This window comes from Dicentrarchus labrax, unplaced genomic scaffold, assembly GCF_905237075.1.
Source record: "Dicentrarchus labrax unplaced genomic scaffold, dlabrax2021, whole genome shotgun sequence".
Classification (NCBI taxonomy): Eukaryota; Metazoa; Chordata; class Actinopteri; family Moronidae; genus Dicentrarchus; species Dicentrarchus labrax.
The window spans coordinates 17,548,413-17,832,119 of NW_026136711.1; the positions used below are offsets into that span (position 1 = coordinate 17,548,413).

At 39.3% G+C, this 283,707-nt stretch overlaps 22 protein-coding genes across 77 annotated transcripts in view; 10 read left to right on the plus strand and 12 right to left on the minus strand.

The window, feature by feature from the left end:
• Positions 1-410: 410 nt before the first annotated feature.
• On the minus strand, positions 411-27,919 carry gdf11 (growth differentiation factor 11). 2 transcript variants are annotated; one of them, XM_051416176.1, is made up of 4 exons: positions 27,779-27,919; positions 24,383-27,307; positions 9,481-9,854; positions 411-3,938 (listed from the first exon to the last, which is right to left on the minus strand). In XM_051416176.1, the coding sequence occupies exons 2-4, from the start codon at positions 24,795-24,797 to the stop codon at positions 3,561-3,563; spliced, it is 1,167 nt and encodes a 388-aa protein (XP_051272136.1). In that variant the 5' UTR covers positions 24,798-27,307; positions 27,779-27,919; the 3' UTR covers positions 411-3,560. The 2 variants fall into 2 exon arrangements, with proteins under 2 accessions (XP_051272136.1, XP_051272135.1); XM_051416175.1 differs by having other exon boundaries at positions 411-3,941.
• A 60-nt stretch (positions 27,920-27,979) lies between these two features.
• Positions 27,980-34,948, plus strand: si:ch1073-456m8.1 (nuclear ubiquitous casein and cyclin-dependent kinase substrate 1). Its single transcript, XM_051416185.1, has 6 exons — positions 27,980-28,198; positions 28,575-28,649; positions 30,296-30,334; positions 30,574-30,735; positions 30,890-30,973; positions 31,927-34,948. Exons 1-6 carry the CDS (start codon positions 28,106-28,108, stop codon positions 32,455-32,457), a joined length of 984 nt encoding a protein of 327 aa, XP_051272145.1. The 5' UTR covers positions 27,980-28,105; the 3' UTR covers positions 32,458-34,948.
• Positions 34,949-35,630: 682 nt separating this feature from the next.
• Positions 35,631-44,375, minus strand: avil (advillin). The gene is made up of 20 exons (XM_051416136.1): positions 44,258-44,375; positions 43,856-43,963; positions 43,532-43,606; positions 43,147-43,343; positions 42,958-43,066; positions 42,771-42,881; positions 41,638-41,843; positions 41,475-41,553; positions 41,159-41,257; positions 40,538-40,691; positions 40,314-40,414; positions 39,561-39,698; positions 39,197-39,355; positions 38,870-39,049; positions 38,009-38,166; positions 37,779-37,923; positions 37,435-37,623; positions 37,281-37,355; positions 36,677-36,787; positions 35,631-36,035 (listed from the first exon to the last, which is right to left on the minus strand). The coding sequence occupies exons 2-20, from the start codon at positions 43,913-43,915 to the stop codon at positions 35,922-35,924; spliced, it is 2,460 nt and encodes an 819-aa protein (XP_051272096.1). The 5' UTR covers positions 43,916-43,963; positions 44,258-44,375; the 3' UTR covers positions 35,631-35,921.
• A 4,495-nt stretch (positions 44,376-48,870) lies between these two features.
• On the plus strand, positions 48,871-54,412 carry olfml3b (olfactomedin-like 3b). The gene is made up of 3 exons (XM_051416174.1): positions 48,871-49,161; positions 50,234-50,519; positions 51,738-54,412. Exons 1-3 carry the CDS (start codon positions 49,063-49,065, stop codon positions 52,520-52,522), a joined length of 1,170 nt encoding a protein of 389 aa, XP_051272134.1. The 5' UTR covers positions 48,871-49,062; the 3' UTR covers positions 52,523-54,412.
• A 737-nt stretch (positions 54,413-55,149) lies between these two features.
• Positions 55,150-60,255, minus strand: cdk2 (cyclin-dependent kinase 2). Its single transcript, XM_051416192.1, has 7 exons — positions 59,783-60,255; positions 58,558-58,635; positions 58,335-58,455; positions 58,066-58,236; positions 57,649-57,750; positions 57,322-57,525; positions 55,150-56,095 (listed from the first exon to the last, which is right to left on the minus strand). Exons 1-7 carry the CDS (start codon positions 59,896-59,898, stop codon positions 55,991-55,993), a joined length of 897 nt encoding a protein of 298 aa, XP_051272152.1. The 5' UTR covers positions 59,899-60,255; the 3' UTR covers positions 55,150-55,990.
• Positions 60,256-65,627: 5,372 nt separating this feature from the next.
• On the plus strand, positions 65,628-73,196 carry pmela (premelanosome protein a). The gene is made up of 12 exons (XM_051416135.1): positions 65,628-65,789; positions 66,990-67,085; positions 67,174-67,320; positions 67,737-67,874; positions 68,624-68,785; positions 68,897-69,181; positions 69,274-70,224; positions 70,315-70,470; positions 70,580-70,682; positions 71,254-71,459; positions 71,559-71,649; positions 72,594-73,196. Exons 1-12 carry the CDS (start codon positions 65,732-65,734, stop codon positions 72,745-72,747), a joined length of 2,547 nt encoding a protein of 848 aa, XP_051272095.1. The 5' UTR covers positions 65,628-65,731; the 3' UTR covers positions 72,748-73,196.
• Positions 73,197-77,735: 4,539 nt separating this feature from the next.
• Positions 77,736-84,757, plus strand: prph (peripherin). The gene is made up of 9 exons (XM_051416157.1): positions 77,736-78,393; positions 80,087-80,147; positions 80,669-80,764; positions 81,247-81,411; positions 81,497-81,622; positions 82,392-82,612; positions 82,982-83,034; positions 83,741-83,814; positions 83,967-84,757. The coding sequence occupies exons 1-9, from the start codon at positions 77,765-77,767 to the stop codon at positions 84,045-84,047; spliced, it is 1,506 nt and encodes a 501-aa protein (XP_051272117.1). The 5' UTR covers positions 77,736-77,764; the 3' UTR covers positions 84,048-84,757.
• Positions 84,758-85,546: 789 nt separating this feature from the next.
• timeless (timeless circadian clock) lies at positions 85,547-95,696 on the plus strand. The gene is made up of 30 exons (XM_051416132.1): positions 85,547-85,688; positions 86,465-86,576; positions 86,693-86,846; positions 87,102-87,216; positions 87,400-87,462; positions 87,571-87,672; positions 87,804-87,959; positions 88,041-88,174; positions 88,511-88,598; positions 88,690-88,866; positions 89,367-89,584; positions 90,014-90,117; positions 90,258-90,427; positions 90,532-90,657; positions 90,811-90,962; positions 91,041-91,138; positions 91,226-91,343; positions 91,456-91,657; positions 91,750-91,889; positions 92,081-92,160; positions 92,286-92,409; positions 92,518-92,600; positions 92,741-92,895; positions 93,068-93,290; positions 93,465-93,533; positions 93,700-93,818; positions 93,966-94,254; positions 94,742-94,793; positions 94,907-94,977; positions 95,104-95,696. Exons 2-30 carry the CDS (start codon positions 86,495-86,497, stop codon positions 95,232-95,234), a joined length of 3,795 nt encoding a protein of 1,264 aa, XP_051272092.1. The 5' UTR covers positions 85,547-85,688; positions 86,465-86,494; the 3' UTR covers positions 95,235-95,696.
• A 3,239-nt stretch (positions 95,697-98,935) lies between these two features.
• LOC127372464 (transmembrane protein 198) lies at positions 98,936-111,816 on the plus strand. 3 transcript variants are annotated; one of them, XM_051416180.1, is made up of 5 exons: positions 98,936-99,299; positions 108,715-108,955; positions 109,209-109,784; positions 110,436-110,584; positions 110,701-111,816. In XM_051416180.1, the coding sequence occupies exons 2-5, from the start codon at positions 108,802-108,804 to the stop codon at positions 110,848-110,850; spliced, it is 1,029 nt and encodes a 342-aa protein (XP_051272140.1). In that variant the 5' UTR covers positions 98,936-99,299; positions 108,715-108,801; the 3' UTR covers positions 110,851-111,816. The 3 variants fall into 3 exon arrangements, with proteins under 3 accessions (XP_051272140.1, XP_051272141.1, XP_051272142.1); XM_051416181.1 differs by having other exon boundaries at positions 110,436-110,525; XM_051416182.1 differs by having other exon boundaries at positions 110,436-110,513.
• Positions 111,817-112,117: 301 nt separating this feature from the next.
• mmp19 (matrix metallopeptidase 19) lies at positions 112,118-116,735 on the minus strand. Its single transcript, XM_051416164.1, has 9 exons — positions 116,474-116,735; positions 116,283-116,368; positions 115,985-116,115; positions 115,198-115,410; positions 114,804-115,049; positions 113,996-114,121; positions 113,254-113,418; positions 113,035-113,162; positions 112,118-112,945 (listed from the first exon to the last, which is right to left on the minus strand). Exons 1-9 carry the CDS (start codon positions 116,567-116,569, stop codon positions 112,715-112,717), a joined length of 1,422 nt encoding a protein of 473 aa, XP_051272124.1. The 5' UTR covers positions 116,570-116,735; the 3' UTR covers positions 112,118-112,714.
• Positions 116,736-121,432: 4,697 nt separating this feature from the next.
• Positions 121,433-130,916, minus strand: suox (sulfite oxidase). Its single transcript, XM_051416151.1, has 5 exons — positions 130,770-130,916; positions 127,335-127,402; positions 126,800-126,965; positions 125,439-125,711; positions 121,433-124,362 (listed from the first exon to the last, which is right to left on the minus strand). The coding sequence occupies exons 2-5, from the start codon at positions 127,388-127,390 to the stop codon at positions 123,139-123,141; spliced, it is 1,719 nt and encodes a 572-aa protein (XP_051272111.1). The 5' UTR covers positions 127,391-127,402; positions 130,770-130,916; the 3' UTR covers positions 121,433-123,138.
• Positions 130,917-133,769: 2,853 nt separating this feature from the next.
• On the minus strand, positions 133,770-139,321 carry mcrs1 (microspherule protein 1). The gene is made up of 14 exons (XM_051416165.1): positions 139,144-139,321; positions 138,292-138,446; positions 138,001-138,139; positions 137,750-137,914; positions 137,513-137,622; positions 137,300-137,408; positions 136,924-137,062; positions 136,276-136,351; positions 136,129-136,157; positions 135,796-135,888; positions 135,598-135,680; positions 135,375-135,462; positions 134,494-134,621; positions 133,770-134,402 (listed from the first exon to the last, which is right to left on the minus strand). Exons 2-14 carry the CDS (start codon positions 138,444-138,446, stop codon positions 134,316-134,318), a joined length of 1,401 nt encoding a protein of 466 aa, XP_051272125.1. The 5' UTR covers positions 139,144-139,321; the 3' UTR covers positions 133,770-134,315.
• A 957-nt stretch (positions 139,322-140,278) lies between these two features.
• On the minus strand, positions 140,279-146,990 carry LOC127372451 (25-hydroxyvitamin D-1 alpha hydroxylase, mitochondrial). Its single transcript, XM_051416156.1, has 9 exons — positions 146,685-146,990; positions 145,668-145,858; positions 145,063-145,253; positions 143,748-143,948; positions 142,930-143,093; positions 142,670-142,836; positions 142,498-142,579; positions 142,152-142,349; positions 140,279-141,460 (listed from the first exon to the last, which is right to left on the minus strand). Exons 1-9 carry the CDS (start codon positions 146,904-146,906, stop codon positions 141,347-141,349), a joined length of 1,530 nt encoding a protein of 509 aa, XP_051272116.1. The 5' UTR covers positions 146,907-146,990; the 3' UTR covers positions 140,279-141,346.
• Positions 146,991-156,712: 9,722 nt separating this feature from the next.
• mettl1 (methyltransferase 1, tRNA methylguanosine) lies at positions 156,713-165,053 on the minus strand. The gene is made up of 6 exons (XM_051416196.1): positions 164,824-165,053; positions 164,235-164,359; positions 163,952-164,136; positions 160,908-161,021; positions 158,411-158,512; positions 156,713-157,790 (listed from the first exon to the last, which is right to left on the minus strand). The coding sequence occupies exons 1-6, from the start codon at positions 164,901-164,903 to the stop codon at positions 157,674-157,676; spliced, it is 723 nt and encodes a 240-aa protein (XP_051272156.1). The 5' UTR covers positions 164,904-165,053; the 3' UTR covers positions 156,713-157,673.
• Positions 165,054-167,027: 1,974 nt separating this feature from the next.
• LOC127372465 (E3 ubiquitin-protein ligase MARCHF9-like) lies at positions 167,028-176,221 on the minus strand. 2 transcript variants are annotated; one of them, XM_051416184.1, is made up of 5 exons: positions 175,469-176,221; positions 174,510-174,869; positions 170,521-170,676; positions 169,553-169,745; positions 167,028-168,339 (listed from the first exon to the last, which is right to left on the minus strand). In XM_051416184.1, exons 2-5 carry the CDS (start codon positions 174,852-174,854, stop codon positions 168,026-168,028), a joined length of 1,008 nt encoding a protein of 335 aa, XP_051272144.1. In that variant the 5' UTR covers positions 174,855-174,869; positions 175,469-176,221; the 3' UTR covers positions 167,028-168,025. The 2 variants fall into 2 exon arrangements, with proteins under 2 accessions (XP_051272144.1, XP_051272143.1); XM_051416183.1 differs by having other exon boundaries at positions 174,510-176,219.
• A 4,600-nt stretch (positions 176,222-180,821) lies between these two features.
• cdk4 (cyclin-dependent kinase 4) lies at positions 180,822-192,642 on the plus strand. Its single transcript, XM_051416190.1, has 8 exons — positions 180,822-181,106; positions 187,386-187,620; positions 187,710-187,845; positions 187,984-188,151; positions 188,782-188,891; positions 190,950-191,000; positions 191,099-191,234; positions 191,744-192,642. Exons 2-8 carry the CDS (start codon positions 187,403-187,405, stop codon positions 191,843-191,845), a joined length of 921 nt encoding a protein of 306 aa, XP_051272150.1. The 5' UTR covers positions 180,822-181,106; positions 187,386-187,402; the 3' UTR covers positions 191,846-192,642.
• Positions 192,643-194,815: 2,173 nt separating this feature from the next.
• On the plus strand, positions 194,816-213,168 carry LOC127372186 (arf-GAP with GTPase, ANK repeat and PH domain-containing protein 1-like). Its single transcript, XM_051415660.1, is given in 21 exon segments — positions 194,816-195,381; positions 195,935-197,189; positions 202,544-202,602; positions 202,708-202,795; positions 203,274-203,359; positions 203,458-203,599; positions 203,689-203,823; positions 203,918-204,039; positions 204,254-204,415; positions 205,085-205,168; positions 205,447-205,551; positions 205,654-205,813; positions 206,403-206,531; positions 206,625-206,762; positions 206,978-207,037; positions 207,266-207,417; positions 209,056-209,146; positions 210,193-210,415; positions 210,642-210,897; positions 210,899-210,946; positions 211,361-213,168. Coding segments are annotated over 20 exon segments (3,681 nt in total). The 5' UTR covers positions 194,816-195,381; positions 195,935-196,018; the 3' UTR covers positions 211,631-213,168.
• Positions 213,169-213,653: 485 nt separating this feature from the next.
• LOC127372187 (phosphatidylinositol 5-phosphate 4-kinase type-2 gamma-like) lies at positions 213,654-222,569 on the minus strand. Of its 2 annotated transcripts, none has more exons than XM_051415662.1 (10): positions 222,278-222,569; positions 222,043-222,140; positions 220,752-220,848; positions 220,086-220,235; positions 218,791-218,937; positions 218,332-218,370; positions 217,038-217,151; positions 216,707-216,956; positions 216,442-216,545; positions 213,654-216,317 (listed from the first exon to the last, which is right to left on the minus strand). In XM_051415662.1, exons 1-10 carry the CDS (start codon positions 222,425-222,427, stop codon positions 216,237-216,239), a joined length of 1,230 nt encoding a protein of 409 aa, XP_051271622.1. In that variant the 5' UTR covers positions 222,428-222,569; the 3' UTR covers positions 213,654-216,236. The 2 variants fall into 2 exon arrangements, with proteins under 2 accessions (XP_051271622.1, XP_051271623.1); XM_051415663.1 differs by having other exon boundaries at positions 222,274-222,362.
• A 1,624-nt stretch (positions 222,570-224,193) lies between these two features.
• On the minus strand, positions 224,194-226,563 carry LOC127372399 (insulin-like growth factor-binding protein 6). The gene is made up of 4 exons (XM_051416066.1): positions 226,035-226,563; positions 225,489-225,517; positions 225,276-225,395; positions 224,194-225,160 (listed from the first exon to the last, which is right to left on the minus strand). The coding sequence occupies exons 1-4, from the start codon at positions 226,342-226,344 to the stop codon at positions 225,056-225,058; spliced, it is 564 nt and encodes a 187-aa protein (XP_051272026.1). The 5' UTR covers positions 226,345-226,563; the 3' UTR covers positions 224,194-225,055.
• A 2,293-nt stretch (positions 226,564-228,856) lies between these two features.
• LOC127372490 (SPRY domain-containing protein 3) lies at positions 228,857-245,361 on the plus strand. Of its 2 annotated transcripts, XM_051416281.1 has the most exons (11): positions 228,857-228,961; positions 230,537-230,683; positions 230,856-230,931; positions 234,078-234,202; positions 234,996-235,128; positions 235,263-235,451; positions 239,179-239,328; positions 241,352-241,409; positions 241,983-242,102; positions 242,200-242,321; positions 242,425-245,361. In XM_051416281.1, exons 2-11 carry the CDS (start codon positions 230,556-230,558, stop codon positions 242,557-242,559), a joined length of 1,236 nt encoding a protein of 411 aa, XP_051272241.1. In that variant the 5' UTR covers positions 228,857-228,961; positions 230,537-230,555; the 3' UTR covers positions 242,560-245,361. The 2 variants fall into 2 exon arrangements, with proteins under 2 accessions (XP_051272241.1, XP_051272242.1); XM_051416282.1 differs by lacking the exons at positions 228,857-228,961; positions 230,856-230,931 and having other exon boundaries at positions 230,555-230,683.
• Positions 245,362-245,973: 612 nt separating this feature from the next.
• Positions 245,974-259,810, minus strand: LOC127372487 (LIM domain and actin-binding protein 1). The gene is made up of 10 exons (XM_051416229.1): positions 259,675-259,810; positions 256,489-256,628; positions 255,928-255,973; positions 252,204-252,647; positions 249,877-249,931; positions 249,509-249,606; positions 248,993-249,071; positions 248,795-248,826; positions 248,565-248,698; positions 245,974-248,445 (listed from the first exon to the last, which is right to left on the minus strand). The coding sequence occupies exons 2-10, from the start codon at positions 256,605-256,607 to the stop codon at positions 247,380-247,382; spliced, it is 2,073 nt and encodes a 690-aa protein (XP_051272189.1). The 5' UTR covers positions 256,608-256,628; positions 259,675-259,810; the 3' UTR covers positions 245,974-247,379.
• A 1,692-nt stretch (positions 259,811-261,502) lies between these two features.
• The window catches only part of znf740a (zinc finger protein 740a), a 23,577-nt gene continuing 1,372 nt past the window's right edge, over positions 261,503-283,707 (plus strand). Inside the window, exons 1-21 of one of the 50 annotated variants that reach the window (XM_051416233.1) lie at positions 261,503-261,610; positions 264,931-265,093; positions 265,294-265,476; positions 266,092-266,238; positions 266,965-267,082; positions 267,332-267,415; positions 269,434-269,547; positions 271,409-271,492; positions 272,022-272,105; positions 272,556-272,639; positions 273,017-273,100; positions 273,848-273,931; positions 275,811-275,894; positions 276,265-276,348; positions 276,736-276,819; positions 277,303-277,386; positions 278,229-278,312; positions 278,783-278,866; positions 280,770-280,853; positions 281,280-281,398; positions 281,538-283,707. The exon at positions 281,538-283,707 is cut by the window's right edge and continues 1,372 nt beyond it. In XM_051416233.1, coding sequence (XP_051272193.1) covers positions 265,049-265,093; positions 265,294-265,476; positions 266,092-266,238; positions 266,965-267,082; positions 267,332-267,415; positions 269,434-269,547; positions 271,409-271,492; positions 272,022-272,105; positions 272,556-272,639; positions 273,017-273,100; positions 273,848-273,931; positions 275,811-275,894; positions 276,265-276,348; positions 276,736-276,819; positions 277,303-277,386; positions 278,229-278,312; positions 278,783-278,866; positions 280,770-280,853; positions 281,280-281,398; positions 281,538-281,711 — 1,992 coding nt within the window. In that variant the 5' untranslated portion in view covers positions 261,503-261,610; positions 264,931-265,048 and the 3' untranslated portion in view covers positions 281,712-283,707. Of the gene's footprint in view, positions 261,611-261,795; positions 262,288-262,497; positions 262,648-264,930; positions 265,094-265,293; positions 265,477-266,091; positions 266,239-266,964; positions 267,083-267,331; positions 267,416-269,433; positions 269,548-271,408; positions 271,493-272,021; positions 272,106-272,555; positions 272,640-273,016; positions 273,101-273,847; positions 273,932-275,810; positions 275,895-276,264; positions 276,349-276,735; positions 276,820-277,302; positions 277,387-278,228; positions 278,313-278,782; positions 278,867-280,769; positions 280,854-281,279; positions 281,399-281,537 lie in introns of those variants that run through there. The other 49 variants (XM_051416230.1, XM_051416235.1, XM_051416234.1 and 46 more) reach the window with 49 other exon arrangements.

Below are 283,707 nucleotides of genomic sequence, written 5' to 3' on the forward strand. Positions count from 1 at the left end.
TAATTGTTTTTGCTGTTTTAAGACACCAGTAATGTGGATAGAATATAATTTACAGAAAACACAACTGCACACTTAACTGACAAAAAAAAACTAGTAATTAGTTGTGGCAGCTGTTCATGAGTTCCTATTTAGTCTGGTTCTGACTGTTTACTAAGTGGAGATTTACGCATTCATAAATTCAAATGGATTGCACCACATAAACCAGTTACCTAAATATGGCAGAAAGCTTCACAAAGCTGTGGGCAACTGTAGAAACAGGTGATACATGTCTCAGTTCATCACTACAAGCGACCACTTAACATACAAATAGTGATGTGATCCATTGTTGATTACTAACGTAAGAAGGACTTTACACACTTATAAACCGATGGATATAAACACCAGACTCAGTAAATAAACAACAAATCCCATAAGCTAAATAAATGATTTATTGTACAAAAGAAAAATGACAGTAAATAAACAACAAAAGGCAAAAATAACAATTGAACAGTTATTCATATGCACAACCATTAAACTACAAAGTTGGGGTGATTTTCTTTAAACTACACAAAGAACGGAGGAATGAAGGGGGAAAGTGAGAAAAACTTTAGAAGCGGTGAACCTGTCCAAAACATCATAAATGTCAACATTTGGGTAGGTATTTACATAGAGATTTCTTACTCTCATATATTTATATGAAAACACTCTCACACATACCAGTATACAAATACTAAAATTCAAAATGCAACTTCTCAACAAGCCATAGATGTGGGCACAGCTAATTATTTCTTTTTACCACACATTACCAGAGCCGCTACCATCAGTCACTCTGTCAATAACTCAATCTGAACCTGAGAGCAAGGGGACCCTGTGGTTTTCATCTACATTTTTTGGGGGGGTGGGGTGGGGTGGGGGATTCTTATGGGTTAAATGTTTGCACAGATTAATCGATGACAAATTAAAAAAAGCAAGGTTTTTTAGAGGGCTAAAGTGAGGTAGACAGACTTTGAAATGCATTGTAATTAATATTAATAAATAGACAATTGATCAGTTGAATTATTTCCAACCACTGCCCCTAAACCAGCTTTTTCCTCCCTTTGAAATGTTCTAGCATATTCCTGCAATCACAAAAGTTACAGCACACAACATGTCATCCTCTACTTTGGCTAACAATCCCTGGATACTCCTCCCATTCTTACATGGGTGCTTTCACTTAAAATACACACAAAGGCAAAAACATGTCTACGCAAGACAGTCGACACATTGTTTAAGTCAAAAGGACGTAGTCTCTCTAACATGGTAACAGATTAAAGTTGGTGGGCGGACCATTTCCAGTTAAAGCATTCTATGTTCATTGATCCAGACACTTATACTTATACACATGACTTATCACCCAAAGTGGGCAAGGAGGCCTTTCAGGCCGCTGGTACAGTACGTCCAGGTTCCAGATTGGATAGAAGTGTGTGAGTGTATGGACAGGCCCCCGCTTCGGACAAAAGTCAGGAAAGCGTGATGGTATCAAAAAGGAGTGATAACCTCTCTAGTTTATGGTTGATCACCAGAAGCTTGAATAGTTTTTTTTTTTTTTTTTTTAATCCTATACTGTACAAGCTCTCTTGTGCTTGGTAAAACACAAACAACACTTTACCTCCTCACGCCATGAACGTCCCATAGTGCAAAATTTATTGTTGGTAAGGTAGAGTGCCCCAAAAAAGGTTTTTGTACCCCTTTTCTTTAATATATACATATATCATTTATATATAATGTCAGAAGGCTCTTCCTTTATCCAACAGCATAGTGCTTTCGTTTACAACAAAAGGATATCTTTGCTTTGACATCCAGGAGACAAAGACAGACTTCAAGCGTACTAATCTACTCTGTGTTCAAGCACTAACAATATTTTCTCCATTATGATCACAACGGTACAGTTGAGGTGGAGGTGGATGGGGGCATTTCAAAACGCAATCAAATATGTTCTCTAAACTAAAATCAGTGGTTGAGTTACATTCTTTTGATTTTTTTTATTTTATTTGCGCGTTATGTGGTTTGTTGTCATTTATAAAAAGCTATTACGTCTGAGTACAGTACTGCAGTTAAAGGATTTTGCATTTTTATTTTTATCTTTTCTGAAACTAGTATTGAGAACAAGTGAACGAACTGGCTCTACATGAGTAATGAAGGTACTGCTCTTTCTTAATTTACGCGTACTTGTTTTTAAACACAGATGCGTGCTGGAAGTATGTGTGTAAACGTCTTGTGAAAATGCTGTAAAATCATGTTTTGTGCTATTTTCAGCTCAGTAAATCATTAAGGTTACAGGAGGGTGAACATTTGAGCATACTGACACCCTTGTGTGTTTCATTTCAGGGTATGGATTTTGCTTTCTGTTTGTTATTACATGCTCAGTCCCAGGCCTCTTCAAGTTATGAAACAGTGCATTTACGTCTCTGTTTTAAACATTTAATGCAAAAGTTGAAGGTGTTAAAGTGTATTTTCCCTTGTTGCACAGAAGAAAGGAAATCTGTCAGGTTCTTGTCATCCTGCAGGACCCTGCTCCTCCTCCTCTCCCAGGCGGTGCCGAATGACTTCAGAGTGCATCTACATTACAGTACTGTTTTAGACTTTAGTGTGCAATTGAAACCTAAATCTGTATATGTATCTACTTTTTCAGAATGGCAGAAATAGCTGTACTGGCTTTATTTATCTGCTTTGAAAGGTAGAGTTAAAATAGTATAACCTCTTCTCTCTCTTTTTTCCTTTTTTGAGTTTTACAAGACTACAAATAAAAAAAGATCAAAGTAACTGTGAAAGGTTTCGTAGATACTCGAGAATGTCACACTGGGGTGTTATACATTAATAGAGGGTATAGGTTTGGTTTTGGATCTCCTCAACACTTTACATCTCCAGAGCACATCTCTAAACATCTGTAAACAAGATTTTGGATTTATACTATAAGAGTATTTCTAACGGTAAACCCTCCTCACATTAGCATGGATTTTGTTCTTTTTGTTAAAGTGATGGATTGCAAAATAATTCTGATCATGCCCCCTTGCAAACATTTTTGTGGATCAAATCTCACCCGTAAGTAAGTGTATCTGTGAAATTAAGTATTTTCAAACTCACCTTAGGACTGAAATTGCTTTAAAAATATTGTAAATGCTTAATGTCTCCTGTCATCTCAATCCACTAACCTGGACATTTCACAAAGATGCCGTTTAAAAACAAAATCTTTAAAAACCCACAAAACTAACACATACTCTATAACATAGTTTTGTCTCATTTACCGTTTTCTGAAGCTGCTCCACATGGACAACCTCTTTAAATCATTCATAATGTACTGTATTTCCATCACTCAGTCCTTTTTTTTTGATTCATGTTTCATTTATATCTTTTTTTTCTTTACAGTTAGAATCAATTTAATTACTGGAAAAATGGAAACCCAGTGGGATGATTTTTGTGGCTGAGCAAAAGTGAAATCTGGTGCCGAGGAGTGGGTTCTGGTGCCAGGGGAGAGCTCCGTAAGGGTTTTGGGTGGTTTGATGCGATGGTGGCTGTACACAAGTGTGCGTCTCCCCTGCAGCCTAAGAGCAGCCACATCTATCCACCACCATCCCTGGGATTTTGCCGTGAATGATCTGCTGCTTGTCATTGAAGTAGAGCATGTTAATGGGGGACATCTTGGTGGGAGTACAGCAGGGCCCTGCAGAGCCTCGGGGGTTGGCGTGCTGCACTAAGTGGGTGTGCGGGTATTTCTGCATGAACATGTACTCGCACTGGCCAGAGCAATAGTTGGCTTTATAGCGTTTGGGGGCAATGATCCAGTCCCAGCCGAACGCCTCGAAATCCACAGTCAGAGGGTAGCGACAGCAGCGGGACTCGGTGGAGTGCTCGTCGCAGTCCAGGCCGAGGTTTCTCCGAGAACGTTTGGTCGTCTCGAGAACCTTCACTTCCAGGAACGGCTGCTGGAATCAGGGGGAGGAGGGGCAGGACAGAGAGAAAGAGGTGGTTATAAGAGAACAACAACATGGCTGACAAATCTGTCCAATGAAATTATAAACATCTACAGCAGTGCTTCTCAAATGGGGATTAAAAAAATATCTGTTGTGTATAATTCCTAAAATAATGATACTAGAAGTTCAATAAAAGAATGTAAATGTATTTTGATAAACCACATTATGTATTCTATATTTCTATTTTCAGTGCAATCGTTAACCGTCAACTGTCTGTAAAACCTCTGGAAAAGAGTTTGATCACTACAGATCACTGATCACTACAGTTGCCTCCCTGCCATCGAGAACGACAATGTGTGTTAAGTGTAACTTATCAAAAAGATGCAATACAGTGCAACTACAATGCTCTCTTTGTGTTACTGTTGTTTGTGTACAGATTCAACAAACGAGATACAACGTGTTAAACAGTGAGCTTTAAAGCTGCTGGTAAGCGTATTTTTGAACATAGCCAGGCTAGCTGTTTTCCTGTTTTCAGTCTTGGATGCTAATGCTAAGCTAACTGCTTCCTGGATTTAGCTATATAGGCTACTCGAGGGTTGTATTGATCTTCTGATGTAAGTCTCAGCAAGACAGCGAATATGTGTATTTCCCAAACTGCTGAACTGTTCCTTCAATTTATTACACTATAGGTCTTAGACTGTTTGATGGCATCAGTGTAATGTGTATATATCTATATATCTGTTGATCAGGACAAAGAGCTTTATTCAACTGGGGAGGATGCATATGGAATTAGTTTTTCTTACAAACTAATCCTAAAACTCATCTAATACAAACTGAACTTCTAATACATCAGTAGCTCTGTGTTAGAAATAAATACAATCAATAAATCAATTTAAAAAGTGTAGATAAAAACGGCTACAAAGTGAATAGAAAGTATCCTAATGCTGTAACTTCAGGACAGAAACTATCCAAGACAGCAAACACTACAAAAGAATAAAAAACATCACTAAATATAAATGTATGTAAATCTGAATAAATGTGATTATAGTTACTCCGTTGGTAAACATCAGCTTCAAGACATTAAAAAAGAGGCAACATGTCAGGCCATTGTGTTTATATTGTCACATTTTACTATGTCTTGTCTTATTTGGAGCCATACAACACCCAGACTGATGATGGCAGGATATTTAAGGTTTAAGACTTTGCGCTTGTTTGATCACTTATAGACACCAACTTCTATAAAAACTTTTTGAAAAGCACCATTTCTCTAAAGATTGAACTTCTTCAAGCAGCGCTACCTCTTAGTCTCACTTTTACATCTGCCAATAAAGCAAATCACACCACCTCTGCAGGAGGATATGCTAAAGATGAAAACACAGTTTTAATGTCAATGGTCAGCAAACAATATAAAAAAAACCTAAATAGCTGTAGTCAGATATGTGTGGTGAGTTTTGACCGTTCTTTCAACAGGTGTAGGAATAATTCCTGGTGAATTACACCAATAAATCAAATATAATCCAGGTACAAAATGAAGGATTTTTGCAACACTAAAACACAAACTGATGATCGACTATAAACCATTACAACAACAGCCCAATCAGCTTCTTTCACTGGAAACATTTTGACACTTGAATAGAACAGAGCCATTGATAATGATATTAGTGACACCTTTACTTTTCACATTACAACAAGTCATCATGTCTGCTGTGAAAAAGGAGAATTAAAAGTCAACTAGAGATGTTCAGAAACCTTTCTTTCCATACCTCACCAGGTCTGAAGTTTGCGTATTGGACGATACAACTGATGCAATAGAAGTGCCTTAAAAAAAATCATCACTGTTGTATGGGGGGCCTGACTCAGGTTAAACCCTAGTGACACTATATTTGGATAATCCGCCTACAGATAGTTTATTTATAAATAGAGTATTTGTAACATTTCAGCTGTTTTGCTTTGTCTGTATGTTTAACAGATTATATACATAGATGTTTTTTGTGCCTAAACCAACAACAAAACTTTTACCACAGTGAACGGCCGTTGGATCTCAACTAATAAGCACTTGTACTCTAATACTCTATAAACTACTGTGTGTAAAACAGTAGTTTCCAGTGGCAGCACAGCGCACGTGACCAGCCCTACTCGGACTCTGATTGGCTGGTTCTCGTTGCCTTTGTTGGTTTGACTTTGTTAGGTTTAGGCATGAGGAGTGAGATTGGTTAGGGTAAGAATATCAGGGTAAGACATTTCTATTGTGGGAAAAGAAATGGCAGAAATACTGGGAAGTTGCAGGGTCCTGTTTCTACGCTCATAAATACGTGATGTTGGATCGGTGCATAGACTCATATTCAGTGATAACCAATCCAGCATTTTGGGCTGTATAGGAGGTATTTCTGATACTGGTAATACACTGGTGGTTAACTGCATTCACCTGACACAAGATACATTTATTTTAGATTATATAAAAACCATTGTACTACTCCAGAGACCAGAGAAAACAACACTGTTGTCACAGTAAAAACTGAATGATTACAGTCAGAGCCATCTAGTCAGCCCCACAAGCTGAATGGTGAGATTCTGATCTGATAAGTAAATAATGACAACATATTAGACCCTTTTCACAGCAGACATTGTGGATTGTCAGAGCAGGAATATCACAGGTGTAACTGATAATATTAAGACAACTATCTTCCGTTTATGTGAGCCAGTTTCAGGGACCTGTTATTGCGCTCACTGGTTTGGCTTAATGGGATGCCTGATGGGAACTGAGCTAACGGTACTTTTCCTGTTTTATGACCAAATGTTTGCTGTGGTCTATCATGTTTCTAAAAGTGTAGTACAATCCTTAATAATACAAACTCCTCCATCTTTCTTCACTAATGTAAATACAAATACATTATGTACTGTATATATAGAGATTAGCCATTCTTATAGTAATTTATTCAAGGATTTCTATCAGTGGTAATTGTCTTATACTCGAACAGCCCGAAAGGAGCCAAAGGCACAAAGAATAAGAATTAAAACGGCTTAAAATTCAAAACCCACTCATCTGATATTTAACAAAAACATATTAATTCATTCTTCATTTTTAAAGCAGGAACACAAAGTGCCATTTGAGCACCGATTCAAAGAGCATTGATAGAAACTAGGCTTTTCTAACTTTGATGGCTGACTCTCTATGCTCGGTTTGATCCCTGACCCAGGAGGTCATCTGCAGGCTACCATAACCTTGACCTTTGGGCAAAGCAAACGGATCAAATATTTTACTCCATCATGTTTGTTTTACAAAGCCTTCCTCTCCCCACAGTGATTCCAGCTGGGCTCAAGCACAGTTTTTTGTGACGCATTCAAAAGAGGAAATAAGCTGAAAGGCCGTTGGGGTGAGACCATGTCAGCTTGGCCTTTAGGGCTTTTGTTGCAGAAAAAAAGACCCAGAGGATCAGGGAAAAGCAGAGTTTGACTCTTTCTTTGCTTGTTGTGTTTTGTTTTATTTTGGTACACTTGCCTGTGTTTTTGATCTTTTCCTTTTTTTGTTCAAGAATAATATTGCACACTGCTGTGTGCTCAGAGGGCAGCAATTTATTGGCCAAGACACCAGAGCTGACCTTTGATTTGTGTTGTGAAGATCTGACCCAAATGACCACTTGGTAAATATTTGGTGTTACTTAACTGTGATGAGTGGCCTACATAATTCAACATAGATGTTGCATGTAACGCAGTAACCAAGATTTCTATCTAGATTTATGGTTGTTAAAAGATGTTTTTTTTCTTCAACACTGAAGTTTGAACTCCTTGTCAACAAACATCATCCATTACATTAGACATAAACCCAACACATTTTAAGAATCCTATTCTCAGAGGCCCAAGACTGTCCCTTCAACTTGATACACAAATCTTTAAAGGAACGTCCAAGGTATTCAGAGGAATACCGGGTTAGGGTCCATTCACATATTGCAAAGTACGATCTTTATTATAATTATAATATTATAATATAATAATAATTTCAGTTGCACATTATTAGCATCATACATGTGATGCAGATCTTAGTTAGCAGCAGACTTGAAGATGAGGATGAGGTTAGCAGCAGAGGATGTGGTGATGACTTTGGTGAAGGCTAATCCAAACAAAGCAGCTGTGTTTTCTCTGGAATTAACTAAATATAGAGTGGCTGTTCAGTGGTTGTGCTGTGGTGATGGTGTTCAGGGTCGAAAATACATGTGATGCTTCGATACATAACTGGTTCATAAAGCTCCAATTTCATTACATTAATGCAACCCTGTCTTCTGCACAGTTTTCTTTTATTATCTTTCTTAGCTTTATCTATTCATATTTTGAAAGTACTTTATTTTTCTGTGTGATTTTTGTGTTTTTTGTATATTTGTATTTGTATATTTTATGCACCAATTGCACCAGGACACATTCCTCGTAGGTGTAAAAACGTACTTGGCAATAAACATAATTCTGATTCTGATTCTGATTTTAAGTCTAAATCCACCAATTGGTAATATGGTGAAATGCAGAATCAACCACAACTTTAAATAAAGCTCTTCCTGTGGTCCAACATGTAAACAGCCTTCAAAAGTCTCCTGCAACCATTATGACAAATGTTTGTTAAATGTCTGTGTTTGAACCTGTGACACAAGTCAGAGGGAAGCTGTTTACAGTGATTTAGGCCGTTTGTGCCTTTAAAAAAGTGTAGCTGCCAGCTGCTTTGGCTCTGGTTCAAAACATGGCTTTTGATGTATTACATGTCAATATTAATGTCAATACTCAATTCTTTAACAACTGATAAATTGTTTCAGATTAGGCAAACCATTGGTGTTTTTTCACATCATATCATAATACTTTTCTGAATGTGTTTGCCTTCTTTCTGCCTCTGGTTTCAACTCATTTTACTGCTTAAAATAAACGATCCTTTACTGTCAAATTCATTTCTGCTGTGTGCGCTGAAGTAGCACAGATTTCAGAATCAATCTGCTCATGATTACTGCGATACTTCACTTGACACGAGCAAGTCTGAAGCAAGTTTGCAAGTTGATTGTGATACTCTGGTGAAATTAACAATGGCAGCCCGGTAGGCAGAAAAACAATAATCACAAATCTGAAGCAGAGCATGGTTGGGAACTTTCCAAAATGTGCTCTGAAACAAATATAAAGCATAAAGGATGCCACACAAATATTGTAGGGCAACATCCATGTTAATAACTTACAGTACTTGAAAAGAGATCAAGTTGTATACATTGGTACAGCAGCCTGTATTGCATCCTCTCTAGATAGTGACGGCTGCTTTTCTTTTCTATTTTATGTTTTTAAGAGCTGACAGTAGTAGAGAGATGAGGAAAAGATGTGGAGAGAAAGAAAGGGAGATGACATCAATGCCACCATTCCTTTCCCCTATGATTATTTGTTCAATATTAGTTCAGGTGTCAATACAGATCCACATTTCTCTTTGAATCAAGCTTTATCCAACAGAAATATCAATTTGCATTAGCATGAATCTGAACTACAATGGTAATGATTCCTCTTCTGCCCCAGGGACAGGTCTGAGGGTCCTTACCAGCCCCTCCTCGCCAGGTCGCAGCGAGGTAACCGCCAGGTCATTGCCGCTCTCATCAAAGGCGTTGATGTCGATTCCCCAGTTGGTGTGGGGCTGTTTGAACCAGTTCTGCAACACGTGCTTAAAGTCAATACTTTGCCAGTGGCCGACCCTGGAGTTGAGCTCTATCTTCAGGGAGCGGATGCGGATGTGGCGACTGCCCTGCTCTGTGACGGGCTTCAGTCGGAGGATCTGCAGGTAGACAGTGGAGGTCTGCTGTAGCGGCCGCAGGTACACCCACAGCTGGGCCTTTAGCACCTTGGTGAACATCAGTTTGGGGCTGAACTTGAAGAAGCAGCAACTTGGCTTCCCATTCACCTGCACCAGGGGCTCCGCTGTGGAAAACAGGACATTTATATTTATATATGTGCTGTATATGCAGTATACTGTGTACATATATCATCAAGATCATCAGTTGCACTGGCCATGAATCGTAACATCTCCAGTTTGTTTATCCAATCAGGGACCCTTGCATGTCATTCCCTGTCTCTCTCTCTCACGTAATTTTCTGTCATCTTCCTACTTTCCACACACTAACTTCTCTGCATCAGAGGGGATTTTATTAGCAAAGCCCAAAACAGAGTATCTGGAACAGCAAATGCATAATCTTTCAATAATTCAATGTTTAATGCTGGGCCTGACTGTTGGATTCGAAGCTGACCTGCACAAAGAGACAGCTGCATCCACGCTCAGTCATCCACCAAAGGATGAAACTCTGACACTTTAATACACATACTGTTAATAGCTATGATCATATTCAGCCACATAACTGAAAGAGATCCTCTCTAATAGAGCCCAGCAAGGGCTTTCTAACATAAAAGAGAATTTACTCCCAAAGGGGCACAGAATCAACATCTCTCAGCAGTTTTCTGAGTAACTACCATTAGCTCGGACTGTTTGGCACAGCTTTCATAAATTCACACAGCAAATAGGGAAGTTTATTTTAGAAGTGCACACGTTTCCCTCCATAAAACTAATAACTATATTCTGCATGATGCCACAGCAGTCAAGGCAGGGTAGAGTTACTGTGTATCTGTGTTTACTTTGTGCTTTAATCCATCACCAATCATTCTGAGCAACATGGCTCACAACATAGTGATAATATAAAAGCTGCAGAGTACTTAAAGGTTCACAGGTTCTACGATCTAGAGCCAGTGTTAGGTTTGTCTGTTCTGGGCTACTGTAGAAAACATTACAACATGGTGGCCTCCATGGAAGGCGACCAACTCATATCAACCTAACGGAGAGATACTCTGGCTCAAAACGTTGTACTCACACCTAACAAGACTCAACAACTTGACATGAAAGATGTTTTTGCACACTGATCATAACACCAAAGACGCCCACAGATCTGAATTATACCGCTGGAATATGGGATACTGCTTGTTTTGTAGTTGTTTGTTCTGTGACGATTATGAATAAGGATTTCAAAATACACCTTGAGTTTGAGTCCAGAGTTCTAACCTAGAGAAGTATTTCTTTCACAACATGATATTTTAAAACAGTAGTACCCAAACTGACTCTGAGCGCTGCTTTTTCTTTTGGTTTACTGCCATTCTCTGTCTGACTGCTCATTTTAGTCACATCTGCATGAAGGCTGTCCGTTATCATATGTGCACATGGTCCTGTTGTTTGGTCCATTCAGTCAGGTTACATTTGTGATTATATCGAGGTTGGAAAAACAGATACATTTGCATATTAAAACAAGGATCAGTAATGGTGGCCAGTGGCCAGATGGTAACCTTAGATTCCCCTGGGTCAGTCATAATGAAATGGCCTACCCCGACATTACAACAAGCAAAATTAAAACATCTCAAGTTTTTTTAATGGCACACCCTTGTTGAAATTATATTTGGGGTGTGGATTAAGGGTTATGTCAAAGAACACAAGGCGTCTCCTAACATAGGCAGATTTATTCCTGTCATGATCCTTCGGCTCTGGTGTTTCTGTGATTTGCACCACATGTCAAATCTGCACATGGTTCATTTACATAGACCTCCATCTGATATAATGACATCCATCCATTGCATTCATACATTCATTTCCATGTAAAGCGTTCATTTATTAAGGGAAATTTATTCTGCATCTATCTGGCATAATAATGTGCCAACTGAGTACAATAGAATATCTAATCTGCACATTTTCTCTGAGCATATTTGACACATCACAACTCTACATTTTTAGCAAATAAACCGTCGTTTTCTGTCATTCGTCTTGCAGAGGAGTGTTGTTGTTCCTCCATTTGAAAAAAGCTGATAAAAAAAAAAAATGTATGCATCTGTCAATCATTGCTAAATCTGAGGTTGCTCAGGCAACCTGAAAATGCTTCCTGGGTCAAAAGGTTATTTGGCACCTCAGCCTAGTTAAGAAATGGGATCAGGGGTCAAAACCGTCAGCCTCCTTACATCTCAGGGGTGCTGGGGAGGGGCTGCCCTAATAGCCAGATTGAGTTTGAAGGTCAAGGTCGACCCTATGGCAATGGTAATATGTCTTTCTTCACAACACGCCTTTTTATTTCAAAAACCAGAGAATCATTTAAAATCTCAGAGACACAACAGCGCTGAATCAGCCACAGTTTGTTTTTGTTTTGATTAGGGTGGAGATTCTCCAGCCAATAGTGAATTGTTTATCAAACCTCAAATTGACCAGGAGAGAACACTGCACCAGGCTGTTTTTTGTTTTGTTTTTCTTTTACACTAAACAAGTGTTGTAATTGAATTATGGGCATGCATTGAGGGATATGAATTCACTGAGGTACAGATGGACTATCCATTAGACGAGTCCAGGGCGAAAATTGAATAAGGGCCAAGCCAGGGACAGACGTGGTCCTTCAGCCTGTATTTCCAGGGACAGTCATTAGTGAGTGTATATTATACAGTGTCTCACGCTGGACAAACAATATGTCAATGTTCCTTTTGGTGGGTTTCTGGGGTCACAGCAATTAACATTGGTGGTGTTGTGTTTGCTCATCAGCACAAAACTGGGAATGAATGATTCTGCAGTTTGCTTGGGGTTTACTTGTGATTACTACTTTTTGTTGTTTTTAATCGCTGCAGATGGGGATCGACACACAACAGCTCTTCCTTTGCAAACACTTCATTCATTCATTTCATCGCTTTTGTTGAGTTCTTGGAAACAAAACAAAAACAAATAAACAAGCCAGCAAGCACTGCGAAGCTGAAGCGGTTTCGTTTCTGGAGCAGAGGCCTTTCTTGAGAAGGTGTAATCTGAGAAGCAGAGCCTGTGCACCGTGATCCAGCTAGGACCCCGGTTATTAAACACACATGCACGACATATGAGCTACGTCATGTTAAACAATGACTGCATTGATAGGTGAAATCAATTTGTGCCTTTATAGATCCTGTAAGTGCGCAAGTAAAGAGGCAAACTGTGGAGGACAAATGCCTGCAGCTTAATTACAGCCCACATCTTGGCAGAGCTTCCACTTGTGCAAAACGAGCAAAGCTAGCTTGTAAAGATCAGAAAAATAACGGGACATTTAATCCCTCTACCTGAACTAACTTTGCTCCTGCTGCCATAACACATAGCTGTTGGAAGAGCTTACAATTTTACTGCAACTGCATGGCTGTTTTTATGGCTTAATTTCCTGAACAATTTGCTCAGTTATAGTTCAGGGTTTTAACACTCTGATTTCTATCCTGCAGTGAGGATATGGATTCTGATTTTGCATTCAGCACCACCTACTGGATTAATGGCAGCTCTCTCCTCAGCCAAACTGAAGATGAAGATAGAAACTAGTCCGTATACAGTAATAACACTTCTTATTTTACTTTAAAAAGTATAAAACCAAGTGAAACCCCAGTAAGCATGGACAGAGGCTGTGTTTTTCCAAAGGAAACAGGCTTGTTTGCTTTTCTTCCTCATGTTTCCAGCCTACTTCATTATTACAGCAGCTTATTTCCCTGTGGTATAATTGCAGCATATGCAGTGCATGAATTTTACTGCCAGCACGCAGCGGGCCTGCAGGTGAGCCTATCAAACATCTGGTGGACTCCCTGGGTACCTGTGTCCCATAGTTAGCCCAGAGTCTCCTATACGTGTATGTTAGGGGAGACATATAGAATATAAGGGTTTAGTCACCATGCCATCTGTCCATTTTAATATGACCGTAGCCTGTTTAAACATTAAATGCTTTTAATAACCAAATGCAGTAATGCTACAGGAGAATGAGCCAGTTAAACTGTTGAAAACAGATGGAGAGAGGGAGTTAAAGTGTAGTTATACAATGAATAGTTAACACGTGTTACCAGCGAGGGTGCTTAAATGTTGGCAGTATGGTACAAATGGTCGATTCTTAGTCAGTCAAATGGCTGTTTGTATATCTTTGATTTCCACAAGACATACAGAAAAAAGAATAGGCAAAGGTTTCTACTTTTTTGGTGAAGATTCTGATTTTGGTGCTGCTGCTCTTTATGCTATAGTGCAACCTCACTATTTACTGCAATTATAACCCAATGATCATAACAGGACAAAATACATACGAAAGCTTATTATGTTAGTTTAAGAATTATGAACCAAGAACTGTTCTGTATCTTTATATCAAAATGATTTAATGTTCTAAAAAGTAAATAAAATGCTAAATTTGCTTTACAGTGAATGATGTGAGATCTGAATTTAAAAACAACCTAAGTTAAAATGGTGTGGAGAGAAATGGTCACTTATTGTTAATGTCCAAATGGATAATGCATAATGGTATAAACCTAGATAGGAGTTTAATTTGCATATATATCTATATTTTCTTTTCTTAATGGGAAATGCAAATGCTATTTTGTGGTGAGTGTGTGTTTGGGAGCCTTCATGTTGAATAAATGTGACTCTAGGGTATCCCCACGCACCTCGGCATATTAATCATCGTGACACGTTCACGACCCTTCTAATAAGACAGGGGCCACAGTGCACCCCCTCAAACATCCCATCCCACCCCAGCCCCACTCCCTCTTTGTCTCTCGGTCAGTCCCGAGGGACGGTAGCGGGTGGTGGGGGAGGCCGGCTCGAGCTGGGGATGGAGGAGGAAGGGGTGGGGGGTGGGGGGTGTGAAGTTAGACCCCCTCATTTAGAAGCCCTCCCCTGGGACAACGGCAGGCACAAGACTCCTATTAGGACTGAGCACAGTAGCCCCCCAGGAGCAACAAAAGACACCTCCTAATGCTCCCTGTTCTAGCTCAGTGAACACACACACACACACACACACACACACACACACGGAAACATTCAACCACACATAAACACACGACATACACAAGCTCCAAACTGACTGTCTTCAGCAAACAGCTCATTGTTTTTAGTGCTGGGGTTATATATGTGTGTATTATAACAGGAACGTCTGCGGGACATCTCCAGCAGGACAGAGGATGAAAAGAGCGAGCGTGCAGTGAACTGCAATAAGGTGGACAGCTGGACAGCAGGAAGCATGCTGGCGTCTCACCGCTTGTGTCTGTGTGCATCCACACATGCATGACGTCAGAGGACAATGTTCTGCTCCGTTTTTCAAAAGTTAAATCCCAAACTTTTTCTTCTAATTTAAACAGATATGTAAAAAAGATTTCAGAGCTGCCTTCAGGTTTTTTAAAAAAAATTGCATTTAAAGGAAACAACATTGTAAGATGAACATTTATGAGAACAGTTTTTATATTTGAGCGCACAGCTGAACAAATACTTAGCCACAATACCGCCGTTTTAGCCACTGACAATTATGGTCCAATCCAATCCATTGTTAACTCGTTCCAATCAGAAGTTTTAATTCAGATTTTGCAATTAAAAAGCTCTGAAGTGGAATTTGTTTATATTGTGGTTACTAATACAGAATTCACGTTTCTTTAGCTTCCTTGTTAGGTTATTTACATTTATATTTTCTTCACCTTCTGGGAGTTTCAGCCACATCCCCGAAAATACATCAGGATAGTGTCAGTGTGTGTTTCAGCTGCCTCACTTTTCTTTGTATATACTCTCTAAAAAACATTGACAGGCATCATTCAGGCAGCTTAAACACAGAGCAAACTGCAATTCAGTTTCTGGAAAGCTGTTTTATTTCCTAGTCTTGGACTAATGTTAGTTTACCCTAAGTGTGTATGGCATTCAATTTGGCAGTGACCCTCATGTGAGATAATTGTTTGAGAAAGGCTGAAGCCCCAAGGCGAGGGCTGGGGATGTAACCCGGAGGTGACTGATGGAAAACGGAAGGAAGAGAATAAACAGAGGTGATTGAATAATCATACGTTTGGAATAAATAGATAATTATTTAAATAATATAAACTCAGACATGTAACAGTGATCATCTCCCCATACGTCAGTGAGTATGGTGATAATGTGCTGTAGGCTACATTATTGTGTTATTTCACTGGTTAACATGATACATCTGTTTATTAAATGTAAACAACAAAAGCACAAAACTTGCAACCATTAACAATTTGCACTCCAATGCTGATCATCAAGTCTCTGTACTGTAGAATAATGTTACCAAAGAAATCTGCAAAACTGTGCATGACAGCAATCTATGCTACGCAAGCTATGATTTTATCATCAGTTTAGGTCCTTTACAATTTATTTATGGAATATTGCTCAATGCAACAAGCATAGATAACTCAACATACAAACTCTACAGCAACATTTGTACAATTCAAAACAGCGACGAGTATGAGTTTAACATAACTACAGCAACAAATTCACTTCAGTAAGTGTCAGCTAGGATTAGGGATTTAAGGATTATTATTTAATCTGTACGACTACTGATCTTTCATGATCTGATCTTGTTTGAGCAATATGACGAAATGTTGGTTGATTTTGTTTATTGTCTTGTTTGATGGAGCAAGTTTTTTACAAACCTATCTGCCCTTCTATGAGCCTGTTCCACATTATTACATGCTACCATTGACCTACCACAACACATGCTGTATAACCACTGGCTAACACATTTTAAAGGTCCAGTGTGTAGGATTTAGTGCCATCTAACGGTGTCGTTGCAGATTGGAAGACCCTCGCTATAGCACCGTCTTCCAAACCAGGAGAGACTACAGTGAAACTACGGCCATCATGGAAGGCGACCTGCGGCATCTATAGATTCTTTCTAAGGTAACAAAGACATAATGAGTCTTCTTTTCAGGTGATTATGCAATAATGAAATGATATCAAAACACCTACATTTATCCACAGTTACTTTATAAAGAGTTATATATTTATAGTATAAAGACAGCAGAGTTTTAAAATTGTAAGCTAATTGTTAAAATAAGATATTATGAAGAAAAACAGATTAAAAACACAACATTGACACTAATGCAGATCAATGAAACCAGAACAGGGATCAGCGTCCTCATTATAGAAACTTCCAAGGTCTTAAATCCTGTCTTATCCCAGTTTAGGATGACATTTAGGATTATTGGTATTACAGAAACATGTTTTCTAACTGCATTTAGGAAAGGATCTTATCTCAATTTAGGATAGAAATGTAGCTATTACAGAACCGTCTAAACTGAAAAAAATCCTAAATTTGGAATATATTTAGATGGCATGGACCCGAAATTCAAAACAACTGCAAAAAAATGCAATGGTATCACTGGTTTACAGTTCTAGTTAGGATAACTTATGAGGTTTGACACAGGATAGGACACTGCCATGAGTTTATGAATTGCTTCTGTAATAGGATGATAGGATATTTCCTACCTTTGAAACTTAAGATAGTATTAACTTTTATTAACTCTCCATGAACCATCTGAGAACAGCTCCATGCATTTATATCACAGGACATCTGTGTTGGAAACAACAGCATTGAGCTTGATGTAACAATGCATTGAGACATTCTCTGCACCAATATCTTAATCCATATGATATGACAAAGACAGGTAGTGTCACTTGTTTTATGGTTATTATTTATTGGCTACACTGCAAATTAAATCTGCATAAGGTCCAATGTGTAACATTTATGTTATAGTAAAAAATATTCACAGGTATGAATATGGAGTATGTTTTTATTAGTGTATAATCATAATAACTATTTTGTTTTGGTTGCTGTTTTTTTTATCTCCAGGAGTCCTCTTCTACGGAGTCCGACATGTTGAAACATGTTGAACTACCAGCAGCCCAGAACAGACAAACCAAAGTCTTTTGTATTTTACACTGTAGTTTCTCCCACATCACTGGAAGGCTGAGCTATATTCAAATGGTTGTAATCTGCAAATACACCACCTTGTCATTGGTGCATTGACGAGGACATGATCCCTCACAGGATTCCCAGCCAATTGTGTTTGCTGGAATGTATGCCCAACCTTTAAAGTACCGCTACTGGGAATTGAGGAGAGAAATTTGTCCCCATGCCACCCAGGTACCTTAAGGTTGACTTGTAAGTAGCTTACTCTGTAGCCTATGCAAGTGGCCTTCGTTGTTTTGACCATTTATGCTGGTGAGCTGTTGTAACGCTCTGCAAAAGGCTAGTTGGCAGTGTAGTTACTAATCCCGTTGGAGTTACAGCTAATAAATGCTAATAAATGTCAAACAACAGTTACTTTTACTGAAATTACTGCAACACAGTATGCCGGACCTCTTGCATATATTCAATGTGAAAGTACAAATTGGCCTTTAGACTCAGCAACCAGTGAATTCAACACATCGCTGATTAGATGATACAGATGCAGCAAAACGTTGTTTATTCTCTCCTCTCCACCTATGAAACCATATTAAACATCATATGCCTCTCTGGTAGCGTGTGATAACCATTACAGGGAAGCACCACTTAATTATTATGTTTCACATATCTGGAACAAACCTTCACGATATATAAGACAATGATGTTCACCTCTAAAAGCAGGTTAAAAACAAGTCTTTTCACCATCTTAAGACCATTATCCACACTATACTTTCTTCTCTATTTGTCTATTTCAATGGTCTTTTTCTCTGTTATTTAAGTTTTCTTATGCCTTGTGTATGAACTATGCTTAATATGTTTAAATAAACCTTTCTGAACTTCTAGCCTGCTTCCTTGCAAAAGAATTCATCTCCAATAAAAGAAATTACAAACATGCATGTCACTATGGCATGCGGAGGGACTGATCTGTATTGATGTATTAATCGCACTCAACCTGAAACTCTTGTTGTTCCTTACAAGAAAACACACACACACACACACCCACACACACACACACACACACACACACACTATCCTTCACACACACAGTTTCAGCCAAGAGTTTTCTAAAGACAAAGTTAGTGTGACCAGATTGTGCTAGGAGGCATTTACTGCATATACGGTTTCTACGAGAATTTCCAAGCCACATAAAAATATCTATCGTTCCCTTTATGAGCTTCTCTTTATCTATCTGTGTTGTGCATTATATAAATCAAACTTGGCTCTCGTCCCCAAAGAAATCACTTCGACTATGCATTTTCATAACTTCCATAATGAACTTCCTGGGGTGATGGGGGTGCGGCTGGCAGAAATACAACCACAGGTGATAAATACAGTGAGGAAGCTGCTCTCCTTTGTAGCGGAAAAGAGGCTAATTAAATTTTCATGTAGATAATTGTGAGGTAATCCACTGTTAATTGTGCTTCTTTCCGACACAGCGCCTCCCTCATGGGATCCAGCATTATGCCCATGCAGCATTTCCTTTGCCTAAACGCCTCTTAGATTTAATGGACTCTTCCATAAAATGATCCTCAGCAGCTCCTCGCACACGACCACACAGAGCCTGAACGCATCCATCAACAATAATCCCCTCAATGATCTCCATTTTATCTTTTCACTCCCCTCCTCCTCCTCCTCCTCCTCCTCCTCCTCACTCATGTCCCTACACAGGGCTTAATTACTGGTGTGAAGTAATTATTTCCTTTATTAGTGAAACGTAACATCTGTTTCAGGTCTTTTTAATTGTACCTATAAAACCCTTCCATGATTTCTGTCCCTTTAGGATAGGACTGGGCTGCTTGTTGCTCCCTGCGGACCCCCCCCCCATACCCACAGCATGAGCCACGGTGCACCTAACTCAATCACACTCTTTGAAATCCTTTAAAGAAGCAACGTGGTGCTCACCACAGCTCACCACAAGCAGTGAAAGCAGAGATCGTCTTTTTCTTTTAATATGTAGATGAAAAGGAGGAGCCGTGCCTCCAAACTGACATTAACGCACCCACTCTTCCAATTCTTCAGTGTCATATTTTTGGTAAAGCATGCATTAAATTCCAAAGCAACATATTCCCAAATGCCAAGAGAAAAGACCGGCTGCAGGGACTGGTACACGGGAGCGTGGGAATAGGGGAAGGAGGGTGGAAGGAGTGAGATTCCTGAGGTCCTGGGGAAATTTTGTCCCTGTATTAATAGACTTTGGTCCCTTTGAAATTTTATTAGCCATAAAGTTGACAGTATGTTGTGCAATTTCTACAGTCCTACAGACCTTTCTTTCTTACGTTTTTACTTCTTTTTAAACAAACTGGCCATGCCCCCCGGCGTCCAAACAATTCAACACCAAAGTTTATCTTTCCCTCAACTGATGCCAGCAACTACACAGGGAGAACAGGTGTCATCGTCAAACTGAGACCTCCATGGAATAAATAAATCTATAAAAACCTCACATAGTCATCAACTTCCAGCAAACACTGGCCAGTGAGTTGAAGACAGTCCGACTTCTGCTGCTCTGTCCTTTTAGCGCTCTCCCTCTTAATTTTTATGGTTCCTGCACCTTCAGGAAATGACCCTTTTATAGGGTCAACACTATAAAAGACTTGTTTTTTTGTGGGAGTGGTTAGTGGATGAGTGTGTGTGTGAGCGTGTGTGTGTGTGTGTGGTGGGGGATAAGTGTTCAAGTTACTACCGGTTCGTCTTTGCTGCCAAAGAAAGAGACCCGATGAGGTTAATAGTCTCCTCTTCCAATATATCACATAGCTGTGAACTCTGTGACCCTTTTTGTCAATAGGAGAACTTTTCTCTGGAGTGTGTGTGTGACTGTGTGTGTGTGTGTGTGTGTGTGTGTGTGTGTGTGTGTGTGTGTGTGTGTGTGTGTGTGTGTGTGAGAGAGAGAGAGAGAGAGAGAGAGAGAGAGAGAGAGAGAGAGAATCCTTATGTGTCTACACATGTGGAAATTTGTATAGATCTGTATACATGTGTGTAGCTGTTCATTTTTATGTACTCAAAAGTTGTGTAAGCCTGTGCCTGAACTGAATGTGCCTCATCTTAACAGGATTACATAATAATACCAGTATAGCACTTCCTAATGTTAGCCTACACACAATCATGATGGACAGGACGAAAAATGGGTATAAAATGGTTTAACAAGAGTGCGATGTTTCAAGAAAAGCTGAGTGGTCATTAGAGATATTTCAAACGTGAGTTTTTCCTTGCAGATAGCCACAGATTTTCTTTGTTTTGGACAGATGACAATGTCAAATTATAAACATAGAATAAAAGTTTGGAGGGAGGGTAAGTGCTCTCTGCTGGATTCTCCGCTACTGGTCAATATCAAAATCACTCAAAATGTCAAATAAATAAGTTTATTCAAGGGCAAAGACGATCAAGAATATAATAAGCTTTTAAAACGACCTAAATCAACTTATTGTGCAACAACAGATGATATAAGCATTAGTATTCTTAGTCCACAGATGTGTCACTTCTCTTTAAAGCTTTTTTCATGACGAAAAATGTGCTCTGGCAGATTTTGTTTTTTTTTCTTAGTACTTAATATTGCTGGAGAACTCAATTCAACTTGTGTGCAGTTGTTAATCAGCATCAATACATCCATAGAGAGACAGAGAAAGAAAGGAGGAGAAGGTCAGTGATGGCAGAGGAAGGTCTGGTCTAAATGTCTTGGACAGGTGACAAATGGGAGACTAGTGGGGTCAAATCCTCACCCCACCTCAGGCAAAACAAACTGAGCTCCAAAATACACGCTTTAAACACTCATGCTCGATTACACACGCAAATCAATCAATATATAAAACAGTTCAGCTCATATGTGAATGCAAATAGATTTGTTGATAAAAATCATCGCTCATTCACGATGCTGCACTAGAAAATGACCCTGATAACCTACTCCAAACTGAGTCATTTCTTTCTGCAGGAACAGCGAGTGGAGTGGTTACCTACACAACACGCTGTATGGAGGGAGATGCTTTAGTGCCGCACTATGATATAAATAGCTGTACTTTTCCATGAAATTTCATAGTAATTAGAGACCACGAAGCATGGACCCTCTCAACCCCCACTGCGGCACCCACGTACCTTGAGTGAATACTAAGAAGCAACACTGGCACGGGTCCAGTTCAGTATGTACTGTGTGAACCCACATGGTCCATCAAAGGCAGTGTGCACGACCGTGAAAAGGGTGATTGGGTTTGAGGTGCGCAGGGAATAGTGTTTGAAGTCCTCCTTCTATCAGAGAGACAGAAAAGGCACTTTTAATCCTGTGGATCACTAAGGCGCCACAGGCAAAAGAGATGCACTCATTCTCTCAACTCTTCCATGAGTACCGGAGAAAAGAGGAGGAAGGAGAGAGGGGGCTAACGGGGAGGAAGGTGGGGGTTTGGAGGGGGTGGAGGGATGGGGTGAGGGGTGGGAGCAGATGATAAAAACTGCAGCTGACGTGAAGAGATGAGAGAGAGGAAGTGCTGTAACATGACAGATACAGCGGTAATGTCAGTCATTAGCTGCTCTGGCTGGTATGAAGCTGTTAGAAATACGCAATTAAGTCAGCGTCATGCATAATGCCTTTTTTCTGGCTTGAGAAGGTATCAGATCACTTTGCATGGTGTGTTGTGTTGTGTATATGTGTATGTGTGTGTGTGAGTGTGGCTGTGCACACGATGGGAAGCAAAGAGTCAAAAATATAGTTTGAGGATGTTGTTGATTTCCCTTGTTTCAAATTGTCTGTATTTACAGGCGGAGAGGGAAAAATGCAACATAGGACTGATCTCTGCACATCAGAGAGATAACAGCAAGCTATTATAGGGAAGCTTCATTGTCAGCATGTATCACATACATCCTATGTGTGTTTGTGAGCAAGTGATACAAATACAGGGCGATAGATCGATAGACATTGAAGACAAGGATCAGCATTAGAGCTTAAAGCACCAACATATTGATTATTAGAGGAAATGTCCTAAAAAAAGCTGCCAAATGCTTTATGATGCCTCCTTAATTCACCTGTAAGATATAAGACATCAGCTGTTCCCCTGAATCACTTACACCAGAGATATTAGAAGATATATTTGCAAGAGGAAATTAAAAAACAACAATAACAAATGGACAAATGAAGAGTGGTGGAAAAGGAGGGATAGAGATAAGAATTCAGATGATATTTGAGTCTGCAGTTATATATAAGTGAAGGTTGATTTGCTATAATCACAGAGACAGGTGGGACTGTGAGGACAGGCAAAGAAGTGTTATTACAAGATATTAAAATATACCTCAACCAGTTTATTTAAAATTATTTAAAAAAAAACAAATGATGAGAGAAAAGAAACTGAGGCTCTTTTAACATGCAAATCCCAGACACAGATATATATATATATATATATATATAGATAGATAGGTAGATAGATAGATAGATAGATAGATAGATAGATAGATAGATAGATAGATATTATAATGATTAATTAATAATGTCAGACAACACATAAGTCCAAAGTCTCCTGCACACAGGCATATCTTTGTTCACTGGTGGAGTAAAAAAAAAAAAACCCTGATTATTTGGAGTGTGTTTTATCTGCCTTGTGCAGAATATATTACGTGTGTAAATGTTGTTGAACCCCGCGATTCGCCAGGAAAAGGTCACACACTCCCCTCGACCCTAAGTGATTCTCTGTCTTTGTGTACTCGTGGTGAAAAAAAAACGAGCTGCGCCCATAAACTTCGCATTTAAAAGGCAAGTGCGGCCGAGGGGGGCCGCTGCATGAGGGGAACAATAGCAGCTTTTTGGACACACTTTTTCTCACTGCGATGAACAGCAGGGAAACCGGTAGAGCCTCCTATAAAAGACCGATAGAGCACAGCTGCCAGGGTTCAACAGTAATTTTATAAAATGTCTCCAAGGGGCCTGCCTGCGGTTTATCTGTGGATTTATGGGAAACTATAAGAGGGCGAGCAAATTGTTAGGGGGCCAATAATCAGAGGGCCTCACTACGTGATCATAACTCCAGATTTCAGGGGCCTTTATGCAAAAAAAAAAAAGGAAAAAAAGACATAAAGTGATGCGAGTGCCTACCAAATGCTGCATTATCATTAATAATGCACTTGACATTCACACGGGTCTGTCATGCGTATAGTTCTTGTCAAACACACACACACACACACACACACACACACACACACACACACACACACACACACACACACACACACACACACACACAAAATCATCAGAAAGGGGGAAAGTGTGGACATGACAGCAGGTGGACTGAGGAGTTCAGCAGCTAAACATTAGACACTGCTCCAGCAGGACTCAGCCCTCCATCATCATCATCATCATCATCATCATCATCATCATTACAATGAAAACAAAAGTTCATCAGGCCATATTGGAGTTGTCTGTCCCAGAGTGACAAGGCCCTTTATGCTGCTGATTATTGATTTATCACGTTCATGCCTAATCCCTAGCCTATTTTGACAGCCGTGGCCGACAGCTGACCAGAGACATTTGTCTAATTTTTATCAGTTCGCTTCATACACACAGAGTGGACCCACAATCTGAATCTCTCTCTCAACAAAAAAAAAAGAAAAGAAAGTAGGTTAGGTCACTGACTTGAATGAGCCTCAGCGGCTCCACTGTCCTCGCAGCAGGCCTGAATCACTTGAACCTATCTGCTCCGCAATTACGCGCATGACGCATTTGGAGACAATATTGTTGGGTTGTAAACTATTACTCACGCTCAGAGGCCATGGTGATCACGGACTCCGTTGTGGCGTGGTACTCATCCTCCTCCATAAACTCATCCTGGGACGACGCGTCTCCCTGGAAGTCGTGATGGTCCAGGAGCTGCTGGAGCGGAGGCGCCTTGGGCAGCAGCTGATTGACCACCTCCCGGCTGATGTTGGGAGCCTGCTTCAGACGCAGCTTGCTCAGGATCTGGGACTTGATGGTCTCCAGTCTCAGCACTTTGCTCTGCTCCCTCCAAACACAGGCGGAGCACTCGTGGGAACCGGCGTCCTCGTCCAGCAGGGACAGCCCGGCATCCGTGGGCGTCTCGCTGGCAGAAGGCAGCAGCAGATTGGGCTCATCGCTCCCCGACTGTCCCAGGGAGATGAGCACCATCAAGCACAGTAAGAAGTTGTACCTCGGCATGACGATACGTGGACACAAGGCAATGCAACTTTTTTTCTTTCTTTTTCTTGTCCTTTGACTCGCGTTATCCCGTTATATCCCCTCTCTTGGATGTGCGCCGCTCCTTGCCTTATCCTACAAAAGGCAGGGAATCAGTGACATGCGTCTAATCCAATACGATCACCCCGAAGTTGCCTCTTTTTTTTGCAGCAGGAGATTTTGCAATAAATACAAAAAAGAAAAAGTACGTTCCAGTGTGTCTCGGTGCGGGCTGTTTTGATTGAAAGTGAACAAATTATCTGTCTGATGAATGCATAGTCCGCTCACATGTAGTATAATGGTTGTTTTGGGGTCTTCTGTACAATTAAGTCCATGGAGGTGTGTGAACGTTCAGAAGTGTCACTGAAAAATGTGCAAGTGCGGTCAAAAAGGGGCTCTTTATATATCTCAGCTGCCCGGTGTCGTAATCCGTCTCCATTGGCTAAGATTGCAACAAAAGGCTTTTAGGTCTGTCACCAAGTCAAGAGGGACAGAGCGAAGGGAGGGTGCGCGCACTGTTATGAGAGTATAAATGTTTTTACAGTGCACAAACAATGTCTCACATTAAAGATATAGTCCAATTAGGTTATTATGATGATGACATAAACTATGGCTCGCCGCGCCTGTTGTTATAAATGGTTTATTATGGTGTAAAACTGGAAAAAAACATACAAAAAAACCTTCATGGATTCATCCCGAGTGCTCCATCATCTCCTGAAATCACACACATCTAAATATCTATGGTGCATTTTAAACAAGATACACACTAATGAGGAATGAAGACACACCAGCTGTTAGATGCAGATTATTTAGAAGTTTCTCGAGCTTGCCCGATGCAAACTGAGCCAAAGTGTCTGTGTGAACCAGTAAAGTAAAAACTGACCTTTAAATTTAAAATCATATGCTCCTAAATGCACAAATGTTGTTTTACAAAGGTTGCATCCTATGGTAATAATAAAATAATGATGTTTTATAACCTATATTGACAGATTGATTGAAGTCATGCAGTAGCAGAAGGTCTACATAATCTCTATTAATGTGTATAAAGACTTTATAATGTACATAGACCTACTTTATATTTAATTTATACTAATTAGTGTAGTTAGTAAAGCTTTATAAAACACACACATGTTCATTGTATACATTTTAAGTCTTCTGTGTGTCACATTTAATCTACACACCCACAGTATCTTTAAAAACGTCTGATCGAAATGTAGTTTACCTACAAACCATGAACAGTTACTGTATTTATAACTGTGTGATTAATAAAAGTTGTGATATTTCTGGAACAGATTTCTTCATGTACAAACAATGAGTTGGCTGCTCTCAGTGAACTCATCACTGACCCACTAGTGTCATCTGCTGGAGGAAAACACAGCTGCACAACAGATCCTGTTATTAGTTTTTATGTGTGCTGTTTCTTTTACTCCTTTTCCAGGTAAGATTGTGGCACTTAATTGTAGGACGGAGCCCTCTGGGTGTTTGTTATTAAACAACAACAATCAATTCACATTTGCAACTGCAACAACCTCTGTCCAATGCACCAAACTTAAGTATTGAAGCTCAAACTACTGATATAAATATAAATAAAAATGTACATATCACATACTAAAAATAACAATGTTGAGCACAGCAGTCATTATCATTACTGGAGGCCAGTGTAAGCAGCACCAACCACTTTAATAGTTTAATACTCTCTTGCTGAGAGTTAGGTGAGAGGATCAATACGACTTTCATGTCTGTCTGTTAAATATGGCCGGAGCCAGACAACAGTTAGCTTAGCTTAGCATAAAGACTGGAAACAGGGAGAAACGGCTAGCAGGGTTCTCTACAAAGATATCCAAAGAGTTTTAGAGGAAGATTTTGTTACTCTAAGACTGATCCAGGCTAGCTGTTTCCCTTTGTTTCCAGTCTTTATGCTAAGCTAACCAGCAGGTGGCTGTAGCTTTGTATTTAGTGAGTGGACATGAGAGTGGTCTCTGTCTTCTTATCTAACTCTTAGTAAGGAAGTGAATATGTTTATGTCCCAACATGTTGAACTCTTGCTTTATGTGACACATTGTAGCTGCAGGCAGGAAGTCCAGACACAGCTCAGAGAACTTCATGTTTTTGTGTATTATGTTTATGAATTTAGAGGAAAAAGAAAGTTACCAATTTTGTCTCAATTTGCTTTGAAGAATCAAATACTGTGCGTCTGCTGAACAGACGCAGACACTGCTTTGTTATTTACAGGTGCTCATGTGCTTACATATGAACCCTAAATCAAACTATATCAGACTGTATCATTATGATGAGTGTTGCTCTGAGCTTTTGATGCACATACTCACTGTAGATCTGTATTAAAGCCCTGATGGAAGTCTGTCTCTGTGGATGTATGCATATGGGACCAAATACTCCCCACAGTCTCGATCAATCCCTCTGATGCAGGGCTTTTATGATTATCAATAAAGTCAGATAGTGTTTCAGCAGTCTCATTGGTTCTGGGAGTGATGCTATGGAAGAAAGAGAGACATCATCATATGATTAAACTCGATTAAACTGACAGTTGTATCCACCTTGATGTTAGGGTTAGAAATAAAGAAGGATGTGCTAGAGACGATGTACATTATGGACCATTTAATATTGTGTTTAATAAAGTTCAAACTTATTTTTGTAATAAGTTGACAATTAAATTATAGTCACTTTCAAGAACAGTTGCTTAATGTATCTGTGTAAAAGTTCTAACCCTTAATAAAACAGTTAATATAAAAACATTTTGTATCTGTTTGTTCTTTATGATGAAACCCCAGTTGTCACATTGTCATATTGTCCATAAATACATCAAATAGGAAATAATTCTGCACACACACACACACACACACACACACATTTTTGAGAGATTATAATGTGATTGTATTTTGCAATGAAGTGCAGTAAATAGTTTTCTCCTGAATGTGTCCACACATTACACACATTGAGCTCACCTGAAGGTACTGCTGGTCCTGTTTCATCATGATCTGAACTACAAAACAAACACGAACTCATTTATTTATAACTCTCCACGGTTTTCAGAAGTGACCGCGAAGGGCTGATCTTTGCCTCCTCTGTGAGTGTGGGCGGAGTGAGGGAGTGAGGGCGGGCGGTGTTAAAAAGACAGTTTGGTCCCCGCGGCTTTCCGTAGATCACGGCCTGGGCGTCGGCAGTTCACAGTGAGTTTCTGCGTAGGCAACCAAACACCACTTCACCCAGGGAGCTCGGAGGTGTCTGTTACGTAAAAAAGTTAATATAAAACATTAAAAGAAGAAACTAACATGCATTCAGTCAGTGTGGACGGGTCGCCGAGGAAACGGACGTTATCTCGAGGACTGAGCGAGGACGAGTCTCTCCGCAGCATTATTAAAGAGGTGAGGAAGAAACACTGACTCCTTACTGACGGGTTAAAGCTACAGCTACAGCTAACGTCAGGGCTTTTAAAGACACTAAAATAACATAAAATGTTGGCGGTTGGGGGTGTTCAGCCATTTTGTTACCGGTTACAGATTGATCAGGAGCTGTGTGTTTCTCTGTCAGGCCCCGGAGCTTCACCTCACTTCCCCTTTTTATTTATTCTTAGCTAGCTTGTTGTGTTTGTGCTCCGACTGTGTGACGATGAGAGGCTCCACCTGATCTCTCTCTCTCTCTCTCTCTGTGTGTGTGTGTGTGTGTGTGTGTGTGTGTGTGTGTGTGTGTGTGTGTGTGTGTGTGTGTGTGTGTGTGTGTGTGTGTGTTTCTCCTTATTAGACCGAGACCTCGTCCAGGCGTCTGACACGAAGCGACAGCCGAGCAGGCACCCTGAAGAAGAGGAGTGACAGTCAGGTAGGAGCCAGGAGCCAAACATCTGGCTTAATCTCACCTGAGTGTCTCCAGATTGTTTGTCTCATGGGCCAGTATCATTGCCATGTAATGATAACACAGGAGCAGTAATACTAAAGCACTGATTTCTTCTCCTACTCCACCGCTTTTCAGAAGTAAATGTTGTACGTTTTACCCCGATAACTAACATTTAATTGGCAGCTATAGTCAGATTAGGATTGTGCATAAAGTAATAATAAGTAGGGCTGCACGATATGGTTAAAACATCATATTGTGGTTGTTATTCACAGATGTTGCGATATGGTTTGTGATTCTTACATCATACATTTATATCTTCATTGAAAACAAATATAAGAATCATGATGATGTGACTGTTTTACTGTGGTCTGTACCAAACAAACATGTTTTATTAAATCTGGAGATCAGAGCATCTCTTCAGAACTACAGTAGTTTTATAATAATACGTTAGGTTACTGTTTTGTCATAAAATGACAGTTTCTGTGATTTGCATATTGCACTTGCTCATATTTCAGTAATATTTTGATTAATTGTGCAGCTCTAATAATAGGCTTATCATGTTGTTACATAATAAACAGTGATTCCTAATCTCTATTTCTTTGTGTCTCTCCTTACCAAACAGCACTCTCTAGCTGGGGCCTTTGTTATGGTTTAGATGTTTGTTTGAATAACTGTTTGACTCTAAGGAGATCACATTATCCAATATTTCACAAAAAGCAAACATAAGAGAACTCATTAGTCATTTTAGCCCCTCAGATTTATCATCTGGTCCTTTTGGAGGGACCACTAGTCATAAAAATGTCACATATAATAATATATCAGTTATATGGGGACAAATTTGAACATTAACTTGTGTTAAAGTGAGTATTTTCAGATTGTTGTATTGATACAGCTTCCACCGCTGCACTTGAGAAACATGAACTTGAGATACAGCTGTATATCTATATTGTGTGTTTGGTGTCTTATGTCACAAAGTTTATTTACAGAAAATCCAAACTTACATTTAATCAACTTGTTGGGGAAAAAAGTGTGTTCCTGTCAGCATGTTGAATCAAAAGCTGTGTTTCTTTGAAAACATAATGCTATCTCTGTCAGGCACTAATTTCTGTTGTGTTGTGTGAATTTGACACTACAGAGGTTAAAAAGGCAACGAGTCTGATGCAAATAAATCTTCATAAGCCAGTGTTAAACTAAATCCTATGACCCATTCGTTTTCTATTATCTGATAGAATATGACCTACGAATGTCGGCTATATTGACACCGCAAATGTTTCTATCGTACTTAATCACATATTGTGTTTTGAGAGCTGTTTCGAACACGGTGCCTCTATATTACAGTATTTAGATAAGCTGAGATTTCAGTGTACAAAGTCTGAGACTCGTCAGAGTTGGTGACGCTAGAAGATTAAGAGGAAAATAAAGTAAAAACAAAGGGTCAACCAGGTGAAGTGTTGGTGCTCTTCAGACAGATTATAGGTTCTGCTGCCACAGCTAACAATCCTATCTGACCCTGTCTAAACACAATGGACTCCTTCAGTTCACTTACTAACATAATGATGTATTTATTTTGTGAACTAACTCTATGGTAATATTTAATGCTATAATTGTTAATGTTTTTTGTTTCTTTTCAGCAATCTGACCAGGACCTCTTCATGGGACTCCCAGAAATGGTGAGCTGCTGCTTCTTCTAATTATGACGCTGTTACAATGTAAAGTCTTGTTCACAGTCCTGTCACGTCTAATAGACTGCAGGGATACATATTGCTTTACATATTGAGGGGTTGTCATGCTTCCAGATGAGGCCTCCCACTGATGCCTCTGAAAGCTTGCTAAACACTTCCCACCCACTGACTGGCATGCGTTCCTCTAAAGTTGCCCACGCTGATTTGTAACTGTGTTTGTGGTGTAGCTGGAGCTGCAGGCCAGCTATGACGAGGTGGTGCAGGAGCTGCGTGGGCTGGAGGTCGAGCGAGAGGCTCTGTTGTTCCAGGTGGACGTCCTGCAGGACACGCTGGAGGGTGTAGAGGAGCTGCTGGCTGAGGCCCAGAGGGAAGCTGGACAGGCTAGTTTGGTACGTTGAGGCCACATAAATACCCCACTTCAGCCACCTATTAGACATGTTTTAGTCTTCATCATTTTAATGAGAAGTTTGTTTTTGTTCCTCGTAATAAAATATGACGCTAACAAGCTGCCGGGTCCTCTCATTAACGCTTCTGCATTTGTAGGAGCTGGAACGAGAGAGGGAGGCCAAGAAGAAACTGGAGAGCATGGTCAGCTCTCTGATGCAAGAGGTGGAGAGATTAAAAGAGGTATGTGACATTTAGAAGGAGAAAATTACACACTCTTAGAGAAGCACCAGGTTTTTGAATTAATGTGACATAAAGCCTGTGATATAACGGTTTGTCAGGAGTGTGATCACGTCTTATTGAATGTGAATAATGGAGATGGTGCGTGATTTGTTTTCCTTGATATCTAAGCTATTGTTTCTCTGCCGAGTTATTCTAATAAGTAACTATATTACTTGCTATGGCCGTACATAATGTACTGTAATGTTACACTCAGTTCCTCATGGTGTATTTTTAGTTTGTTCATTGTAAATAAGGGACATACAGTATTGAATTTGCACATAAACGAATGATATTTACTGTGAAATGAGATGTTTGATGGCGTATTCCCTGGGAAATAATGTCTAATGTTATTTTTTGAGATAAACTCAAAGCAGTTCATTCTGCATTTATAAATCTTGCATCACAGAAGTAGTATGGAGGTAAAGAAAAGCCATATGGATTTTAAATTCATAAGCACTTCAAAGCTTCAAAGTATGAAATTTAATGATTAATAAATGAATGAACGAATGATTAATAAATGAAAATGTAAAAAAAAAAGTTTAAATTTGATGGGTGAAATTCCAAAATACCAATATTCAAACTTGAACTTTTCTTGAATCAATCAATCTTTGTTCTGTCGGTTAAGTTCTATCAGTCAATGAGGGGAATTGACACATAATAAATATTGCAGTATCATAAATTGAGCGATGTTTAATGTTCAACATTAAGTATTTATTAGTGATTCAATTTCAAAATCATCTATTCAGTTGCTTATAAACAAACATTCTCATGGCTTGTTTTTGCTTCCGTATTGGTAGAGATGGCTTTACATTCACAAATCTGGCTACTTTAAACAAAATAATAACAAAATAACTAAGCAACTATAGTTTGTTTAATGTTAATTTTCTTATTGACAATTACATTTCTCTCTGCAGGAGAGGAATAACAAACCGTCCGCTCCAGCGAGCACACACGGAAGTGTGGATGAGATAACGAGACAAGAACACCAAGAATTGATGACAGCCGCACACAGAGAGGACAAAGACTTGTCGCTGTGTGAAAGCCAAGGTAGAGCGTCAGAGGAAGTGGGACAGAGTGAGGAGGCGGGGGATGAAGGAAGCATCCTGACGAAGCTGCGGAAGATGGTCAGTAAGCCCCTGATCCAACTGCCCTCTCTCGCCCTGGACAACCCCATCTCTGGAGACGGGGTCCTGCTGAGGCCTTGCGAAAACGGTGTTGAGGAGGGACGAGATCCTTCTCCAGAGAGGAACGACTCAGACAGCATAAGTGCCTACGAGGATGCGTCTGCAGATACTCCAGAGCAGGAAAGGATGTTTCCGGGTGGAGCAGATCCTTTGGAGTTGCCGCATGATTCAGAGAAAGAGAAAAGTTTGACCAACAACTGCCAGGTGACTGACGGCAAGACCCCAGACCCCAAAAACCCAGACGCTTGTGTTGTGTCTTAATTCATCTGTTTTATCTACTACTGGGAAAAATTGAATTATTGATCATTTGGCGTAATTAAGAAGCTCTTTTTATTTGCAGTTTACACACTTCTGATATTTATGTTCTTGGAAAAAAAAGGCCAACAGTAACATTCAGAGCTGTAATTAGAGCTCCAAATAGCAGCTGATTAATCAAATAGTTGATCGAAAGAAAAAAATTAATCAAAAATATATTTTTTGTGCCAAGAAGAAAATGCCAAAATAAATTCTGGTTTCAGCTTCTTAAATCTGAGGATTTGCTGCCTCTCTTCATCGAATATGATAGAAATATCCGACAAATCAGACCACTTTTGACTCTGGGAAATTGTGATTTTAGAACAAATTTAATTAAGTAAATAATCGGCAGCTTAAGTGATAATGATGGTTAGTTGCAGCCCTAATTGTAATACACTGTAGTAAGTTTCAGGTTTAAATTCACAACAAAGGAACTCAGGATCCAGTGGCTTACTAGCTCAAACTCTATTAATGACTACTTTATATTAATTGCCAATAATTTCTTTTAATGTCTTAACTTTTTTGAATACGTGGATAGACGTAAAATGCTTTTACATGCTGCTTCGACCATTTACCTCTTTGGTAATCTTTTTAAGAAAGATGGTTTGTATACTAACAGCTGCCAGGACACAAGCCAGGATTTACCTGTAGACAAAACACAGAGAGCTATTTGGGCTGTTGCTGTTTTGGCTCCAATCATTACTACATAATATAAGTCTGGAGTCTAGGCTGTCTGAAGATTTCAGACATTCAACTGCTGTTCACTACATTTAAAGATATTTAGTCTGTCTGAAGGACACTTTTGATCAGTCTTAGGAAGATAAGATAAGGAGCATTGAATCAAAAGCAGGATTTTTTTAAGTAAGGGAAAATGCCATCTATTGACTGCCTCGCTGACGTAAACATTTATTTTTTTAATCTTTCATATACAGCTCTTTATCCTGTTTTTTATTTTGACTTTAGGGAAATGAATTCAGCTGCATTTGCACTTTTAAAGCTTGTTGTATTGTGGCATAAATTTTTGTCCAATTACATTAGAAACAACATTCCCTTTATAACCAAACGTGTCGGTGAGAAACAATCAGCTGACCTGCTGCAGGCTGTGTTCTGCATGGTAATACTGTATGTTTGCACATTTGCAGTTAAACTTGCTGAAATTAGTCTCTTTGGATGTCTCTGATTGCTGTATACACTTTGTATTTAATCGCAATTTTTACTGTTTATTTTTTACAATGTTACATGTTCTTTTTTTATGCTTGAGGCAAGAATAGACCCTTTCACCTCATTTGAGATAGTTTGCATGAGCACCTAAGAAGAATGTATAATGATTTCCAAACTGAACACGACATGATGTGTGTCATTATTAGTACTTTTGCACGCAGTACTTTCACACATATATATTCAATAATCCTTTGATCGAAGTTATTTACTGCAAAAATACCGTTTTGAAGGGATTTTATATTTTAATTTTGTTTGCAAAATAATGCATCACTCTTGTCATTCACTGGTTTTTTTAAGGTGGATCTTAAGCGGAATTAACAAATAATTTCAGTTTTGAGGGAACATATCATGTGACACTAACAATGTTTAAAATGGAAATTGAAATGTTGATTTTTCTCATACAGAACACAAAAGAGGAACAATATGAACAGATTTATGGACAATTGAAAAGTAGCAATGGGTTTATGGCAGCATATTAATGTTTGTATTTACTCATTTGTCTTTTTTTTGTATTACTTCTATCACACAGGCCTATTTTAGACATAATGCTGGCACACATGCTAATACTTATTATCTTTTGTGATGGCTGCCATGAGCACAAGCAGCTCAGATAGATGCTTTTTCTTCCACAAAATGAGCCTATTAACTGCTACTGTAGTACGGTTACTGTAATGCTGTTACTGTAATGCTGTTACTGTAGTACTGTTACTGTAGTACTGTTACTGTAGTACTGTTACTGTAATGCTGTTACTGTAGTACTGTTACTGTAGTACTGTTGTCAATTCTTGAACAATTTGCAACCAGCGGTGGTCAGATATTTGTACATGAACATCAACAATCATTGGTTGTCTATGTTGTTTATTCAACAGTTTTTTTATTTTCCTGTGAGATCAGAACCTGATGGGAAATCGGTTTGTTACTCTGACTTCAAATGTTTAATCAATCGATTTAAGCTTTCTTCATTGTCACAATATCACTGGTGCTGTTCAGCCTTATTTTCATAAGTGACTTTTTGACAGTTCATCAAGTAATTAGATTTACATTTTTGTGTTTCATTTTCATACAACAATGCAAAAAATATGTTCTTACTGTAATTTGATGTGTTTAATGGGTCTAGATATTTTTGACTTGTCCTGAGCTTTGTATTAAATGTTCAGCTGTAACTGTAAATGAATTTATACTTGTAAGTGAAATTACATTCCAGACATATCAAAATAAAAGGAGTGAATAACGCTGACACTGACTGGTCATTTGTTTTGACTTACATTTGAAATATTCATGACTGCAGTAATAAAGGAATCACCCGACATTTAATACCAACTACCTGAAACAAATGCAGGGATGTGGGAGAAATTCATTAAGACTCCTCTTCGGCTTCTGTTTCAAAGATGTTAGTGAAGTAACTGGGTGAACAGTTAAGCTGACTTCTGGGTCTAGTTTAGTTTAGTTACTCTATTTATTTTGAGTTTTTCACTTAAAGGCAGAGATCTGGACAGTTATGATGCTAAAAATCAGGAGAATTTTGGTGGTCACTAAAGGGTTTGGATATGAACTTGAAATCAAATGTCACTTCCTCTCTTTTCGAGATAATTGAACAAGTTTTTCATTCTTTTGCCTAAAATATTTTGGCCTGACCTGCTATTACATTATTTGTCCAACAGATGGCAACATATGTCTTGTGATGAGTGAGCTCAGAGTTAATGAAAGTTACATCAATGTTTGTTACACTGAGTTTGAACTACATGTATTTTACCCATTTACAGCTCTGGTATTCATAAATAGTTTTTAATGTCTAATTGGTCTTTTATCATATAAGTTTGTATTCACTTTCACCAGGGATATAAATTCTTCATCATAGGATTAATCTGATGTCTCAGTGTGGAGGAGATGATGTTTTTTCACAGAAACACACACAGCAGAATGAGCGATACAGTTTATAATGTCTCAAACTGACAGTACACATAATATTACCCCAAGACCTCTTCATCAAATGGTGTCAAATATAAAGTAAATAATGAAGTATTTAAGACTTGTATTACAGGGGTTTGAAACAACAGTATGACTCACAATAAGGAGAAGACACAAACATTAGTCCTGTCTTCAATAAGGAGATTGAGCCAAAGTGGAAAGTCAGTAATTGTAGAGAGACAAAGAGAGACCTCCTGTTGTCTTTTAACAGTAAAAGTGTACAAAGTACAGAAAATATATAATCAAAACATCCTCTTTTCTTTCTTCATGCTCAGTTGTTTCCACCGCGGCAGACTAGCAAAGTCGTCTTTGGTGATTCCAAACACGTCGTTGAAGTCAGAGTCAGAGAGGTGTTTCTGATAACAAATGAGCAACAAGGCAGTATTCTTTTACTTGAGTTGGTGTTGAACACATCTGCTCTACAAGATAAACATCTTATCACTGATACTATACAGCAGCAAAGCATCATGGTTCAAACAAGGTAACTGTTAATAAATGAGTGACTCTTGAAAAATAACTGAACTTGAAGACTTGAGAGAAAAATAATGCTAAAATTTAATTTTATGGGTCCATAATTTCCCAACTACGTAATTTCATACTAATTATAGGGAAAATAGAGACAGCTGGTTGGCTAAGCATAGCTACACAGATGGCTTACAATTCAAAATATGAACATATGAAGGTTTCCAACAAAAAATATAATTAACTAATCTTTTCTTGGTTTTAAACTGAGCTTTTCTTTGAAGAAAATTCCTCCAAAAATGGAGTGCTACCAAATTCATAATTTCCACTCTGGATAATTTCATGTGGCATTTGGAGGGAACTGCTTTCTTTTACTTTTTGATTGTTACATAGTGAACGTTTAAAAGCTCCAAATAAAGCTTCACTTTGATAGAGTGTGTGCTATTTTCCACAAGTTATACAGTATATCACCTTCTGTTAGTAGAGGGCTATATTTCACTCTATAAAATAACAAAACACACACACACACACTTACTTCTTTATTTGTTGGGTCAACACCTTCAGGCAGTTCGCTGGCAAGCTTGTTGACCAAAGCGTCGGGTGGAAAACACTGAAAGATTCTCTCACTGTCGACACAGTTCGACTCCTATAAAGTCACATTAAAGTTCTGGTTAAGATTCTTCATTGATGTATTATATTTTAATCAATATATCACTTATTGTTGTGGCTTTGAATTGACTCTTAAAACACATTGTCAAGTGTTGGTAGGAGGATGGGAGATATATAAGTAGAGTACTTTATTAATGCAAGTTTTTGACTACTGTTGTCTGACTTCTTATACATATTCAATGTTTGACAACAGCAGTGGAAAGACTAACAAAGATGGTTTTGGTGAGTTTTATCCAGTTTGTGTCTGCAAGGTAAATTTAGTGTTTTTGTAAATGCAGTCTGGTGGGCTGTGGAGCTCTAGTACAGTGACTGACAGTGGCAGTAAATTACACACATATATATAATCTAATTAACTTATCAATTATCCCAAATGTAACCTGTGCATGAAGAAGAACAGTAAAATGTTGCCAACCACTGTATCAGACACAATGTCTGTTCCCCAAAAAGCTCAAAAAATGAAAATGACTTACAGTTACAGTTGGAACATTAACAGGTGACACTTCATCTCCCAACTCCTTCTTCAAGTCCTCGTAGCTCTTTCCTCCCTACAAGAAGGAAATGTTAGTCAGTGTATGTTTGTCACTCATCAATGTACACGTTGATGCTCTATTTCCAAACACTCACGCTCCATTTGGAGGGGTCCCAGGCTGTGAACCACCCAGTGAAGGTGGGCGGCTCAAATCCTTGCTTGATCATGACGATGGGGGTGTCTGGGTCTCTGGTCCCCGGGTGGGTGCGCAGGTACTCTTGGCTCGTGACCACCGCTTCTTTACGCTCTACCTCATTGGCATTTTTACCGATCCAGAGAAACAGCTGAAACCAACAATAAGAAAAAGGCTGAATGGATTTAACTCATTTATGATTTACCTAAGTAAAATGGCAGTATGAATATATATATATATATATATATATATGTATATATATATATATATATATATATACATATATTCATCACAAACACCTTGTACCTGGTCCCATGTGTCCAGCAGCATGATATCATCCTCATAGAGGTCGTCCTGTGTGAACTGAGTCACCTCGGTCACAATGAAGCAGCCCGTCTTATTTGAGCATTCAAACAGGCGTGGATGGTGATCTGAAACTGTCTGCTGTAATCTGCAGTCAACAAGTGCGTTACCCTCACTGTAACACTCACAAAGCTCATTTGTAAATATTAGCATCATATTTGTGTCATCATCACCTCTTGTCACTGGCGTAGGGAGCTTTCCCTCCAAGCAACTCCCAGAATTCAATGGGTTCCTGACCCTCTGCCACAATCTCCTCAGAGCCTCTCTGGGAGTTCTGGGCAATCACAGAGCTCACCTCCTTCGCCATGGCTCTCTCATCTCCACTCGATCCCTGGCGACAAAAAGCTGTGAGCTATGTTGTCATGGACATTACGATCTAATTTGATCAAAATAGTTTGACCCAAGAAAACTTCAACAGGGCAGATGTTTGCTGCCAGACAGGCTTGAACCAGGTCCTTCCTGTCTTGGTATAGTACACTTTATGGTCAAAAGTATGTGGACACCCAGACATTACACTCCATATACAATTGATGAACAATATATTCTCCATTCTTCTGGGAAGACTTTTCCAGTGGATTTTTGATCCTAGCAGCAGGGATTTGTTCCCATTCAGCCCCAAGAGCATCAGTGAGGTCAGGTACTGATGCTGGGCGATAAGGCCTAGCTCAATCCATCCCGAAGGTGTCTGATGGGGCTGAGGTCGGGGCTCTATATAGGTTAATTCTCAGGGTATTGTCATGTTGACACAGAAAAAGGTCTTCTCCAAACTGTTGTGTAAAGCATCATTGTACTCTGGAGCATTAAGGTTTAAATGGAACTGAGGTGCGTAGTTAAAAAAAAATGAAAACAAGAAGTGTACAAAAGTTTCTAAATACTTTTGGCCAGTATTTTTTATATGTATATATACATATACATACATATACCTTTCTGTAATTGCAGATACACAAATGTTGACATACTCAAATACATAAAATACAAAAAGTATCGTATTCTATTGTTGGTTCAGTTTCTCTATCCGATGTTAAAATCTTTACCTTTCCACACCACAGATACATTCCTGATTGGCTTCTTAGTAAAAACACATCATTGGAGTTGAGAGAGGTTGCCAGCGCTGAAACCTCGATGGCTTTTGTGTTGGATGGGTCAGAACCGTGGACCTGGAACAACCTTATCGGTGGTTCTGGATCAGAAGACCCCTTTCTAGACGTGCCCCCCTAACAGAAGAAAGAGAAAATCTTCTGTACTGTCATAAAAACTGTAAACACCTGCCAGTAGAGAATATAATCCTCTTATTGAAAAGCCTGTAGAAATAATAAAGTAAACAGAATGTTAAAGTGAAGTGATTATAAATACAGTCGTACCTCGAAGATGACCATTTTACCCTTGAAAATTGCCATAAAGTGTCTTGGTTCTTTGCCCATCGTTATTCTCACTTGAACCGGCTCACCACCGTACTTCTGATCCAAGTCCACAGCCTGAAAAGCTGAGGCTGCCAGTTCATCCTGTGTCACATGTCGCCCCTGAAATAATATGTGGTGAAGTAAATTTCATCCTATAATACAGAGATAATCAGAAAAATCCAATGCAGGGACAGTGAGGGATTGACTATTTTATAAGCAACCTTGTAATTAACTTTATGTTTCAGTGTATGATCTTATATTATTATTATTATTATTATTATTATTATTATTATGTAAGACACTGGGTGTTACGGCAAATCCTCACCTGCCATATATAGAGCAGGTAACACTTCTTGTTGTTAACCAAGTAGGTGTAGAGGATAAGGTAGCAGTCCCCTCCGTAGAAGTATCCGTACCATTCAGGGTCCACAGGGACAAGCTCCAGATTCTCAATTCTCCACACCTTGGCTCATCAAAAAGGTAACACTGAATCACAAATGGCAGAAAACTGCCGGGGCCTGAAGTGCTTATAGTTTTAAACAAACCACAGAGAGCAAAGCATCAGCACCATCTTTATTTCTTGTGTGTTTCAGAGTTACATTTAAAGTCTGTAGGTGCACTAGTGACCCCATGAGGCTATCATGCTCATCACACATTAACATGTTGGATGGATGGATGAAGAATGGAGAGCAAACTTTGCTGTTCTGTACTACTGGTAAGAAATATAAAGCAACAAGTTCATTTTCTGTATAGTGGCCATTTTATGACATCTCAGATTCAGCTTGTTGGGCACAGATTAGCATGTTAACAGGCATTTTATTACTGTTTCACATATATTGTAGCATGTTAGCATTCTAACATTAGCATGCACTCATGTCACAGTTAACATAGTAACATCATCATGCATGCTGAACATGTTAAATGTGATTATGTTATAATATCGCACACTGTGTTAGCACTGATCTCAATGTACAGCTGAAACTGACAGTATTCAGTCATCGGTTTTGGGACCTGTTAATACAGTAGATGATAGACTGATCCTCCTCAAAGTAAATTCAGATTAAATTGTCACAGATACCTCCACTTGACCTGTGCCATTGTCCACCATTCGCTCCTGTGCAGCGACCTCTGGCATCACGTGCATCAGAGAGGCATCAAATTTTTCTTGTGTGATGTGAGCTGAAGCAGGATATGATCACAAAACAAAATAATTGATTGAAAATAAACTGTTTTTAATTTAAAAAAATATTAGAAGCAATAGGTACTTTTTTAGTCACTTTGTGAATTTAGGAACACACATACCCACTTTCCCTCTTGTATGCACTTTGCCCAGACCTTGAGTCTGGTCCTTTACAGTCCAGCTCTGGAACAGCTGCTTGAAGAGAGCCGACTCTGCCCCGTCGTTCACCGTTTCCACATTTGTAGTGATTGGGTAGTTTTTAGCTTTGATGAACTCCTATAACAGCCAGTCAGAAACAACATAGGAAATACACCTAGTTGTCAGTTTATTAGGTACACCTACTGCGGTCTAATACAAACGGTCCTTACCTGTAAGGAGTAACTGAGAGTAAACGCAGCGTGCAAGAGCAAACAAACACAGGCTAAGAATACATGTGAAGGTCTGATGTAGGGTCGGGGCCGTGCCATTTTTCAGACGGCCTTTTAGTTTGAAAACAAATGCTCACTGCTCTGAAGGCTCATTGCTCTAAAAATACACACTCTTCCTGAAGTTGCACCATTACAGTTTCCCATTTTTCCTCGTCTAAGCGTTAAAAGTTTGTGTTACACACTTGGTTGGTAACAGGCTGTCGGACAGATGGCTTTCATGACCAAAAAGTCATTTTTGGAACATTTTTCCGATTATTGGGGGTTTCAGAATAACGGGCTGTGGGAACAATGGGCGGTCTCCATACAGTAACTCACCAAAGCTCTGCCCATAGCAGCCTGTTTTTCGGCTTTGTTGGCTTTCTTCCCCTTCCACACAAAGATCTTCGTCCCTCCCTGATCCAGGAAGTAGCAGTCCTAAAGAGATAATTAAATTAAATATACATGACTAAATCATTTCATACCATCTGACTATTTTATCTTCACCTCCTTGACTGGTTTGAGTCCAAAGAGCAGTCCAGTCTCAGGAGGTAAAGGCCTTTAGCGATACAGGAATAAACTCACACCAAGTTTTATAGTGGCACTGGCATTCATCTTGATGTAGCCATAATAAATAGTGTATCCACCAACTCACATCATGATTGAGGAGATCCTGAGTCAGTGGTCTGTTAGCAACTTCTGTGACCTTCATCTGACCATCTGCATCTGACACACTGAAATGAAGACACAAACAAATAAGAAGAAACCGAACAACACTTCAACTGCACATGGATTTATCCTCATCGCGGTCAGCTCACTGGTAAAGCGTGAGTTTTGACTTTTGTTCCTGGTCAGCAGTTTCATCTGGAGGTCCATTCGTCAGTTCGGAGGTCCTTTCTCCAAGAACACCATTCAGGATCTCCATGTTCTGAGGAGAATTGCTCTCTGCTTCACCCTCGATCACTCTGATCTCTGCCCGACCTCCTCTCTCTCTGTCTCGGATGTCTTTGGCCAACAACATGCCCTGAGAATCAGAGTTACAACACAGAAAAACACAAACAATTCTGAAATCTCAGGCATCAAATTAAAAAGCAGTAACAGATGTTGAATGTGAAAAAAAAGGAAATGTACTACAGAATTTAAAAGTGAGATGTGAGATTTTTACCAGGCAGGGAAATCTGACAAAAGATAGCATTAACTTGCTTTATGGGAAATGTAGGATCCAGTTTTATCTCTTAAAGGCAGCACATTTCTGGCTCTTTTAATTTGTCTCTTGCCTCCCAACTTTGTAGAAATACAACACTAAATCACTGGAGAACCAATTTAAATTATACATCTTATTATTACCTCTAAGTTGACCAACTAGTCATTTCATCTACTTTTCATCGTGGACTTCCAATGTTGCTTTGTCATTATATTGGCATTATTCTGACATGTAACTTGTAAGCTAACTATTGGCTAAATATATCTGAAGTAACTTAAATGGTTGGTAAACAAAATGATGTAAACTCCTAGAATAAGAACATTATCAGCCTAAAGGTTTTAGACCTCACCACTGTGCTGTTATATATTCTGTGTGTGGTGGGGTAATGAATCATTCAGAGCCTCCAGCCTTTTTGCAAGAAGAATAAAATGAGCTTTGACTATTTACTCCCACAAATTTCCATAAAGGTTTAATGATCATATTTGGATCTGGTGAGGGCAGGACAGAAAGCACCCAGTTACTGTTAGACTATCACGTGCATCCAGATAGAAGACTGGACTTATAAAGCAGTGTCCTTTAAATAACAGTAAGAAGGTAAAGATATTGTTATGTTATTATGGAACATTGGAAAATAAAGGTGCAAATGTATTCACTGGTAAGATGAAAAATAAGTTGATAGGAGTGGAATAATGTGAATTGTGAACCCAGCAGTACACACAAGCACCCACACAGTCACAGAAATCTTACTTTAAGCTTTTCCTGTTTGTTACTCTTGGGTCCGTTCCACTGAACAATGGTCTTGCCAATGTCCAACAAAAACACATCCCCAAGGTTGAAGCTATTCCAGCTCATCTCCACCTGAAACAAATTAAAGCATAAAGCCCTCTTTCTCTGTCCTAAACTGTTACATAACCGCTGTGAAGCAGGGGCTCACCTCCTTTGCAATCACCCTTTTCTTCCCTTTGACGTGAAGCAGCCTCTTCACATCGTACGTGTTGGTCTCAACGTGCCTCATACCTGTTGCAACTCCACCTTTCTTAAAGCTGAACAAGATCAGGAAGATGATTTGTATGGTTTACTGTGTAGAAATGATGGCCTACTGTGGGGGAACATTTTCACTCACATTATTCCGTGTTTGAAGTAGCCTCTGAAGGCATCAGACTCGTGGTTCTGGACCTCGCGGTGCTGGACCGGAGTGGCACCCAAGAACTCATCGAGCTGGATGGTGTAAACAGCGGCTGCACCCTGTTCATCCTGAGTGGACTGACAGCCGATCCAGTAGTGGATATCATAACACAGAGAGCTGCTCACCTTCTGAGTCTGGAGAAAACAGTGTGTGTGTTTGTGTGTGTGTGATGCTGTCTGATGTACTACAAGCATTTTGTTCCTGCTGCATTATGCAAAATACATTAATAAGTCTATAAATACAACAGTGGGCTTTGCTAAACAAACAAGCAGCCCTGGCATCCAAAACCACAATGATTCATTAATCATCTTCTCAGACTTACAGATAGAAGTACGTAGCAGTCACCCTCATAAAAGTTTCCATAAGATTTCTCTGGGACTTGTACCAGCTCCATTTTCTGTTGCACAGAGAGAAGGTGTCCATTTACAGTGTTATATCAACCACAAAAAGTCTGTGTCATATCTAAAACAGGTATTTCTCAATCCTGTTTATTCTTTTTTTTTACATCACCACTGCTGTTTGAGTCTTTTCCTCCTGGAGTAGCAGACTTTTGTTTCTTTCTTTTTTACCGTGAAACTTAACAGCTGATTCAGGAAAGTTTCAGTCCACATTCACTATTGCAGCAAGAACTGTAAAAACAAATTACCTCAATTCTCCAGATTATAATCCCGGGGGTGTGAGTTACTGCTCTGAATGTGTACTCCATGTTGCTCGGATGCAAAAATGACACTTTTGTTGCTTGTTTTTTCGTTTTCTGGAACAGAAAATTATTATCAAATCACTAATGCAAAACACCAACGTCATACATTTTTTGGAGCATTAAATACAATTTCCTTCTATACACACACACAGACACACACACATACACACACACACACACACACACACACACACATTGTTGACATTGCTTCAAAAAGTTTTCATCTTTAGTCTTTTTTTCTATCGATAAACTGCACAAAATAAGATTTAGCCGACTGAAATAGAAACCGCCAAGAAACAGCCAACATGATCAAATCTCAAAAGGTATTTTTTATCAAACAAAACATACCTGTTGTTCTTGATTAAAGACTTTCCTGTGTGCCTATGATCGTCCAACAGCTGATTTTTTTATTTGATAAGACGAGGCCCTCATACCTCTTCCCCTTTGTGCCCCTAGAACATTTGCCTGTGTTTGCATGTTTCAGAACTTTCACTGAGTTCTGCCCAATCACTGAGGAAGACACAAAATCCTGTAGGCAAATGTGCTGGAAAAAAAGGATTGACTCATATTCAAATGCACACAGACACACACAGCACCATCGTATACATCTTCCAGCCCACTCGGCCCTGTACCGATTCGCACCATATAAGGATATATGTACAGCTATGGGTAGATGGATAGATAGATAGATAGCTCTATAAAGTGTTAATTAGCTTTCAGAAGAATGATATATTATAACACATTAATATAATTGTTGGTCATGAAGATAATTACTTGTCTTATTAATAATAAAATATTATTAGTAGTAGTATTAGTATTAGCTATAGTAGCAAAAGTAACCAAGCTTTATTTTCAGTATTATAATATAGCTTATTATCCACCGTGCATGTTACAAATATGATAATGATGACGTAAACTTTTACACACACATACACACATACACATTACACTATGAGGTCAGGCCTAGTTGTGCGTGACGGTGGCACTGCCGGCACACAGACATGTAGGACAGAAAACAATGGTAAGAACAAAGGTATGGACCCGTCTGCTCCCTAATGTCTGCAGAGAGGTCACTTTAAGAAGTTTTTATCAACTAAATACAAACTTGCATGCATTTGTTTGAAGTGAAACTGTTGTTGGAGTTCTGTAAAGCTTTTAATGGATCCAGAGGGAGCTGTGTGAAGTCTATTAAATTGGATTGGTCACTCGAGTCAGGTTCATTTGGGGCAGAAGACTTTTGAAGACAAGTTTGAAAATAAAAGAAATCTGAGGGTGTGAAGATAGAAAGAAGTGAGATTACCAAACCTCTGTAGCCCGCTCCCCATCTCTACTTGAAGCTTTGGTGCCTTTAAATAAAGAACTAAGAAAACAATATCTCTGACTCTGCTGCACGATTTTGATCTATTCTTTAAACTATTCATCGTGAGTCGGACAACTTTATAGAAGTCCAAGACTAAATTGGCGGAAAAACACAGTCACATCAAAGACAATCTGCTGTTACTGGGTGTGGACAATACCACAAAATTTGGTTCCGATCTGATACCAAGTAAACAGGAACAGAACAGCCATGTACCACAATATAGGGAGAACCATGTGCTATGATTGATGACGTGAATGCACAGACTGAATACGTCTTCACATCTTTATTAGTTATTAAACAAACTTTAGGAATTTATTTTACTATTCTCTGTAAATTACATAATACTTACATATAATCACATGTATGTAAGAACAAAAGACAATGTTTAATAGTAAGTAACAAATGTTTGTTGTGTGAAATCTCTGAACTAACAAGAGGAGCTTTGTTAGTTGACCCGCCCTCCCCGACTTCACAGAAGTTATTTTCATACACACCACATGAACTCACACACTCGCACATACTGGTTTGTTAGAAACTAACATAATATAACCTTTCAATCATGTCATTTAATAGTCATCTTATACTGTTTTTACAAAAGTAAAGCAAAAGAACAGTCTAATTTAGTGTTTTGTCTTTTTGTCTGTATAGGCCTACTCATTTTTTAAAAAATAAAATGAAAACCAAATGAATAATAAAAAAAAAAAGATGAATATTCAAATAAACACGTCCTTATACAAACAAACCTCAACCAATGATGGCGTAATTCAGACGAAGAGAAGTCATAAACTCACCTCACACTACCATGAATTACAATGACCATATTGTAAACGATGACTAATATACTGGAGCTTTAGTCGTAGCAGGATTAAACAGCAACAGCATTACTGGTGTAATTCATATGTATGAAGATGAGATTTACAAATGAGTCATAACGCTGTACAATAGACTACTGTTGGTAGAAGGAAATGACTTGGGCCAGAAAAAGATCCTCGGATATTAAAAAGTTGTCACTAGAGCTCACTGGTAGTCAGGGCTACACTATTCTAAGTTGCTCCATACACACACACACCTCCCTGGGCTTAGTATGATCTCATGGAAATTTAACTTTTGATGTACACATAGTTCTCTAAAATTAGATAAAAATGTACATGTACATGGTTAAAACCTTAAATTCTCTGTGGTTTTTAGTTCGATCCTTTATTCTTCTGCCCATCACAGCAGGGCTTTGGTGTTTTAAACATGAACCGGCTCTACATACAGACGGATGACAAATTAAAGGAAAAACCTGAATTAATCAGTTGAGAAACATGACAAATGCAGAGGATTTCATACGAGGAGTCACTGAATGGTTCGATGAGAAAGGAAATGATGTGAATCAACTTAATGAGAGAATGGAGACTAGGAGGTTTGTGTTGGTTTTTCCTTTAAATTGTCACCCATCTATATCCGTGGCTCTGGAAGAAGCTCTTCGTAAGTCTGAGAAAATAACCCTGATGATGTCAAGATGCCACATTTGAAAAAAAAAAAAATGGCGACAAGTTTCATCTCTGGCGGACAAATGTGCATTTCTAGTGGAGAAACTGTGATGAAAAAGGTTTGGAACTGTTTCACCATGAATGCATTGTGACTTTCTTTGTGCTGGTGCCCCAACCTTTTTATTTATTATTATTATTATTATTATTATTATTATTATTTTGCTCCTGCCCCTCAGACAGCCTGATTCCCCCACTGTAAATAACTATCTTTAAAGCGGACTTTTATATTCCTTTATCTAGAGGAAGAGGTCCTAGTTTGATTGCATCAGTTATTAAACTGTGTGTATGTAGACATTCAATACAATTTTATAGTATTAGTTCATCTAGTTCAGTGTTTATACTGAAAATAATGCTGTTTTGATTTGCAAAATTGATGACCCATAATGCTCAGGGGGAATTTACATATAATCATACAAGCGAGAGCATGAATGAAAGTCAGACTGCACTTCCAGCAAACTTATATAAACACTTTATGTGTCTGCACAAATGTGTCTCTGCCGGAAATTATGTCATATAGTTGAAAACAGCCAAAAGTAACTGACTCAAAACCCTGTAGAACTCAAAGGGAGAGCAAGAGTATGCTGGGATTAACTGCAGCCTGTATTAAAGCTAACTAGAAAAACACAGTAAAACCTGTTGAAACAGAGGTGTGCAGTGATATAATTTCTGACTTTTGTAACACAAGGTGCTTTTATAATTACAAGTGAGACCACAGACAGCATTATCCCTATTTCCCATTGCCCTAGTAATTCACCAGTAGCCAGACTAACTACTGTTTTTGCTGTGCTGTAGACATAAACCCACTATTACAACTATTCCTGTGCACAGGGACAGCTGGAGACATGCTGTAACATGACCAAATACTGAATGAATGATGAATATCTAAAATAAACTTACACAAGTTTCACATATTATTTTTGATTATTAATAGATTCTTTCCAGCACTATGAGTATTCCAACACTCATTACATTTCGACATGAATGGTCACTGCTTGCTACATCAGATGGATCATTAAGGTTATTTTACGCCATGTATGTTTGTGTAACAGCATTATTGATTATTATTATTATTATCAATTATAGGAGAAGAATGAACTAATTCATCAAAAAGACTGGTTCAATAATCGGTTTAGAGGCTGTGTAGTGTTTATTATAAAAAGTGTATTGAGTGGCTAGTTGAAGATATTAAGATGCTTCACAGAACAGATTCTGAAGGTCTTTTGTGCCCACAGCTGTAAAACCTTTGAACGACACGTGAAACTTGCCTGTTTCTGAAGATGTGTTTTTGGACATAATTTATAAGGTTTCATTACATTTATTGCCTGTTGTATTGGGCCCGTTTTTAGATGTCTGACTTATGATGGCACGTTTTGCTCTTAAATGATTAAATGTATCAAATACATTGTTTTTTCATTTAATGGTCTCATGAGCAACACTAATATCCTCGTCTAATATGTGTCAGCTTGTGTGTGAGCATTACAACTGTTGCTGTGTGATGTGTGTCGTCAGATGTGACCTCTTGTGACTTGTGTCTGACTCATGGCAACCAAACTAGTTTCCCTTCCGGGGATTGATAAAGTTATCAGATCTAATAATACCAATAAACTTCTGTCATCAAAATACCCAGGGACACTTCAACACAGGGAGCTGGGAATCAAACCAGGAACTACTAGACAACCCACTCTACCACCTGAGCCACAGCCACCACGTGTCCTGTCAGATGATGCACATTAGATTAAAATAAAGATACCTGTTTGGATTCGAGCTCAGAAAGAGAAATAAATCAGTCTGTAGAGCTCATTTTGTGTTCCGCAGAACTTTTCATTATTACTCTTTTGTAGAGTTTAAAACATGGGTTTGAAGTTGGTTAAAAATCCACAGTTCACATGGTCTTCTCCTTAACACAGGAGCACAGTGCCTCACAGACTCCCACTTATATTACACTTCCTCCTACGTAACTCGTGCGCCACATTAACGTCCTGTGTTTTGAATTAAAAACGTCCGACTCCCTCAAAGCCATATGTGAACTCAAACATCAGACTACAATTTTTCAGTTTGTCAATCAGGTGAAGTAGAAATAAAAACCACTGTCTCTCTTAGAGACTGCACGCTTCCATCTACCAGATGTTTTTGGCTCCTCCCAGACAGCTTAGTAAAACATTCCAGCCCACCTCTGGGAATCTGCTGGCTCCTCCACACTCTCTCACTGAGCTCCAGTCCAAATTTTACAGGAGCTGAAAAGACCAAGCTGACACAAAATGAGAGGACTTGTTGTATTGGTTACTTTGGCCTGCTTTGCCACCGCTCAGCACCAAGCACTGATTGACTACTTGGAGCGGAGGCTGCTTGCTATTGAGGTAAGAGACACTTTACCTCCCTGTCGAGCCCTGCGCTCCAGAGTCCCTCTGAAAGGAAACTTCCAGGGACAGGGCAAAGGCAATGGAATGCAGATGTGGGCAAATCCTGAGGAAAATGCTGGAAAATACAGCTCTCTGAAATGTATAGGGATTATGGGCTTCTTGTCTGGGTAAAGAGACTGAGGTAAAAAAGGTAGTTTAAACGTTTGATTGGTCCAGATATGTATGTATGATGTCAGAATGACACAGTGTGTACAAAAACTGCAGTTTGTAATGTAGTTACATTATGAAAAAAACTAAAATTATATAAAAGTAGGTTTGTTTTAAAAGAGTTGTTGCATTAAAAGAGAAATTAATGAATGACAGTTATCATGATGATAAGGTAAATTATAATTATGATTAATTATTCAAACATATGCCATATTAAACATGTTTCAGAGCACTGTATTGCCTGTGTGGAAACTAAATTTTATAAATATATATAAAATATATAATACATTTAGGAAACAGACTGCTGTTAAATGACCAGTAATTGTTCACCATGGGGATCTTGTCATTCAGTTATTCTATTTCAATATTGTGGTTTTGTTTTGTATGAAAAGATTCAATATTAAACATGTTCTACTTTTTCAATTTAGGTCCATAGTCATTTTCTAGCAGAGACAGCAAAAACTCTCTCAAAATATTATTCATCCACATCTCCTAGTCAGACTTCACCTCCACAGCGGGGTCAGAGGTCAGGGTCTGCCAGAGTGAGCTCATGGGGTTTAGTGTTTTGCTAAGGGACATTTGAGCAGGGTGGATACTTGCCACGTGTGGGCTGAACCTGGTTGTTTGAAGGATGATTTTCCTTCTTATTATGCCCTTATGTCCCAGACTATTTCCTAAGCCTGCAAAGAACATTAAATTATGGCCTATTCAGAGGTCTTCTAGAGCTATATTTACTGTTCCTGTAAAACAAATACCCGTGTATTGCTCACATTACTGAAATACAAACAGGTAAGATGCAATCATTTCCGATTGTGTGAAAAATCTGACGTAGCTAATCTGTGTCACCTTCTTTTTAAAACAGGACCGGATCTCTCTGTGGCACGAACAGACCACCCGCTATGCCTCAGAGCTGCGGGAGCTGAAGCAACAGATGGTTTCCCAGCTGGAGAACCTGGATAAAGAGAAAGAGATACTGAGAACGAATCTGGACGGTGTGGGGACCCGAGTGGACCGGGTTGAGCGTGAGCTGGACTACTTGGAGACTCAGAACGGAGCTCAGCCGTGTGTGGACGTGGACGACAAGCTGATAGAGCAGCAGGTGACGTTGGTGCAGGAGAAACAGAAGGCCAAATATTCAAAACTATCAGGTGAGGTATAATGTGCTTAAACTGCACTGAGACAGTAAGAAGACCGGTTTATACATCACTGTATTTTCAGTCAAATTATATATATATATATATATATATATATATATATATATATATATATATCAATTAATCAATCAATCAGACTTTATTTGTGTGCTTCATACACCCTCTCTTATCCTCTCGGTTTGGCTATTTTCTTGGAATTTGTTGATAATAAGAAAATGAAATTAGTAAGAAAAACCTAAATAAATGAGTGGAGAAACATGAACACAGATGTTTCTTTATGGGAGACACAAGAGGTAAATATAGTTCAATGTGTCTAAATAATGTGAATGGTCTTCACAGTCAGGCTTTAATTTGCCACTCGTCTTTATATAACAGGAACAAATAAGACAAGCTTTTTTGTAGATCCTGGGTCTGTCAGTAAACTCTACCTAACCTTGACTTGACCTTTGAACCCCAAACTACTTGAATGACTAGTTTAATAAATCTTGGGAAATATGCTTATTTGTTTAAGAGTTAGATGATAAGATTGATACTACTCTCACATCCATCTGTTAAATATGAAGCTGGAGCTGGTTTTCTTAACTTAGCATACAACTGGAAACAGGAAACAGCTAAACTGGATCAACAATTCTTTTGTTTAATCTTTACAAAAACCCAAAATATAAAAACAACAGGTTGTGGTTTTAGGTTTTGGACTCTTTGTCCTCTTGGCTCGGCTGGTTGTTGACAATATTCGCAGCTACGACAGTAAACTAACTGTCTCCTGTCTGACAATGCACAGACCGATATAATACTGGTACTGATCCTCTTGTCAAACTGTTGGCGAGAAACCAAACAAGCATTTTTCCTAAAAGCAAATCTAGCAAGGACCAGTGTGTAGGATTTAGTGGCATATAGTGGTGAAGTTGCAGCTTAGCCTTCCAAGTGTGTAAGAGAAACTACAGTGGCCACAAAAGGTCCAATTTAGAGTCAGTGTTTGGTTTGTCCGTTCTGGGTTACTGTAGAAACATGGCGGTTCAACATGGTGGCATCATTCTAAGGTAACAAAAAAAAATCAATTCTTAATTTCCAGTGATTACACACTAAAACCTTTGAACATTATTTCTGCCAATAGATCCTCCGAAATGTTACACACTGGACCTTTAAATGATGAAATGACCTTTGAAGAGAGTGTCGCCCATCATGTAAAGTCTGTCACTCTCTCATTTTCAGACTGCAGCGACATGATCTCCAGCGTAAAAGCCATGAAGATCTTGAAGCGAGTTGGAGGGCCAAAGGGCATGTGGACCAAAGACACCAGCAGGGTCTCTGCGAAGGTCTACATATTTAACGGTACAGATGAAGACACTATCCACGAGTTTGCGACTGTGCAAGACTTCACCCGCTCTCTGGGTATGTCTTTGTCCAAGACCCTGAGGCTGCCGTCTTCCTGGAGGGGAACAGGCCATGTGGTCTACAACAATCACGCGTATTACATAAATCAGGCTGACGACATAATGGTTGTTAAATATGACATGAAGAACAGCTCTGTGACAGACAGCGCAGTGTTCCCAGTGCAGGACCACGTTCCAGTGTACGGCCTGACCCCTGAGACGCTGATGGACCTGGCTGTGGACGAGGAAGGCCTGTGGGCCATTTATGCCACACGGCAGAATGAGAGGCACATCTCTCTGGCTAAAATGGACGCCAACTCGCTGGACATCGAGCAAATGTGGGACACAAACTGTCCGAGAGAGAACGCAGAGGCGGCTTTCGTCATCTGCGGGACTCTGTATGTGGTGTACAACACCAAGCAGCCCGGTCGATCTCGTGTCCAGTGTGTGTACGATGTCAACGGTATGGTGACCAACGAAGAAGCACCACTGATTTACTTTCCAAAGCGTTACGGAGCCCACTCCAGTCTGAAGTACAACCCTCAGGAGCAGCTGCTGTACGCCTGGGATGATGGCTACCAGATCCTGTACAAGCTTGTCATGAAAAAGAAACTAGAAATTTGAGTTAATTAATGCACCTCACCATCCTCCCAATACTTCCACAAACACACCCAAACCCCCTTAAAGTACAATCACAGTGTTTTTAGTTATATTATTGCTGATCATTTTTAATGCATGCTGCAGAGGTTGGACCGAGTTATTGTTTTACAAATCATGTGAAAGTCTCAAGTCAAGACAGCCAGTCAAGTTCCAAGTCCTAAACAGGTCATAATGCGCTCTTCGCCAAACGTACAAACAAGGCAACATTAGTTCTTCATGGTTCTTTCCTACAGCTTGATTGGATGCTGTCCGTTTAGTTCAAACTAAGTGGATCCGGGAAATTTAGTGTCGACTTGCTGGAAATGAATTGTGTTACCGTTAGCTGATTCAGGACATGAATTGATTTGTGGCACACTTTTTAATCATTGGGCTTTGGGGAAGGTATTAAATATTTTAAAGTCAAAGTTTCAAGCATTTTTCCCTGTTTCATTATTGTGACTTATAACAGTTTAAGTCTAGACTAGGAAAAATACACTAAACATTGCAAACACACAACATGGCATGTAAAATAGTGATCAGTCAAGTATTGATCATTTGTAAAATGCAGTATCACTGGTACAGGCTTTAAGTCTGAATATCCAAACGCTTAAAAAGGTGCAAAAGTGCTGGACTGTAGAACTGTATCTGTATACTCTCTATGTCTCTCTCACTCTCAGATGTGACGTATTTCCAAATTGTGTTACGTGATTTCTTTATCTGAAGCACAGTTTCTTGTTGCTGCCAAACTCTTTTTTCTAATCAGACGTCGATTTACTGTACTGACCTGTGATCTCTTGTGCTGTTTGTTTAAGTTTCTAAAGATGTACCTTGTAATTTAGGGTCATGGTGGTGAATCAGCCAAGCACTTGTTTATTACAAATAGAGGACATATCATCACTTTTCATACTTTACATGTCATTTAGTTGTCTGAATACATAAATCTTGGTAGCATCCATTGAAAGCACTCATTATTTGTTGTTTAATTGTGCACACTGCCAGGAAAAGCCCTTGAGTTTGAGAAGCATTGTTTTTATAGGGAATCAAAGACAAAGGTAAGCGTATGTGTTGCATCTATAATAATTAAATCTAATTACAGGCTTTAGTGTTGCTGAACTAGTCGGTATTTAACATTTATTATGTTCAGAAGATAGAATTAAAAGTTTCATTTTGCAGCTTTGTTAATTAATCAGTCTATCTATGGTGCAGACTGATGAAAGAAACGGCCATAATCAATATATCTATGGTGTTGTCACTTATAGTGCAACCACAACAATGTTGTCACTATGGCAACCTCAGAGCCTCAATAAATATAACACGGATATTAGGGATACGTGAGTGGAAAAAGCTAGCTGGCTAGTACTGTTATATTTCTCTTTCTATGCATTATGGGTACTTTTTCCCACAAGTTGAGCACATGTGTTTTTACTAAATGAAATCACCAAATGTAACAAAGAGCACCACTATTGGAATTACGCCTCTCATATAATGCAATTGTTCATTAATTTATATCTGAATATAACATATCTATTTCTTACTGTTTGCTTCTTCGTTTTCCCACAATCATTTATTCTTATGTTTGCCTCTAATTATTGTTCCTTTTGAAAATAAACATCTGTTAACACAAGGAGTCTTTTTCTATGCACAGATACAAACATTAGAGCCATGTGTGAGATTTAAACATTTCAGACTTTGGCATGCCTCAGTGTTAACATAAAAAAAGACAAACAGCACTGCATGCCGTTACTTTTTCTCTGTGAGTCTGATTTTCTATGCAGACTTTGTGTTACTCTACATCTCTTGTTTCTTTAAGGTGAACTGTATTGACTGACATAACTTCTAAATATGGCCTGACTAATAAAAACTCATGTATTTGTATTTCATGAGTTTTTTGTGCAGCTTTCTTTCAGTTACCTGTGAAAATAGACTCATAAATCGTGGCATCCAGAGGTGAAGGAGCAGTGTGTTGAATATCTAAAAAAGGTTTGCAGAGAATGACAAATATTACACTTAAAACACTGAGTATGAAGCAGTTATTACAGACATTATAATGTTTGTTTATATGCATATGAAGCCTACTTTCCCCTTTTAAACCCTAATTTACCACATGTTCATTTTGTGTCTTGAAAACAATTAAAATATCACTTTTAGCATACTTTGCTTATATTTCCCATCATTTTAATTGTCAAGTTGTCATGTATTTCTTTGCATTATTTCACTCACGCAGGTTCAGTATTAGCCCTATTAAACTGTTACTTCATCATCACAGCCTAACAACATAAATGGCTCCTTTCAGCTTGTGGCCTTAATAGAGGAGAACATTTTAGTTGAAAAACTAACCAGTTTAACATTAGTTTATATGTGATGTGGTGCCAGCAGTAGAAATGGGCCTGTGTATTCGTCCAGCCAAAGATCGATGAAGTGTAACAATAATTTGATTTAACAATGCCAGACAGCTTTTAACTCCGGTATTTGAGTCTCACAAACTAACTGGGGCATTAATTGTTTCACTTGGCTCCAGAACTGAAGAAAACATCATTAACTATGTTGACCTTTCACATGAACCAGCTGTAGTGTGAACTTTAGACCAAAATGATCCTCATAAGAACAAACAGTAACAGTTATTTAAACAAGTTTATTTTTTTTCAAACTGTAAATAAACAATATCCATAAAAACGGTTAAGTTTGAATAAAATCTAGAGTAAGAAAGATGCAACAGCACAATTCTGTAAAATCTGAATTACAACAGGGAACATTTGTATAACTGTACAATCCCGCCAGCAAACCCCAATGACCAATTTCTGTGTTAAACAACCAAAAGGTGCCGTTTTAAAATCACTTCAAGATACTTTAGATCCAATTTATGAATTTAACTGCAAGAAAATCAGCCTCAACCAACTGTTTTACATCAGCTGACGATGTCTGCTGTGTGACGCGTAGCGAGAGCCGCCACTACGTCTTCCATTCAGCTTACAAAGCATCACATTTGTTATTTGCACTATCCCAGAAACTTATTCGATCATATTTAATTCTAACTACTTGACTATTTGAATTTGGACTTCCTAAAGCCAACTGACCGTTTACATTGGGACATTTAATGGCAGAAAACTAGAATGTGTCTATCTCAGTCGGAGGAACATCCTAATCACAAATAACATTTACATCAAAAATGGCATTTAAACATAAATATGCAAAATAATGATTTTGAAGATTACAGTTAAACATCCATAACTATTATAACATAATGGCTGAAAAAAAAAAAAAAAACTCTCAGGACATCTGCCGTCAAGAAAGCTGGTTTTAGGTATTAACAAATATTCATTAAAGGATCCAACGTATCCTGTAGTGTCCACTTTTTCTGTCCATTCCAGTCGTGGACATGAAAGCGAGGCGAGGAGGTCCTTATTGCTTAGACATTGTTGGCATTAAAATGGCCGGAAGATATTTTGGCTTGACTCAGAGTCTCAGATGAGGGATTGGCATGGTGACGTCACGGAAGAATCGATGTACAAGGGCGTTTTTGGCAGATAACCTTTTGTTTGGATCGTAATTCAGCATTTCCTGCAGTGACAGAAACAGAGAAATACAGTCAGTGTATCTAATAATGAGTCTTTCCATTTTTGATTAATGTGCTGTTTGTTTTCTTGATTAATCATTTAGTCTGTAAAACGTAACAAAATAGTGGGAAATCTTTGTTATAATTTCCACACAGCCCAAATTTAGATTAAATATAATCAGTTAATTATCGGATTTGACAAAGAAAAAGATAAAATCCTCAAATTTAAAGAATCTCCCTTTTTGCTTGAAAAATGACATCAACGATAAGATTAATTCTATGGTGGCTTATTGGTTGATCAACTAATTGCTATAGAGCTTTCATATACTTGTACGCTGTAGTGTAAAAACAATGTACTTTTCAGACTGTAACAGTACGTGTATTCAATATGGGACGTTCGGTATGCCCTGTGACCCAAACAATTACTGTCAACACACCCTATTTATGTTGAGCACTCATCGTGGAACATAAATTATAGGGCTTGAGTTTTACCCGGAAAGTGTTGGCAGCACACCAGTTGTTGTCTATCAGCTGTAGCAAGCCAGTTAGCTTTGCCGGGTTAGACGGCAGCGATTTGTTTCAAACTGTATGCAAACATTGTTCAACTGACGTCGGGTATGTCTGTGGAAACACTTTAAGCGTGTCATTTACAACGCAGGTTTCCAACTCTCTCAGAAATCATTTTCCAGGACCTTCCCGGGAGTTTTTGTCTATAATATATCGGTATAGACCTAGCATTGACTTTAACTCCAGTTTTTTCTATGATGAAGTGACTCAGGTTCATTACAACGCCATAAAGATCGGTGCAAGTCTGTTCCACTCAGCATCAGCTAGATTGACTGACAAAAGGAAAAGGGAGCTTTTAAGAAGTTTTTCCGTTCCGCTTCACATCTGGTAAACCCCCTTTGAGCTGTCAGAGTCTTACAATGGAGCTTTACTGTGTAATTATAAATTTTCCTTATTGACATTGTGTCAGTATTTCAGTACATTCACTGTTACAGTAAGAACTGAACAGAACTAATGAGCTACTGTTAAGTTCAAAAGTGTAAACAAAAATGTTCAAAACATTAATGGATCCACACCTAACTAACCACTTGTTCCTTGACAAACATATTTAACAAAGACCTTAATAATGTCTTTTGATCTTGCTGATGAACACACAAACAATCAAACATATGAGATGGGGGTAATTCATGAAAAATGAATCTAAGAATAAAATAAATATTCTCACTCCAAGCAGTTCTCTTCCATCGTCATCAAGAAGAGGCACCACTTTGGACAGATCCTGCCGGGCCCACTTGGGGAACGATGGTTTGTAGTCCGGCATTGACGTGACTCCAGGCCAGACGGTCTCATCGGGGGTGCCCAAGGTGCGGAAGATTCGGAATAACTGATCGATCTCTGAGTCGCCGGGGAATAAGGCCCTCCTGGTGATCTGTGCAACCAGTGAGACAGTGAGTTAAGTGTGCTGGTTGGACGTTATGTTGGATCCAGTGTGCATCAGGCTTCATATATTCACAGAGGAGCTTTTTGTAAGAGATGAAACTGGGTGCATTACCATTTCAGCAAAGATGCACCCCAAACTCCAGATGTCGACAGCTGTGGAGTAGTATTTACAGCCCAGGAGAATTTCTGGTGCTCTGTACCAAAGTGTTACCACCTGAAATATATCACAGACGAAAGTTTGTAATTAGCACAATTTCTTCAGAAAAAGAAAACAGAAAATGATCAACAAAAACCTCCTGAAACAACTTTAGTTTAGCGACATGCAACCCAAGAAATAAAAATGATAAGCTTGAGTAGAGGGAGATATTTCTGCCATTAGCCGATGTTGACTTTACCAGATAATTCAGGTTAGGCAGAGGAATCATGAAGGAGTGTACTCGACTGCTGGGCATGGTTATAAATATGCACTTTAAAGTATTTTCTAAAGAAACCTGTTGACATAGATCAACAAGGTGGCTGTACATGTTACCTCATGCGTATATGTGCGGACAGGCACCCCAAAAGCTCTCGCCAGGCCGAAGTCAGCGAGCTTGATCTCCCCCTGGGCGTTGATGAGGAGGTTCTGGGGCTTCAGGTCTCGATGAAGAACCCTGTGAGAGTGGCAGAAGGCCAGGCCTTGCAGCAGTTGGAAAAGATAGCTCTAAAAACAGGGGAAATACATGTATACAAAGGTAAGTCAAGTGATTTCTTGAAAAGATCAAGACACATCTTGTTTGGCAAAATGTAGTTTATGTTTACCTTAACCAGAGGCAGTGGGATACCAGCGACTGAAGACGAGTCCATGAACTTTTTAAGATCCTGATGAAGGAACTCAAAAACAAGGTAGAGCTTGTTCTCGGTGTGGATGACATCCCGCAATCTGTAAAACAATAACAGGCAGGTTGGCTTGAAAACAGACAGAAAGTAACACAAGTATGTTGTAAGCAGGATTTAGCTGAAAGTCGTAACATTAGGAACTTACTTGACAATATTTGGATGACTTAGTTCTTTGAGAAGTGAAATCTCTCGGATGGCCGTGCTTGGTACACCCTCTGTTTCCCTGTATGAAACACATGGTACATTAACTGGTTATGTTACTGAATCACAGGTTATAATAAAGATGTCATTTTACCTTTTTATTTACTTCAGCTTGGTTAATAATTTCATAACATTTACTGATTTCACTATGTTTATCTCCACAGGACAAAGCATTCACAACAAAATAACTGTGTTCACAATGAACAGATCCGTACAATTAGACATAACTTCTCTTATAGTGGCACTGCACAGTCCTATACATGTATCACTGCCTGCTAACATATCAGCCAACAAAAGATAAGCACAGAAATGCCTTGGCTTCCTGCGGTCTGACACAAAGGTCAGAAAACACTGGACAGAGTGAGTCACTGGTGCCACCTGCTGAAGCCCTGGTACTGATATCCCTTGGCACAGCATGGCAGCAAATTAACATTTTAAAAACTAACAATTCTGAATGTAGCCCTATGCAAAGTATGTAACGTATGTTTTTTTTTTGCATAATGCACGTAACAACCTAAGTTTAAATATGCATAATATAAGTAACGTTACAACCTTTTTGGCTATGGACCCCTTATAATGAAGCAATGTCTACCTGTGAGCCTTTAATACAAATTAATGCCTTAGTGCTGATATAAGTTCTGAGCAGCTGAAACAAAAAGTAAATTTATCTTTTCAAACTGTTTAACTGGACAGATTTTTTAGAGGAGAGAAAAATAATTTAAATCAGAAAATATCTCCTCAATCACCCAGTGACCCCTCTGATTTATACTGGGACCCATTGCAGGAGGTGTTACCATAGATTGTAGGCTCTTTTTTTAAAATTGTATGTAAATTTGGGGGGTTATAGGAAGTTAAATGGCTGCAGTAAAAACTGCAACTATAAAATCTGTTGTGTGCACTGGATTATAAGAGGTGTGTGTAAAAGTAGCTGCAGTTTAAAGACTGATGGTTAAGAACCACTCTCACTGTAATATTTTTACTTTCCTAAGTCAAACCCTGCAGGAGTGACTGGAGGAAGCTCTGCACATCTTCCGTTTATCTGTCACACCCTGATGGAGCCATGAGGAGGGAAACACTGATCAAATATGAAGTGAAAAGCAGCATTTAGCTGCAGCCACGTTAGCTCGGCCTCCCGTTGTACCCAGATGATAACAACAATCTTAACTTACGTCTCCAGCCTGATCTTCTTGAGAGCAACCGTCTCTCCGGTGGCTTTGTTCTTGGCTTTGTACACCACTCCATACGTCCCTTCTCCTATCTTTTCCACCTTCTGAAACGAATCCATTGGTATTTGTTTTAAGAGGAAGAGGAGAGGAGTATGTTGTGTGTTTAGCTCTTTGTGTGTGAGCTAACAACTGCTCGGCGGCTACAGACACCAACGTAAACGAGCAGCGCGAGGACCGACATATAATAATTAACGGCTCCTCGGGGCTCGTTCAGGCGGTCCGGGTTCACCGCAGCCTGAGCACAGGGGTCCGGTCGACGGTGGACTGTCTCGGGTCGGAGCCGAACAGCTACAGACTGCGGGGTCGGATCATTTGTTGCCCCTGATAATGTTAATATCCGCTGATATTAGGATTAGCGTGGCGGGCTCTCGTCTGAACCAACACAGCGGCGCTTTCCCGCGTTAGCCCCGGGAGCGTTCGTTTTTGTGTTCACTACGCGCCGACTGTTGTAGCCGGGTGGTGTTTCACAGTTTTTTTAAGTGGCTCCTCAAAAGAGTTATGATCAGGAATCGTCGCGTAGGAGACTGGTGGCGACAAGTAACTAAACTGTCTTTTTAAAAATACTGTCGGTTGAGTTTGATCAGTTGGTTTTAATGTCTGTGGGTGCAGGTGGAGAGGTGTGGTCGTGTTATGTCCGGAGGAGAAACAAACATACAACGAACAAACCCCCACAGGTCACGTGGTGAGACGTTGATGACGTTTTACGCAACCGACGGAAGCAGCAGCAAGACAAAAAGTAGTTTTGTAGTTTAAATGAGGTTAAAATACATTTTTATTTATTAAAATAAAAGAACAAGTACAACCTTTATGTATCACAGTAAACAAAAGTAGATATTGTTAAGTTCACAGAAATACAGTCACCAGTGTGTGATCAATATGAGTATCAGTAAGTATATTTATATATATTTATATTTATATTTATTTATATTTATATTTATTTATATTTATATTTATATATATATTTATATTTATATATATTTATATTTATATTTATATATATTTATATATATTTACATTTATATATATTTATATATATTTATTTACATTTATATATATATTTATATAAATAAATATAAATATATATATTTATATTTATTTATATTTATATATATTTATATTTATATTTATAAGTGCTTAAGGTATTTGTACTTTATTTGACTTTGTTCATTTTCTGCTACTTCTGCTAATTCTACATTTCAGAGGTAAATATTGCACTTTCTTTTCCACTACATTTATTTGATACATTTATTTTCTAGTTACTTTGCAGATTCAATTTATTAATGCAAAATATAATCAAGAAATACATTATTCTGTAGGCCTAGTATTATAGGTTGAAATAAAACTTTATTGATCCCAGAGGTACCATTTGCCAGCTCCATTGAAGTGGTGAAAACATTAATGCATCAATGAATATTTAATACTTAGGTTATACATATACATTAATCTGCATACTGCATGATGAGTACTTTTGGTACTTTAAGTACATTTCGATGCTAATACTTATTATCCTATCCCCTTATTGTACTTTTACTTAAGTAAAAATAAATGAATGAAGGACTTTTAACATAGTATTTATGTGGCATTTTATTTAAGATCTGAGTACTTCTTCCACCACTGTAGGTTGTTACATGTAAAAACACAAAAACAAAATGCAAGTCTTTATCTTTTTAACAGTTTCTGGATTTATAGAAAAACAAAACAACCAATAAAACACTGCTTTTCAAGTTTTAAAACACGTTATTTGCGTCATTTGGCACTTTTAAGCCTGTAAAGGTTTTTCACAATAGACCTTTAGAATACTTTAAATGAATGAGACCTTTATTGCCCTTTGGGAATTCGCTTTGCACAATGAGCATTTAAAATGTAAAAATAACATCAACACCCAAATATGACAGCATAGCAAGATATAAAAAAACATAATATAATAACATGACAGCACATAATACATAAAAACAAATATCATAAAGACATCATCATAAAAAGCACAATTTTAGGAAGTTGATAAAATATAAAATATCATATTTTAATTATGTCTGATTTATAAAGGCAGTTTTAGTTTTGTATACTTTTTGCAAGGAAATGATGTGGACTGGTTTGTTGGTAAATGTCAAATAATGTAGTAAATTGCACCATATTTCACAGTGTACTGACTGACAGATATAATATATACTGTGTGTGTGTGTGTGTGTGTGTGTGTGTGTGTGTGTGTTTACTGAACAGGACAGAGGAAAAGAGAAACACAGTTGCTCCCTCTAGTGGTAGAAAGTGTAGCTCTGCAATTCCTCAATAGAGCAAATGGTTCCCAACCTATTTCTATCACACCTCTCTGTAGAAGCTGGAATAAACCTCTCTCTAACTCTCTGTCTTTTTATTATTCCTGAATAAATCCGATTCACAGCAGACATTTTGACTTTTCATAGCAGGAAAAGCACAAGTGGAACTAACATTGATGACGTCTTTGTTCCACCAATTATTGCAACATGTTGCAGCAATTAACAAAGTTATTAGTCACACCTGGGTTTGACGAGTTAAAATGATTGCTGTGAAAAAGGTCTTTTCAACTTAAATTGCACTGAACATGTTTACCACTGATCATGCGTGCCCTCTTTGCAATGGCTTTGTGTGGCTCCCTGGGGGAATGGGCGGATTAACCAGTTACAGGATCCTGGAGCTGCTGGGCCACTAAGCCCCCCATGCAACATCCGACAAAGGCTGGGGACATTGTAGTTATATGGTATATGAGTCTAAACAAATAAACCTGCATTTCTCTCAGGACAGCAACACCTGAGCTTTTTCTACTGCGACAAGTAAAAATGTCTGCTGTGAGAAAAGTCCTGTATTAATGTGAAATATGGACCAGGACTGCTCATAAGGCTCTGGGTGTCCTCTGTTACTGCATGAAGAAACAGCTTCTGTTGGTCTGTCTGGACGTGGAAGCACTCAGTAGTACACATGAGCCCAGAGGCCACCCAGCAAATCTATGTGTGAAGTGATGTTTCTGTCCACTATAAAGAAATTATTTCTCGTTTTATGTTGTTTATTACATGTGAGTTAAAGGCATAAATATGAGTTAAAATGCTGCTATAGGTACATGCATGGTATATGTTGGTTTGTTTAGTGTCATTCACAGTTTACATAATGTGAATGCACTGAATGACTTCTATGCTTGCTGTGTTCGTGAACTGGTTTGCCTGTCTGGTCTGATCTTGTACTGGCATTTCACCGACCAGATGGCTTTATCGATCTGGCTTTTGGCCAATAATAAAACACAATACTCATTTTCTGTGAGTTAGTGTACAACTAAAAGGTTGTTAGTGTGTGTGTGTGTGACTGCAGGTGGGGGATGGGCTCTGTTTGTCTGTGTTTTATATGAGTTTTAATTGTGGCCCTGATGTTTCATTATCTGTACTTCCACAAGCTAAACATGAGAATATTTCCTGTTTTGTTAATATTATACTTTTTAACTCAAAGAAATGTTACTAGGCTATTTTATCAATTTCATTTTAGCTTGCTACTAAAAAACACTGTAATCTAATGCAGCCATTCACACACATTAAATAAATCCTGGAATAATCCTGAAAAGCAAGCATTTCCTAAAATTCCCAGATTCCCAACAACTGCTCCTGTCTAAAATCCAGCTTTCTAAATTCTATGTTAATTCCCCAAATTCCCTGAAACCCAGAAACATTGTCATTAGAATACTACACAGTGGGGGCAAAAGAAGTAAATGGTTAACTATTTGTGGTATGTTAAGTCAGGTGCTCTGTGGGAAGGATTTATTTCCTTCTGAACTCTGCTGTTAGCACATGAGAGGTCACATGTAGTGCAGCCTGAGCGGTCTCACAGCCTTGAGACAACATCACTGGAAAACCACTGTGGCAGCAGAGCTCATAGTCGTTACAGCAATAAAACAAAACCTGTTATAAACTCTTCTTTTATAACTTTATTTTGCCTTTTAAGAAGAAATACGGTATTTTTTCGACTCAATCATTCTTATAATCCACATTTTAAACATTAGGAAGTGAATTTATGGATATTAGAGTGAACTTCCTGATCAACAATGTAGCAACTTGCTTTCATATTCAGTTACTTTTAATGCTGTAAAATGTCCAAGACTTATTATTTTGTTATCTCGATATAACAAAGATCGTTTTCTGGTGATAACTAATTAATTAATAATGTGTTTGTCTTGATTTCAACCTACAAGAGCTGCCACGAACGGCTTCCGTAGCCACTGGCTGTAGCTGTAGCCTACCGGTTAGTTACACTTTACATTAGTTTGTTTACTTGACTGGAAGCCGTTCGTGGCAGCTCTTGTAGGTTGAAATCAAGACGAACAAATTATTAATTAATAAGTTATCACAAGAACATGATCTTTGTTATATCAAAATAACAAAATAATGACTTCGTTATCACGAGAAAACAAACTTTGTTATATCGAGATAACGAGATAATAAGTCGTTAACATGATATAACAGTGCATAAAAAATAATAAAAAATCTATGGCCGTTCTCGGTTTCTGTATTTTTTAATGTTTTTTTGGTTTTGTTCTTTTTATATTTTTTGTTTTCTTTCACCTTTGGTTATTTTGTGTACTCATCATTATTAATGAGGGCTACCCCTCAATGATTGAGTTAAATAAAGGTAATAATATATATATATATATATATATATATATGTAATAATATTAATATATAATATGAGAAACTGAGGGGGTTCACCTACTGTTTTTAACATTACAAATTTAAATGTTGCTTTTCTATTGTCCAGCTTTATAGATGAACATGAACCCTGGGCAATCAGAATAACATAAATTATTAATTGTAATTTATCAATGATGTCATGTTGCAGGATTTATTTATGAACAATGTGACTCAATTGTGAATGTGAATTAGATGTGACTCAAATGTACAATTCAGTAAGCAAACCAGAGTTGGGGGAATGGACATAACGCATTTATATTTTATAATGTGAGTTTTTTAATGACAGAATCAATCAGCTCCTTCCTCTAAATGCATTCCTGTCCTCATGTGAATGAAACTTAGGTTTATGAAGGAGGATATGTCTCCTAAACTAAGCACGGGTGTGTCTGCGTTGCTGCGAGCCCAGATTCTTCGAGCTGCAGCAGCCTGAGGTGGACAGCAGGATACGGGGGAATAGCTGAGGAAATAAAAGGATGCTATTGATTTGCCATCCACACACTCATCTTGTGACGCCCATGCAGTCATAGCTCTAAGGTCATACGTCAAAAGCAGGCATGACTCGAGCTTTGCTCACAGTTCTCACTGCTCTCTCTGTCCTAAAGCAGACATCGCGTACAACATTTTCATTTACACAGTACAGAAAGGCTTGATTTTCCAATAATGCACATAGACAATACTGTCCTTTCTGAGAAATATCTCATTTGTGTTCATTTGAATTATTTACGTGCACTAAATCCATGTTTTGGAAAAAAAATTCTGCATTAAATGATAATGAGCGCTTTATTAAAGGTATTAGTAGTATTAGAATCAGAAAAAGGCGATTTACACAAAGTTTACAAGTAAGAACACACAGCACACATGAAGTAAAATCATTGTTATCACACTTGAGAATATAAAGTCTAATAAATAAATACTAACAATGTTAAAACCTACAAGTAAATGCAACAGTTCCTGTAACAACAGTTAACAAAACAATACTCATATGTGTTCTTACAGTTTCAGAGGGGGTGGTGCCAGTTTGCCCAATGATGTCAGAGGTGAGAATAAACTTTATGGTAATTCAGGTCCGAGGCCCTCTTAAAGAGAGTGAGGAGACATTTCTGAAGTCTCTCTGGGAGTTGTGTTGGGGTTCAGGACTTGTAGGTGAGGATCAGGGCTCAAAGACAGGAAACACACAACCAAATACAGGATGACAACTCTAACACTGGTGCTGCTGGTACTGGCTTTTACATCTGCCACTGCGATAAGTGAGTACATCTGAAATTACAGACAAAAAGATTTAGTCAGGCATTTGTTTGTATGTTGTTTTTTTCTTTGGGGAAAATTATATGAGTGACAATGACAGGTACATTTTGTATATATATAGTTTTATTAGTAGTTATCACAGTTCTGCAATAAAAACAGTAAAACAACTATTCAACTTGTTTTAAAGACACAAACTTCAATTATTTATCTTATTTGACACAAAAGTTCAAAAGAAATAGATAAAGTAGAAATACCCTTTTGGCACAATCCTTATTACATTAAGAAAAGCAACAGTTGAGTGATAGTAGGTGTTTGAGAGATACCAGTGATTAATTTTAATTTGTATGACTAATGTAAATCAACACTTTTCTGCTTTCTCATGTCTGAATCACTGAGTTTGTTTTCTTTGTTTTGGTTACAGTTTTAATCTGTGATTTTACGCATATTTCATGCAAACACACTCCGCACTCTGTTAAAGAGATAAATGGTGGATAAGCTTTTACATGCCAATTTTGTGCTCTTACACTGTTTTTTTTACGCCAATTTGCATTCATGACAAAAGGCTCAATTATTTTCCAAGGTATGTTATAATTCAGAATATGCAAACTCTTCTTTTACTTTCATACTTGGAAATGTGAAAATAATTTGTCATGTTATTGTGAGGGAATTTATACAACAACATACATACATACTGACTGAGAGAAAATCCTGTGAGTCAGTCGTCTGGGATCCCTCATTCTTCTCACTGGGATTACTGATGTTGCTGCTCAGCTGATAGTCACATGAAAGGGATTGAGGGGGATTGCAGGTCGTGTGACTCCCACCGCCAAGAACCCCGACACTCCTCACCCCTCCTCGACACCAAATCATAAACCTGCTCTCGTTTACATAAGCTTCTCTATCGTTATGTGCAAAACTTGCTTGATTATCAGGAACAAGTTGTGCCTCTTTTAAAAAGCTTTCACAGCTTTAACTCTGCTGAAATATGAAGTTAATGGTATAAAAACCTTCAATCTGGTATTATATTTTATATATACTGACAAAGAAAACTGAAATACGTTTTTACAGCTACATTTTACACTACATTTTGCTTTTGTTGCTTCCCTGGAAATTTCTGTTGGTTGTATTGGTTGAGAATGAAACTTGAAATGAGTTGCATGATGTGGATCCTTTTCCTGAGCAGTTTCTAATATTTCTTCCAGAGCCTAGAAGTCAGTTTACACGTTATCGCTCATGGAACTCGCGGATGTATCCGGTGTGGAAAGATGGAGATTCGAGATTCAGAAACTGTTGGTCTGGTGAGGCTTATTTCTCTATTCCTAAAACCAGAAATGTTCTCTGCCAGTCAATCTGAAGATGTTAAATTGTGTGTAATCTTCTCTCCAGGTGGTGACGTAACTTTTGATCTGAAAAATGATGCGCCCACCCTGACTGGAGCAAGAGCAACCTTCTCTATTAATCTGAATTTCCCACCAAACCAGACAGTGCTCTCTGATGGGCAGGTGGTCTGGGCACAAAACTGCACCATCAATGGTAAGATACACTGAGAAGGGAAATTACTGTGCAACCTATTGTGATTTTTTAAAAATATTTTCATTGATGTTCAAAACCACAAGCAATAAACAAGGAGCTATGAACAGATAGGAGACTATTTCAATAGGAAATAACAACTTACAGACACTACCCGTCAGTTAACTTGGTAAAAATAGGATTTTCTAATTAAATAACTCATAGATTATTATGAAAAAGGAAACATGGATCTGTTAATGACCAGTTAAAACACTGACAATTTATTATAATCAATGAACCAATGTGATTTTAAAATTGTACTAGTTTTATAGTGGTAAGACAAAAGACCGTATTCTATATTTTTTTCAGAGTTACATTGTAAATAATCACATGTCTATTATTGTTATTGATCTATGATCTATGGCCGTCATCTTTTTCAGGACAACAGTATCAGGCGGGGCAGCCTGTGTATCCCGACCAGGACAATGAGCAGACCGGAGTTTTCCCTGATGGCACACCATTCACCAGGACAAGCCAGGACAAGAAACCTCACTATGTGTTTGTGTGGAAGACATGGGGTAAATATATTTAATTTTATATTAATGAGTATATTAAGAACCCTAATCTGCTCCTTAGCAGTAATTAATGTTGCAGGAGTGACACTGTGTTTCAGTTGAGGTAGTTCTTTGTCAGTACAAAAAAAACCCCACAGTTAAAGAAAACCCTCAGGGAATAGGAAAACAACACCAACTGCAGCTGTGACTACATTACATTAACATGTAAAAAGACAAAGAACAGACCATAAAGGGAACAGAGAGGAAGTTACTCCTCCAGCCAGAGAAGTTAAAATTTAACATTGGCCTCAGGCCGTATCACAAACAAATCACTTGTCTGCGATCTTCTATCTCTCATTTTATATCTGTCACAGAAAAAATTAACTAACTTTTTACATCTGAAGACACGTTAACAGAAAATACAGGTTATTTAAATTGTGAATAAACAAACCTCAAGAAAATCTTACACTTATTCTTTGAATAATTAGAATTATATGGATTAAATTAGTAGCGCTCCATAAGAAATTTTATTAGCACAATAGCCTCAGTTTAAAGGTTTTATTTTGGATTATCAAGCATACTTCTTGTGGTGAACAAGTCATGAAGAGGAACAAGAAATCTGTTCCTCAGCACAATTAAGAAAATCCACAGTTTCCTCTCATTTACTGTGAGATGAAAGTGACACCTGGAGTGTCTCCAAAATGTGTGAATTCAATTAAATTTGCTGTGATTGCCAGACCACTCTAAATAATCAGAATGTTTCTCTATTGTAGGTCGTTACTGGCAGGTGGCAGATGGTCCGTCCTCCTCCCTCTCTATCGGTACAGACAACGTCCCCCTGGGCTCATACAACATGGAGGTCGTCATCTATCACTGCCGTGGCAAAGACAAGTTCATCCCCCTCGGCTACGCCTCCACAATCTTCACCATCACAGGTGACCCATCAAACAATTTCTAACCTAACTTGTGGAAAATGACTCTTCAATATTTGTATTTCTGTAACAGCCCTCATCATAACAGCTCTCCATCTTTTTCTTCGCCATCAGACCAGGTTCCGTTCACCATATCACTCGCCCAAGTCAATGATGTAAACCAGGACGACCAGAACTTCATCCAGAACCGAGCTATTGCTTTCAGCGTCAAGCTCCACGATCCTAGCCAGTATCTCAATAGTGCCGACATCAGCTTCAGCTGGGACTTTGGTGACACCACTGGGACTCTGATCTCCAGAGACCTCACTGTCACACACACATACCTTAACGTCGGGACCTTCAAACCTCAGGTGGTCCTCATGGCAAGCATCCCCAATGGCTGCGGAAACCCCACTGCTGGTGAGATTTCAAAATGATTATTATTATTATTATTTTATCTTTTATGCATATATACTGAACTCTTGCTCAGTTGTTTTAAACTTTTCTTTCAGTTGTTCCTATTGATGCCTCTGCTGCACCAGCAGTAGTTGTGATGGCCTCCACCCCTGCAGTTGTCCCAGCAGCAGCAGCCGAGGGAGGAGATGCAATTGCTCTGGATGTTCCAGCTTCCGACGCCACACCTCTTGATGCTTCTGTGCAGCCAGCAGAAGCAGCCACAAACACAGAAGATGGAGAAGCAGCTGTTGATACAGACACAGAGGCAGTAGAGGTTGCCTCAGTAGCACCTGCAGGAGTGGATGCAGCTGTTGTCCCAGTGGAACAAGATCCCGCCAACACTGCTGCCCCGGCTGCAGAAGGAGATGTTGCTGCAGACGACACCGATGCAGCAGCAGCAGCAGCAGCAGCAGCAGCAGCAGCAGCAGGTGAGGTGGCTGTCTCTGTTGCACCTGCAGCTGAAGAACCAGCAGATGCTGATACAGCTGCTGCAGATGAAACCGCAGTGGTTATAGATGCAGCTGCAGAAAATGTGGCTGTGGTTGACGCTGCTGCCTCAGTTGCCCCTGTTGCAGAGGGAGAAGAAGCTCCAGCTGAGGTCGTCACTGTTGCTCCTGTAGCAGAAGTAGCTGCAGAGGAGGAAACTGACGTTGTGGCTGTTGATGCTGCTGCTGCTGAGGCTGCTGCTGAGGCTGCTGCTGAGGCTACTGTTGCTGCTGATGCTGTTGCTGAGGCTACTGTTGCAGCTGCTGTTGTTGATGCTGTTGCTGAGGCTGCTGCCGAGGCTACTGTTGCTGCTGATGTTGTTGCTGAGGCTACTGCTGCTGCTGCTGTTGTCGATGCTGCCGCAGAGGTTGTCCAAGTTGTAACAGAAGCCCCTGCTGATAACGTTGTAGTCCCTGCTGCTACTGAGACCACAGCTGTAGAAGAGGCGGCACCAGTTGAAGATACGGAGGCTGAAGTACAGGCAACTGAGAATGAAATTGCAGCTACTGCAGCTCCTGCAGGTTAGTATTATATATAACTAAAATAAATACACACCAAACAAAAAGATGGTCGACAAAAGTATTAAGTCAAAATGTGTCTTATTTTTCTAGAACAACCAGCCGGTGATGAAGCTGAAGTTCAAGCAGAGGTGGAAACAGACCCAGCACAAGTTCCCATCATTGTGGCTAAAAGACAAGCACCAGAGCTGACAGCTGACTGCATGGTCTACCGTTATGGCTCCCTTGCCACCTCTGTAGATGTTGTCCGTAAGTCAATATAGCTTTTGTAATTACAGATCATTTTATGCTTCAATAGAAACAGTATTATTTATTAATAGTGCTGAAATCTCTCTGTCTTCCTCTTTCAACCCTGCAGAGGGTATTGAAAGTGTAGAGATTGTACAGGTGTCCAACGTTGTAGCAATGGCAACTGAGTTGGATCAGAATGCTGTGGATGTGACCATTACCTGTCAGGGAAGGTGAGTGGTAACATTCATCAAATACACAAGCTAGTTGAAAGGTAGTACAGGTGTTGTCACTGTTGTTGTTAATTTAGCTCAGTCTAGAATCACACAACTCAAACAAATTGTCCTCATTCAAACTTTTGTAAGGTTGCACTGTAACCATCGGACAAATTAAAAAATATCAAAAAGTCAAAACTAAAACCATTGTTGATCTGTTAAAGCTTCTTCAGTATTCAACCTAGTGACACAGATAGCAGCCACTAAAAAAAGTACTGTAAACATATAAACACCAATGGCCAGTTTAATGTAAGGAACACCTGCATGGTAACAACCTCTAAAATGTCCAACTCAACACGCAGACAGAGTCAAGTTTCACTTACTGTTCAGCTTAACCTTATAAGTGTATTGATTTTGACTTGTCTGTTCTTTATAACTAATGCAACATTTAACTTCTAATTAGCATACTGTGATATGTATTTGTTATTATGTATTATGATTAGCACAAAAAACACATGAAAATAACATATCCACTTATGACTGTTCTCCTTGTAACTATGTCTTTGCATCTTTACTATCCTTCCTTCAGTCTGCCAAGTGAGGTGTGCACAGTCATTTCGGATGCGGACTGTATCACACCAATGCAAACAATCTGTAACGCTGCCACACCTTCTCCAGACTGTCAAATGATCCTTCGCCAGTTTTTCAATGACTCTGGAGTATTTTGCATCAACGTCTCCTTGACCAATGATGTCAGTCTTGCTGTGGCAAGTGCAAGAGTCAGTGTAACAGTAGGTGGGTGGAAGACAAATCAATTAATAGCCACTAAATCTTAATCTATAAAACACTTAATCTATAGACTATTCTCATTTGTATAATCTGCTTACATTTCAGCCTCAAGTGGTTCCCCAGCTGGAACTGCAGCCACAGTCCTGGGTGTTATGGTTCTCGCCTGTGTTGTCTGTTGTATTGGTTTGATGTACAGGTCAGTACCAACAATTTGAAAAATAAAATGGTGTAGTGAGTAGTAGTACAAAACCTATAAATAAAATATAAGTTGCAAACAAAAGTAGTGAAATTATGGTAAAATTGTTTATCCTGGTTTTATTGTGTAAAACATGATCCGGTCCTAAAGACCTTTTTAATACAGGATCTTTTCACTTGTCATAGGTGATAACATTAATGATTGCTCAGTTCATTTTAGATGTGTCAGAAGCCGTGTCAGTAAGCCAGCATGCACAATATCAAAACATATCTGGAAGTGATGAGCAAAACTGAATCCTCAGCAGCATATCAATTACATATACAGTATTAGTATTAGGTACAGCGATTGATCCCTGTGGAGTGCCCAAATATACAGCCTCCTGATCAGAGTCTGTACAACAGTGCTTTGAGCTAACGTCAGGATGCTAACATACTCACAATGCCAATGTTAACAAACTGATGTTTAGCAGGTAATATTTACCATGTTCGCCATCTTATTTTTTTAAATTTTTATTTTCTAATGAGTACTTAAAAAAAAAGTATAAGGTAGGATTACTTGTGCAGGTCTTTGGTCATAAACCAAGAACATGCAAATTTAAATTTTGACCTGATGATGACACTGGATGAAAAGAAATTATTAATTAATTATATGAAATAAAAAAAATAGAGGAACATGAATGTCTGTACCACATTTCACAGTAATTCATTTCACTCAAAACCTGAGCACAACCAGTCTGTTCAACAATTCATAGAAATCTTTTTTTTTTTAGATATTTCAGTCTTGCCCAAAGTGGTGGCCATCCCTAGAGCTCATCCCAGTTTTCATTCCTTGTTTACTTTTTATGATTTTGTTTCTAGTTCACATACATTTTGGCCTTTAACTTGGTAATTTTGTCATTCCTGAAGCATCCTCACCTGTCTCACCTGTTTCATGTTTCTAACCAGGCGGTTCAAGCAGTACCAGCCTCTAAGAGAAGACAGTGCTGACAGTAATGGAGGCAGTTCAGGGGTCACATCGGTGCCTTTGTTGTTGTGGAACTTGTTGAGCCGACAGTCACCAGGAGAAAGTCGTCCATTGCTTCAGGGGAGGATTGTGTGAATATCATCATCGGCATCACCATCTGCTAAAATATCGGCTTTATACACATATTACTTTAACTGTAGCAATATTGTAACTCTCAGTCAATGTATTGAACCAGAGCCATTAAGTGTACCAAGTTAAGTGAACCAGCTTGTACAACAAAATGTGTAGAAAAAAAGTGTGTAATAAAGTGAAGTGAAAGTGAAATAACAAAGGTTGACATATTTGTAGAGGAAAGTGATATTTATTTTGACCTACTACCTACTATTTTTTATTAATTGGCACTGACAGTTTATAGAAGCCATAACTTATTCTCTCATTTGTGGCCTACTTATAGTAAACCAATTGGAAAATCAATGTTAACACATTTCAGTTCAATTTCTTTACAATGTAATTAAAATCACTTACATCACAGAACATTATTGTGTTTGCTACCCTGAAATGAATAAAATGAAACTTTATCACCATCACGTTTGTAAATTATTATTATTATTATTATTGTGGCCCTTTGCTGCGTGCCATCCTCTTTCTTTCCTCCCTTTCCTGTCACTATCAATTATAGGCAATTAAACCCCCCTAAAACGGCACACTTCCTGCACAGATATAAATAGCCAGTTATTTCCCACGGGAGTTGGTGGAGACCACAACTGAGCTAAAAAGGACAGTAAATAATTGACTTATATTCTTCAGATGGCCAGAAATACAACGTTAATGTTTGTTAATGTTGCTCTCTATCTGCTGGATGCAACTGCTTTCTAACACATTTGCTATATTTATAAAGTGATGTTGTTGCGCTGCCCCTAAGTGGCCAAAAAGTCAGTTAATGCAGTTCTAAGTAAATTACACCTTAAAGATCATTACCAGTAAACACTCACCAGGGCTAAACTACTACGACTTAATGTTTTACTGTTGTGATAACTGCTTAATTATGTCCATCAAAGAATAAATAAAAGAATAAAATGGATTTTAACATATTTACATTGAGATTAGATTAGTTACTTGAGAGCGAACATTTAGACAAAACACCATCACATGACACAAAAAATTGTTGTCCTATACATAATATAAAGTAGAATGATCTAAAAACAACAAACTTCAGTAACCCAAAACTTCATAAAATACAAACAGGCATATCAGAAACATTTCACGTGGTCTCAGCAGGCATTTTAGTGGAGTAGAGACGCAGTCAGAAAGTGGTTTGGATATAGCACCGCCGCAGCTGAGTGTGCTAAAAAAATATTACCATCCTGCTCTGCTCTGTGCGCAATTAAAGTGATTTATCAAGATGTTGCGGGCTACCTCAATACATTGGGCTGACAAAGAGTGGCTGATAGTAACATGTACATCATATGACATACTGCAGTGCAGGAAAAAAGGCTGACGTCACTGCAGCAAAACCTTTAATGGAAGAAGCTATGGCCTGGCTTATACAGCGGAAACAAAGATGTGGGCTGATCAATGGAAGTAAAGGAAAACATGGTTCCTGATTACATGGTTCGCATTAATGAATCAGAGTGAAGTTGAAAGTGAAAGTTGAAGACCGTTACATTTTGTCTTAATGTCTGTTTTTACAGATTTTTTAATTTGTCTGTTGTATTGTTGTACTTGTATCTGATACCTACTCTGAACCTTTCTCAACAAGACTTTTTAGGATATTTATGCCAAATTGTATTAGTTTGGTTTCAGTATGCACTGCTCCGTAATTTCACTGTCTCCCTCTTTACTTCCATATGAATATCCTTCCGACAGACTGTAACACTGCAGTGCTCCATTACAGTAATTACCTAACACAGTCGTTAATCTTTCTTGACCGTTAACGTGTCTCTCTGTCGCATGTACCAAGTGTTGTTTGTTCACCGCAGCTCCACTGGAAGGCCGTCATTTTTCACAGATGATCTCTATCTTAGACCTGACAGCTTTCCCGGATCTTTACCAGGCCTGCAGCTTTTAATAGGTCACAACATCCTCACCACTTGTCCCAGTCAAAGTAAAGCAGCATTACTGGCTGAACTGTCACCAAGCTGCAGGAATTGGCTTCTCTTTCCCAGATAAGCAGGCTGACTTTTACAATTCTCAAGTCCTCTCTGGACAGTGGACCTGGAGATGAGTCAGCGCCGTGACACCACCCAAGCAGCCACATAGCTCTGATTAATTCGACTCTTTTTTTGCTCACCACTCCCTAGCAACTGATCTTAAAAAGGATGCAGTTTCCTTCATCCGTCCTCTGCGCTGCAGAAACCTACCACGGTCGAGGATGTAGCGATAAGTCTCACTGCAGCCCGCAATCAGCATCAGCAACATTACTCAACTCTGTAAATTAAAGCCACTCTGTGTAGAATTTAAACAATTACATATTTGGTGCATCCCCCATAGTAGTTATAGTAGTTAAACTACTAAATATTTAGAAGACAGCTGTATTCTGAATAGCTGAATTCTTGAATGAATACTTGATGAATGAATAACATTGTTATTATATATTTGCAATAATCTTCCTGTAGCCTTAGTTAACATGTGCAGATATTGTAGATGAGTGAGAATTTAAAAAAAGAAAAAGAAAAAGAGGACATTGTCACTGAAGATAATTCAGGGTGTTCTGCAGATTGATGTTCTTGTCTAGCAAAAAGGGCTTTAAATGTTGAAGGATGTGAATGACATAAAATGACAACTGTAAATGTAGTTAAGCTAATTTTTTTATGCAGCATTGCTCTGTGCTGTTCTCACTGCTCATAAGAGTAGTTATCGAAACTCCTGTTTAGATCTGAAACATGACACACATACTGTGAGTTCAATATGTGGAAATGTGAGCAGACATTCGAGCCTCATACTGTCGAACAAGCATTATTGAATTCATGGTTCCTTTGGGAATTCTCAGAGGACCAGAAGGATCAATCGCTAATGGTAACATCTGGTTGATAGTTAGTATTACTGACACAGTCCAGTTTAAAATAGTTGAACTGTGTGTTTTTTAACATGTGCGAGTGTGTGTGTGTGTGTGTGTGTGTGTGTGTGTGTGTGTGTGTGTGTGTGTGTGCGTATCTGACATACATGCTGTTAATTAAAGATTAAAAATGCAGATAATCTTTACATGATAAGAAACCTCGACACATGGGCAGATTGGAGCAGGATCGGGTGAAAGAATAGAAAGTGAGATGTGAGCTGAGCAGAGAGAGTGAGACAGAGAGTGAGACAGAGGTGGGGGGAGGGAGAGGAGAGAGTTACTGACCATAAAGCAGGTTGATTAGATTACAGAGCTAAGACTAACATGGGCCATTTATTACACAGAAAGCCAGACCTCTGCAGCAGCAGCCATGCAAAGCTACAAGGAGGAGAATCAAGTGTGTGTTTATGAATGACAGTAAAATAGATTACTATATTTTTACTAGAATCAGCTCCAGATGCTCCATTAGGAAGAGGAAACCCAAAGTTAAATTTAATCAGAAAAAGCGATGAGAACCGGTTAAATAAAGGCTGCTGATTGGTGTGTGTGTGTGTGTGTGTGTGTGTGTGTGTGTGTATGAAAGAGAAACTACATGACATAATATGTTATATTTGTTTGTGTATTATATTAAATAATAGTCAGCATAAATTGACTGGATTAAAGGTACCAGGCTTCACAGGGGACACAAAGGGAGCAAAGTGCCACACCCAGTCGCCACAGAGCATGCTCAGAATTACGTCAACTTTATATGAGATTGGTAGCCTGTCTGCAAACCTCAATTAAAATGACTATGGACACACACACGCACACACACACACACACACACACACACACACAAAGAGAGAGAGTCTGCAGAAATATTTGAAGGTGCTGCCTCACAGTATATTGCCAACATTACTGTTACACTTTTGCCCAACAGCTTAATGTCCCCCTCAGTGGTTGATGTAGTGATATAAAACTGTAGAACTTTACAGTAAATCTTCAGGCCATTGCACCTTGTTGTTTGCCAGCCTTGCAAATGGGATTTACAAATCTCTACAAAACGACAGTAACTAACACATTATTAATGTTAAACTGAAAAATTATAATTTCATTTTATAAAGTTAAAGGTGATATAAAGTGGTAAGTTTGATATTGTGAATACTGACTAGCTAATAGAGCATAATTAACAAGTGTTGACAGCTACTTAAATAGTTGCTTTTAAAGTTACAATAACCTCAGAACAACACAGCATTTTAATAACCTAGTTTGTGCTTGCTAAGTCCCTGGACCTGCTGCTACAACAGCCACTATTCTTTGACATCTATGTAACTCTGCCAAAAAGCCACTGTTCACCAGAAATACCAACAAAGTGGTTTGACAACTCTTATTCTAAATGCGATCACTGATCTAGTGCATTTCAAAAAGATGGAATAACTGCAGAGTCATGGCTCTGCCCCAGACGCCCAGAATGTCAATAAAGTATTCCATTACTGTAAAAGGAGAGAGAGACAGAGAGACAGAGAGGAGAGGGGAAGGGAGACAGATGTAGGGGAGGGAAAAAGAATCAAATCAATGTATCCATGTGATTCAATTTAGGCCACAATTTCACAGTTTCTTATTGAGAACCAGGTAACTAAAACCATTGACGCTCACATTTGATAGTAAAGTTAAGGGCATTACACTAGCAGGAGTGAAATCATATAAAGTATATTGGAATCATATGGGGAAACAATCAAAAGTGGCTGACTAAGAACCAGTGGAAAGTGTCAGCGAGGGCATGATGGTGGGCGTGAGGAGACATCTTTAGTAATCAAAGCAGTAATGTGGAAGCTGTTCTGGCCTTGTGCCAAGTGCTCTGGTTAAAAGGGTGGAACTGTCGAGACAGACAGAGAGCAAGACAGAGCACACACGCACCGGAGCGTGAAAGCAAAGAGAGAGAGAGAGGCAGGGTCTATCTCTGAAAGGTAGGGAGTGGCCAAAGCTTGTATGCTGATGAGTGATTGAGAAAGGAAGGGTTCATGTGGGTGGGGTGATGAGAAATGAGGGAGGGGGCGGCGAGAGGATGATGGGATAGCCAGCTTGTGTGCATAAAAACCCCCGGCACTCTTCAGTCTGATGTCCTGTTGCCTCACGAGCATCTCCAAGCCTCCAGCTCTCCTTCTTTCCACAGCGATAAAGAACAGAACAAGACCAACCATGAGCCACTCTTCAATGCATACCTCCACTTCCTACAGGCGCACCTTTGGAAGCCCACACCCCATCCCCATGTCCTCTTACTCCCCTGTGTCCTCCCGAATGCCTATTTCTGGAGGACGCTATATGCGTTCAGTGTCACCTATGGTTGCATCTCGCTCCACCACCTACCAACAACAGCGTTCCCGCCCCACCACCCAAACCTCTCACATCTCCTACGAGAAGGTGGACTTCGGCCAGGCTGAAGCCATCAACCAGGAGTTCCTGACCACCCGCAGTAATGAGAAGGCTGAGCTGCAGGAGCTCAACGACCGCTTTGCCAGCTTCATCGAGAAGGTACGTTACCTGGAACAGCAGAATGGTGCACTGCAGCAGGAGCTCAACCAGTTCAAGGGCCAGCAGCAGCATGGTCAGCCCAACCGCGCCACTGACATGTTCCAGGAGGAGCTGAGGGAGATGCGGCGTCAAATGGACGCCATCGGAAAGGAGAGAGACCAGTACCAACTGGAGAGGGACAACCTGGCTGAAGACCTGGGCCTGATCAAGCAGAGGTTGGTACCAACATGATGAGAAAGAAAAGTATGATGCATGAAGACAGATAGTGATAGTAGAGAGAGGGTTAGTGCATGGCTGATAATGTGAGAAGGGTGAAGGATAAAGTGAAAAGCAGTAGTAGTAAGAAGAGGACATTTTTATGATTGTCTCTTAAAAATAACAGAACCATTACAGAGGATGTGTCTATAGAGAAAGTTGCATCCTTTTCAAGCAAACTGTATTGTCCTAACACAAATCAACAGTTTCCTCTCCTCTTCATTCATTCATTGTAATATAAGTTTAGCCATGGATGTGGGCCTCTACTTACCACCAATGCCACCATCACATCATTCATTGACACTGTAATAATATAGTGTACATGGCCCACTTCAAGCACACAGAAAGTGGAGAGTCCCCGGGGTGATGGTGGTGTAGGGCGTGGCACATCAGCACACATGGACATCACAGTACGGCAACATGATTCAGGACACTACACTGCATCTTGCGCATGACACTGTTTCTATGTATGCATGTAAATGTTTATTGAATGTCTTGTGTACTGGCAGGATTCAACATAAAGGAAAAGTGACCAAAGTGAAAACAGAAGCCAAATATAAGGAAGTGTTTGGCGATGAATGCTTCCCTTAAATGATAAAAACGTATTGACTTTTAGAAACATGCACACATTGAGATGAGTGGAGAAAGGGATGGATGGAGCAGACACAGGGTGGGGCTGACTGAGGGGCAGCAAGGGGAGAGAGAGGGGAAGTGGAAGAGGAAGAGAGGCTGGATATCAGGCGTGGTGAGAATAGCGTCAGGAAAAATCAATGTGACTCAATGACTCCATTAGGTGTGTTTTTCAGTGTCCCTCTGTACTGATGGGATGGTGCCAGAGACCCCATTAGGACAAAAGGACCCCTGTAACACAACATGAATTAAAGATGAGCAGGCAGGGCCCACTATGTGATGCTTTCCCCACTAATCTACTTTATGTCCAGTCCAGGCATGACTTCTGTCTGACAGGACAGACGGAGCTGGATTCAAATTCAGACATCGACCAGTCAGCCCAACAGTAAAAGATTGTTAGCAGAGAATGACAAAACTCGTGTTTTGTACATTGTAATATAATTCATGATGACTCACCACAGTGACTCATGAATTATAACTGAGTTTGCTAAAAAATTTCATTTTCATTTCATTTTGCTCGTTTTTGCAGGAGCATTAAATTACATTTAGGCTGAAGCCAATCCACAAATGTCCCAGTTTGCTGAAAAAGTGCAGTTTTTATATAGCTGCCCTGTAAATATCACTCCCATTATCCGAACAGTTTTTGTCCCATCAGTGTGTGCTAGCCAATATTAAAATGACCAGTTAAAATCTTTAAAGAGAGGGGAAGTGTGTATACATAACCTTATTGAGTGTGTGCAGACGACCTTATTGAACTGTAGAGAAACCACATTAGTTGAAAGGAGCAGCTGCTGATCCCACTGGGTGCACTCCCAAACCCTTTTTACAGGACAGTGAATTAACAAATTGATCCAGAAAGCTTTTTGCCAGCTGATGCCCTGGTGCAACCTTAGACAGGATGGGTGTTCTTCGACAAATCCATCACATTCTTCTCTTTACCCTTTTTGTAAAAAGGAGATTCTTGGAGCCGGGAGGAAATCTGTACATTGATTGAAATATTTTGTCAAACTCTTTGTCCTCAAGGTTGGAGGAAGAAACCCAGAAGAGGGCGGATGCTGAGAATAACCTGGTTGCCTTCCGTAAGGTAAACACTGGACCATGATTAGTGTATTGATAACAGTGTCCTCAGGCTCGGATAACAGGTCAAAATGGACAGTTTTGTTCCATCTCCAACACTATAAAATAGTTTCGCACTATTAGGACAGATTTCTACAATGTCATTGATCTAGGCTAATTTAAATATTTTCCCCCCAAGGTTGCCAATTATTTATACGAGTCAAACACTTTTACTCTTTTTCTCTTCAGATTGTTTTTTATTCTAAAAATGTGACTTATAACCTGAGGTTTACCTTTTTAAGAATTTCTATTAATAAAATTGTTGTACCATATAACAACCCTAAATATTTCTATACACTAAAGAGAACTTCTAATGACAATGTATTCACATAATCTGTAACATCAGTCGTTATATAACATACTCTCAATCATTTCAGCATATTGAAATGTCTCATTGAATATCTCAGAGACACTGTAATATAATTTTAGAATGATGACGTTGACACATTGTAATTATGGCAACATAAACTGTGTTTGTATGATTTCTAGGATGTGGACGATGCCACACTGTCCCGTTTGGAGCTGGAGAGGAAGATTGAGTCTCTGATGGATGAGATTGAATTCCTTAAGAAGCTCCATGATGAAGTAAGTGAGGCTACCTCCTCTGCACTTTTCCACCGTGCTTGCATGAATGGAAATGTTCTTTCTCTCAGGAGTCACCTATCACAATGTTATATAGAGACCGATAATGGAAATAGTATTTGTGGTAAACTAGTAGATTGACTGATTGCCTGCTGTGAGATCATCCCAGTGATTAGCTGACCAATAGAGGAAGAGATGCTGCAGAGAGTAATTTTATGTGACGCACTAGTCTGCTTCAACTTATTTTATACAGCTACTTTAAATTTCAATTTTAGATCTGTAGAGCAAGCTTATCTGTGAGAACAGGGGGCAATATCTACAAGGGAAGTGAGTCTCAAGAGAGAAAAGAAAAGATTATTTGAGTGCCGTCGACACAGAAGTTGGATGAAATGCAATGTTATGTGACTGTAATGAAGTGATGGTTCGTTAATTTAATTTTTGAAAATATATACTGACCATATTTGTCCATATTCTGGTATTATCAGGAAATCCAGGAAGTACAAGTGAGTGTCCAGACCCAGCAGCTGAAGATGGAGGTGGACAGCAGCGCTAGGCCCGACCTAACTGGTGCTCTTAGGGACATCAGGGCCCAGTATGAGACCATTGCCCTAAAGAACATGCAGGAGTCTGAGGAATGGTACAAGTCCAAGGTAGGCAGACATACACAGTGAGAGTCACACATGAATGCTGCAAACACAAATTAATCATTGTGTGTTTCATCTTTTGTTCCTGCAGTTTGCTGATTTGACTGAATCTGCAAAGCGCAACACTGATTCTCTGAGGCAGGCCAAGCAGGAGGCCAATGAGTCCAGGAGGCAGATTCAGTCTCTCAACTGTGAAATTGATGCACTGAAGAACACTGTGAGGCCCAACACCACCTGTTATTTGTCTATATTAATGTATATCATTATGTCCTCTTATTGCAGTGGTCCCCAGTCTTTTTCCTTAAGGGACCCTTTTTCTATCATTGAGTAAACAAAAGACCTCCTGACAAGACATATTTTATGGATATTTCATATTATATTCAATATATATCAATGACAGTACAGAAAAACTGATAAACTTAACAATTAACCTAAATAGTGAACGCAATAACTTACGGACTTCTGTGTAAAATGAGCGATTTGGACTCATTTTGAGCAGATTAAAACCGTACATACTGTGAATAGTGTGTTCAGGTCTTCACCGTGCCCTTATCCCGTAACCTTTTTTAAAGTGTAAATCTTAAATGTTAACCTAAACTTTAAAAAAACCATAGCTGGGTAAATTCAAATTCAAATTCAAATTCAAATTTTAAAACGATGCAAAAACTGCTGAATCATAAAAGCAAACTAGAAATATTATTAAGTGGGGATATACAGCTGCTCTATAAAACAAGCCCCGTCCCCATTCAAATCGTTTTGACCATTATAATTTACTATTTTCCCACAGTATCCAAAGAAGGGGCCCCAGTGATAAGACATTACACATGTGGTGGTGATTCTTTGTTTGTTGTTGCTAAATCAGATATCACCTAGCCCTATTGATAAATAAAAAATTCCATTTAGTTTTCTTCACAGAAATGAATGAAATGCCTTGATATACGCCTTTATATATTTTCAAAATGTTCTGCGCTGCTGTGTTGTTTCAGAATGAAGCTCTGCTGAGGCAGATGCGTGAAATGGAGGACCAGTTTGGTAATGAGATTGGCAACTACCAGGATAATGTAGGCAGACTGGAGGATGAGATCCGCCACCTGAAGGACGAGATGGCTCGCCATCTTCGGGAGTACCAGGACCTCCTCAATGTTAAAATGGCTCTGGACATCGAGATTGCTACTTATCGTAAGCTGCTGGAGGGGGAGGAGAGCAGGTGAGGGAGGACATACTGTGTTTCTGGTCCAAATTTATTATGTTTTTACATGATTATTATTATAATAATAATATTACTGTAGATTTCTCTCTAAAACCCTTTCTGAATGGCGTTGATGTTGGGGTGCTCCAGATAATCCAGTTTTATGTGAATATTAACTAATAGTACATCTATTGTGGATTTTCTTGTGTTATAACTATCTTTATGGAAGTTCTAACACAAGATGTTACGGTTTTGTTTCTTCCGTCTTTAATCTAAGTCAATTATAAACATCAGGGTAATTCATTTGCAAATCTAACCTCAAGTAAAGCAATTTACTTTTCATTACAAATTTGTTTATAACACCCAAATGTTATATTCTCTGTTCAGGATTACTGTTCCCATCCTCAATCTTGGCATGAGCAATCACTTTGGTGAGCGAGGTGAGTTATAGTTCTCTTTATCCAAGATCAAATATAACATGATTAACGTCTCAGGGATCACTTTACTGTTCAGTTAAAGAGCTGTGAGGTAGGAGGAGCCACTGGTTCTGGAAACGGTTTCCCCCATTCTCTATTCTCATTTCAGTTTTTTCGTCAAGCTATGTCTTCGATATTACTTAACAGAGAAACGCGGTACTCTCCTGGATAATGTAACCATGCTGTAGGTTTATCTTATAGCCTCATTTCTCATTTTTTTACTAAGAAATCATGTTGTGTCAGTTTGGTACAGGTGATGGCTTGAAAACTTAAATTCCCATGAGCCTCAGCCGCTGTTGCTATGGAGCAGAGACCTGAGTTGTAGCAAAATCAATTAATGTTTCATCATTGCATTGGAACAAAACATGGGGACGCAGTTGCTAAATGCATCCAGAATTGACCCAGAATCCAAAAGTAAAAGGATTTAAGCTTCAAATCGTATTGCCAATTTTCTGACTGATTTTTACTTCTGGAACCAGGGATCCAATGAAACAGCTCCTCACACGTTGCTGCTCTATATCTCTACAGCTTATCACGGTCCATTAACAACTTATACAACCTTTTAAGTGAATCTTAAACTAGGAATTCCTAAAAGCAAAAGTATTTTGTGAATGAAAATGTTTCTGATTGTAAAAAAATCTCATCAGTGATTTAATCTGACTCGTCACAGAATATGAACAAACTCCAAGCAGCATGAGCAAGAAGACTGTGGTCATAAAGACCGTTGAGACTAGAGATGGAGAGGTACAGTGATTTATATAAAAAATAACATGACACAATGCAAAATAACTAACTTGGTACTATTTGAAAGTGTGCAGAAACATTAGAGTTACATACATACATACATACATACATTTATTTATGAATTTGAACAAATGTGTTTCTTTTCACATCAGGTGGTGAAGGAATCCAGGAGGGAGAAGGAGAGAGACTCAGACCGCTCTGGTATAACCGATAAGGACGACAAGGACGAGTAGATAAAACCTGATTAGAAAATGTGAAGGCCAGAGCCATGAGGGAAAAAATACATAAAGAAAAAAAACTGGAAAAAAAACAAAAACAAACTCTGATCTATATAGTCCTCATTCCCAATAGTTATGTGTTTTATTGTCTAGCAAAGGGTCTCTCAGTATAGGTGCAATGTTGAATGAATTCCCTTAGACAGTGTCACTTTGGTGCTATTTAAGCAACTCAACTTTTGCTAAACACTTGTTGTGTCATCTGTAGGGCTAAGCAAAACCACTTTATTAACATACCACTTGAGGCCTTGATTTACAGTGCAATCCCGTGAAACCCTTAGACGACCACTCGTTTGTAGCAGAATATTAAACTACAGTCTAAAATAGGCAGTTTAACTGCAGGAGTTCAGTAGTTTGTGTTGTAGATATGACTTACTAACAAAACTTCAGACACTGCCCTTTGGTCAACCTACCTTAAAACACAAACTGAGAATAAATTATCCCATTTGCATTTGTTTTAGAAGCTTTGCTATCCTCTTATTGTGCAAACCAACAAAACACCCAAGATCTGGATAATTAATAAACATGTAATGCACAGGAGATGTTGACATTGACAATATGATAGTCACCAACTGAAAAGACTTGCTGAATGTGCTTCGCAATGCTGTGTGTATCTGACACAATTGATGAATGAATATGTAAGTGCAAATAAAATTAATTGGAGCAAATCTGTGTTTTCTGTCCTCATCACTCATTATGAATCCACTACAAGAGTGTTTTTACTAATGCCACCTATTCTGTAAGCTGTGTTTAAGAGCCAGTGTCTCGCCATAACCTGCTCTTTATGTCCAAGACAATCAGAATCAGTGGCAAAATATAACATGTGCAAGGAATTCCTATAGTATTTTTTTTTTTTTTTTTTTTTTTAGTATTAGTAGTACTTATTCTGGTTTGTTTACATCACATGGTTGATTAAAAAAAACTGTGTGCTTGTTTAGAAAATGTACAGTACCTTCACATGACCTCTCTTCTGGTTGTTAGATTCCCTCAGAGTTCTTCATCAGTGTTTTAGATGTTCATGTCTGCTAGTTTCAATGAAGGAGATGGTCGGCTTCAGTATGGGGACATAACATGGATAAACTGTATTTTAATAAACCTTTATAGAAAAGTAAACACGGTACAATTAGTACACCAAAGAATGCAAATTGTTATTTTTTTTTTAATGTTAAAGTAGGAGGAGCTCTTTGTACCTTTATATTGTAGCCCTAAGTAAAACCTCGCAGGCAACACTTTCAGCTCAAACTGCACCACTAAACTCTCAACACATGGTACATCCAGACGTTAATTATCGTTAAGCTCACCCTCTTTGCCTCAGCCTGTCACTGCCGTTGTATTGCTTTTGGTTAGTTTGGCGTTTGTTATGGAGGTAAAGCCGAGAATGAGCTGCCTGAAATACACAAATCAGGGCATAGCGTCATCAGCGGTGACGACATTCCACATCCGGTTCCTGCGTTTTTTGCTCTTGGCGCGAGACTTGTCCTCCGCACAGGACAGCAGGTTGTAAAGAAACATCGTCCTACTGATGGAAAACCTCCAGACTACATTTACCACCGGTTGTTGAACACGACACCTGTAGAGTAACAGCATTTAAACCACTTGGTAAGTTAGTCCGTGTTGTTTTTCTTTATCTAAACAGTGTCTCGAGTCTTTGCGCCGTCTGGCTGCTGTCAGCTGAAGCTAACTGGCTACATAACATTAGCAATAAGTGGAGAACTACTGTGCTTTGTCGATTAACAGTTAACTAAAGGCCGTGGCTAATATAAACCCTTAAATAGTTTACATATACCTCATAATAACAAGTTCGAGTTTGATCAGGTTAATTTGACAGGTAACGTTACCTGTCAGTAGTAAGCTGAAGATAACTAGAACTCAAACTGAAGATCTTCATCAATGTGACAGATGAGCCAGGTCAACATGTAACCCATTAGCAAATATTTATTGGATTGAGCTGTTCCTGAAGAATAACTATGGAGTCCATAGTAAACAAAAAACACAAGTTTGTCAACTACAGTTTTATTTTACAGCCCCAAAGTCACAATTTACCACAGGGTAGCTTTACAATTTGTACAACAATCAACACCCTTTGTCCTTCGTCCCAGGATTCCTAGGACGAACAGATACGCAATAGATTTGGACTGTACAGAACAAACCAACAAAATCACATTGTACAATTTGTGATATATGAAGATTAGAAAATATATGTGACAAATGTGGATCCAGGAGCACAAGGAATCAACTTAAGATGTCACCAACTGAGACTTATGAGCTCCTATCCACCATGGAGACGTTACGTTTTTGAGATACTCTGTTGATCTTGATCTGTTGGTCTTTCTGTATCCGACTGTATGACTGATTAGACTAAACCTTCACTTCAGGCTGGCTGATGGTGTGTGGATTTATTCAGAATGAATTGCGAGCTTTTGGCAACGTGCACTGCTCTGGGCTATCTGGAGGGAGACACCTACCATAAGGAAGCTGATTGCTTAGGTGAGTTGTTTTTAAGTTAGTTTTAATCAAAGGGAAGGGGAATATATTAATGTAATGGATTAGGGACAGAAAATAATTTGCTCCTGTCCCCTATCTCTTCTGTGCCTGTATTGCAGAGAGTGTAAAAGACTTGATCAGGTATTTACGGCATGAAGATGACTCCCGGGACGTCCGCCAGCAGCTGGGTGCAGGCCAGATCGTACAGAATGACCTTCTACCTATTATCATACAGCATGGACAAGACAAGGCCTTATTTGATGCCTGCATCAGGTAGAAACCATAACATAAAAGTTTTCTCTTGAACTTGAAATGTATGATATGGGCAAGACAAATAATCCTTTTGTTAATGTATCATAATGAGATAAAGGGGACGGTTGAAACACCAGTTCCAATATTGTGATACATTGTTGCTATATTTGTACTACGTAACATTATTGTATTAAATTTACATTAAAAAATAGATGGCTGTCGAAGTTGCTGAATAAGAAACTGTTGCTCATATGACTCTTGTCTGTTTTTTCTCAGGCTCATGGTCAACCTTACTCAGCCTGCCATGCTTTGCTTTGGTAAAGTCCCTGATGACCCCGTGTTTAGACATCACTTTTTGCAAGTGACGTCTCATTTACAAGCCTATAAAGAGGTACTGTGCTCTCAGAAAATGTAAGATGAAAAATGGTATTGTAGTTATACTATGTAATGACATTTATAGAGTGAATATGTATGGTTTGAATAGATTCTGGCATTAATTTACCCGTAATTAATGTCTAAAAGTATTGTATTGTATAATAATTATTGCTTTTATGTCTTCTGCTATTACTTTCAGGCATTTGCCAGTGAGAAAGTGTTTGGCATTTTAAGCGAGATATTATACAACCTTCTACAACTGGTGAGTGCTAAAAAACCTCACCTGTTTCCTACCTTATATCAGTAAAAAAGGTTCTGTTTCTCCGTATGTTTCTTCCTGTCTATACCTACTCACTTTCCTCTCTTTCAGGACTGGGAGCAGAGACAGGAGGAGGATAACCTGCTGATAGAGAGGATCCTACTGCTGGTCAGGAATGTGCTTCATGTACCTGCAGATCCCTGTGAAGAGAAGGTTGGCCTGAATGAATACCAATGTGATCATATAGGAGGCAGAGCTAAATCCGTCCTATGTTGGACTTTATAAAGCTCTTTCCTTTACCCTTCATCTCACTTGTACTCTTCCCTAATCTCTATCTCCTGTAGAAAGTGGATGATGACGCCAGCATCCATGATAGGCTGCTGTGGGCCATTCACATGAGCGGCTTCGATGACCTGGTCAAGTTCCTGGCATCAGCCCAGAGTGAGCAGCAGTGGAGTATGCATGTGCTGGAAATAATCTCCCTCATGTTCAGAGACCAGGTGAGACTAAAGAACTCTTTGCAGGTGCACGTCTAGATCTCCGGCTGTTCTGTGTTTGAGATCTTTTTCTTTCCTTTACAGACGCCGGAAGCGCTGGTGAGCGCCGGTCAGGCTCGTTCGGCTGAAGAGAAGCAGAGAGACTCTCAGGAGTTGGAGGCACTGAGGCAGAAGGAGCATGCAGCGAAACGTTCTCGCACATTTCAAAGAGGAACCAGGTACCATGTAGCTGATACACAGTCACCACTTAAAAAACTGCTTCAGTAATATTAGGGTTAGGGTTATAATTTAAACCTCTAAAAGCCTACACAATTCACTGGCTGCATTTTTGCATTACATTGGAACCACAAATGTTGATTCCAGAGACAAAATGTGTTTTTATTCTTCCCATCTTTGTCATAAAACCACTGTGGTATTTATGAGAAGCATTTGTTTCAATTAGATATAAATTGAGGGAAACAAACTTCAATGGCTTATTTGAAGTACTGCAGCTTTATATAAATATATGCTCTTTTCTTTTTGTCTGTGTGTGTGCACTGATGTTTTTCTTTCAGACACTCTCGCTTTGGAGGCTCCTATGTCATTCAAGGCCTTAAGTCGATTGGGGACAAAGATGTGATTTATCACAGAAACATTCATGATGTGAGTCATTAACTCTTGCAGCTCATCTGTGATACAAAGCAGTCGTATGGTATACAAATCTTCTAAAAGTTTTTTTTCTCTTGTTTTTCAGTTCAAAAATTATACCCACGACGTAGGCAAAGCAGTGAGACGTGTTCCCAAAAAGAATCGACAGGCTCAGGAATGTAAGGACAAACGTCGTTCAGCCTTAAATGTTCGACTCTTCCTGCGAGAGTTTTGTGTGGACTTCCTGGAGAACTGCTACAATCGCCTCATGTACCTTGTCAAGGTCAGCTGCTGTGACATTAATGACTTCTTTTTTCTAGCACAGACTCACAAACCCACCTTAATAAGGACTCTGTTTGTTGAGCAGTATACAAATATAAAATAGGACGCCACCATACTATCATCAGATACTTACAGCACTGTCATTATTAAATCTGTTCATAACATATTTTATTCAGAATATGCATTAAAGAAGCCAAAGATGTAGAAAAGTAAAAAAAGTAAACTTTACAGGATGCTAGAATACTTTAATCAATATGATGTGGACCCACAGAAAGAGCAAACAAAAACATTGTGGTCCATTTGCTGTTGTGGACGAACTGAGATAGAATTCCTTTTATAAAATTACATTACATAAAATCCTTTTAAAGAGGATGTTTGGTATGTTTATGTGTAATAGGTGACTAACAAGTGAATCATTCTTTAATCACTGTGTACATTTGTTGATGATCATGTTATAAAACTAACAAAACTCTTAACAACATACTTCCTTGTCTCCTCTAGGAAAGTCTAATTCGAGAGCAAACTCAGCAACATGACGAGACGTACTACCTGTGGGCGCTCAGCTTTTTCATGGCCTTCAACCGGGGAAATGGTTTCCGTGCTGACTTAGTTTCTGAGACCATGTCCATCCGCGCTTTCCATTTTATTGAGCGCAATATCACCAACTACTATGAGATGATTCTCACTGACCGCAAAGAGGCAACGTCCTGGTCCCGCAGGTAAGCAGATCATTCTGAAGTGGGTTACTTGAAAGATTTTAAAACTGTGCGTTGGTCCCAGGCTGATTATCAGAATCAGAATCAGAAATACTTTAATAATCCGAGGGGTAAATTACTTATCTTACATATACTCCAATAATATATATTTATATTAAGATTTAAAATGTACAGTTTAAAGTCACACTTTCAAATGTGCAAAATGGCAAGTGTAAGTGACCATATGTACAGTGACCATGTGCAGTTTCTGATTGTCTGTGTTTGAGGTTAGATTACAGAGAGGGGGTGTCTGACTCTCTGAGGGAGGTGTTGTAGAGTTTGATGACCACAGGCAGGAATGATTTCCTGTGGTGCTCTGTGGTGTATCTGGGTGAGAGGAGTCTTCTGCTGAAGGTGCTCATCTGCTCTCATCATATCACTTGTTCTTTCTAGGATGCACCTGGCTCTAAAGGCGTATCAGGAACTGCTGCTAACTGTGAACGAGATGGACCGCTCACAGGATGAAAGCATCCGTCACAGTTCCAACGTTATTAAAAGTAAGACACTAACAACTCCTGTTCAGATAGTGCCTTGTCAGATATTACATTTGAATAACAGCCATTTGTCTTAAACATAAAAAAGGGTTGCATGTGATTGTAGTTCAGATTTGCCTCATCTCTTTACCTTCATCTTCTAGGTAACATATTTTACCTGATGGAATACAGGGAGATTTTCCTGACCTTGCTGAGGAAGTTTGATGAAACCAAACAGCCTCACTCCTACCTCAAAGACTTGGTGGAGTCAACTCATCTCTTCTTGCGCATGTTAGAGCGCTTCTGCAAAGGTCGCAGAAACTTGATCGTTCAGGTAAGGTCTTGTGCTGTATTTGTAGTGTGTGTAAGTTCTTGTCATGGGTACCTTTTTATTAAAATATATTGATATATTGATATCTCACTTTGCTAACTCTGCAGAAGAAGAAGGTGAAGCGGAGAAGGTCTCGAGGTGACAAAAAGCCCTCAGCTGCAGAAACTAGTCCCGAAGCGCTAGCAGAAACCTGGAAGATTGTGGAGGAAGAGCTGAAGACTGCAGGGTTTCAGGTCAGTGTGAGAATAAACCTCAAGGGGGGAGCAGAGAGCATTTATTGTTAAAGGGCAGAGTAGTAGTGCATAAGAACATTTGGCTTCGAAGAGCTTCTCTAAAGGGCAAAATTTACCAACACTGAATTCCACCTCTTTGTCTTCCGTGTGCAGCTGTCAGAATCTTTAATGGAAAGCATCGTGCCATTCGACGCCACATCTGAAACTCCACTTGAAGAGCAGCGGACTGAAGCCATGGTGCGGGTGCAGGACTCACTGCTGGCTCGACTGGGACCAGAAGCGCTGGGTCTACTGCGGGCTGCCAGGTCAGAAAGACTCAACCCCTCAGACTAATGACACATGTTGAGTTATTTAAGTATTTACCATCTTCTTGTCGTACTCAGGGAGGTGTGGCCAGAGGGGGATGTGTTTGGTTCAGCTGATGTGGAGCCTGAAGAGGAACTGGAACTCCTTAAGCAGATCCTGCATGCCACCCTGCCAAGTAAGTTTAAAAAAAAAAAAATGTATACTTGTGTTACCGTTTGCATCACAGCATCTGTGCAGCACTCAAACTTTTTTTTAATTTCAGGGTCATCTCCTTCAGAGCCTGTTGTAGAAGATGAGGATGATGCAGAGTTAGAAGAGGAAGAGTTTGAGTCTGTCCAGGTTTCTGAAAGAGAGTTCAACTTTCTAGACTTCATCAAGAAGTGAGTAAAACCGTTATTGTAACGTTCAGGACATTAACCTACCACTACTTTCCAAATGGTACTTTTGTGATATTCCTAAATGGACATGTTACCCTTCTCTCACCCTTGACAGGTTTGCCAGCCCCAATATTATGCGTCCATACCTCCTCTTATTAAGATCATACTCAAAAAACACACCTCACACAAACCACTGCATCGCTCGAATGCTGCACCGCGTGGCTGTCGACCTCAAAATGGATGCCCTGCTTTTCCAGCTGTCAGTCTTCAACCTTTTCAACAAGATCCTGAGCGACCCTGCCGCAGCTGCTTACAAGGTACAGTAAAAACAAGAGGAAAACATTCTGCTGTGATATAAGGTCAGCTGTAGATTAGATACAACAGCTTACCTTTATTTTCTCTTTTACAGGAACTGGTGACCTTTGCCAAGTATGTGCTGAACCATTTCTTTTCACTGGCAGCACAAAACGACAAGGCATATGTTGAACTGCTGTTCTGGAAAAATGTGGGGGCTGCACGTGAGATGACTGAAGGCTACAGCAAAGAAGGGTTGGTGCTCCTTTTGTTTTGTATTTCTCTAGTGTTTGTCTATCATTGTGGGTCACGTAAAGCGAAAATATGGACTTGTGTAAAATTGTACGGCATTATCATTTACAAAACATGGCATTTATATTTATTACAAAATAGCAACATTTTTGTTCTGCAATTTGAAATATTGCATCTCATCCTAAATATGTCAGAGAGGGAAAAAAACCAACATGGACTGAAGAGGAGGAAGAGGAGTTGCGCAAGCTCTATGAAGAGCATCGTCATTCTGAAGGTCTGTTTCTTTTTGTGTTTTTGTTTTGCACGTCTTTTCTCTTGGTTGTATTATAACTTACTAGATGCAGTTTCACACTATGTACTATGTAGATTCTTACATTGACTGCTGATCCCTGTGTTTAGTGCCAGATATAGTGGAGACTCTGCTGCCATTACTCAGCAACAGCAGTCGCCCTCGGCGCCAGGTGGTGATGCAGCTGGTCCACATGGGTCTGGTGGACAATGCTAAAGAGCTGAAGAAACAGAAGTATGTACTCAGGACAGAATGAGTAATGTATTCATGTGAACAGGCTCTATACATTGCACATCTTAAGAAACCTTAGTTAAAGAGTTATTTTGTTTTCTTTTACAAAAGGAAAGGTACTCAGATTGTTCTTTGGACCGAGGAGCAGGAGCAGGAGCTGGAGATGCTCTACGAGGAGTACAAAGACTCTGACGGTACCGTTGCTATCATTGTGTAGTGCATGAGAGGAAAACAAAGCTGCATTTCATTCCCTGTCCTTGTACAACAGTAGTATCAGTAACACTTCACTGTTTGTGTGGCAGCTCTCTTAAGTGATAAAACTGTATTTTCTCAGATGTGCTGGGTAACATCCTGAAGAAGGTCACAGCCAAGCGGTCCCGCGCACGTGTGGTGGACAAGCTCCTCAGTATGGGGTTGGTGTCTGAGAGACGTGAGCTTTACAAGAGAAGGAGTCGCAGTGCAAAAGGAAAGAGCGCTGGAAAAGGAATGGTAAAGTTATTTTAGAAGTACTTTCATCTTTTACAATAACAATAAGGACCACATTAAGAAAATTAAAACAATTATGCATCTAAAACAGAAATAATTATACATCGTATGCATGATAAATTATATTTCAAGAAATGGTGTTTCTACAATAAAGGTCCTTGTTTTTCTGCCACAGACTGAAGAGGAGTTCCTAGAAGGACTAACACAAGGTTACCCAGATGATTCCGTGGACCGAGATGATGAAGACGAGGGAGACGATGAGTGTGAAGAGAGCGAGGAAGAGGAAGATCAAGAACAGGAAAAATCACAAAATGGAGGAAGGAGGAGCCAAGGTCTGCACTCCCCAGTAGAGAGGAGAGCTGATGTAGGCACCATGGTGCTTAGTCTACAACAGGAAGGTGAGACACGTTCAAAGAAGTATCAAACTCGTTTTGTTAGATTAAATCAAAGAAATGAACCGCAAAAAATAAATACAGAGACACTGGTGGCCTTGTTTGAAAAAGTTTATATTTAAGACTACAAGAATGAAATATTCTTACATTATGATCTGTTTTTTTGTTTTTCTATAACAGGCCTGTCTGGACCCATGTTGTGGCTACAGAACTGTCTAAACAAAACCGCTGAGGACCGTAAAAAAGATGGTAAGATCAACTTTCAAACAAAAATGCTGTATTTAAAACATTTTATTTATGTATTTGTCTATTGGAAGTGGTTTTAGCTCTCAGCAAAGTTACAGTGTGTGTGAAAAACATATTCTGATTACCGTTGTTAGTTCTGTTAATAACATTGTTGTGGTCTATTCACCAGGTTTGTCCCAGGCTGTGCCACTTGTTCCTCTGACAGAAGAAAATGAAGATGCCATGGACAACAAGAGTTTCCGAAAGCTGCTGCGCAAACTGGGAATTAGAGGACCTGCAAATGAACAGGTATGCGTGTGTGTCTGTGTTTTTTAACATAATTTCACCTCAATACAAAATAATGATGTATTATGTTTAAATGATTGATTAAACACCTGATGGTAAATTACTCTATAGCTTTAACTTTAATTGTATCTTTCACTGTTTTGTAACCAGGAGATCTTCTGGAGGATCCCAGCAAACATCACTCCATCCCAGCTCCACAGTGCAGCTGCAGCTCTTAGTCCAAGAGAGGATGAACCTAAAGAAGACCAGGAGGAAGATGACTCCAGGGATCCAACTGGAGAATCTCAGGGGAATGAGGAGAAGGAGGAGGAGGAGGAGGAGAAGGAGAAGGAGGAGAAGGAGAAGGAGAAGGAGGTGGTCTCAGGTGAACAGAGAGTTCAGGCTCTGAGAGCTCTTCTTCTCTCACGCAAGAGGAAGCACCACACCTCAGAGCACACAGGTATGTGTGGGAGTTTCATGTTCTGTACGTTGTCTCAGATGACAGCAGTTAATTACAGTTCTGTCACGTAGGTCAGGGTTAAGTTACATGGTTCACATAAAACGTGCCTCTATAATAGCTTGTGTTGGCTAATCTAGTGTAAATGTAAAAAGTCCATGTTTGTCCTTTAGCATCCTGAGAAATGCAACAGGAATCCACTGCAATGGTGATGTTCTTACATGGAAAAGTGTAATATAATTTTGTTTGTAAATCTCAGAATGCTGGATAAACCAAGAGCAATATTAAGATTTATCTGGTATGTCGGTTTAAAAAAAGTAGTTAAAAACTACTTTTGAAGCGAGACGGGAAGCCACTGGAGGCCAGTGTGAAACTAGGTGTTAGCCTTTAAGATGCAGCATTGTACACCAGTTGGCTTAAATCTATTACTAATCAAAGATAAGGATTAAGATAACATTGTTTATAATATTGAACTTTTTGTTGTTTTTAGCTCCTGTGTCAGATGTCACTCCTACTGAGGATACAGACAGTACAATGGAGAGGTGAGGTATCACCCTGCGTTTTTTGTTAATCCGTTAAGCCAAACCACAGCTGAGAAATGTCTATTTTTAATTCTAAATACTCCTACCTCTTAATCTATTCCTGTTTACATCAGGTCCCAGGAGAAGACCTCAACTAAAAGAAGCAGAAACCGAGTGTTGGATGACGATGATGATGAGGAGAATGGTATTGTACTGTTGGAAATTAGTGTTTTAAAGTGTTTGTTTGATAAAATAACTGGGCACACAGCCAAAAAGGTTTAAACATGGCTGAACTGCAGCATTTTGGCTGAACACATTTCTGTCTTCACAGAGGACGACTCTACCACTGCAGTGGATATGGACACCAACGGTGATGCGGATTCAGACAGAGAGGATATCTCTGCTCCTGTGAAGCGCAGACGGAAGATGGTCTTAATTGATGAAGAGGATGATGAGGATTAGTGACTTTCTTTAATGGACTATAAAAGACTGCAGACAAGGGAGACATAAAATGTAGATACAGCCCTCTGGAGGTCTGCAGTCCAGAGAGCGGAAACTCTATTAACGGATATTAAAGACCAAACAACCCAAAGAAACAGGCCCTTAGACCTGCCCCTGTGGATACATAGATTATTGTTAAGCTATTTCAGTTTGTTATGTCTTTGGTAAGAAATTAAATAAATAATAGTCTTTGCATTCACATCATAGACCTACAGATATTACCGTCTGAGAAAAGTTTTGCATCACACAACTGTTTATAACGCAGTAATTTTGTTTGTATGAAACCTGTAGGTTGATCAGCTCATTGTTATGATAAAAAAAATGCATCTGTTTGTACTCTTTTGTACTTTTCAGTCATTTCCAAAGTTGTCTTCAGAGTAAAATTCACGCCTACTTGTTAATAAAAAAAAGCACTGCTGTCAAGATAGTGGCTCACTGGTGGCTTTTTTGTTTTGTCACTTTGTTGCAGTGCATCATTTTAAACACTAGAGGGCACATAAATGTTGAACTGTTATCTGTGTGAATAAGTTCAAGAATTACTTGAATATGTAGAATATTCACTCATTTGAACTGTTGAATCTATTGTATATCTCTTTTAAAAAAAATAGTATTCAATACTGTACCTCTGCAGTGAGTGAGGACAGGCCCAATGACAACAGGGACAGATGAAAATCTCAGTCTTAATTGTAAAAAAGGGACATTAATTTCTTGATTGAGCTTTCTTCAGCACAGGGACCCTGCGTATGTCTGCAGTTGCTGCCTGTAGTCATCCCTGTTTTGCAGCTGTGTTGGAGGTGGTCTCTTGTCCTTACATCTGGACCATGTTAGTAACTTCCTGTCGCAGCATCTGCTCTGCCCCCAACCCTCGGAGCCAGAAACAGACCTGACAATCCACTGATACTGCTGCGAGTTAAACATGTGAGCACAACGGTGGGTGTAGTTCATGAAGCTAAGAGGTTAAAGGTATATCACTTCCTCTGCACAGAGATGTGTCTTATATGTCTCGGTGTATCAACCGGTCTTAGACAGTGTGTATATTAAATATACGGGGATGACGCATTGTTTTGTAACCAGAACATGAAAGAAAACGCCAGGAGGCTTTGTTGCATAAATGTTAGTAACAGATGTGTTATACAGTCATTAAATCATGCAGACTTTCAGTAAATAGAATCCATGCTTGTGTTAGTGAAAATGAAGACCTGACGTTTAAATTAAAAGCTACATAAATCAGGGAACTTCAATTACTCTCACTGAAAGTATGTGTTTATGTTGTTAACCCCTGTAAAGGCTGTAGAAGGGCTGTGTAGTGATTCTCCTGCTGTAGGTCGCCTTATGCCTCAGTCTAATGCGTAGGTAAATTCTCAGGGAAATATTCTCGTCTGTTCAGTTTTGTTAGTGGGTGGAGAAAAGCTACCTGATTTGTTTGTCACCTCATTTCCCCAGAACTCGCTTGGATCTCAACTGAGCTTTATGTCGCAATAAGAGGAACCTAGTCTTTACCTTACTAATACCTGGTTTCATGTGTGTGTTGTTCATATGGGTGTACTACTCAAAGTCTTTAAGATGGTGTTTTGCCTTTGCTTTGTTGGATTCTGTGCATGTTAAATACATTAGTTGTGATTCAGACTTTTCAGATTTATATTTTCACCAGAAAGGACAAAACAGCATTTTTAAAAGAACATGAGTAAACAATAATGAGTTCAGTTCTTCACTTTGATCAACTTAGTGTATTTTATTCTCAGCGGTATAGTCAAACATTCGTCCTTTCCTAAATCCTGCATTGAAAGGTCTTACGTCGAATAATGTGCCAATAAATGACCAAGTTACTGAGATATTTAAAGGCACGTAAATGTGGAACCTTGGAGCCCTGTCGAAGTAATAATCTGTTTCAGTTTAAAGAAGTAAACAATGATACCCTGTGGGTGTAGTTGTTGAATTTATAGTGTGGTAGCCATACTGTTTGCTAAGATCGTAGTTATAAATAAGATCCTGACTCTGCCACACACACACACACACACACAACCACCTCCACCTCCTCCTCCGGCAGACCCTGTGGTGAGAATGAAGTGCTCATACAGTCCCAGCATTCAGCTGTAGCTCATTCTCTCTGCATGCACGAACACAATCCACAGGGTCCTGTGACAACAGTTGTTACCCTCTGGACACCACAAATTCCTCCTAACCCTCAATGTGTCACTGCATGAATACAGAAAGGAGAGGAGCATGAATAAGCATGAAGTATATACAACCTGTCTGTCTTCACATGTAAGTCACTGTCTTATTGGAGCTCATAAAGGGTTGGATAGGCGGTTTTTATACTTTAAATATAATTTATTTATTGTTGCTTTTTGGATCAATTATAAGCCATTAATTAGGACAATAATAATAATTAGAGGTTAATGAGTGTCATCAAGTCTACACAGTTACAAATGTAAAGCAGGTTTGTCACTTTGTAGAAGCAAACAGCAAAAGTTAGTGAGTCATGTGTAATTAAAAATTATAATAATACTGAGTTTTAATTTGCTCTGCTTGTTTTTTTTTTTTTAAAGTTATTTTTTTGGCCTTTTCATGGCTTTATTGGAGAGGACAGCTGAAGATTGACAGGAAGGGTGGGTTGAGAGAGAGGGGATGACACGCAGCAAAGGGCCGCAGGTCGGATTCAAACCCAGGCCGCTGCAGTAACTCTGTATATGGGTCGCCAGCTCCACCAACTGAGCTAACTGGGCTCCCTGCTCTGCTTGTTTTTAATGTGTGTACGCAAGAGTCCCCCGTAGCAGTATTTATGAGTGGATTACCCTGGCAAAATGAAGTAAAGTGAATTGAACCAGTTGTACATTTTACTAACGTGTTAATAAACGGATTTAGGCTTAGTGCCCCTGCAGCACAGGTCATAGGTCGTTCTGAGTGATTTCCTCCACAAACCAGAGCTAGGACAACCAATGTGCTGCTGGAGGTGGCTAAATACCAGACAGAGACAACCTGGCAACCCCAAGATGAGTTCTTACTGGTTGAAGTGCCCTGTAACGCTTTAGTGAATGAATTCATACTTATACACTAATTTCTTATAACTTTTATCGAGGAAGCCGTTTCAGAAAGTGTCTCTGTTGTTCCTAGCACTGTAGCTAATCCATCAGTTAGTCAGTTAATGTGTGATTATACGTTAGCCTGTGTGCTGTTATATGATGTTGTTGACGTTAACGTTAAGCTTTGGTGTTAATAGACTGATTTAGTGACTCCTATCGGTTCATTATGGTTTAAAAACTCAAACTAACCCAGTTAATTGAATCTGTTTATCACAGGAGTTCAGGTATAGCCAGCTAGCTCATTAAAGCAACGGCCTCATCCGTTACTGAGCCCCCACCTTCCTCCTCCTCCTCCTCCTCCTCCTCCTCCTCCCTGCCCCCGGCCAACGGCCCAACTGACGGCGGTGGATGGAGATAGAGAGAGGGGATTGCCTCGGAGAGAGAGAGAGAGAGAGAGAGAGAGAGAGAGGGAAAAAAACTTTTCCTCCTTTGTTTTTCTCCTTCAAAGTGCCATTTACTTCGGCAGAGAGAAAGGGGGGAGAGAGAGGGAGAGAGGAGGAGGAGGAGGAGAGAGGTTAAGATTTTCCAGAGAGGTGGAAGTTGGGAGTCGCGGACGGGAACGTCAACGGTTAATGTTCGTTAGAAAGTTGTGTGAGTGACCGAGGCAGCCGCGGAGAATGGAAACGAGCTAACCCTCCTCACATCTGTAGTCAGGGGGCTAGTGTGTGCTAGGGTGGGGGGGTTAGGAACAAAAACGATGCCGTTGTTGGCGGTTTAGTTCAGCCTGTGAGTTTTAAAAAAAAAAAGCCTCGGGAGAAGTTGGGAGGAAAAACCGGTTTTTAGCGTGGCAATTACTCTCCACCGCTTCTCTCTCTCTCTGTGTGTGTGTGTGTGTGTGTGTGTGTGTGAGTGTGGATGGTGGTGGAGGGTTTTTCCTGTCTGACAGGGCCGATTGTCAAGGAGAAGTTATATCGTTATATCCGCCGAACACACAGGCTCATCGGTAAGTCCTTAAAATCACTTTTACTTCAAACAGTTAAGATGTCTGACTAACACCAGCACTTTACTCTTCCTTTTTAACACCGAGGTTTGGTTTGTGTGTTATTGGAGTTCAGTTATAACTAACTCCAGGCTGTCACTGGAAACAATAGTCGCATATTTCATCACCGATGATGATTGATTATAGTTGAGCGATTCCACCTTCAGATCCTGACTGATCAGAGCCAAACTCTACAGCTGGAAATGTTTGGAATAACACGTAGCAATCCAGGCTGCTTCCAGGGCTGAACCCACCTTTTTTTTTTTTTTAAAGCATTGTACACTTGAGGCACATAATACAACTTATCCTTCAGCCTTTGAGGACAAAGACATAATGATGTAGGATAATAAAGGCTTTTATTGTTGTGCACTGAACCAGAGATTTAGACTAAAGTCCCCCCAGTACTGACTCGTAGCTCCAGGTTTAAAGTTAGTTATGAAGGACTGGTGGAAGATGGGAAGAAGCCTGCAGCGCAACTAACAAAAAAATACTGATTTGTGTAATTTGCATCTAGTTATATGTTATGTAAACTCCACAGGTTGTCTGACAAACCTTAATACTTAATACAGAACTCATGTTTCTTTATTCTCTATTACCAGCCATAGTGTTTATGGGTTAACATAACTATGGAAACATCCCTCGTCTTGGAAGGCAAACATTTCAGTCCATCTGTGGCCCACGTAGCGTGCAGAAAGCCCTGGCCCTGTGGTTCTGCTGTGTGATCCAGGGGTGGGAGTGCCTCTTGGGTTTTTTTGGGCAGTGTGATGACAACCTACAGGTCCTGTCTTTACTGGGGAGCGCAGTCTGTAGTTACACCCCCTCGGTGCAGCCCCCCCCCCCATCTACTTGACCAAGCCTGCACCAGATGGTTTTGCCCCTTTGAAACGCCAGAGAGGAAGCCCTTCCCTGCTTTGGGGAGAAAGAGGAGCAGGAGAGGAAGCACGAGGAGCAGGGGTTGATGAAAGTTACACTGCACATGTTGTCTTGCGTGGTTCCTTTTAATTAGCCAAGATGCAAGGCTCTCATTTTTGTCTTGTCTTTGTCGTTAGAATATGCTAACACCACGCGGACGTATCTTTACCAAGTACACACACAGTGAAACTAAAGTGTTGAACACTGAACTTTATTGAATGTACTGGAAGCAGCTTTAAAGAGAGCGTTGTTTAAGGAGAGTGTGCACAGAGCAGCTGACCAGCACAGCAAAGTAGAAATTCGCGTTTTATGAGGACAAGCTTTAATTTGAAGGTTGGGTAATTACTGTGTTTGGATCTCCTTTCTTCTTTAAACACAAGCAGTCTTATTTTCCCCCTTAAAAAAACAGGGCCATAGACTAAAGTTTGTTCTTTTAATTAAAGTATTGGCTGCCCAGCCATTTATATCCGCAGTTCCAAACTCATGTGAGATGTCGGCAATGGTTAACTCTGTATTTAGTAATATAAAGTAAAGACAAAATGCACAATTCTCTTATTTTAATTTACATTATAAAACAAATCTGTGTGGCTAAAGCTGTATATTAGACACGTGGGGAATTTCTAGTTTTACTTTCAGCTGCTGAAAAAAAAGAACTTCATTGCTGTCTGTGGTCACTTTTTTTTTTTTCCAAATGCAGTTTAGCCATTTATTCAGCAGTATTGTACAGTGTATATCCATGGTATTCAATAGGAACCAATGGCAACCTCATGTTTACTCAGCTTCTCCTCTGTCTTTAGTTGTTGTCACATGACGGGACATTATTTAAGCTCAAAGCCGTAGCAAATGCAGTTTTCCAGTGACACCGTTGAGTGAGGATTATTTAAGTGAGTTCATGCAGAAGTTTTCAGAATTTCTAGAAGAAGTACTTCATCAATCCCTCTGGGGGTTGGCACTCCAGCTCTGTCGGGCTGACACATGCTCAGGCCTCCTGCATAGTCCATATGTGCCGCACATGGACAAATAAGAAGAGCTGTGCAGTACAGTCTGTACTCATTGACAGTCTCATTGATGTGGTTAATCCAATAAGATGACTGCTGTGCTCTGTACCTGTGACTTTCTCCTATATTCCTATAAGATACCTTAAGGAATACTTACAGGAAGGGAGAAAAAACTCAGAGGTGAATTTAAATGTCTTTGCTGTTTTTATTGTAGAATTTAATTTACCAAACCTTGGATGTCATCAGATGCTGTTGATCCTTACGAAGCAAAAGAAGCCTAACTGTAAGAACATGGCAGAGGAGCAACCTGACTGTAGACTCAGAAAGATCTAGAGACTCTTGGGTGCAAGAAGAAAAAAAACCCATTGTCACATGGAAACCACATAAAAACTGATACCAGTCATTTCAAAACATCCATCCATAGACTACTTATAGCACTTTAAACATTGGTTATAGTTACGACATGAGAGTGGCGTTGAGTGGGCCTGGAAAATGAAGGACACACGTGATATTTTCGGCTCATGAGATCGCTGTAGGAGGTACAATTATTGTTGACTGGAATTTGACAAAATGGGTTAAATGTCGGTTGTAAATGATAGAGCTGCAGACATATATAGGCACTGCAGGGAGGTCTGAACCACTACTGTGTAGTGACTCCTCTTCTGCCAATAGCAAACCTATCTACAAATTATCACAATTCAATCAGTGGTCTATTCAATTTTACTTTGGCAGTCTGCCTAAGCAACTGTGTTTCTTGTACCCTAGTATGATAAGTTTTTATGTATGCTATAATAATATCATCACACTCTAGTTGAAGTTGAAATTTCCCCCCAGCTCGACTTCATACGGAGGACAGAACACCCCTGGAACTTGCGTTGGCGTCTTGCTCGGGGATGCTCTGCATGATGGGTGGTTGCAATTAGGTTCTTTACGCCAACCTAGTGTTCATCATCAGCATATATTATCTCATACACAGTGCCTTACTGTCATGCTCTCACCAACATATGGACATCAGACTCCACCACCCCGCCTACTAAATGCTGCTCCACCACAAACCCTAATAGAGCGTTGTGGAACTGCCCCTCCTTGCTTCTCACACTGTGCACTCCTTCCTCTGCCGCTGGATCACAATCCCAACTTACTACAGTACAGAGAGTTAACTGCATGGATTTCAGTTCTTACCATGGATTTGACCATGTTAATGACCATGTGCATTTCTGATTTACAGTATACATGCATGCACCACTGACATGTGACTCTCTTCAAAAGGCTCCTCATTATGTTTCTGATCTTTTTTCATGCCTCTCTATAAGTAGCTCTCTGCAGTCTTAAGTTGAAAGGCTTCTATTGTTTAGTCGCAAGTCAGGCTGGCATGAGTTTGAGAGATTATGAGGGAAAAAGAAGTTGGATACCACTAATAAAATATTGTGCGCATTATTGGGTCCCATGGCCAGAGGTCAAATGATTTGGCATTGAGAATTATAAACTTGATTTATTGTTTTTATTAAGACTTTATTCGGACATAGGAGACTTCAGTTGAAGTCCTAAATCTGCCAGTGAGATTATGACTGACATATTGTCACTGGAACAGCTGCCAATTGTGTCTCTATACAAAAAAAGCTATTGAGTGCAACCAAATATTGCAAAATGATGGGAATTTTTATAACTCTGGGCAGTGACCAAAATCTGGGAACTCCAACTGTGCTATGTGCAAAATGAAGTTGGTTGAGTGAATTCAATCAGCTTTGGGAGGAAAAAAGTTTAGCATAAAAATCACAATTTTGGAGACTTTGTGGTCACAAATATGTGAATTATTAAGACTGAAGTGAAACATATTTTTTATTCAGATTCTTTGGTTCAAGAAAGATCCAGTGTACATAGTGCACATTTGTTGTTATATCTTGTTGTAGAGTCACATTAAAAATCCATGTTTTGGTAAATGTCTGATTGAGATGGCTTTGGGTTGAGCCGCTGATTACTAGGAAACACCATGTGACACCCTGGGAAGGAAGCGTACAAGGAAAATACATCTCAGATCTGCACAGGGGAAAATAAGTCCTGTTGTGGCACTTTAGTGATGAAATAAGAAAACTGTTAATACAATTTTGAATGCAACGAGGATGTACTCACTGGGATACAGTCGATCAAGCCACATGCAAACACATGACATGTTCATATGAGTATTGTGCAGTTATCCCATGGGTCACATAATCAACAATGTATGCATAGCACCACAGAGCTTTTAAAATACAGTTGATATGTGTATCCCACACACTCTGGTGAGGTTTTAAAGCTAGGACTCAAGCTGAGGTACCAAATATACATTAAAATGATCAATATTTATTGCTATATTTATTCATTTGTGTCTGTTTTTAGTTTTTCAGCTATACGTAAGAGTGAGTGGCAAATGATAAATCTGGATTAAAAACTAAATGATCTGAATGGGATTTAAAGCTCTCTGCAAAATTAAAATGAGAGGAATGTGACTGGTGCCACTGGCAGGTATTGATTTGTCCATATAAAGTCTACATAAGTGTACATTTTTGCACATTCATGATCAGTGCAATATAGTTGTGTGAATATGGCCGCATGAAGCTCAGATACAGCGTATATAAATAAGAATTACCAAACATCTGAGCATTCAGTCTGGAAAAATGTGTAATCTATCACGTGGTGCTGTGTTCATTATGCAAGTTGTTAATATACTTGGTGACACAATAGCAAGTGTTATGTAGATTAGCCTGCGAGCCAGACAGATTACAATCTTGTTTATGCTAGCTAATTAGCAATCTAATCTACATCAGTTGTTAGCCAGACAGTTAATAACTAGCTAGCTAATAGCCTTTTGCATCACAGTTTACATTTTTTTTTACACACTTACAAATGGAGAGACAAAAGAACAACACTTGTTGGCCATCTCTGCAGCCCTACAGTACTTCATTATAATGTTGTTTTATCACACATCAAATTCAAAAAGTGCAGGGTCTGTGATTTGATACTGCACTTCCTCGTGTCTCCCACCCCCTGATTCTTAATTGAAATCAAGGGAATGGTGTTGTAGGGATGAAGAGATGTTTCAGTGTTGATGATCCAGCTTTTTGTTCCTGTCTCTGCTCCGTGTCACAAACACGAGGGTCAGTTCCTGCTGAAACCTGATGTTCCACTTCCTCATCTGGTCCTGAGCTTCCTGCTATGGGGGGACAGGAAGCTCAATGGTGACCCATATGATGTCTTGCTCAACATTATCCAGACTGAAAGCAGATGGTATTGGGATGATGAGCATGTTTATCCAGTGTTATGCTTAGCACAATATGGCATTCATTTTAATAACCCCCACCGTGAAAGTTAGCGTTATTCCCATGGTGCATGTTGTCTGGACTTAATCAGTCTTTCAGCGGGTTGAGGGTGTTCATCTGAAGGTGGCATGATTTATGGATGCAACTGCAGAACACCGACCCCAGTGCATCTCACATTCTTGGTAGAGTCATCCAAGTGAAGTTGTCACACAGCCAACTCATAACACTGCAGGTTTTCAGCTTCTCAGCTGGCCCTGGCCGTCAAGTCGTAGGAGCACTTGCAGAATCCTTGGCTGTGATCACACACGCCCACCCCTTAATAAAACACACCCAAATTAGCTATGTGGGGAACTTATAGTCGACCCTGCCTGTTGTACAGCAGCTGAGCACTCAAATCTGCGCTACTCTGCCCCCTGCATTGTTTGTTCAGGAGAGTCTACTCTGGTCTACTAGTCTGCTTTTTGTTTCAAGGGCAACGTAATATTCCAATAGCTCCAAGCCTCTTAAGTAAATGAATGAATCTTCTGGAGGCCATTATGTGTGCTTTTATTTAGCTTTTATTACAGTTCAAGCACAGGTAAAGGAGTTTTCAAGCCTCTAATGGTCATTGGTGGTGGAAATGAAACAGTCCACCACTCTCATCCAGACTGAAGTATCTCAACAACTGTTGGATTGATTTCCATTTGATTTTGTTCGTGAATCCTGCTGACTTTGGTCATCCTCTGACCTTTCCTCCAGCATCATCATAAGATAAGATAAGATGTACCTTTACTGACTCCACGTAGGAGCATAAGGGAATGTAGTGCAAGAGTACAGAAGCGGAAGTACAATAAGATATCACAACATAAGAACATTACAAAATATAATAGAAAATAGAAGACTATAAATGAAAAGTATATACACTAAAAGCAAGTAAAAATGGTTGACATTTTGAGTTGATAACTTTTTGGATTGCTGTGAAATTTGCTACAAATATTTATTATTTAAATTTTAATTTTTAGCTGATTTTAGCCTGCTAAGAGGCTAAACTTCGACGGCGAACCAGGTAAATATTACTTGCAAAACATTAGCATGTTAGCATTGTGAGCATGACGACGTTAGCATCTAGCCTCACAGAGCTGCTAGCGTGGCGCAGCGAGTCTTTCCTCTTGTTGACATGTATTGAATTAGTTGCCAGGTGATTTTAGCTCGTAGAAAAATTCAGCTAGGAAGCTTGGGAGATTTTGGGGGCCTCCAGAGAGCTCAGTCATTATGATAGATAGTTCTGTTTCTAGTTAGTACCCCCTCCCTCAATCACTCAACAGCCCTCTGAAAGCAAATACTTGGGATTTACCAGTTTCCTTGGTGCTCTCAGCCATCTTTATGTGGTCTCCTTTTTCGTCCGCATGGTTTCCTCTGAGTGCCACTAGAGGTCACAGCATGGGCCTCAGAGTCTTTGTTTTGCCCTATAATGGTTCTATTCTCCCACAGCAGCAAGGACTTCCAAGCCTGCTAGACATAGGACACCATTGTGACTCACAGAGGGGTAACATGAGGCAGACGCAGAGATATGGGAGTGTACATGTGCCTGCGTGTTTAGTCAATTACAGTTAAAATGGTGTTGAAATATTAAATAGTTCACACTCATAGTGCTATTGTGATTGGTAAACCCCCCAAAAAGTTGTTTTAATATGAAATGTAACATTAACCAAGTATGATATGTGGTAGAAAGGAAGACTCTAGATTTTATAATTTTCTATCAGCATTGATAATTTGTCCTAATGGTTTTTACTAAATTCAATAAGCTGACAACAAAACATTCTTTCAAAGTCCTGGACCATTAGAAGCAACAGAGGAAGTCGCCAGTGTCCAATTACAGTAATTAGGTTACTGTGTAATGTGATGTGTCAGTACTTTATCTACCCACAGAATTTAGTATAAAACTATTCAAATTTGACGTGCTGTATGCGAATTACAAGAGACATTAAATACATTTTTTGCCTTTGTTCTTTGAAAGATTAAGCTGCAGAAGAATTAGCTTAAGTGGTGTGGGTTTAGTTAATTATCTGTATAGACCCTGTAACGTTCACCGGATCTGTTGTCTCCTTCAAAAGTACTCGATGTAGTTTGTTTGAGGAATCAAAACTACGTAGCAGATGATGAACTTAGTCACTCATATTTAAGGGGCATTTAAGTTTCACATTTCATACAAGAAAAAAAGAGCACCGAGCAGGTAAATAGGGTAAAGGCTTTAGAGTGGAGTCAGTCACAACAAGCAAACAAATGACAGGAAGTTGGCTGGTGCAGGTGTCTCATAACCAAACCAACCAGGTGGCCTCATGCTGCATTCATGTCATTAAACAGATGCCAACTGGGGTCAAATACTCTGGGCCAAACCAAAGGCAGTCAACCACATTTAGTTTAATTTTTACTATATGTCAGAAACTTGGTCTACTGAAGTTTGTTGGTTCATTTTTTAACAGTTCCGCATTGTTTGTTTCATAAAAAAAAAAACTTGTCTTCTCATATGACTGAGTCAACACCAACATGCAGAGGCAGACCACAGTAACGAGACCAAAGAGCAAAACAAAAGCCCATAACAATGAGGTTCCTGCCTCTTTCAGTCCATTTTCTAATCTCTTATCCTGTTCAGGGGTCACATGGAGCTGGAGTCCTTGCTTGTCAGGCAGGGGAAGCTAGAAATTGTCTTAAGTGTCTTAACCCTGAGCCAGCCGTCATTCAAACCCCCCTTTGCTTTAAGGCGACAGAGCTAACCACTGAGCCGTCTTTCTGCCCAGACCCCTGTGTGTACTTTTAAATGATCCCACAATATCTCTCTATTTTACATAAATAGTGTACATATCTCAGTATCAGCTATTTACACATATCCTCATAAAGCAACACCAGACTGTAGTCTCCAGACATAAACTGGCCAAATACTGGATGTATTTCTCCTAAATTCTCCTAATAACAAAAAAAAAGAAAGACACATGGTAGTTGTCACTGATGGAAAGCAGAAGAGGAAGATAGGTACTGAAGAAAGGCGAGTGACTAAAGAAGAAAAGAAAACTTTCCAGCAGGCTCTCATTTTTTCCATGTAAAGTCATTCATAGGCAGGACATACAAATTACACAGCCGTGTGTCTGAGAAACAGGCGAAACGAATCAGGCCCGTTTCAGTGTTCAGAAAATAGATTTAAGTTAGGGAAAGTTCCAGGTGAAGAAGGAGAGGTGGCGGATAGACGGGGCGGAGAGAGAAAGATCTGGCAAGGAGCAAAGAATAAAAGCAGGACTGACTGTTCCTGGCTGTTTGTCTCAAGTAGAAAACGTGAGTTAGCTGTAATCGGATCTCAGTTGTGGTGAGATCATTCAAGAGGCCTGCCAGCAGCCTCAGAATGAGTAGTCCACCCATAAGTCTTTGGCCCCACTGCAGCCCTCTGTGGCTCTCTATGGGCCTGCCAGCCTAAATACCATCTATCAGTTTTCAAGAGTGGTAGTTGGTACGCGTCTCAGAAATGACAAAGTAGGTGACGGTAAATGTCCTAGACAAAATGTTTTCAAGCTTTATTTTGAATACGATTAGATCAAAAGGTATATACTTGTTTAGACTGTACTTGGTTGCTGTCCGGTGAGAACCACATATCCCCACATAACAGACACAGCCAAGTAGGTTATGAAAATAAACTTAAATAAAACCAGCTTATTTAACATGAAACCAAAGTTAGCAAATTATAAGAGAATACAGTGCTTGACTGTTTTCTCCTTTCAGTGTAAGGACAGTTAAAACTAGATTATTGTAATAGTGTTAGAAACTGATAAAGTAAAGCCATTTACTCTCCTCAGGTGACCGACCACTCGTGAGTTCATGACCCTAATGATTCAGGGGGAGCAGAGCTCAACGGGGGTCCTGGATTATAGTGAGTGAATGAGCTGCTTGTGTGAATGCCCGAAGCATGCAGGGTTGCACTGAGTTGCATAGCTTTGTGTGTTGAGTTTGTGACAGCTGCACATACAGAGCAGCTATGAAGAAGTCACAGTTGACCTGAAGATTTCACACTTCACATTTACCTCTGGAGTACTTGAGTTTTCTCCATTTATCAGGATATAACTATTTCATTTTTTCCTTATAAAGATTCAACCACACACTTTTTTTATTTGTCCGTAATTCCTCTATAATTTTTCTGTTCTCTTGCAGTCACCAAACCTGTTCAGATGGACTTGAGATAACACCACCACAAGTTCTACCCTCATCCCGAATTTCAGTCTCCCACATTCACCCAGAATGGCGGATCCTACTGGGCTGAGCTCTGAAGGGGCCGGGGCAGGCATGGCCGACGTTGACGCTTGCAGTTTGGAGATAGAGAGGAAGTATGATGTCATCCCTGCCGTCATCTGCTCCATGTGTTGCCTGTTTGGCATCATCTACTGCTTCTTTGGTGAGGATCTCTGCCGGCTCACACAAACCTTGACATGAGGTTAAAGCAAGAGATTTTTTGGGATGATATAACACACCATCAAGATTTCATATGTAACTGTAAACTTACCTCCACAGTGCAATCTTTAAATATGTCAAATTAAGTTGGATAAACCTGTGCTTTCTCTTGATGATACTGATTTCCTCTGCAGATTGGTTCTAGTAGGCATCTTCTGCTTCTTTGTGTAAATCTGACATTGTCTCTCCTCTTCTAGGTTACCGCTGTTTCAAGGCCGTCATGTTTCTGTCTGGTCTGATGTTTGGCTCTGTCATCATCTTCTTGCTGTGCCACAAGGAACATGTGCTGGACACTCAGCTGAGCGTTGAGGCCAGCGCGGGTATCGGCCTCGGCATAGGCCTGCTGTGCGGTCTGGTCACTATGCTGGTGCGGAGTGTCGGCCTCTTCATGACCGGCCTGCTGCTGGGTCTCCTCCTGGCTCTCGCCGCCTTGCTGGTCACTCACCAGTTCTACACTCCAACCACAGTCTGGGTCCCACTGGGCACACTTCTGGGGACAGGCATGCTGTTTGCTGTGCTGACACTGCAGTGGCAAAAGCTCTTCACCATGCTGTCCACGGCTGTGTTCGGGGCAGCTATTATGACAGTGTGTGCTGATTACTTTGTGGAAATGCTGGCTTTGGCCATGCATGTGTATGAATGCTTGCGCCTCACACCCGGGCCACCTCTCTGCTGGTACAGCTGGGTCATTCTGGGCATCTGGCCCGCTCTCAGCCTCATAGGAGTACTGGTCCAGTGGAAACTGACAGATGACAGCTTCTCACACACTGAGGGTAAGGAGGAAATATCATGACAACCTAAGTTCTGTTGTAGGGGTGGGTAAGAATTAAACTTCAGAATCATCTGTCAGAGCCGACAGAAGAGTGAAAACGTTATATTCACAGTTATCAAACAACTTACTCCTTCTTAAAGCAAAATGTAGGAGTAACATTTAAAGGTGACTCTCAGTGAGTATGGTCAGAGCAGGAACAGCCAATCAGAGACAAAGATTTATCTGGCCCATTGTTCATTCTTGTTAGAAAAGTTCTCAGTGATATGTTATTCTGCAAAAACTTTATGTGATTGAAAATAATTTTAATAGCTTAGTGAAATCCTTAATATCTCCAATAGCAAGTAAGATGTAACAATCTAAAACAAAACCAAACTGAAGCAGGAAATGGTAAAGGTAAAGGTATCGGAGAACACATCTGTGGAGCTCTCTTAAATTGAAGACTTTGATGAAAAGGGTAAATGTGAAGGATTTTTATTTATTTTAAGTCCAAAATGTTCTTAAAGTTTGATTAATATGCGTCCAGATGTTTTAAGATTTAACAAAACATGCTGCATTTCTACTGTATCTCATTGTCTGTCCAGAATTACTGTAATTTGATTCATGATGAAGTGACGTTAACAAGCTGCCTTTTAATGCCCCTTTCTCCTTGTAGTCGTTATCAGTCGGAGACAGAAGAGAGTTCAGCTGATGCGGATTCGAGAGAAGGACGCTAAGAAGCGACAGCAGGCAGGTGGGCAGGAAGGCACGTACCGCCGTAAACCCACCCCAGTGAAACGTTACGCTGGGGATCTACTGGCACCGGTCAGTGTCACCCAACAGGGCGTGTGCTGTAGATACTGATGCCATAAAAATCATTGTGAAGTTAAACCCACCATTTTTTTTACCTCACTCATCTCTCCCTGTGTTGTTCTTCTCAGAGCTACCTGCAAAGTCTGCGGGACAGACAGATGGGCACAGGCACTTCCCTTAGCAGCCTGGGCACGGCCAACCACACCATGATTGACTTGGACTATGACACCGGGTCCACCGCGCCCCTTACAGCTACAACCCCAGTCGTCAGGGTCTGAGCAAAACGGAGACAAGAAGGGACTTCTTAGTCCTCTTTAGTTCTCCAACTGTGTCTTCTTAATGTAGACTAGAACCAATAACCTGCTCCCCTCAGCTAAGGGTTTTCTTTGCCCTTACATCGATTCGGAGCGAGGATGGATTTCTTCCTATGAGTGTGTCAGTACTGGGTGTTCAGAGAAGGAGAATGCTGCTTTTTGGGGAGAAAAAAGAGGTGTCAAGCTATAACCACTGCAACCACTGTGTTTCTCAGAGAAACACTTAAAACCTGATACTAACAAAATAAGGTCCTCAGTTTCCTCTCATCGTGTATTAAATACATAAACAGCAAGTACGAGCCTAAAAAAAACAGATATTTTTCTGTTTTGGTAGTGAACACGACAAAGCAATTTGTTTGACATTACATGTACTGTACTTAAAAAGTTAGTCATTGCCATGAAGTGTTGTGTTATTACCTGTCTTACTGTTTAACTGTGTGGTCGTAGGATTTGTGAAAGTTTCTCATTAAAATGACTTTCATTTTTGTGTATTTTTATTTAGATGGAGTGTGGTGAGAGAGTTAAGATATGACATGTAGTTGGATACATGGAGTATGAATAAGTGAAGCAAAAACTAAATGATGCAAATAAACTGCAGTTTGTATTTAAAAGCTCTTTGCAGGAGCTTTTTTTAGCAGGATCTTTTCAGTGTAGCTCCTGACAGAACACAGTAGGTGAAGAATATAGACTGTTGTATGTTTGTGGAGTAAACTTTTTATAATTTAATTTATATAATGAACAACTATGTGGTAGTGTTGGGGGGAAAAAGGACAAAAAACAAAGCATGTTTGTTGTTAATTTGTAGATTTTTAAATAATTCTCATTTTTCTTGTTTGAATTTTGCAGGGACAATGCACTTGTTACCTGAATCTGTACATACCTGTTGATAGAAATTTCAAAGATAAATAAATGTGTTTGATACAAAAACAAGTTTTTGCTCATTGGTTGAGTCAGAGTCAGATACATTGCATTGTTTGTCTCTTTAGGCTCTTAGCAACACTGGCAGCATTACTCACCAGATTTTTCATAGGCAAGAAAGAGGTCATGGGGAGGATTTCCTACTCTGCAACTGGTCGAGGTTGCCATGGCGCCTCTAAAGTTTTTTTTTTTTTTGCAGACAACACAAAGCAGGACAGACTGGCCTTTCATCATAGTGAACATTAAATATTTTTCTATCCTCTGTGGGAATGGTGAGCCATTTCTCTGGTGACAGGGAATTGAAATCAGGCAATTTTACTGGCAAAATCATGTCTTCTTTAATTGTAGAAAATGCTACATTTCCACATAAGAGAATCAGGACACAGATGTTACATTATTTCTCACAGACAAGTGTGGTTCATTACATAATTGACATGTTTAGTAACATTAAAGAAAAGACCACTGGTTAAACATACATGAAAAGATGACTGGCTAAACAAAATGTCTGAACAGAAAGTGCACACTCCCTTCATCATATTACATCTTGCTGCAACTATTAAGACACATAATCCAACACATATGTTAGAGAGAAAAACAGAAGGCCTCCCTTGATTTCTCCCTGAGATCATACAAATGCTTACATAATTCTCGCAGTCACAAAAACACACGTTTGTGCTCAAGAACTAAGCCTCACAAAAATTTTGCCTGCTGCGGCGGGCAGGAGTAGCTTGGCTAAATCAGATCCAGTAAAGTAATATCAATTCCCACACTAGGTTTTTTTTCAACGTGGTAGATGATAGACGATCACAATCACTGCTGTTGAGGTTGCCTGGTTGTCAATGCCCCCGGAGTGGAACCAGCACCCCTGCTGTAGACCTCTTGGTACCTGCTGCCCCCTGATGGTCGACCCCTAGCATCGCATCCAGCGCTCCTTCTTGCTCAGCGGGTATCCTCTGTCCACTCTCAGTATCTCATTCACACGCCAGTAGTCGTCGCCCTTAAAGAAGAAGATCTTGCCGTTGGTCCAGGTGAAGGCTGCATCTGGACTGGATGGTACTCCGCTGAAGAGCATAGACAGCGGTTTGGGATAGAGAGTTAAGTCGGTGTACTTCAGCTCATCCCACTGCCAGTGCTCTGAACCCTACAAAGAGATAAGAGGTAAGAACGGAGGATGTCTGCAAATGTGGCCATGATCAAAGCTGCTGGTCCTCATGTTTTGATAATAGATACCTTGATGAAGACCAGCTTCTTGTTCTTCTCCAGGTACAAGGCGGCATCGATATTAGGAGGGATCCGTTTGACCTGTTTGGGGTAGCCGTAGTCCAGCACGAAGTTGGTATACTTCCACACTTTATTGCCTGAAACAGTACAAACATTTTCAAGTTCAAGACTCACTGAAGAGCAGAAGGTATAAATACACATGACACAAGTATTGGACAATAACTGTACCTTTAAAAAAGTATGTCTTGTTGGTTCTTTGAGAGTGTACAGCAGCGTTCAGGTTTCCAGGGAGTTCCCTCCACAGCCTGTCAATCTTCAGTGGCGTGTTGTGTCCCAGATCAGAGATGGTCCACACGTAATCACCACTGAAAGCAAAGGTTTTCCTCCATGGACCTGATTGAACATACAGTGAGATACTAAACTATGTGTCACACGTTTTGTGTCCTAAAAAAAACAAAGCAAATATTGATATGTTGATGCCCATTCAAAAGGTTTAACATAATCACCTTCCCCTCCCACATACAGAAGGACAAAATAATGTAAACCTGTCATTAAAGGTGCAGTAAGTCACTTTTTAAATAACTTATTGTCATATTTGCTGAAACTTTCTCTATATCCTGACAAAAGTACATGAGACAGATAATCAATAATTTTGCAAGAATACACCGCGTCTAAAACAGAAACAACCAATCAGAGTTCAAAGAAAGATTATCAAAGAAAGATAGTTGAGTTGTTGAGGTTGTTGAGTCTCGTTCTCAGGTTGTCAAAAACAGGCATTTGGCATATTTAGAGCTTCACTGTTGTTTTGAAACTTACATGTCAAAAGACAAAATTTTCAGATCCTTATTGTAGCTCAATCGCTGCTAATTTACACTGCAAATTTATCAAATACAATATTCAGTATTGTGTCAATGCACACAGATGGGGCTTGTCCTGTCATCACTCTCACAACAGTTAATCTATAACTTACCCAACATGATGGCGTCCAGTGTGGCAGTGCAGGGGTCAGGGATGCTCTCAGTATCATGGCTGCTTGCTGTGGGAAACAGACTGTCTGCGGTTGTTGGACTGGCTAAAGTGCTGGTAATGCGTTTGCCTGTAAACAGAGTTTCAGGATGAATGTTGGACTCATTTTTGACATTTGAAAACTACCTGAACCTTTTTATGCAAACAAGAGACACCTTGTGGATCCAAGAGTGTTGAACAATCATGTACGTTACATAATAATTAGGGTGCTTCAGACCTCTAATAAAGGAAAGTCAGCTATCAGATAATGAACTCTAGGTATAGAACCTATATATATTAAATATGTATTAAAACAAGTCTTGTTGATCAGCAGACATATCGATAAACATCCTACCTATTTATACCTTATTAGAAAATGAGTAAACAAACAGCACAGCATCATTGTTAGCAATTAATAATACAGAATAATAATATATGTTGGTCGCTTAAAGCACATAGTGGAAAGAGTATGTTTTATAATTACAAAAAAACTATTTAATGGTATCATTGATGGTGTGTGTGAATAAAGATTTATCTGTCAGGTTCTAATTTACAAACCACAAGGACCATTATAACTCCTCATATAAGTCTTATTAAGAGCCTCACAATATGTCTGTATATTATATACTGTACATATTATATTACTGTATCAGTTGAATGAAGAGACCACATGAATGTCAGTTTAGGAGTCACAGGTACTTATTTATGCAAATTCACAGTCAATATCAAATTGACCGCTCTGATCCAGTCTGGTCCTCCTCAAACGTACTCACCGTATAGCGCCTGAATGCCTCTGATGTCATCTGAATGCAGCCTGAAGTTGGCACGGTAACCAGAGTAGACAGGCGCCATCAGAGCGCTTTTGAACTGAGAGTGACCCAGGCCGAGAGCGTGGCCAATTTCATGGGCAGCTACAATACGCAGATTAGTACCATAATATGATCCCTCAGTCCAGAACTCATCCTCATCAAAATGGACAATACCAGATTCTGGTGACTCAGCATGAGCCAGTACATGACCTGCAGATGGTACAAATAAACAGTATGAGTTAGTGTTTCAGAGGACACTGAGACTAATAGTAGTTAATAATTCACAGTGAAAGAATATATTTATAAAGTTTGTCAAAGTCAAGAAGAACAAGTGATTTTCGAGTGGAGAGGGACTAACCACGGCCATCAAATGGGACAGGGCAGTAGCCATCTCTCTTATGGAAGGAGATCCTTATGTCTGCTCTGCCATAGTGGACCTCTCTGAAGGTCAAAGCAGTCACATCACTCCAGTACTTGAAGGCCGAGGTTATGGCCCTCGTGACATCTGTCTTCTTCATGTCCGGTGTGTAGTTGTAGATGTGGTAGGTCAGACTCCTCTTTCTCCAACGACCTGCAGTAGAAGAATCCTTTTTTTCAATAAAAAAAACAATAAACTGTCTGCCTCACTAAAAGTCTCATATCTGGTTTTTGAAAACATTTGTATTTTATTTTGTAGTACCTAGTTTTCTAGTTGTTTTGTTTTTATTGTCACATCGTAAATGATCATATCTATTGATGTTCTGTAAATATACTTTAAATAAGGCACTTCATACTGCTACTTGAGTTGACTTCAGTGCTCAAGTGCTTTTATTTAATCACCAGTATTTACATTTTCCAGAGTGGAACATTTCAGCAGTCTGTCTAATACGGGTTAAAATCGAGCAGATAAAAGTTTCTGCCTTCAGAGATCCAACAATTTCTACAAAGCTTTAAAGGTCCAGACATTGTTCCAGACATTACCAATTTGTGACATCTCACCCTCAAACTCACAGCTACAAACTCTTTTAACATTCACACTGCAGGACATGTGCTGTTAAAGACGTTAACAGATCTATAACAAGCCTCAAAGCGTATGCACGAATGCAAATAAAATACTTGCTGACAGTTTTGTGAGAAGAGAAACTAAAGATTGTCTCTTGACTCACCCATCACTCTGTATTTATGAAATTTCTTGTTGAAGGAGTCCTCCAAGCCACAGCGAGGCTGTCTCATCACATTCATAGTAGCTTCATCTAATTCTCCAGTAGGTGGCAGATCATTGACCGTCTGGAAAACCCTGGAGACAAGACAAACATCTGCAAACTGATTTGAAAATACAAGGAGGGCTGCTCACGTCCTCCTCCACTGTATTTATGTTCCAGCAGACCCTCGTATAGATCTAACATATGCTATGGCATTAACACACTGTCAGTAGCAACCTGGGTTTCCACTCGTCTGTTTTACCTGAGAGCTTCAATGATCTCCTCCAGGTAATGAGGGTCTTGTGGATCAGCGGGGTCATTCAAGTAGCCATACTGCCTCAAATAGGCCTGTGAATGCAGAGGACGACTATAAAGCTCTCATACACTCACTGTTGAGATAAGCATCTTGTGAATGCACGTTTAAACAAATTACAAAGCAAACTATCGTCTTACCTTTGCTTCATTTAACTCTGTCCATTGCACCACAGCACAAAATGCTCCACTGAGGTTGAGCAGCAGTAGGCTCAGCAGCAGCCCTGTGTAGTCCATATTCAAGTTTTCATCAAGAGTTTCCGTCCCAGATGTCAAGCGCCAAGGCTCAGAGGCTGAGAAGTGCTCGGCCGAGTCCCACAGCAGACTCTGTTTGTTCTCTGAGAGCTCCAACAGTTTTTAACACAGCGCGGCGCATGAGTCAGCCCTGTGGCTACGATGATCCATCTCTGAAGAATGAGGATTACAAGAGCAGCCAGTTGACCTCAAGCCAAAATGTCTGCTGGTAAATTGTACAGCTGTTCAGAGAGGATGTGAAGAAGTGGTCTTCACACTCACACACATTTATAGGGTCCGGCTACTGTTTAACACAGAGGTAGTTCACCCTGAACAAAACTATCACTATAACTGTCCCATGTTATTGCTTCAGGGTCAATGGCTTTTTGCTTCCCTGTTGTTAGAACAGTACTATGTGTCCATGTATCACGGTTCAATTATGAGTCTAAACCACAGACTGTGTCTTTGCCCTCCATCTCCACATTCCTTTCACCCCCACACCTGAGACAAATATTTATGTTTACTTCTCAAACACAACTGATCTGTTATTGGACCCATCTGTGCTGACAGATAAATGATAGACCAGATATATACGGCAGGTTGCTATGCTACTGCATGCTGTCAACAATAACTATATATTTTTTTGTGATCTGTTGTAATCAAAATGCAAAACACAGGTTTGTGATATCACATTTACTGACGGGTGTCTCAATAGACTAACTCTAGACAGCAATAAAATCAAATTAATGTTTTCTGATTTTTTTTGTTTATTTCCAAGTAAAACATATTAAATATTATTATTAATATTTAATATAATTTATTCATGAAAAAAAACCTAAGTATAATATTCATTATTAAATCTGCATTCATCAATATTTCATCAGTCAAATCACTGTGTGGAATAATAATAATGGTGGGACGATATCTTCCTGGTCATTGATTTCAGATGGAAATCATCCCACCCACCATCTCAGACCTTCATAAACGGAACTGGCATTCAATTCAATTCAATTCAATTCAATTTTATTTGTATAGCGCCAATTCATAACAGAAGTTATCTCAGGACACTTTTCAAATAGAGCAGGTCTAGACCGAACTCTTTAACATTAATTACAGAGACCCAACAGTACCACCATGAGCAAGCACTTGGCGACAAGGGCAAGGAAAAACTGCCTGTTAAAAGGCAGAAACCTAGGACAGATCCTCCGGCTCTAGGTGGGTGGTCGTCTGTCTCGACCAGTTGGGGTAGAGAGAGAGAGAGAGAGAGAGAGAGAGAGAGAGAGAGAGAGCATTGAATTTATCCAGCAGTATAAATATCTTGCAACAATCAGTGATAGTAACTTGAAGTAAATTCTGATGCAGTTTGTAAGAAGGGAAAGGATGAAAACCACCTGAACCACATTGTAAAGGTTGCTGGGAAGGTGATAGGTGTCCCACAAACCCCCCTGATGGCTTTCTTTCACCAGCAGGTTCTCCACAAGGCCAGGTCCATATTGGACAGTACAAACCACCCCCTTCACCTTGAGTTTGAACCTCTTCCCTCGGGCCGTAGATTTGTAATTTTTAGTCAAGGTTGAAGTGCAATAGGAATCAAGTTTCCCATCTGGGATAATAAAATATCCAACTGAACTGAAGGAATGATGTAAAACTAACATTGTAGAGTTGCTCTCATGGACCCAACAGAGAACCATGACACAACTCCGCAGCCATACAGAGCTTTCTATCCTCTTTTAGCTCACTGTTTTGGTTTTACAGCACTCCTTCCAGCAGCTGAAGCCTGCAGTTGTGTCCAGCAACAAAACGGCCCATTTTCAGGACTGAGTTGATGGAGACCATAAGTGAGTGAAAATGGGACTTAAATTTATCAGAAGATAATGTTGCTCTGTTGGCTGTGTAACTAACATTATTGTTTGCTTACAATGTTAGGATTAGCCGTAAACAACTTTATAACTTGCGATGGCTGTAACTCGAACTTAAAGTCAAATTCATGATTCATAAATGGAAATATAATTGATATGGTCGCATTGATTGGTTGGTTTGATTCTGGCATGTAATGATTCATAAATGATTGTATACAAGCTACAGTTTTATATAAAACTAGACTATGTGTGCCTGAATGCTTGGTGCGTTATAGAGAGAAGATTTAAATTTATTTTAAAGCAAGCTGTATCACACTGTGTTAATGGGGTCATCTCAATCAGCTGTGTACTCCCAACTGCAATTAAGGGTTGCCATGGTGATGGTACCTACAATGTCTCCTGGGTCAAGACATTTTTTAGCTGAGGCACACCTCTCATGATTATGCTTGTAGCACCCAGACCGTAACTCCTATCACCGAAATGGGGATTTTGTCAGCAAGATAAGAGCCTGCTGAGCACATTTGGTGATATTTGTGTGTGTAGAGTCAGAAATGTGACCGAGCTGTTGGAAGAAGTGGCTGCTTCTGCTCTTTTAATATGGAAGTTAATGCAGCAGTTGGTTGGTGCTCCTGTCGCTTGGAAGCTCATAAAGACAAAAGTGTAAGTCTGTTTGCTTCCACAGTTACACGTCTGTGACCGACACAAGCATTCCTACATTTTGATGTACAAATTATGTATGTGTAGTGACAATTGTTGCTGTGAGAGCAAGTTGAAGACAAGATTTTCATATGATTTTACAGCCTCTCTTCACTGTGACACACTAATGGAAAAGTCTCAGAAGGACTGAAATTTTCATTAATTTTAAACTTAGATTGTGTGAAAAGTATTAAAGATATTAAAAAGCTGAATTAATGGCAGAAAGTCCTACTTGTCATGAACATTTTAAAGTTGGAGTTTCTATGTGAATGTATGAATGAGTAAGTAAGAGTTGAAAATTCATGAAAAACTGCCATAAGGAATGAATGGGGGAAAATCTGACAAAATGATTAAAGGTATCCATGAGAAAAGTCATAGCACACTATTCCTGATCAAGCTGCATGTTTTTATGTATTTTTTGTGTATGTGCTGGCAAAGCTGCAGGACTAGATACATGCTGAAAAACATACAGAAGAAGAATAAAAAGATGAGGAAGATTAATTCAGTGTGCCTGAACGTGCAAAGCACTTACGCGCACTGATTAATCTTTTTAAAGTCTATGATGTCTTAACAATAATGCTTGTGGGTCCATGCTTTTTAATTTGGGTGTTTGTATATTATATATTATTTTGCTTTTAGATCATAATAATAAAGAGGAAGGAAGCAGAAAATGTCAATGTGTGGGTGACTAGGGAGTTGAACTGATGTTGGTTTCTGGTGACAGTATCGTCACCAGCAACTTCAGTTACTATTTGTATTATCGCCTCGTCAGCCAAATCTAATTCCTCCTTGTTTTGGGTCATCTGAGCACAGCAGCTGTGTTTTGATATATTTGACTACTGTAGTTTGCAGTTGTGTACATTTTATACCAACTTTGTCAACAGAATTCATACTAATGACAAAGGGTAGATATTATTCTATTAAATGATCACACTGTGAAGACATTATTGGGACATTTGTACAGTGTTTTAACAAATCTGGGAGAGGACCACAGTAGACTGCTGTGAATGGAACTGGTATAAATGTTACAGCAGCATTAGCCGACAAAACAGCTGGTGTCAAGATGTGAGTGCAATGCATGGTGGATGGTTGGCAACATACAGACTTACAGACCTAAACCTGAGACAGCACACTAACAGTAACGTTTGTCTTTGTCCACCAACAGTGTCTGATGGGCTGTAGAGATCCTATCCTAGCGACAGTAAATGTTAACATGCTCCAGGATATATTTGCAAATTAGGCTTATTAATAATTCATTAATTAGAATTATTAATTGAGCTAAGAATTATTCATAGGTCAGTTTTTTTCTTGTATATTCCTTTGATAATTTTCACACAACGTCCTCTCACAGGTATATTCAACCAGTGCACATGCTTCACATTCCTCACTCTATCACAACTTCACACACAGAGAAATTAAACCAAGGTTTTGTGCACTGGTTTGCGTTTACCGCCAACGTGACAAAAGGTCTGTATTTGCTGACCTAAAGAGGAGTAAAACAGTCAGTTCCTCTGCTTCCTATATACTGTCCATGTCATTGTTATGAAATGAAGGAACAGAAAGAGCGACCAACCCAGACGTGGGAGTACAGTATGGGCCATTTTGGAGATCATGCCACGAGACAGTGTATGGTTACACTCCACTGCAGAACATTACAGAACACATTCGTTCTCACAGACTAGGTCAACTGCAGAAAACCATAAAACATGAGGGGTTTTCATCTGTTCGACGCAATTGTGCTTACCACAGTGTCAGTCATTTATGACTCAGGGACAGATCAGAATGGAAATTTTGTAACAAACACGTTTGCCAAACCACTTCCCCGCTTGGTCAGTAGCCCCCAGATATTAATAAACAAATGAGTCCCACAGCATGTTATCATGCACATAAACTCCTGCAATATATCTGGTTTTATTACATAAACAAGTTTCTACGTCAGAAGACTTAACAGGAGAACATCTATTGCGTTTAATCCTACTGAGGGCAAAAGCTCAGGCCACTCGTCAGCATGACAACATCATGACTCCCAGTTCAAATAGGTTTATTAAGAAATCACACGGGTTAATGGAGTGTGACTTAGAGGAGGATCAACATTTCTATTGTATTATATTATATCAGCAAACATTGGTCGTATGATGACACCACATCTTTCTTCTTCTTCTTCTTCTTTTTCTTCTTCTTCTTCCCAGCTGCAACATCTTTTTCGGGATGCTGTCTGAGTCACTTTATATCCCGTCTCCTCTGTCACCACATTTACTAAATAAAAGTAGCAGTTTTAGCACAAAGCAGGAATTGAATCAGCAGAAGTACATTGGTGTAAAATTAGATCTCTTTATTCATCATTTCCAACAATAATGTACATTTTACACAAAACATAGTGTAATCCAAGAACTGATCACAGAGCTGCATGACAGGAATTCACAGCGTGGACAGATTCAACTGTCAATATGACAACATTAATATGAGTGAATATTTCCATGATCCTGAAGCAGCATTTCTCTCAGAGAAGCTGTGCAGTCAATCCAGTTCAAACTAAAAGTTCAAAAGAGGGAAGATCAAGGTTTAAGGTTTATGCAGATGATTTACTACTCCTCTCTCTCCTTGTAAGGAGGAACGCTCAACTCTTATCATCTTTGTCTAAATCCTCCTCACACTCACCTATAAGCTGGAGCACAGAGACGCTCACATTGGGTCAAAACTGTGTTCAAGACCTCTGTACTGTGCTGTAGTGTTGTGGCATAAACTCAACCAACGTAAGCCATATCTCCACAGTGAGGTGGTACTTCTTACCAACTTTGAAAGAGTGGGGGACCCGTCCACAAACTAAAGGGTCACAGTTCACCACTGATTTGCAGACTAAAAACAAGCATTGATGATTTAAGACACTGACAGCTGCTCCTGGTCCTGTTCCTTTAAGCTCAAACTTCTCCCACAAAATGTTATCTTATTATTTTCTCCCACACAAAGGTTATCAATCAGCAAAGCCAAAGCTGCAGATGAACAAAAGCTCCCAATGTTTCAACACTTGGAAGTTGATTCCAGTCTTGGTAAACTTCAGTTGTTCTCTCTAAACTGAACACTTCATGCAACTCTAGTAGCCCTCATTTCGTACTCCTCTACATTTCAATTAGATTTCATAATATTATTTTAAATTAGTATTTTAAATTATGATGCAGGTTAAGTTATTCAAGCCTTTTCATATACTGTGCATATCCAGAATTGATAACGTCAACACTAATTATAAAAATAAATTCTCTACAGAATTAGAGATGTTTTGATACCATTTCTTCCTTCCTGATGCCGATTGTGATACCTGAACTTTGGTATGGGCCGACACAGAGTACCGATCCAATACATGTGCGTTAAAAAATAGATATACGGTGTATATATATATATATATATTATTATTTATTAACAAGTGTATACTACTAAGCCTGTGTGATTGCTATCATTGTTGTATGGCCTGGCTCCGGTTAAACCCTTTGTCAGAGTCAGAGTAGGGCAGGTTATGACTTCACTGTCTTGGGGAAAAAATGGGAAAGGGGACATTGCCGGGAAGGGCAGGGAAAATGATGTGGTATCGGATGGGTGCATGTAATCGCCGATACCGGATACTGCATTTTAGGCAGAACTGGAGGAATTTCCAGTACTGGTATCTGTATGGGAACAACTGACAAATAACTAACTGACTCATATGTTCAAGTCTAAAGTCAAAGTGAAACTGGACATGTTTTGATTTGGTTATTTACAGCCTTTAACTTTGAAGGCTTTCTAGGTATGTAGCGCTGAAAATCTTTCAAATCTCACAGACAACATGTTTGCATAAATACTTCAAGGCTGTGCATTTAACAAAAATGCTGCTATATTTGTTCTTATACTTCAAAATGTTGTGCTACGTCTTTATGAAACTATTCACTTTTGCCACCGAGTGGCAGGTTTAAAACAATGTCCACTCTCTGATGACTCCGTTTCAGCCGCGAACCTTTTTGATTCTGAAAGTGGATCAAACCACTAAGTCTATTCCTCGCTCTCATCTTCTCGGATGTTCACCTTCACTCTGTGCCAGGCGTTACTCAGCACGCCCCTGAGGTTCCAGATGGGAGGAACTGTGTCAGGCTGCATGTTGTAACTGTTGTCAACGGCCTTGCAAACTATCTCCAGCTCCTGAGCCTCTGGAGGAAGAGGAGCCGTTAGCTCCCACAGCTTCCAGGCCCAGGCTCGTCCCGGTGGAGGCGACGGTTTGGGTGCCTGTTCCTTCTCGGTGCTCCTCAGCTGGGCCACCTGCCACGTCTTTCCTCCGTCCAGCGAAACATCTACACGTACCACCTCTCTGCCCCCGCCACTCCAGGCGTAACCCTTCACAGTCACCTCTTCACCGCTACGATTGACCACAGCACCGTCCGCCGGTGTGGTGATCGCTGACTGAATGGGCAGCTCTTGGATGGCCGGAGCAGACTTGAAGTCCACTGTGTCCCAGTCCGTCCCAGGAGAGAAGCCCTTGTAGTCGTTCTGCTGCCAGTGGCTGTTGCTCTCCTCCGCACTCACTATGATCTTCCCCAGCCATTTGACATTGCGTGCTCCCACTGTTCCTGGGACCAATACGCGGACAGGGTAGCCGTGGTCGGCAGGGAGATCCTCACCATTCATTTCATAAGCCAGCAGCACATCACCTTCCTCATTAACTGCCTTGTTTAGAGGGATGGAAGAACCGTAGGTAGTCCCGGTCACGTCTTTGTCCAATCCTTCAAACTGAACATGACAAGCCCACTTGGCCACATCTGGCCCATAACCAGCAGCCAGCAGCACATCCCTGAGCCTTGCGCCGCTCCACGTGGCGTTACTGATCGCAGCGATGCCCCAGTTCAGTCCTTTCACCTGCTTGACCTGATTCATCTCAGAGCGCCGGTTACCGGCACACTGCAACGTGGCAGTGATGGTGTGTTTGGGGAATCGAGTCTTCAACTCTTCTAAAGACAGTGTCAGCACTCCTCCAGGTAGTCCCTCCACGTGCAGCCGATAAGAAGCCGGGTCCACCTGAGGAACTGGCAGGTGGTTTCTTTTGAAGAAGATGGCAGACGGGGTGATGTAGCTGTCGGTGAGGAGTTCAGGAGGCGGCTCGGCATTAAAGGGCTTTTGGCTGTTGATGCGCAGGACAGGGTGACGCTTCGGGTCAGAAGAGTAGGGGTCAGATGATTTAACAGTCTGCTGCTTCTTCAGGTCTTCAGCACTCAGCACGCCAACCTTGTATTAACCACAGACACAAAGGTTTTATTAGACTGCATGGGACTAACTCAATGCCACGAGCTATCACATATTTTTTCAGCTGAACTTCATCTCAAACGGCATAAAATGCACATCAAAAGGCAAAAAAAAGGACAAAGAACTGTGTTTGTTTAGAGGAAACACCACCAGAAAAAAACGCCAGCAAAACATTCTTCTCATTGGCCACTTGAGGGAGTGCCAGTACTCAGCCAACAGCAGTTTTTCCATTAGTATACAGTATGCAGTAGACCTGATCAAGTGCAGGACAAAATGAATCACAAGTTCATGTTTCTATTTCTGTCTCTATTTCACACACCAGACAGTTTTAATGGTTTGGTAACTGTCACAGTCACAACAGTCACATAACGTGTACTGTGACTGAATTACACTGCAACCAAGCTAATGCACAAATTACGGTTTATTGTGACTTAGCTTTTATTTTTGTAGCTTCAGCTTCAGGATTTATCAGTTATGTAAAACCTGTACTCACCAACGCAACTGCTGAGATCGCTGATCATAGCGACATTGTTGACAAGTCCAACGGGGCAATAAATGAGCAGCGTGGGCAAAACTACAGACGGTACAGCAGGTTAAAGCTGAACCAGAAACTCTGACGGACTGGGCTATCATTTAACAGTCTTGACTTTTTTTTTTCTCTTCAAAATAGGTTTGGAGGTTTTCTACTCTATTATTCCTGTTTGTTCCAGCCAGAGGTGTAACTCTAATGTGTACACAAAGGATCACAAACATTGGCTACAGTGTTTGATGCTCGCTGCCAATTCTTAGATTTGTGTTTAACGCTGTTTGATGGAACTTGTTCCACCCAGTGAAAATCTGCTGAAAACCATTTTTTTCCGAGGTACTCCATTGTTAATATTCCACTTACAGTTCACTGGTTTCATAGTAAATCTTTTTTTTCCTGTGTCAGTACAAGACACAAGGAACAAAAATGTACCTATTAAGTACTTGAACATTTTATTTTTTTATCTTATTTATGGTTTTAGGATAACATTGTGTGTCCTGTTTAAACACGAACTTTACAGCCAGCCACAAACCTTATATTCTGAGAGGATTTCCAGCACATGTTCCTGGTTGTGTACAGCATACAGCGCCCAAAACGGTTCGAGGTCTCCACCTGCCGCCAACAAGATTTTATCCCCACCAGGGTGCATAGCCACAAAGTCAGTGATGTCATAGACGGCACCTCTGTAAGTGACCCATACGCCATCTTCCAGAGAGCGGTGACTGGTGACCTCCTCCTGGGTGAAGACAGGAAGACCTGAGGTCTTCTCTATGGTCTGCACTTTAATGGCGTCTGCCTGCTCAGCCTGCACCGGAAAGAAGACAGTAAACATCAGTGTTATGATCCATCAAAAGAGAGAAAGATCACTTTGTCACTGTAATTATTTGTCACTCTAAGGCTGCTAGTCTTAAGGTGGTAAACTGGCTGTGACAGCAGTGGCAGTGTGTGTGTTCTCCGTGTTTACACACCTCTGCTCCAGATTACTCACAAGGTTTTAATACAATATTGATCAGAGGAATATTATAGGGATACTTTAAAATAATTATAGTGATTTTAGAACGTGAAAGCTTGATGGATCTGTAACCAGAATTTACAATGACTGTACAAGTGACTTGAAGAAATTAATTTAATCACTTAGAGGTGCAACAAAAAAAGACAAAATCTGCTAAAACATTTCTGTATTTGTAGTCAGCAGTTCGAGGAGTAGGTGCTTTGAATTTCTCCTTCTCACTTTCCTCTGAAGAGATGATGGTATTCTGCTCAGCTCTATGCCCACTGAGTCACATAAAATGTGGGAATGAAAACTGACAAATGAGCTGACAAACCAACAGCTGTGAACCAACAGATGAGACAGGTCACTGCCCTCACTGTAAACAGCAAAATACCATAAACGGGTGTGACTGAGAGGGAAGACTGCAAATTCTCTGTAATGTTATCAGACTGTTTAAATTAGCCAAATAAAAAATACTTTTATAATTAAAAGGACAATTCCGGCGCAAAATGAACCTGGGGTTAATAACACATGTGTACCGAGTTGGTCCGTTCTCTGGGATATGTTTTCATGCTAATCGACCGTGACCGGTTTTAGCACAAACCACTAATTAGCTTATAACGCTAGCCAACGGGGCACAGAAGAGCTGTTACCGTGTGCCCTGTTCATTTTGCACCGGAATTGTCCTTTAAGATTGTGATATATGCTGTACATTTTCGTTAAGCTGTTCAATACTTGAAGAAACAGAGTTTTCAGAAAATGCATCTGCAAAGGCGTCACAGTCAAAGCCCTGTCCTCATACTGTTTTCTTGGAAAACATGTTTAACTGGCATAATTAAGCCTTGGCACAATAAAAGCAAATTAAACATTGACTGTCTTTACGGATCTTATCTCCTCCTAACCTTGTGGTGGTGGAGGCCATAAGCCAGGACAGCCCCTGTACCAGCCAGCAGTCCTGCCAAAGCATGTCTCCAGCTGGGGCCGTGGGCGCGCTGGTACGATCTCTGACCCTCACTGCTGCTCCAGAGACGAACTGCACACAATGCCACGGCAGGTGCAACTTGATGCCTGTGAAAGAAAAAGAAAAAATCAAATGTAACTATTGTGCACGTCAAGTCGAGCTCATTAGGTCTCAAGTAAACCTGTGTGTTAAGAATAAGTATCCAATTCTGGTGTATTCACAAAGTGTGAAACAAAAGACAAAATAGGGACGAACACTACGATGCAGGTCATATAGTTCACAAACATTTGGAAAAACTAATTAACACAGCTTGAGTTGTTTGTTTTAGTATTCTGCATTAAACGGAGACCTTTGACTGGGTGGAGCTGAGACCAGACAAAACTTAACTACTCTGTCAATGGCAAGCCAAGTAAATGCCAGCACATAAAATGCCCCGGAGCGATATGTGTGACAAATGTCTTGTTACAGTGTTGTACCTTTGAGTGTTGAGGCAGCCAAGTCGAGTCAGGTTGTGGCAGCATCTGAGAAGCATTGCACTGATGTTCTGTACAAAAAAAAGAAGTAATTTCCCAGTGAACAACACATTACATCTCCCAAACAAAGTCTGGATTTCTATGAACCTGTTACTGAAGTTCCTTTAATATGAAATTTAACACAAAACCCACAGTGAAATATAAATTAATTATTGCTGATTTCTTTTGCCAAGCGGACTGTGAGTGAACACAATTCTGTAGCTAACTGTTGAAAGTTAAAGGCTGCACACACCAGCAGTATACAACATGCTTCAAAACACGCTGATTTCTATGTAAGCTCTCATATTTGGCTTTGTCTGCCAGAAAAGCCTGAATTTTAAGAATAGAAAAGTGTCAGGTTTATCTAGAGCTGTGGTTCCCAAAATGTTTAGGATGTGGGCCTAGGCGATAAAACAAGAGCAATATCATTATCTATCTATTATATTGACACTTTATCAATAGCAATATGAAAATTGTTCAATAGAATATCAATAATTTCACTTAAATGCAAAACATAATGACCAGGCCCTGGCTCATAAACAGCCTATCATATTCTTGGATAATGAAGCGTGGTATGAGTGAATCACCATAGCCACTTCAACCCTTTGGAGTATGTCTTCAATTACAACCTACATCTGTTACATCAAGAAACAACCTGCAGTACAATTGATAAATAAAGTGGTTAAATTCAACCTTTTTTCCACTTGGTCTTTATTAAAAATAGGTAATTAAAAAATTATCATTCTGATATCGCTATATTGCTTAAAGTAAAGTAAGGGGGGGGTGACACACAGCAAAGGGCCACAGGTCGGATTCGAGCCCTGCGCCGCTGCAGCAGGGGCTCGGGCTCGGTACATGGGATGCCAGCTCTACCCACTGAGCGAACCGGGCGCCCCAGTATCGATATATTGCTAAGCCAAATTAACTTGCGACCCTTAAAATTAAACCATTGTGTACACGTGACCCCTCGTAACAGGTATAGTATATCTGAGCTGTGAATAGTTCAAACAACATTAAAATACGAATCTTTGGGCGCCCGGTTAGCTCAGTTGGTGGAGCTGGCGACCCATATACGGAGCTGCTGCAGCGGCCCGGGTTCGGGTCCGACCTGCGGCCCTTTGCTGCGTGTCGTCCCGTCTCTCTCCTCCTGTCTCTCTACAGCTGTCTCTATAAAATCAAGGCCAACAAAAAGGCCAAAAACATAACTTAAAAAAAAAAAAAGACTAATCTTTGCTCCACAGATGGTTTCATCTGAGTCAATTCAATTTAAACAAAATCAATTCTGGAGGGCTAGAGAGGAATAACTATACAGAGCAAAGATTACAGAAGTCTTAAGAGGAATATCACATCCAGTCAAACGTCTTGTGTCCAATCAGTTTTATCTTTCCCCCCCCTGGGAGCTCTGACCTTCAGCAGCTTCATATGCTTTTAATAATTGGCCTTACTAATGTGTTTAAATGAGCACTGAAGTCAAATGTACAGTAGGTTTGACTAGAGGAATAAGTTAAGATTTGCTTGCAAAGACCTGCAACAGTCCTAATGAATACTGTCTCTGTCTGCGTGTTAGGACACAGTGAGCGTAATAACAGGATAGTTGTTGTTTTTTATTATGTATAGTCGAATATACAACATGTGCTTTCTTTACAGCCAAAATGTGCTCCTGTTAAGATGAGCAACTGAACCTTTAAACCCTTCAACTCCTACTGAACTGACCAACCAGCAGTGACTTCAACCTTTAAAAAGGAGCCAACCAACTCAGGGGGAGTGAACAGAGAGGAGGAGGCTTCAGTTCCCTTTTCTCTAACCTCAGAAATGTACACCGGTAGTTGCAGCAAACACGGACAGATCACCCAACATGCAACTGAAACGTATTACCAGTTCATTAAGAAATGTAATTTACCAGGACTTTGTCTTCTTCTGTTGACAATACTGTGACATTTTGACAATATGGAAGAAAGTTACGACTTAATAATGACTGCAGTTTGAATCAATAAAAGGAGCCAAATGTGCCTAACCTTTAGAAAACATCTCTGGGTAGGGCTGCTTTACGAGGAAAGATCTGTGACTGACTAACTGGGAAAATAAAGTACAGAGATCTCATTTCTCATTATTATTGTGCTATTCTTGATGCATGATGGAAAAAAAAGGATTACTTACAGGTCACACCTGAAATGACAGATAGCATGTGGAGGAGGTCTTATCAATCAATTAGACCGACCTTATCAGTGTCAACAGCAGTCATTAAGATTACTCGGGTTATCTTTAACTAGCTTTCACTATGACAGCATGCCTTCCTGCAGCCAGAGGAGTACTTCAACTCTGAGGGGTTAGGAGGTGAAACGTTAATCTCCTACTGTTTTAGATTAAAGAAATAAATTAATAGATAAATTCTAACACTAATTCACCTGTTGCCAAAACAGTCACATTAAAACTCGAATCGGGGTCTACACAGTAAACAAAGTTACATTTGAGGCGTTTAAATATTCAGAGATCAGAGAATATGTCTGCATGAGTGGGACACAGTCTCATTTAAGATCCCACATTTAAAAAATAAAAAAAAAAAAATATATATATATATATATTACATTTTAGTTCTATAAATGTATTTGTAATGTAATGCATTTCTTTCCAGAATATGCAGCCCCCCTAATCTGACTCATGCTGCCACGTTGCCTTTGTTCATTTTAATGAAACTATGACAACCTGTGTATTGTGGTGCACAACAAGGACTACATGGTTATAACTCAGTGAAGTAATTACTGTATGTAAACAACTTACACCAGAGTTTCCAGATATTAATCAACCACAAGCTCCCTAAACTGCTTGTTTATCGACCACCAGTCTTTTTTCCCTACCAAGCATGATGCTGGGTGCATTTCTGACAAGCTAAAAGGTATTAACTTAGCCATTATGTCATGTTTATAATGTAATGTTTTCTGAACATACTTTGGCCATAACGGCGACATAACATACACAATATATTACAATACATAAAATAAACATATTTGGAGCAACTAACAACTAGACAATGTTTATATTTTATATATATCTCTGACTAATTAGCAGTGGTGTAGCAGCCCTGTAGGACCTGTGGACATCAATCTTAATTGTAAATAGTTCACATTAGCTGACTGACGGTGAAGATAAACACATGTGACGTTAAGACAGCCAATTCAAATAGTTTATCTCAACGTTAAATAACGAAACGTTGGGCTGTTGAAGAATTAACGTTGGTTAGCTAACGTTAACACCAACTGATAGCCAGCCGGCCCGACCTCACACACACACCCCACACACACACACACACACACACATTCAGATGTGATCATAAACAGAAGAAACGTTAATGTTAAAGTGTCTGTTTACCGCATCTAAACAATAAAACAGCCAGTTACTCACTTCTGTTGAGACTGCTTGAACTCAGATCCACGATGTTACAACCTGTGTGTACAACCGAGTCAGCAACGCTGCGAAACTCTGAAACGTTACACAAACACCAGGCGAGTGACGTTCAAGACTACTACTACTTCATATCTGTGCTCCGTCATCTGGCAACCCAAAGCCTCTCAGAGCTGGCGAGGCACGTATGTTACCCGCCCAAAATAATTGAGATAAAGGTTTTTAACACTTTGAAACCAACCGTTTGGACGAATTGATTATTTAATGGATGTTAATGAATCGTTTACTAGAGCTTTAAAGGTCCGTTTGATTATGCATTTTGGGTTGCTAAGATGTGTAAACGTAATTGATTACGTGGCTTCAGTTCAGAAATAGGGCTGCAAAATATCACGTTTAAGTAAGAAATGCTAAATGACTTATTGTCCATCAATAAGGACATGAATTACAATTTACAGACCATTAATAAAGGATGGTTTATTGGATAGTGGTAGGCTACCAGTGTCCATATATTAGGGAGCAAAGTGCATGTGTGTAAGTTGTCATGTGGTAATTAGATTTGTTTGTGAATATATATCTTTTTTTTTCCTGGCAGAAATGGGCTTCCATAACCTTTCCTGTAATACAAACTCTCCAACCTTGAATGCACCTGAATTTATATTGTAAACATGCAGAGGGGAAGTCTGAATAAAACACGCCACTATCAACAGATAAGGGAATATTGCTGTGTATAAAATACAGACGCCCAACAACAGCATCTGCTCCAGTCTGCAGCATAACCCTCTCACACTTGAGTGATCTGAGATAAGCCCGCGTGATAGAAATCTCAACCCAAATCACACAAAATCCTGACAACATCACATAAACCACTAAATGCATCCATCATAAACAGTCTTCTCACTAGGAGGGATGAAGAGGTCTTCTTCAGTGTTCCCTCTGACAGGAAAGAAACAAAAGTCATGGATGGTGAAGGTAAAGTGAAAAACACAAAGAAGCTGTGAATCCTCTCACCTGAAGAAACATCTTTTTTTCTAGATTCATTTTATTTGTTGACAGTAGCCTCAGTCCTCTAACGGGCTGGTTTCCCCTTGTCAGCGGGAGTCAATGAGGAAGTCTTTATCAGTCAGCGTTATTGTTCCAGTCAGCTGCAGGCCCATAAAGTAGAAAGGTGTGTGGAAACAGTACAGTTACACCAGAGATAAGTTTCACTGTTGTACAATGCAGAAGTGGGAGAAGTGTTGGTGGTGTTGTCTTCTTTACAGTATTTTGGTTTTAAAGGCCTGCTGTATTAACTTATTGACGTTAAATTGTTACACAGTGCACCTTTAATGTAATCTTCAAAGTCATCCCTGTTGAAGAGAAAGAAATAAAGAGTTTCACATTTTGAAGATATTTCACACTCGAGCTGTCAAGGGACTGTTGTGCTTCTGTCAGTGACACCAACATATCAGAGAAAACACCAACGATGCTGCAAATTCAGCTCAAACATTAGACAAAACAAACGTGTCCCACAGTTCTGACACTGAACCAGCAGCACCACACTTCTTCGCTTCAGTTTCTTCTCTTTCAGGGCAACATTTTGATTAAATGACACATATCTGAGAAGAAGAATGTATTGTTTGGATTCTACCACTGTCAGACTGTCTGTCTGTTCCCCTTGTTTAAACTTTGCCAGTGTGAGCCTTGCAATGTTTGGGGAATCCAGTTAAAACATAACCTGTGGCCTACATTGCGTTTCTATGGCAACGCCAGATTCACCGGACTGTACTGTCTGTGTTTTGATGACAATATTTCCAACATTTCTGGTATTTCTTTTTTTACACATGCCCCTTTGAATCTTACATTAATACGTTTTTTGTATTGTGGTCATGATACATGCTGTTAATAGGGTTTTCTTAGTTATCTGTGAAGTTCACTGTGAGTGGACCAGGACATCCTGTTGACCATTGAAACGTTTACAGACAGAACAATTCCTTAAGCTCACAGTTTTAAGGGAGGTTTGTCTGACACTTACACACAGAGAGAAATCAACCAGGCCACACAAACACACACCTTAAACACATATTGGTATAAGAGCAATGGTATGCAGTTGGGTTTGAGTCATTTGTACGTCTGCAAATGTCATTAAAGATACTTTTGTTGTAGAGTTCAGGTCAAATGTTAGTTTGATGCAATATGTTTTTAAATGATGTTGTACCCAAGTAGTTTGTACATCTATTATGGATGTTTGGGAGTTTTTTCTTTTTGTAGTCTTAAATCTGTTTCCCTGACACAGGTGAACGGTGTTTCAGCCTGACCGTATATAGTAGTTTGTTGAACCAAGAGAAAGAGGAGACAGATGCAGAAAATGTTGAGTATTTGCTTCTATTGGTATTGTAGGCAAACCCTGTCACTTAATGTATATATGTGGACATCAAAACCTAGAATAATATTATCTGTCACTCCTGGGCTCCTGCTGGCAAAGTGTACACAATCAACAGTGCAGGAATACACGTTTCAGATCATTTAACAATTATTGCCTGTCTTTGTACTATAGAGTCTGCCCAACCCTAACCATGTGCCAAAACTTATTAGAGAACACAAAATCAGTAACAGGTCTGCGTTTCCCCCAAATCCTCCCCATCCACGTGCTGATAACAAATTGACCTATTTACACCAAACTGCTCTAGTTTAGTCAAATCATTTTAAAGTAATGTATAGCTGATGTGTCAATTTTAACTGTATGACTGTAAGGTTAAAGGGCAGGAAACAGATGTCACTGGTAACAGGATCCATGAGCACTTAAGAGTTTCACTGTTCTATTAATCCTTGGCTGGTCCACTGGAGGAGGTGTGTGAGTCAGCCCTGAGGTGCATTACCTGCGTATCTTAAGCGTAAAGAAGCAGCACTCATTGGTGCTCTGTGGTTAAGATCCAATGAGTTGGTCTTTTACTTCCGTACTTGTAAGTGTCTGAGGGTTTTTGTTACCATTTTGATTTCTAACTGATCAAACATGAAAGAAAATATGGAAAAACATTTAATTGCTTATAAATGCCACAGATAAAAAGCTGAATGATACCCAGAATCTTTTTCAGACACCTTCATGAATGCAGATTATTCAGTGTATTTAAAGCTCCTTGAGGCAAACTGTAATTTGTGATATTGGGCTAAATAAATAAAAATTGACTTGTATTTCATTATTTTTTAACTACTTTTTTGTCACAGTACAACTTTTTGTTAATATCAACAGTGGACCGAACTTCGGAACATCATGTATACAAGTTTAATATTTTGAAAAAGCTTTACTACTGAATTTAAATACAATATTCTGAAAAATTGGAAAAACAAAGCTACATTACAACATGGAAAATGTCCAAACAAGTCAAACCTGGTACTATCTTGCTCCAGGATATAGCTGTAGTCTGTTTAAAATTCACATTCCAGGTTAGCATGGCTGTCTGATTTGTTGTAGCACTGTTGTGCTTAGTGAGAGAAACTGTCGGACGCAGAAGGGACTGACTGAATCCAGTAGGTCCTGTATGTTCACTCTTCTGCTTGGGTGGCTGGCATTCACTGCTGTGTCATCTTGGCTGCTTCAGCTTTTATTAGTGAGATGAGTTCCAGGTTAATTAGAAACACAAAGCGAAGACCTGCAATCTGAAGAGACAGAGTGTATTAGTGTGCTGTCAAATACATTGTGGTTGTTCCATTTGAATCGTACACCGATTGGTTGACAGCCTCCACACACCTCCACCACTGAGTTGTTGTTGAGTTTCCACTTGTTGCCCGACAGGACCGGCCTGCCATCTATGTAGATGGGTCGTCTGCCCTCATTGGCGATGAAGAAGTCTCCATTATTCTTCAGTTTAATAATTCCTTAGACATCAATACAATATCAAAGGGGGTCAACTGGTGCCAGTGGAAACTATTAGTGTTTAATATGAGAATAAATACTGATATACTCAAGAGTTATAACTTCAATTGTCGATTAAAAACTATTAACATACTTGACCTTTAAAGACAAAAACTCCCTGATGTGCTACTTCTAAAGGATTGTGACACTCCAGTTTATGCAACTACCACAACTTTTATTTCTGGCTGAGAACAAAGCAGCAGCTTGGCTGTTATTTTAAGAAGAAACAAAGCACAATGAATGTTTATTCCCCTTAATCACAATGCTGTGAAGAATTAAGTTCCTGGAGAGTACAACCCCAGAGCAGGAACCTATTGGGGACCAAGAACTACAGCAGGAGGAAAAATCTAGACGCTGACAAGCTATATTTTGTGTTTCAGCAGCAGTATCCAGGCTAACTTTACATTAGCCTGCATAACTCAGAAGTCACATATTTATGTCCATGTTCAGTCTCGGCCCATATGAATACAAAGGTGACTGACAGTGTGTGTGCAAAATTCTCTTTCACATCATTAGGATAAATAATCTCAATATGAGAGCACGAATGATATTAGTAAATATTTGTTCAAATGCTCCAAAAACCTACACTGTGGGTATGTTTCACTGGTTTCTAATTTTCTTTTAATTGATTTAATTAATTGTAACTATTCCAGTAACTAATTTTAAATATCAGTTTTGCATGTCCCATTACAGCCTGATAATGTCAGTTTATTTACCTTGTTTTCTTGATATTTTCCAGGCAGGTCCCTCTAATGATAGATCTACATCTATGGGTTTGTCCTTGGTCGCCCTGCCCAACGTAATCTGTGTGAACGCAAATAAAAAGATAATTAGCATCATAATGAAAATAAATCTCCACACATTCCTCTCAGTTTCTTCCACAAACATTATACCTCCACATTGCTCCTCTGTAACAACTGTTTCTGAAAGATTTCTTACCTCTCGCGATCTCATGAGGTAGCGTACCATTCGTCCTCGTAATGCTGCCAGCGTCTGGTTGTCAAAGTCGGGCATACTCATCCCTGTTGACCCCAACACACACGAACACAGATGAGTTCCACCAAAGTGGATTCCTCAAAACAAAAATGTACTTATAAAAGTCATCTGCCTGCGCTTGGTGAGTGAAAGTTCACGTACCGGTGATACTGTCAACGAGGACCTGCCAACGAGGCAACTCCTGCTCTAACTGTCTGATCTCCCTTTTCTGGTGACGATCGGAAATCATCAGCTCTGAAAGGGAAGACGAAATGTCCACGTTATACAGACAACAAATTTGTTAGGACACCTTTGTTTCAGGCAATGAGCAACAAACATTTTCTAGCTGTAATAACAAACTACTGTACTTCCTTGACAATAACAACGCAAATCATAACTAAACCTGACTTCAGCTTTGTGTCCAAGCTTCACTCTCCATTCAAAAGGTGACCATTCTATTATATACAATTTGTTTATTATAATCCAACTTCTTACCATGTTCCAACACCTCGTCTCTACTCTCCCTGTGTGGGAAAAAAACAGAACAATTAATTGATCAGCACTGAAAAAACCATGGACACTCAATACTTAAATAACTAAATAATTTATCAGCAACAAAAACACAAGATGAGGCTGTCTTACTTTAACTTTACGTCATCGACCATCTGCTCAGCATCAGAGAAGTTGAGGACCTGGTCACCTTTAGGGAGAGGCTGGACTGCAACATACAATCAAAGCAAACAAGACGATTACATACAGACTGTCATACTCATCCCTTTATTTAGGAAAACTTTACTTTATGTGACTTTTATAACTATTAATCGTTGTGTAATTACCATCATAATTGTCAAATGTTACAGATGTTGGCATATTGTGCTGTATTTTCAATACTCATTGAACAAATATTCTGTGACCTGTTTGCACTGGAATCTGATATTGGCAATGTGCAATAAATCCAAACTGAGCGCTAAAGCTTTGCAGTGTGAATGTAGCCCAACAGTGTGTTATCTACTTGTGCTCACTCTTCCTAGGTACACATTAATTACAGTCTTGCCCTCTGGGCTTTCCAAGCACAAGTTACTGCTTGCTATCAGACATAAAAAAAATCACTGCACTGGCAAAAAGGTGGATTTTCAGTAACACGGTCTGCCGAAGATTTTGACTAGATTCCAAGTCCCAAATAGACATATTGCAGTTTGCTTGGAAGATGACTAAGATTTTCATTGAGAAAATTTTCACAATTTGATCTGAGTACAAAACGCTTTTTAATGTGTAGGCAACTTAACTTACCACTCTGGTCATCCAGTAGGTAGTACTGCTTTAACAGCTGCCAGTGCACCAGCAGGCTCTTGGGGGTGCGAGATGGGTGAAAGACACCGGGGTGTTTGCACAGAAGCTCCTGGAACACGTCTAGTTTGGGCTGACTAGTCTGTTCAATGACAAATATTATACAGAACCACTGGTGAATACAGCAGATGTCAAATGAGTAAACTGTATGGATATATGACAGGAGCTGGATGGACAAAAACCTGTTCAACAGCTTATTTTTTAAATGCATTTCATTCTTAACCATTAAGACTGTTAAATCTAAGCTGGTTAGATTATTTGATATTTTATGTTTATTTCACTACAACAGTGAAATAGTAACAGGAACAGTTTCACTTACTGAACCAATCTTAGCCAGCAGTGCCTCCTCAGGCTGACTGAAGAGAGCTTTGCTTTGGATTGCTGCAATGGCCTCTGGGTGAAGCTGACGCATGGCCTGCCATGCCAATCTAAACAGAGAGACAACAGAGACAATTAAATTACCTTTTAAACAGTTGCACTAATATAAAGAATTAGAGAAGAACGTGAAGCTGCTGCCGGGTAAGTCTCTTACTTTGAGATGACAGGATCGTAGAGGAGAGCATACCACCTCTCTTTAATTTCCCGCAATGTGAAACGACAGCTGAACTTCACCCCCAAATGAACAGAGGTCAGATCTGTGGTCTAGAGACAAACACACACTCATGATATCATAAACTGACAAACAGAGTCAAACAAACAGACTAATCACATTAATTCATTAACATTATCCATCCTTTAGGACAATGATTTTTACTCTTATACTACTCACCTGCAACACTGCATTTATAAGTAGCAGGTCATCAGCGGGTTTCCACCGTCCCAAGTCTTTAGTGATATGTAGAGGCTGCTTGCTTTTCTTTACCCTTTTAGTGATGGGTGCAGGGTTTACTACCATGTTGAGAGGCAGCGTGAGAGCGGTTCCTGATTTTGTCACCTGACAGAGAGGCATAAGAACACCCATTAAACCTATGTAAGCTTATCGTCTTCCATGAGATTTTCACGAGAAATGTTGTTATGTACCTTTTTTTTCTCACTAGATGAAGGTTCACTCCCTGAGCAGCGGACAGGCTCTATGACAGGAGGGCCTTTGACTCTACTGGACGACTTCACGAGACTGCTCTCCACCAGCTCATCGTCAAACTTCTTCCTCTTTATTGACCTGTATAATGTATACAGCAATTCCTTTAACATTTACAGATGTACCACAGAAAAAGCATTTAACAACGTGTCTATATTTACTCGTAAAGCCAACAAAATTCATTGATTAGTTTACTGCTGGAATAATGCAACATACAAGAGGATGACTCAAACCTGGAGGAACTTCTACGTTTGGGAACACCAGTGCCAAACGCTTGTGTCGCCGTCCTTTTCACATCTTTTACTCCGAGTGACTCTTCGTCCTCCGACCGACTCTGAGCACCAGCGACTGCCATCGGTGCACCAACCACAGGGTTCCCAGCTTGCATCTGTTCAGTCACAACATGAAACCCATCAGGAATGTATGCAGACATTTCTCAGCTCAGAGGAGCAGGACTCAAGACATTGAGACTAGACATCCTGTCTGTGGCTCATGTTATAAACCTTTCACTTCACAAGAGTTGCAGTGTCCATGAAACATAATGCTTTAGCTTATTCCAGGTTGCACACAAGTATTTCAATCCGACTATAGTTGAATATTATTTGAAAGAGGTTGGGTTATTACAGGTCCAGCTCTAACACCTAAACAGGAAACAAAACATCACGATTATAACTCGACATACGGATTACGTCTCAAATGAAACTACTTACTCCACGATGTTACTTTACTGTGTGAGACCCATTTTCTAGTAGCTGTGTTTGTTTATGGTTATCAGGGGACTGTGGACTGGCTAATCAACTTAGCGATGCCTTTGTTTACATGCAATGTTAGCCATATGGCAGCTCACGTAGCCTTCTATATGTAATATTTAGTGTGAAATTAACAATTGTGGTGAGCGAGATAGTTATCCCAGACAACACTACACTACAATCTGTTTGCTCAGCCGACATAATTTGATCAAAATAACGCTGGTTTGTGTTGGCTAGCTAGCATTAGCTTAGCTACCCAACGTCCTCACGACCGCCGCCGTTAACGTCAGTTAATTAATGTGCTAACACAGTTAGCTCTGCTGTCTTGTGACTCACCTTCCCTCGGTGTTTTCTTTCGTTGTGGTATCTGATCAGTTACCTGGAGTCTGTGTCGTTTACTTATGCCTTTGATAAACACCTCGTTAGCTAGCTACATGGCTAACAGGCTACATGAATTTGACGTATGCCTGTTAGCATTAGCATTAGCTTCTCTGTTCGCCTGTTTTCTTCCGGTGAAGTTTTATCGCGGTTGGATAAAAGCTTTACGGCGCATGAGCGCCACCGTTTGGACAAGTTGCTAAACAAAGACATTAAGAGACATAGAAATAATAATAACAATGTTAAACTTGCATTATATTACATTATATAATATCAATACATAGAAAATAGAAGTGTAAAATAAGAGTGGTTTGTTATAATTAAAAGTACTGCCTATAAAATGTTACTTAAGTTTTAATACATGAATGACTTTAATGTTGCAGCTGGTAAAGGTGGAGCTATATATATATACTGCCAGGTGCACTGGGGATCGTCTTATGACATCCATAATATTACATCATAATTATTAATCTGAATCTACAGATGAACTAAAGTCGTCAAATAAATGTAGTGGAGTAAAAAGTAGAGTATATTTGCCACTGAATTGTAGTGGAGTAGAAGTAGAAAGTATTTGTGATGTTCTAAGCAGGTTTACTTTGTATAAGGTAATAAAAACAGCGTTTCTCTCAACTCTAGTGGTGTTACTCCAATAGTGCATTTAAACATCTATTAAATGTAATACACAAACACATATTAGTGTAAAAGCTACAATTCATTGATTATAACCTTTGAAGTTATATAACTTCCTCTTTAGGAACATCACTGTTCCCAATCTAGGGGTCAGGTAACGTGATGCACACGGCAGTGGAGTGATTTGGTCCAAATTATTGACCTACAGCTGCTGCAGCTGCAGCACAGCTCACACTGCCCTGTCCACATGGTCATGTCACACAGGAACTTTGATACTTTCTAGACGTTACTGCCTACGTGACTGCTGGTTGTTCTGTTAGACTTAATCTGATACAGCTGATGGTGTTAAAGCTTAAACACTGAATCGTGACAGAAGGGATATCAAAAGTGGGAATCACATTAACACAAAGGAAACAGGTGATAATATTGAGTTGGTTTGGCCAAATAAAATCAACAAATAGACTTGAACTTGAAACCTTTTAATGATATTTACAGTAACAGTTAAATACATTAAATTATAATAAATACAGAGTTCAGATACTGAAGCTTAATACTTTTACAAAATGGTGGTATATCACTCATAATAGGGTTGTATGTAAAAAAAATAATAAAAAAATAACAACAGATAACTTGCATTGTACTGCACTGTTCAATTGTGGCATACATTTACATTTTAAAGACAATACAGACAGATTCACAGAGCCTACGTTTGGGATTTTAAATGCATTCCTACACGAGAATAATTTCAACAGCTGCCTTTTTTTTTTTTAAAGAAACACATCACTAAATGTTTTTCACCATTAGCACCGTATAAAATTCACTTTGATCAAAATATTGAACATCATATCTACACAAAACGCTCACAGTAGTTCAATAAGAGCTTAAGATATTAGAAACAGTGTCCACGTGCCAGTATGAGAGTTTCCTAATACTCTTGGATATTTTATGGCACACTCTGTATCTCAGATTTAAAAAGACATGTAATGTGCCTCTTATACTAAGAGGAATAACATATACAGAAATGAAAAATGAAATATTAGCACGACCAGGACAAACAGGAAATTGCTTATGCTGCTGAACAGTGTGCAGAAGATCAAAGCTCATAATCGGATTTAGATTAACCAGATTGAGACGCAACAAAATGCAACATGGTCTGACTTTAAGGATGAAACGAAAGTCTGAAGATTTCCTGCTGAAATGTACTGAAGGAGATCGCTGGCTTGCTCTTGGCCTCTGTGCAAATTAGTGCTTGATGGTGATTTTATTTTAAAAACCTGCAGTATTAAATTTGGAGTTACACCGCTGCCAGTGGAGGCTCTGCACTGGAAGCGGTGATGAGCTGTCACTGCTCATCCTTTCATTCATTAGTCCTTCTCCGCATTGTGGCCTCCACACAGTAGGTGACAGGTACGGAGGGCTTTGACCTTTGCTGTGTGGAAGACTGAAGGTCCACTAAAATGCTCACACTCCCTTCCTGCTTGCACTGTGGAGAGACTCACATTCTCGTAACAGATGGGCTCAGGAAGGTGGGTCATCGTTCAATAAACTGGAGGTTAATGACATTTTCAGGGACTAGAAGCGTCCGTGTCATGGGTTTCACGGAAATCCCTTCTGGGTCCGGCTTCACGTCAAACTCCATGAGGATCTAACGAGACCAGAGACAGAGAAAACAGATTTACTCTTGGGTGACTGAAACAAATCAAGTGTCCATCATGTGCTCCAGTAAGTGTTGGGCAGTTACTCTTAACTGAAATCTCAGTAAGTATTCTTAAGTATTCAAATTAATTAATTAGGAACTGGATTAGACTGATGGGTTAAACCCCTTTTCTTTTAGTTTCTTATATTATTACAAGGCAAAATGCAGCAAAGCAGGATTCAGTTTCTGACAAACTGCATTTAATCAATAAACAATCTAAATGATTTGTAATTCAAATAATCTGTGTAGATGCAGCGTGTAACAGAATGTGTTGGAAGTATCTTGAGTTTATCCCAATATATGTTTTCTGTTTAATCTAGCCAAAAACATTCAATTACTGCTGAATATTGGCAGTGAAGAAGTGCATTGTAACTGTAATATAAATGCACCTGGATTTATATTATACTTTTACCATCAGTTTACCAATCTAACAACATTATAAGCATGATTTGTCTGCAAACAAGTTTAGTTCTTTACCTGTGTACTTATGCCCACTAAAACTATTGTCTCAGCCTGGATTAAAACCAGATTTGGGTCTTAATATAAAATATAAAAGCTTGTCAGCCATCTCAAATGAGTCCACCTGGTCATATCAACTATCTATCTATATCAAAAAGAAGATCACCACCAGTTAACTCACCCTGGAGAGAGCAAGGTAGAGCTCCAGCTCAGCGATACGCCGACCTATGCAGCTACGCTTTCCCACCCCAAAGGGTACAGACGCGTATGGGTGATGAGTCTGGTCTTTGTTCAACCATCGATGGGGCTGGAATTCATCCGGATTGGAAAACACTGCTGGATCCCGTGATGTTGCAAAGTGGCACAGGGTAATAAGAGTCTGTATGGAGAGAAGTGAGACATTAACATAAAGTCCATACAAAGGCTCCGTCTAGTGTGACCACATGGCACCAGACAGATTTGAATCCTAATAGTCCTGATAGAGTATGAATGATTTCAGAGTGCAATAATTCCCTCAACACACTCACATTTTTAGGTATGAGGTAGCCTCCAACCTGGATGTCTCTCTCTGTAATGACTCTTGCATTGGCGGGAATAACAGGGTACAACCTGGAAAATAAAAGATCAATAAAGTAACTAAACTTACAGATTGAAAACAAGACGTCTTCACAAAATAAACTGAACCCTTTTGAGTTATACCTGAGCACTTCTTTGACTGTGGCCTTCAGGAGTGGCATGTGGGCCACATCTGCTGCCGTCGGTATGCGTCGACCCCCCAGTGCACTCAGCACCTCGTCCCGGAGCGAGGCCTGCACCTCAGGGTGACGGGACAGCTCGTACAATGACCAGGACATGGTGCTGGAGATCTGAACAAACGGTAGGTTACACAAGAGGTTAATAAATCTGCAGGACTGACAGCAGAATCCAGTGAAGAAGAGGGACAGAGTGATTGTTCTTACTGTATCGACTCCTGCAAGAAGCAGCTCCGTGACGTTGCTGTAGACGGTCTTCATGGGCAGCCCGGTCTGCGACAGGAAGTAGGTGAGATAACGACCCTCCACCTTTTCTCCACGGCCGACCTTCTCCGCTTCGGCTGTCAAACGCTGATCGATGTGACCTTTTGCTGTAGGCAGAGATTAGAGGCCATTAGGACAGTGTGGGTTCTGTATGTAAATGCCCATAAACTCACAAAAGGATGCTGACACGCAGCAGAAACACATGACTAACGTTCAAGACTTCATGCTCATTTCAGAGCATCTTCTAGTGCGTGAGGGTTAAGGACTTTAATCTCCTGCTTTCTGATCCAGTTTGCACCAGCGCAATTATTTTAAACATGTTCGATTTTGTCATCTCAGATCTGGATGAGTCTTAAAGTACTGTCAGAGTGAGTGGTATGATAACCCAGTGCTGAGTGGAAACCAGCAGCGACCACTAAGAAGTGAGATGGAGGGGAGGATTACATAAAGTGTGGAAAGACATACACACAATGTTCCACCTCCATGTTTGTTTTGGTTCCACGTTGTAGTGAAGTGCTAGCTTGTGTAGTGCATCTTTAAGCTTGAGCATAGAGACTGAAGCTTCCTTATAATTTAAATTTTAAAGTCTGCTGAAAGTCCCTGCGCACAAGTCTTTTCAAATATCATATTTCCTATATATTTCATTATATCTTCCTATTTTCTCATTTTCAAAAGCATTTTTTCTAAATACAGTGCTATACATTTTCAAACTGCTTCCCATGTTAACTACAAACTCAAATATTTAGGAGAAAATGACCTACCAAAGTCAAACATGTAGTCCCAGCACTGGCAGAAGATGTTCCAGGGTTTAGGAAACAGCTGGTGCAACCAACTTGGCATGGCCATGGTAAGAAGCGTCATTACAAACATAGTGTTGATGGACTGGATGAAACGCTCTGTCTCTTCAGGAACAACCTCATCCAGGCAACCAATTCTGGATTCAAACAACACTGAGGAAATGCCTGTCAAAAAATAAATAAAAATAAATAAAGGTAAACGAGGAGGTGAGAAAGACGATGGCTCAGGGGCTCACAGAAATGACCTCATCTATAAACCTGTACAGATAAAAATCAGATAATTGTATTTTTTGTAGTTGTCAGCTGCTCCTTCATGATAACAGAGCTCAGAAATAACATTATGAATAGAAAATAGCCAAGAGGACCTGATAACCTAATCCCAAAATAACGGGATTAACAAACGGTCCACAGTGTCAGCCCAGCTTCTGTTCAACAATACAATCATCTTTGGCGATGGCAGGGTTAATGTTTTGTGACCACACAGTCACTGGATTGAAACTGTGTTTAGTCTGGGAAAATCTCGGAGAGGAAAATGAGTAAATGTAGCTCTCTCTTCCTGCAAGAATAACTTGCAGGAAGAGGCAGGGGACAAATTAAATTTTTCATTCTGAAGTGTGTATCTACAATTTATTTCCTCAATTCAAGCTTTTGATTGCTAATAGCTACAAAGCTCAAGCTCATATCAGTTGGAAAACCACATAGGAAAGGAATAGTGGTGTACTTGAGTATTAACATTTGACCATATATTTTTACTCCTACTACTTTTTACAGCACTACATTTATCTGAAGTATTATTATTATTGTTAACTTATGTTACAGATTAGGATTTTACAGACAAAACACACAATCAGTTTGTAGAGTATGCTGCAGGGTTATAGGTTACTACTCAAAAGTATGTTAAGTAGTTCAAATAATCATAACCTTGACAAACTACAACATAAAATGCTGCTTACACAGTTATACATCAGTAATATACAAAACACTCTTTACTTTTGATTATTTAAGTATATACTATGATAATAACTTCAAATGTTGGACTTTTACTTGTAATTTTGTAAGAATTGCAACTTTTACTTGAGTAAAGGATCAGAATACATTTCTCCACCACAGGAGAGGTGACATAAAGGTCACATGATGAAATGATTAGGGCATGTCAGGCTTTGACAGGCATGTATGTTTAAAATGTCAGTGTTATCACATGTTATTGCTTCCTGCATGCGGCTGGCCCTAATTACCAATGTTTACATGCTGTGGTGTGATGTCTGATATTTCCACTTACCCTCAAGGCCAAAGCGATAGAACTCGCTGGCGATGTCAGTGACAAGGCCTTGGGAACGCCTGCGAAGGCGAAGTTTGGCAATGAGGTCACCGACCACGCTGTTCAGGGTTTTATCGTAAGCCTCGACTGCCTTTGGCCGCAGCATGTGCTTCCCCAGGAGGCTTCTCACTGACTGCCACTCCTCCCCCTCACTAGGAACACACACAGAGGAAAAATGAACAAATATTCATGTTAGTAAAGCATCTGTGCACAAAATTCAGGATTTGAAGAGTGTTTAACTGTTGCATTAAGAAGGTTTTGTCCACTTCAGAATCAACAAAGAGGCATGTTACACTGTAAGAATAATTTAAAGTCTTGAACATCTGTCTCATCTTAGATTTGAAACAGAAAGTTGTGTATTTTCAGTTCTCAGTTACTTAATTACATTATTGAGAAATACTGTATTATGTCATACCATAAAATAATATTATTTTAAAGCAACCTCTAACCCTTTAAGAATTACAAATCATTCAAGTCAATTAGTTTGGCATTGTCTTGTGATTTGGGGCTTCTGATGAGAATAAAGAGGACAAAGAAGAGGAAAAGTCTGAATGAGAGATACTCACGACGTCAAGAGTCCATAGTGATGTCCTCTGAGCTTCCTGTAGTCCTTCCAGGAGGAGAGGTCAGAGCGCATTGGGTGCTGGCCCTCCTGCCTCAGTACCTGCTCAATGAGCGCTGGATCGGCCACATGAACCGTCAGGATGGGACCAAAGCTGGCCTTCCACATGGGCCCGTACCGCTGCACGCCTTCCAGCTGGGAAATTAGAAAGAGGATTGACCTTGTAAAAAACAAACCCTGCAGGCCATGAGATGATTGGCATCACCTCTGGATGCACCCTCCCTTAGTTTGAAGAAATTAAGACACCTGCAGGCTTTTTTTTCCTAATCCACTAATGATTAGATCATTTTTTATTGAATACACATATCTTGATAGGCACAGTTTGATCCGCCAAACCTTTTCTCCTTTGGCAGACATGTTAATGACTGAAAATTAAATTAAATGTACCAAATGTTTAACGGACCTTATGGAATTTTTTAAAATCCCTGGATAGACAGAAGACCTCTATCCCATTGCTTTGAGGAGAAAATGTGTTTTGATAACTTCAGCTGCAGAGTTTGACACTCAAGGTTGTTTTCAGATTCATCTGATGAAGGGGGGAAGTTTCTCTGCACTCACATTAAATCTGGTTTTAAGATGGATATGGCTGTGATTTGGTCCAGTATGCAAGAGACATCTTGTTTCAAGTGAATGATCAATATTAGCATATTAATAGATAGGAGAAGCTTAGTTAGAGATTTTCTAACCAGCAAATTGAACTTCTTCTGAAAAAAAAAAAAAACATGTCTGGAGGATATATTTAAGCCATTTCTAAAAAAAATAATCACAATAAAGTTCATGACCACTTCTTATTTTATCTTATTATCTTCTTACCACCTACATGCAATCAATGAATTCATCCTTCCCCTTTCCTGTGCATCAGCTGTTTTTAATCATTTAGTCCACTATGATGCAATTCATATCAAAAATGCAAGTATTGGAAATACTCTTTTGCAGTGTCTTGGTTAATGGATCATTGTACCTGTAACTCGTGCAGCCGTGATAGCCCCCGTTTAGCGAACAAGTCCCAGGCGAAGCTGGCGACCGACGGTCCGGGCATGTCGTCCAGAGTCCGCACCGCCTTGGTCCCCTCCGGGCCGGCTGATGCGCCCTCAGCCCACCTCTCCATCCACTTGACCAGGGGGAAGGCGCTCCGGCCGGACACTCTGAGAGCTTGCTGCAGCATCCTTCTCACAAAGATCATGAAGCGGTGGCCGGACGCGGCTCTGTTGGAGGTCGGTGCTCATTTTCTTTTCTCCGACTGGCGGCTGTATTTATAACGCGCGACCTGCTCCTCGAACCCGCGAAGATAAAGCTGTAAATTTTAATATCCCGGGGCCAATCGTGGGTGTGAATGCAGCGCAGGCCCCGCCCGGATGGGACCGTGAAGGCGTGAGGCGAGAGGAAGGTGTGTCCAATCAGAGGGCTGAGCTCAGACCATCCCCGAGACAGCACACGTGGAGGATAAATAATACACTTTTCTGTGACTGCTCAGGCTTATCTCCCCCTACCCAAACCCCCCTACCAGGCAGCACTTTGCTCTCTGATTGTGCAGCAGACTGTTCGGAGTGATCACGCACTTGCGTCTTGTGTGCTTACAAGATCACTTACCCTCAACACCGATGTTGTTATGGGTCCCGTATATGTAGGCCAAACCACATGCATAAACACTTGAATCAATAGCCAAAAAGTGCCACAAATTACAATTTAGCCATTCTTACTAAGCTTCACAAACAGGCGTGTTATGTATGAATGAGAGCAGGTTTGTAGAGGACCTATATTAACAGAGACATTGGAGCATTACAAGCAGGGATGGCTGGGTCTTTTCCAGACCAGGTTTTGCTCTGTTTACCCAGATATGACCAATACTTTTGCTGACTTGGTGAGTTTCCTAGTGAGGGAGAAAATCCTGACCTGATTTCATTTGAACTGGAATCTGTCCAAAGCACCATGTGTGTGGACTGTGAAGTAACAACCCCAGGGCTGTACTCAGAATCTGCTTTGACATTTATTCCCGTATTTCGTTTACTCTAGCTAGAAATCTTGGATCATCCAGTTTCAGAGAAACACAGAGGATTGACTGGCAATCAGCTATAAAATAATGAGGCCTGATAGAAGACCTTTGCACCCCCAGCAGGACGAGTCACAGTGAGTTACATCTCAGCATTGAATTCACACTATTTTTCTCATCCATTACATTTAAACACACAGGATAAGCCTCTTGAGATGCATCATCTTGTTTTCAAGAGGTTACTGGTAAGTCATTTTACCAGCTAGTGGCAAAATAAGACAAAATCACTGACTTACAGTGAATATGAGAAACAATACTATTGTAAATAATATTTAAAGGTAAAAGATGGGACTCCTCAGTATTATGATACAATACACACTAGCAACAATGAGGTGACAGGCGAGAAAAATAATGTTAGGACTTGTACAGACCTTGATTCACTGTTTTTACACATAGAGCCTCACAGCATGTCACTGAAAGTAAATTTTAGGATGTTTTGGCTCTGTGTTTAGTGCAAAGAAGCATAAAACATTCCTGTTGGTTTTATACTTTTATGTGTGTAATCCCTGTGAAATACATGTGAAGTATACATTAAATAATCATCCTTTAAGCTACATATCACCCCCATTACCAGGCCTTAAACATTTCAATTCGTAAATTATGACCACAATAACTGAAATACCACTTTAACAATACCACAGCCAAATGCTACAATCCTATAGGTCTATAATAAATGTGTGCAGCCTGAAGGAGTGAGACATATGGGTCGGCGTCTGAAAATGAGCCCACAACCCACAAAAGGTCATTAAAAATATGACATATTAATGTTTTTTCAGTCTATTTATGATGTGCAGAATAACAGTGGAGAAGCATATTATTAATGCAGGAGTATCCAGTAGATTTACTGCAGCGCTACAGGCCAGCTGCCCTGTGATGTTCTCACTGAGTCATGAACAGACAGCGTGAAGTTCTGCTGAGTCAAACAGTGATTAAAAGAAATGTATTCCCCAGAAGTTCTTCCCAATACCACATCAGTGTTCTGGCCACCCTACTGCTGAGTCAAAGGGTCACCACTTACATGTTACATGAAATTTAGATTTCTTTTTAGCATCTATCTGGTGTTTTGGGATCTAGTGCAGAACACACTTTTTCTGGGCCAATCATGTGTCTGCATTCCACAAAGGTCGAGTAAAGTGAGAGATGATTTATTTGGCTGCAGGCTGGAGGCGGGTTCAGTATGACCTGCTACTGCTGAATGTGATGAAATCTTTAATTTAATAAAGTGAATTTAGTCTAATGAATGGGAATGATTTAAAACTAAACAACTCAGTGGATCCGGCCTGGTTTTAGACAGACCTCTTGATGTCTGGGTAACATCCATAATGCTCATCATGTATCTGTGTGAGTTCTTATCATACCAAGACATTTATTTGGGTGCAGAGAGGTCAGTTTTGCTCACAAGCAGGTGCAATAAAAACTAATTATACAAGAATTATACAAGAAAAGCGTGAATGAGATAAATAGCAGTGGTAAGTCTGTGACATAACAAAGTCAGATTATGTTGGATAATGATGACAACGGACACTGAAGTTGACAAATAGGAATCCATGAAAACACTTGACAACAGCCCTAGCTGTATTGAATGAAGCCTCCAGAGGGGAAAAGGTCCTATCGGAAGACAATTTTTAAGCATTATAGCAATCACCACATATCTGACCTTACTATTTACAGTACTTGACCTGAACACATGAATCAGACGTCTGTTTTGGGAGACACAAAACAAACTGTGCTGATGTTATGCTGAGTTATGAGGATGAAAGTGCAACAGGGATCATAGATCAAAACCCGGTCTGTCAGAAAACCGCCAATACACGAGACTTCCTGAGTGGAAGAAGGAGAGTTATCGATCTTCAAGGGTGAAAGATAACTACAGTGACACATAAACAATTTTTAAACAAGGTCAGTGTGTTGATGAGTCTTGGTCTTACACAATACACTGCAAACAAATCAAACCAAAGATTTGTTTGGTGAAATTGATTTTTAGACATTTGTCTGGACGCGTGTCTGCAATAAAACATTTGAATATGTAAAAATGCTTTTTTAATAGTTTTTCTATCAAAAAAAGACACATTTCTTCACATTTTGCTCTGACAAGGTGGCTCAGAGGCTCATCTTCAGTTCCTTGTTCAGCAGGCTGGTAATTTAAGACCACACAAGAAGTTGGCACAAATTAAACCAGACACTTGTAATTAATCTGGTCTTGCCTGAGTAACAGGGGATTAATATTGATTATGAAAAACATAATAAGAAATCCTGTGAAAGAATGGCTTCTTTGTGCTGTTGTGCTGTGCAAACTGATGTGGCCCAGTTGAGCACAGCGGGGATAGCCTGAGAGGTACCCAGTATTTCCCCTTACTGTATTGGCCCAGTGCCCAGAGGGGCGGCTGCTATTCTCCCAGACTAGTGTGTTAAAGTTCATGGCTGCAGTCTGCCTGTCTGGGTGGTATCTGAAGAGTATGTATGTGCCCAGAGGTGCAGATGAATGAGTGAGTATGTGTCTAGCGGTTGCATTAACTGTTTTCCCTCACTCAGCAGGCTGGTGAGGATGGTGTATTTGTGGTGATGTCACCCCCCCTTTCCACTGTGTATGGCGTTTGAATGGCCATGTCTGTTACATGGTCACTCATGTTATGAAGTCAGTGCTTCCCAATTTGTCCCAGTGCCACCAGTCATCATGTTCCAAAATGTTTTCATGAATGGCTTTTAAATTGGATGTTATTGTTGTCAAGATTAATGATATGAAAATTGATATTATTTCTACATTCTTTCATACAATTAAATGTCAGCTACCAAATGTATCCACTATTGTAGCTGATTATTTCAACCGTTTGTTCATTACTTTAACCTTTTCATACACTCTCAATTGTGTTAATGGACTCAGGTTGGGACACAGCTAACTGGTGTAAATATGGTAAACATCAGCATCACAGCAATTTGTAAACCTGTTTGGCTGTTTACTTTCCTCCTCAGTGCAAATAGATTAAGATTTATTTTGTTTTTAGTTCAGTTAATTGAGCTTTCCCCTGACCACTGTAGAAGTATTCTGTGGGGTAAGTAAGTAATCACAGCATTAAATGGGCTACTCACTCAAAGAGTACCTACTACTTCAGTAACTGAGGCTCTCTGTTAGGTGAGATCAGCTCTTCTCTATTCATATACATTGTTCCCATTTGTCTAATTGTTTGAGGTTGCTCTTCACAGCTCAGGATATAATATTGAGGATGTGTTTATGATGCTTTAGACGTGTTCAGACACAAAGTATTATCTGTATGGCAATAAACCGAAGAGTTGAAGTGTGCACAGAATTACTGACAACATTTGCCAAATGCCCAACAGCTGCTTTTGAGCACACAGGATATGAGGATGTGGTAATGATGAATAAAAACAGAGCAATAAAATTACTGAATAATGATTTTTATTGGCATACATGTGGTAATTGGTAAAAATTGTGCAGTTTCATGTCATGAATCTAAAATAGGTGTTTAAGGTGTGGTAAAGGGCATCTGTTAGATTAAGACCACATCTGGACACCAGATGTGGTCTGTCATATGAGAAAGGCTTTTTCATGCTGGCTGTATATGATGTATGTCCACCACAGTGATACATACATACTGAACTGTCTTTGTTCCTGCGCTGCATGTAACATGCACAGACCTACTGTATAGAATGATTGTTTATGCAGCAATATACTCTCTTTGGTCATTTTTCACTAAAATCTATAGTAAACTGATCTGCCAGGTTGTGTTCAAAGACACCAAGAGCTCCAGGCAGAAAACTAACAAATAAAAGGGGGAACCAGCCTTTTGCAGGAGTTTGATTATAGACATCACATCTGATGGATAAAGCTTTACATGAGCAAAAGTGTTTTGTGATGTGCTGCTGTCCTCAGTATATTGTATAGATCTAATATAAAACCCTGATTACATTCTTTGTCTCTACTGGTTTTTTCTGTTGTTTTTCAGGCCTCTCAGATCTTATATGGTATGTATGGTATATAAAACTCAAGTACATACACATGTTGTAATTAAATTGTTGAGATAACTTATCTAAAGATGTTTTAAGATTATATTTATCTAGATTTTCAAAGGAGTTTAAGTTCTTTTTGCTGTACTTTGTTGTATTCTTGACACTATATATAATCTGTCCCTACCTCAGCCACTCAGAGCCATAGTGAGATTCATAAACTTATTTTGCTCCATTTTTACATGGACTTTTCCTTTCTTTTGATTATTATTTTCAGGAAAATTTGATAGCAGCTGGAAGCTGTAATTGTTCCTTATGCACCAAAATATAAATAAGAAAATATCAGATGGAAGAAACAATATTAATGATTTTGCCATTTGTATGGTATAAACAGTAATGGCAATAACACTGTAAAATACGTTCCCTAGGATGACACGAGGAAATCCATGGAATGATTCATTACAAAAGGCCTTTGGGAACTTAAATGAGCTCAGTAAATGTCATTGCAATATGCCTACGAGATAGCTTACGTGCAAAGTTAACATTTTGGCTTGAGACAGGCGTCAGAAGAAGGCAAGTGGAGAGTCCAAAATGAAAAGGTTTATTCTCTTGGGAGCAAGAATGTGCATTAGCTTCCTGGCAATTTGTAAACTGAATTGCTTCTTTTGAACTCTGAACTCTTCTTCTCAAATTGAACTTCAGCTGTAACGGTGTCAGAAAACAAAGTGCCTAGGGAAAATCTATTCTTTCTTTTGAATTTTCTTTTACTTTCTTGCCGATACAGCCATCAGATGGTTAGCTTAGCTCAGCACAAAGACTGGAACCAGTGGGCGTAATGCAAAGGTAGCAGCCTGCTAAAGCTCACCAGTATTATATGTTGCTCATTTAATTCATACAAAAACCCAAGCATAATGACTTTTTAAACAAACAAGACAGTGTTTGTGCCAATTTAAGCTAAACTTTATTTGCACAGACATAAGTGATATCAATCTTCTCATCTTACTCACATCATGAAAAGTGTTTTCGAATGAACTATTCTTCTAAGATGAATTAATTTAGGGGATCCATGTAGAGTTGTAGAAGGGACAGACAGCACTACAGACTCAAAGACTTTTGTCTATTATCAAGAGGACAAAGTACAGATTCAGCCTAACCTATAGCAAGCATACAGCGCTCCAGACATGACTGGTGACCACTTGGCACTGTGTCAAATTTTGCTTATATTATGCAAGCAGACTTAAATAATGAAGCAGTCATGATGTCATGGGCAACAGATGTAAACAGTTAGAGAGGCTGAGAGAGTTGCAGCTGCTCTCCGCTTCAGAATAATTACTGGTCTCCATCAGCAGCAAAGCTTACTTTGAAAGGTTTGGACAGATCACATTTCTTAATATTTATCACTTACATGTGGTGGTGGAACAACTATGGACTTGATGAAGATAACTGTAAAGTTTCTGTATTTGATAATGACCCCACTGACAATCATTTACACTCAAATAGTGTATTTTCTGAGTGCGTCAGGTTAGTCATCTAACTATAAGAAAGGTGTTTTCAGTTGAAACATTTTTAGTTTTTATGTCAAGATTTCCTCAGAATTTGCTTCAATAAATGCAAACTGATTCTTGAGATAAGGGACTTGGGCTGTTTGGATTATAGTTGAGTGCCAACATCTCTGCCTTTGGACTTTTAGAGTAAAACTTAACTTATGATCTTACAAAACTGAAATATCATTAGAAATGGGACAAACAAATGAACAAGGTGTTACTATTCCAAGGTTTGCTTTCTTAAAGTCTTCTCTAGTCAAAATGTGTTTTACTCATTGTTATGTAGGCTGGTAGGCTAGAAACCCAGGTCAGTTGAGGTCTCTCATTAGTCCAGACCAGAGAGTCCCAAGTGAGGAAGGATTTGACGCAATCCTGAGATTTTGTGTGATGTGGTTGTGTAGAATCTCAACATTATTGTTAATACTGTGGGAAGAAATGAGTCAGGATTTTCTGTCGAAGTACAGCAGCTCAATTGGGTTTTGCTGAGCTTGAGGTGGTGGGCAGACATCCAGCTGGAGACGTCAACCAGGCAGCAGAAATGCACGCCTCAACCTGAGTATTAGGAAGGAAAAGACTGCCAGTGACTTGGCAAGGAGTAGGAGATGTTGTGTGATGTTATTATGAATGTAGGAAGAAGATCAGATCAGAGACCTTCTTCATGATGACTGACAGCATTAAAAGCTTTGAAAATGTCTGGGAGAATGAAGACCAAAGAAGATGAAGCATTTTAAAGGAATAATTCAGCGTTTTGTACAATTCACACATTCGTGGATGGACGTCAAATCAGTTGGCTACTCATTTGTTATTTCATGGGAAAAACAGTACAGTACTCATTACTCAGAAGCTTATTATGTTTATGTGACTCATGATGGGGAGGCAGCGGGGGGGGGGCACGGACCCCCTTGCTGGAGCCCCACATAACCGCACCTTACAACTGCAGGCTGCTGGTCAGCATACTTTGTTACCTTGCTAGCCAGCTGTTTACCCAGTCTCTGTGCTAACTGTGCTAAGCTAAGCTAAGCTAAGCTGCTGGCTGTAGCTCATTGACAGCATATAGTTAGTGGCCAGCGGAAGGTGAAGTCAATGTTGAAGTATCTTAAAGTGCATTCTTTCTAATGACCAGCAGGGGGCAGCTGCATGCAAAAAAAGTCTGATTGTATTAAGTCTTATGGATAAATGACCCTACTTGTCACTTGATTTATTAGCTCAGTAAACACTTTCCTGATCAGTTTATGGTCTCACTCGTTAGTTTCAAGTCGTCTTCCATACAGCGTGATCATTTTGTAAAATTTAGAGCAAAACAGACAAAGTCATTCTCCGTACTCTGACCAGCACGACAAACATAAACTGTGAAACTAGCGAGCGCTGATCAAATATGAATCAAAATTCTCTATTTATTTTATTTTGACATATTTCACATATTTTAGTGCACGGTTTATCTGTAATATGAGAACGTGTGTGACCAGGCAACGAACGAGTTGAAACCAAAAGCAGCAAATGTGTGTGGCTCAACTTGCAGTACGTCTCTGCTGCTAGCTGCAACAAACTAACATGGGGACGGGCATAATGCTGGTACTCCACTAACCAATGAGTGACATTATGATGGTTCACACTGTCGTTTCATATTTACCGTGCAGACAAAGAGTGGTAGCGATCTCCTCATGTAATTATTGGCAAGACAGCATTTCTCAGACTGTCAAACTATATTGTTTATCTGTGTGTAACGACCAGATCATTGACACTTTACAGTGATGAAACGGGCCGAGGAGAAAGGCGACAATGAAATCAGACTAAAGTTTTAACACGTCCTTGTATGTTATAACTTATGACAGTGGACACCTGCCTCTGTAAAAACATTCGGAGGGGGATTAAACTTTGACCTCAATAACTTTCTGACATCCAGATGCAACAAATTCTTTGGTTATGAAGCAAAGGGAACATCCACATTGCTTTACGAGTGTTGCCAAATGCTAATCATTAAGTTTCTCTTTCTTAGATTCCCCTGCAGCGCGTTTAATTAATCTCATGTTTGATGACCTGATGATACTAAAATGTTAAATGATGTACTCTGGCTGGCTCAAATAGCTTTGTTACCACATGGCAATAATAAGTGATAACAGAACAGCGGCACCTCGACAACATCAAATTTGATGGACTAGACTGGTTAACATTTTCTCACCAAGGGTGCCCGGTTAGCTCAGTTGGTAGAGCTGGCAACTCATATACTGAGTTGCTGCAGCGGCCCCTGGGTTCAAATCTGACCTGCAGCCCTTTGCTGTGTGTCATCCCGTCTCTCTCTACCCCCCTTTCTTTTCAATCTTCAGCTGTCTCTATCCAATAAAGGCATGAAAAGGCAAAAAAAAAAAAAAAACCCCACAACACTTCTCACCATAAGAAATTCTTGCTGTATATTTCAAAGCATATGTGGATTGTAGATTTGAGCTTGAAGGTCAAGTTGGAAAAAGCAGTTTGGCAAATAATTTTCAGCACACGGTCCACTTACTTGGAAATTTAGATGCTTTCAGCCACATTTCATGGTCCTCATCAGCAGATGGGGTTGCTCTGCTGTTATGGAAGGCCATGAGATGTGGCTGATATCTTTGGAAAATCCAAGTAAGTGGGCCTTGTGTCAATAGTTTTTAGAGAGATTTTACAGTAACCTCCCTTTTACTGTATGATGAACAATATTATAAAAATAAAATATACTAAATAATGTGCCATGAAGCAAATATACAAGGCTGCTTTATTCTTTTAGTTAAGACTATTTCTCATTTCATGATTAATGCTGTACAGGAAACATTTATCATATATCTAAATGAAAAACATTTTTTTAAAATAATAATTGCCCGTGGATCAATCAGTGAATATGTTTTCCATAGGTACAGATAACCCGAGATATTGTTTCACTATTAAAAGCTTCAACTATTTCATCATAACCTGGTGCTGTTTGGCCTGGAGCAGAAGCACTCAGTGTCAAGGCTCTGAGCAAATGCTTCTGTATGAGAGCTGTATGTTACATGTTCATCATCTGTTCACAGATGGACTTTAAGATTTGGAAAAAGGTTTCTGAAAGACAAATATATCCAAATAATGCCAGAACACCAATAACCTTAGCAAAGGACACAAACGTAAAATGTTTTCTAATATTAATTGTATGATTTTTACTTTCCACTTTTACTTCAATTACTCTGTGCGATCATCTAAAGTTTTCCAGTGTCTGGGTTTCCATCACTGAGGCATGTGCTGTCCTGTTCTTAATCACCACCTCCTGCAGCAGCAAAAAGGCCTCAAACCTGCACTGTCCCGTTTCCAAACTCCTGACAAGACAAAAATACCAACCTGTAATATACAGCTAAAATCCTGAGCACAGAAAACCACTGTTTGTTAAATCCTTTGATTTGTTCCCCAGCAGATACATCTAGTAGATGAAGATAATGGGTCTTTTTTCTTTTAATATGACATGTAGGAGCAACACCAACTGTGGTCCAATTGATTTAAATCACTGAATTACATTACAAAGAACTACTGGTTATCTAAAAATGTCTTCAAGTCTACAGGTATTAATTAAACAAGTTCTTATAAAAAACTTTTGTCAAAAAAGCAGAAAGGATTTTAAACACAATTCTGTCACAGTCTTCACAGTTTGAACGCTCTGCTGCATTCACTGCTTACAGAACACGCTGCAACATGCAGGTTTATTTTTAACCCACAGCAAACAAGCTAGTGGTAGACTTCTCAGTCTAATCCATTTCGGATTCATCTCCCAATACTGTCAATTACCACCATGAAGCCAACAAAGTTATATCAATGGAGAGAATTGTTCATGATTTCAAAGAGTTTTCAAAATAATACTCTAACACCAGGGCCTTGCTTTATGTAACGTGATTAGATTAGATTAGATTAAAATATATTTGGATAGCTGTGCTCAGAAAACCTAAAACTCCTCTTCAAGTCAAGTCAAAGGACTAAAGTTAAAAATAAGAGCAACACAAAGCACAACATAATGGCTACAATGATCCAAACCAAACACAGACTTTTTGTTTTACTAAAATAATTAACAGCTTTACAGGAAATCCAGAACAGCACTTCAGAGGGTGTCAAAAGATTTTAAAAAATGAATCTTTAAAAAAGCGAAGCAAAACACTTCCAAAGTCGAGTCTGAATCAAGATCCTTCTCCTGCCGTCTTGGTGAGCTGAGGAATGCATAATACATAAATAATGTGAAAAAACTGAAACCCAAAACTTCTGTCATCTTAGAAAAACTGTTCATCTGCTGGGGGAACCAGCTGCAGTCTCCAGCTCCGCCTTGCAGCATAATTCTCCACGTATAGACGACTGCATGAGAACATTAGTTCCCTTCGTCACATGTCCGAACTGTTCTCTCCAAACGGTTTCAGTTTGAATCTTCAACCCTACGGAAAACTGCCAGGAAATTCTTCCCTCCATTTCTCTGGACTTTCTTTCCTTCCTCTGTACAGGTACCCAAACGACTTATAATGACATCACCAACCTGTCAAAATATGATCGAACACAATTACATCACAGGATTAAGATATTTGAGACAGTTCATTCACTCTCTTCATTAACTTAAAAATCATCATCGAATAACTATTCAAAGGAATAATACAACCTTCAGGGAAATACGGTATTAGCACTCTCATGTCTGTGCAGTAAATATGAAGCTGCCACTTGCACCTGGTGAACTGAGCTTAGCAACAAGCGAAGACTCCAGGAAGTTCCTGGTCCGGCCAAGAAATGTGTACATAAACCCATGTAAGGCAGATTAAACAAACAGGATTTAATGTGTTAATTTCTAACCATTACATGTTTCCATTCTTTATGCTAAGCTAAATTATCCGACTGCTGGAGGTATCTTCATACTTAACACACAGCTATAAGAGTGGTATCAAACCTATTCCAACAGGGCATGAATGCTGTATAAGCTAAGCTAATCGGCTGCTGGCTGCAGCATCATATTTAGCGAACTAACATGAGAGTTTTAGTCATTTTCTAATCTAACTAAGAAAGTGAAAATGTGGAACTATTCCTGAAAAAAATTCAGTTCATGAGCAAATGCACAACAAATCATGAGCTGCAAACACAGGGATGACAAGCTGCACGTCAACGTACCAGTTCTTCCTCGGGGACACGTGTGAATAGTGGATGTTCAGTGAAGTGCTTCACCATCCAGAGGTGTACTTCCTCCACATCTGTCATGGTATACACAGAACCCTGACATGAGCAGACAAACACAGGGAGGTTATTAACACAGTTCTAAGAAAAATGACTTGGTGGCTAAACACGGATCCATTTATTGATCACAAAATAAACAAAAAATGTATCAAAAAAAATAAAGTTTTGAATCAACATTTCAGCTTCAGAGTTTCATCACCTCGGAGGAGCAGTGCTCTTTCCTAAAATGATAAAAATAACCGTACAGACAACACAGAGGTTAATCACCTATGTTACTGTAGTTTACTTTGGAGGCTGGACAGATAACATTACTTGAATAACGATTTCCTAGAAAAATCAGCAGTGGCACAGATTTCCACACTGTCGGCACGTACGGGTTGTGTTTCAGAGGACAGGATGAGGATGACAGAGCACGTGCCTGCTGTACGCACAGATTCATGTTTGTTAATAACACCTGTTTACTGTTTCAGTAGTCTGATTCAGATGATATTCAGTAATAAAAGACAGATTTGGGGTTAATTTTGGTATGAAACTGCTGCTATAAATGAGCATTTTCTTGAGAGCCTCCCCACCCACCAGCACAGTTATGGCTCCATGCCAATGCTGACGGCCCTAGCATAGCTTACACACACGCACACAAGCACACGCACATGCACGAACGCATCAATGCACACACCAGAGGAAAAACCGATAAAGTCAAATTTAGACACAAGCCTTTCATTGTTCCCTACAACCTCCATCAGCGCTCACGCCTTATTTAAGTGTCCCACTGTTGCTCTGACAGGCAGAAGCAGGGTGTGTACAGAAGTCAACCAGCTGCAGGCCACACCGGTTGCTCAATTCTATTTCAGTGAATTCATGGATTTCTGCACACTGCAATCGATTAACAAAATGATGGGGAGAGTGAGATTGAGATACTTTTCAGTGCTATGGAGGTCTATGAATGCAGTCCAGTTCTTCATTGTGTTGTGGTGGTGGCAAAAGTCTCAGTTGCACACACACATACATTATATATATATTTATTATAACCGAAGCTACAGTATTTTAAACCATAAGGCTTGTGATACTGTATACTATACTACTATATAAAATGTGTTTTGTCTGTGGAGCCAAAGTCTGACAAACCATTATACATTTTTAAGATATTTTATGTGCTTTTAAATGCCTTTATTTGATAGAACAGGTCGAGATAGACAGGAAAGGGTGGAGAGAAAGGTGGGACGACATGCAGCAATTACTCTGTGTTAATTGCTTAGTTTGCACTTGCTCGGGGCATTTGAGGTTACCTTTTTTTTTTTCATCCAGAGTACCTAAATTAACCCAGGTACACTACTCTCTACCATATGAGCCACTGTGCACCCAGACAAACCACTCCAAAAACCAAGAGAGACACACTGTTGCATTGGGTGACAAGTTCCTTCACTGTGATGAACATGGGCACTGTAGTTTATCACGGTCCATCCCACCATCCTGCTGCTGCAATTACTCACTAGTGCACCAAATGTGTATTATTGCGCAGCAGAAAATAGTCCCTTAATAAATGCCCAATATACTGTTTTCTACAAAACTACAGTGCCCAGCTGTTTTAGGAAATCAATAATTTAAAAGGTGCAGTGTGTAAGATTCAGTGGCATCCATCAGTAAAATGCAGACTGTAACCAACTAATTGGGGGTTCCACTTCCAGGGGTGTAGGAGAAAATATGGTGGGCACAAAAACATGAATGGCCCAATCTAGAGCCAGTGTTTGGTTGTCTGTTCAGGGCTACTGTAGAAACATGGCGGTTTAACATGGCAAACTCTGTAGATAAAAAAAGACTAATTCTAACGTGACAAAAACACAACGATCAGACCTATGAAGATTATATTCAATTTCTGCCAATAAATCCTACTAAATGTTACACACTGGACCTTTAACCATTTAAAATGAAACTATATATTTGTTTTTTAATCACTTCCATCTTCAGCAGGTATGAGTAATCCCGCCAACAGTTTGTGCTGATGACACAGAAACTGACAAATATATTGTTGGTTGTAGTCTTTCATTGGATTTGTTGACAGTAGGAAAAATATAGAATAATGCCTTATCTTTTAATAGAGAGATGCCACAAGGGGTAAGTAGGAAAATATGGTTTTCTTCTGTATTTTGGCTGAACTGACATTAAAAAAAAGGTTTTACCTAAATTCAGGAAATTACTATGTTTACATCTGTGTATCTGATTCAGAGCCTCGGCTGGAACAAAAGCTCTAACTGTAGCTAAAAAATGTCAGAAATGTCCTTGAGGCAAAATCTACAAATTGATTTCATTTACAATGATCTATTCATCCCCACTCATTTCATTTTAAAAAGAAACCAGTGAATGGTTGGAATCTTTGCTTGATAAATTATCAAAATTAATATCTGTTAATCAACTCTCTAAAGTCTTCTGTACTTACCCCGACTCTCAGTGTGTAGGCGTACTCTGCCAACAATGTGGGACTAATGATCCTCCATTTGTGCTTGGTCTTCTTAAAGTGAGGGTCAGGGAAGAGGAAGAACATCTTACTGAGCTGACAGAACAAGAAAGGGTCAGAAACAGTAAAAAAAACAACAACTGCCCTATTAAACTTTAGTCATTACTTGGTATCATTCCCACACAAACTTTCTATTTTTATGCACTTTGATACCATGGTTCTAAAATGTATGAGTGTCATCACTTAAATGTGGCCCCCATTATATGATGTGGTTGGTTTTTAAGCACCGCAGATTGCAAAACTGGAATTTCCCTCCTTGATTTTATTTTCTTTCCATAAAGTTCCCCATGTCTCTGTCTTTGACAAGTGTACAAGTGAAGGCTCCATTGATTTTAGTCTGGCTGATACATTAAAAACCATTCCAGTAACTTTTTATTAGTCAAAATAAATAATGTCAGGTATAGACAGAAAAATGTGGGGATAATCACTGGGGACTGCTGCAGCCTCAGGGGCCACTTCAGTGCTGATGGAGAATGGAAAAACCTTAACACTTTGAATTATTTTTGGGTTACAAAACAAGAAGAAACAAGAAGAAAAAAAAAAAAAAGCATTTCAGGTCTTTTGAATATGCTGTTTCAACACTTGAAACACATCATGCATGTGAGAAGGATTGGGACTAGATTTTGAGCTCTAGTCTGGGTGGTCGTTTATTCCTCCGCTTTGAAAATCTGGGTAGTGCAGACAGTTTTGGTCTAATCATGAGCGAGGAAGACAACTACAGCTACTACAACAGCAAGCCACAGCTGGAAAAAAAAAGTTCATGTCTGGTAAATTAAGTAAAGAAATGAAGTTTATGAACGAGCTGAAGGGAGTGTCACCATCTGCAAAACAAGCCACTAAGTCTCTTTCCTCTTAAACATTTACAGTCTCACCTTGGCAAGAAGCCGAACTCTGGCTGTGCCAATAATAGTCATATTATTTTAAAATGACCTGAAAGAGCATATTAAAATAATTTAAAAAATTAAATTAATGCATCTGTTTTCAAATAAAAAACACCTATATAATTTGCATCCATAAATGTCAGTGTTACAGCAATTACTCTCTCCTGTGTTAATTTCTTAGTTTGTACTTGCTCGGGGCATTTGAGTTTACGTTTTTTTTATTCAGGGTACCTAAATTAACCCTGGTACACTAAGCCCACTGTGTAATCTACTGCGAGTTTCAACAAGTCATAGATTACTGCAGCTAATTGGAACGGATAAATGCCGTCTTGCACTGCTCTATGCTCAGCTGATGCGATGCTTTGCGTGTCAGTCAATGAACCCATTGTTGTGAAATCCTGGATTTATTGAGCAATCCATATAAATTAATGCAGTCCATATGTTAAACATAAGAAAAGTCATTATTTTAAGTCAGCAATGCTTGGGCTGCATATTCTTAATAGAGGCGGGTAATAAATTAAAAGGAAAACCAACATAAAGTGTCTTAGTTAGGTGTTGGTCCACCACATGCTGCCAGAACAGCTTCAATACACTTTAAATACAAAAAAAATTATTTTCATTACAGGACAAAGGTGATTGAGTGACTCAGAACAACTTTGCATTGATCTGCAGAGACGGTCCACTTCCCTCTGAGGGGACAACTGGACCCAAACCATGCCAGTAAAATGCCGCCCACAGTATAACAAAGCCACCAAATCCCCTCACTGTAGGGGTCAAGCATTCCGGCCTGTACCGTCCCTCTTGGTGTATGCCAAACATGCACTCGCCCACTTGTAGAGAATATGGTGAAGGACGACTCATCTGACTGTCTCACTTTAGTCACCTTTAGTTTTTACACCACTGGACTCTCAAATGTGCATTGATCTTTGTAATGAGGGGTTTATGCACTGCAACCAACTATCCCTCTCTACATTGTTGGACTGTTAACAGACTGACCATCGACATTGGACGAGCTGCTCTTCTGTTTTACCTTTCCTATCACACTAATGCACAAACATCAGGGTTAACAAATACTCCGTCGACCACAATTTCTGTCCCTATCTACTGATGTCTTTCTCTAAATGCAGAAGTCAGTTCAGTCACTGTTCTTATTGAAACACTAGTCAACTGAGCCGTCTTTGTGACTGAAGCTCCTGCGATCAGTGAACCCTCTTCAAAACTCAGATCTAATTGTAGTGCACCTGTGTGAAAGTATCTGCATTCATTGTGTTGCTCCTCTCATTTATTCAGGTTTTTCCTTTAATTTGTCACCCATCTTGTGCCAGCTTAGACTGCCAGCTTTACTTTAAGGGTTATTACAGGCCCTGTCGGATTAGCTATTATAGAACTGCAGGCCTTTCGTATACGAGCTCCAATTCAGTTTCAATTACTGTCATATATTATTTATTATTTCGTTATTTCTACATAAACTGTATGTGGGTCGGTTCACCTGGCTTACAAAAAACTGCCCCTCCAATGGTGTCTCGGCATGCAGACGTAGTTTGTAAAGATGTGCTGGAATACTTTTACTGTATAGTGAAACATTCGGATGAGGAGCCTAAACATATTTTACAGCATGTTGTTCTTCCGATACAAAATGTCCACAAATCTACCTTCAGTTGATTTTCTCAACAAGTGAAACACAGTTTGTGACTTCTATTGAATTGTTTTTCAATAAACGTGCAGGAATGGTTGGAAAATTGAAAGTCAGTTCCAATACCAATACACACAGAAGGCTGTGGAAAATAAATATCCATATCTTACTTATTTCATTTCCAAACTGGAACTGTATTCAGACACAGCTGGGTTGAAAATAATGCTGCTGAACTGGGTTGTTTCATACATTTTATACATATTTTATACATATACTCAGGAAGGCAAAACTGCAACCTCTCCAGACCAGAAATCCCTGGAGGAACTCCTCATTACTGAGTGGCTTAGGCCCCCTTCCTGATTAACATCTAATCAGGAGCATGAAACACTCCCATGTGTCCTCACAGAGCAGCACACACACACACACACACACACACACACACACCTACCTACCTGTCCTTTGGAAAAGAAGTTGGGGAGGTACTTCATCGCATTGCTGCGAAGGCAGGCGATGTTCTGGTAGCTTCCTGGTTCCGAGGCACGCAGCGACTGGATCCGATCCCGAACATAATCGGACACTTTCACTCGGATCTCCAGGCCCAGGATGAGCTTGTCCGGGAAGAGTGGAGACAGCTCCACTGGGTGAAGGTAAAGACACAAACAGAGACATGAACGAAGGATAAACAGCGCAGAACAATGTGACAAATGTAGGTGATCAGATGAGCGACGTAGCTACCTAAAAGCCCCCCGTATCCACATCCAATGTCTGCAAACTCAACTCGGGGGGTCTCCTTCTCAAAGTTTCCAGTGAAGAAGTCTGGATACAGCTCGGACCAGTCCATTTCCTCAGGACACACAGGACTGAGGAGGAAAGAGGAGGTTTTTAATGCAACTATTAAAACAGCTGACAAGGTGTTTCTGTTGATTCTAAAAACAAACAATCCCCCCAGGGTTTACATGAGCAGCAAACAGTTTACAACACTTCACTTCACTGAGTTTATAAACGCACAGTTAGACTGACAGTGTTAACCTCAGCAGGTAGTGACAGACAGACAGTGCAGGTCTCACACACACACACACACACTCACACACTCCACACACACACACACACACGCTCTCTCTCTCTCTCTCTCACACACACACACACACACACACACACACACACACACACACACACACACACACACACACACACACACACACACCCCCCCCCCCCCCCCCTCTCCCTCACCCACACACACACACACACACACACACACACACACACCACTCACCACTCACTCACTCACACTCACACACACACACACACACACACACACACTCACTAGTCAAACGTGTGGTAAGCCATCGGGTTTGAATGTGCTCGCTGTCTGTAGTAACGCTTCTGCGGCATTGACGAACTCATGTTGGATTAAAATAAAGACGCTGCTCCCTCTGAAACAATATTCACGTATTGATTAAATAAAGGTTTCTTCTTCTGAACGTCGAGTCCCGAAGTCACGTTTGTTTCTAGTTTATCAACGAGTCGCGGCGTTTGGACGTCATCACGGAGCGCCTTCGCGGTTGCCAGGTTTGTTGAAAGGTTTCAGTATTTTATGGTGGAAGAGGAGCAGAGTGCCTGTGTCTGTGTGTGTGTGTGTGTGTGTGTCTTATATATACAGTCAGTGGTTTATATCTGTGTCCACACAACATCTACATTTACATTTGACTTGAATTTACTTGAAGTTTCAAAAACAAAAGTACTTTACTTACTGTGTCTAAGGATAGTAAATTACTTTTATTTTTGATACTTAAAGTAAATTTCTTGAGTCAAATTTAAATGCCTATTTGTTGGATCATTGATACGCGAAAACACAAAGACACAAAGTGGTGTGTTCTTATCAGAGGTTATTGTTGTCTGATCAGTTCAATCAGTTTCCGTTCTTTCATTGTTTAATTTCAGTAACAGTAGTAAAATAATATTACATTTCATGATGAGAGAAAAGTCTGGAGATTAAACCTAGTTTTGAGAAGCACAATTTCTTAGGTTGGTAACCAGTGTTATATGTGGTCGAGGTGGGGCTCATTATAACTAATCTAATTAATATAGCCTACTATCAGGTAACTTATTTGACATTGTGCAAATTGAATTATCAGAGATCATCAAATGTTTTGTGTGTAAAATCTGAATATGCAGTGAAAGTATAGCCATCTGATTAATGTAGGCCTCGCGGAGAAAGAACGTTATTTGCCTCTTTAATGTGCAGGTATAACATAAAATGGAAATAGCCGAGTGAAATACAAGTTCAGCAAAAGTGTATAAGTAGAGTAACAAATAAACACTGGAACTGTGTAATGAAACTACACACTGTGGTATTTACACACTAAAAATGACTCCACATTATTATTTTGAACTAATGCAGAGTTATGTTTTATTTTATAGTATTATCCATAAATTAAAATGAATATTTTTGTTGATGTGTAACATTTAAGTTGATCGTTATTAGGTTGCTTTTGTTGGACTGACATTTGTCAAAGTAATGAGAGAGTCTGTGAACCCAGAATATTTCATTATTTTACTTTTATTTTTACTTGAATAATAAAATAAAATAAATAGAAACTGTAGCCCAACCAAACATAAAGATTACAGAGTATAAAGTAAAATGAATACTACTCTGAACACACTCTATCTGCTCTTGTGAGACATTTTCCCAGTGGATCCTGTATACTTCTACAGCAAAAGCTCAGTCAGGTAATTTTTTCTCTCTGCAGGATGAACCTTATGGTTGGATTTTACTGATCATTTTCACTGTGTTGTCTAATAAATGGAAATGCTGCAGTTCCCTCTGGGTGTCTTCTGAGTCAACTCTAATATCCTTCTCAACTCACTCTGTCAAGATTGTGGTGACACATTAAGGCTCCCTCCTGGTTTAAGGCTTTATGAGACACGTTTATGTCCATAGATGCACATGTCTGCTGCAAACTGAGCTCTATCTTTGACTCTGTCTAACCGTAGTTATGAGATTTATACATTTTTGAGATTTATTTTGAAATATTCTGTGGACTAACAGGATGTGAATAGATTTTCATTTTTCAGGCTTTTTCCAGATTTAAAAAAATCTTCATTTGATAATTGACAGTGAAGAGAGACAGAAGGGAAATATTGTGACAAAGTTCCCTGAATATTTAAACTCAGGATTTGTGTTATTTGATGTTGCTGGTTTGCAGAAATAACTTGTTCAAAGAAACATCCCTGCAGAGACATTGTGAGTATCAGACAGGATGAGGAAAAGCAACAGTAGAATCACATTAATATTTTTATTTGAAAATAATATTTAATATTCTTTTTGATAAACGTTCGTCTGTATCATTAAACCAGTGTTTTCACTTCATAACTATACTTGCTGAAACCATTTTCAGATATATATCGCACATTTTACAGTAATGCAGTAAAGCTGTGATGAATACCTTTATTATCAATGCTCAGTAACACTGATTGTATGCATCGTGTCAGAGTCACATGCTCATATTAAATTTAGATGAGTCTGGATTGCCTGAGGGTATAGATTTATTATAAAAAGACAAAAACTGCAACAATATTCATATTTATTATCTGAATCTGAATTAATAGGGAATGATGTGCAATCTCCTAACAATAACATCAGAGTAGAGGAAGTCTGAATAATATAGAATTAAATATAAAGCAAATATCTGCCACTGAGGTCAGTTGTAAGAAGAAGAAGAAGGAAGGATTGTTTTTCGTTTTGTTTTCGTACTAAATTTATACATTATCACATTACAAATATCATTCATTTCATTTGTGTAATCCCTACAGGAAAAATCCAGTCCACATTTACAGTATAAAGAGTATCACATTTGTTTTCAAACCACATTCACTAAGATCCATCAAAGATCCCACAAAACACAAAGTTTTCCTTTGAGATCAACAAAATCTTTATTACAAAACATGAATCGTACTTTAAGGGTACATTTTAAGCAATTGTGTCATGTCTCAAAGTTTTATTAGGCTTTTTAATGTCTGATCCATCAAAGCAGCTTCAAGTGAAAATCTACCAAATCGCGGGGGACCCTCAGGAATACGTTAAACAAATTAGAGGGGGTTGGGGCTGTGGTCACATGAGTAGGAGCACAGTCATTTTCACCATTAAACTTTCTATTATAGATTCAAATCCATATCTAACCTATTAACATTAATGTTATTTTTTATTTAGAAAGCAATACAGTTCAATGACATTTTGTAACATTGGTCATGGTGGTAAAAATGGTGAAAAGTGGTGAACAGTTTTAAGAATCAAAGCTTTTTGTTTTTCAAAATGTATTTATTTAGTCTTATTTGCCATGTTTTCTTTCCCTTTGCCCGAATCTCAGAAACATCTCTCGATGTCCACTTTGACCTCAGAGAGAATCTGCGAGACTAGAAGTTAACGGCAGTGTTAATGTGGCAGATTAGGATTTTTAAAAATAAAATCCCAATCAACACTTTGATCTCCTTAAACATCTGAGTCTTTTTGTCAGTATACCCCTGCCTCATACAGTGGTCACCCTCATGACCACCTCCTGGTTGGCACGGTGCAGGTTGTTGGGTCTTAACTGGCTGAGGATGTGCAAAATAGTATAGCCACAGTGGTGGTTAAGAATAGTCCTGACATGTCGACTCGCCCTCTGTCCGCCGTCTGTGACAGTGTGAGAAGAGTTCCTCTCAACACGACCTTTACTGCTGGAACTAATGGGGTCACCTAAGTCCTTTGCTTTCTCATAATTCAGCACTTTCCACTGCTGGTTCACCGCCTGCCAACGCTTAAAGATCCGGTAAACAGACGACCCTTCATGGATTATAAGGCCTGCAAGGACAAATGGTGGGGGAGGTTGGGGGCAGGAAACAGGGTTACATATAGACAAACAGTTGTTTGTTCAAAGAGAATCAGGAAGTACTGAAAGGTACAGAGTTAATAAGAACTATACGTTCTCAAAAATAAAAAGATTAGATATACTGGACTTGTTTGTGGGTATTTTGGACTGATGTTTGACAAGAAACACGTGTTGATGGGAAAAAAAACAGTCAGAGAGAGAACACAACAAATATACTGATGCAAATGTGCACACATTATTTCATTGCTATTATTCATAGGTATGTTTTTATTAATGTTACCTGATCATAAGAATGGTTGTGTTTTTGTTACCTTAGAATGAGCCGTTTTTATCTACAGAAGGAGCAAGACCTCAAGTCTGCAATGTTGAACCACCATGTTTCTACAGTAGCCCTGAATGGACAAACTAAACAGCCACCGTAGCTTCTCCTACAAGCTCGGAAGGCTGAGCTGTATTAAGTTGGTTGCAATCTGCAACTTCACCACTAGATGCCATTAAATCTTACTCACTGGACCTTCAACTGGGTATTTCTGATTATTTTTGTTGATAGTGTTGGTCAGTCGGCCACTTTCCTCCCCACTGAAACATCTCAACAACCACTGGATGGATTGGCAAGAAATTTTGTACAGACGTTGGTTTCCAGAAGACAAATTCTATAGACTTTATCACTGGACTTTTATTCTATAGCACCGCCTGTACATTGGTATTTTTTGCTTTAAGTGAAATGTCATTTAAACTATTAAATGGATTGTCCTGAAACTTTGGTCACTTTTCCTCTGGTGCTACCAAAAGGTTCAAATGTGTGGTTTGGAGTGAAATATCTCTTTGGATGGATTGCCATGAAATTTGGTTCCCCTTCAGGTTGAACTAGTCTGACTTTGGTGATTCCCTGACTTTTCATGTAGCATCAGGACAAAATGTCATATTTTCAGATATTTCATTTTCTATTTAAACCAAGTAAATATTAATTCAACGTTATTCTTCATATGTATATGCATGCTCAGCTGACCTGTTATGCCCCGGCCTAAATACTATCTAGGCAACAATTCATTGGACTTCTACTATTAAACACTCTCTATATTCCTGATGATGGAACCAAATTACATTGTTCTTTCCAGGAAATTATTAGGAAATTGAAATCAAGAATTATTGCAAACTTGTTAATATTCTAAACAACCACCTCACCTATACAAACTATGTCCATGAAGCCATACATGCCGTAGCATATCTGGAAGAGAAGGTCCTGCCGCTGCCATTTGGCTGAGGGGCTAAGAGAGGACCACACCAACCAGGAGATACTGGCGATGAGGAACAAAGAGCCCAGGATAATGGCCGCAATCTGCACCTTCTCAATCACAGTCAGAGAAATGGCCTGCCACTGGAAAAGACAGAGTGAGACACCTGTATTTTGAATTGTGCAATTCTCTTTGATTATGTGAGATAATATAATGGTTTGTCTCTTCTTTGTAAATCCAACCGTTGCACAAAACCTCTAAAAACCTCTATTGAGCACCGCACATTCGAAGGGCCATGTTTCATCTCAGCACATATTTCCCAAATGTTTTCTGTAGCTTCATCAGTGGGCTTCACAGGGAATGACAGTGTTTGATTATGCAGGTTTGAAACTGAACTGAGAATAGTCATTAATGAACTTCAACACACTCCTCTTTGCCATTCTCATCTGTAGTAGGATACATTACATACGTCTTAAAACCAAACAAATGACAGCCTGATTCATTCTGCGGCTGGTTTCTAGAAACAAATATATCATGAAACAAAGTTAATGCAATGAAAGCAGCTTGTTGAGATGAATGAAACGTTCCACAAAAGACATTACACAGATAAGAAAAACAATAATCAAGTAAATTAGAGAATTCCTAAATAAATTACGCTGTTTTAATAATACTACATCTCATTAATTCTCCAAAAATATTTTATTATAATGTTCAGTCAGAGATGCAGGGGTTGTCTAGCGAGAGAAGCAACTGAGGGAACGAGCGTTTCATTTGATTATATCTCTGTTCCAGCATTCAGAGACTGAAATCATTTGGTGATACTGTCTGTTTGTCCATGTGCCACACACTTTGGTATAGCCTGGCAGTCTAATGTCGAGGACTTTATTAATGCAGCTCTTTGAACTGTTTATACTGTACCTGCAGTGGGTTTTTAGTGCTGATGGCCAGGACCTGGTACTTGAAGAAGCAGAGCTCACAGCTCCAGGAGCCTCTCTCACTGATCCAGCGGATAAGGCAGGACTGGTGGGTACAGCGCACTGAGCCATCACAGCGACAAGGGCTCAACAACTCCCCCTGCAGGACACAAACAGCAGCTGCATTGGATGCACAGCGTTCAACAGAGGCAGCTGGATGTTGAAGCTGTTATTAAATCTGCCTGGTTCAAGATTTAATTTAGTGAAGATGACAGAAAAACAAAATAAAGATAAAGATCTTTATCAACTGACAATGTTACAGTCACATTTTATCTACTGAAGGTACAGTATCGTTTGAGGGGTTTTGTATTTGCTGTTGTTTTTGTGAGGAAGCTGGCAAGGGATTAAAACAGATAATAACAGCTTGGAGCAAGCACCAAAAGATATCATCAATAAATAACTATACTGCATGCAAATGGATAATATGTTCAGAAAGGAGAGGAAAAAAGTACCACTTCAAAAGGTAAAGTTAATCTGGGTCAGATTTGGTTGTTTTTGAGATGAACCTGAAGTTTAATACTGGGACTGTTGACAGATAAAGACAAAATATGAGTGTTAACTGATGAATGTTATTGTCTTTTATACATTTTGGGTATAGTTGAATATGATATAAGTATATTTGTTTGATTATTTGAGAGGCAACGTTCAATCCCATCTCAATGTTGATTTGTCATAGAGAGAAAGGGTTTCAAAGTGACATTAAATAGAATAATATAATATAATAAAGTGATACAAGGGTATATCACAAATGAAATGGTTTTATCACCTACAATATATGTAGCTTTCCAGTAAACTTTAATTCTGTCACTTAAAGAGAATTGGCATTAAAGCTTTGATAACTGTTCAGTTCTGCCATGAATCCACTCAGGATAACCCCTGAAAGGTTTTTTGTAGTCAAGTGTTATGTTGAGATCTTCCTAGGATTACAAAATAAGGTCAGTGATTGTAACATCTTCATTCAGTCAAAATTGGGCTACAGTTAAAATGTGATGACGCAAACTCATCACACATCTACAATGCACAGGTCAAGTCAATGTTTTTTTCCCTGTTTGAGCTTCTTCATTGTCTGTGCTGAGCGAGAGAAGCTGAGGCGGTAAGATGAAAGCTCCCACATCCCAGTTGCACTTAATGTTCACTTTCATTGCCAATCGACTGCTATTTTTATGGTTCTTTTGAGTTAATTGGAACAAACCAGAGCTGCACTTTTTTGTGAGATTGTGTTGTTCAAATTGTAATTACTCTATGAGGAATTTCACAAAGAAAATGACTGCATAACTCAGTCCTGATGAACGTTTGTGATGAGATTTTTGCAGCAATGATCAGCCAGGATTCCTGAGAAAACCTTTCAGCAGTTGATCCCCCCCTTTTATTATTTTATTAGAGCCAATTAGGGTATAAAAGCAGGTGCACATCATTATTACGAAGATATTTCAAGCAGTACGAACTCTGAATATATAGCTATGTGCTGACTTGAAAGGGAAATTTCAGTGTTATATTTCAGATATGCTCACTGCTGCAGTCAAAGCATACACGTGCCTTTATATCTTGAGCTGCATGCGCTCAAAACATGAATCAAAGTGTAATAAAGGGAGATTATACCGTATACTTGTTTTGATACATTTTGACTGCTGCTTAACACCTTCATCTGGATACGCAGAGCTTCTTTCGTGTCACTTTCCCGTATCCTCAAAAGAAATCACGGGACATCTGGCACAGGTTTTTGTTGTCAGTATGAGACTCCCTAAGGCCCTCGGACTGACAACGCTCTCGCACATCTCACTTTATTTCCTGTCTGACTCTAGGTGATGTGCGAGGTCTTTAATTAGTTGGATATCTGGAGGGGAAACTAAAACTTTCTGAAACCTCTAGCAAAGTCTGTCTCTTCAAGGTTGAATTCATCCACTAGATTTGATGCACTCGCACATCCACGTCTTGGACTAATGTCAACTTTTTAAAAAAACATTTTCACTACTTTCTGTGCTTCCACCCCGGCTGTTCTCCTTCATGTGGGTAGGAAACACTTAAGCCTTCCTGTAGCCTAAAGGAATGATCAAAGACTTGATCCCTGCATTAAATGTGAGTCACTCAGCAAGTTACTGAACTCATACTGCCTCCTTCATTCAAATCGCCAAGAATAATAACGAGTATAAACTTCTTTTGTGTCGAGAGACATTCTCTGAAACCTTTCTTCGTGGCTTTTTATAAAATGGCCTAATTTTGTGTATCAGATGCTGAATCTATTACTGAGAGGACTTCACTAGAGGACTTCACTGCTTCACATAGAACATACAAAGCTCCTCCTTCGCCTCTCTCCAGCCTATTCTTAACTGATGCCCTTCGTCTGCCCACTGCTATTTTCAGATCACTGTTGATGGATTGATTCCTTTTCTTAGTCATTCTGGAATTTTCTTTGCATCGGAGCAGACTTGGTGCTCATTCACAGATATCTGATTTGATTTTTCTAGTTTGGTATTAATGTATAATGACTCATATCTCCATCATGAGTTTTTAAAACTGTATGCCTTTTCTGCACCCCCGTCACTCTTCACCCAATCCTATCAAATAGAGCCAGTGAACTGATTTCCATTCCACTGATTTTGCACACAAGTCTGTTTATTTGTTATAAACACTACTTTTTTCCAGCCTCTGAAAACAATTGTATAATGTCTTCTGTAATAGCTAATCTGTTAATGATCATGTCATAGTGATGTCATCAGGGTTATCTGAGAGAAAAGCTGTGCTACAAACTCATATGGACACAAGCCGTATGTCCACCACATGGTGCGGCTCAACCCTACTCTCTTTTGGTACCTCTACTTGGTTTTCCACTGTAGATAGTACTTTGGATAGTGACCCTCCAACGGTGGAGCTGATCGTCATAGTGAAACAACCAGGAAACAACAGAGAGCTTTATTTTGGCCTTGAGAAGCTGCAGCCTTTATTCACTAATAAACTGTAACCTACACTCTACAATTACTGCCAGACTGACAACTTCACTGTTCTCTTTTTCCTCTCCACCACTCACATTCACAGCTTTCTCTCTGTTTCACTCATCCACACACCAACTACACACACACACACACACACACACACACACACACACACACACACACACACACACACACACACACACACACACACACAAAAAGGAGCTGCTACTCTTATAACAAAGGATATGCACGGATTTGTGATACGTCTTTGTCAACTGACCATGGTGTGGTTTTACAGAATGCCATTTTTGAGGGAATGAACAAACTGTGGACACTATTGATGGTAGCTTGGTTATTTCAACATGCAGGGTTTTCTGGTCTGCAGTGAATTCACGTCACCTTAAAATCAAAGTACCAGGAACCAGGTACTAAACTACTGGAGTCTAATTGTACCATACAGTGGAAAAGCAGCTAAAGCTATTGAGTTGCATTAAGGGAAATATAGGATCTGGTATTGTAGAGTGTTTTGACCCACGCTACAGACTGAAAGTCAAGATATCTCAGCCTGATGCTTCAGTTTTGATGATTCTTGGTAAAACCTCTCATCCTCTAACTTCATGGAAATGCAGCACTAAATTCCCGTATATCCCTTTAATGCCTTTAGTTGTATTTTTGTATGAAATCTGTGTTGTTTTTTAAATATGTAAACATCTTAACAAATATTGTTGCCAGCTGGGTTTGTTTGATTTAATTTGATTAATTTTCACATTTACATATTTCAATGTTCAACTGTCTTGATAGCAGGCATATCTATGAATGCTTGAACTCAAACAGCAGAGGGGTTGTGAACCTGGTGACCTGCTTTATACAGACTTCCAGACACGTGAGCACCACGTGTGCTGCTGAGATGCCTATAGTCTCCAGGAACCTGGACGCATGGGCACCAGGGTCCTACTGAGTACCTGGAGCCCACAGTAATAACACCTGTATTATTTAACAGTACCTTCTCCGGCCCCTGGAAGCAGATCCGGCACTGCGGTGATCGCATCCCGCTCTCTGAGAGACTCGGGAGGGAAGTGGCGTCCAGGCCTTCTCCCTGGGGTTTGTCCCCTTCGTTTTCCTCACACGCCAGGCTGCGTGGCCGGGGGTCAGATCCATAATATTCCTCCTCATCGTCCCGGTGAGAGCAGCTCAACGGCGGCCAACCACAGCCCCCTATGGCGAGCCCTCGCATCCTGGTCTGAGTGTCCGGGTCTGTGCCTGTGTCACTCCTCCTGCTTGATCCGGAGCGCATCAGTAGCAACACTTTGAGTTCATTGAAAAACATCCGGATCCGATACTTAAACATTCTTCAGCAGCTTCACTACACAGGCACAAACAAAACAGCCTTCAGCTTGACTGTGACAGGTCCATTATACAGCATTATTATTATTATTATGAGTATTATTATTGTTACTATTATTAGGCTATTATTATTATTATTATGGCATCTGAACCATTTGATCCAAGTAGACAGTTCACATCCTATTCAATACAATACAGATCTCGGTCAAAAAAGCATGCGGAAAACATGATAGGCTATTAGATCAGCCCATAGCTCTTTGCATATCCTGTTGTTATAGCATGTGCACCGCAATCCAGCCAATAGGGAAGGATTATTTTTCATGGATAGAGGCGTTTTCTTTCGGGATTCAATGGAGGCTGATAGCCACGAACTGTGGCACCAACATTAAAGTGAGATGGGGTCCAACAGCATCCTGTCATGCCTACATTTTCAAGTCCGGTGTGTTTATTGGCATCCCGAAGGGTTCAAACGGGTCCTCTTGGTGTCTTAAATCATCAAAATGTTGGTGTCTGTTCCTCTGCATGCGGAAAAGCAGCGAGGGTGTCTGAGAGGGGGTTGATATTAAATCCTATTAACAACTAAGTTAAAGCCGATTTATATTTGAGTTCCTCATTTACCTACAGCGGAGGTGAAATTACACGAGGTGACAAGCGTGCATCCTTTGTTGTCTCGCAGTGGCAGCATCCATCAATCCACCAGTTTCCTCTTCTTCTTTGCTGGAGCCTATTCTTTTATTTTTTTATTTTTGGCTTGTGGGTCGAGTGGGTTTTTCGTCCCACACCTTTTCCCCTCCTGAAAACAGGTCCGACGACCCAGTTACAAAGTTACAAACCCGGAAACATCAAAACTGATGAACAATACCCAAAAAAATCCATTTCACGACAACTTGCAGCGCCAGTTCTGTGCTCTCCCCGACCATCTCTGCGCCACAAATCAGGAGGAGCGAGAGGATGATGGATATGGATTCCTGCACAAACACACAAAATAAGCCGACGGCAGACTGCAACTGTCCCTTCCGGGTTGTTAAAAACAACTGCACCTCATCATCATCACCACCACCATCACACCTTCACCAAATTAAACCAAGGCCTGCATGAATCAGTGGGACAATAAAATGCCACTCCACATGGCAGGCTGTAGCGATGAGTCCGGGATCTTCAGGGTGGTAAAAACTTGATTTTCAGATGTTTTTCAGGCGCTTCGGCTGGAAAACAAAAACTTCTTTATCTCTATAGTTACAGACCGCAGTTTCCCACAAAATAAACTCCCCCTCCCCCCCAATCATCTTCCCTCTGTGGGGCTGAGAAGAGCAGAGATGAGCTCCTCCATCCACAGTAAGCAGCGTACTGGCAGAGGCTGCTGTCCAAGGTGCTGATATTTATGTGACGTGGAGGCCACGTGCTGATATTCATCCACGGATGGAGAAAAGAAAAAAACAGTTATTGTAAGAAACGTGTGTGTGTGTGTGTGTGTGTGTGTGTGTGTGTGTGTGTGTGTGTGTTTCACCATCTCATGCGTGGTGTCATAAGACTCTAATAAATCAGAACAAAGACTCTCCAGGGTCGGGACAGCAGGGACAGTGTGCACACAATAGATTCAATAGATCCACCACTCACACATTCACTATCTGTCATGTAATTGTTTCAGAGGAGACTGTCTACTGTCTGTTATTAGATAAACAGGCGCCTGTTCCATCACCACAAAGAGAGGCATTGTAGCTGTTTGCTGAATTATACTTGGCTAAAAATATAAGCATTATGAAATAAACATTATCTGCAGAAAACCATCAAATCACTGTTGAATATCAGAGAGTGTGTGTAAGAGAGACATGTTGTTTATGATATCTTGTAGGATTTATAACAAAAAGCTCACATATCTGCAGCCAGAGGAGCAAAAAATAGTTTATTTAATTGTATGAAATTCAATTATGTGATCAGGAGCTGCAGGAGTGGTGAGTAAGCTCATGCATTAACATTTTGCTCTAGTAGCACACATTTACTTCATGAGTTTCTGATTTAGTTCCCCATTTTTATCTAAACTCAAGTGTTGGAGGACTTGAAGGCTTCTTTAAGAATCAGGAGGCTTTGTGTTAATTCTGAGTAATCAATAGTTACTTAAATCCTTCCTCTCCAGGAAATTAACAGTTGATGTTTATTTCCTTTCAGAAATCCCAAAATTATCATTCATTATTGATCTGATTTGATCTAATTGGTCTTCACGTGTGTTTAAGGCACAATGATACTATCGTAATTGGTAATAAAAATATATACCTATATATATACTTTTTTTCCAAGTTCCAAAGTGCTTTAAAATAGAAACAGATTCAAATGTGATAAGAGTACAAAGTAAGGCGATAAAATAGATAGAAATAAAATAAATAGGTGTTTAAACAAACTGTATGTTTGGTTTTGATGTTGATAGATTAATGTTGTTCATGGTCTCACACACCACAGCAATGATACCGTGTTAACTTTTCTTACAATAATAAAGAATCTCTTTAAAATAGGACATCCTGGACGCTGACATATGCTTATGAGCGCAGTCGAAGCAGCAGTGGAGTTTACCTGGCCTTCCCTGTCCCCCACCTCACCTGCATCTCATCTCCTCATTAGTTTCCCTTGTCAGTTCATCCTAGTTACTTTTTGTTGGTTTTTTGCTTTGTGCTTTTGTGTTCAAGTTTTGGTTACCTGTACCTGTCTGCTTTATTGCCTACCTGTTGTCCTGCTCCCCCCTTTGTCTGTGTTTGGGTCCTAGTCCTGTTGCCCTGCATAACCAGCGATGACAGATATCACTTACAGACTTTAACTAATGAGGTGAAGCCAGCAGTGTTGCAGGAAAGGACAAAGAAGACGTGGGCCAATGATAGTTAACAGAGTGCCAATAAACTCTGGCTGTAGAGTATGAATACTGATCACAGAAGAGGATCGTGCAGTGTAAAGTGTGACTTCATCTGTGTGACAAAGGAGGGTCCGAAGTTTTCAGAGGGTTGCGATAAACATGATTACAGAGCCCTTGAAGTCTCTTTAAGATATCATCGGTTTATATATGAATGTAAACAAACATGTTAAACACAGTTATTATCATTATTGATATCAGAAATGTGATTATGCAACTTGTCATAACTGTCACATTTTATCTCACATTTTATCTAATACTGCTATTTCACCTGCACTGAGTCGAGATTTAGACTTTTGTCTGCACTGTGACAAGAATAACAGGAAGAAATACAGTCAGTCGTCAGCAGAAAGATTTTAACTTCATATCACCATTAGTCAGCATTTAGTGACAAATCTCACAACTGGTCAAAAGTTTTAAACTTCTCCTCTTAACTCTCAATATTGCTGCTATAAAATATTAATCACAATGTTTACTGTCAACACAGACTAATAAGCAAAGATTTGTATTTAAAAAATAAATATATATTGTGTGTAAGTATGGAAATTAATGTACATACACATAGAATATGTATGTTGATATGTGCTTTATATTTTATTTGTATATGTGTACTATATTTTATAATTATTTGTAGATATTTTCCATTACACTTTTTGTTTTTTTCTTTCTCCTTTTCTTCTTCTTCATTCTACTATTTCCATTTTTCTTCTTTGCCTTCTTCCCTCAGAAATCTCTCACAAATATGTAGAACTGATTTTCTCAGTGTTTCTTAACTTTTTATAGTTTAGAGAAGCAGTGCCTTCTTACAGACTTTCGTCGCAGCCACTGAGACAGTATGACGTGTCAGGGTCACTGTACTACATCCCCATTTCTGGCCAAAAGCCAGAAACTGCGGATACTGGCAGCGTCTACTTCCTTCCCCTCTAGCATGCAGCGGGAACACAAATGGAGGAGCGGCAGCTGGGAACAAAACTCTACAAGCACTGAAAGACTGAACCTCAAATGGATCGGTTGTGCAGGACACCAGAACACATAAACTGTAACTGACCAACCAGGATTTTATTTATAGACAATCACAAGTCCACCATTCATGTTTTTTTCTGCGATCACATGCTGTTTTCAAAACAGGCAGACATTGTACAGCTTATTTGTAACCACTGAACATCCATAAAGGAACCAAAAATCAACATTTAATTACACTTTCATAGCAGATTATTGCTAATGAGTCACAAACACAAATTGCCTTCAGTCTATTTTTCCCATTTGGACCTCACACTAACCTCTAAAGCCAGAAACACACAGGCCATCAGGCTGGATGTGCAGTGGAGTGAACAATGCTCTAGGAGATAAATGTTTTTTAATGTAAGTTAATGTTGGTTTATTATGAAGTAACAAACAGTAGGTAGATGTCCTGATATTTCTGTTTCAAGATTAAATCAGTAGTGGTCAGACTGGCCACTGTACTGATGAATCAGTGATTAAAATCATGTAAATTGAGCAGCTTCATGGTATTGTTACATTTATAGATATCCAATAAAGCAAAGTCTGCCAAGCCTCAACTCATTATTCCAAAATGAGACAGCAAGAGAGCTACAATGAGGGGGACAATGCTTTTCATGTGTTTTCTTTCTTATTACTTCATTCTTAAGGAATAAATTATCTTGTGTCCAAAACATTGAATATTATTAGATGTAATGAAACCCTTTTCACTTTTATGGAAATAATACATGAGATTTAATGTGTACTCGTAGATGTGATAGGTGAGTGTGACTGTACTGTACATGGATAATAAATGACTTTAAATGTGTTTGAACTTAAGTCATAAGTAACTGTGTACTGAACTTTCTCACATTTCCTTTCTTTCATTTTCATTTTTACTATGATGAGTTTTCACTGTTACACCCAGATTAGTAATAATATGACGACTTTTGTGGTTATGAAGCTGGCAATGACACAACTGAAGTAGGAAACTGATGATGATCAAATTATTAAAAAAAAAATTAGAAATGTTCCTGTAATATCTTAGCAACTGTAAACAATACAAATAGACTGATTCAGCCAAAACGCCACATAGGCTATTTAAAATATTTGCTTAAATTAAAGATTTGAACAGCTACTTGAACTTTTTATATTGTGTCTTCTTTCTCCTCTCACTGTATATTATGACTGTGATTATAGCAACTTTATTTATGTATAAATCTTATGTTTATTCTATTAATGGTACATTCATATAATCTATTGGTTCTTTTATCTTCTGTGTGCAAATATGTTTGATTGTGTTTTTTCTTTCTTTACTGATAAACCTTTTAAAGTATTATGCTTTTGTATGTTGTTTGGCTACTTGTGCAAATAAATAAACTAAATTAAAATAAGAAAAAAAAACATTTTGTGGTAGGTCATGAAATACTAGGTGTGTGTGACACATATGTAGGCCTATTATCTATCATTATTATTATTATTATTATTATTATTATTATTATTATTATTATTATTATTATTATTATCTAAGAGATCAGAATCAGCTTTATCAACTAATTTGACTCTGGTTTTAAGTTGTTCATAAAGTTAGATTTAAATATAAAGCTAAAAACCAGGACAACAAAGCTGAACAAACATAAGTTTATACTAGTTTATACATTACTGTATACTCTGAAGTACATACAACAGAAGTATATATAAACAACAATTATGAATAACAACACTTGAATTGTTTCTGCATACTGTTAATAAGAATAGTGCAAGAGTGATGTAATAAATATTGAATGGGTAATGTAACAGATTACTTTATAGGCTAGACTTTACATGTGGATATATACAGTACATACAGTGTGCTTAGATTAGATTAGATTGTGTATTATTATTTGTGTTTATTTATAATACAGCCAGTGAATGTTTAGTGTTATTGCACGCTTTCTGGCACATATAAAATACATTTACTAACCCCTGACTGTGGAGCATGGATTATATATTATGCTTACTGTCTCTCCCAGCAGAGTTTACAGGTCTTCATACATGATATATGCCGCTGTGGACTTTCTTTTTTTTTTCTTTATTCTTTAGCTCCGCCTTTTTTCAAGAGTTGCTAGAAGCAACAGGAAGCGACAACCCCAAAAAAGAAGAGTGCGGGCTGGAAGAGGAAAAAAAAATAAAAACACAAAGGGGAGGCCGAAATCATATCGCTTGATTGGCTTCAGATCCACAGCTGGGCTGAGAAATCCCTGATCCTGGACCTGCGACCCTGAGACCACTTGAGACCCAGTTCTGTAGGAGTTATATACGTGGCAGCAGATTAATGAGCATGTCCTCCTCATAAAGCTAAAGTGAAGCTTTTACCTGCCACAAGAGAGAGAAACAGACGGGGTGAGTATGAAACAGTCGCTTACATGAAGCTGCTTGTGCTTCGTGTGTGTGTGTGTGACACTTTGTCCGCGGACATTTATGTAATGTGGCACAGATGTGGAGGTGGATCTTTCTCCTGTCTCGACTTTAACTGTCTTGTTTTTTCTCTCCCCCCCACCCCGTCCGCCACGTCAATGATCATGTAGGTGAGGAAGAGAGGGGGGGGAGAGAGAGGAAAAAAGTGCGTGTGTCCTGTTGTTGCTCCACTTTCTTTTAATACAGTTTAATTAACAAAGGAGCGCTATGGAGGAGCACCACGTGTCGGCACTGAGGCGTCTGTCCTGGCCTGTTCTCTCCGCCCACCGGTCTTCCATGTCCGGCTATGTTTGAGTTGATCAAGCGGATATATATGATCGTGTGTCTGATAATCGATACTGACAGGGTTGCTGATCAACGGACCTCAGTGCTGTGAGACAGTCAGTGAAAAGCTCCAGATGTTGTGTGCTAGAGTCTGTCCTCTCTGTCTTATTGCTTCCTGCTGGTGAGAGCTGCTCTGTCACTGGAAACGACATGAGGAGATGTTTTATTAAAGGTGACAAGTCCTGTGCAGTCGGACCACCTGTAGGACCAGATGAGGGTCTGACACAAAGACCACACTAGTCATTATGAGACAGTGAGGAGCTTTCAGCAGGCTAATTCTGGTATACTTTCATTTTAAATCAGAAGTGTTGTTGTGACAGTAAGGTGGGGACAGTGTGAGGGTTAAAGGGTTAAATCCTGCCAGATAAATAACACATATGTTATTAATTTGTCAGATATATGATGAGGTAGAACTTATATAGTTTATAAAATGTCCTGCTCAGTACATATTTAGTTCATAATTGATCAAATGTCAGAGATCCGATCTGTTTTATGCAGTTTTATTACTTAATTAAAGTACAAATAGCACACTGTAAAAATACTAATAATAAAAATACTGCATTTAAATTTAGTTTAAGTAAGAATAATCAGGAAATTACACTTAAAGTACTAAAAGTGAAAGTACTCAATGCAGAAAAATGCCCACGGTGTCTGATATATAACTATCATTAGATTATTAATACTCATGTATTAATATAAAGTAACATTTTACCATTGTAGTTGGTAGGGGTGGAGCTAATATTTAATTATTTTTTATAGGACTGCAACTATTGATTATTTTCAGATTAATCTGCTGAAATTGTTTTCATTAAAAAAATGACTTAACCGATTTTCAGAATCAGTGTCAATTAATATTCTGTGCATCAGCTAATTGCTTCAGCTGTAATTGTATATTATACATGTTATATTTTATAAGGTTTTTGTACACTGAAAGAGTAACTAGTAACTAAAGCTGTCAGATAATCGGAAGTGGAGAAAGTAAAGACAATATTTTATCTGAAATGAGCAGAAAACATTAAAGTAAAGCACAAATACCTCAACACAGTACTTGAGTAACTGGTTTTACATTTTGCAGTTAAGTTAACTGTAAACTGTAAATATCGTTATCAGCCTTAAAGATCCTTTGTTGTTTGAACTCATTAGGAATCAAGAAGATCTGGTAACTTCCTGCAGTTTGACATTTGACAGCACAAGCGCGGTTATTCACCCTCTTCTCTCTTTCTCCTCAACTATTTTCTGTATTTCTCAGCTGCCCTTTGTTTCTGTGCTGCCTCCCCCAGCCATTGCCTCACAGTCTGCCCACAGTGGAAAGCTGCACAGTGGCAGCGAGCAGTGGATGATAAACACCTAAACTCAGCTTAATTACTTTTATGAGGCATCCAAAATCTGGGCTATCTGTGAACTCATAATATGTAATCACTATATATCATAGTTGCTTACTTTCAACTCTAAAGAATAAAACTGAAACTAATGAAACTAAAATATCTTTTAAATAATTTTTTGACAACAACATCATAACAAAATGTTCTTTGAAGGTTACCAAAGTTTATACAATATAAGCTTTTTTATTATTGTTTAACACATTTTACAAAAAGGTTATTAAAACCAGCATCAAGTCTTTTTTATTTGGATAATTTAAAGTATCAGCTGTTGAACTTTCTCTGTACGTAATGTTTTTATTGTTAACTTCAATAGTTCACTCGATGTCTCTAGTTGTTCATAGAAATTGGATACAAGTTGTTGTGAAGAGTAAACTTCATTTTTTTTATGTTTAATTTTGAAGTAGTTACGTTTTTAGAATCAGCTACATTTTAAATCAAATTTGAGTTTTTTATAAAAGCCTCATAAAGGTAAAGTCTAAAAAACTAAGCGTATTCAAATGTTTTTAGAGTTTATTTATTATATTTCTCTGTTTTGCCAAATGAGAGAAGTTATCTTATAGCAGGATTTTCAGGATTTATTTTCAGTTCTGACCTGAATAGTGTTGACAGGAATTTGTATTTCTTGCAGATACACAGGAATGCAGGCGGACTCTTGTCCACAGACACTCTGACTCAACTTTCTTTGCACAAGAGGAAGAAATGTGGTGTGTTCAAGTTGAATAATGCAACATCTCTTCCTCTTATTAACTACAGTTTATATTGACCACTTCAACAATTGTGGTTTGGCAGCATATGTGAATATTCAAACCCTTGACTATAGCATGTTTTAGCCATACTTTCACCAGTATCAGTGCAGTAGATTAACACTTCACTGAATACCTTGAGATATAATTAACCCGAACGCCAAACAACAACATATTAATTTGTATACCACACTCTTCATTTCCCAAAGCCAGTACTCCTCCTAAAATCTGACACTCTAAATGACTGTCTGTGTTTTTTGTTGACAGCATGAAACAGCATGTTTGGATTATAACTTTGTAAACATGATTGCTTCATGAGAGAAATGCAGAGTCACTGTGGAATGTAGCAAAACATACGCCTTTATTTGGCTGATTTCTAAGATTCGGATGATTTGATAAAGATATCTCTTAAAACGATGAACTCTTCTACTCACCAACATGTACATTGGGTTTCTGCGCTTTTGTTGCAATACTGAAACTGAAGAAACTATTTTATCTCCACTGTGGTAATAGTTTTAGTCTGACACAGCACGATAAGGAACATCTGCTGATTATTTTCTTGATTGAAATCAATGTTTTGCCTGTAGGCTGCCAAAAAGTTGTGTTATTTTATCCAACCAGCAGTTAAAAACCTACAGATTTTTCATTTACCATCATATATGAAAGCATCAAAGCCTCTAGAAGCCGGAAACAGCATGTTTGGCATTTTTGTTTGAAAAGTGACTGAAACAATTCATCAAATATAAAAAATTTCTGCCAAATAACTTTCTGTCAGTCGACATATTGATTAACAGACTAATCGTTTCAGCTCAACTCGCATACATTTTTGAGTGCAGTGTTAGTTGGCTGTTGGCTACATTTAAGATCCTCTAAGATTCACATAAAGACTGTGGACAGGGAGCATCATTATACCCCTGTGTATTAAATTGGTAGGTAATGGTAAATGGTGGGTTATAGATGAATAATATGGATTTAAAAATTCCTATTTTGGTTCGAGCTGGGTCATCTTACCTTATCATAAAAAAGGCTATACGGTTAAAAGCAGGGACAGTGTTTTTTGAGCCAACCACCTCTCATCTGAGTGGAGGGATCGGGTTATGAAGATGATGATGATGCTGCTCATCAGGACCACACAACCACCAGCAGTGAATGATGACTGATATATGTAAGGTATGGAAGGGGTAAACTGTAACAGTGCGGGGACAGCCTGAGCAGAGGAAGTGTACCAAACTGGTTCAACAGACTTGGACCAAAGGGAAGGAAACAGTGGGATGATGCTCTTTCTGGTTGTGTGCCTGCTTCCTGGCAGGAGGTAGGAGTTGGTGAGGAGGCCGGAGGAAGGGTTAGAAGCAATGGGACAAAAAAGCTGTTTGGGTTGAGTGGTTGAAGGTGCTTCCTGTGCTGGCAGAGTCCTGTGTTAAAGTGCATTTGCTTTAATGTGGCGTTCCATTCAGTGAGTCATTCGGGCTTCAGGAGGTCAGGTACTTTGTCTTGTAGCTCGTGGATTATAAAACGTTTGGGCCAATGTAGAAGAGAATTGATAAATTCTTCTGTGGGTAAAAATGTCACACATTGGAGCACTTTTGCACCCGAAGTACCTGGAGAGCTCTTCAGACGCTTCACTCCGATAGAGGCCAGCACGGCTAGCCACTTAGCTCCAAGCGTAGTTGACTCCTGCTGCCTGAATGGTTGAAATGTACTGAGAGGTATTTATTAGACAGCCCTCTTTTTCACTCAAAAGTTGAAAAGCGTGGGTGAGGCCCTCAGCACCTCTGTACGATGTCAAAGCCGCACCAATCAATTTTAATATTAACAAGGAGTCAAATGGCCGAGTGTAGTGTGAAAGGAGATGGTTGTAGTGATGAACCCACAGAGAACTGGTACTACAGTTCCCCTCAGCTTCACAGAGCGTGAGAGCATCTTCCAGCTCATTGTTTGGGTTTTACAGCCTGGCAACTTTATTGTTTCGATTCTCACCGCTCTTACGGAGTCCTTCCCAGCTGGATCAGGCAGCAGTTTCCAGTCAGAAAAGCTGACTGTACCACCATCACTCATAAAAACAATACAATACAAAAACACAAAATAAGCTGGTGAACTTAGTGGAACATTTATGAGCTAAAGTCACTGATATTTTGAAGCCAGGTTTATTAGGCTTTAATTAATATAGATAATAGAGTTGGGCAATGATGATAAATGCAACGAGACAATAGAAATGTGTGTTTACTGTGAGATAAATTGTAATTGTTTGTACTGAGGTAACTTTTAATTATCTCTGGTTGTGCTGGGATAATTGTGGGAAATCAAGTGAGCGAGACTGCTTCATGACACTATGTGATTTACAGGATTGTCACATCACCGTGATGAAGTTTACTGGATCAGACACTCCCACCCATAAATCTTATCTGTAATCAGTTTCTCAGGGTTAGTGTATTGCGATATGTATTGAGTCAGTATCAAAATATTAAACTGCACATTGCTTGACAGCAGACTTTATTCATTTTACCCACTCCTAATAGCTGAAACTGTGTTTTTCTACATTCAGCACAATACCAGAATGGGCCAGTCAGCACCTTGGCACATCTACCAGGTTGTTGAGCTGTGCAGCAGGACTCTAACTACTACACACTGGTAGACAGCGTGAAACAGTCTGTTTTACAAATGGAATTACTAAAGTAGAAAAACAGCCCTTGTTCCCCTTTTGTAGAGTGAAGTGTTACGACAGCTTGTTTTGTTGTTCACTGTATGTGAAATACTACCACTGAGAACTTACATGACTGCACCGCATCCAGATCTCCTCCTCACACAGTCGATGAGCGTCTGTGGTTCACTGGAATGAGTCTTGAATAAAACAAAATAAAAAAACAAATGGAGGGGTAGTGTTACAGGTTAAATTAGACATTTCTTACAGAGCTCAAGAAAACATGAGCAGAATAGACTAAATATAAATAAAACAAGTGACTTGTGGTTGGAAAGTTATTTATGAGACGTGCTGTGGCTGTGAGACTGAAAGTAGATTCTGTACTCATTCAGAATTGATATTGAAGCACCAGAGCTGCTGAGGAGCATCTGTTGACTTTGGATGTGAAAGGTTTGGAGTAAAAAGTGAATTTTTAGCTGCTGCAATGTGTTATTAGCCTGAAGACAGTTCTGTCTTTATTGGTTAATATCCACCAGCTTCTCACAGCCAGGATATGAGAGGAGTTTATTCTTTGTCCAGTACAGAGACTTTACATTTTTATTGGTTTTAATATTTTTAGCCGCACTAATGGAGTGGCTCTATAGATGGTAATATGGGTCGTTGGTTAGTCCACCAGCTTGGCCCAGGCTTAAATATCCTAATATGCCATGGCAAAGAAATGTCAAGCAACATTAAGCATCAAAGGTAGTCATTTATCTCAGATCTGTGAGCTTTAGTTTGGGAGTTATTGGATGTTTTTATGTGTCTTTCTGGTTTTAATTGTATCTTCTTCAATCATCTGTTTTAATAGCACAGTAGATTCTTATTGCAAATATACTTTCTATACTTATTCAAAGTCTATGTACTAAGGTTTGTGTTGAGGAACATTTCAGTTGACATTAGCAGTGAGACCCAACAGGAAAGGTAGTCCCTTGTTCGTTTCCAGAATTTCCAGTAGAACGCCTCCGAGCTGCACATTGGTGCGATGTTTCATAATATCCTTTTGTCATCTCATTATTGTAACTAATAGCTTTAATAACTGTTTCATCTGATTATTCTGTCATACTTTGTCTCACAGTCTGTTTGATCCTGGCTATGGCCCACGGCGCCAGTATCCAGTATGAGCCAGTTGCCGAGATCGGAGGAGGCGCTTATGGGACGGTTTATAAGGCCAGAGATACAGAGAGCGGGCAGTTTGTGGCTCTGAAGAGCGTGCGTGTCCAGACAGACCATAATGGCCTCCCGGTCTCCACAGTCAGAGAGGTGGCTCTGTTGAAACGGATGGAGCAGTTTGACCACCCCAATGTGGTCAGGTAAGGCCGTTATCAAAGTGTTCTGTGTTGTCTACAATTCAATGTGAACACCGTTCACAGAAATCACTGTCACTTTTTGTTCATGACAGGCTTATGGATGTATGTGCAACCCAGAGGTCGGACCAGGAAACTAAAGTCACTCTGGTGTTTGAGCATGTGGACCAAGACCTCAAGACCTACCTAGAGAGAGCCCCAGCCCCAGGATTATCCCCAGGCCACATTAAAGTGAGAACTAACTGAATCAATATCTAAACTGAACCACATAATCTATCTGATAGGTTAGAAGGAAGAAAACTGTTTGGAAAGCAGTAACCTTGTTGAAATATTTAGTTTCAGATGAATTATACCTGTGTGTTTTTGCAGGACCTGATGAGGCAGTTGCTGTGCGGTCTTGCATTCCTTCACTCTAACCGCGTGATGCATCGAGACCTGAAACCAGAGAATATTCTGGTAACCAGCCAGGGCCAGGTGAAGCTGGCCGACTTTGGACTGGCCAGGATCTACAGCTGCCACATGGCCCTCACTCCTGTGGTAAGAACTCACCTGGACCATACCAATAGTTTTTTCCAAAGCATACTATAATTTGTTTTATTCATAAAAATCAACCTTCACACCACTCCATTTTGTTGCAATAACTAATCTATGATACTGATCTTTTTTAGTCTGCTGCTAAACATTGTGAATGCAAGACAGTTTCACATATTCCTTCTGGCTATGTTCATGTTAAATTATTATTTGTCTTCTGAATTAATATTCCTGACAACATTGCATGAATGTGATATTTGTTCACTTGCTTACTGCCAAATCTTGGTTTGAGCTGCCTTTAATTCATATTTAAAGAATAGTTAGAAAAGTCTGCTGTTGTGAAGCAGCACTTGAACGAAATGCTAACTTGCTCACAATGACATTGCTAACATGCTAATATTTACAAGGTTTAACATCAGCTTGTAACCTGATATTCATACTGTAGTAAAAGGAATTTAAAAAGTTTGCTAAGAAGTGTGATAATGTATGATAAGCTTTAGGAAATGGTCAGCAGAAATGCTGCCACAGAGCATGTATTTTGTTGTGAACGAGCTAAAACATGCAATGAAGTACTGATTGTAGTTTTCCTTCACTTGCCTTTAAAGGATTTGGTCTTTCCCTTGTTATGTCTCCCAGGTGGTGACACTGTGGTACCGACCTCCTGAGGTTTTGCTGCAGTCCAGCTACGCCACGCCTGTGGATATCTGGAGCACCGGCTGCATTTTTGCCGAGATGTTCAGACGCAAGTGAGTCAGAAGAATACTATTCTGATAAAGAAGACTGATGCTATGCATTTATGTTTATATGTCACTCAAGAAGAGAACAGGACCAGATTTTGATGTTATTTGGTGAGAAGAGAGGTCTTAGACAAAGGAACAGTGCATTAGATTTTGATGGTGATTCTTTAAGTTAAAAAGTAGCAGAGATTTGATTACATGTCATGAAGGTACCTTTGCAAGGTGGAAGCTTACAGAGTGAGTTCTAGTTTGTAATGCCTCAGGTCTGAAAACTTTAAAATGGAGTTGCTTCACACAGACATCAATCATGTCTCCTACAAAATACGTCTCTGGTAAGAATTTACTTTGCCAAATACGTTCTGGAGGAAATCACCACTTGGATAATGTTCACTGGCAACGTTTTTTCCAATCCAGAAATAGCGGCATCTTTATCCTGCACATAAATCACAGTTATAGAGGGTAGGGGGAACAAAGCACAGGGCCACGTTCTGCCTCTTATTTGTTGTTAGATTAAGGTTACTAAATCACTTGGTTAAGGTTAGGGAACTACTGTGGCTTTAGTTAAATATTGACAAAAGTTTTGTCCAGTCAGAGCTGACTTCTTCAAATTGAACCCAGATTAGATATTTTCTGACCCTAAACTAAGCAGTTCTTCTCTTCTTCTCTTCTTATCTTCTTCTCTTCTTGTAGCTGCCTAAATGTAGTTAAAAAAAAGGTTACTCATGGTTAAGTTTACAGGATATTGTAAAGGAAACCAATATACATAGACAATGAACAGTTTCCACACATTAAATATAAATGTTTCATTGTTATGTTGTTTGAAAAAACATAATCCAGCTAACATTAATGTACATTTCCTGTCAAATCTATTTGCTAATGCAAATTAGCTGTACATTAGATTAGGAATAAGGTTTGCACACATACAGGGATATTTCACAGCTTTTCTTGTTTATAGTCCCAAACATGCTAACACTATATTATGAAACATAACAGAACATCAAACACTGTGCAATATTGTATTGATCATCCAGTTAGAGGGAGGTATGTTTCACCTTTAGACTCTCATTGACTACAGTAGGTACACTTGTTAACTAATGATGTGAGTGTCCAAATTTTAACTCCAACCTATCACACATTTTTGTGAGAGCAGTTGTGACGAGTTTGCCAACAGTTCAGGAGGGTTTAGATTTGATCTGAAAATGTTCACATTACGAGGTTATCTGCAACTCTGGGGAAATCTGGTCTGGAGCCTCTGACTGTCGGGAGGTGAACAGCCAGACTTTTGCTACGGGCATTATATTACAGCACACAGGAACATTTTATTTTAGCTCCTCTTCCAACCAAGTCTACAATAAATTTACTCCAGACATACGAAAATAGATTTTGGGCTCCAAAGATGTTAAATGTGACCTGGGTGTGAAGTGGGTATTGACACATGCTGTAGTTGTACACAGTCATGGCATGCATGCTGATACAAACCCAGCTCACAGACTTTGACCTGCATAACAACACATCCAAACATTACAGTTGTTAGCAGGCCCACAGACACTTTCTGCAAGCAACAGTCATAATGTGTGACTTTAAGTCAACTTATTCTGCTTGAGGGACCCTGTAGTATTTTATGATTTTTAACTCTCATCAGTCTTGTTTTGAAACATTTCTCCCAGATCAGCCAAGAACCAGTGCTGTCACATACACAGTAGCTCCATCTAGTGGTAAAAATGACACATTGCATATATTTAGTAAAGAGATTCATGTCTCAAAATAATTGCCTTGGGAACAGTTAGTATAATGATGGTGATTATATAATGATACATTGCTAAAGCAGCGGTACAGCGTTATAATATTATAGTGTTATAAACAATTAAGAAGTGGCTCTCACTGAGATGTTGCAAAATAAAACAAACAGTAAAATCATTCAACTTGCCCTTCATGCCGAACATCTAATCTGTGTCTAAAAGACATAATGTTACAGTTTGCCCTCCTGCACACACAGGAATTGCAAAGACGTGTGAATTAGTAAAATGGCATCTAACTTGACTTTCTTACATACTTTGTGTCTGTTAGACCTTTGTTCTGCGGAGAATCCGAAGTGGACCAACTCGGGAAAATTCTTGAGTGAGTAACAGATGGTTTCCATCACATTTACTGGATGTATTGGTAATTGATTCATACTATACATACTTACTTACATTGAAAATGATATGTAATTTCAGAGTTATTGGCTTGCCACCAGAGGAGGAGTGGCCAACCGATGTCACACTCTCAAGAAAAAACTTCCCCCCTCTATTACCTCGCCCAATCACTGACTTGGTTCCAGAGATAAATGAGCAGGGGGCACAACTATTGCTGGTAAGACTTCACCATGAATTAAAAATTAAAGTGACAGTCCATCATATATGGTAATTAGCTTTCAGCTGTAAAGAGAGTTGAAATAGGACAGTAACAAATACAGAAACTCACTCATGGTCTGATGATGTTCAACACAAGCCAAAAGAATTTCACTGATGCAATATTAAAAATCCTTGTGACTAATGTTTCTTATCCAGCTGGTTAAACTAGAGGAGAGAGCAAGGCTTCCAGCAGTTCTATTTAAAGAAAACTATTCTTTCTGCATTATAATTAACAGTGCTGGTAAAACAGAAAATAAGACTTAAAATCACAACTTTTCTAATTAATATTTAGTTAACCAACAGATCTAACCAGATTCATATTTACCATACACACAGTGGCATCAATCTCCTCATCTAACTCTCTGCAAGAAAGCGAATCAAAGTATTTCTCAATGTCAGGCTGTTCCTTTAAGACCTGAAAGCTGACTGTGACGCAGCTATAATATCCTGCTATTCTTTCTTCCACAGAAAATGCTGACCTTCGACCCCTTCAAACGAATATCTGCCCTGAATGCCCTAGAACATCCATATTTCCAGGACGAGGAGACATTGACTCAGACAAAAAGCTGAAATGATGCAGTGAAACATGCAGCGAGAGGTAACAGTGTCTAAGTTTAGACCTGGCCTAACCATAAAGGATTTCAGTTTCATTCAGTGCATTGCCTTTCAAGACGTCTGGGTTTTGCTTCAGGATTATTTTCTTGTCACTCCTGCATCAAAAAAAAAAAAAAAAAAGGATTAAAACCTGAGAAATGGGGGCAAAAAAAAGAAGAGGAGTGAACTTAAAGATCACTGGCATGCTTTCCAACATGTAAATGTCACAATTAATGATGTTAACATGTCATGTTTTCAAGGACAGTACCAGTTTTTTTGATGTTTGATTTCTGTGTCAGTGTCATCAGCAGGGACTGATAAACAGAAACGTCTGTCATCTCCTCTCAAATGTTGCTCTTGTTATTGTTGTACAGTGTTTAGACAGGCGGAGATGACGTCTTTTCTTGTTACAGGCTGAACAAAGTCTGACAAAAATGACACCTCAGGGTTAGAGCAGCCAGTCGTCAGTGATCTTAGTGTATTTGTGTTAATATTTATCATACAAATGGAACAAAACACCGTAAGCCTGTGACGTCATTAAGCTGTATGAAAATCATGAGGAAAAGAAAGAATAGTTCGAAGCAGTAGAAGAAACACACATGACAAAAATACTGGTATTGCCCTTAAATAGTCTCATAAAGTGGAAGAATAGTTTCTTTTATTTGGAGGACTGAAGGGTTGGACTTCATTTCATGTGTAACATTTTTTTGCTAAAAACCATTTGAAATCAACCAGCACTGCAACTACAAATGAATAAAAACACTTTAATCACATTCAGATTTCTTTTGTGTATTATTATACAGATGGCAGTCCGTTTTAATTCGATCCCTATACTGCATTTTGTCCTCTAATATTGAAGGAAGAAATGAATGAATGACTGCCAGTCAGTCGGACGTGTTTTCTTTTTTCCCGGTTGAATTGCTATTGTGCGTCACATAATGCATATGTGTAAGTTTCTAAGTCCAGTCCCTGATGACATCTTTTTCAAACTTAAGAAATATATTTATACAACTTTCTCACTTTATGCCACTGTTTTCACAGGCTGAGTATACTTCCCATGGGAGAGCGTGCTCCATACTACTAAAGTTTTTCAGGATGAGAAAGAGGAGGAAAGCACAGCAGTGTTGAAGAGGTGCCAACCACAATGAAAGTACAGGTGTGGAGGAAGATAGTTGCACACTCGTAGACAAGATGCAAAAAAAGTGTTTTAATAATCTACCAACGATTTGACATTCAACCTGTTGGTAAAACAACTCGTAGTACCTCTTCAGATTGCTTGAATTCGTCACTGTGGTTACAATATCATGAATTAACTAGTACAAAAAAACTGCAATATTTTCCCCAATATATTGTAAAAGAATGTCTTGTTAAAGAGCAACCATTCATACATACTATAACTTTTAACAACTACAAGTCTTATACTAAGTTGAAGAAATAATTCAACGTTTGGAGAAATAATCTTATTTGCTTTCTAACTGAGAGATGAGAAGATAGCACTCTTGTATCTGAATAGTGAAAATGAAGCTACCACTAGTAGCCGGTTCGCTTAGCTTAGCATAAAGACTGGAAACAGGGGATCGCTAGCCAATGACATTTTGAGCTGCCTATTTGCTTCCCTGCTGAGGGTTAGAGGAGAAGATTTATACTATTTATATGTAGCTGGTGCCAGCAGCTGATTGGCTTATCTTAGCATAAAGACTGCAAACCAAGGATTGGTTGGATTGCTTCTGCAATGTAGTTTTTTTTTTAAACTGTAATTGTTTTTGCTTTGAAAGCTGCAAGAAGGTCCTCAGTCTCTATTGAGCAAAGCGTTCAGAGACAGGTTTGTTAGTCTAGCTGGCTCAAGCTTCATATTTAGCCTATATAAAATTGTATCAATCTTCTCCTTTAAGCAGTAAAATGATCTACCCACTAGCACTTAACTTATATCAAACTCCAGCTGTTTGCATATTATTTCTTATTCCTTCCTATATTATTATCTGGCACTATAAATTGAAATATATAAATCAAAGAAAAGTCAAAGAGCAAAAAGTATCCTTACTGCTGAGCAACAAATCTACACATCTAACTACTTTTTGACCTAAATGGGCTTATAGTATTTACTTAAAGCAAACTGTGGCCCTAAAATATTCATGTGCACACATTATCCACATCCCAAAGTAGATTTTTACAACAGCTTCTATTTTTCTCCCTGTAAGGTTTACAGTTTAATCTTCTTTGGCTGTAATTGCTGTGCTTTAATTGCTCAAAGTATTCTATTCATTTAAATGGAATTGGGAAACTCTGAGAGTGAGAGTGACCAAAAAAAAGCTAATTAAGTAGATTTTTGAGAAATATTTGTAAGGGCTATTTTGTGCATGTTTTATTTTGATAAAACAAATGATTTTCCTCTCTTCTACATTCTTCTTCTGTCCTGCATCACCTGCACACTCAAATTAGTATCTTCAGTTTCCTCTCCATGGAGTTTAATTACATGCTGCTTAATTCAGCCTCCCTTCCTACACATTTTTTATTCTCTTTCCATTTTTCTGAAATGATCCATAGACATCGAGGTTCTTCCCTCTTGTGCATCCTCACTTTCTCTCTCAGAGGGGACAGACAGTGAGGCAGGGAGAGAGAGAGAAAGAAAGAGAGAGAGCAGGAGCTGTCCATAAATTGCTTTGGAAAAAGGAGAGGGGAGAGAAAGAGCTGGAGACAGAGCAGATGCATTGGCAGGAGCAGAGCTGAGGGTTTTTCTTTCTCCCTCCTGTCTCTTTTGTTGTGTCGGCACAGAAAAAAATCTGATGAACGTGGGCAAGGACCAACACCACCACCACCTCACTGCAAGCCTCTCATCCTCAGCCTGTTTGCTGGAGCTGGAGCCAGTGTGGAGCTGGGTGTGCGGCAGGCTAACAGGCTAGCGGGGGGGGGGTTGGGGGGGGGGGGGGGGTTGTGGTGGTGGTGGCTGCGAGGCTCTGTGGCAGCGAGAAGAGGAGGAAAAAAAAGGAGGAGGGGCTGTGGTGAGCTGGTGGGCTTCCTCTGCCTCACAGACACATTTTATTGACTTGCTAATTGGATGAGGCACTCGGAGGAGAGGATGCGGTGAACGAGAAGAGCTGCTCTCTAGAGGAGGGATACAGGCACAAGGAGGCATTGCTCGGGTTGCGTAAATCCGGCCACTTCATCTCTCTCTTTTTTTAATTTTCTGGAGACATAACAACAGATGTTTTTCAGAATCTCCCAGTGACCTGCACACCGTGCATACATAATTGTATGCATGACATTGTCGAACGGAGGCTCCAGCTGCCAGACGCTTCGTGACAAGTGAATGATTTCCATTTTGATATTTTTGCACCCTGTTCTCTTTCAACAGTTTTTTTTCTCTTGGACTCATCAGCTGGAGCTCTTTTTTTTTTCTCAGCCTTGTTTGATGTGCCATTTGATATGAATGGTTATCAGATGGCGAGGTAAATTCTTCATCAAATCAAATGTGCAAGGAACTGTGCAATGGATATTCTTGGGGAAAAATGAAGGTATGATATGAGCAAAGGCTGAGACACATACTGTAGTAAGGTGGCATTATTCATCTAATATTCATTTTAAGTCAAGAAATGGATCAACTGAATGTGTTGAGTGTTGCATAATTCCAGGCTGAAATCTGAGGCAAAGACATCAACACAGTAAAAAGAAATGTGTCCTTATGTATATCTGTGTGTGCCTACATGTTAAATCTGTATAGAATAAATGAGTTTAGGAAGGAAAGCCAAGAACAGAGAGGGGAGGATTATGAATGAATCAGTGGTAGAGACCAGTAGTAGCGGTGTGCATTGAGGGGGATTAATGGAAGCATTAAAAAAAACAGTCTAGACTTGTTTCACCACTGGGTCAGGCTTTTAAATATATTCTGGAAATTTGCAATTCCAAGTATTCCTCTTTCTTTTGCACTGACTCTTCATATCTTTATTTTAAAAGGAAACCCGGGGGTTCTTGTTAAGTGCACAGGCCCGCTATCAGACACAATCAGCTACACAAGGTTTGATCAGGTGTCTGTGTTTGATCTTAGATTATCTTTCTCCTCTGCTTCAGTCTTATCCTGGTTGCCATGACTGAGGTGAGCAGGTCTGGCTAGGTCAGAGAGCAGGTGCCACTGTGCTGAAGTCTGCTGTCCCAATGAGCAAGGCGGGCAACCCACAGAGACGCACCACCTACCTCATTTCCCTCACTCTGGTGAAGGTTGAGGCTGTGCCAGAGGATGTAGCCGAGAACCAGAAGGAGGCTCTTCCAGAGGGGGAAGGGAGCCCTAAGAAGGAAGAGGAGGAGGAGCAGGAGGAGGAGGAGAAAGAGGTGAGCAATGCCCCTGAAAAGGAGGAAGGACCTGTATGTACACAAGTGGTGGGGAAAGAAAACACACAGGTGGAAGAAGAAGTGGAACAGGTGCCGGTCAAGTATGGCAGCCCCACTGAGAACTGGGGGAAGCCTGAGAGGAGGGAAACTCATGGACACCAAAAAGACCTTGTAACCGTCTGTAAAAGCAAAGACGCTTCTTCTTCTTTTGTACACGCACCTGTTAGGCAAATGGTCAAAGTGTATGGAGGGACTACTTCCGAGGGAACTGTGCGCAGAGAGGGGCCTCGCTCAGATGCCTTGCGCCCTAAGACGGAGCTCTACAGAGAGCCCCCCATGCTGTTCCTAAAGGGGGAAAATGGAGCAGACCTGAACAGCCGCTCACGTTGCAGCCTCCCTTTTTCCATCCCGCCGCAGGTCAGCCAGCGTCCCGAAGTCCTCATGAGGTCACATGCAGGAGGCAACTCTGCATGCTGGAGGGAACTCAGAGAGGCCAATACAAGCCTGTATCACTCTGCTAAGACTTTGGATCGAAGGGATAACCGTATCGGGGACCAGTCCCCCTTAATGGCAGCTACAACTCTAGGGCCTTACAGGGCGTCCTGGGCTGACAGCGATGGAAGGGGCACTCTCATTCGCCCCGGAGCTCCCATCAGTGGTGGATTTTCAGGCATAATGACCAGAGACAGCCCTCAGGGGGAGAGATTTAAGACGGTTTCTATTTCCTTTCCTGCACCTCCTGCCACCGATGCGTCCAGGCCTCAGAGAAAAGGTACAAGTCGTACCCTGGACAACAGCGACCTACATTCCCTCTCCGAGGATCTGAAGAAAGGGAAGGAGAGCCAGGGAGGAACAATCCAGCGAGCTCCTCCCCGTGACCGAAAGATGCTCAAGTTCATTAGTGGCATTTTCACCAAAAGTACAGCGGCGCCGCCCAGTGTCAACACTGCACCTCCCCTCTATCCAGCTGTGGAAAGGGGCTCCAGTGAGGAGGAAGGTAAGGCCCCCACATGCATCTACTGTATGTGATCACAGAACTTTATGACAGGCTTTTTGTGACAAATGTTACAGGCATACTATTTTATACCAACATTTCTGTCCACGTAATTTGATATATTTGGACTCCCCACAGCGCTGCACATACATACACAACCAACAGAGCAACATTTATACGACTCTGTAGAAGAGAGAGACAACTGCTCTTCTGTGAGAATTCTGCGACAGTGGCAAAATAACGCTGTCACATCTGTTGTTTCAGTTCACCCATCAGTGCTCACTTGGGCTGAAATTGAAGCGACTAAGAAGACCATTTTGTTTAATGTGATTACACAAGATCACATATTTATTGTCGCTTACATTGCTCTCTCAGGAGTGGTGTCGACCTAAACCAAACAACGTGTTCCCATTCGTACCCAGTAATGCTCTAATGCTCGTCTAACTCATTACTTTACTTAAACACAGTTGTGAGATTGAATTATCAGGTGAAATGTATTGCGCATATTTTCATGCAAAGTGGATTTGAATTTGGCTATATGAATTAAATGTCTTTTTTTTTTTTTACTTAGAATAAGCTGTTATACTTTCCTTCCTAGATGAAATAGATGAGATGTGCCTGACACTCTCTGCACACACTGGCTTTGGTTTAAAATCCAGTTGATGTGTGTGAGATCAAGTCCAAGTCACCTCTCATGTCTTTGAAGGATTTGGTGAAGCAGTTCTACAGTTTCTTTACTGCCCTGAGCTCTCAGTATATCTTAAACTAATTCTTAAGTCTATAAAATAACCTTCAGGGATGACATCTGGTGAAAATATGTTGATGTTATTGAAATGTAACACAAAGAAAAACAAACCACACACACGAGGATCTTAATGGCAGCAATGGAGCAAACTTTCAAAACAAAATGACATCTGAGTAAGTATTAGCCATATTGCAGGTATTAGGTATTAAAGGGTGAGTTGTTGAAAGAGCTGCATGTTTGCAGCAGTTATGTGACACGTTTCCTGTTGATAGTCACAAATGGGTGAGCCATAACTCAGATTCATTAATGATCTGAGCTGAAAAAATTAGTTTATTATTCGACTGAGCAACTGACAGAAAATAAATCAGTAACTATATTAATAATCAGTGAATCCTTTAAGTCATTTTTCAAGCAAAAACACAAAATATTCTTTGCTGCCTTTCTTTATCTTATGTGATATTTTAATATATTTATGGGTTTTGGATGGGTGTTTGAACAAAATAAACTTTTTTTTAAGACGTCACATTTAAGAAATTGCTATGGGCATTTTTCACTATTTTCTGACATTTCATAGACACAAACAATCAATTACCCGAATTATCAGATTAGCTGGTAATGAGAATGCAGCCCTATAATAATCACTAGATTTACAATATCTAAATGTCAAGGTAATCATCTTGCTTGACAAAAGCTTGATCTATTTCTGAAGATCCTCTAGACCTCCAACAGGTCTGTCATGGAAGTGAATGGAATATTATTTAGCTTTAAGTAAAAACTGACTCACATACAATTAAACTAAAACCATCACAAATAGATTTTTTAACTTCATTAATGTTGCAGACAACGTTTAAAATTTTAGTACAGATTATTCTTTATTGGCTCCACTGTTTATTTTAATAGTGAAAAAGTATTAAAATGTTGTCCCTGTCCTTTTATTGTACCTAATGCTTTGGACCTCTGTTATGAGGAATTCTGACATGCAAACAAATAGAAATTAATTCAGTCTTGTCAAAATCTACAAAAACACTTCATGAAATATTCAGACTTCTCTATTTGAAATAAAGAACATTATGCAACTTTATCAATCTTTAATCTTTATTGATATATTCTAAAGAACAATCATCTTTGACAGAGAGTGTGGTATTGGAGTAAGCTCTGAATAATTTGTCAGTAGTAAGTGGGACATGAATAATTAAGGTTGGGGATACACAGAGCTGTGTTCATCGGAGGAGTTAGGAGAGAGCGGGAACCTGCTACTTCCTGCTCTGTGCATAGAGTTAATCAGCCTTCAAATGGAGCCCATTCATTCGTCAACGCTATATTGTGTTTAAGTGATTGGGCGTGTTTAACCTGTAGTTTAGATGATGGATGAACATTATTGATCAAATTGAATTAATAAAACATTGGTCAGCGTTGTCAAAATGTGCAGAGACACACACTTGAATATATTCAGCATCATATGTACACAGGTGGACGTCGTGTCTCTGTGCCTAGCACAAACGTCGCTGTATCTGTGAGAGACCATTTATTGTATAGAGACCCGGGCTGGAGGCTTCTGGAAAATGGAGTTGCCATGGCAACAGCAAGCCGTGAGAGATGCTATTTGGTCTGTGGTGGTGACGCCGTTGATGGAGCGGAGTGTGGGGGTGTGGGGATTGCCCAGAGATGGGCATGAGGGGGTTTAAAGTTCTGTGTCCCCCGGAGAGGTGGCCGATGGCGCGGCTCCACCCCAAATACATCGTGACCCGACTGCTTCAGTGTCTGTGTGTGTGTGTGTGTGTGTGTGTGTGTGTGTGTGTGTGTGTGTGTGTGTGTGTGTGTGTGTGTGTGTGTGTGTGTGTGTGTGTGTGTGTGGGCGCGTGTGCAAACACTAACTGTGTTGTTGTCTTTTTACATTGATTTACATCTGTCGGCACCTTCACACAGTGTGTGTCTGTGTGTGTTTGTCATTTGTCTTTCTCTGTTCAGCCTCATACCTGCAATTGTGTGTGGTGTCCTTCAAGGGTGTGTGTGTGTGTGTGTGTGTGTGTGTGTGTGTGTGTGTGTGTGTGTGTGTGTGTGTGTGTGTGTTTTATTGAATGCCCATTCACAGAGGTACCTTTGCTGTAATTCTACTGAGGTTAGAGCTAAGGCACTCGAACCTGACTGTTGAATGCAACCTCACTACAAAGATACCTCCATCAAGTCTTATAATGAACAACTTAAACCTTTATGTGTAGAGCAATAATGTGCTTCAATGTACGTCATTTCACAAAAGAGATCAGCTTGTTTTAAGAAGTGTTTCGATTGTCAATTTCTTGACACCAGTGGACTTCTTGTTCCACCTTGTTTCAAGATTGCATTCCAAAACCCTGAAACTCTCATATAATATGTACTGGCAGAATAATTTCTTTGCAGAAAACCTTTATGGCTCAATATGAGAAAGTGGGGAACAGAAATATATCCATGACCTCAGAATTAAATTAGAGAGTGAGTTATGGAGTAGTAAAACTGAGAATAAGAATACATTTTAAACAGTTGCTATAGCGCACACTATGAACCCAGTAAAAAATGCAACGAAGCTCGTTGCCTTTAAGAATCTTTGATCCTGTAATTCTTGTTTTAGTATATCGGTGCCAGATCTGATCAAGCATTACTTACTAAACCGACTGCTACACAATAAACCCACACAGCTGGAGGATCATTATCATCACAGTTAAGCAATGAAGTTGATATATTTGGTCATAATCTCACAACTGTTTATCATCATGACACTTGGAACATAATGTAGGTTTTTAATATTAACACTCAGTCATCATATTGTCACTGCCTAGTGGATTTCCTCATCACTAAAAACCAACACAAACACAGGTCTATTTTAGGCTTCAAAGATTCAATAAACAATAATAGATATCTTAGTAATGTAAAAGGGAAAATAATAAGAAATAAGACGTTATCAAAGGGAGTTTATTTACATTAGACATATTACACATTTGTCTTCTGGTGGCAGCTGTGGACAAAAGTGGTAGTTTGTTTCATTGATTTCAAAGGGGATTCGACTGAATCCGACCCGGTGGCAGGCATTAGGAATTATGATAGAAATAGTCTTATCGTCAAAGGTGTCGTATGCTTATGTACACCATAAAGAGGTATCAGTATTAAATTGAGACTGTTTCATAAACAGCTAATAAGCTTCTTGTAGTACATTTAAAGAAAAGCTTTTGTCTTTATAGGTTTGTTTTATATCCTAGTTGCTGAGTAAAATTCTGATGCAGTTCGAAGACTATAAAGAACTGACAGAGGAGTGAGTTTGCTAATCTCCGGAGATGCTGACAATTGCCTCAACCTAAACATGATGTTTTGTAACTAGATAAGTCACGTGACATCAGTTATATACTGTCATTTCGGTTTTGTCTGATGTAGAATAAACTAAACAAAATCCCACTCTCATTCAGTATAAAACATCCATCTTAACAAGTAATTTGGCCTCCTCAAGACTTATTTTTCTCGCTCGAAACAAATCAGCAGTGCAATAATTTCACTTTTCCCAGTGCAGTTTCCTCTTTTTATGGAACATTTTAGAAATCATGGTCAATATAACGTAACAATACTGGATTAGGCAGATCACTGCACTAGTATTAGACTCTGGCTGACTCAATAATAGACAATAATAGCGCAAAGCTTATCTTTATTTGAGGTTATTTGATTGTCGCTGATGCAAATCTGCTCCTTCCAAAAGTCTTTCTGAATCAGGTTTCACCTTCTCAATACCACAGATGACCAGGTGGCATATTCAGTCTTGTTTCAGTTGACACTAACTTCTATAAAATTCATGAAATGAGGGATGCTGAATGATCAATTTTTTTTTTTTAGATTAATACGCTTTCAAGGCAAGAAAAATTGCTTGCAATGAGGGTTTTTGCAAAAGTGCTATGTCTAATGATGTTAGGGTAAACTAAAGATATCTGGCATGCTCGCAAACTCATGTAGACTTGCACATTTGTACACTTGATTGAATTTTCTGGGTGCTGAGTGTCTGGGAGCTGCAGCCTCTTTGCACCCAGTGGGGAGGCATGGGAACCCTAACTCTCCTCACAGGCAGGCAGACCAAACCTGGCTAGCAGTCAGCAATCACACTTTTCAAGGAACACTCCAACATTTTGGGGAAATAAGTTTTTTTAAATTAGTCCAGTGTCAACTTCTTATTTGTACATTCAAAGAAATAGTTGTAGGTCTTGTTTAGCTGAGCTTACCACAAAGACTAGAAGCAGGGGGCATGGTTAGCCTCGTGGTTGTGTTGGTGACTAGTTTGAATTCTAACACCATATAACATGTAAACGGTTAAAAAGTATGCTCTTTTGCTTACTTTGTTTACTGTTTGTACCATTGCAGATCCCCTATGGTGCAATCTTAAAGCAGTCGGATGTTTTTAAAAATAGTTTGTTGTCTTTTTAGCCTAGCCTGGAATGGAAGCAGGGGAAAACACAAATGTTAGCTCACAGCTTCCAGCAACTTCAAAGTTGTCTTAAATATAGTTTATATCCTGTATCTTGCAAGTTACTAACACATAAAATTATTATATCATCATATATATCAATTAATCTCCTTTTTTTGGTCATTATTTTCTCTTTAGCTGCCTGCACCAGCAGTCAAGAATGGACCATGAGCCATACTGTTCAAGAGCTTCACCTGGTAAGCATTATTGGCATCGTTTTTTTTACAAACCAGTGAGTAGATCGATTTAATGCTAAATTAATACTTTCTTTCTCTGTGTGTTTGCGTGTTTGTGCTTTGCAGGGTGTTTTAGGAGGTCTGTGCAGTGGAAAGTCTGCTCTGGTACACAGACACCTGACAGGAAGTTACCTGCAGCTTGAAAACGCTGAGGGTTGGTTTCACATGATGATGTTTTTCTATGACAATGTCAGCACACAACAGACAATAAACACTACTTAATAATCTACTTCTCATACACAGGTGTAATTAATACTTAATCAATTCTTAATACATTAATACTTCTATTCAGTTAAATTTAGTTTTATGTCCAAATCATAAAAGAAGTTATCTCAGGAAACCTTTTCATAAAGAGGCCGTCTAGACAGTACTAAAATTATATTATATATATATATAGACCCAACAATTTCCACAATGGGCAAGCACTTGGCGACAGTGACACAGAAAAAAGACAGAATCCTTGAGCAGACCCCGGCTCTAGGTGGGCAGCTGTTGGCTTTAACCATCCATTTAGATGATCAAGACCAGGGCCAGGGCATGTTTTTAATGCTTTTTCTGCTATTACAAGCCAAAATATCTGCTATGAAAAAGGTCTGTAACAAGTTGTGTCTACTCCTTCTGTGCATTTCCAGGGCGCCAGTACATTAAGGATGTCCTGGTTGACGGACAGAGCCATGTGTTGATAATCAGAGAAGAGACAGAGCTCCCAGGTGCTCAGGTGGGTTGGAAACTGATTGAACTTGAAGACAACTAATAAAATGTGATGTAATTTAGGTCTTAATCTAATTTTATGAGCTCTACTCATCTCCTTCTCAGTTTGCAAGTTGGGTGGATGCAGTTATCTTGGTCTTCAGTTTGGAAAATGAGGCCAGCTTCCAGGAAGTTTACAAAATCTATCACCAGCTCGCTGTCCATCGGCCTGTTTCTGAGATACCTTTCATTGTAGTCGGCACTCAGGGTAAGACACTCACGCACAACATGTGCTTTTATTTCAAATGTTTGCAGGGGTGGGCTTTCGGTGCATTTGTGATTTGTGTTTTTTTCCAGATAAGATAAGCAGTACCAACCCTAGAGTCATAGATGATGCCAGGGCCAGGCAGCTTTGTTCCGACGTGCGGCGCTGCACTTACTATGAAACTTGTGCGACATATGGCCTCAATGTGAACAGAGTCTTCACTGACGGTATGTGTCCCTTTCAAAGTCAGAGCATGCAGAAATATGAAAATGATGTGTCTTATTCAGGGCTTACGATTAGGTTTCTTTTTTTGTTCCACAGCTGCTCAGAAGATCATGGCAGCCAAGAAGCAAGCTGCTCTACTGGCTTCCTGTAAATCTCTCCCAAACTCTCCCAGTCACTCTGGAGGCTCCACCCCAGTGTCGGGTGTGTTTCCAGGACAGGTAAGACCCATCTGTTCCACACTGTCTGAAAAAATTATACTAAGTTGTATCATTTACGTGTACCTTTTCTTACTGAGTGCACTGTATATTTTAGGATTGCTGTATCGGTATTTTTTCTGCAGTAACAAACTCAATTATCTTCCTTTTCTGCTCAATTATCACTTCATTCATTGCCCCCCACCCCCCTCCTGCTCTGGCTCTTCCCTCTCATTAGGCCAGTAACGGTGGTCAGAGCAGTGATTACTCCTCATCACTTCCCTCCACTCCTGTTATCAGCCATAAAGAGATTGGCCGGACAGCAAGAGGAGACAAACAGGAAAGTGCGACACCCGGGTCTGTCCGCAGTGCCACCCGGAGACGTACCTCCCGATTTGCGGTACATACTCATCAAGTGATTGTTTTTGTATGGGCACAAGCACTTGTGCATATGCACCCTTTTATTTTATTACTTTCTTTTCTTTTTCCTATTTTAACAGCTTCCCATGTTTACAAATTCATAAAACTGGGGACACTTATCAGGATTCTAGGCACTTAAAGACAAACCCAGGTCCAGTGGAAAAACACTGTGGTTAGCAGTTTAGTTACACTATGAAATGTTACTGTATCATACTATTTATTTGGCCATTTACCTGAATATACAATACTTTGTCATATCTTTTAGATTATAGTTAACAGTTTGAAGAAAGACAGACAAGCTGTCTCCGACTGTGCGCTCAAGTATTTGTTTGGAGATAATAAAAGAGGTTACTGGTCACCCTGCATAGTGTGTAGATAATTGCATTCTCTTCAGTGTTTGAAAGCATGAATGAAACAACAAAGGTATCAGAAAAGTAATTTATAACTTAGAAATGACTATAACTTGGTTTGGGCTTTGACTATGAAAGTTGTTGAGGCCAAATGGCATGGATATTGATATTAAACTTATTTCTTTAGATATGGCTTACATTTATAAGCCAGCCAGTCAGCAGAAACTTCATTCACATTTCCAAATACTGTTTATGGCTTTGTGATGAAATGTCAGTTATTGCTTTTCTTGTCTGTCTAGGGCCGGAGAGGCAGCGACTCAAACAGAAGGAGTGCAGATTGTAAGGGCGATCTGGGCAGCGGACGCTCCATTCCCATCAAACAGGTAAGACACAGATTTGCACTTGATGCAGAAACAAATATGATGTATCTAATGACCCGCCGCAGAGGACATCACACCAGCAGTCTTTTGAAACCAAACGCGTGAGGCAGCCTCATTATGCAGAGTGATGAAGTGTTGTGATCTTCCATATTGGCCTGATGAATAGGAATAGTGGGTGTTTTTGGCAACCAGCAGCCATTGTGCTGCCCGAAATGTGCGAGATTGAACACACAAGACATTGGCAATGAATTCTCCCTCTTCGGTTTTGCCACCTCCATCAGGGCATCTTGCTGAAGCGCAGCGGGAACTCGCTCAACAAAGAGTGGAAGAAGAAGTATGTGACACTGTCCAACGACGGCATACTGTCCTACCACTCCAGTGTCAATGTGAGTCAGTGTGTTGACAGAGCGCTCTGAAGCATTATGCTGCCGAATGCACCACTGACAGATAGTGGTTGATGGTAATGGTTGATGTTTGGCGCTTGGCAGGACTACATGCTGAATGCCCCCGGGAAAGAGATGGACCTGCTGCGAGTGACAGTGAAGGTGCCAGGAAAGCGACCACCTCGTGCTGTACCAACCTGCGGCCTTCCAGTCGGGCTTAACGGACGGGTCAAAGATGTGCCAGGACCTGAGGGTGTCAGCCCAGGTCAAAGAATAAACATGTTATTTCTTTATTTTAAAAAGCTAAAACAAATCCTTTCTATAAATGTGTACATAAGCATGAAACAATAACACAAAATACAGTCTAAGTAATATTTCAGAATTATTGCAGTAAACATTGTTGATACAAATGGAAATATCTTAAATTGAAGATATGTCATAGCTAGTCCTTTTCTTGCTGGGGTACATGAGAGTTAAGCCCTGGATAGGAATGAGCAGATATAGTACTGTAGGGTAAGAAAAAAAGAAAAAAAAGAAAAAGAAGGAGTCAGAACTACAGTAAATGTAGTGCTCCTTGGATTTTAAGACTTTTCTGAACCAGAAAGAAAAGAAAAACTGCATGGTAATGCAAAATCTTTGCAAAAGAACAAAGGAGCATCATAAGGGATTTTACAAGTTTTGCAAGTGTGTGAAAGACTTCCGGACTTCTTCAGTCATACTCTGTATCTTTTATTTTCTCTGGTGTTCACACAGAATCAGTAATGTACTTTTAAATTTCAGGATCTCTGGTTTTTTGTTTGATGTTTGTTTGAATTACTCTATTATTAAATGCATGCTTGGTATCATCTCTTTAGTCCCTGTAAGCGCCAGCAGCCTCCTGCAAGTGGAGGAAATGGAAGGGCTGGGTGGTGCACTGTTCCTGAGGAGTAACAGAGGCGTGCAGAGATGTCCCTCTACACTATCTAACCACGCTCAAAGTGTTGGTGAGTGAAGGATATTTTAATTTGCGCATATTTAGCTTAAGAACATGTGCCAGATACATTAATTTGATATGGTTTTTTTGTTCTTGTGGCCAGATTCTGCAGTTGAGGGTGTGTCCAGCTCCTCCTCCACCAAAGACGTAGGCTCCTCCTCACCGGTGACAGACAGGAAGAAGCATCGCAGAAAGAAGAGCATGAACCAGAAAGGAGATGCAACCATTGGCCAAGCAGACGGTAAACGCTTAGAACTCCATATGTGTTTTTATATTCAGCATTTAGCAAACAAAGAAACAATCACACTTTTGACTCACACACAATTTTGATATGGTGTTAAAGGTAATTGTGATAATTTATGACTATATATGACTGATAAATAGTTTTAACATGTATTATTTCCTCTCTTTCTCTCATTGGTCTGTTCCTTGACATTTTCTATCTTCTTCATGCAGCCAAACGCAAAATGTGGAAACTTAAAAGCTTTGGTAGCTTAAGAAACGTAAGCAAGGCAGGTAATGTTGATCTGTCATGTTGCATCTTTCAAACTCAACATCAACTGACTGACTCTGCGCACATCAGTCTGTCTGCTTGTGTTTTCCTGAAGGACATTCAATTGTATCAAGCTTTTGGCTAAACAGTTCACTAACATGTATTTTTAGTTCATAATGTTATCAGACTATTGGAATAATATCTGATGAAAAATCTCTTGTATGTTGTATGTTCATGTGTTCCTGTGTCAGATGAGGATAACTTTGACTTCCTCATCGTGTCGAGCACCGGCCAGACTTGGCACTTTGAAGCTCAGAGTGTGGAGGAGAGGGACTCCTGGGTCCAAGCCATTGAGAGCCAGATCCTGGCCAGCCTGCAGCTGTGTGAGAGCAGCAAAAACAAGGTAAGAATGAACAAAAGGCATACAGTGCTCTTTATAGACAATGCACTGTGTTTGACAATGATAATTCCCTTTTTTGATACTTTATTGTCGTTACTCAACCTCATTAATTATATCTGTACTGGGTTTGTAACCCCTAATTAATCATGAACATTTCATATGATTTAGATATGTGGGTGAAGTTTTTATAGATTTCTCCACATTCCCTCTAAAACTTTGAAAATGCAGACGAATCATATTTAACATATTTATTTGGGATAATAAAATACTGCATCTGTATCTTCCAAGTATATTGTCTCCACATATGTGAAGCAATCGTGTTCTGTGCCACAGTACAGCGATAATTTAATTGACAGATGACAAAATATTATGGCTGTATTAACCAACGGCCACATTTTTTTACACCACAGGATGTGCCTTTGTTACATTATATTGAGTGCAAAATAATTAGCCTGCCTGGGGCCGGGCTGTTCTGTGTGAGTTTGCATGTGTTGTGTTTGTGTAGATTTTCTCATGGTGCTCCACATGTATGTTAAGTTAATTCTGCAGTCAGTGCCTTTAACCAAGGCACTGGCTCACTCACATCTGGAGTTGGTCCCCAGGCGTCGCACAGTGGCTGCCCACTGTTCTCAGTACTTAGGAGGGGTCAAATGCAGAGGGTGAATTTTCCAACAGGAATTAATAAAGGATAACTTAACCAACATAATCATGTGGTGCAGTGTAATACTGGTATCCATTGTGGCATAAAATTGTGTCTGTATTTTCAAGTCTATAAAACAATTCTTTAGACTTTTGTTGGCAAAGTCACACACAAAATAAGACTGAAATCATTTATAGAGTTGTTAGGGTATAGGATGCGACCTGATCTCCAAATTTCCAAACACACTTTTCTATGGAGAAAAAAACTGCATAAAATGATCATACCTTTACTCAAAGTACACCTGAAAATGTATTGAAATAATACCAGTGGAAGGCACAACAGTAGTAAGCACAATAAAGGCAACAGATAGTAAACATGACAACACATTTGTTATACTGCATGAAATGTAAATTCATTATCTGTCCTTGGATGTACATTTGGAGGGCCTTATAATCATATTTGTGTATTTGCACCTGGATAAGAACAGTTTTCTCTCAGGAGAAGCACGCCTGGACACTCTCCTCAGACCATTAGGAAACTTTCACTCCTGCTGCTTTTAAAATGGATGAGGGCAGCCGATTACTTTGGCCATTACCAAAACCCATCCCATCTCCAGAACTGTATGTGGTCCTGTCCACTAATGGGCTGTGCTGGTTTCTGTTGTTGAGTGGGAAGTATGTCCTGGTGTGGAATTCATTCAATCATCTTCCAAAAATGTTATTCGCCACTAATATAATGATTCTCAATAATTACTTCAATCCCATGATGTATTTCTTTATTAGTGTTATGAGAACTATGTGTCCTAGGAGCCCAAAACCAATCATTTTTAAGCTTTAAATGGTCAATGATTATAGCCTTCTACAATAGCTTTGTCACTGGGAATTCTGAAAATTATAGTAATTGTATCAGAGCCGTTAGCAGAGCTAATATCACACAGGGTTAGGCTACTGGTGTTTCTCTTATTTTAAAGATATTTAAAGATATTCTTGTGTTTTCCACAGACTCGCAAGAACAGCCAGAGTGAAGCAGTGGCTCTGCAGGCAATCCGCAACGCAAAGGGCAACAACTTCTGTGTTGACTGCGATGCTCCAAGTAAGTAGCAAACATAATAATAATAATAGCTTTTCTCCCCTTTGTACCTGTTCATATCTGTGTCTGGGTTTGGTACATTACCTATCCTGTCTCATTTCAACCCCGTAGATGTGTCCAACCCTTGTCATTTGTTCTTTGCTCATCTTTTTCCATTTTCAGAGTGTGTGATGAATATAAGAATCAACCAGTCAAGTTATGGAGCACTTGAAGCTTCCAACATTTCCACACTACTATAGCAAACCTGGCCTGTCACTGGAAAATAGACTGTTGTTTGGAAACGGCCTTACATACAATTAACACGCTGTATTTAAAAAAAAATTACAGTTGGTTGTGTTACTATCTAGCTCTAGTTTCATTCAACAAACTGTGAAAGAAATACACATTAACTGAGTGACCATTCGTGAACCATCCTTCTTGAAAAGTCTTTGTTTTTTGTGTGTTTCTTATTTGCAGAGGAAAAATCTGTGTTTTTCCTTGGTGTTGGTGTTGTTTTCATATTGTGTGCTGCTTTATTGAATCTTTTGAATCCATCTGAATCCTCAGCTTTTGTCATCCAGACCTTGAAAGTACTGTTCACTTCTGTAAGCAAAAAGATCTGCCAAGGTTAGAAAGGGGGTGGGGGGGGTACAACTATTTTGTCTTGTTTATCTTCAGTCCATCACAGGGAGCAATGAGCTGCAAAGCATATTAATGATGAACATTCGTTTTTGTAGAAAGATAGTCAGCAAAATTTCATTAATTAATTAAAATTTGCGTCTTAGATATCACTAAACCAAACCAAAATAGATCAAATGCGGAATATTCTTCTAATGTTGGAACACTTTAAAGGGCCGCAGCTTCAGGGGAATATATCGTTTGGCACACTGGCCACAGATTTAACAGCTCTGCTTTAAAACTTGTCCAAACAGGATTTCACACAACTTCAGGCACTTTTCTGGCATGACTACGCCAAACTGGCATATTTAAATGGTAGAAATCTGTCAACCCTATACACAAAGTCCAGTTTCAGATGAAGTGGCAGTCTAATTTGTTGTGTTTTTTCCAAGATCCAACCTGGGCCAGTCTGAACCTGGGTGCTCTCATATGCATCGAGTGTTCAGGGATCCACAGAAACTTGGGGACCCACCTGTCACGTGTTCGCTCTTTGGATCTTGATGATCTGCCACGAGAGCTCACGCTGGTTCTCAGTGCCATTGGCAACTACATGGTCAACAGTACATGGGAGGCGCGCACACTGGGCCGCCGTAAACCAGCACCTGATGCTACACGGTAAAGACATTAAGTCAAACAAAGACACTAATGAGATGTAACATTATTGATGTGACACAGGGCAACACTGCTGTACTTCAGTGTTTTACAGTATGAGCTTCAAAATCATCTGTGTGAGTTTAAAGTGTCAGTAGAAAGAAATCGTCATTCTTTAACAGCAGAAAGACAGGAAAGCTGTAAATATATTTCACTGAATATTCATCCTCCTTTCTCTTTGCTTGTTTAGTGAGGAACGGGAGTCGTGGATCAGGGCCAAATATGAGCAAAAACTGTTTGTGGCGCCGTTGCCTCCCCCAACTCCTGGCGAAGGCCCAGACATCACGCTTTCTGGCCGCCTTCTCTTGGCAGTGATGGAGCACAACCTCCCCAAGCTGCTGCTCCTTTTGGCCCACTGCACTAAGGAGGACATTAATGCCCCTCTCAGCCTGGCGCTCTCCTCCAGGTCACTGTTGGCTCTGCGTCTGCCCGGCTCTGCCCTTGCATGCTGCCTGTCAGCAGGCTGATGTGGTGATGACGCAGCTTCTTGTTTGGGTGCGTTTACCTCCCTCTCTGAAATAGCAGTCACTAAAACTTTTGTCTGATTCGCAGGAAGGGAGATAAGTGAGAGTACAGTATCGACAAGGTGTGAAATATTACATCACAGCGAAGCATCATGTTGAGTTATGCAAAACTGGCAAAATAATAAATGTCACCCTTCAAAAACCTTTAAGTGATTCCCTCAGCAAAAAATAAAAAGCATGATGACTCAGCAGGCCACTCAAGGGTGATCTATATGTGTGAAAGGTAGTAAAGCTCACTGAGTCGCACCTTGTTGGGATAATTTAAGACCTGTCAAAGTTATAGTTTATTCCACATATGATAAAACCCTCTTTAAAATGTGGAATACAGAGTGATTACATAATCTAATCCAGTTATTTTTGTCCCTGTTTTGTGAACGTCCTTCAGTATGGCTGTGATGTGCGGTATCGGGACGCTCAGGGGCAGACAGCGCTGGTCCTGGCTCGCAATGCTGGCAGCCAGGAGTGTGTCGACATCTTGCTTCAGCACGGTTGCCCAAACGAACAGGCCACCGCGGTCGGATTTGCAGCAGCCACGACATCCAGCTTCCCTGTTGCCATGACGCCGAGTCTGACAGTTGCCACGACACTCAAGATCTCGCACAAGAGCGGCAGCACCAGCTTGAGTTACAGCACGTCTAGAAGAGCAGTGTCATAATGGGAATATGGCGTGGTGAAGTGTGTGTGTGTGTGTGTGTGTGTGTGAGCTTTTCGCTTTGCCCCCATAGTGCAGGACTGATGCACATGTTGCTGGATGTTGCACTCCCTGAGGTTTCAAAGGGTGTGTGTGTGTGTGTGTGTGTGTGTGTGTGTGTGTGTGTGTGTGTGTGTGTGTGTTTGTCAGGGATGAAAACACACACTGGTAATTACACAGGCACATTCAGTCTGCTAGAATGAGTTAACCAAAACAAAACAAAAAAATAAATTTTCCTTTCTACACTTTCTACGTAGAAGGTAGGATGGAAGAAGAGGACAGTACAGATTTAATAGGAATGTATTGCACTGTGTACCAGCTGGTATGATTCATATTTCATCTTGCAGTCAATATTCAACTTTACTCTCCACTCAGCTAAGAATGGAAATGTTCCTTCGGCCTCAAACAAGCTTATCTGAGCACGTAGAGCCCAGAAGTAAAGAACTGCAATAAGTTTACGATTTCATAGATGGAGGTCTCTGTTTTCAAGTCTCGCTCAATCTGCTTGAAATTCTTCTACACATCCACACTTCTTACCTTTATTGACAACGAATGTCAGTTTTAAAATCAGAGTGCATATACTGTGTTTACGTTCGACACAGCCGGTCGTTCAGTGCATAAATGATGTTGTGTAAGTTGAGAAAAAAAAAAAGAAACCTTTACAGTGGCTGAAAAAGAGAGGCTGTTTTAAAGATAATCAAAATAGCTGTATAGAAATGCATTGATAAAATATTATAATTCTAAAACTTTAAAAAAGTGCTTCATTTTCGAGATTGTTATTGTATGATTTGTACAGTTGGTTCTGTGTATAAAACTCAAAGGGTTACTGATAGCTGTTCAGAGATTTCCTGTACAGCGTCTTGGTTTGGTTTTTCCTTTAATAACCACCTGATTAACTCTTTGACACCCAAAACTGAGATTTATATGTTATGTTTGTATCACTGTGTGTGACATAGTACATGATGTGTGCATTATGACTCCAGCAGCAGCTCATTATCAAGGCCAGTGTTATACTAGACGTTTAAATGAACAAGTGAAATGCCTTGATTTTGATTGAATGTATACAAAAACAGATGGTTTGAATTCATTATTTCAAACACTAACATGTGTTTTTTATTTAGATGATACAGTTTTGGTGGACAGTCAGGGTGTTTTTATCTTTTACTTAACTAATATTATTCCTGCTGTGACTAATTAAATAGTATGGTTTAATAGATTAAAACTCGGTGAAGGTTCTGATCTATAAAATTGAGCCTTCAAATGACTATGATTATATTTGTAAGTGACTGAAAATCAACATGAAATAGAGGAATGTTGCCCAATTTAATATTTTAAAAAAGACATAAAAAACAACCCTCCTGCAGTACTGTATGTAATTTTTGTGTTAATGCACCGCTGAGTGTACATGTCTGTGATGTAAGCATCTCTCTCCATTTGTATTTTTTTACTCATGCAATGATTCATAGAGCATTCATTATCAATACACTAAGGCTACTGCCCAAGCTGTTGTCTTTTGTTCAGCGTTGTGTGTGTGTGTGCTTTTCCGTGTCTAGCCTCATAGAAGACCTTATTTCAAAAGGCGAGTTGTATTTGCTCAGTTTCCAACTGTGAAAACCACATTAACCACAACCGTTAATGATGGTGAGGGAGACTTCAGCGGGAAGTATCGTTGCATCACGTATGCTGGTGCGCGGAGGGTTTCAAACTGAGCTGAGAGCTGTTAGCTGGACAAACCGAGCCAATGGTCATCACTTAACACCCGACTAGCATTTGAACATAAGATCTTCTGGATCAAACCAGTTCTTGGTAAAAGCTCCTACTGGCGGTGACCTACTTCTTTCTAGGTCGAAGTCATGGACTCATTTTTATACCAACCTACCATCGCTGGGGTGGTTTCAGTCTCATGGATTCACTGTAGTAAAGTGATTGTTCACAAACACATTTAGAGACAAAAGTGACATAACAAACACAATAACTGTAAGGCAACTTAAAGGACCAGTGTGTAGGATTTATTGGCATTTAGTGTTGAAATTAAAGACTGCAACCAACTGAATATCGCTCACCTTCCAAGCATGTAGGAGAAATTATAGTTGGTGCAAAATTGTTGCCGACATGGGAATGTTTGAGATTAACCAAACACATAACCACTCTTTCTTTTTACCTAGAAAGCTATCTATGTTTCCAAATATAATGTTCTCAACAGCATTTGCTTTCTTTCTTATACGAGATGGACCTTATTGTGAAATGTTTTCCTGAAAACTCAGAAGACCAGGAGCCAGTTTGCTGTTCATAAATTCAAACTTAGTCTAGTTGTAACGTAAGTGTTGAATAAGTGGAGTTTATGCATCAATACATTCAAACTGGTTGCACAATACTTTCTACAAAGAGATTAGTTGTTTAAACATATACATATTGACATCCATTAACTACCTGAACTAGGTTGCCAGTCATTCGTAAAACCTTTACTAAGTTTGTGTGTAAAGTTCTTAGTAAATTGTTACTTTCAAACTAGTGACTTACTAATGATTTATGGTGTGTTATTTTCATGAATTGTAATTTAAAGTCTTCAAGCTTTGCATTATTATTTAACAGCATTTATCAAGTTTCAGGTCAGATTGACTGTAGTCATATTTATTTTACTGTAAACTGGGCATATGTTATCTTAAGTTTGTCAGATGGTTAAGTTAACTACACACTTTCACTTGGAGCTGCTTATAAGCTCAAGTCCAGCATAGTCTTACACATGTTTAAATGAAATCAGTTTACACTGCACATGTTGAGCTTACTGAATTCACACCTGACAAAACTAATGTTAGCTTGCTATGACCTGTTTAAAGTGAAGTGTATAAGAGGTCAATGGAAAACGGTTGATATATCTGACCTGAAACTACTTATTAATTGCATAATGATTTTAAAATCACATTTCACAAAAATATATTTAGATTAATTTGCAAACCAGAATTTATGTGCATGAAAGGCACAAAACCAGTTTGGAGTACGAGCTATTACATCCTTCTTCTGTGCCCTCATGTTTTTACCGATCATCATCAGGCTTGTGCAGTTTTGACCATTCCTTGGCTCTTGAAGATGTATTTTAAATACAAAACCTGACTCAAAATAACATTGTAATAGTCTGGACTCTATTAAAAAAACCAACAAAGTATGACTGCTGTGTCAGTTTATGTCCAGTCCCTGCGAGTACTTATGATACAAACAATTTGAACTAGTTAAAGGCATATATTAGAGTTATTCTCACAATCTTTGTCTCTCCTAATCTTGTCCCTCCTCTGCCTGTTTGTCCACTCAGCTACTAAAAGTGAAATCCTCATGATAATCATAGGAGATTCAGGGATGTGTGCCAGGAGGACTGGGACAGACGAGACGGACTAAATACGGACAAAAATGAATGCCTTACCACTGAGAATACATTTAGAGGAACACATGTACCATTAGATCTGGGATGCTTTGCATCACATTTTGCTTTTAGTCGCATTCACTTGTTAAAGTTACACCGATCTTAACTTTGTGACTCCTTTGATACGTTACTGAAGTGGGTATTATGTTGTTAAATAGTTAATATCATTCAAAGGCAAAACAAGTGGCGTACAATAAGATGCTGGATCCAAGCTACAGCATTTGACATAAAAGCTCTTTGATCAACTTACAGTTTAATAATTAGTGTGTTGTGGTGCCTTTTAGATGATGCAAGCTTGTGTGTAGCATCCCCGGAAGCTAACACGGCACTGCGCTGTAACAAAATAAATACTGAACACTGAGCTGAGAAGAATGTTGCCCTGAAGCACTACTGGTGATGTGCAAGTAAAACTTTTTAGTTTTTGACTTCCAAAATACAAACTAAATTAGAATATTTGTCTTTGTGTATATTACAGATCATTCCAGATGTGCACTTATTTACCTTATTTATAAGGAAAACAAAACAGTGAAACTGTGACCAGAAGCTGAGGAATTTCTAATGAAATTGCCAGTCTGGTATATTTGTTTACTCTTCATGAAAATGGGTTTTCAATAGATGGTACTTTAAATCTGCCTTTGGCTACATTTCGTGTATTATATAACATCAGACTTAACATCTTAAATCCCAAACGGGTGCTGCAGAGGAGATTATCATTGAATTGTTCATATTTCAGACCCTGTAGATTTGCCCAATTTATGTTCTTGTGTCAAGTGTGGGAAAAGAGTTTGTCACAAATTAATATTTAAGATATTTTCTCCCCGGTGGCAGTAAGTGAGACCTCCGTTGAAGTAAAGCTGGACACAACAAAATGAATGTGCTGACAAAATGTGTTTTTCTCATCATCTCCTCCCCTACTGGCCACTAGGAAGAATATGTTTATGTCAGAGGTGTTAACTTAGAAGACTTTTCTCCTGCAAATTCCAATTTTTCATCAGAATAAATGCACAGTCCATCTTGCAGTACAGAATGATATGGAGGGTAAATCATTTAGAAACTTTCAGTGCTTCTTGATGTTGATTTGAGATGACATTAGTATTGCACAGTGAGACTCCTCTTGTATTAGATGATGAAGGTAGCCTGGATTGAATCCTTCAACTAGGCAAAGATCTTAGTGATGAACTCCCGGAAACGCTTCGCGTACTGCTCTGGATGAACTGTTGAGATTTCTGCTCCAGCCTGTGAAACACACATTCGATCAGACATAACTGATTGGGAAATGAAAGCAACCCTTTACACTTCGCAGGATAGAGATCTAAAGGCGGCGCTAACCAATCCCTTTAAAGAACTGCTGGTCTCTCACCCCGTGTTTGACAGCCTTGGCAGCGTGAGCAGCTTTCTTCTTGGTGTCATACTGCGTCAGCACGTCAATCAGACCCATAAAATACACCTCCCTCTGGGGTGCACCTACATGGGAGTGATTCACAGCATTTGGTGAGTGACATTGATCTGCACGAATATTTTTATCTGCTGCAGCCCAGCATGAAATTGAGGTCTTTTACAGCATAGGGCTCTTACAGTATAACCTACTTACATTCACCAGAGAGATCTCAGCTGCCAGGACTCACCTACAGCGCTCTGAATAGCATACACATCCACATAAGGGTCGAACTCCCCGGCACCCATGGGTTTGAAGGAGTTCATGTAGCCACCGATACCCTCAGGGGAGGTGGAGCCCGGAGCAGGAGCCAGGTCGTTCTCATCCTCCTCTTCCTCTTCATAGGAAGATTCCATCTCCTCCTCCTCCCTCTCAGCTCGCTCCACATCATGGATGCCCAGCAGCAGGCTGTAGTCCATGATCCTCATACACACCAGAAACTGCAGCAAGAGGACACACACACACACAACTTATGTCAGAGAAAACAATGGCTGCATGCTTCCCCAACATTGTTTTCTTACCTCAATATCTCTGTTGAGCTTGTCCAAGATCTTCTCCTTCTCCTCATCACTGACGTAAACTTTTTGCATGTTATTCCTGAAGTCTACGTCTTTATACGTAGGCAGCTCCTTCACCTGGAAACATAGTGAAGGTCAACATCCGTGAAATTACATTTAGGCTAGAAATCACAATATTCATTTGCATTTTTCTCATTAAAACACAATCAGCCATCCCGTTTCCAGTGGCATAAAAGTCAAATAATATTACCCCAAATATTGTTTTCCCAATCAACACAGTTGAAAAGATCAAAGGTTTCCACTGCTCTGCAGTTTTTTAAACAGCATCCACTCAACCAGCTATTTCTTCTTCTTTTTATCGAGGTCATAGGGGTTCTGGTGGGATTTTAAAATCTATTTCCAAGTGATTTTCTTCTGTAAAAACATTTCTGAAAATCTAATAAGAAAATCCCATTTGTCACAATGCACAAACAACAACAATTAGATACAATATAGGAGACGCAATTTCACACTCCGCCCTCAGTCAAGCATTTCAAAAAGTATATTTCTGTGCTTTGTTGTTAGAGATACAGCCCAAATATACACCTTCAGACTGACTGATAGCACAGCTGCAGCCAATTCAAGCTCGTTTGTTAAGTTGTCCTTGTTAAGCAAACACAGTTACACATTTAGTTTGATTTCACTATAATTATCTTACTTACCAGGGTCTGCTAATTTTTATAAATGTTTTTATAAATATGAATCAAAAGCACTGACATTTTACAAGTGAAAGTCAGTTTACTCTTCAAAACTGTACTATCAATCAGCTGGTGAAAACACTGGTGTAATGTCTTCTGTGGCTCTGGAGGAGCTTTTTCTAATGTTCAATCTAAGATTCAGCATTTAATGGGAGTGCAGTAACTGTATAACAAACTGTGTTTTAGTGGTATAACAAATACTGAACCTGTCTTTAAGGTTATCATTAACATTTCTTTCATAAAAACAGTAGCAGTGCCAAACCTTTTCTTTTTTTTTTTTTTTACATTCTTTCCATTGTTTTATGAAATATCTGACCAGGTCACCATACAATTAAAGGTAACAAACTCAATGGAGATACATGTCTACCCATGTAGGATCTAATACACTATCTTTTCAATGAGTCTGAGTAAAATTACACCAAAAACAACACTTGCTTGTTATTGAAAACAAATCTGACTACATCCCTTCAGTAAACTGCCAATAATAAACACAGCTATAGGACAGAAAGTAGACTTTAGCTAGAGCTTGTCGCACAGCCTTTACCTTAATTTGATCTCACCTTCTCTTTAAAACTTGCTTCACGAGACACCCGGGACCCCTGAGGAAAGAAAACACCCCTGCAGTCACTAACAGTAATAACCATTATCCTGTCTAATCCTTACCAATTACAAGCCCTTAAAGTCGGAGTCTTCATAATATATGTACAGCTGTAAACCCAACAGTCTGCTTGGTACTGAGGTGGTTTTGGGTTTGCCATTACTTGAATTCATGAGTGTTAAAGCCACTATATGTAGAATTATGTGACGTGATTATGGTGCCTTTCAAGTTGTTCTAGCATTCCTTCTCTTCCTTTCATAAATACATGGGGACATTATTTACGTCTTTACAAGACTGAAGAAATTCATTTGGGGAAAAAACTGTGATATAATGAAAGTTCATGAAATAAAAAAATATCCCAATACTTGATGACATTGACATGAGGTGACCAAACACTACAGACTCCTCCTGCAGGATTTACCTTGAGGTCATACTTCCTGTGTACAAGCAGTCTGTGGCTGAACATGTTCCTCATAACTAACAGGTAGGTGTCCTCGCTCTCCACAGTGACTCTGTACATGGCCAGGAACTGAGGGAGCAGCGTATTGCCGTGACAGGTGACAATATGCTAGAAGACAACAGCAGTGAACAGACAATGAATGATGGGAAAATAAAGGAGATGCTTCAGCCCAGAGACATGATGCAGTGCATAAATGAAAATGCTGTCATCTGTAGTTAAATGCACCTCCTGTAATCAACCCTGTTTAGTTCCTGCTGTCTAAATAAGCATTAAAACATCAGAGGTAAGTTTGTCATAGTTTCTTTTTTTTCTCTGCAGCTTTCAACCATTTTTCACGTTTTTCTTCAGCGTAAGAAATTAGTTTAGTCTTAGCAAACAACATCCACTGATGAAGACTTGTGAAATGTGCTTCAAGGATATGGAAAAAGCTAACAAGTGGACCTTAACTTTGTCAACTGTGTGTCTTAACTGTGTCAAATTCTGGTTCCTATGGGACAGGGCTTGTCTTCAAACCTTTTCACTTGGCGTATGGGCCTATTTCACAGAAAACATTTTAGCATGTCACAGTAAGAAAAGGACATGACGTTTTATTGTCACACTGTCATGACTGACTGGGACACAAAGTCATCATTAATGTTGTTAGTAATTGCCTTTTCTACTATGACAAGTCAAAATGTCTGCTGTAGAAAAAATGTCTGTTAGGATACACTTCACTGTGCCACAATACACAAGCAAAACTCCAATATTGTGTTTATTTTGCCAACATGTAAATTCAGTTATTATTCTCTGTGTAGTTAAATGTGCATCTTGCCCATAAAACGTTTCCCATCAGTCTTCTCTTTATACACGTATACTCATGACAGCGTGTCTTTGCTTTATATTAGTTATTTTTATAGATACATTTAAATGTAAAAACAAGAACTCTGTCATGCATCATTACTTGCAGAAGAAAAACTCTTTGTTTGAAGTCAAACACCCCTCTTTCAGCTTTGATGAAAACCTTTGCCATGGCAACCAGGGTTATCACAGAAAGAGAACATTTTCTCCTGCTGTACAAAAGACACAGGACAAAATATGTGGGAAATATGTGAGTAATGGAATGTCTGTTCTGATTTTTACTGACTGGAGTTATTCACAAACAAAAAAATAGACAAGCTCACTAAAATGTGGGGTTCAGATCATGTTTTGCTCACAATGAAAAATTTATTTAAACCTCGAACCAGAAGCAAGGCTTTCCACCCCTGTGTTAGTCCTACCTGGTGATACTCAGAGAGGATGTTGTGCATTCCCTCCACCTCCTCGCTGGAGATTTCTTTAACTACCAAAGTGCGGTCATATGACGTCAGCAGCAGCCCCACGCACTGCCCGTCCTCATCTTTGAGTGGAGGGCTGCGGGCCAGAGACACCTGTTGGTGAGAGAGAGGACGGCATCTCTGAGCACTGGCAACATGTGACATCAGCTGTACAATACATGCACATACCATTGCACCGGTGTCCGTTTTCTCTGAAACATAATTTATAATATAAACAGACAGGACATTTTGAAAGAAAATATAACATAAAAAGTGTTAGAACATAAAAAGCTGAATTTTTATGTTAGAACATAAAAAGCTGTATTTTGTGCTGCTGCACACTATGTTTCCAGACATTTCTTGCATCACTCTGGTAGATGTGCAGAAATAAAACTTTCATTGGCACATACTTTAAAGAGCATGTGCAGTAAGCCTCACACAAAGTAATTGTGTGTTAAGCAAATGTGCACTGAGCAGAATGGATGATGACTGTGTGCCACCTGGCACATGCAAATATCACACAAAGAAATGCAAATTCAGGGAGCTGACCAGTACATACAGATGAGTGTCTGACTTTATATGAAAGTTTGCACAATCAAATGTTGGTTTGCAGTGAGTTTATAATCATACCTGGTAATCTTGGTCCTCGATACCAAAGTGCTCTCGCAGGTTTCTGAATACCTGTGGACAATACTCTTTAAATTTGAACTGTCCTGGAAGATTCTCCCTGAGGAACAGAAGAAGTTTAAACACATAAAATAAGAATAATACAGTTTAATTTACTGTCTTCACACATCATCTAATCAGCAGCTGGGAGCTATACCACATCGACCATTAAATAATCATTAATTCATTAAATATCCACAACTTCAGATAATTAGGTTTAACATGAAACGTTTTCCCTCTCTGATTCTCACTATATCTTTTTTAAATACAGCACAAATATAATATTCCAGTTCACAGAAGTAACATGTACAAATCATGTGATCGAAGGATAACATGATTATATGCCATTCTATATGAATATGGTCAAAACAAATACAATCTACACAGAGAACCAATTACAAACTGTGTTTATATTAATTCACACTATATATGTGTGTGTGTTCATTAATGCCACTAAAACATGTGTGTTTCATGGTGGAGGCAAGAATCATTGGTTATTTTCTGTTGAAACTAATTGACCAAATTCTTCTTTAGCATCCACATGAAGAATCACTTGAGTAAAATCTCACTAAGGCAACAGCACTTTAACTTGAGAAAACATCTTTTATTGTTCAGCCCACCTCTGTTTATAAGTCTTTACACGACCTGGATTCCTGAATGGATTAAAGGATTATTGAAAGCCACTCAAGTTTTCTAGACTCCATCCGTATAGAAAGTGAACCTCACAGCAGACACAGTGTATGGCGCACTTTTCATAAATGGTTATTATTTTTAAACAGCCTCAGTCGGACACTTTGCCTGACTGACGCTCATCCTCTGTGAGCCAAACAACATTCTCTGATGAGTTCATCAATTTAGTTTGTCTGAGACTTATTGGTTGTTACACAACCACTGAAACAGCTCTCTGGGTGCAAATTGTGCTGCATTTTCCAACTCTGGTATACAATATCATTCTTTTACATATAATCCTGACAACATTACATTGTGCAGATTGTCTAGACAAGCTAGATTATTATGTCTTTCATCTTTTCTTCTTCGTTCAATGTCATTGTCAGTGGTAATAGCTGTAGCTGTGGTAGTTTTAAAGCTATTGTTAGGGTAGAAAACCATTGTCGTTCTCTAAATGGGGTCTGCAATTTCTGATAAGCTCATGCAGGCAAACAAATCATAAGAGCCACATAAATCTGTGGAAATCACAGGAAGCAGGATGAAGGTTCCTACAGTCAGGCAGACAGAGCTGAGAGGAGCACAGTACTTGTTGAAGAGGTGGTTGTTCACTTTGATCTTGGTGCTGGCTTTGAAGTCGTCTGGAAGCAGCATGACAGGTACAGGCACCTGGCTCAGGTCATTAATCTGCGCATGATCAATGGGTTAATAGTTAATGAACACATTTACACACACACACACACACACACACACACACACACACACACACAGAGAGAGAGAGAGAGAGACCTATAGAAACAGACTCATGCCATGCACATACCTACCAAGTGATTGACTCCCCACATCAGGACGCTCATCACGGGGTCACTGGCTCGGAAAACCTCCACTTTCTGCTGCACAAAGTGTTTCTTTTTCGTCTTCCTTTTGGGTGCCAGGGTGTTCAGAGGGTTGGAGGAGGCGCCCGGAGAAGACATCGCACTCTCCCACCCGTGTATCCGTGTCTCAGTGTGTACGGGCAGGGTTGGCCACTGGTCATCTGCTGCGTCCTGTTTATGTAAAGTAGCCTGAAGTTAGTCCGCCTTGTTGGACTCTCTGCAGCCGCAACCTCCTGCGCTGTGCGTCGATCCAGAGCAACAACAGTGGCATTAAACAGGTGCAGCAGCACTGTCAACAACAGGCTTTCTGGTCGTCTTTGCATGTGCATGTGGGACTGATTTATAAGAATGCGTTAACATGGTATTTGACAATTATACCAGACTTATAATAGGCCTTATAATAATAATAATAACAATAGCAATAATGATAATAAGGTCCCTGTATGTCTTTAAAAATATAATAGAAATACATGATACCTTTGTGAAACTGTAATTGGAACTGGTTTTGTGTTCAGTTACATTATATTCAATATATTTGTTGTCTACTCCAGTGGTTCTCAACCTGGGGGTCGGGACCCCCACTAGATGTCACCAAAGCTTCATGGGCGGGTCACAAGGCCTTCTTGATTTAAAAGGGCGCAAGAAATCTTAGAAAATAACATGATTATATGCCTTTCTATATGAATATGGTCCAAACAAATACAATCTACACAGAGAACCAATTACAAACTGTGTTTATATTAATTCACACTATATATGTGTGTGTGTGTGTTCATTAATGTAACACAGTAGGCCTATATGTCAGCATTTGGTTCACTCCTGTGAAGAAATGTAAATGTAAAGTGAACTGTAAATTGTCTAATAGAACGATAGCCAAGCATCAGGGAGCAGAAAACATAGAATTTGTCAAAAAAGACACTTAAGTATGTAGGATATATAAAACGAGTTTGCTAAATAGGAAATAATCTGCTCAAAATTAATCCAAATCACTTATTTTACACAAACTTTTTGCAGTTACTGAGTGCACTGTTTGGGTTAGTTGAACAGTTTTGAATATAATATGAAATATCTATAAAATATATCACTTAAGCAGGGGAAGTCAGTTTAATAAGTGATAGAAAATGGGTCCCTGAAGGAAAAAGTTTTGGAACGTCTACTAAGGTTAGGGCCTCTATTTGGACTTGAGCTATGAGCACTTCAGCCAGAAAATTATTTTTCCTTCTCGTATTGCTTCATTTGCAGAATCATTGAGGCCTGAAGAGTCAGTTTTATTTATATAAATATCAAAAATCCTTTGGCTTCATGATCTGTACAGTTTATATAGGACACCCTCTGTCCTCAGAAAAACTCCCCCCCCAAAAGATTTTTAAAGAGGCAAACAACACCACTGCAAAATGAAATTGTTTCTATTTGCCTGCTAAGTGTGATCACAGTCTCAATGTTGCATAAGTTATAACAATCACGATGCTGCTTTCTACAACTATAATTAAACAGAAAATGAACTTTTGTCATGATTTTATTGCAGCCAATTAGATTCACTATGATTACAGAAAGCAGATAGTCAGACTATAAACACCTCATTCAAAATGGAAATTGCTATTATAGGAAAATGTATACTTTATTTGTTTATAGAGTTTGATTGTAAACTACCTTTAATCTCCTTGCTTTAAAATTTTGTGAAAAGAAGCAACAACACCTAAAATAAGGAAAGATATGTTAATATGAGTTACTTTAGGCCCTCTATGTAACTTACATCGATTCACAATAAATACAGAGTTGGAGATTCGAGCTGTGCCTTCTTCTTCTTCTAATTCTTCTAATTCTCTTAATCCCAGATGTTAGTTTTAAGAACTAGATGGACTTCCTTCTTGAGAAAAGTAATTTTTATTTTAAAAAAGGTAACAAAACAATCTTTAAATGCACAAAATCCACAAAGCATCAGTAAAAGTCCCTCATGGACCCGTTTGCAATATTGCCCATTAGTGTCAGTCTTAACCTTTTTTAAACAACACACCTACTACCAACTTTCTTGATGAATGCCTAAAAAAGAAACTCATAATGATAATGCCCCAATCTAATTCATTCTGCATTAGAAATTCAGGTTTTTGAAATACTGTTAGGTGTCTGCTCGTACAGGCAACCACTGATAAATTACTTATTCAAATTACCAGCAATATTAACATAAATAGAGTATCAAAGTAACATAAATAGGATTACATCTAGATATTATGTACAGCAATTACAGTAACACAGTTAGAGTGCTTTCAAAGTTAAAAAGAAATACTGTACTTATAAATATGATATATGATCCAAATCATATTGTTTCTGAAACTTGGTGGATGGCGTGAAATATTATTGGAGTTAAAATGTTGAAACATAAAGATGACTTTAACAATAAGTTATTGCAGAGTTAAGACAGTTCAGGTTACTACAAATTGTCTCTTTCAATGTGACACTTGGCTGGATTAACTCACACGTTCCTATAAATCTACATCTACTGTAATATAAGCAGATGTGAGAGGAATGTCTAATTAATACAGTCCTAATAAGTTCAGCAGAGGGCGCAAGGAGACAGAGTTACACCTGATTGTGAAGCAGCTTCTGTCTGGTGGAGAATGAAATGTGAGATGTGTGTAGAGCTCCTTTAGACTCTGTACGGTGTTCCTTCATCTTTATCTCATATCGGTAATGGCGCTTCACCCTGCTTCAGTCCAGGCTTCATGCATTTTAACAGCTCAGGCTGCCCCTCTGTTTGGTGTTTGAGGGGACTGGCATGCCGTTCTGATCCACACACCAGCACTTGCCACGTCGCTTTCCTCGAGACGACCAACACTGCACAAACACAAAAGACAAATAGATCTGTTTATGCTGCTGGAAATACAAGCACCTGTCTATACAAGTCAAGATTTTAATCATTTTCTGGAATTCATCTTGTTTGCAGACTCACCTGCTTCTTTCTGAAGAAACCACGCTTGTCACAGTTGGGCATGTAGATGTCATGTTCTGAGTTAAATAAATGGGCGTCAAGACCTTTGATAAGTGTAGTAAGCAGTTTACGACATGGAGCCTGTAGGAAGAGTTCAGAAAATACATGTAAGTGTAAGCCTGACTGTAATTCATGAGTTGTTTTTTAATGTCTTTAGATAAACAGGATGTTTACCTCATTTGGATCCTCAGTGGGTGCTGGGTCTAGGAGCAGATAAAGACAAACACATTTAGTATTGATCATTCATAACTGTGTAAACCTGCTTAAATCAAACAACATTAATTTAATTTCATTGCGAGGTCAGCTCAGATTATTCTGTTTTATGAACTTCTCAAAAACTTCTTTTAGATTTGTTTTTGTTTTTTTGTTTTTCAAGCAAAAAAGCACTAATAGATAAAGAGTAAAAACATCTTTAAAACAAATCAATGGTTATACTGCAGTCACTCATGTAGCCTACTGTCTACAGATGTTTTTCTGTATCTGCTTGTCCGGGACTGTGCAGTTGAAAATAGAAACTCTTGTGTAAACACAGGTGTGTTTCTCTCCTGACTATCACAAACTCATGTTCACATTACAGGAAGATAAGCAAGGAAGACAAACAAATCAACAAATGGTCGGTGTTGGTGTTGAAAATCCAAATCCAGTCCAACCATAAACCTCATCTGAAGCCAGACTGACTCTGTTTCATTCATTCACTCACATCGTCCTCCAGACCCTTACCTGCCGTTTGGACGTTTTCAGTTGGGCTGATGCTGCTGGCGTTACTGCAGACTCCCCTGCCTTCTAGCAGGGCACGGAGGGGCCTCGGCTCATCCTCTTGAGGTGCACAGCGTAGACCATGGGCACAGCTCAGAGTGTAGACCCCACATGGTTCTCCAACAGCCAGAGCGGTGGTGTTTAAATCTGCAGGCGGCTGTGTGGACTTTGATTTACACGTGGAACAATCTCTGGATGGGGTGGTCAGCGGCACTGGGCTTGTCAAAGCCGGCTGCAGGAGGAGCAGCACCAGGATGTTTAGGTACAGAAGCATCTCACACTGGAAGTTGTCCACTGGTAGATGGTAACAGTCCAGCCTTCTACAGCGGACTCCCTGATTGTTTAGTATCAGGATTTCTGATCTTAGATTATGTCCACCGAGTGCTGTGCTTGTCTGTGTTGAAAGGTGGATAGTAATTCCCTCAAGCCAAGACAAAGTGATAATGAGGCTGACAGACACCACTTGCAGCAGCTTTTAAAGAGCCCCAACCAGTGGGGAAAGGTATGGGAGGGTACGTGATGGAGAATGTTAGTTTTCCCTCTCATTTCCACAAAGCTGAGCACACCCCATTTCCCCTGCTCTCTGACACACACACACACACACACACACACACACACACACACACACACACACACACACACTCACGCATGCTCATACCATTTGTTGTCTGTCATCTTGCAGGATAGTAATGTTTTTCTGCAGCGGCATGAATCCCAAACTGATTGCTGTATATGCTCCTCCATTGCTTTTCCTTTTCCCCCACTGAGGGGGTCATTTATTTACAGAGGTGACACTGTTGTGTAACCAGCCAATCAGGGCTCCGCAGACAAGAAATTGACCTTGTAAGTTTTAAAATTACTGCTGTTCATCATGAAATAGAAACATTAATTTGAATATTTGCCATACAGAATTTATTATACATCAGTCAATTGATGTTGCTGAAAATTAAAATGAGTAAAAGTACAAAATAAAATGAATAAGTGAAGCCAGCAGTGGTGAAATCTAACAAATTACATTTATTCAAGAACTGAATTTACTGTAATTTTACAGTAGCTGTAATTTACTTGAGTACTTTGACTTGATGCTAGTTTATACGTGTTCTTCACTACATTTCACAAGCAAATATTATACCTCTTTTAATCCACTATAATTCTCTGACAGCTGCAAATTACTTTGTTACTTTGCGGATTTTACATACAAAACGAATACAAGGACATTGATGATTAAATATAAGGCAAACAGTGCTACATAATCTTTTTTTTTCTTTTGCTCATGTACTGTGCAGTTTATGGTGATTATAGTGAGCATGATTTGAAATGAATACATACAGTAAAAAAAGATGAAATACTCATAACAGTGCAAGTACTGTGAATTATAGTAACAGGGGTAAAGGACTTCATTACCTCCACCCTTTTCATCCTTGTTTTCAACATTGTTATGACTTTTCTTTAAATAGCAACCACGAAACAAACACTTTGTTCAGAGAACGTGTTTACAGAGACTCTAACTGCAGGGCTAAAGATTCTGAGGAAACGGCCAACACTGAGAGGCTGAAGGAGTGCCACTCAAGGTTGGATGACTAAGACATTAATAGCCACAAGCAAAAAGTCCCACCCTGCAAATTCCACTGTCTGTGAGTCACAAACAGATTAAATTAGAAGACACGATCTTAAAAAATTTGACAGCCTGTTTTCTAACTTGATATATTAATTTTGCGCCCACTTCATTCTGAGATTCAAATACAATTTAATTACAAACATCGCCAATAAAGAGGGATAGAAAGACTATGATGACTCAAATATCTCCTAAGTCAAGGTAAGACTACTTGATCTGAACGATTTATCCCTTAATACCTTGGGATGTATTAGGCCTCTGTGGGCGATACTGAACCCGTAGGATTTATTTGCATGCATGTGATGAGATATCTTTATTTTGTGACAATAAACAGTTCCACCTGGTCTTTTATTTTCATTCATTTTTTCAGTTTCAATTAATTTAAAAGGCCAGTGTATGGGATTTAGTGGCTTCAAGCAGTGTAGTTGTACATAACAACCCCTTGCCTCACCGTCTCATTCCAAGTGCGTGGGAGAAACTAAGGTGGCTGTTGAAAGGCTACTGTAGGAACATGGCCTAACAACAAACATACATATGAATATTATATCACATTTCTGCCAATAGATCCTCCCAAATGTCACACACTTGACTTATAATTTAATTTCTAGAAATTGTATCACAACATACAATTACACTGTGATAGAAGATGTCCTCCATACTGCCCACCACTTTCCCCTTCCCTTTCCCCTTTGCTGGACATACATATATACATTAAGAGTGTATGCTTTATGGTTCTCACAGATTACTGCCCGGAGGATGTAGTTGTGATCTTCTTTATTGTGACTAAAAAGCACAACTTTAGCTACAGTCGTTCTTGCTTTTCCCAAAGTGAAACAGTACTTAATTAAATGTGACTGTGAAGTAAGTCTCACTGTTTTCATAATATAAACACAAACATATAAGAAGCTTCTACCAAACGGTTCATGTTTACAATATTGTTTGCATAAAATAAGAAAAGAAAAAACAATTAGATCTTACAAGGACTTTTTTACAGTCTATATATGTGTACTCATGTAAAATATATGTAAAGGGCACATCTAAAAACACTAACTAAAAGATAAAAGACATTTAAACAACACACGCGCGCACGCGCACGCACGCACACACACGCACACACGCGGCAGTGCACAGGTTAAAGACACTGTATTTATCCTGTGATGTGATTGGTTGAGGGGGCGGGACTTCCGACAGCGCAGGTTGGACATAAAGTGACAGACTTCACCTCCTTAAAATTGGAAGAAAAACCGAAGGACGACGCGATACAAGTTTTAAAACAGTAAGGAACCAACATGAGACAAAGAGGTGTTTAATACTTTGTAGATAAACTGAGGAAGAGTCACGTTTTACGGACATTTTGAGCCACACAGCGCGATAATGTTGTACCGCTGAAAGCAGCTAGCCGGCCAGCAGAGTCCTGCCTGTAGTTTGGGAAATGTGATGCTGCGTTAAGGGCAGGCTCGTAAATGGCTATATCGGAGAATTTAACACACAATAAATGAAAATATGAGGTTACATATTTGTTTACATCATTGGAACACATTACTAGTTATAACCCTAACTATTTTATTCAGTCACAGAGTAATTGTTCCGGAGCTTGGTTTCATCACCACTTTGTAAACACGAGCCCATCATTTACTTTCACATTTCCACTTTTAAAAGGAACAGACAACATTTTACTGGCTTTCTATAACAAAACATTTAATACTAGGCGGGGGGGGAAAACAAAAACAATCCCCACAGTGAAGTAGTTGTGTGCTGAGTTATGACTTTACATGGAAAAACAAAACCTGTGCGTTCACCTGATTGGCCCTGGCTTTGATTGCATAACCTGACACAGGAAAAAGCATAATAAATTACATTCAGTCCACCAGTCCAAGGCTTTATCGATAGTTGATTGCTAGAAATATATTATATTAATATATTATATTTTGATAATAGATTAATCGTTGAAGTCATTTATTAAGCCAGTAATTCCTTTAGTTCCTGTGTTTGAGGTTGCAGATTTACTGTTTTTATTTAACTCTTTCATCATTTCATCTTTCTTTCTATTTTCCTTTTTTTTTATTTCTATTCTGAAAATTCAGGTTTTGAAGTGCTGGACTGACATTTAATAGACTAAATGATTCATTGAGATAATAATTAGCAGATGAATCATTAATGAAAATAATCATTGCTTGCACCATATCCCAGTGAGGCACTGAGTTCAGTATGAGGTATTAATCAGAATTAAGTTAGCAGTATTCAGGTAGAGAAATAACAGAAACTCATCACTGCGTCTAGGTGTCGTTCACACACGGCATTAACAGAAGAGCCAGTCTATACTTGAGTCAGTCACAGTTCACATCGGGTGGAAGACACCCAAAGGGACACACCTGACCATCACAGGACTAACACAAATAGGGGACTCACGTTCATGCCTGTTGGCAGTGTACAGTCACTGTCCAGGCCTTTGCTTGTCTTTGGAATGTGGGATTAAACGTAAATGGAAAAACACAAACACGCCAACTCCTCACGGGAAGGGTTTGGCCTAAGGTTCAAAGCCAGGTCCTTCTTGTTGGCAGGCAACAGTTGTAATCATGTTGTGGTCAAAGATGTTTGCTGTATTTTTTAAGGAGGACCTGTGTTGTTACTGCAGTCTCTGTTATCTGTAGGCTTTTATGGCCATTGACTGAACAAACATTGGAGTCATTTCTTTGAATATTTCAGTCTTAAACAATCATCAAGCACAAATTATATGCATAAATAGATAGACTAAAAATAGCCCTTTATCTTAAGATAAGTATGTAATGTTAGTTGTTTTTTATATTTTCTAAAGCAGTAATAAATCTTATTATGTTTTCCTGTGTGCTAGATTGTAATGATTTTCAGACATGGACGACATAAACCTTCATTATCGCTTTCTGAACTGGAGGAGGCGGATTCGAGAAATTCGTGAAGTGCGAGCAGTGCGATATCGGGAGCGGCTCAAAAGGATGCTGAGAGATGGAGACATACTCAGGTAACAGTGATGAGCAGTGCCACCAGTCTGAACTGGAGACACAGACTTGTCGTGTGGTTTCGTCCCTCATTATATGCCAGAGCGCTTCCTTCGCCTGCTGAATAGGCACTCCACTTTGACAGAGGTGGTGATTATTGTAATATTTTGTTTTTCTTTTTTTGGATCTTTATAGGTATCATGGGAATTCAGATGAAGTTGGTTGTTTTGTTGCGGCCAGACCGTTGTCAAGAAGAAATCGCTATTATGAAGTAAGAGTTGATAATGTCCTTTCAGTCCATGATTATTAATCATGGACTGAAAGTCCACGACACTGGAGAATTACACAGACTATTCAGAAAATCACGTGTGTATATATAGTTATATAGTGGTTTGATTAATTTGCTTGATTAACAATAATTGTGTATTTTGTGTGCTTATGAGTATAGTGTTTCACTGATGAACCCAAATGACCTGAGCTGGGTGGTTTTATGTACCGGGTCGAAGCAGCTTTATTGCTGATTAACTGCCAGTGTAATTGTCAGTTCATGAGTCCACCCTAAGTCCAACAAGTCTGTCATTCTCACCAGTTATATTATATTATATTCTGTATTTGACTGCGCAGCTGTCTTATTTTGACAGTCCAGGACACTTTTGATGACTCTCAATTCTTGTATGTCCTTTATCACACATACACAACTTCAGAAGAATGTGATGTGATAAAACAGCCCAATGGCTCAGAATTGCTTTTAAGTCACTTTGTTCCAATTTAATATAAAAGAGAAAAGTTCTGGGAATTAATCAAGAGCAGATAAGCTGTGCATACATAAGTCTATACTACTAATATTACTATGTAAATATCTGTGAAGTACTAAACAAAGAGCCACACCACATGCTAATTTTAACAGAGGTTAATGTCTGTATGTCTAATGCAGAGCTGTAAGTAACTAAAACCATTTTCAACCACAAGGCATCATTCTTAATATTTCAGCTTGTAAGTGAATAAATATAATACTTTTATTTGATAAAAAACAGTCTAATGTATATTTATAAACTGTCAGCAGTGCTAGTGATAGTAGTGATAAAGTATATTCATAGATTGTGATGATAGTGTTAACCTTCTAGCACTAGTATTTATTATGGATTTAGGACAATGTCCTTGTTCTGGTGATGAGAGGAGACATGGCAGGCCATTGTGTCTGACTGCTCGCCTTCATCTGTTGTTGAGCCATAAAAGAAATCTTGACATTTCCTGGAAACAGCACTTATCTGAGATCTTTCAGCTTGGAAATAGATTTGTTGAATGACTTGGCAGCTAGTTTTACATTGTGTAATGGGACTGGACGTAAAGTCATTGCCGATGTGCCAGAATGATTTAGATCAAAGTCAGAAGTGCTGTCAGCACAGGTAATAGAAATAATCATTTTTTTTTTATAATTAAACAGATTCACTTCTGTTTGCACCTTTTCAGCTTTGATGTCGGGGTTAAGTTAAGAAGTTAGGGTTAAGAAAATATGTCACGATGTCTTTTGATTGTATCTTTTTTGTTGTCAAGCCTTGTGGTTAAGAGGAGACAACAATATATTTTTGTACCAGATGAGAAATAGGAAGAGGTTTAGTCCAGAAACTCAGTAAATGTCAGGGTCACACACATTCACGCTGTTAACACTGATCTCATACAGGGACTTTCTTATCTCCACTGGTTTCACGTAGCCAAATAAATCGCAGGTCATTACATATGATGGTTTGTTTATTTCACTGCTCTCGGTAATGTAGGCACCGTATTGCAAAAACATCTGAAGACAGTGACTGTTTCTCAGATGTTTCTCATGTTCAAACATGTCTAACAAACACATCCTGTCCCGGTCTGACGTGTAAGTGAAACAGTAACTAACCCTCTCAACCTTTATACTTACGTGTGTTTCATTATTGTGACTCACTTTGTGGGAGTCACGTAGGAGGAGGGAGGAAGCCATTTGCGTACATCGGCATACAGTATGAGTTAATGAATAATAGTAAAGTGGATGCTGATTGTGGATTTTTGGGTTCATCTGCATGTTTTACACTGACACAGAAAATAGGGACGTATTACTTCTCACTCTCTGGAGACCGGCGTTGAGGTCATGGGAAAGAACTTAAAAGTTTCCTATTCTACTTGCCCTGGATTTGCCAGCAGTGCTCCGATTGCAGTGTGTCCATGTAGGGCTCCCTAGGGATGATGTCATACGCTCAGTATTCAGTTATGATAACATTTGTGAAGGCCAGCTCTTTACTTATGGGTTTTTACTTTGAACCAACATGCAACGTTGAACAAAGAGATACTATGTAGTTTCAGGTTGGTTTGGAAAGTGAAAAGAGAAGCAGTGTCAACCCAAAAGCAAAGTCTAACATCAAGTGAAAATCTGCAGCGCTCAAGTGGGCATTTTTAAAGTTTTATGTAACTTTGTGTGATTTTCCCACCATAAAGTCTGTAAAGCTTTAACTAGGAGGTAGACTGTGGTTCACCACTTTGAAATATTTCAACAACTATTAGATGGATTGCCATGAAATTTTGTGCAGACATTCACCGTCTGCAGAGAATGAATCCCTCTGATTTGGTGAGCCCCTGACAGCACCAGCATCAAAAGTATTTCCAATCATTTTTGTCCAATACTTTTAAGTTTATGACTAAATACCTGCAAAACTAAAGACATTCCCATCAACTTTACCGTGCTAATTAACAAATATTTGCACGCTAACATGCTAAACTGATGATGGTAAACAAACCTGCTATTTCTCAGTATGGTAGTGTTGTCATTGTGAACGTGTTGCCTGGCTAGCATTAGCATTTAGCTCAAAGCATCACTGTGTCTAATTACAGCTTCACAGAGCAGCTAGTATGGCTGTAAACTCTTTGTGGTCTGTTTTTTATTGAAATATAAAGTAGTCTTGGCTTTAAAAACATGGTTACTTTGCTTGCTTAAAACCAATTTCTTGGTGAACATAACACATTATTTAATTTATCTCAGGGGCTGAGTCACCCTTGTCTGACAACAACCACCAAAATAAGATAAAAGCAAAAGCAATTCTGATAAAATCCACCTCCTCTTCCTCTGTCTCAACATCGTTTGTTCTGCTAATGCTGTCTCTGTATAAAAGCCTCCCGCACATGATGTAATGAGTAGTTCATGAGTTGTGGCGCTGGATGGTAAAGTCTTTTAAATTCAAGGTTGGTGTCCTGAGATGTATCAGAGGAAGAAAAAAATGGATTATTAATCAGAAACTTAAATATCGAAAGCTACTGGCTATGTTTTGATGCTTACGCCTCGGAATATCAGGTTGTTTGTAGAATATAATGACAGTCTTCAAATTGAAATGACCACAGTTTAAGACATCCTTCATTATGTCTCAGCGATAATTGAACCTGTGCTCTTTGCAGGTGACCATCATTGATACAGGAGTGAGGGGAATGATTGCTGTTGGTTTGGTTCCTCAGTGCTATAAGCTGGACCATCAGCCGGGCTGGCTCCCACAGTCTGTGGCTTTTCATGCTGATGATGGCAAGTATGTAACATTGATCATTTTCTTTACATATACTATAAATTGAACATGTTTTAATGATACATCATATGTAGATGCAGCAAAGAGAGCTCCCTTCTTAATGCGCTTAATGTCTGTTAAAGAGAGTTCACTTGAGATGAATTTGGGGAAGTCCTGACTGAGAAAATATACATTATTCATGTTTCATGTTGCTACTTATAGCAACAGCTTTGTAAGTCAGTGAGTAATATTTGGTCTTTTTGGGGAACTGGGCGAAGGTTAGAGAAGCTACACATTTATGTCACACTGGTCTTTTAGAGTACAACAAACACCAGGATTTATTTTACACGTTTTACCTTGCCAAAGTACAATATTTCCCTTAAAAAAGTTAAACCAACCAAGAACACAAGCTCTGCTGGCTCCATCACAGCGAGGTTTTAAAAGTGTGATGCCTTTATTAGAGCTTGGACCGTAGAGAGATGATGCAATGATAGGGGAGAGAGATGATGAAATGATGGGATAGAGAGATCAGGCCTGAAAAAGTCTGCAAGTGGATTTGAGGATATATTCTGGATCACGGTAGAGTAATATCAAAATCCAGGTGAAAATACAAACAGTATGTTGTGTAAATATTTACAGTATAATTTATTATTTACTTAGAGGGAGATAACACAAATGAGCTTCTGATTATGAACCATTTTTGCCTTCATTTTCTGTTACTGGTGTCTTTACGGTGTTTCTCTCTCTATCAGGAAAATCTGAAACTGATGAGCTTTGATGATCAGCCATTGAATCTCTTATACTTGTCTTTCCACAGGCTGTATAATGGCAACACTGTAGGACAGCAGTTTGGTCCAAAATGCTGCAGAGGTGATCGAATCGGCTGTGGAATATCCCTGGACTCAGATGATGGACAGTTAACGGTATTTTTTACCAAGAATGGCAAGGAAGTAAGTGCCCCATTACCATCATATTACATGACCTTTGACAGAATGTATTCAAGCAGCACAATTTTACAAGTGAATTTATTCATAGTTCCTAGCTACTTTTCCCTAAACAACACTGTGTCTGAATGTGTGCTCAGGTCGGCAGTGTTGAAATCCCAGCATCTCCTGATGCTCTCTACCCTGCTGTGGGAATGCACTCTCTGGGGGAAGAAGTGCTTCTGGACCTGAACGCTGAATGGGGGATGGAGGAGGATGATGGACAGATGATCGTGGATAGTCATGAAGAGGACTGGAGCCGTCTCCATGATGTCAAGGTGACTGGCACGGTAAGTGCTGTTGCAAAGTAAAATTAAAAGGAAAAAAAATACTGTTACATTTTTACTGATTCTACTTTGAGAAGGTCAGGCAGTTAAAGTTAACATCAAAAAGTGACAGCTTGTCTTCCAGATAAATGTTAATGCTGTGTAATGATTCAGCAGGAGGATGAGGCAGAGTGCGTACACCAGATTATTGGTCTGGAATACATCAGAAAGCTTTAATTAAAGTTGGCTACTAACTGATGTTTGAAGCTCGACTCCTTATCCACATTTCAAAGGTTGTTTACCCTTCATCACTCATATACTCCATTCAGTTTTTGCCCATTAAGGACTGATCATACTGTAAAAAACAAATATGTAGATACTTACTATCCCCAACTCTTAAAGAGTTTTATACATCAAAGTTAGTTGTCTTGACTCTTGAGTACTTCTGAATATGAGAAAAAAAGTTGTATAAAGCCTTTGGTGGCTCCACGAGGAGCTGTGTGAGTTCGAAAATGAAAATAATATGGTGGCATGGAGTTTGAAAGAAGTGAGCTTACCTCTAGTAGAAGTAGTAGCCCACTCCTCATCTCTGCTGGAGGCTCAAGGCTACATTAGCCGCTACTAGCATAACACACTCAAATCTCCAACCTAACTGTTGGCGGTTAGAGTTGCATTGTGGGTAATGTACGGGCCAGGTTTTGACAAGGAAGAAGAATGCATAGAATAATCTATGCTATATATTTTTATCTCTTTTTTTAAGCTGTCCATTGTGAATGTGGCAGTGTTACAGGAGTGCAATGTGAAATCAGTGGAGAACTCTTCTAACAAAGAGTGTGAGAAGAACCCTAACCCATCCCTAACCCGAGCCTTGTATATTCTGGCCAACAAGACCTGACACATACAGACACTTACCAAGTCTAACTCCACCTTCACAGTTGGCTGTATTCAAACTGTTGAACTAATTAAATGCAACAAATGGAAAAGTAAAAAAAGTAATCTGCACTCATTGACCCTAAATGGAATTAGTGGATCTGTGTCAAATCCAAAATAAGAAAAATCCCTTTTTAAGGCAAAGTGCAAACTTTTAAATTCTTAGTCCTAGATAAAATCTCAGAGTAAATATTAGCTGTTGCTAAATACCCAGTAAGAAGAGATAACATAAGATAAACAAAATTTTCTTTAAAGTGCTCCTTGACCTCCTCTCTCCCTGGTAGGGTCTCCACCAGTCTCTGTGATGGTAGGGCTGCTGTGTTTGTGTCTGACTCAGCCGATGATACGCACAAAACCGGAATTGAAAACAGTGGGAGGGGATCACAGCTGAATAGCCCTGAAGCAGGTCGGGAGCGAGTAACCTTTATGCCACCCGCACATTCAATCATTCTTTATTTCTACAAAATTTGGCCCTGTATGAATACAGTGACACGAGAGCTGTCAGGACAGAAAAACATGTTGGTAACTAATCAAGAAGGGTGCTTTTGTGGGAGTTGTGATTGTGATATTTAAGTCTTTTGACTACTTCCAACTATTCTGCATCCAGGTGTCTGGATTTCTTATTCGTATTTGAGCCTCATTTGCAATATCTCTCTATATGTCCAAACAATATGTTACAGTGTTGTTTTTTTTAATGTTGCTTATGATTGCGTGTTAGGTCAGGCATTTATTGGACACACGTTTAAAAATGTTGACATATGCAGGTGTGTTAAACACTGTTTATTAAGATACACAACATCCAATATTGCCTATAAATAAACTGAAACTGGCACAACTGTTTAGAGATTAGTGAGTGATTTACTATCAGCTCTCATCCAAAATGAGGACAGCCGCAGTTACAACACCGGAGCGGCTGTTTACCTCTCGAGGTTGTGCTTACATAACGAGAAAAAAGGAAGAGAAGGAGGTTAGGAAAACACCAGGAATGAATCAGTCTGTAAATGCTGATAAATGAGACTTCAAATGTATTTTATTTATTTCATGGGTGCGTGTACAACGTAAGATTAGCCGGAAAACCAGCATCATGTTGTTATTGGTGCCAAAGTTACAGTGTTTGAGTTTAATGAGATCACACATTTCAAACAGTTAAATCTCATCCAAACCGCTGTTTGTTGATGAAAGAAGAGTTAATTTAACTGGGCAAATTGGCAACCTTGTGGGTAATGAGATGTTGGGCCTAGACACGTGTGGAGTATGGAAGTCTTTTGTTTTCACTGAGGTAGTTATATTCTGATGGTTGTATGTGGTTTTGACATTTATGAAGGTCACTCTGGAAAAGAATTCAGCTTTGGCGGTGTTGATTTCCACTGCTGGATGTAGTAAACAGTTATGTTATCTCTGTTGCCGTAGCTTTGCTTTTTAGTACCCAAACAGTACAGTGCAGGAATGACGAATCCAAATCCTGCCCTATTTTTCCAGGAAAGAAAGAGTTGCATGACGTTGCAACCTATTTTTTTTTCTATCATCTAACATCTCTAATAGGATAATGTGTGAATAAAACATGTCCTCTACTCCTTTTCAACTCGTGTCTCTACCAACCTGAGAATGGAGCAGCAGTCAGGCCAGTGCAAAATCAGACATACTATCAGTAGCAGGTGAATAACCTGTTTGATTAGATAGATAGTGTTTAAGACACAAATGAGTGTGGGATTTAGATGTAAAAACATGTTTTTTAATGAATTTGCATGCAGAGGGTGATTATCACTCCAAACACTGTTGTTTCAGAAAACAAACACACAATGAAAGTAGTGCATTTTGCATTATGGAGGTTGGTAGAACAGAAGCTACCTAGGAAATGGGGCAAAACTTCAGCTCTCTATATGGGCCATACATGCAGCTTAAAGCCAGCCTGTGTAACTTCTTCTCAACAGCAGCCTATGTGGCCACCAGTGACAATCATAGGATACTGTTATAGGCTAAAATGATATGTAACAGTAACACAAGTAGTGAAGACTCATTATGTCAGCTAACTTACTCAGTAATGTCAGCCACAATAGCCCAGATAAGGCTGTAGAAGCCAAATCCCCTGAATGTAATGATTGTGGCCACTTGAAGGTAGCAGAACAAGCTGAACATCGAAATATTATCACCTTGAAAAGCTGTGGCAACATCTTTTAGCAGCAGTCTGTTTACACATCCAGCAGCAGCCATGAAGCAACATTAGCATTCATCTGAAGTTTTCGGCCACACCACAAATGTCAACCCAATATTCAGTCTACTTTTGGCTCTGTTGGTCTCGAACTACTGAGAGAAATGTCTGTCTCTTTACCGCTAGATGCTCCACAATGTTCACCAGCTAGCTAGTTAACTACCTTTGTCTGTCTTGTGTTTGGTGCTGGGCAGGTAGTGCACAGGGTTTATCATATCAGTTGTTTTGGCTGAAAAAAGCTGCCCGAATGGAGTTTGCAGACTAGAAAATAGAAACAATGAGCTAAAAGGCACATATTGATTGATCCATTGTTAATACAGAATATGGATAGGTGCAGCTTTAAAATATATCTTAAATGAAGTGTTTAATCATTAAAGTAACTGAGGATCATAATTAACATTTCAGTTTGTTTAATCCCTTAAATTGACTTACTCCAAGCATATTTAAGTATTTAAACCAATGTACATAAAGTAATATTGTAAAAATGACTGTATAGGTTACAGCATGATACTGTTGCTCATACTCATATTCAGATGCTGACAAATGATTAGAGACATGAATCCAGTCTCGGTGTTCAGTCATAACCTGCATGTGTCTGCGTCATGTCCACAGCTGCTGGAGTACGTGGGTAAAGGGAAGAGCATCGTGGACGTGGGTTTGGCTCAGGCCCGTCGGCCTCTCAACACACGCTTCCACTACTATGAACTGGAGATCACAGATGCTGGAGAGAAGTGTTACATCGCCCTGGGGCTGGCACGCAGGGTAAGAGGCTCCCCAATTTAGTCATTGCCATAATGATCACATGTCAAAGTCACTGACACACTGTGTTACTTACTGTACACACTCTGTGGTTATCTGTCGGTAAAGAAAACTTCTCTTTCCCCCCCTCTCACACCTCGTCATCACTCTCCCTCATACTGCTCTCACTGTTTCCAGTCTGAGTGATGGATGACCGAAAGAGGAAAAGCTAACAACAGAATAAATATTGTCTCACTTCATCCCCACATCTGGTTTTCCATAGAAAGCAGGTTGTTCCATTTACATGCTAATCTACCATGTTAACTAGAATACTGCAGTCAAGTATGCGAAAGGTTACTTATGAGATAAGATTAGATTGTTGTGTTTGTCTCAGTTTCTTTTTGTTTCTGACTGATTTTACTTCCTCTTTCCATGTAGTCAGTAACCGCACACAAGGAGAAGTTCCTCAGGCTAAGCAATTAAATGTTGATATCTTAATTATTTGGCTCAAATAGGTGATTTTAATCTGAAACGATGACAGCAAGGGACGATCCATATTTTGGAAATACGTCGGGCCTTAGAGAAGACTTGTTGAATGTTTACACATCAAAGATGCAATCAGCTGCCTTCGGCCTCACATGAAATCATCATGAACTTGTGCACATTGTGTTCAATATAAATAAAACAGCGTAATAACTGCTTAGGATCGGCGTGTCATTTAAATGACAAATATGAAATGAAGTGTGGCTCAGAGATTGCTGCTCTCCACTGGGACAGGCAGTACTCATTCTCGGTTATTGGACGCTAATTGCCTGAGCATCAGTCTTGCTAATTACACTGCTGTTTTGCCAGCTGTGATGATGCTCACAGCCTGGGAGGTGGTGGATCACTGTTTCACTCGCCCTTAACATTAAGCTCCCCCCCGACTCCCCTGCCGTTAGTTACTGTGTGTGGGCATGTCGCGCCCTCGGGTCAGGCGGCGTGGAGAATGGAGCTCTGTCATTTTGCTGATTGTTTTCCAGGAATTGTTTTTCTCTACGTGTCTGCGGTTCTGGTGCCGCATTATAAATCCATCAAACGGTCATTCCTGAGGTTTTGTTCCATCCCCCATCATCTCCTGCAAGACGCATCAGTCTGCTGATGGGAAGCATTAGCTCTCACTGCACAAAAAAATCAAAACAAAGGTGTCTCTCTGTCTCAGGGTAACACATGCTTAACAGCTACTAGTTGCTCAATGGTTGCTTATATTTGATAAAGGAGCAATTGTTTATGGTGCATTCCTTTTCTCATTTGTTGCTTCAGGGAAAAGTCTTGTTTTCTACGCAGCAGTCATTACAGACACCTTATGTCTTTAACTCCTTCAGTCTTATCTTGTCATGCTTTCTCCTTCCAACACCTAGTTTTCTCACCTGTTCCTGTGCCCATCATCACTTCAGTGCTCTGCTTACAGGGGCTTATATGGCTACTTAGACCTCCTAGACTAAACCAGAGGCTTTACAAGATGCCCCCTGTTGGGGTAGGGATGGGAATTAATAAGATTTTATTGATACCAATATCATTATCGATTCTGCTTATCGGTCGGATAATTTGTCATTAGACTGATCAATTTTCTGTGTGGAAAAAAGTAGGCCTACACTGCTTTTCAGTGTCAACGCAACTGTTTTATTATCTCTGAGTCTCAACACATTGTAGGAAAAGAGTAGGTGTTAAAGGAGCTTGAGTTTCTGTGTGAAATGAGGCCACACTTTGGACCGTCTCTCTGCCTGGCAAAGGCTTCTTTTTTGATAGATACAACCAGAGATAGACGGGACACTGGGGAAAGAGAGAGAGAGAGAGGTGGGGATGACTTGCAGCAAAGGGTCATGGTTTGGAATTGAACCTGGGCCACTGGAGCTACAGGGGAGCTCCATTCTCTTTAATTAAATGGAAAGGTTTTTATGTCCATTCTGCAACTGTCTGAGATCAGCCATCAGCTTGGGTTTGAATTTGTGCTGCAATGATGACATTGTTCAGACTAGTTGATGTCACTTTCTCTTTTGTTTGGCAGGACTACCCCAAAAACAGACATCCAGGTTGGAGTAGAGGGTCCATAGCCTATCACGCTGGTGAGTGTTGGCAGATCATGATAATGCACAATGTTTACTTATCAGCCATGTAACAGTCCCACTGTCTTATATTTTATTGTGTCACCTGCAGTCACATTGGTGATGGCACCAAATTGCCCCTCATGTTTCTGTCGATGGTAGAAAGTACAGAGATGTAATAAATATTGATAGCCATGTCGATAATGCTGACACCCTTAAACCGTATTCTTTTTTTGTTGCTGTATTTGGCCTCACTAAACTGAAGTATTATTGTTTCAACTTATTATCTGATACATGTCCTCCCCTGTGACTGTGTGGGTTTCCTCTGGTTGCTCTGGTTTCCTCCCACAGTCCAAAACATGCAGCTCAGGTGAACTGGAAACTCTAAATTGCCTGTAGGAGTGAGTGGGAATGAGTTTGTCTGTCTGAACAGGATCAGTGGTTCAGAAAAATAATGAATAGATGGTTGGATGGATGTTACTTTACACTGTTGAACCAAACAAAAAGACTGATATAAATATTAGCAATGGCAGATGTCTGTCTCCATTGTATGTGACTTGAAGCACTAATCTGCTTCGCTGTTGTTCTTTGTAGATGATGGAAAGCTGTTCCAGGGCAGTGGGGTTGGGGACGCGTTCGGACCACGCTGCTTTGAAGGGGACATCATGGGCTGTGGAATCATGTTCCCACGTGACTACAGCCTTGATGGTGGAGGTGTACATCTTTTATATTGTTTGAAAAGCACTGTGTCTCATCCCACACACTCTCTCTAATTGTCTTTCTTTCATTTTCTGTTCCTGGGTTCTTTCAGATGACGTAGACGACTGGGACTTTGAGGTGTTTCCCAAGCCCAGTGAGGTTCAGAATGACTTGTATGCAAGCAACGAAGATGAGGAGGACGAGGGAGAAGATTTGGAGGGGAGGATGGTCACGGTGAGATGCTATGAAAATCTAAGAATGTAAAACCAGGGGGTTTCTTAAACCTTGAGTGCAAATATTCTTTATATCTCTTTGCTGTCGCCTTGTGTTTGAACAGGTGTTCTTCACCAGAAATGGAAAGGTGGTGGGCCGGAGGGAAGTGGCCTTACCTGTGGGAGGCTTGTACCCCACGATTGGCATGATGAGCACTGGAGAGAAGGTCAGAGTGGACCTGCACCCCCTCAGTGGATGAGCAGAGTGGAGGAAATGAGCAGTGAAATCAGAGTGAGGACGATTGATTGAGCACTAGTACATTTTGGAGATCGGACAATAAATAATACCTCTGCATCAGGGGCTCCAAGGTGTTACTTGAAAAGTCACTCCTGTGTAGGTGACTGCGCTTCCCTCATGCTGTAAGAATGATCAAAATAATGCATGTTACTAGAGCATGCATGCCTCAAAAAAGAGCTTTATAATTAAATGGTTTTACAATAATTGTTAAACCAGGGGTTTGTAAGGGTAAACACTATTTTTTGACAATTTCATCAAACAGAGTAAAGTTAATAAAATAACATAAAATGCCCCCAAAAAAAGGATCTCACCAGAATAATGAATGTAAAAATCCAATTATAGGAGACCCCAGCTAACAAGTGGACGCTCTTATCACCAATATTGTACGTCTGCAGATACATAGCGCCACTGACAGCCTGCAGCCACTCTGTGCTCATTACCGGAGCTCTGCTGTATTTCCTCCTGTCGATGGTGTGTTACTGACACTCAGTGGTGAGAGTGATATTCTGAGATAGTCTTCCAAAAAAAAAAAAAAAAACATAGTACACTGAAGGAACAGTGAGTTTACTCATTCAGTAAAACTGGCTGCTTTATCGCTGTGGTTGTCTCTGAGTGTGGGTGCTTGTTCTGACATGGAGTCATTACAGCATATTTTGTGGCAACTTTGCAAGCCACATGCATTGGGAATTATGGGATAATTACATGTAATAACAATTTGTTGAAATAATTTCCAAACCACCATTATGACCTTTAATTGTGATATTGGAAGAAGAAGTTTTAAAGGAAACATTTCAAATGCAGGTTGGTTTTATGACTAGCTGACTGATGATTTTTACCTAATTGTTGACGATGTACTGTCTTTAAATCACATCAGAATCTTTAAGATAAGAATTTGTAAAAATGAAACCAAAATCATGTCAGTGGAAGAACTTCTAATAGATTTGTACTAAGGTGACAGTATGAGTCTGTGGATATTGCTTTCAATGTGTTTTCCATTATAGAGATATTTGGTGTCCAGGTGTAACTACACTATATTCATGTTCTTAGAGCATGTATCTTACAGTTTCCCTTACACACACAACAAACCAAGAGATTTTACTGATCTCGAAGTTAATGCCACACTTAGTGGAGCCTTTGGTTAAGTTCTTCACATTAAAAAGACACATTTGAAGTCATGATATTTAATGTATTTATACGTGTATAATGCATACATGAATATATACATGGTCTATTTGGGATGAGATGGATGGCAAATGTCTCAAAAAGGGAAAACCGTTTAAGAGCGATTTTCTTTGAGTTGAACCCTGTCAGGACAAGAATAATTAAGGACTAAACATGGTGTAGTAGTAAATCTCTTTATAGTTCAACATCTGAATATTTTACTTAAGATCTGAATGTTGAAAATGAAGCCATACTGTAACTAATATTTGCTGCTCTCAGGTATATTTGAAAATCTAAAATGAGTATCTTGTCTTTTTTTGTGGTTATTTTTTTATTTTATTTTGCTGTATGAAGTCAACCATTGATTGCCACAAACCTGTAATCCATTTTTGTTCATGTTTTTTTTGTCTGGTTAGAAACTCAGTTATTGTTTTCCTAATGAATCCATCTTTTGAAATTGAAGACTGTTAAAGTAGGAGACCTACGACTGTGTTCCCCCTGATTTGTTGTGTCAAGTTATTGTAAAGGATTTTCTTTTTTGTGAAACCAAATTTTACACGCAACACCTACCATTTTACCAAAACTGTAGAGATAAAGTCCCTGCTTTTAGTATCAATTCATACTACACTTATAACAGGATTCTCTGCAGTCGTCCGTGCTTCAAGTTTTGTTATTCATAAACATATAACAATAGGCTGTAAACTGCTGGAAACAACTTTTACCTGCAATACTGTACTTTAAAAGTAAAAAAAAAAAGTCATAAACAAATGTAAGAACTTGATAAATGTTGTGTCTAGGCTTTACAACCAGACAGCTTTTAAACATTTGACCTAATGAGCAAAGTGCCTGTGTAAAAAAGGATCCAGTTTGGACCCTTTATTAAATAACACACCTGGTTGTAGGATCCAGGTGTCGTGTTGGTAATGTTCCACCTGGTCGTTGGTTCATGCTGATTCTGAAGTTTGTGGAACTACATTCACACTTTGACACCTCATCCCAAAGAGGTCACATGTCCATAGACTCCACAGGTCAGTGAAAATACCTAAAAACACCTTATTGGATCCATGTTGGACTCCAAAAACCTGCTGGGATATTCATTTGAATAAGGATTAATTGCGTTCATGAAGTGTCTCCCTGGTCAGTCGGCGAGATATTTTAAAGAGTGATGTTCATGTGATGCTCAAATGCTGCTAACTGTGTGCTGAGGAAACCCTCTGAACGTCATTTTATCAGCTTGTACTGTAGACAGGGTGTACTCATGTTCGGTTTTTCACTTGTCACTGTAATCACGTGATTCTTTGTCTTAGTTCACAGAAGCTAATAATGGTCTTCTGCTAATGTTCTGTTAATCATCTATCACCCGCTTTGAATATTTAGCCCTGCTTTATCTTTTGTGTCATTAATCATGAATGAAGTTTAACGCAGTCAGGCCATCTTTCAGTAGGTCCCTCTCAATCCAGCCCTTGTGTACATCCTGTCATGTATGTTTTCATTTCATCTCGACTTTTCTCTGGTTCTCTTGTGTCTCTTTTCACTTAAAGCAATCAGATAAACATGCCAAAAAGAATGTAAACAAAAATAAAGAATATTTACATTCAACGCATCAATGTCTTTTGCTCTTTTCTGAAACAAACATTTAGTGCTGTCTCCTGATTTTTAATCAACATGTTTTTAAAATGCAGATAATTCAATGTATGTATCATTTTCCTCAGTCCTGTTCTTGATAATCTGACAAAGCACATTTTCTCGTCATCAGTATTTGAAAAGAAGTAATGATCTGAGGAAGCTGTTCAGAGAAGCATATAAATTATGGTGTTTTTTTTGGCTTATTGATGTTACAGATATTCTGTGTCAATGTCTTGGATGTCTGAAAACTATTAAAATATTAAGTATTTACATACTTATAAATATATATAATATAAATTAAGAAGGATATTATTTTGACTTTAGCCTGCAGGAGAAGTAAAGAGTTGATTTAAAACAATGGTCTACTGTGAAAACGTATAATCATCAGGAAACTAGTAGTAGGATAGTATATGGTTGTAGTGTATTAGATTAATTTTTGAATTTCAGTAAAAATCAGATGGACCTGAGATAACTTTTGCTGGTGCTATACAAATAAAACTGAATTGAATTAAACATGGAAAACGAGCACAATAAGTCAAAAGCTTGTGAAGATCATGAATAAGGCAGCGTCAGCTCTGTACAATCTAGATTTCCTTATTAATGCATTTTAATTGTGTTTCAACAACAGTTAAGAATTTAATGTGTCATTATACAAATTATTAAGAAATATTCTGCAGTGCAAACGTGTATTCAACAGCATATTTTAAAATACAAAGTGTTTTACATATCATAAAATTTTAATCACATTTGAAATTGTTACATACAAATCCAGAAGGCCCAAAAGAGATGATATATATTGTGCTATTAGAATGAAAAAATAGATATCAGTAGAAACCTTGATTAATTATATTTTCTCCTTTTTTTAAATGGTGCTGAGAACAGTTGAGCAGATTTTCACCAGAACCAGGTTGAAAATTAGCAAATGCAAAATCTTTCTGCCACAGTGGAGACGTTCTGATTGATCAGATAATACAAGAAGGCTACTTCACACAGCTACACCTATGATTAAGATAATCCCATTTGCAATTTGCCCTTAATGTATACAGTAGCTGTAGTTGTAGTTTTACCAAACCAGAGCACCCCCTGCAGGTTAGTGTTATGGTTAATTTACTTGGTATGTATATTTAAAGATCTTAACTTACTTATGACTATTCAGGTGCAGGGACAAGGTAAAGACTCAGTTTGTTGTGTATTGTCTGCTCTTATTTTTATGATAGTGGCATAGTAGGAAAGTACTGAGTCCCGTGAGAGGAGATTCAGCACAAAAGCAGCTGGCGGTGTTTCCATCCCTGAGAGAAAAACGTGTACGATGTCGGTTTGGAGGTTTGCTAAAACCTAATCCAGAGTATTCTCCTTTGGGTTCTGTTTTGCTTTTTCTTTCATTTACAATTTAAATTGAAGCAGTGTGTAACAATATGAACTATACAATGCCCAGATGTTTCGTCTGCAACAACATCTTATAAATACACTGCTGGTTTACGCTTTTTGGTATAAGATATTTAGGTTGTTTCTGCATTCTGCCAAGGGCAAAAATACACATAATGACTGTTTTGCTTGATGCAGAAGGGTACTGCCTGTCATTAAAAAGCACTTAAAGTGCCACATGAATTATAATGGTTTTTGGACACACCACCTGCAAATAATACACCACTGATGGTGCATATAATCAGCAAGAGATGAGGTTCAGAGATGCAATGATTTGATTTAATAGAGGTCCACCTTCCAGTATAATCAGGAGTCATATAAAAGCTGTATTAGATATTTTTAACAGTATGTATTTAAAATGTAAAAAAAAAAAAATCAAACATTTGTAATTTAACAATTGAAAGGCAGTTACTGCAATATATATGCACATGCATACACCTATTATGCATTTGTGTATCTCCCCTAGAACACTACAAAATCTGGCAAAGCTATATGTGTGATCTAACTACAAACTGAGAAAACAAAACTGACTGAAAGTGTTTATGTAGGATGGAGATGTTCCTATGAGTCCTACTCCTCCTCCTCCTCCTCCTCCTCCTCCTCCTCGTAGTAGCGGTTCTTCTTGATTATATCCTCGGCACTCTGCTCCTCAGCATCACTTTCTTCTTTGTCCTCCTCCCAGAATCCCACATCCTGGGAGGCGCGGTTCTGTTTTGGCTGTAAAGGTGGAGAGGGCGACGGTGAGATATCCGGCGAGATGCTTCTAACAGAGCTCTCTTCTGCCGCCATGTTGTTTGCTGCTGCCTTTCCTGTCTGCTGTTGTTTGTCTCTTTCTTCCTGTCGCTTTGGCTTCACATCCTCCTCTGAGGTGGTCTCACTTGGTTTCTGAGGCCTTGTCTGCTCTTTTTCTGGCTGTTTCACCTGCTTTGGCTTATTTTCGTTGTGTGGTTCTTCAGCTGGGTTTTTTTCCTCGAATGATGCTCTCCATTCCAGCAGGGATTTGAGAGGGCGACGAGGTTCTCTGGGTCCCAGACTGGTTGTGGGGCTGGGTTTAACTGCGACTGTAAAAGGTCGAATACGCTCCTTTAGAGAAGAACTTCTTCGAAGGCTCTTCAGTTCGGCACGATCTGAGCTCTGGAAGGATGATGGCACCTCTTCCTCTGGCGGCCACTTGGCTCTCCAGGGTCGGCCAGGAGCTGCTCCCTCCGTGACCGGACTGAGTGCTGCTGTTCCAGAGTGGCCATCAGCAGCCGGAGGAGGCCAGGCAACTCTCAGCCTGCGTGTTTCAGCCAGCTTCTCTGTCGGCTGGGGTTTCTCACTGGAGGTGGCGTGTGTCTGCACACGTGTCTCCAGTGAGGCAGTCAGGTCTGTAACCTTCACCTGTGGGGATTCTTCCACTGTTGGGGTTGGCTGTTTGTCGAAGATGCTCTCAACTGGTCGCGCCACTGCTGCTGGTTCCTCTTGTTCTTTTGGCTTCACAGCTTCGTCAGCTTCGTCTCCATCAGCTCGAGGCTCCCAAAGCTCCTTGTGAGGCCGATGACCAAAGCCTTCATCGTAGTTGCCTTTAGCTTTAAACAGCTGGTTGAAATGGGGCTTGCAGTAGACGTTACCATGCAGAGAGGCATAGTTCAATAGACTAGAAATAGAGAGTCGCATAGATTGTGGTTGATTTGAAGTATATTTACTGCATACATCATAAGACACAATGAAAAATAAGAAAAACTAAATCAGGAAATATGCTAGAGCAAGACTAACCTGAGCCTTGTGTTGCAGTGAACACAGCGGAAGCAAATTTTGTGGTAGACATGCTGAAGAGCCACTAGTCTCTCCAGTGGGTACACCGTCTTTAGACAGGCAATGCATGTCTCCCTCACCGGTGGACAGAACTTCTAAAAACACAAAATAATATTATATAATATTATATATAACAATAATAATTTATTTTGTTAATTCACGTCTCCTGCTTGATGTGATGACTGACTCACCCTCAATGCTTTGGGTTGCTCGCTGTTCTCCCCTGAAACAGAAAAAAAAGGAGCATGTTTTGGGTGCCACAGTTATTTGGATCTATTCATATTGTAGTATTAGTAGTAATATATTCTATTTCATATTAAAGCTAATACTGTATCATTAACATTAACGTTGGAATACTGTATGTCCTTGGAGTATCCACTAAGACTCACCATTGCACTCTGGTGCAGGAATGTGTTTTTGATTTACTGGTGCAGATGTTTTTGCAGCAGGCACCTCTGGGGCAACACCCTGTAGGAAACACAAAAAGAAAAGATGACAAACACTTGTGTAAACTGGCTGTTACATAATGAAGTGTTATGTATTTCTTCAATTTCTGTTGTAGGTTGGAAGTAATAAATCAATGAAACAGGAAGACAGCAAACATTGTACATACAGTAATATTAGTGAGCAGATCTACAGAGGAAGACTCAAACCACCATGTATAATACAGTAAATAGAAAACAATAAATAAAAAAAAAGTTTTACACTGTGGTTAAAATGCATTATTTATGATGATAAGCCTTTAAAAACACCTGTAGCGGAATTTTATCAAACACCCACTGTTAACCCTTCAGTAACACTATTAAAAAAAACGTTAATATACCATTCATATTTTAAAGAGGTTAGGTTTTTGTAGTTAAACTGTATGTTTTGTTTTTAATTCAGCTCCTATTGCATGAACTCACAGAGCGAGTGATGCCTTGTTTAGAAACAGCAGCCTGGTATTTGGCCATCTTCTCCTTCATGGATGTCGACTCCAACACTCTGTCAGGCACAGATGGACCTACAGCAGAGGACATACTCACACTTAAAGTAATGTTGTTCTGCAGTAAACTGTGACTGTATTTTCAGAATGATTGCTCTTCAGGTATCATACATGATCAAGTTGTGGCACAAACTACAATGTTCCCTGAAACAACATTACCCACCCACATACAGCACTAAGGTTTGTAATAGGTATGTTTTAAGGTAAAGATTGGACAAGTAGTTTTGCGATTTAAAATTTGTGAAATAAGTGAGTTAATTGTTCAAAGGGCTGTGTGTTTGTCTTTACCTCCTTGATGGTCCATGTCCTCTGATGAAGTACTGCGCATTGTTGTCCTGCCACCCTGCAAGAGTAAAATCATTGGAGGTACGTGTCAGTATTGTTTACTTTATTACTAATTTACAGCAATGTACAGAATAGATTTTTACACAAACAACAATAGTGGTTCAGTTTGTGTGTGATTTAATACTGCATGCCACTATTTTGGCCTTTGTCAGTGGTCAGTTAGGGCGAGAGAAAGAGAGTCTGAAATTATTTCTGAGACAAAAATTACTGGTAAGTACAAGTTTAAGAGGCTGTTTGTGAGACACTGTCTGTCCTGTGAGACATGGACATCACAAGTCAGCAGGACTGGTGAGCATCCCACCAAGGTGCTCAGTGTAAAAACAGGTAGAAAAATATCAAGTTAAGTATAGAATTATAGCTATAACCCAAGATTTCCTAATCAACTTGAAATATCTTCTGTGCTTAGTTATTCTTGATATTCTTGATTGTGCAATACCTGAATCCTGGCTCCATATTCTACCTTTATCGAGCACACAAGGGCCTTTGACACAGGGTGATAACTACAAACTACAAGAACTTCAGGCAAAGACAGAAAAATGGAAAGTATCTGCACGGACAGCCACCAACATGCCTTTGATCTGCAGTCCAGAGAACCAAAACTATTCCATTACACTACTAACAGAATGAGCTCTGTGTGTGTGTGTGTGTGTGTGTGTGTTTGTGTGTGTGTGTGTGTACAGGATAACTGCTGAGAGAAACGGTCTGGTTTACTCATTAGTGTTGGCGACACGTGGGCACACACACACACACACACACACACACACACACACACACACACACACACACACACACACACACACACACAAGAGTTTTGGCCAATTAAAATAGCCCATTTCTTCAGGCTGCTTCACTGTGCCACCATCTTCCTCAGCCACGTAAATCCAAACACCAACCGGATTATAAAACACTCGAAGCTTCAGTTAGGGCATGGCTGCAAGTTCACTGAAGAAGAAGATATTCAACCTTTTCAGCCAATAATGACAAGAGTTACAGTGCTCGTAGTCTAGCCTGCAAATGTTCACCAGTAACTTTTAACACTTCTTCTTTCCTAATAATGACGTCATGGTGTTAGTCATACTAGTCGTATTTTTTTTAAAAGACTATAACTTCTAGAGCTAGATAACCATGATACCATGGCAAAAGTGACATAGTGGAATTAAAATGTAAGAGACAAGAGGGTTTGATTTTCACGTGACTATGAATATGAATTCACACAGATTATGTGACGACACATACACAGAACTGCACAATATGACATAAAAACTGAAAAACACTGAAGCCCAGGACTGTTGGAAATCTGTGGCTAATGGAAAGTGAGGTAAAGACAGTTGCTCCTCAGAGGTGATCCTCTGAAGAATGAAACAGCCCTAGGTCAGGAATGTTCCTGCATTCCTCTGCTATGGAAGGTGAGGAGTGGAGGGCTTGTTGTTCTGGGCCGAGGGGGAGAGAGACACCCAGAGAGACTGGAAGGGAAGAAACGGGCGGGGGAGAAAACCCAGGTGGAACAAGACTGTTTCAGAAAATACAGGCATCAGAGAATGCTAGGAAGAATATGTGTGAAGAGAAGTATGAAAGGATATGAAAATCTATGTGACAGCAGGGACAAAGAATGGAGCTTGGTTTTAACTGTAGTTAAAACTGTAGTATGGCTGGATGGAGAAGTTGTGGTCAGTAACAGTGACTTCTTATCTCTCTTGTACGTGTGTAAACTAATTGCATACGGTACTCCCAGATTCACAGCAGAAATATCACTGCCAATTACTGTATTGAGTTAACTTTGGATATTTTTGATTTGCTGTTGGGCGGGATAAGTATTAGACAAACCATGTTAGCAGCAACAAGCCTTGTAAATTAGGATCTAAGTTCCCAGAGATTCTAGAGTTCCTTAAAAAAGTGCAAATTAACTGTGTTCGCAGAAGCAGCTTCAGGTTATGCAACATAGAGCTGGTCACATGAGAAAACCATTCTGCTTTTGGACCGTCTGTACAGTAAATCCCAATCATCAACATTGTGGTTACAGTTAATGCTTGAGAAACATGGCCAATAGAGGCACAGCTGTCACAGCTGTCAATTAAGAGGAGACTACAAGCCTCATTTATAAAGTGTTCATGCAAACAAATATGATCTCAATTAATGTCAAATCTATGCACAAACTGAGAATGTTTGGGCCAGTTTTATACACACTTAAATAATGTAAATCTATTGAGAGGATATCAGTGTTCATCACACTGTGTCTCAAATGTTTTGTGTATGTGTTATTCTGTAACTACCTTGCCTGTGGCATCCTCTCCCCTCTCAAACTTCATCTTCAGGTTGTTCAGTGGCACTCTGGGTTTTTCATAAGAGGCACAGGGGCTGGTTGGAACTTGCTCTTCAAGTTTTTCAGGTCTTTCACTGTGTGTCAGCTCATCCCTGTCCATCCCTCTCTCTTCTTCACCTTGGGATGCCTTGGGAGCTGCTGGGGGCTTCTGGACACAATTGGCTGTAAGTTGACCTCCCTGAGACGTCTGCGGGACGGGGCTCTTAAATGGAGGGTCGCACTCAGCGATAGGAGCAGGTCTGGACAGAGCAGGAGGCCTGCCGCGAGAGCTGGACTGGCTAGGAGGTAGGTCGGAAGAAGGCTTGCCCTGATCAAGGTTCCCTGCCTGCTCCCAGCGCTTCTTCAGAGCACTCAGGTTGGCTGACCGCAGGGAGGGGGCCGCACTCTCAGTAGACTGTGGGGAAGAGAAGAAAAGATTACAAAGTGAAAATTCCAATCAAAAGCAGCAATATACAGTCTATTCTTCTTACACTTATGTCTTTCTGGGTACTGGCTGAATTATAAAATTATTTCCACGTGGCAAAAAAGCATATACATATAAACCCCAATTCAGCACAACGGGATGGAGGAAATGCCGGAATCTGAACTTGGCCTCACTGACAGATGAGGTGAACAGCTGTTCAAAGTTGGTCCAGGAAATAAATGTTTTGCTGCAGCTGCTGAAGGCAACGATTGGCTCAAGATGGAGATAGGAGGGCTGAGCATGCAGGCACTTTTTCTCAGCAGCATTCCTTTCCACACGACAACTTCACCTTCCCCAAAAAAACACTGAGGAGGGCTCTGTTCACCACGTAGCCATTCATGTCAACAAAACATGTTGAGCAGCAAACAGCACGACAGAACAACAGGAGGCACACCACTGCTGTGTGACCTCAGGGAACTTCCTTAATTATAAAAGAGAAATGACACGTTGAAGAAAGAGGATGTGGACGTGTGAATAAATCACCCTCATATAAGTAAGCTAATCAACTAATAAATCTTTAAAAAACAATGTGAGCTGTTGTAGGAAAGCTTCCCAGCTTAGGCCAGGTCAAAGAAACATCTAAACACTTTTATAATTTGAAAAACCAGAATTCCTGAAAAACAAATTCATTTTCAGTTTAATTTAGAGACGATTAGAGGTGACAAACTAAAACACACAATTACTCCCCAAAAGACTTTTAAAAAAGCTACAAATTAGTTATATGGACATGCACACAGACAGACAAAGAAAGGAAAGGAAAGATAAGAATAAGAAAATAAGAATAAAGGACTGAACAAAACAGACACAACCCCCAAAGTGGACAAAAAACCGACATACAATTACTGTCTTTGTGAGGCAAGTCCAGAGTGACCGGGAAGAACTGGACAGTAACAAGATTGTTCCCCTTTTTTAAGCAAAAAGAAAAAAAACCTCTGAGAATGCGCCGGAGTGGCCAAACGAGTTGTAGGCACAATCAGACAGCGAGGAAAGTGAGAGTCCTTAGGTTGGTCCTTGTCTACAGGTCAGCGTGCTGAGAGACAGAGCTCTCCCAGATGTTAGCAGCAAGACAAAATCTGCTTGTAAGAGCTAGTCCAACCCCTTTAACACCAGGAAAGTGAATGAGAGAGAGAGTCAGAATACCCAGGAAACCAGAGCAGGAAATGATACATTCAGGGAAAAGTTAACTCTTTGTTTGCTGTGTCGGCTTTGACATTTTTCCACTCGCAAATGATTTCTGAAGATAATAGTGCTAGAAGTTGTCTCTGTGTAGCAGTTATCTTCACAGACTGAACAAATGTTTAAGAGAAGGCAAGAAATGACACAAAATACGGAAGATAAGACAAGATGGAAGGAACAATAAGAGAACAAAAGCCATTCAAAGAAATCATCCTGTGAGAGCAGTCGTAACAGAGTTTCATACATAATAGTTTCAACACTCCAAAAAAACAAATAATGAGTTCTGGATTTGAGTCCTGATCAGCGCAGCGTCAAAAGAGACACACCCTACAATCATATCTAGTAAAATATTAACTACAAAACTACACAAATTTAAACACATGCAGCTGCATCGTGTACAAAGCTGGAGATATAATTGACTTGATTGATGGATGTGTTACTGCAGGCATATTAGCCTAAAAGAGATTATACACACTAAAAATGTGAATGCTCCTCTACAAATCACTTGTGGGTGAAGAAGCCTTGACTTTTTCGAACATATTCCTGGATGGACAGACCGTTGTACCAAACCAATCCCGTGGTTTTTAATCACTGGTTTAATATGTGGCAATAGACGATCTAGTCTGTTCTGACTCACATGCTTGGTGCTGGAAGACTTTGAGTTATTAGTCTCACTGTCCATAAAGTCCAATCAGTTCTGAGACCAGCTGCACCAACTGATACCATGAGGACCAATTTTGAGGAAGGAGGAACATGAACCATGAAAAATGTATCTGTATACTGTCATTGTGATGACAGCTCATAAATATTCTGTGGCGGTAACCGGACAACACAAATCTATTACATGGAACGGGAGTGAATGATGTGGATGTGGAATTATTTTTAATTTATCAATGAATCAGATTACCTTTTGATCAGTAATTTACTCTAACTAAAGATTTACAGATACCTCTCACAAGTGACCAGAGCCTACAGTGAAGTCCAAAAGCGCCATAATAACCAGATTTCATTTACACTGAACAAAGAAAAGCAGCAAATCTTCACATTTGAGAAGCTGTAACCAAACATTTTTTGACATCTTTAACATTTATCTTATCTAATTAACTATGTCGTTGTCGTGTTTGCAAGTCCCCCCTTCCCCCAACTCCCCCTACACTCACACACACGCAAGGGCAGACAGATGGTCATTTACGCTGCTCATTCAAACTTGCCTCATGTGTTATCCTCAAACTAGACTTCTGTATCCCTGTAATAGTGGCATAAGCAAATATACGCACACTATTGGTTCCTGGAAATTATTACAAACTATGATAAATCAAACTAAAATGTAAATTAGTATAAAGACTGAACCTGACAGCCTGAACTTGTGGGTGTGACAGAAAGGTGTCTTCAGGGGATCTTTTTAGTTCTGTTCTTTAAATGCAGCATGTAGGAAAGCTAACAAGCTTTTAAAGCAGCTGCTACTCTCTCTCACACACACACACACACACACACACACACACACACACACACACACACGTAAACAATTGCAACATTACCTTATATTTCTTCATGATATTAGCTGATCAGTTACTCATTTAATCTCAGCCCTGTTTTGTTTATGAGTCTTTCACACTGACAAAGCAGCTAGACACAGAGCATTGCGGGGGGATTACACTGTAGTAGGATTATGGGTTTGATAGCCTGCCCATCGCAACAAGTGGCCAATGAGAGGTCAGCTAAGACAAGACATTTGGCCAAGACAGTGTGTTGGCATGGTGAGTGTGTGAGTGTGTACACTCTTCATCTCAACATGGAATAATTAGTTAAGCACCACCAGCAGCTACTGAGCAAATGAGGCAAGACATGCAGTGTACACACACTTCATTTAACCATGCAGGAGAAGCTTATTAAAGTGCTGTAAACAAAATGTGTCAGGGATTGTGAATAACACTTCTGGTTGTATACTACTACTTCATAAACTCCAAGAAATGTCTCTTAATAATAATAAAATATCTCCATTATCCTGTATATGAAGCTTTACAGAAATACTTACACCCTTTTTCTTTTCTGCACTTGACTCCTCAGCAGCTCTCTGGTACCTGAGAGAGACAGAAACAACACTGACCTCTGGTGACTCAAAACAAAAACACACACTTTTTTCTAAAAATTCATTATACTTTTGAATTTTTAGATTTTATTTTGTTTAGATTTTATTTTACCTTGCAGCATGTTTAGATATAGTTTCAATTCAGTTTTAGTTAGTTACAATTTTAGGGCTAATGTTTTCTAGATGAAAAGAAATTGAGAAAATGTATCTATAAATTTTAAACAAGCACAGTGGAAGGCAAAATAGAAAATCATAATATATTAAGATTAGCTTAGTGAAAAGGGTTATCACCCATTCTCGGGCTGCAGAAAGGAAATTCAGAACCCAGCAACAGGTCATACATTTTGTCCCAAATATTTTCAAAATAATAAGTAAAAAAAAGACACTGATGAACATGAAATGTCATCTTGAGGGCCAATAGCATTCTCTAACAATGTATTTAGCATTCATTTCTTGTGTTACACATAGTTTAACAGCAATCGTTACTGAAAACCGGGTGTTACTCACCTGGAGAAGCGCTCAGCAATGGCATTGTTTTTCCCTCGGCCACTAAGTGACAGCTCCTTCGCGGTGACACGCAAGGACTGTGTCGCCCAGGACCGTCGACTGAATGGACCGCTTTCCATTTCTGGCAGCTATCTGAATACCTGAAATACAAACACAACCGCCATAAGCCATGCTTGTTACTACATCTATTTTGAACTTCAATTATGCCATTGCCCATCACTTTATGCTGGGACCGGTGCTAGACTTGAATTGAAAAACTAGCATGTAAGGTCTCACTGTCCTGAAAAAAATCTTACTTCTTGTTGATAGAAAATAAAAAGCTCTATTCCACCCTCTCATCTACATTTGTTCACCAGTCCACCATCTATACGCTGTGTGTTTTAGGTGACTGACAGCACCATAATGACCGTATTGCGTGGATCAGACAAAATCAGACAAGATTTACATAGACAAAACAGCCCTGTTTTACATGACTAAACAAGGCAAAAATCTAGCTTGAGGTGTACAGACTCTTCTGAGTGTTGGTTCCAGAGTCCAAGTTTGTGCTTGTAGAAGAGCTATCTGCTATGTGAGATCACCGATTTACAAGATGCTCTCCATCAGTTTACGTCTTGTCACTCCCCCATTACCTGACATACATACCAAAGAGTGCTCGCACATATACGTATTCATGCAAACAAGTCAACATGTTCAAACTTGCACTCCATCTCGTGCCACTCGATTGCAAGATATAAACACACTTTTCAACAAACAAACAGCTAAGCTGAGCGTGACCACGTTGTCATTATGAGAGGATAGCTCGCCATGGGCAACATACACAGAGGACAAGAGTAAAGCAGCATACCACAACCGCACTGCGTAACACTCACAATCTTTCTACAACTTCACTGGAACAAACCCCACACTTAAATAAAGTGCTACAGACGGATGACGAGCATCTGATACGGTTTCTGTGTCTGGAGAGATGTCAGGCCGTGAATCCCTCTTTTAGTGCTCAGACAGTATGTGTTTAAATCAGTACTGCGCACAGCTGACAGACTCAATCATAGTCATTTCTCTCCCTGTCTGGGCCTTTTCACTCAGGTGCACCTCTTACATCACCACTCAGATGCAAAACGATACTGGTGTGAGGACTTTGGACTGAACTGAATTTCAACATAGCCCTGATTCTAAACACTCAAGCACAGACCAATGCAACAATACTTCTGACATTACCTACAGACATACCATTTTAGATGAATACAATATGTAATTGTATATATTACATATTAACAATATGGAATTACATATAATTGTGTGTAATTCATTTAATTTTCTGTCAGTGTTTGTGTTTCTAGATGGGCAGAGGCAAAGATTAACTAAAGAAAAAACCCAAGTTAAACACAACACAGTGATATAAAGGAGGGTCCACTGCTCAGGTACTTTAATTAAGTTTCTTACATCTGAATAGCTTGGGGCTGTTTACTGTAACTACAGGTTTTGAGGGCTGACGGGCATATCAGTTTACCTTGTGTACTGATTAGCTGTACGCTGTGCTGTTTACGGTTACAGTCGACTGGGTATCTGGGTTTAAGCACAAAAACTAATTTGATTTGAAAAGGCGCTCCTCATTAACTTCTCAGTTCTACCCTATTATTCCAGCTTGCACTGGATGGAAAGGCAGGGACACGCCCTGGTCAGATCACCAGTCCGTGGCAGGGATAATACAGGTGGACTGAGTTTAGAGTCGCTAAGCCACCTTTTTTGCATATCCTCAGACTGTTGAAGGAAGCAAGAGCAACTGGAGAAAACAGGAAAGGCAAAAACAACGAGGGTTGAGAATCAAACACAAGTTTTCCTCACTGTGTGCACTAAGAGAAAAGCTGAGCCGAACAGAGGTGTCATCTGGAAATCAATACACGGTAGAAAATGTTGCTAATTTAAATACAGGACAGGGCGGGGTCACAGCATGTTTTTCCTGTATGGGAAAACAATCGTAATGTTTTACATTATTTTCTTTTGCATAAGCCGATGTAAAGAAACTAAATTGTCCTTACGGTCTTGTATAAGAAGCTAATACAACTATTGTAACTCTGCACACCACTGTCAGCTATTCAAATCCAAATTGTACAAACCATTATTTGAAAGTTAAACACGTCCAACTTCCCATATACCACAAGTGCAAAAATCTTTGCCAGTCCAACAGATAATGAATAGATTTGCATTTATAATTAGTTGATCACATAGCAGCCGACTTTTTGACAACTGTAATCTTTTTGCCTTTGCCTTCATTTTTGACAGCTCCACACATCCTGGTATGATATCATTTGTTTTATTATGTATTACAGACTGTAAATAAAGCCTTTACAAATGTGACCCTAGTTCAGCAGGTACACAGCAAGTAGAGCCTTGAAACGACTGCAGGCTATCTGATATACGAGCTTTTGAAATCTGATAATCTAAACACCCACGTTTAGCTTCCTCTCCATCACTCCTTATCAGTGAAAGGTGGGTACTGACCTTTAACCCCAGTTTTGAGCCAAGTTTTCCTTAACAGCAAGTAACCACAACAGTCAGATACAGTATGACTCATTGGTAAGGAGGAGTTCACATTGTTTTCACATTAATTACCTAAGAAGCAATTATTATTAAAAAAACAAAAGCACCAAACAAACCTGTTGTTTTTATATGGACAGAACTGAGTTTGAGCAGAAGAAACAGCACTGGAGCGATGTAATAAACAGACATGAGTTATGCTGAGGATTGGCAGCCATGTTCAGAGGCAGACATGTTATTTGAAGAACTTTAATTTGAGGAGTGTAACACTTTAAGCTCTTGGTAGAGGACGATTGTGACTTGACTTACAACAAAACACCCAGCCCAAAATATAATTACATACAGTGAATATATATTTAAATACTTTCATATACCTTCGTTCAATGTAAGCTGTATTTAGACTGAAGTGATACATTGAGCCCACAATACAAAGTGAGCAGCTGGACTGGTTTGGTATCGATTATCTCGGAAGACAGTGAGCTCCTTGAGACACGTACACGTGCGTTATTATTAAAAAAAACTACGTCTAAACCTAAAACACTCACAGGCTCACTCGACTGTTAATAGTACATACTTTTGGTATATTAAAAACAGCCCTAGATATACTTATTTACATACGTTTCCACGTCCTTGCTTTGAGTTTTGTCTTACCTGTGCGAACTTCCCTCGAGACACCTGACACCTGTTGCTGCCGCTGCGTCACCGCCCGGTGTGGAGCCGACAGAGGTGGAGTGAACAGAAAGGTGTCATGGGAGTGGAAGAGCTGGGTCACGTGATTTCATACACCAATGACCTTGGCTAGTGTTGCATTACTCCCTACCTGGTGCATTAGTGTGCGCGCTTGCATAGTATACCACCCATCCAAATTCCTGAGAACGACAGGCGATACTCCCTCATGGTTCAAAAGAGAAAGCACAAGCAAAGCTGAACAACAGCTCGAGTGACAGAGCAGCAACTCGTTCACCAGGAAACAGTGACAGTGCAGGGATGTGGACTGCTCTTATTTGTTTAGGTTAATTTAAACAAATATTGGAAGTGTTTATGCACTTTTATAATAATTATAATAGTACTACTACTTATACTACTTCTGTTGTTACTACTACTACTACTACTACTGCTGTTACAGCAACTAATACTACTACTGATAATAATAATGATTATATTGATAATAATAAACTATAAACTATACTATATATACTGTACTATATAGCACCTATCATACACAAAATGCAACAATGCAAGTGTTTTTTAAAAAGGAAATAATTGAGCAGATATACAATGAATTCATTTAAAAAAGGTCTGATTCAGGCATTTTGATGCTCTTAAAGCAAAGGTAAATCATATATACAACATTACAATATTTTAGTACAATAGTACCTTTGTGAGATTTTGCATTAATTAAAATGCTGTGCATAGTGTACTGGGTCTTTGCATTACATTTTCCTTCTAATGGTGGAGTGAGAAGGAGATGATGGCTTTAGTTTGAAGGCTTTGCTTGATGCTCCGGTGTTGGTAAGCATCTAGTCTGCTCACGAGTCCTTGAGCAAAGCATTATTTCCTTTAGCCCCTGGGGCTGTTGCAGTGAAGCAGACTAATCACTCTACGGGGTCAAAGAGTTGCTTTAAGAATTAGTGTTTTGTGTTCAAGGTTTCATTGGTATCTCCAGGCAGGCCAACCTGAGGAACAACACATCTGCCCAGTTTTATACTTAACCTAAAGAAACAGTTTACCTTTAATTAAATAAACCACATTTCTCATCCATTTAGTCACTAAATGCCGTTACTCATTTACAAACAACATGAGAAAACATATTTCCTTTTACAATAAAAATAATGTATGTCATATTATTTTCAAACTGATAACAATAGTATTATGTAATGTTATATAATGTGTTCATATCAATAGGCATGACATTGTATTGATGTATTACCCTGGGAACTTTTAATAGTAGCTACAACTACTGTAACACTACATTAAAAAAATGTATTAATTAACTTTACTACAGCCTGAATTTCATTATACAACCCGTCATTGTAAAATGTCAATTAAATTACCTCTCATCCTTGCATTGACTTATCAGCTGATGTATTGATTTTAATTGCCTTGCATTATAAAAAAAGAATTAAGATATATAGACTGACATTTTTCTATCTGACTGACCAGCAATGAATCAGTTTTCCTTTCTTCTTCTTTTCTTGTTCATAAAAATGATGTTGAGTAAAAGAGCACAGAAGCATCCATTCATCTGGTAAAATGGAATGAGCTAACTCTTATTTGTGTTGTCAGTCGCCTAGCAACAGTGTGCTGACAATTTAAATCAATGTCTCTATGTTATGTCTCATTAAAGATTTATGACTCCGAAATTAATCTTGACTTCTTTCAAGAAAAAAACAAAACAAAACATATTGAGTGTTTGTTCTACTGGTGAACATTTTAATTGTAACTCACCGTACAGTGTTAACGTTATATAAGCTCCGTGATGTTTCCATAGTTAACGTTAGTGTATGAAGAACCGACGACTACGGACATTATGTAAGATTGATGGGGACAAATTAAACCAGAGGACGTGTATTTTTTTTAGTTTCAGGTAAGGATGCAAACCAACAATAAAGGAGCAAAGTGCAGCGTAAACTCGCTAAAATAAATCACTACTGAAGCAACTGGCAATGACGCCATTGCCCGTTAAAAGGCAGCTTGGGAGGAGCTACCTCATAATAATAATTGGCATGTAATATTTAAAAAAATAATAGATTCAACGACGGCAATAACAGCTGTCATATTGTAATAATATTATTAGTATTTGTTTGGCCCCAGGGGCACTTCAGACAGGGCAAAAGGGGGCATCGGACTGAGCCACTTAACCACCACCGTATGTCGTCTGCACGTCCCTGTGTTTCAGTCATGTTTTAGTGTCCACTCCTTCCTCCTCTTTATCTGCGTCTTCTCAGCCGTCGTCTGAATCTGCTACAAACTGAGAGAGGAGGGCCAGCTTCACCACCACAACACATATCGATATAACGTTGAGCAGGCGGAAAATAAGAAGGAAAAAAATGGATTAACAGACATATATATATATATATTTATTTATTATAGCAGTTAGAAGCACCGCTCTCGGTTCACGGGGAGCTGATAGAAGAAGATGACCCTTTTCTCTTCGCTTGAGGAGGCTGTGCTGCTGTGTGGGGGAGTGGGTTACATCCTGTGGCGTTTCCTGTGTTTGTAAACTAGACGGTCTTGAAAACGTCGGGCGACTGAAGCTGAAAGGTAGATAAATATCTCCTCGTTTTTCCCCTCGATGCTCGATGAATTTTGACTGTGCATTCAGTGGTCTGCTCTTTCGTTTGTAGATATGCATGCTCGGAAATGGCAGCAAAGTGATTTACCTAATATTACAGCGTCAATGTTAGCCACTGCTAGCTCGCTAACAAACGTTAGCTTAATCGTCGGGAGGGAGGGAGGAGGGGAGGAGGGGGGAGGCTCTCGCAACGACGGCCATCACGAATGTCTCTATCGCTCAATCTTGTCTTGAACCAGTTGAGCTTGTGTACCATACTGTTAAGATTAATTGATCCAGTCTGCAAGATCGATACTTTCGTGAAGCTACGGTATGAAACCGATAACCAGGTGGGCTCAAAAATGTTCGATTACTAACATTAAAGTAGGCGAGGGCGCCAGCGAGCAGCTAGCTGCTCGGCTAGCTGATGTTAGCCAGCTTGTTCAACATCAGCAAAACTAACGTTGTGGGTTGGGTGGTAGCGTTAGTGCGGAGGCCAGAGCAGACAAATGTCATATGTCTCTTTAAAAACAATAGTATGTTAGGGTTGTAGCGTTTCCTCTGCCGACAGCTAACACAGCGATAGTCAGAAATCAAACCTTAGATCGTAGCCTTGTGGTCCTTTTAATTAGCGTTAGCCGATGTTAGCGTTGCGCTCGCTGTCTGTTTTCCTAGCAACGTTAGCTGGCTAACCAACGCCAATGGCGAAATCACTTAAAGTATACCAGTCCCTCCATCTGGCTACCGCTAACCTTTTCTGATGGTGCACAGGCGTAACAGTTAACTCGTGCCACCGTTTTTGGGGGGAAAAACAAGAAAACACGGAACATTAAATGTGCAGAAACCCACCACAAGAAACAATAATGTTCCTTCGAGTAAATTCATGGCCTCCTCGTAACATGGTTGTTAAAAACCCGTGTCAAAATGCAAAAGGCACGATTCAGTGTACCACAGTTAGCAGGAGGACAGACCTAGAGGTTTGCTCGCTTTGTTATCGATATGTATATGTTTACAGTTAAATGTTTGCTTTTGTATTCTCCTTCTACCGTAACGCTGAATTTAAAGATACAACCACTCATAGATATGCAACGTAGGCTTGTACTTATATTTAGGTCTGGTTTAACCAAACAGAAGATGTAGATACAGGAAATTTCGCCTTTACAGTTGCAATGTACAGTGTTCATGACTTTATTGTATTTATTCGTCTCAGAACCAGACTCTCAGCTAATAATACATTATAACTAGGCTTTAATGTATGAATACTGGTATCCTTTTGTGTATGTTTATGTGTTTTAGGAAACCTGTTTTTTTTTTTTTTTGAACGTATGCATTACAAGTTGAATATTTTGACGTGCTGAAAAATACTAGTTGTTTTACCAATCATACTAAAAATGCCATTATTCTGTAGTTGTCTGGCTGTTTTGTAGAGATTCTTCCTCTATTTACATTTCTATGTAGTCCGCTCTTCACATTTCAACTTGTTTCACTCGCATTATACAAATCCTAGTATATAGTGTCAGTTCTTTCAGAAGTGGAAAGTTGTTTATATAGACTACAAATGAACCCATTATATTACCCATAATATCCAGTTGTACTTTGTGGTTGGATTTAATGGTTAGTGTTTGGTATCGATAACAGCTTTTGAATCCAAACCGGGTCCAGATTTATGAGAAGCAATTTTCCTTTTAGACTGATCGTATTGAGTTTTTACAATTGTGGACCAGAGCTACCACTTAAAATTATTGGTGAGGTCCACAAGTAGTGATACCGCAACATGTCATCATTTTGCCAAAATAATTTCATACAGCTCAGAGGTTTACAGGTCTTACACAAGCAAGCATTAGGTGTAGAACAATGTAGGACTGGATGTTTTTTATGTCCCCAGTAACCGTCTTAAATCAGTTGACGCTACTAACACATGCATCCTGAATAACATAAATCTGTAAAACACCAATCATTCAACTAGCAATGGCACGAAAACACAGATGAGAAAATACATACTTATTTAGAGCAGGCTAATGTTGCTGCAAAAGATGTTTTGTTTTCAGTATACTGTTTTATTTATTTTTTTATTGTTCTTCACCAAAATATGCCACGAACCAGGATTTAAAATGAATTAGCTGTTGTAGTTTTATTAGGAGTATGTTCCATTTCTTGTCTCACAAAATAATGTAGATTTCCGCTTGAATCTTTTCTTAAACATTTGAGAATGCCAGATGAAAATCACAGTTTAAGTCGAATTCAAATTACCCTGACGTCCAGTGTGATGAACAGGCAGGCGATTTTTATACTTAACAAGATACATTTATTGGAAGGACATCATTTGGCTATTGTGTTTTTTTATTTATTTTTTTATTTATATTTTCAATATAATTTGTTTCTGTGTGTCAGCCATCAGTAACATTTTTGTAGTGGTACGTATAGCGACTAATTTCTACAAACAAAAGCTAAGCTAACACTATTAGCATAGTTATTTGTACAAATGAAGAATATTTGTGTGTGTTTTTAATATATGATGTCCGGATGTCTTTGACCATCCTAACTAGAGTTAATGGAATATGTAACAATAAAGACAGCAATTGATGCTGTAATTTAATGTTTGTCTGTTTCATCCACATCCTCCTCTTCTTCAGTTTTAATGCTAGATGAGTGAGGTGGGTGTGGCTTCCCACCAGCCCGACCATCCTGACTGACGGATCTCTGGATGACCTTGTCCCCACCCCTGTCCCTGCGCTCACATACACCACAGCAATGTCACATCTGCCCAGCAGCTCAGTCCGCGACCATATGAAATGGGTTTGTTTTGAAAACACCAAAGTGGTTACAAATAACTTTACTTGAAGTCTTGTGTCACTCAGGATGTTGTCGTTGATGACTAGCTTGGCAAATGCCATGTGACTGCCAAGATTGTCTGAGATTCAGATAATTTCAAATTGGTTTTAAAAGTTTGATGTAGTTTGTAAAAGTGTTGTTTTTTTAATTATTTTTCTGTGCAGGCGGGGCTGCTTGGCTGCGAGGCTGTCCTTTCCAGTATGGCCCTGATGCAGGCCAGCTCCATGGCCGCTCCACCCAAAAAAATGATGGCTCCACTTGGCCATGGACCACCGCAGAGAGATGGATCTGACCGTGGTCCCCAGAGCCACATGATCCTCCCATCTGGAATGAGCTGTCCACCCTTGGTTAGGACCCACTTGGGAAATGCAGAGTGGGAATGGGGGCTGTTATGTACTATTGTGAAGGGTGTGAACTCTTTATGGAAAGTGAAAATTCCTTAAAGGCAATAATAACACAAAGTTTCAGTAGTGTTTTAAAATATATACTGGGGTGTATGAGTGTATGTCATATGTGCTTTTAAGGAAAAAAAATATATTGACATAATCCCTGCCAGATTATATGTACGGGCAAATAGTTACAGTTTTGGAGGCTCCACGTATCCCATTGTCCTTATTCCTCCACAAACAATTCTTGTTTATTGTTTCATGTGGACAAAACCTTGCGCTAACAAGCACAGTATATGGATGATATTCATCCTCCATCAGAAATTATTCAAATTTTTAGTTTTAAATTGTGTGTTTTTATTTTTTTTATTTTTATTTTTTACTAAAATCAAGATTCAAAATGTAAAAACCCACTCTATTTAACACTGGAGTTTTCAACTGGCAGTGGCAAGAAAATGCACATAATAGAAGTTCACATTTATCCCTTCATTTTAGTAATATTTAGACATTCTGTTTTTAGTTTTAAAGCTAACAGATCTAAAATTAGGAAATAATTGACTTTTTCTGGCTCTGTAGCTTATCCGGAAGGAAGGTGAATTTCAAGCTCCCCGCCTGCTGGACGAGAAGGAGATGAGGGCCAACGAGGACATGCAGCAGAAAAAAAAGAACAGGAAATCAGTAACGCCCTGTAAAGTGAGAGAACAAGAGGGAAGGGGTGGGAAGGTCAGTGGCTGTGGTTGCTAAATAGGGAATGGTCTGTGCAGTGCATGTTCATTTCTCCTCATTACATAAAATATGCCGTTAGCAGATTGCACACGTTTTATGGAAAAGCATTTAACTTTATTCAAGTGCGCCTGACTTGGAGCTTTCATGTGTGCACTTTTTGTTTGTGTGGGGGTGGGGGGGAGGAGTTCAGGGAAGATGTGGAGGGGGTGGAGGATCTCTAGAGAGGAAAGAGGGGGAGGGGAGCGGAGCAAAGCGGAGCACAATAACTGCAGTTGTGTGCATAACAGGGGGAGCAGTAACATGAGGGCATTAGGCTATCGGAAGGGACTGTGGGGTATTTCTCAATTAAAATGTTAATTACTCGTAGTAAAAAAAAATAAAAAAAATAAATAAAAACTTTAATATGTTGCCTGTCCGTGCCAAAGATAATTTGGGTTTTTAGAAAAGAGTAACCATTTAAAATATTCCCGTAAAATTGAGATTTATGTGTGCAACGTCTTTAGAACGCTATAGAAACCATACGCCTTACATTTATCGACACATACCGATTTCGCAGCAGTTTTAGATTTCCTTTAGGTTCTGAGCAGCTGTGGGTGGGTATGTACTATATCAAATTGTGCCATTGTGTTTGTGGTAAAATACACTGTACCTTTTTATTATTAGTGCAATGTTAAGCTGGCATTTGAAACATGTTGAACTGTTATTCTTTACTGTCCTCATCAGGGCACAGGAGATGAGAATGGTCCATCATCCAAAGTGCAGAAAAACTTTATTTGTGATCACTGTTACGGAGCATTTAGGAGTGGATACCACCTGAAGAGACATATCCTCATTCATACAGGTATGGGTCACGCTTGGAACACCTGGACTTTAAAGTTAAGCCAGAACAGTTTTTTTAATGCCTGATTACATGAATCATTTGTTGAAAGAGGCCCTGAAAGATTAAGTTGGACTGAATCTAGGAGTGTGCAGCAACTGTAAGGTTTTGCTATGGCCTGCTTAAAAACCTTGTTTGGTAATAGCTTTTGCCTCACAGCTGATTGGTGGTATCTGTGGGGACTTTAACTAAAACTGGTGCTCTTCGGTTTAGGGGAGAAGCCGTATGCTTGTGCCGTATGTGACATGAGGTTTATTCAGCGTTACCACCTGGAGAGACACAGCCTCATTCACACGGGTATGCGTCCTTTAACCGTACCCATATTACATAAATCGGACTACATCTGTAGTCTGTCACTTGAATCAATGGACAGATGCTCAGGGTTCATTTTGTCTGTGGACAGTAATTTCCAACAAAGCCACCCCCCAAAATCTGTTCACCCCAAAATATAAAGCACGGTATTTGTCTTATAAATATTGGTCCCCCATCACCAGGAAAAATTGACAGAAGGCGATGTAATACAGTGCGGTCCAATGGTCCCGAGTCCACTATTAAAAACTGTTGTTTCAATTTTTTTTTTTTCCTCTTTGGATTTCCATTATTTGCCTTAATTGTGGCTTTTCAGTTTGACTGGCATCAGTTGTAGAAATGTTTGCAGGATTTGAGAATCCACATTATTTTAGCCCTGTAGTAGAAGATCCCAGAGATGTCGGAGACGCATTCCTTCTTTTCTCCAGAATATTAAGTGGGGTTGATCTCTGGTGCCAGTGGAGGGAGAACTTAGCTTCTCTTGTGACTGTTATTGCAAATATTCTTCTGTAAAAACAACTTTCCTTCTGTGTTCAGCTGTGATACTCTGACATTATTTGTCTCGTGCCCGTTTGTGGCCCATTGCTTTTACTTGTTTTGTTGTAAAATTGTTTTAACGAGTCAAATAGGAGGTTTTTTGTTGATTTGAATTTGTTTTGTTCATGCAAATGCTGTTGGGTCCTGTACAGATGTCAGCTTGATACACTGGTCTTCACATGCTATGGTCACTTAAAAGAGTAACCACACCCAGGCTAATCCTGCGTGTTTTGCCATCTAGCAGTTGCTGCATGCTCTGTAAACACCTTGTGCAGTACAACAATTCACTATGCACTAGTGGGCAGTGCTATATCACAGCTGGTTGTGGTCACAAGTACAACAGACCACATCTGACCGCCCACACGGTTCGACCATCTGACAAGCACTTCTGTTGAAGCATACTGGCTGCTTTATTCTAAAAAGTCTGCCATGTCTTGGTCTGGGTGATTTGACTACATAAAATCAGTGTGCAGTCCCTGTAGGACTTTTACTTTAAAAGCAGATTTGTGCTGGGAAACTTTCTTACAAAGAGAATCACTGGCTCCACAAAATTGGTTTCCTCAAACAATATTAACAGACCAGTTAATGTTACAGTAAAACTTGCACTAGCAGTAGTGACACGACCATTCATTTTTTATGGTGTTCTCACCATGTATTACGAAGATTACTTGTGCTACTGTTGTTACTATTTTAATGTTATGATTCTTGTGACTTTTTCTGTGCATTTCTTGGGATCTAAAAATATTCACTTGTATCAGTACTAAGATATTATTGAAACTAGTAAGAAAAACAAATTATATCAATTATGTTGCTAAATGATGACGACAAACAGTTCTGTAAACAAGACTTTTTGATAGTGGACTTGAAAGTGGACTCAAACTTGTGGACCCCAGTGTATGTATGTGAAAGCCTCCAAGCACAGGCCGCAAAAAAACATGCAAGATTTATTTATTTTTGTCATTTTGTATGTAATTATTACTTTGTCAGTGAGAGTAACTGCATGGACATCAAAGGACTATGTTCTTAATTGTTTATATAAAATGAAAATTGAGGACTTAAGTAACATTTGCATAGTGTCAATTTTGCGTTGCACCCATTCACACAAAATTCTTTGTTTTTCATTGTTTAAGAAGTATGCTGTGGGTAAGTCAGACTTCCAACCTAATCGTTTTTCCAAGTCATTGACTACTGCCCCAGTATTCACAACAAGAAATGCATAAATAGTAAACTAATGTTAACCAACTCTACCCAATAAAATACAGTACATATATATATATATATATATATATATATTATTTTATTCCAATATCCCAGTGGCTTGAGTAAGCAGTTGCTCTTTGTAGCAACACTGCATCTGTTCTTTCTGTTTTCCACATAATGAATTTTGTGATTTACATATATATATTTTAACACATTTTCGCTTATTTGATTGGCTGAATAGCTAATAATTGTATGCTCTGTGTGTGTAGGGGTGAAGCCGTACGCTTGTTCCATGTGTGACATGAGGTTTTTCCAGCGTTACCACCTGGAGAGACACAGACTCACTCATACGGGTATGCGTCCATTTACCGTACCCAGTTCAAGTTAAGACATTTATTTATCCTGTTAGTCTCATTGAGATCAATAGTTTTTATTCAAGAGGCTTGAGAACAAAAACATAGTCTGAACATCCACATAAATAACATACAAGCAAACATGCAGGCCTAAAACACCACTTTAGGGGTTGATCAGAAAAATTCTTATTAAATGTTCAACAGAATATTTAAACAATCCTGTAGTATTACATATTGCATCCCATATTAGGGGTCTTAACTAGTTTACAAAAACACACCAGTGACTGATCTAAGTATTTGTTCGGAGGAGACATTGTTTCCTCAACATAGATTTTCATCAGATGCGCTTGATCGCAGTCATTTATTATTTAAAAATGTAGACTTATAACAGTAGTACATTGATGAGAAACAGCAACAGTGAAATACCAGATAAATAGTAAAACCTGTATAATGCAACCTAATACAAAAGCCCTTCAATAAATGCTACTGAAAGTTATAAATCTTTTGTTGAATTTGGTGGACAAATTATATTAACATCTTTTTCCAGTTCAACACAAAAACAGTTGATGGCCTGTTATTTACCATATCCAATAATGGGCTATTTATTGTAATGCATGTATGAAAAATTGTAAGTAAACACCTGAAATGAAGTAAAATACCTCCTGTGGACCCCTCAAAGTGTATTATCCCTCTTGTACCATTGCTGCTCAACAACTGCTTCACTCTCGCTTCCTATTTTTAGGTTTTATTTTTTATTCTCTGAGGTTAATGTTAGGTGCTTCAGCAGCAGAGCTGAGGAGATAAGCTAAGTGTTAGTAATCACACATTGTGTACATAGTAGCCTATGTTAGTTCTACACATTTTACGTATCCAATCATGTATTAATTGAGAATGAAAAACAATATTTATTATTAATGGATTTTTCCATCATGGTCTGGATTTTTGACAAAAGTGACATGGTATCATGGCCACAGTATAAGAAACGGGAGTGATTGTTCACAGTGTCTTAAGGAAAAAGTAAAACGTAGAGTAATCTTGGATAATCTTGGCTTTATTGGAAAGTTAAAAGTTTTTATCTCAAGTTCATATTTTACAGGGGGTCACAGTTAGTGTTAATGCCCTCTTGTATGATCCAGTCATATTGAAGTAGCTGATTAACTGAGGCCATGGTATAATATGGGAATAGTCCTTTGATGTCCACACCTATTGCACATGCAGGTTAATGGCTGCACAGCTCATGTGTATTAGCTGTAATTGTCTGGCTTTTTAAATTCATATTTGATTATATAATTGTGCAGTTGCTTCTGCTGTAAGTTTATGGCGGAGATCAGATTGGAAGCTTTTATAAGTTGAGGCAGATCATCACTTTGGAGTGCTAGAAAACAGACAGACTTGTAACGCTTCAAAGCAACACACACTTTCGTGCCACCATAAACTGAACGGTTGTGCATTGTATAGACGTTAAACAAATTTCAACTTGCAGTAATTTGCAACAAAAGTGTTAAAATGCTAAAAAAAATTGTAAACCTTCATAATTGTGAGCAGTGGATGAGTGTGCTCACGTTTCTGCTTCAGCTGGCCAGTGTGATCACCGTCTTAGATGTGTCTTTGCTATCTTGCTGCTTACTTGTATGTCTTGTTTTATATATGCTTGGCTTATATCCTGTTGCTGCGTTTGTTTTAGGATGTACTCCAGATAATATGAAAATGAATGCTCTCTAAACCTGAAGAGACTTAGTAATTAGAAGTAAAACAAATCACCCCTTCGCATGAAGCTTGATTGGAATGTGTAATGTCTACCAAGTCCTAGTGATTTAATGCCTGTGACTGATGCTTTCCTTTGATGCTTAAGGAACGTCATAGCTAATATGTTGATACTTTGTGTATGTAGGGGTGAAGCCGTACGCTTGCTCCATGTGTGACATGAGGTTCTTCCAACGTTACCATCTGGCAAGACACAGCCTCACTCATACTGGTATGCGTCTGCTTACCCTAGCTCATTAGGTAGTGGGTTTTAGAAGTGCCTTAACTTTTCAACTCATGGCAGTGTTAACAGATTTAGGGTGTTTTAAAGTGACTTAAAATGACTAGTTTCAAATATTCTCATATTCAGAAAAATAAAAATGTATCCAGACATGTATTAGGATGGTTAAATATAAAACATACCATTTTTAGCTCTTGATAGAAAATACATACATAGTGGGGCACCTGAATGTACACAACTTCAGCTTTTCCCCTGCTGAATGCTCTACTTTGTTCTGTGCAATTTTTCTTTGTTACTCCTCTAATTTTTAAGATTTTTTGTTTGACTTAGGTGACCGACTTGGTGTCACAATACACATAACCATGTAATGCAAAACAAAAAAAAAATATATTTCTCAGGCTGTTGGTATAATGTGTAGAAGCACAAGGAGCTATTCTAAGGGAAGAGTTGATGGTTATGTGTTTAAACTTATTTTTTTTCTGTTTCTACTTTTATATTTACATACTTTTCATGTGTGTAGGGGTGAAGCCATACGCTTGCTCCATGTGTGACATGAGATTTTTCCAACGCTACCACTTGGCAAGACACAGCCTCACTCACACGGGTATGGGTTCACCCTTCTTTGCTTCATTAGAGCCCAAATACCCAGTTTACTGAAGTTTATCTGTCCTTTGTTTATATGACTTTTAGTCAGGTATTTAAAATATTTATGATCATCAATCAGTCTTGACTGACCACCTTAAACCTTTAAGGCACTATTTTTGAGACATCACTGCAGTGCCTGTAAATTACACCTTGACTTGTGTCTAAACACTTTTAAGACCTTTGCAATGCATGTCAGTATTAAAAAGCTGCACTGGGATCAGCAAAAATACGTTTTCATTGAGGCCCCTTTTTCACGCATGTTCACGCAGAATAGAAAATGGAAATGCATTTACTGTTACATCATACTGGTACCACTGCTTGTGGCATGTCTGGATACATAATATAAGTGAGTGTGTCCTGTTCAGTTAATTGTGTTGTTTTTACCAAATATTTTGCTCTGTGTGTGCAGGGGTGAAGCCATATGCTTGCTCCATGTGTGACATGAGATTTTTCCAGAGATACCACCTGGCAAGACACACTCTCACCCATACGGGTATAAGTTTTAATTATCCCTCTCACTTGACAGTAGCAGGGGTTGTAGATGTTTGCCCTTGTGTGTAAGCATCCTAACCTACCTGTGAGAGTACTACACAAATGTTCTCCTCAGTCCACATTCTTAATTATGAAAGGTTAAAGTTTAAGCACTTGTAGATTTTGTCTTTTCTTCTCTGGTGTACTGATTGTATTTAATAACTGCTTTTAGGGTTGACCTGACTCTTTCTATGTCTTGGTATGTATAGAGACTAGTTGGCCAGGAAAATACATGAGACCTTCTAATGACATAACACTGACTACTGTATGTAAAATGACATATTTTGTGTACATAGTTCATGAGAACATTTTCTAAAGTTTGGTACTGTGTGCGTTTAGGGGTGAAGCCATACGCTTGCTCCATGTGTGACATGAGGTTCTTCCAGCGTTACCATTTGGCAAGACACAGCCTCACTCATACTGGTATGCTTGAATTAATTGTTCCCCTTTCACTATGAGACCTTTCATATAAACAACCTACACATGATTTTCTAAGTCCCTCTATATGCAATACCATAATTATGCCATTGTTGGTAGACATTTCCCCTTCTAAAAACAAATGTTTAATAGAATTTTTAGGCTTTGTTGGAAAACTGTCCACTGAAAAAGTGACTCTGTCAGTTACCTTGTTTTGTGTGATTATTGTAATGGTACTGTTGCATGTGTGTTGTTAAAGTACTGTATTACATATCCAGTGAAAGGCACATTACACTAAAAAGCATTTTAAATGCAGGCATCAATAGTCTAAAATGTCGAGAAAAATAGGCTACGTTTCTCAAGATTTTTATCAGGCCAATACAAGAGTGTTTGGTTTGACAATGAAATGGTGCATCTTGAACACGGGGTAACATGAATAATCTTCAACATGAAGTTAAAATGGGGGTTTTTCACCACGATCAACAGTTTGTTTGCAGATGACTGAATATTACTCAAGCTGGTCCAAACTGCAACATGTAAGCCCTGTTTCTCTTTAATTGATGCACCGTAACTCTTGACGTCTGCAGGTTCTTAGACTGTTTTTTTTGTGTAATGTCTCTTAACAGAGTTTTGTCTGTAAAGCATGCAATAATTAACAACCTCAAAGCATTTCATAATGTCTTTTAAAATGTTGGTGTTCATGAAATTCATCTGTGCGTTGAAATGCATCTAACATTCTTGTGCTCTGTTTAGGGGTGAAACCGTATGCTTGTACCATGTGTGACATGAGGTTTATACAACGTTACCAACTGGAGAGACACAGTCTTACTCATACGGGTACGTCCTCATTTTTTTAACCTTGACCCTCTCTTTCCCTGACTTCGGTCATGCATGCGCTGCAATTGAATGTATACATGGCTGCTTCAAACTCGAGTTTGTATTGCTTTCTATCACTATATGACAAGTGCTAATGTTTCATGTACCGTCTGCAAGTAGCCTCATAAGCTCTTGCATAACAATACCTCCACCCATACTTTGTATATGAAATGACACTATGACCATGAAGCAAAAATGCCAGCACCACTCTTTGGTTTGAGGTACTTTATTTAGATATTTTGCTTAAAAAACATGTCAATTTCTAGATGTTAGATGTATTTTTGATGTTTAGATGCAAAAAAAAGTTCAGTTCAGACTGTTTTCTATATGGATAAGCTCAGTTGTAATAAGAAATTTGACTTTGACAAAATACAGCATATGCAAGACTGAATCTGTCTTTAGAAAAGCAAAACTGAAAAAAAAAGAAAAAAAGCATTTACATGAATCATTTTTTTTCTTGCATATTTAAAAAGAAAAAAAATCTAAAAGCTAGTTTTTCATTAATACATGAAATGCAAATAGGCTGAGAAGATTTACTCTTTCATAGACACTATTGATCCAATTCAAGTCAAGAGAGGAAAGTTCCCAAAACTGGAAGGTGTTTACTGTGAAGCAGCCACTGGCGTGTGACTGTCTACAGCTGATCAATTCTAGATTAACATCTGCACAACTAAAGATAAGCAGGAACCAGATTGGCTGCAGTTTCCATTGTATAGGACTCAAGGTTTTTATAGGTAATGACACAGAATTCCATTATTGTTATTAGATATTATTGTTTATTTTGTAACAGTTGTGGAAATTTTTTATCAAATTCTCAATTAAGGAGTATGTGTTGGTAATGTGGCCTGGTGGTGTGCATAGACCTGTGGTGGAAGAAACACTGTGGGGTCTCAGTTGATATGAAAGGGGTTATATTTAGGCTAAAATTCACAGTGTTTTTTTGTTTTGTTTTTCCTGTAAAAAATTAAAACCTGCAAATTTAGAGCTCACTGCTCACACAGCTTAGTTATTGTGTCATTTCACATTCAAAGCAATGGTGAGGAAATAACATATAATCCTGTGGCAAAAATGATTTAGTTTAATTGTGTATCATATTTGAAAACAAGTTTTGTGTAAGGGTATTCTTTATTTTGTCAGTCTGCTTTTACAGTAATTTTTAAATGTGAAGAGAAAGCAGAGATAATGTTTTATTTTTTGCTTAAATCTTAAGATTCTCGTAATCAGATACAGATAAGTTATGTATGATGGTTTTTAGAGCAGTTTCCGTTACTATAAATCAGTTTAAGATTAAAGAGTTGCTCTGCAAACAAATGTCCAATCTTAATGTGTTGTGCATAGTTGTTTACCAACTGCCTAAAATTGTCTAATCTCTGCGATCAGCGCTACAAAAATTTCAAGTATTTGCGTTCACAAAACGAGCGGTAGGTTGAAATTATATGAACACAAGCACCCATTGGCATAGTGTGAAAAACGTATTGAGCTAGTTGGAATGTGCCCACTAGGGACTTTGGTTTCACCCCAAACAATTGTGTGGTCATTTATGCTTTTAGGTTTAAAGATTAATTAATTTAAACTTTTTATACAGGATATTTTCATTATCCCTCAATTCTTCTAATTTAAACTTTGGTCATCGACCATCAGCAGTTACAGTTTACCTTAAATCAGATGTGAAATGAATTTCCAATTGGAACAGCATGTTTTTGAAGTATGCTGGAATTTCCAGTGTAAACAAGGCGCTGATAAGGGCAACCGAACTTTACTAAGCAATTAGTAAAGTTTAATGTCGATCATTTTTGGCAGTTGAGTGTTTTATGCTAAAGTTGGTACTTTGTGTGTATAGGGGTGAAGCCGTACGCTTGCACCATGTGTGACAAGAGGTTTTTTCAGCGCTACCACCTGGCGAGACACAGCCTCACTCATATGGGTATGCGTCAGCCAATCTTAACCCAGTCACAAGATTAGGATGCTGCAACATCTGTATGCTTGATCTAGTCATAAATATCTGTATTTTTTTGTTTCCACAAATTATTCAAGTTTAATGTCAAATAGATGACATCATAATCATGTGTTGTGTTGTGTAAGTGGATTTTTAGATCTGAATTTGAAACAAGCATCTTATTATATTACATTATATTGTACCCTTGTAAGTCATTTTAGGGTATGACATTGGTTATTAACCACCGATATCAATTTAATCCAGATTGATGCTCAAGTTATAAAAGAGAGTGCAGATATATTTATTTTCTCTCGGTGGCAGAGAGACAAAAATAATTCTCTTGATGCTCTGCGTTTAGGTGTGAAACCTTATGCTTGCACCATGTGTGACATGAAGTTTTTTCAGCGTTACCACCTGGCGAGACACAGCCTCACTCATACGGGTATGGGTCCGTGCACCGTGCCCATGACATTCAGTGTTAGAAATCAGTGTGCACATTTAATTGTGTTAGTTCACTTCAGACATATACCTGTTACATTTAAGGGAAATGTCAGTATGAAGGTTTAACAGGGTTTTCTAGTCTGTTGGTGTTAGCCAGTTGAGCAGGATAACAGTAAATCATTATTTTGTTTTCTGTAATGTTTGTTGATAACTACAACACTACAAAATGGATAAAGGCAGTATGAAGAAAATATTTGGGGAAACAAGTTTTGAGTTGTGCATGAATTGGCAAGTGTGTGGTTAATAACCAATAGCGTAGATATTCATTCCTAAATTATAAAAATGGAAAGTGAGGCAAAGTAATATAATATTGCTACTTTGCATTTAGGTGTGAAACCTTATGCTTGCACCATGTGTGACAAGAGGTTTTTTCAGCGCTACCACCTGGCGAGACACAGCCTCACTCATATGGGTATGCGTCCGCCCACCTTACCCATATCACTGAGATCAGACTGTAATTACATTTCATTAGATACAGAGCCAGCCAATCTAAGGCAGTTATCAGTGCTCTCTTAAACTGATCAGTACAATGATTTCTTGATCAAGCCTACCCTATATCATGTGTGTAAATGCAACATTAATGCAAGTCTTAATGTGTAAAGAAATACAGGACTGCAACATCATCAGCTCATGTGATGTGTTAAAGTTGTGGATTTGAGAATTGGTTCACACAGTTTGATTAGTATTCTTTATTGGATTTGGAGGAAAAACGACCACTAAAAAAAAACAAGAATTCATGTCTTTTAAAAGGGAAATTTCAAAACAATTGAAAAAAAAAAAGTGGTTAACAACCCATCAATTCTGAATAGATATTTGAAGTATATTGCTTATTGATGGATTGTGAACACAAGAAAATCAAAAGTCTGAAAATAATACCATAATGCTCTGCGTTTAGGTGTGAAACCTTTTGCTTGTACCATGTGTGACATGAGGTTTGTTCAGCGTTACCACCTGGCGAGACACAGCCTCACTCATACGGGTATGCGTCAGTGCACCTGCCCTTCTTACATTTTATAGGTCATTATTATATAGTCTTTATTGTGCTAATGTATTCAGTGCAAACAGTTTACAATACAGATGTCATATTTTTGAGATAGCCAAATTAGTAGCTGTGTGCAGAAGTATTTGCATTACATTTCTGTAACCTTTACTCCCAAGTATATTAACTTAATTATAATAATGATAATTGATTTCCTCTTGAACATGTAACACTTTTTTTTAATGAAAATTAACTAAAGTCTGTAAAAAAACAAACAAAAAAACAGCAATAGTGAACACATCAGGCCTCACCTCTGCATTTAAAACAACTACATATTTGGTCACTATAGTTCTTAGATATCGCTTTTTAGAAAACATATTTCATCAGCCCTTCTTCAATAAGCATGATTACTACTAGTAAAATGCTCAGTTACTTAAAATGTATGTTGGTATTTTGTTCTCACACTAAAATGTTCTTTTTGAAATACTGATAAATCAAAGTACTTTAATTATTATCATGATTTTAAAACCTACGTCAGTCAGCAGGCTAGTAACATGAGAGATGCAAAAATAAATGTATTTATTTGCAGTGTTGCCTGACAGGAATCATAACTCTTAAAATAATAATAGCTAATCCTTTTGTCTTGGTGCTGCAGCTAAAACAGTCAGTTGTGTAGTTGTCTTGCTGGTAACTATCAGTGTTACATGAGGGAAACATTTGACATATCTGTTTGTTTGTGCATGAATTGGCAAATGTGTGGTTAATAACCAATAGCTTAGGTATTTATTTGTGACGAATGAAAATTGAGGTTAAATAATATAATATTGCTACTTTGCATTTAGGTGTGAAACCTTATGCTTGCACCATGTGTGACAAGAGGTTTTTTCAGCGCTACCACCTGGCGAGACACAGCCTCACTCATATGGGTATGCGTCCGCCCACCTTACCCATGTCACTGAGATCAGACTGTACTTAACATTATATTAGATACAGGGTCTTCTGTCTAAGGCATTTGTTATTATTAATCTGTAATAGGGACTAGTTGTACATTGTTCTTGATCAGGGCTATCCTGCATTATGTGTGTAAATGCAGCATTAAAAGTCTGAATGTGTAAATGAATACAGCACTGTGACATCATCAGCTCATGTGATGTGTTTAGTTGTGGATCTGAAATTTGATCAACACAGTATGATGTATTCTTAATTGGATATAGAGAAAAAAAAACAAATACTCCACATGCATCCTTTTTAAATTAGGGGAATTTCACGTAGCCAGTGAAAAGTGGTTAACAACCCATCAATTGTAAATAGATGTTTAAAGTACATTACTGATTGATGGATTGTGACACAGAAATGAAAAAGTCCTGAAAATAATGTATTGATGCTCTGCGTCTAGGTGTGAAACCTTTTGCTTGCACCATGTGTGACATGAGGTTTGTTCAGCGTTACCACCTGGCGAGACACAGCCTCACTCATACGGGTATGGGTCCGTGCACCTGCCCTTCTTACATTATATAGATCACCATTTACTCCTTATATTGTTAATGCGAGGGACACCTTTGAATGGTTACAATAATAGTCAGAACTGTGTTTCTTGTAGGTTCTGGTTTGTGGCTGTTAATAAGACATTTAAATTATTAGTATTTACTCTTTATTTACATTTCTGTAACCTATGCTTGGAACTAGGTGAAATTATTTGCCCTCCAGAATTGTTGGCAGATAGCGTGAAGCTTTTGTGTGTTACACACTTAATACCTAAAAAGCCGGCAACACTATTAACTCATTTACACCTGGTATTAAAATGCAGTCTGTATCTAGATACGTCACCTGGTTAGAGGAAGAACACGTGGTTAGTAGTTATGTGCAGGTCTAAATGCACACGATGACAACATTGTTAATACATTTATGTTTTATTTTTAAATCAACCCAGCAAATTGAAAGGTTGCCTAACTTTAGTATCTAGCAAGCCTTCCCTCGGGAAGAGTTATTGAATGATGCCTGTTTATGGCACTGCTTCCCGTAACCTGGAACACGCCAGGTCTACTGACAAGCCTGCCAGCCGCACCTAACTAATTTGCATATTAGGATCTGCTCCGAATGCTGGCACAGTCAAGACCGTGAGATAACATGTTGATGCCAGGTGTGAGTGGGGTCCATATGTCTGCCTGCCTCGCTGCCCTTTGACCTTTTAATTCTATCTTGATCCAGATGGTGTTGGTGGAAATCCCAAAGGCCAATAATCAGCTTTTGATTTATACTTGGTCTGTTAGGTTAGATCCAGTTCATTAATTTCTGTTTCTTTATTTTGTTTTGTTTTGATTTGTTTAGCAGCCTTTTGAGATATGTTTTACTATATATACCAGTAATACTGGAGGGCAATTTAAGAATTATAATGTAGATGTAGGATTGAGTATGTTGCCTACTACAAATTTTCAACTTGTAAATTCTCGTTCTTATTAATTCCTAGCTGCAAGTAATAGTACGAAAATAATTAAAAATAAGAGAGTAAAAGCCACCTTTCCTGAACATTTAGCAGATATTATTTGTCATAAATTATATTGTGATTATTTTTCATTTAAAGGTAAAAAAATAAATATTCAATCTTTTGTTGTGCACACTGAAATGCAACAGCTATGAACTTTGCCTCAGAAGTCAGTAAGTGTAACTGAAAAACCACAAAAAATATCAGTTTAATCAAAACACATTCAGGAATCCAACGTTACTACAACCCGTGTGTCACTTATGTATCAAACTGAAAGGACTATTAAACACAGAAATCTCAAACACCTAATCATACAAGGACTAACCTCAATTTGTACTTCTGATAGCGTTCGATCGCACTGAGGTCATTTAAGTGTTAATGAACGTCTTATATTATTATTTCTACAGTATTTTTAGCTAAAAATATCTTTGTGTGACAGCAGGTTAATATCCAGTAATAACAGGTTCACATTCAATCTCAAGGACTTTTAAAGAATTATTTATGGTCTTTATGGTGTAAATGTAGACTTAATGGATAGAAGGTGAAAGGATGCTGAAATAGTAATGTGTGACAATTGAAGATGTTTATTTAGACAAACAATACAGTGATTAAATGCTAATATCACCGCACATGACAGATCTTGGTGTTTTTTGCTTTGTAACCAGACCTCTACATAATGTTAAAATCTGAATTAGTTCTATTTACAGTTTAACTTATTGTCTTAGCTGCATGTCTGAACTTTTCAACATATTTAAAAAAAAAAAGGAAATGCACATTATTCACTAAGAAATGATAAGCTATTACCTGCCAGTATTTTAGTCCTAGATCTAGCTTTGAGCTTGAAGGTTGTATTTCTTGTACTTGTGGGTGGTAGGGCTAATATATTGCTCTGTGTGTGTAGGGGTGAAGCCGTATGCTTGTTCCATGTGTGACATGAGGTTTATTCAGCGTAACCACCTGGAGAGACACAGCCTCACTCATACGGGTATGCGTTCCTTTACCGTACCCTCATTACTGAGAAAGGCTCTTGCGCTTGCAACAGAACGGGGTCACAACAAACTCGAGTTTGGATTGTCAAGTCATTTGATGGGATGTTGAACCAGCCTCAAAATACTTGCCCCAGTTTTTGGGGATACTATGTTGCGTAGATCTGGGCCACGAAAACAAGAAATTCCACTCTGATCTACACATAATGAGTTGATGACGAGGCCTTTTTTAGAATATCAATTTTTAGATGCTGAAACTAAACTGTTGAAATGTACTGATAGGGCAGTTTGTTTTCCAACTTGTTCTAAGCGTTGGAAATGTAGTTTGTAAATAAAGATTAGTAAGTGGGAAAAGTGCACGCAGTTTTTGTTGGTACAAGACGCTAAAATTGATGCATTGACTGTGTATTTGTGTGCTCTTTTAGGAGAGAAGCCATTTGCTTGTGACATGTGTGATATGAGGTTTATCCAGCGCTACCACCTTGAGAGACACAAGCGTGTCCATAGTGGGGAGAAGCCTTACCAGTGTGAACGGTGCCAGCAGGTATGTAAACAATGTAAAATAAACCTAATGTAATACTTGTTTAAATTCCTGCTGTGTGACACTTTGTTGTTGTTTTCTTGGTCTGTATAACTATTAAAAGAGACTCAACTTAACAATGTCCATTTTGTGTGTTTTGAAGAACTTTTCACGGACAGACCGGCTGTTGCGGCATCGGCGGTTGTGCCAGGGTCGTAGCGTAGCCAAAGTAGAGAACCAGCCATGCTGCGAACCACGCCCATACGCCCAAGAACCCCCACCCGCACCCCCAACCTGGAGTCCCCTGCATCCCCCTCCTGGCCGGCTGGCGGTCTGACATTCCACCTTCCCTACATCCACACCGCCAGAGATGGGTCAAGCCACAGGGTTTCTTCTTCTCAGCTCTGTGCTGAGTGACGCCACACTCTAGCACAGACTGATCTTGCAGCTCCAGTCTTGGGATTACTAATGACAGAGGGACATTTTGTGTTTTTGTTTTGTTGACTTTTTACTGTGTTTCCTTTTCTCCCCAGTTTTTTTAAAGACGAGACTTTTCTGTGATGAACAGTGGTCCTGTTTTGTACTTAATCTATTTGATTTTTGCAAAAAAAAAAAAAAAAAGTTTTTATTGTTCAAATATATCTGCATTTGGTGGTACTCGGGAAAGGGCAGTGGGTATTGTTTATCCTGACGTGTTAGCAACAAAATGGGATGAAGTGGCGAGGAAACGTATTTGAACTGCTTTCTGTTTTTTAAATTTGTGGCCCATTTTGATTCAAAAGAATTGTCACTTAGGTCAAAATTCGCAAAACTGAACTTTCCTTCCAGGTAAAGCAAGGAAACCACGCTGTTGACAACTCATGTAGACCAAATCTGGCTAGCTATTGCAGCTAACAGTGCTAAACATTAAGATGTTTCACTGAAAGCGGTATCTGGTCTAAAATATGATACAAACAATAGCCTTTCCCTGGCTTTATCGACATAGGAGGTACAGTTTTCATCATTATTTTGTGTAAATAATTGAAAGTGTTTATGTTATTTCGATATACAGCACTTGAGTGGTGATTTCTTTTTTTTTTATGCAGAAAATGGGCCAAAAAGAAACTGAAAATTAGAAACTGGTTCAAATACGGTCTGTTGCCGCTCAGTTTCCGTGAGATCCTGAGGAAACCTGAGTAACTTTTGTGAGTTTGTTTATAAAAAAATAAAAAGTAATATCAGACATTAAACCAGGACTTCCAAGAAATGGATAACGAGAAGGGGAACCTGCAGTTGACTGGCACTGTGTCAGACATAAAGCATTGAGTCACAGGAGTATCACCTGTGGATCTCATGTTCTGTGTCAGGTGTGACAGGCTGGTGACTCGGGGGAAATGGCACAGGAGGGAGGCCTTAGCAAGTTGTCATGCTATAGTACGTTCAGCTGTGTATATATACTGTATATAATATATATACAGAGATCTCCAGTACCTGGCAAAAAATGTGTCTCTCTTTGCTCTGTCCATACATCCTGGTCTAAAATTGTGCAGGTTGACCGCTTGAATTCCCATTATGTTGTCTGTACAGATTCTCACACTGTGAGATTAGCGGGGGTATACAAAATCTTGTGGCCTTAGTTTGTTTCTGGTTTTTTTTGTTTTGTTTTTTTTGTTTTCATTGGCCTTTTTCTCAACTGTTTATAATTGTTGATGAGATGTATTTACTAAGACGAGACAGCCTTTCATCATCATGGTATGGTTTTTTTTGTTTTTTATTATCCTAAAGCTGTCATGGTTACAGAATGTCGATGGCTTCAGTGGCGCTAAAACAGACTAATGTGTTCTCCTGTCGAGAGAGGTTGTCTTTTGATGATAATGAATATTTTGGGTCATTGTTACTGATTACAGTGTAACGCAGTCTATAATCCTTAAGGTGCCCCTGGGAGTTTGACGGTCCTTGTGAGAAGTCGGTAGTGCTAAAACGTTTCCCACTGCAGTGCTTTGGCTGGTCGAAGGCCATAGCAGAATCAACACTTGCTTGACTCTACTACACACTAACAATTGCCTTCTTATCCAAATATTGTGTGGTTGGTGTGTAATAATGGATGTCTGTCATGTCATTGGGTTTAGCCTTAAGTAAGTGCGGATACACAAATAATCATTGTAGTACTAAATGATATTGTAACGAACGATTTCTTTTACCTATGATGAACTTTGGTCGTACTATGTGAAAGTCTTTGACGGGCAGACAGCAAAGAAGCCGGTGGATCGGGGGCCACTTTGCTGCCTGTTGGAAAAATTTCTCAAACTTGATCCTTTCTGTGACTGGTGAGCTAGTGATTGCATTGTCCTAAC

Excerpts from the sequence above, each read along its gene's own strand:
- gdf11 (XM_051416175.1), bottom strand. The coding sequence starts at position 24,797 with ATGCCGAGGTACAACTTCTTACTGTGCTTGATGGTGCTCATCTCCCTG. Across the intron at positions 9,855-24,382 it reads GATCACCATGGCCTCTGAGC|CGGAGCCCCTGGTGCAGGTG; the intron begins GTGAGTAATAGT and ends TGTTTTCCACAG. Across the intron at positions 3,942-9,480 it reads GACCTGGCGAGGAGGGGCTG|CAGCCGTTCCTGGAAGTGAA; the intron begins GTAAGGACCCTC and ends CCCTGATTCCAG.
- si:ch1073-456m8.1 (XM_051416185.1), top strand. The coding sequence starts at position 28,106 with ATGCATTCAGTCAGTGTGGACGGGTCGCCGAGGAAACGGACGTTATCT. Across the intron at positions 28,199-28,574 it reads TCCGCAGCATTATTAAAGAG|ACCGAGACCTCGTCCAGGCG; the intron begins GTGAGGAAGAAA and ends TCTCCTTATTAG. Across the intron at positions 30,974-31,926 it reads AGGTGGAGAGATTAAAAGAG|GAGAGGAATAACAAACCGTC; the intron begins GTATGTGACATT and ends TTCTCTCTGCAG.
- avil (XM_051416136.1), bottom strand. The coding sequence starts at position 43,915 with ATGGAGTACACATTCAGAGCAGTAACTCACACCCCCGGGATTATAATC. Across the intron at positions 43,344-43,531 it reads ACTGCTACGTACTTCTATCT|ACTCAGAAGGTGAGCAGCTC; the intron begins GTAAGTCTGAGA and ends TGTTTTCTCCAG. Across the intron at positions 41,258-41,474 it reads AGGATCTCCTCAATCATGAT|GACTGCTACTTCCTGGATCA; the intron begins GTGAGTTGGTGG and ends TTATCTCTTTAG.
- olfml3b (XM_051416174.1), top strand. The coding sequence starts at position 49,063 with ATGAGAGGACTTGTTGTATTGGTTACTTTGGCCTGCTTTGCCACCGCT. Across the intron at positions 49,162-50,233 it reads GGAGGCTGCTTGCTATTGAG|GACCGGATCTCTCTGTGGCA; the intron begins GTAAGAGACACT and ends TTTTTAAAACAG. Across the intron at positions 50,520-51,737 it reads CAAATATTCAAAACTATCAG|ACTGCAGCGACATGATCTCC; the intron begins GTGAGGTATAAT and ends TCTCATTTTCAG.
- cdk2 (XM_051416192.1), bottom strand. The coding sequence starts at position 59,898 with ATGGATTCGTTTCAGAAGGTGGAAAAGATAGGAGAAGGGACGTATGGA. Across the intron at positions 57,751-58,065 it reads TCCGCACATATACGCATGAG|GTGGTAACACTTTGGTACAG; the intron begins GTAACATGTACA and ends GATATATTTCAG. Across the intron at positions 57,526-57,648 it reads GGTGCATCTTTGCTGAAATG|ATCACCAGGAGGGCCTTATT; the intron begins GTAATGCACCCA and ends CTGGTTGCACAG.
- pmela (XM_051416135.1), top strand. The coding sequence starts at position 65,732 with ATGACAACTCTAACACTGGTGCTGCTGGTACTGGCTTTTACATCTGCC. Across the intron at positions 68,786-68,896 it reads CACAATCTTCACCATCACAG|ACCAGGTTCCGTTCACCATA; the intron begins GTGACCCATCAA and ends CTTCGCCATCAG. Across the intron at positions 69,182-69,273 it reads CTGCGGAAACCCCACTGCTG|TTGTTCCTATTGATGCCTCT; the intron begins GTGAGATTTCAA and ends CTTTTCTTTCAG.
- prph (XM_051416157.1), top strand. The coding sequence starts at position 77,765 with ATGTCCTGTTGCCTCACGAGCATCTCCAAGCCTCCAGCTCTCCTTCTT. Across the intron at positions 80,765-81,246 it reads TTAAGAAGCTCCATGATGAA|GAAATCCAGGAAGTACAAGT; the intron begins GTAAGTGAGGCT and ends TGGTATTATCAG. Across the intron at positions 81,623-82,391 it reads TTGATGCACTGAAGAACACT|AATGAAGCTCTGCTGAGGCA; the intron begins GTGAGGCCCAAC and ends GTGTTGTTTCAG.
- timeless (XM_051416132.1), top strand. The coding sequence starts at position 86,495 with ATGAATTGCGAGCTTTTGGCAACGTGCACTGCTCTGGGCTATCTGGAG. Across the intron at positions 87,673-87,803 it reads CAGATCCCTGTGAAGAGAAG|AAAGTGGATGATGACGCCAG; the intron begins GTTGGCCTGAAT and ends TATCTCCTGTAG. Across the intron at positions 88,599-88,689 it reads ATCACAGAAACATTCATGAT|TTCAAAAATTATACCCACGA; the intron begins GTGAGTCATTAA and ends CTTGTTTTTCAG.
- LOC127372464 (XM_051416180.1), top strand. The coding sequence starts at position 108,802 with ATGGCGGATCCTACTGGGCTGAGCTCTGAAGGGGCCGGGGCAGGCATG. Across the intron at positions 108,956-109,208 it reads CATCATCTACTGCTTCTTTG|GTTACCGCTGTTTCAAGGCC; the intron begins GTGAGGATCTCT and ends CTCCTCTTCTAG. Across the intron at positions 109,785-110,435 it reads CAGCTTCTCACACACTGAGG|TCGTTATCAGTCGGAGACAG; the intron begins GTAAGGAGGAAA and ends TTCTCCTTGTAG.
- mmp19 (XM_051416164.1), bottom strand. The coding sequence starts at position 116,569 with ATGGACTACACAGGGCTGCTGCTGAGCCTACTGCTGCTCAACCTCAGT. Across the intron at positions 115,050-115,197 it reads TGTCCCATTTGATGGCCGTG|GTCATGTACTGGCTCATGCT; the intron begins GTTAGTCCCTCT and ends TACCATCTGCAG. Across the intron at positions 113,419-113,995 it reads ACTGGACGCCATCATGTTGG|GTCCATGGAGGAAAACCTTT; the intron begins GTAAGTTATAGA and ends ATGTTCAATCAG.
- suox (XM_051416151.1), bottom strand. The coding sequence starts at position 127,390 with ATGCTTCTCAGATGCTGCCACAACCTGACTCGACTTGGCTGCCTCAAC. Across the intron at positions 126,966-127,334 it reads GGCTGCCTCAACACTCAAAG|GCATCAAGTTGCACCTGCCG; the intron begins GTACAACACTGT and ends TTTCTTTCACAG. Across the intron at positions 124,363-125,438 it reads AAATCCTCTCAGAATATAAG|GTTGGCGTGCTGAGTGCTGA; the intron begins GTTTGTGGCTGG and ends GGTTAATACAAG.
- mcrs1 (XM_051416165.1), bottom strand. The coding sequence starts at position 138,446 with ATGCAAGCTGGGAACCCTGTGGTTGGTGCACCGATGGCAGTCGCTGGT. Across the intron at positions 137,063-137,299 it reads TGCTGGCTAAGATTGGTTCA|ACTAGTCAGCCCAAACTAGA; the intron begins GTAAGTGAAACT and ends GTCATTGAACAG. Across the intron at positions 136,352-136,923 it reads CCTACTGGATGACCAGAGTG|TCCAGCCTCTCCCTAAAGGT; the intron begins GTAAGTTAAGTT and ends TGTATGTTGCAG.
- LOC127372451 (XM_051416156.1), bottom strand. The coding sequence starts at position 146,906 with ATGATCTTTGTGAGAAGGATGCTGCAGCAAGCTCTCAGAGTGTCCGGC. Across the intron at positions 143,094-143,747 it reads GGACTACATGTTTGACTTTG|CAAAAGGTCACATCGATCAG; the intron begins GTAGGTCATTTT and ends CTCTGCCTACAG. Across the intron at positions 142,580-142,669 it reads ACAGTCAAAGAAGTGCTCAG|GTTGTACCCTGTTATTCCCG; the intron begins GTATAACTCAAA and ends TTTATTTTCCAG.
- mettl1 (XM_051416196.1), bottom strand. The coding sequence starts at position 164,903 with ATGAGTTCGTCAATGCCGCAGAAGCGTTACTACAGACAGCGAGCACAT. Across the intron at positions 161,022-163,951 it reads ACTTCTTTTCCAAAGGACAG|CTCAGTAAGATGTTCTTCCT; the intron begins GTAGGTAGGTGT and ends TTGTTCTGTCAG. Across the intron at positions 158,513-160,907 it reads CCTACACACTGAGAGTCGGG|GGTTCTGTGTATACCATGAC; the intron begins GTAAGTACAGAA and ends TGCTCATGTCAG.
- LOC127372465 (XM_051416184.1), bottom strand. The coding sequence starts at position 174,854 with ATGTTTAAGTATCGGATCCGGATGTTTTTCAATGAACTCAAAGTGTTG. Across the intron at positions 169,746-170,520 it reads GCACTAAAAACCCACTGCAG|TGGCAGGCCATTTCTCTGAC; the intron begins GTACAGTATAAA and ends TGTCTTTTCCAG. Across the intron at positions 168,340-169,552 it reads CATGGACATAGTTTGTATAG|GCCTTATAATCCATGAAGGG; the intron begins GTGAGGTGGTTG and ends TTGTCCTTGCAG.
- cdk4 (XM_051416190.1), top strand. The coding sequence starts at position 187,403 with ATGGCCCACGGCGCCAGTATCCAGTATGAGCCAGTTGCCGAGATCGGA. Across the intron at positions 187,846-187,983 it reads TATCCCCAGGCCACATTAAA|GACCTGATGAGGCAGTTGCT; the intron begins GTGAGAACTAAC and ends GTGTTTTTGCAG. Across the intron at positions 191,001-191,098 it reads CAACTCGGGAAAATTCTTGA|AGTTATTGGCTTGCCACCAG; the intron begins GTGAGTAACAGA and ends ATGTAATTTCAG.
- LOC127372187 (XM_051415662.1), bottom strand. The coding sequence starts at position 222,427 with ATGTCTTCTCCGGGCGCCTCCTCCAACCCTCTGAACACCCTGGCACCC. Across the intron at positions 222,141-222,277 it reads TGTGGGGAGTCAATCACTTG|ATTAATGACCTGAGCCAGGT; the intron begins GTAGGTATGTGC and ends GATCATGCGCAG. Across the intron at positions 220,849-222,042 it reads AACAACCACCTCTTCAACAA|GGAGAATCTTCCAGGACAGT; the intron begins GTACTGTGCTCC and ends TCTGTTCCTCAG.
- LOC127372399 (XM_051416066.1), bottom strand. The coding sequence starts at position 226,344 with ATGCTTCTGTACCTAAACATCCTGGTGCTGCTCCTCCTGCAGCCGGCT. Across the intron at positions 225,518-226,034 it reads TGAAAACGTCCAAACGGCAG|ACCCAGCACCCACTGAGGAT; the intron begins GTAAGGGTCTGG and ends ATCTGCTCCTAG. Across the intron at positions 225,396-225,488 it reads CCACTGAGGATCCAAATGAG|GCTCCATGTCGTAAACTGCT; the intron begins GTAAACATCCTG and ends CTCTTCCTACAG.
- LOC127372490 (XM_051416281.1), top strand. The coding sequence starts at position 230,556 with ATGGACGACATAAACCTTCATTATCGCTTTCTGAACTGGAGGAGGCGG. Across the intron at positions 230,932-234,077 it reads GAAGAAATCGCTATTATGAA|GTGACCATCATTGATACAGG; the intron begins GTAAGAGTTGAT and ends TGCTCTTTGCAG. Across the intron at positions 239,329-241,351 it reads CCCTGGGGCTGGCACGCAGG|GACTACCCCAAAAACAGACA; the intron begins GTAAGAGGCTCC and ends TTTGTTTGGCAG.
- LOC127372487 (XM_051416229.1), bottom strand. The coding sequence starts at position 256,607 with ATGGAAAGCGGTCCATTCAGTCGACGGTCCTGGGCGACACAGTCCTTG. Across the intron at positions 252,648-255,927 it reads GTGCAGAAAAGAAAAAGGGT|TCTACTGAGAGTGCGGCCCC; the intron begins GTAAGTATTTCT and ends TCTTCCCCACAG. Across the intron at positions 248,446-248,564 it reads CACTGCAACACAAGGCTCAG|TCTATTGAACTATGCCTCTC; the intron begins GTTAGTCTTGCT and ends CTCTATTTCTAG.